This window comes from Aphidius gifuensis, linkage group LG2, assembly GCF_014905175.1.
Source record: "Aphidius gifuensis isolate YNYX2018 linkage group LG2, ASM1490517v1, whole genome shotgun sequence".
NCBI classification, from domain to species: Eukaryota; Metazoa; Arthropoda; class Insecta; order Hymenoptera; family Braconidae; genus Aphidius; species Aphidius gifuensis.
Window position 1 is genome coordinate 13458456 of NC_057789.1, and position 230101 is coordinate 13688556.

General features: G+C 30.3%; 3 protein-coding genes and 1 non-coding gene across 5 annotated transcripts; all 4 read right to left on the reverse strand.

Moving 5' to 3' along the window:
- Nucleotides 1-24379: 24379 nt before the first annotated feature.
- Nucleotides 24380-54598, reverse strand: LOC122850403 (titin-like). Its single transcript, XM_044149556.1, has 13 exons — nt 49201-54598; nt 44723-48853; nt 44224-44249; nt 35775-44146; nt 35441-35469; nt 34926-35087; nt 34702-34854; nt 33609-34550; nt 31279-31842; nt 29068-30774; nt 28284-28388; nt 27715-28218; nt 24380-27220 (listed from the first exon to the last, which is right to left on the reverse strand). The coding sequence occupies exons 1-13, from the start codon at nt 54596-54598 to the stop codon at nt 27018-27020; spliced, it is 22296 nt and encodes a 7431-aa protein (XP_044005491.1). The 3' UTR covers nt 24380-27017.
- Nucleotides 54599-55970: 1372 nt separating this feature from the next.
- Trnas-gga lies at nt 55971-56041 on the reverse strand. The gene has a single exon. It is a non-coding gene; the product is annotated as a tRNA-Ser (tRNA).
- A 9296-nt stretch (nt 56042-65337) lies between these two features.
- On the reverse strand, nt 65338-120875 carry LOC122850404 (titin-like). Its single transcript, XM_044149557.1, has 15 exons — nt 120853-120875; nt 120702-120772; nt 117672-120122; nt 109233-110480; nt 106393-106490; nt 106218-106315; nt 105903-106123; nt 104357-104431; nt 98680-98976; nt 97310-97502; nt 69905-69974; nt 68990-69844; nt 68848-68914; nt 65904-65957; nt 65338-65674 (listed from the first exon to the last, which is right to left on the reverse strand). Exons 1-15 carry the CDS (start codon nt 120873-120875, stop codon nt 65667-65669), a joined length of 5829 nt encoding a protein of 1942 aa, XP_044005492.1. The 3' UTR covers nt 65338-65666.
- Nucleotides 120876-129731: 8856 nt separating this feature from the next.
- LOC122849083 (titin) lies at nt 129732-189341 on the reverse strand. Of its 2 annotated transcripts, XM_044147652.1 has the most exons (27): nt 189137-189328; nt 188795-188989; nt 172521-172560; nt 171654-171928; nt 171301-171476; nt 166537-166764; nt 161214-161900; nt 159800-160038; nt 159497-159726; nt 159201-159344; nt 157875-158132; nt 157645-157788; nt 157297-157569; nt 155623-157224; nt 154699-155496; nt 154159-154302; nt 153675-154076; nt 153156-153557; nt 152547-152942; nt 145692-151543; nt 145418-145604; nt 133526-133871; nt 132730-133450; nt 132216-132557; nt 132001-132157; nt 131763-131929; nt 129732-130819 (listed from the first exon to the last, which is right to left on the reverse strand). In XM_044147652.1, exons 2-27 carry the CDS (start codon nt 188925-188927, stop codon nt 130679-130681), a joined length of 14484 nt encoding a protein of 4827 aa, XP_044003587.1. In that variant the 5' UTR covers nt 188928-188989; nt 189137-189328; the 3' UTR covers nt 129732-130678. The 2 variants fall into 2 exon arrangements, with proteins under 2 accessions (XP_044003587.1, XP_044003588.1); XM_044147653.1 differs by lacking the exon at nt 161214-161900 and having other exon boundaries at nt 188795-189341.
- Nucleotides 189342-230101: the final 40760 nt, after the last annotated feature.

Here is a 230101-nt window from a genome sequence, read left to right on the forward strand (position 1 = left end):
CGCGCAACTTGGAGGGCGCATCCTGTTTCTTTCTGTAACCCATGGTGAATAAAGGTTGTTGGGGGTGGTAATTGTTTGATAAATTCTGGCCAAAATTTCTCTTTATCAACATCCGTGATTGCCGTGCATAGTACTTTCTCGAGATATTCACAGGATTCATTGCCAGAACTCGAAATACGTCTGCTTTTTGATGCGATGGTCCTTAAAACTTTGATGACTTGTGCTTCCTCAGACTCACCATCAAACCAATTTATTTTTAGTCTACGGGTACACTTCAGGTTTTCATAACGACCATACGCTGAGAGTGTTGTAAAGTCACAAGGTGGCGGTAAAAGCCAATGACCAGCTAATTTTTCATTTATACCAAACACAGCAATTTCTTTCGGTGAAAAAGTAAAATCGTTTTCTACAAAGCCAAGAACTACAATAGCGATATCCATGACGGTCAAATAAAGACTGAAGTAGTTTTTCGGAAACACAGATAAATCTAAAATTCTTATTATGATTATTATTATAGAGGTAGGGGAAAAAAATATACAAGTCAAATTATTTTCAAATACAAGGAATTAATTATTATTATTTTTTTCTTTATTTATTTATATTTCAAATACAATCATTTATTATTATTATTATTTATTTATTTATTTATTTTTAAATACAAGGAATTTATTATTTTTTTATTTATTATTATTATTATTTTTTTTTTATTTATTTTTTCTAAATACAAGTCATTTATCATTATTATTATTTTTATTGTTTTTTTTTAAAATACAAATCATTCATTCATTATTTAAAATTATTTTTTATTTAGTGTCGTTGGTCATATGGTCTACATAATGAGAAGGTGTTGGTCCACGATACTCCACAGGATTTAAACTGTTTGGTGCAGTGGCAGGATAAATAAAGTCGTATAACTGATCAAAAATCTTGATTAAAATATCATTATACAATAAAGGCAAACATAGATCCATAAAACCCGGTTCAAGTTTTGTGTTGTCTTCAGTGGATTTCTGTATTTCCTCGAATAAATGGTTCCCAACAGTCATCTGTAAATAATGCTGAAGAGTTTCTTTATGAATACGTACACCTCCAAAGTTTTTTCGTAGATATTCTATAATGCCATCCGAGTAAATATCTGCAGGATAATGAGTCGATATTTTTTGACAAGCTGCTACCCATGTTCCGAGAGAGGATAATGTCCTCAAAGTTTTTTTCATAAATAATAAACGGACATTCCCTTGTTCAAAAAGAATACCTCGTTCACGTTTATGGTCTGTGGCTGGAAAACTTATAGTTGAATCTCCAAGATGTACTGGTTGAGTGTAATTGAGTTTGAAGTCCGGTCTCGAATCGTCACCATCATAATAATATGAAAATGATCTACACATTTTCGTCAACGGTATCCATTGCGTTTCGTTATCCAAAAAAATACTTCTTTTGGTATCACTGGCTATAATTTGTATTGTAGAAATACTCGCCACTTGTCCACTCAAGACTCACACACAATGATTTTGTATTAGATTTATTAAGAGCAGTTGTATATGGTAAAACAAGAACCCTGTCGTACTGAGCCATGTTGAATAACTAATGAAATAAACTTTTTTTCGAATGCTTTCATACTTTTTTAAAAATAAGAGTGGGAGAGCTTACAGATTTTAGTAGATGTCGGTTTTGGTTGGTCTGTCCGACCTTTTTTTCAATTTTTTTTCTTATTGTGTAAAAACAATTTAATGTTGGTTTTTTCAAAATATGGTACAAAAGAACAAGTCCTAATAATATTTGACTCAGTAAAATTTTTAGGTGTGTATCGTGAATTTTTTCTTTTTCAGTCACAGTAAATTTCACAGCATATAATGTTTTGACAATTTCTTTGAGACTCAGAAGACTTGAGTTGACAATCATTTTTTCAATCGCTGTTTTATCAGTTTTATTTATACCTTCAACTAAATTTAAAAATTCATATCCACCAATATATGGGTGGAGGACTTTATCATTATTTTGGGATATGCTAGGAACCCCGACTAATGTCACAGAGTCGATACGAGCTCTACATCCACTATTGACAGTTATTATACCTGTATAATTTAGTTTGCGGAATTTCACGTCATCACCACAAATAACTCGTAACTCAGTATTTTCAACCATGCTATATAACCATTTTTTATTGTATAATTGAATAAAATGCGTTTGCGGATTTTCATAAAATTGAATATCACAATTTAACATATTATCTTGTTTGTTTGTCATCAATAAATTAATTTCACATGAATTTATATTTCTTGTATCTTGTAAAAAAAAGAGTGAGTACAAAAAGATCAACACTAATACAACCTTCTTGAGGATAGATATGTAAAAAACCGATAGGTATATTTATATACTTCCAGAAGTATGTTTAGGATTTGAACGTATATTTAAAAAGAGCAATGGCCGTATACCTGTTTTTTTACAGACCGATTCTGGAAGTGAGTTTAAAAACAAAATTATCCAAAAGATGTTAAGCGATGCTAATATTTATTTTCGAGTGGCAAGAAATCCTGACATAAAAGCATCAATTGTAGAACGCGTAATACGTACAATAAAAGAACGTATTTGGGGTTATTTTACACATAAAAGAACACATAAATATATAGATATATTACAACATATTGTCGATGGGTACAATAATTCTATTCATACATCGATTAAAATGACACCATCTGCAGTGACGATGAATAATTTAGAAATCGTTAGAAAAAATATAGAAAGTCGTTATGATGATGAAAAAATAGTTGATCGATTTAAATATAAAGTAAATGACCGTGTGCGCATCAGTGCTGCGAAAGGTGAATTCCAGAAAGGGTCTCAGGAAATATTTAAAATAACGAAAGCTACATCACGTCAAGGCAAACCGATTTATGAGTTAGCCGATTTAGCTGGTGAAGTTATTGATGGTATGTTTTATGAGGTTGAATTGTCTCCAGTTAACAAAAACATTGAAGAAAGTGTATTTAAAATCGAAAAAATTCTAAAAACACGTGGTAAAGGCAAGCGAAAAGAATATTTTGTACACTGGCTGGATTGGCCATCGACATTTGATAGCTGGATTCCTGCAAGTAATCTACAATGAATAATGACAGAAATTTTTACCTCACACTTGTTAGTAACAAAAGTACTGAATTTTATCCTAATAATAATGCATCGGAATTTAGTATACAACTACCACGTGAAATCAATTTGGAGGGCGAGTGGGTTGTTGGTCTCTGTGATTTAAATTTACCTATCGGTTTTTTACATATCTATCCTCAAGAAGGTTGTATAGGTGTTGATGTAACACAGTCTGGGGGTATTACGATATTTTTACCTCATGGCGTTTATCAAAATACTGAGGCAATAATTAATGCCTTGAATGGAGATAAAATACTGAATCAACATTTTGAATTCAAATTTAATTCCCAAACACGCTTTACCAGTATAAAAAAAATTTGTGGTGAAACCTGTGCTTCACATTCAATAACACTAACAAAAAAATTGTCAGATATTCTAGGCTTTAATTACATAGAGTGTGGATTATTATTTTCCAAAAAAATTGTTATACGTCTTAGTGAAAAACCAGCCAGTTTGTTGAGAGCATTGCCAAACTCATTGTATGTTTATTGTGATATTTGTTCACCATATATTATAAGTGATAAAAATAAACAAGTTTTAAGAATTGTACCTTTTGATAGTAATGAATATAAGTATGGTGGGAATAATAATGTGAATTTCCAGCCTTATTATTTATCAGTAATTCAACAGTCTTTTCAAACAATATCATGTATTATAAAAGATTCTAATGACCACTTAGTCTTATTTGGGGATGAGCCTTTGACCATGGCGGTTCATTTTCAAAAAATTGATTGAGTATGTCAATGTATTTAAAGTATTATGATAATCAAGTCAGTGGTGGTGCAACAACTCATCAACATCAATACATTAATTATAATCAGCGAGGAAACGGTGTTGGGGGTTTTCTCAAGGGATTGTATAGAACAGTATATCCTATATTACAAAGAGTAGCTAAACCTGTTGGTGAAGAGTTGTGGCAGGCTGGAGTTAGTGTATTGGATGATGTACTAACCCATAAATCTGATTTTAAAAAATCATGAGAGACACGATTAAAAAAATCTGGTCACCGACTTAAACGTAAAGCAGTAGATAATTTAGAAACATTGTGGAATAACCGTGGGGGTGGTAGCAGTAGTCATAAGAAAAAGTGGCGTCGAAAGAATATTCAAAAAGGCTCTGGTATTAATAAACAAAAGGGTGTGATGAAGAAAAAACGTAATCAGAAAGGTAGTGGTCGCCCACGCGTCAAGAAGCAAGAATCTCGTTCTAGAGTCCAGAAAGGTGGTGGTAAAAAAAAGAGGAAAAATATAAAGAAAAATAATAAAAGAGAAAGATCAATAAAAAAGGAAAATAAACGTAACGTGTACGATATTTTTTCTTAAATAACCATGTCTTTTTTACATAATAATTCGTGTGAGTGTACAAAGTCGGAGCTTGACTTATTTACAATACCGCTAACACAAAAAACGATCGAAGATTCTACATGGGCTTATTACAATCCTATCAGTTCAATGAGTGATGATTCGCAAATCGAATTTCATGTACCTGGAACAAGTGAGAAATATATAGACTTACCACATACACTGCTAAAAATTCGTGCTAAGATTGTGGATAAAAATGGGGCAGCAGCACCGGCAACTGACGCAGTAGGGCCCGTTAATTTAACACTCCACAGTCTCTTTCAAAAATTTGATGTATTATTCAATCAAAAATTAGTATCAGCTTCAAATAGCACATATCCTTACAGAGCATACATTGAAACAATTCTTAATTATGGATATGATGCAACAAATAGTCATCTTCAACTAGCGTTATGGTATCCTGACACTCCTGGGCGTATGAATACAAATAGTGTTGTTGCTGCAGATGTGAAAAATGAAGGCTTAGTTGCCAGATGTGTTCATACAAATGCCGGAAAACAATTTGAGATGATTGGGCATTTACATGTAGATGTATTTAACCAGGGAAAATTTTTATTGAATGGGATTGAAATGAAAATTGATCTCACACGGTCAAAACAAGAATTTTGTTTAATGGATGCCTCAAACGACAAGGATTATAAAATACAAATATTAGAAGCGTCATAGATTGTACGTCGAGTCAAGCTAAATCCTCATATTATGATTGCTCATGCAAAAGCTTCAGCGAAAACAACAGCAAAATATTTCTCCTGTCATTTCACGGTCATTCCGTTATTCATATTATTCAGCTGCGGTATCAAGACCTGAACATCGAGAATTTTTAAGTCTTTTTGAATATGTACCACCACCGTACCCTGATCCACAGCCTGAAATTGATGTTAAAACTGCCAAGGTTCGACAATACTTGACTTATGACTTACGCCTGAAATCATATGGATATTGGCCTAGGCACATGAGCCAGACAAAAGAAAAGCTAGCTGAGGCGGGATATTTCTACACTGGTATTGGTGACTACGTTCAGTGTTATCACTGTAGTAATGGTATAAAAGATTGGCTCCCAAATAAAGATCCATGGGAAGAACATGCACGTTATTTTAAAGAATGTTATTTTGTACGTGTCATCAAAGGACAAGAATTTATTGATTATTTTAAAATACCTCAAACCGATGATCAACCATCAGACGATGAGGAAGAAGCAGAAAGTTTGACAATCGAATCGAACTCAATAGTCATTATGAAAAATATACCTACGGATTACCACAGTATAAATGAAGATATTGAATTTAAATGTAGAATTTGTTTTGAAAAAAAATTAGGTATATTATTTTTACCATGTAGACATTTTGTTTCTTGTGGAAATTGTTCAACTGATTTAAAAAAATGTGTTATATGTAGAGCAGATATTGAAAAAGTTGTACGACCAATTATTTCATAAATATAAAAATAAAAATAATTTTTTAAACAAATATAACCTGTCTTGTAAATTATTTTACCTATTCATATACCCATGTTGTAAATTGATCGACTTAGTCAATCACAAGCCGTGATTCAGTCAATACCATGGCGCTTACACTATTTTTGATTTTTTCTGTAGTTGTAAAAATAATAGAATCGAAAATACAAACACCGGGGTTGTATTATGATCATATTGAAAACGTGCGTCTAACGAGTAATAGTCTACAACTTACAACGTATATGGATGTTGACAATCTTCTCAATTTTTTACCGAATATTTTACCTTTGCGTTACTTTGATGCTGATCTGGGTGAGGGTGGTAATTATACTAAAAAAGACCCAGGATTGGCTGGTCTTCATAAAATATGTCAAAAGTATGAAGCAGATAAAATTGTAGAAAATAATTGTGACTTTGTATCACGACGCCTTCCTTTTTTGGAACAACAACGAAAAAAAATCGCAATGTATACAGAACAAATTAATTCATTATTTCATAAAGACGTTATAAAAACAAAACGTAATGAACCCATCTACCCTATCGTGGGTGCAATATCAAGCTCATTAATTGGGATTCTGAATAAAGACGATGCAAATTATACAGGTATAATAACTGTCAATAGTGGATGTAGAGCCCGTATCGACTCTGTCGGGGTTCCTAGCATATCCCAAAATAATGATAAAGTCCTCCACCCATATATTGGTGGATATGAATTTTTAAATTTAGTTGAAGGTATAAATAGAACTGATAAAACAGCGATTGAAAAAATGATTGTCAACTCAAGTCTTCTGAGTCTTAAAGAAATTGTCAAAACATTATATGCTGTGAAATTTACTGTAACTGAAAAAGAAAGAATTCACGATACACACCTAAAAATTTTACTGGGTCAAATATTATTAGGACTTGTTCTTTTGTACCATATTTTAAAAAAACCAACATTAAATTGTTTTTACACAATAAGAAAAAAAATTGAAAAATTCAACGACATAAAGGTTGAAAATGATGTTGGATCCCCGGACAGACCAACCAACACCGACATCTACTAAAATCTGTAAGCTCTCCCACTCTCATTTTTAAAAAAGTATAAAAGCATTCGAAAAAAGTTTATTTCATCAGTTATTCAATATGGCTCAGTACGACAGGGTTCTCGTTTTACCATATACAACTGCTCTTAATAAATCTAATACAAAATCATTGTGTGTGAGTCTTGAGTGGACAAGTGGCGAGTATTTCTACAATACAAATTATAGCCAGTGATACCAAAAGAAGTATTTTTTTGGATATCGAAACGCAATGGATACCGTTGACGAAAATGTGTAGATCATTTTCATATTATTATGATGGTGACGATTCGAGACCGAACTTCAAACTCAATTACACTCAACCAGTACATCTTAGAGATTTAACTATAAGTTTTCCAGCCACAGACCATAAACGTGAACGAGGTATTCTTTTTGAACAAGGGAATGTCCGTTTAGTATTTATGAAAAAAACTTTGAGGACATTATCCTCTCTCGGAACATGGGTAGCAGCTTGTCAAAAAATATCGACTCATTATCCTGCAGATATTTACTCAGATGGCATTATAGAATATCTACGAAAAAACTTTGGAGGTGTACGTATTCATGAAGAAACTCTTCAGCATTATTTACAGATGACTGTTGGGAACCATTTATTTGAGGAAATACAGAAATCCACTGAAGACAACACGAAACTTGAACCGGGTTTTATGGATCCATGTTTGCCTTTATTGTATAATGATATTTTAGTCAAGAATTTTGATCAGTTATACGACTTTATTTATCCTGCCACTTTTTTTTTAAATTGACATATTAAGCTAGCACAACTTTTTTAATAATCATTAGATCTTGATGCAATTGGGCTTAAAATTTTGTGCGAATTATGTGTTTGTGATGTGAGGAAATAAAAATTTGAAAAAAAAAATTTTTTCCATTTTTTATATTTTTTTTTAAAATTGAGATATAAAGGTAGCACAACTTTTTCAGTAAACATTCAATCTTGATGTTATTAGACTAAAAATTATGTGTAAATAAATAAATAAAAAAAAATTTTTCGTCAATTTATTCATTCTTTTTTTTTTTTTCATGATAATACTTGTGTTTATAAAATCAATGAACATTTTAGAAGGTATGGATACAGGCGCGCGTAGCGCGCCAATGTGCTCGTTCAAAGAAAGAACTAAACGTAAAAATTTATTATTGTTGGCATTATGGTCTGGAACAGGCAAACCAACAGCTGATAATTTTATTTATCAAACTCGTGCACAATTTAAAAAACTCAAACGAGGAATTAATCTTAACTTGTATGATGGGTTTAGACTTCTAGTGAAAGGTTTTTTGTTTATTGGTACGTGTGACATTTCTGCTAAAGTTCATTTTTGGAATTTAGTGTCTTATAATGGACTTTATGGTTGTCCAACATGCGTGCGGCCTGGAGAAACATAAAATTTAACACCTACATCACATACTCACGTTTACCCTTATAATAAATCTCCAAAGTAAAGAACAAAAAAAAATACAATTAAATATGCTCAACGAGCATTGCCAAATTTACCTCACAAAGGAGTAAAAGGTCACTGCATTCTGACATCAATAATGTATGATCATATAAAAGGTATGGCAAGTGACAGGATGCATGCTGTTGATGCTGGGACAGTAAAAAAAACTTGTCACATTATGGTTTGATAATCAGTATCATAATGAAGCATACTCATTGGTTTATGCCGAAAATCTTGTAGATGAACGATTGAAAAAAATTAAACCACCACATTTTGTTCATCGTATGCCAAGTACAGTTGATAAGCTTTCACATTAGAAAACATCACAATTTAAAATGTGGTTTTATTATTATGCTTTGACTTTATTAAAAGGAATTATGAGAGAAGAGTATTTTCAACATTTTATTTTACTTGTTGCTTGAATTACAATTTTATATTCAGATATAATGACACATGCTGATATCAACATGGCTGAAAACTATTTGCACAAGTTTGTGAATGAATTTGAATTAAAATATGGTCTAAGATATTGTTCAGTAAACATACATGTACTCCTTCATCTCTCTCATTGCGTTAGATTAATAGGACCTTTGTGGGCTTACTCATGTTATAACTATGAAGATTTAAATGGACAATTTTTACGATTAGTTCATTGTACTCGTCATATTGAATCACAATGCTCATGATCGTATTTTGAGAGTTCAACGTTTTTTCAATAATCTTCCTCATTGCGTTAGATTAATAGGACCTTTGTGGGCTTACTCATGTTATAACTATGAAGATTTAAATGGACAATTTTTACGATTAGTTCATTGTACTCGTCATATTGAATCACAATGCTCATGATCGTATTTTGAGAGTTCAACGTTTTTTCAATAATCTTCCTGAAGGGCCAGTTCGAGATTATTGTTTTAGCCGACGACATAATGTTAAACTAAATGAAAAAATATTTGACAACACTTACAGTGTTGGTACGTATAGTTCATACACTAACAGAGATCCTGTTCCTGCTTATATTCAGTGTATCAACCACTTGCAGCCTATTCAGAAACTTGAAAGGTACTTCAGGTTATTGAAAAAAGATAAAATTTATATACCTGAGTTGTATAAACGAAATACTAAAACATCTTTTTCATGTGCAATGTTCAAAAAAAATGCCTTACAGAATTCTTTCTGTTCAATTATATGCTTTTGGAAAGTAACAAAATGTGAATGTCCAGAAATCAATTGTCAATGTGACCCAATCCACTATGCTGTGGGACAATTGTTTGAATATAAAGAAGCTTTGAATGTTGTTGGTGATCAAAAAGTAACAAGTAATATTCCTATTTTGTGTCAATGCACTAAACAAGAAAGATATATGGCCATCAGAGTATCAAGACTTCAAGCTGTATGCGTTCAAGTTAATGTTGGAAATACTTTGTACTTAGGAATTCCAGTAAATGAAAAAGAGAAAGAATAAAAAGAAGTTCTACAATAAACCAAATACGTTTTTTTGTATGAAAGTCAACTGAATAAAGAAAATATTTAAAATTTTCATAATTTTTTCGATTATTTTAATTTAAGTTTATTTATGTTACTTAACTAAAATTCACTGAAATAACTATAGCTTTAATAATACATTACAATAAATTTATTTATCATCAGTAATATATTTATTCGTTGTAATAACACGAATATTAATATTAAGGAATAAATTTATTTATAATTTATAATTAACTGAATAACTTTAATTTGAAAAATTATATATATTTTTAATTGAATTTTTCTGAGGACATATTTTTTTTTCAATACTTCAAAAATTTCCAGTATGAGGCTTTTCAGGTCGAAATGAGGTTTTAGTTTTTTTTTATTTCAGAAAAATTTTAAAAATAAAAAAAAAAATTGTGAGCCATCTAGACTCGCGGGTTTATTATGTGTAAACATCTTCGGCGTGTTGTTGTGATTGAACAAAATAATAATGAGTACACATTTAAACAAATTTTTACGTAGGCGGAAGCCTACTAGTATTGTTTTCACTATATGAATTTAGAAAAATGTTCATATCTTCTGAAATAATATAGATAGGTTGTTCGTATTAGAACCAAATTAAAGCCTAGAAGAAATACTACAACCGAAAATAGAAAAAAAAAAATTCTCATTGTTAATAAATTAGTTATCAACAAAAAATGTTTTTGCAAAAATTTTAAAATCAAAATATTAAGAAAACTAAAAACAAATCGTGGATGCGATTTTTTGCCTAGACATTTAAAATTGCAAAATCTATATAATTAAGAGGTAGTTTTTTTTTTTGCTATTGTTAGAAATTTGTTAATTAACAAAAAAACAAAATTTACGTTTTTTTATACCTCGCATAACTTTTTAAAAAATTAACTTATATACTTCCATTTGGTCTTAAATTGTTGGCCTTTTAAATACCGAGAGCCACACTGTCTTGATAAAAAACGCTCCGAACTCGCGTTAATTAGTTATCAACAATTGTTTATAATAATAAGTAGTGTCTGGTATGTTCAAATAAAAAAAAAGACATGAAGGATTGCTTTTAACGATTTTTTAGAAGAGAGTGTGGCTCTCTGAAATTTAATCAGGAATTTTTTGGGCTTTACAAATTTTTTTTATGTTTAAGGAAAAATTAAGCTGATGAAAATATGTTTGGCTATAACGGAGACTAAGTAAAAAGTCTAGTGGCTAAGTAAAAAATCAAGTGGTGCAGTTTAACATCTAGCGGTTTACAAAAAAAAAAAAAAAATTGAATATATCGAAATTTTTATTTTGACGTTCTTTTTCACTCGAAGAGTTTTATTATTTGCCATTATTATATTTGCAAAAAAAATATATATATTAAAATTTATAAATTATTATCTAAATTTTTATCGAAACATTTTTTTCTCCTTGACAAGCTTCATTGATTGATATTAAATTTTAGAATTAATCATTATTCTAATAACTATACGATATATAACCGATAAATAGCCGTTTTTTCCATACTTCAACTCCATTTTTAACCACTTTGCGCATGTATAGGAATTTTTTCCGTATTTTTCCCGTAATCGTGAGAAAATTTCCTATAAAAACCGAATAAAAAAACATGTCGTCGGGGTAATGATAATATTCTCTGAAAGTGTCTATATAAGAGATTTGTATTTGTTTTATTAATATTTTTTTATTTTTATTTATATTAATACGTCTTCACTCTTATACGCCGTGTAACTTACATTACAGCACCTCGATAGTTCAGTTCCCAAACTATATTTTACAAACACTATCTCACATTTAGTATGTTCAACGAACTTGAATAATTTAAAATCGATAAATATCGACAAATGAAATATCATATGTAGTTGAATCCTAATAATATCGATATTGAAACTTTGAATATCACTGTGTTTTTTCATATGTAATACATTATACCTATTAAAAAAGGCACTTTTTAGTTTAAATCAAAAATTATTTTTTAAACTAAAAAGTTTTTAATACTGTTACGTACCAAGTTGAAAAATTAAAATTTAACTATGAAATAACAAGAAAAAGAAAGAATATGTAAAATCAAAATTAAATAACCAAATAATCATAGAATAATTAAAATAAATCAACTTGGTATTTCACGTTAAAATTAAAAATCCTCTTATTTTGTTATTCCCTACAGGGTAACGGGTTAGGAGGGAATGTGTATGATTGTAGATGTACCTTGATGTATGAATAATCCGAAACAATTGTTGAGAGCGTGTCAATCTGGATGGTCGCCTGTTGATGTTTGTAGTCTCGAATAATCCAAACGGTAAAATAAACTCGAAGCACAGAAAACAACACCCCGGAGAAATGTCACAGTCAATAATTTTTATATAGGATTAGGGAAGGTTAAATAACACAGGAAATAATAATTTATCACAAGAATTAATTAGTTTAAATTCACTCGAAAAATAATATTTATTTAAAACGTAAAAGTTCAATTGATTTTATTTAATTTTTATCCGATGTAATTGATTTAATTTTAATTTTAATTTTTAATTTTTAATTTAGTTTCAATGATTTGAATAGAACGAAAGTTGTCGCAAGAGTGACGCTCCTTAATATTAAAAATAAAATTATTCCCATAAAAATTTAATTATTAGGTAGGGATGAAAAGTGGTACCATAGTTGAACCAATCAGATTTAAGGGTTCCCATGGTAGTCAGCATTTAATAATTGTTTAAACATTTAATAAATAATAATTTAGCAAATTCAACGGATGTGGCGTCTCGCGTTGCAGAGGTGACTTTGAAAACTGCTTACCAAAATTTATATAAAAATTATAAAAATAAATTGTTTTATAAAAATGCGAAATTTGAATTTAATTCCGTGTGAAAATAAAAAAAATAAAAAAAGAAAAATTTTATTGCTTGCTCGGCATCCTGCATCTATTGAATTTATTAAATTATTATTTATTATTGGTTATTAATTATAACTTATACCAAGACGTAACAATACACTATAATAAACTTAATAATTATGAATATAAATATTTATCAAGTATAGCATTTTTCTTTTACTTTGATTAAAAAAGTATAAATAAATTATATTGTAAAATTATCGTACAATTACAATAATGATTTTCTCTTCTCAACTAACACATCAATGTCTATTTCTCTTTTTTTCTAAAACATAAAATTAGACAATATTATAAATAAATTATTATTGTATAATAATTCAATATTGTGTTTTGAATTTAGGAAATATTATTTTAAATAAAACAAATAAACAATAATAATAGGTATATTAATCTTGTAAATGAAAAATACTTGCATATGCATGTATATTAGACCTGTCCAAACAAAAAGAATTTTTTTTTTGTACCCTCCTGAGGTCTAAATTTGTTCTTTATGATGACACAAAAAAAAAAATAAAAAAATTTTTTTTTTAGGATTTTTTTTGAGCCTGCTCATCGGGTTTTTGTATTTTCCATTTGATTAACACGCGCGCGTATGGCTGTATGTCTTTGACTTTGCATAACTCAGTCAGTTTTAATCCTAGTAAGTTGATATTAGTCTCATTTTGTAGCTTATGAAAATACCTTCAAATTGTCACTGTATATTTTTTTTGTACTGTTTTTTGTTTTTTCGTCTCAAAAAAATCTTGAAAATCATGATTTGCAATTTAACTGCTAAACATATTTTATTTAACATAAGAATGTTTTTCTCTATCGAGCTCAACAATTTTATGCTTTCGAATAATAATACTTATCCTACTAATAATAATAATAAAATACGTTTACAAGTTAAATTGCATATACCTGCAAAGTCATGATTTTTGAGGTTTTCTTGAAACAAAACTATTAACAGTACAAAAAAAATGTACAGTGACAATTTGAAGGTATTTTCATGAGCTAAAAAATGAGACTAATATCAACTCTCTAGGATTCAAACTGAGTGAGTTATGCAAAGTCAAAGATATACAGCCATACGCGCGCGTGCTAATCAAATGGGAAATACAAAAACCCGATGAGCAGGCTCAAAAAAAATCCTGAAAAAAAAATTTTTCTATTTTTTCTTTCGTGTCATCATAAAGAACAAATTTAGACCTCAGGAGGGCACATAAGGAAAATTTTTTTTTTTTTGGACAGGTCTAATGTATATATATGTACAATATGAACTTTACTTCGCCTCATAAATGCAAGTATAACTAATAAATACAAATAAAATACTTGTATATTAATATATACAACGGCGCATATGTATATAATAATAAATAAATTAAATATATAAAAACTCGCATTTGAATTCATCTATACTACAGAACGCCTGATGGTAACCCTGGTAGAAATATTTCTCCAACTTTTTCCAACTTTCTCAGCCTTTGTCCAACCTTCTCCACCTTTTTACGAAAATGACCCATGGTTGGAGAAAAGTTGGAAAAAAGTTGGAGTAAATTTTTGGTTGAAGAAAGGTTGGAAAAAAGTTGGAGAGAAGTCCGAAAAAAGTTGGAAAAAAGTTGGAGTAAATTTTTGGTTGGAGAAATTTGTCCGCCATTTCTCCAACCATGGGTCATTTTCGTAAAAAAGTGGAGAAATGGCGGAGAAAAGTTGGAAAAAAGTGAGAGAAAAGTCGGAAAAATATTTCTACCAGGGAACGGTTACCGACCGATTACCATGGCGCTGCAAGGCGCAATGTAGACTGACAAAAAATGGATTCCTGCCCAGATCCGTTACCGGATCTGACGTCTAAGCGCTAAACTCTATGTTTTTTCCTTTTACTCCATACCCAACCCGCGCCTAAAGATGTTTACACATCAAAAAACACAAAATAACTCACATTTTGTCCTCCTCATTCTAACATAAGGTATAGAAGGCCAAATTGAGGACTAGTATTCAAAATTTTAACTAGAGAACAATAGAAAGCAGTCCTATAAGGCCAAGTTGAGAACTCAAATTTCGTCTCGGGAGGGTACGTTTGAATTTTATTGGTCAGTTTTTTTCTATCTTTGAGCAATAAACTACGAGAAAATAAAAATAAATTCGATTTTTATTATTTCATGAAAACTATTATTTATAAAAAAAAAAGTTTTTCGTGAAGTTTTACCACACGTGATTTCTAAACTTTATACAAAGTATATATGACGATTTAATCAAAAGTTAGAGCTTTTTAAAAATTCACTAGAAAACTAGTCAAGCTATAAATTTCGATAAAATTGTCAAAGCTAGACAAAAAAAAAAATCAGTCAAAAGCAAGGAAGCAAAGCGATTACACATCAGAGTATTCACTTTGTCAAGAGTCTCAGTCTCAATTCACGTCAACAACATCAAAGGAGATGAAATTATCATTTTTTTGTTTTTTTTTTATTATACGATGAAATTTTGAGTTTACAAGATCCGATCATTTTGCCTATTGTGAGTTACATGCTCCCCAGCCTTATGGCTTTTCAACATTCAATAATGACGGTTTTAAGGCAATTTTAAGGGATTCTCGAAAATGGCCACCTCGGTAATTCTTGATGAAATTGTCGTAGAGTTTTCGTATATACCTCAAAAAATGCGTCTCGCAAATACCATATACTTTTCTAAAAAGATATTTTTCTAAGAATCATAGTTATCGAGAAAAAAAAAAAACCGTTTCTTTCGATTTTTATTTTTTTTCACTAAAAAAAATGAATAATTAAAAAGTAATTTTGTAAGTGGGTAAAAGGTATTGGAAAGACGCTTCTTGTAGGCCTAACATAACCTGCCTGGGATTATGCTATTGAGACGATATCGTGTAAAAAATTATAAATACGATAACTCTCGATAGGATCATCGTAGAGACTTCATCTTAGACTCAAAAACTCTGAAGCTGCGTTGAAAAATTATATCTCGAGGCGAAATAGTTTTTGAGAAAAACGAAAAAAAAAAATTTCTTGTTTCATTTTTCAATTTTTTTTGTTAATAGCAATTATGCCTAGAAAAATGATTCTTAAACGCTAGTTTTTAAAGACGCTTTTTTTAAGCCTGGAATGAAGTCTCTCCGATGATCTTATCGAGAGTTATCGTATTTATAATTTTTTCACTATACGATTTTCACACGATGTTACACGATATCTCTGGATAGCATCATCGTAGCAAGGTTATGTTCGGCTTCTAGGAAGCGTCTTTTCAATACCTTGCACCCACTCGCAAAATTTTTTTTAAATCAGATATACTTTTTAAAAAAAAAAAAATAAAAAATAAAAATCGAGAAAAACAAATTTTTTTTCTTTTCCTTAAAAACTATGATTCTAAGGAAGATAATATTATAGAAAAATATATGGTATTCGAAAGACGCATTATTTGAGCTATATACGAAAATACTACGACAATTCTATCGAGAATTATTAAGGTTCCCGTTGTTATTACATGGTTAGCGTAACAGTACTTAATCGATAACTCTCGATAAAATAATCCTAGCGACTTCAGGTAGGGCTCAAAAGATACGTCTTTCAAATACTCATTACCTGTTTATAAATTTATTTTTCTATAATTTATAGTTTTTGAGGAAGACTTATTTTTTTTCATTTTCCGATTTCGATGGATTTTACTTAGAAAAAAAAAAATTAATAACGAGTTGGATCTGTTACAGCGTGATAGAGTTTTAAATGACGCTGAATTTAAGCCTAATATGAAGTCTCCACGAGCATTTTATCGGAAGTTATTGAAAGTGCCGTATTAAAAAAAAAAAAACTGCACATTTTAAGAAGCCATTCTGAAGAGCCACTTTTATTAGCCTTTCTCAGTCGATTATTCAAGAAACTTTATAACCAGAAAAAAAAAACTTATAAACATATTTTTATTTGCAAAATCGCGTAACACGGCCACAATGGCCCTAGCCGGAGTATTGAAAATTTTCAATTTTCAATGAGTAACGCGGGCTATCAGCCCGAACTCACGTTACCAGATCTATTTTCCTTTTATAATTATTTCTGTACATTTATATTTTATTCAAAAAATTCTTTTCTTTTAATTGTTCGAGCATCGCAAATTTATCTCAAATAATTCGAATATCGAAACATTTGTTTTTTTTTTTCGAATTATTCGTGAGATTCAACTGTTACGAATATATGAATTTTTGGAATAGTTCAAATAATCACGAATAATCATATATTCGGAAACTTGAATAATTTGATTGAATTTTAAATCAAATAGTACTAACTGCATACGATTCCAGTACTATTCACATACATCTAATGTCAAAAAAAATAAATATTTTTTCCAGAACGAAAAAATGAATGAACAACTTTTTCTTGCATATTTTCTCGACACACAATATGAAATTATTCCAAATATTTCTATTGAAAAAGAAATTCCACGTGTTTGGGAAACTCTGACATACAGTCAGCACATATTTTTTTTTTTTAAATCAAAATTCAGATCCGATTTAAGTATAAAATTCGGATCCGTTTTAAGTATAAATTCGGATCCGATTTAAGTATCAATTCGGATCCGGTTTAAATATGAATTCGGATCCGGTTTAAGTATAAATTCGGATCTGGTTTGAGTATAAATTCGGATCCGTTTTAAGTATGAATTCGGATCCGGTTTAAGTATGAATTCGGATCTATGCTGGATATGCATTTTGCAATCCGATTTTTCTAAGGGGTCCTTATTACAACCGGATCCGTATTCCCTGATCTGATCCAGATCTCTACCGGCGTTACATTCGGATCCGAATCGGATCTGGTAAACCGGGTCCGAATCAGACCTTATATCAGGTGAACCTGATCCGAATCGGATCCGAATCGGACCAAAATTTCCACTCGGGTAAATGACAGTGTTGAACAGTTTTCTTTACTTAAAAACGGATGTTCTTATTCAATGCCTATGAGCAAAAATAAAACAACTGAGCCCCCCTCAAAATGCCTTACCCGGGATTTCAATAATAAGTACTATTTTTTTATAGTTCTTAAGGATACAAGAATACGTTTTCGTTGTTTTTTGAAAATTTTGATTATTTTAATTGTTATTAATAAATGAATTTTTTGCTAGTGTTAATTGAAAAAAATGATATCTATTGATCTGCTAGAAGGAAATAAATAATTTTTATACAGAATATTGAAAATAAACCGATCTTTTTAAAAAAAATAAAATAATAAATTTAAATAAAAAATTAGCAAAAGTTATTAATTATTTTTATAAACAAATGGAAATTCTACTACTTTCTCCCTCTTTTTTTACGTTTTTTCATTTACCTTTTTAATTCTCCATTTCATTACGCAACTTTTCACGTTAAAAAAACTCATTAACATTAATATTTAAAAAAGTTATCAATATTTTTCTAGTGCGTCGCGCGACAATTAGTAAGAAAAGTACTGCGCGGGTAGCCTTAACGGTGGCTCTCAATTTGCATAAAACTTCTTGATATACTGCTCAACAATATTGCTACTGACAAGCTACTCGATTTTAAAATTTCTTCGACTTTTTTTTCATTCGAAGTTAGACAAATTGAATTTTCCATCAGCACAATACAATAAATAAAAAAAGTTAAACAATATAAATAAATAAGTTTTTCAATATCACTATTGCCATCGCTAGCCTATAATAAAGCTACAGTCAAATTTTCAAGTCAATTTATTAATTTTTAAATAAGTTATCACGAGTTATATGTTTAAAAAAAAAGATTTTTTTAAAAAAAAAAATTTTGTTTTTATTTTTTATTGCATTAACCAATTATGATACAAAAAAATTTATTTGAATGAAAATGTATATTTTTTAGTTTCATATATCACTGTATTTTTTTTTTTTTTAATTGGATATAAATTTTTGAAAATTGCAAAAAACACGATATATAAGGGACGTTATAACTGATTGGCGAGCTAGGGTATTTTTTTTAAATGTATTTTGAATATAAAAAAAAAAATCTCAAGCAAAAAAAAAATAACTAAAAGGGTTAAAAAAATTATTAAAAATTAAATTGAATTGTAGAGCAATGCGAGGGCTGAGCGGCATGGAGATTACGGAGGGGCGCGGAAAAAATAGAGTAGTGGGAAGTTTTTATCTTTTTTCTCTCTATAGTTTTCCTCTTCTAATATAAACTCCAAGCTGACTGCCAAACTCCCCACCACTCTATTATTTTCGCGCCGCTCTGTTCTCCCCATACCGCTCAGCTCCCGCATTGCTCTATAATTCAAATTTTATAATTTAATTTTTAATAATTTTTTTAACCCTTTTAGCTATTTTTTTTTTGCTTGAGATTTTTTTTTTTATATTTAAAATACATCAAAAAAAAATACCCTAGCTCGCCAATCAGTTATAACGTCTCTTATATATCGTGTTTTTTGCAATTTTCAATAATTTATATCTCGATGGGGCTACAACTAATTTGCTTGAGAGTTTAAAATTAAGTTAATATAATAAAATTAAAAGTATTTAAACAAAAAATTATGTAATTATGAGGAGTCTGAATAATCGATTTTTTACCTGGCTTACCTGTGGACGGGCGACCAAAAAACTGCTTGAGGGTATGTGCAACGTGTTCTAGGTCCCAAGGACTACCTTTTGACAAGTTCTTTTCGTATACGGTTGAGTCTAGTTTTTTTGACATCAGCTTACCGTCTAATAAGGCCTTTTTTAAAAGGCCATTTTTTTAAGCCATTTTTCCGATGTACGAGGTTCAGATCGTCTTTTTTTCTAACTTTATTTCACCATGTTGCCATGGTATTTTTGGCGACCTGATATAACAGACGAACTTCCCGAGCCTGTTCATACTAATAAAAAAAATCATAATAACACGGACAGTAATATTTATATATGAATAATAAAAATTATCAGTATTTATATTTCAAATATTATTATTATAATTTTTATTGTTAATATAATTAATACCATCGAAATTATCGTTATTCATAATAATATTATTAATATATATTCATCAATTCATAGTTTGAATAATGATAACAATAATAATTTCAATAATATCAATGGTATCAATTATATAATAAAAAAAATATTATCAACTAATAATAATATCAGTAATATTAATATTATTGATATCGAGATAATATTGATTATCGTTCTAATGATATTAAAGGTTTATCAATGGTATAAATAATAATAATAATAACGATATAATATTGATAATATTATCAATATTATATTGATATCATTATTTATATTAACATTATTAATATTATTAATATCATCAATAATAATATTATTTCCATCATTAATTTATTGAATGTGAATACTATTGGAATTTTTTTTTTTTTTTTTTAAGATTGCAATTCCTTGGAAGTATTAGAAGTGGAAAACGATGGCCTTCCACCGGAGAGGTTTGGTGTTCAAGCTTTGATCAAAGTTTTTTCTTTTAGCAGTACACTCAATTCTATACAATTTCTTTTTATGAAATGAAAAATTTTAGCATAATTTATTTTTCGAAAAGCTTTTTTTCGAAAAGTATTGGAAAAAAAAATAAAAACCAGTATAGAATCTATAAACCGTGTCAAACAATTTTATCTTTTGACAAACTCGAGATAAGATGACTCTCTATTTCTGACAAAAATTAAACGTCATGGAAAGTTAAAAAAAAAAGTTTCTAAAAATGCGATAAAATGGTATCACATAAAGAAGATTTATGGACCTTAGAGTGCTTTCGGTGCCCCTTAATTGATACTTAGATGAACAGTAGTCAATGATAAAATGAGAAAAAAATGTTGAATAAAATTGTTTATTTATAATCTTTTGACATCAACAAATGTAATTTCTGAGACATTCAACTTATTTTTACTCATCAGATATAACTATTTTTGAAACTTTTTGCAAAATATAGCAATAGCTAATATGAAAAAAACGTGTTCGAAAAAATTGCAAAATAACAATAATTTTTGTTGTTATTAACATTTTTCGAGAGTTTTAGCTGAAGTGAGATGGTATTTTATGAATTTTCTTAAAATTTTTCCTATTGCCTACTCACTCTAGTGCACCAAGTAGTCGAACATAAAGTCCATCCGCAGCCACGCTGGTCTTACGCCGGACCACTCTATGCATTTGACTACTCAATTATAGGTTACCTGGACAGTAAGTAACCACACTAGAGAGAGAGAGAGCGAGTGATGTACAACGCCCTACCTATGCAGCGTAGCGACATCGTAAATCACCCTCGGGAGCATGCACCGAGCATCAGGAGCTTGGTTGTACTCATCAATGACATCAACTAGTTCCACCCGAGGACCCAGTCGACGTCATTGTCTAAGTCGGCTAACTCCACCAAGGAGTCATGCCAGCTTCACCAGTTACATCAACTAGCTCCTCCATAGGTGCATGTTGACTTCACCAAGTCACCTAAGAAGGAGTCAGCTAGCTTCATCGGAAGCCAACCACGGACTGTCACCAGGGTCACCAGTCTCTGTGTCATCAGCCAGATCTGAAAGCCGGCCGTGAGATGACAGCGATAACCAGTTTTATGGATTCTCTATCCCCGCTCCCGTTTGACCGACTCCATACGACCATCTGTGCGCACACCTGATGCGACTCTCCGGGATTCCCTGATGATCATCCGACGGACTTATTTCCTACGGACAGTCCTCCCACCGACATTCACCCCACGTGACACACACCCCACAGACAAACAATTTAAAAATAGAATAAATAAACCAGTAAATAAATAATCTATAATATAATTGATTCAACAAAATATAAAAACTTTAATAAACAGTACTGAAATTTTTATACAACAACTTTAAATACAAAACAATATAATTTTAATTTTAATATTCAAAGCAACAGCTCTTAATAAACAGTATTGAAATTTTTATATAACTTCAAATACAAAACAATATAATTTTAAATAATAATAATTTTAAAGTCATTTCGTCAATCTATAAAAAATAATTATAAAAAAATTAAAAATATATAACTATATAAATCTATAATTAAATAATCAAATATTCATCAAATATATATATTTATAATAGTTATATATTCACATTCAAAATTATGTACACACTTGTGTACACACATGTATACACTTATTACACAATTGATAATTATTATTAATTGTTGTTGATTATTATTAATAAATTTATATATTTTATTGTTACATTAATTACACGAAATCACAATAAAACATATCTGCAGTCCAATTCACAGGGCAAATTTTTTTCAATTTAGGCCTTTTTTTGCCTGTGTTGGCGCTTGTCAAATTTTTTTTATATAGATTCCACATATAAAAGCTCTACAAGCGCCGCCAGTGGAGTAAAAAAGCCCTAAATTGTAATGCCCTGTGAATTGGACTGACTATGACAATATAAATATATAGTGTCTGTGGGGAGAAAGTCGTCGTCGGCTAAGAGTCCGTAAATACTAAGTCAGGTAGGGTGATAGTCCGTCGGTACAATGTCAATGGGGAAACAGTCGTGGGAAAAAAGTCCGTAGGAATTACGTCTCGGTACCCTCTCCGGTGGGAGTGTCAAAGTAGGGCATACGAATCTGACGTAGCCAGGGTAGGCATCTGGATTATCCGCTCGTGGCAACAACACTGACATTCAGGCGAAAATAGATGTCACTACCGAGGCTACTCACAAACCGGCTTTTAAAACCCTAAATGACTGGAAATGTCCTGGGTAGAAAATAGTTAAAATAATAAATAAATAATTGAAAATCGTATAAAAATAAATCAAGTAAAAATGAATTGAATCGAGTGCGTGACGAATTTAAAGTCATCCATATCAACTATTTAATGAAACATAACTGTACCGCACCACGTATTCAAATATACCACGAAAATTTCACAAGGGTTGTAAGGCCTTGAGTTTGATACAGGGCTATCAAAGGATGTGGAGGATAGGTTGTAAATTGAAATAATAGGAATAACACTTTAAATAAATCCAAACACTGTGGCTTAAATTCTATTAATATATTCACTTTATTATTTCACTAAAATTATAATTAATTGTATTGTATATTGTTTATTAAGTTGACTCTAAAAAGTGTTGTCATGGGCAGACACTACTATTTTATATTGTAAGTATAAAGAAATCCCGTTGCGAATCAATATTAATTAGAGATGTAACGTAAACGAGTGTTGAAGAGCAACTGATTTCTCACTTTGTTGAAAATTGTTAAGTCCAAAAAATGGGTATGTACTTGGTTAAAAATTAGTTTTAATTGGTCAAAAATTAGTTCAAGAGAGGGTAAAAAACTATGTGTAGGTGGTGGGATTTTTAGACATAAAATTGGGCCTTGTGTGGTCCAAAGGGTGACATAAAAAATACCATGTGTAAACAAAAAATATAGATTTTACGACCGGAAAGTCCAAGACGTTTTCATGAGTTTAGTTTATTTTAAAAAGTTATAAATTTACTTTTTATTGTCGATTTTACGATCATTCTGTGTATCGAAAATACGTTAGTGCAGTTGTTTGACAGATGTGAGATTTTCTCTAATTCTTGACAAATAATGTTTTAAAAAACCAAAGAGAAACTTGAGTTTATGGTTTTATTTGTTACGTGATTTTTACTCAAAAAATCTATGCATTAGTTGACCATGTGTGGGAATATTCGAGTTTGTTAAAAAAGCTATTAAAAAGTACATAAATTAAATCGTTGTTTAAAGTATTTTAGAAAAAATATAAACCAAAGTTGTTAGTCACATGTTATTTGAAATTGTATGATCTTACGATCTAGCTATAAAAAACAGAGTAATGTTTAAAACTTATCAACTTATTGTATTCTGTTTGAAAAATAAGAAGAATTAAAATCTGGTCAGTCTGGGACCGACAGACATGTAGTTCGACCCGGAACAATAACAAACGGAGGTTTTTTATTTCACTTCAATTCATATGGACAAATTTTTATTAAAAAAGTGCCCTGTTTTTTTTTCTTTTTTTACGGAGGCTAGGAGCCATAAGGCTCAGCCGCAGTATTGAAATCATCGGAAAAAAAAAAAGAAATGTTATAACTTATAAAATAATTGTCCTAGAGAGTTCGTTCAAAGCTCAAAAGATGTGTCTCTGAGAACACTATCGCGCGTGATGAAAAACATTTCTCCATTAATTTTCTTTTTTAATAGAAAATTAATGAAAACTTAAAATTAGATGATTTTTTTCATCATTCGAAAAATTATGGAGTGAAAACTATTGAAGTTAGACTATCAATCATATCATGTTCTTTCTTCCAGAGATTCAGATGTATGAGAATTACGTCATAAACAATATTTTTGAGCAGGAATGGATGCATTAATGACGGTTTTAAAGCAATTTTAGGGGATTCTCAAAAACGGGAACCTCGATAACTCTTGATAGAATTGACGTAGAGTTTTCGTATATAGCTTAAAAAATGCGTCTTTCGAATACCATATATTTTTCTAGAAAATTATTTTTCTAGGAATCATAGTTTTCAAGAAAAAAAAAAAAAAGTTATTTTCGATTTTTAGTTTTTTTTTTTCACTAAAAAGTATAAATACTTAAAAGTAATTTTATAGGTGGGTGAAAGGTATTGAAAAAGTGCATCTAATGGGCCTAATATAACCTCTCTGTGATTATGTTTTTGGGACGATATCGTGTAAAAACCACATATTGCAAAAATTATAAATTCGATAACTCTCGATAAGATCATCGTAGAGACTTCATCTTAGACTAAGAAAAAGCGTTTCTAAAAACTCTAGAGCCGCATTGAAAAATTATCTCCCCAGGCAAAATAGTTTTTGAGGGAAAAAAAAAAAAAAAATTCTTGTTTTATTTTTTATTTTTTTTGCGTAAAACAATAATGCCTAGAAAAATGGTTTTTAAACGCGGCTTTAGAGTTTTTGAAGACGCTTTTTTTAAGCCTAATATGAAGTCTTTCCGATGATCCTATCGAGAGCTATCGAATTTATAGTTTTTTCACTATACGATTTTCACACGATATTACACGATATCTCTTGATAGGATTATCGTAGCAAGGTTATGTAAGGCTTCCAGGAAGTAACTTGGAAAAAAAAAATTAATAACGAGTTGGATCTGTTGGAGCGTGATAGAGTTTTGAATGACGCTGAATTTGAGCCTAATATGAAGTCTCCACGAGCATTTTATGAGAAGTTATTGAAAGTACCGTATTAAAAAAAAAAAAACGCCCATTTCAAGAAGAAATTCTGAAGAGCCATTTTCATGAACCTTTCTCCATAGATTTTTCTAGAAACTTTATTACCAGAAAAAAAAAACTTATAAACATAATTTTATTTAAAAAATTGCGTAACACGGCCACAATGGCCCTAGCCGGAGTATTGAAAATTTTCAAGTTTTAATGGGTAACGCGGGCCACCAGCCCCAACACACGTTACCATATCTTTTTTTTTGTTTATTTTTTTTTTCGTTGTTTTTTCTTTAAGGTATAACTTACCAAAATGGAAACTAACGGGAAGCATATGAAATTAATAATTTAGATAAATGAAATAATAATGCATCTTTTCGTCAATTCAGCTTCTATGTTATGAGACTTTTTTTTTAAAAATAATTATTCAAAGTTGACATAATTTAGAGAGGTTAAACATCGGTTCTTATGGGAGGAAGTGTTGGAAAATATCTACGAACTTGACAAAACAATACTTCTATTAACGACACCTTTCCTAAAAACTGATAGATAATAAAAGAAAAAATAAGGAATTTCTTGATACCAGGATGAAAGCGGCTTATAAGACTAAATCTCACGTAATTATTAAAAATCTAAGCTAAAAACACGCCTTTCAGCAATTTTATGAGAACGAGTATTGAGGCTCTGGCAACAGCGCATTGGAGCGGGTCAACTTAAACAGCAAATTTAGCATCCATGTTTAGCTTTTACACAGCTACATACAGTATACACGCACATACATTCATGACATAGATATTATAGTATGGTGTCTAGATCAGTGTTGCACAAAAAACTGACAAAAAAAGTACTATTGCCGGGGTCATTACGAAAAATTGTTCAAATTACAAGAATATGATTTATTATGCAATAACATAGACGAAATGATAGGATTCTCTAGTAAAAAGTATTATTTATAAGCCACAAACGACCGGTCCTAAAAATCCAAAAAAAAAAAAAAAAAAAAGCTGAATTTTACTCATAAACTATCGTCAATAAATACCTTAGTCAAAGTTGGGATTTTGTCCTAGCTTGAAAATGTGAGGTCCATCCAGCACAACCTCGATGGAACAACTACTCGAGCCCTTGGCAGGAATTTTGTGCAAATTATGTACAATTTATGTGCGGAATTAAAAATTTTTGTGCATGACAATATATTTTTTTTTATTAATGGCTCTTTTACCTTAAAGCCAAGATTGCAAAACTTTTTCGTTTATCAAGATAGCAAGAAAAATTGAAATCCATAAATTTTTGCATTTTATGTGCAATCTATGCTCTAAATTTCTCAAGGTAGATCAGCCATTGATAAAAAAAAAATATATTCATGCACAAAAATTTTATATTTCCGCACATAAATTGCACATAATTTGCACAAAATTCCTGCCAAGGTCCAGAGTGGTTGTGCCATCAAGGCTGCGCTAGCCTGAAAATGTCCATAGTAAATCGAATAATGCCCGAAAACGAAAAAAAATTCGAAATCGTTATTGGCACTCATACGGGGAAATTTACGGGAAATACGGGGACATTTACGGGTTTCACACACAATGTAATTAGTCCTACACATACAACGGTGGCTATATTTACCGTAAATTTTCTCGTAACCTGTATAAATGTCCCCGTAAATTCCCTCGTATTGAGTGCCAATAGCGTTACCGAAAAAAATTATCAGGATTATGTTTGGAAAAGAAATAGAATCCAGTTTAACAACACCAAGCAAAACCAAAAATAAACTGAAAGTTGATATTTAACAAAACGGTCGCGGATCTGAAATTGAAACCAAGCTAAACTTTACGAAACCAAAAACCAAACAAGACGGAACTCTCGAGTCTGTATTCTATAATCTAATTAATAGAACTATGGAAGTTGGATTTCAAGAGAAACAATTGTTTCAGGTTAATCACAATGTGTTTATTCACAATAACTCTAATAGATTGTCTCCAAATTCATTTTTTTTCCCTTTCAAAAAGCATTGAAGAGATATCGCTCCTTTTTTTTTTGCATATCCTTATCAGGTGTACGAAGCTTAACTAAATAGTTTTTTTGCATAATGCCAGATTCGAAAGAAGTATTCATCTTTTCGCAGCAGTCGAGCTCGAGCATATGAACTAATATCTGCGTCCATATTGTGATCTCGTAACCAGGAACTTGTATTGTCTGTACTGTAGCTCACTGATGCGGTCTCACAACGACCCATTTCACCAATAACGGGTTCAATTACAGTCAATTCTATAAATAAAAAAGTTCAGAAATCACATATCGTCGGAAAAAATTATTCACGAATATTGTATTTAATATGGTACAATATATCAGATGAGTATATGAGATTCATTTCGAAATAATTCGCCCCCTATACCCCTGCAAAAACGATTTCTTCGATTTTAAGAAAATGGAGAATTGCGGAGATAATCAGAATAAATAACAGAGGAGTGAAACAGAGAAATAATAAGTTATGTGGAGACATTCGGAGGAAATCAGAGTAATGTGGAGAATATAGGAAAAAAACGTAGAATTATCGGAGAAAAATGGAAAAATATCGGATAAAATTGGAGAAATATCGGAGAAAAATTTTCGCCAGGGTATAGAAAATTGTGTAACTAATTATTGTTCTTTTTTGTACTTTATGAAATGATGAAGCGGAATACTCTGTAAAATGACCTTGATTTTTTACTTAAGTTGTTGTTTTCTAAAATTTATTTATTGAAATTTGAAGATTTCTGTACCTGATGCTGGAATAATCCTAAAAGGCTCATCTGATTTAAGTGACTCGCTAAATCCAATCTCATTCCTCGCGTATATTCTTAGGAGATATTCGTGATTTTCTTGAAGTTCTCGAACAGTAAGTTTTTGAATGTCTGTGTTTACTCTACCAACTTCAATCCACATCGTTTTTTTCGAATCTCTTATAGCAATTTTGTACTCTTCGATAGCTGCTCCTCCATCTGACTCTGGTATACCCCATTCAATTATGACTGTATTGGCTGCAATTTGCCGAATTTCAAGAGGTGCAGTTGGTGCTGACGGAACTGTCGCATGGGTTTTTAGGGTTATTTTCTCAGAGAGACTTGGTATACTTAGCCCTATATAGTTTTCAGCGAATATTCTGAACTGGAACTCGCTTCCTTTTAAATTTTCTAGACAGTATTGGTGTTCTTTTACATCTAAAGTTACTACTTTTAACCATTTCGATGATTCGTCTGTTGACGATTTTTTTTCAATAATGTAACCTGCAACACAATACATTACAAATAATGGAAAAAAATCCAGAAATTAAAATTATTTGAATTCTTACCTAGTAGTTCTGAGTTTCCTGTGCTCGTTGGTGGTGACCAGTTTAATGTTACACTTCTGCTCGTTATGCTGCTCACCCAAAGATTCAAAGGACTGGATGGAGGTGCTAATTAAAATAAAACATATATAATTCAAATTAACAGTGCTTTGAAGTTTGTAAATGTGTTAATAAAGACAATCTCCTTTGTAAAACTGCCTAAGCATGTATAACTGTTTAGAGCTTCTAAATCTAGAATATAAATATATATATATTTTTGGGTAGAATATAAACTGCATTAGTTATCAAATTTATAGAAAAAGTGAATCAAATTAAATTTTATTTCATCCAAAATCTTGAAGCTATTATAGTTTCTATCTACACGGGACACAAGTTTCTTCATCCCACCCAGATCCTTAAATGCAGATAAAATTATTTCATCAAATTTAGGGATTACTCTAAGTAACCACGCTTATTTAAAAGTTGCCATCAAGCTTTGTAGCATATATCACTGAATAGAAAAATTTCTAGAACACAGAAGTTTTGTTATTGCAAAAAAACATCTTGGATTATGGATAAATTGTCTTGTATTTATACTATATTAAAAACTTCTTAATTAGAAAACGAAAAATTTTTTTGAATCATAAAAATATTGTTATGGTTTATAAGAATTACATATTTAGATTATCATCAATAAATCAGTGTGATTGATCATGATACTTTTATCACTAAAGCGAATGTACGTAAAAATTGAGTACTAGTAATGAAGAATTGATTTTTATCATGAGAAAATGTGCTTATAACTTACTGGTTTCATATCCTATAACAATTGGTGTCTCAGATATATATGACGCTCCAGTACCGACTGTGTTCCGAGCTGATATTCGAAATACGTATGAAGAGCCTATTTTTACGGACGTAACATCGATGTATGGTTTATCGTAAATAGTCGTTCCTAGTTGCTGCCATGTTTTTGCAGTAGTTTCTTTCATGTCTACAATATAGTCAATAATAGATAAACCACCATCTACTGATGGATGATTCCACTTTATTGTGAAAGATGTTGTTGTCATCCCCAATATTTCCAATGGTCCTGTAGGAGGTCCAGGCTTTTTGAAAATAGATTCAATTTTAACTTTTGATGATTGAAGTGGCTCTGAAAAACCTATCTCATTCATTGCCATTAGTCGGAATATGTATGAACTATCTTTTTCTAAATTCATAATACGATAAGTTACACTATTGTTATCAACCTCTCCAACTTTCATCCACGATTCTTCTGTAATTTTCAACATTTCAATGAGATATTTCACGATCGGATAGCCGTTATCATCAATCGGTGGTTTCCATTCAATTGTAACAGAATCGTCAGCAATATCTTTAACAAATAATGGTCCTTGAGGTATCTCAGGTTCACATCTAACGATAAGGTGAATGTTTGTGCTCGCATCACCGTATGGGTTTGTCAGTTTTAGTGTATAATTTTTTGAATCTTCCCTTCGCACGTTTTTAATGGTCAGTGTAGCAAGATCGTCGTCAACTGTAGTGAACATACGTTCTGAATCATTCAGAATTAGTCCATTACTACTCCATTTATCAATTGGTTTTGGTGACGCAGAAAATTTTACTGGCATCTCAATATTTTCACCTCTATTAACTGTAAATGCTTTCGCAGATTCAACGCAAATCTTTGGTGGAGATTGAAAGACTTCAATTTCGAGTTGTGTTGATGTTTTCACATTTGATATCACAGCTGTATACTCCATAACATCATCCACTGAACATTCTTTGATAATAAGTTTTCGAATAAAGTCGTTGTTGACTATTTCGTACTTATTGGATTCTTCAACTTTTATTCCATTTTTAAACCACTGGACCGGAACATCAGATTTTGATATCTCGATTACTAATGATGCGTCAGTGTCTAAAGGAACAAGTGTTATGTCAGGGAGCCGTTTAATAAATTCAACGTCAGGTCGTTCAACAATGAGGTTCGCTTCGGAAGTTTGGCATCCTACTTGGCATACATAAAGACCAGCATCATCGTGTTGAACATTGTATACTTTCAGTTTTTGACGTTTACCGTCGATAGACAGTCGAACGTGTTCTGAAAACTGGAGTTCTGTGCCATCCTTAAACCAATGAACTAAAGCATCACCTTTTGTTAATTCAATTTCGAACTTAGCTCTGTCACCAAATGCAGTTCTCACATCTTTCATTTTTGTTATAATTTTCGGTGGTAACTCAACCACAGTAACTTCAGCAGTGCACGATTGATCGAACAGCTTACACATATATTCACCTTCATCATGCACCGATATATTGGAGAGTACTAGTTTTCGCACAGGTCCTTGCTTTATATATTGTATTCTTTCATTTTTTAGATCCAGTAGTTCAGAATCTTTAAACCAAACTACATCAGCTACTTCAGAAGTAATCTCAACTTCGAGAATAGCAGCATCATTTTCTGTAACTTCGAAGTCTTGTAACGTTCTTAAGAACTCTGGCTTAACAGCTGCAAATAATAATAATAATAATAATAATAATAATAATAATAATAATAATAATAATAATAATAATAATAATAATAATAATAATAATAATAATAATAATAATAATAATAATAATAATAATAATAATAATAATAATAATAATAATAATAATAATAATAATAATAATAATAATAATAATAATAATAATAATAATAATAATACACATAATAATAATAATAATAATAATAATAATAATAATAATAATAATAATAATAATAATAATAATAATAATAATAATAATAATAATAATAATAATAATAATACACACACACACACACAATAATAATAATAATAATAATAATAATAATAATAATAATAATAATAATAATAATAATAATAATAATAATAATAATAATAATAATAATAATAATAATAATAATAATAATAATAATAATAATAATAATAATAATAATAATAATAATAATAATAATAATAATAATAATAATAATAATAATAATAATACTAACGCTTCACAGAGACACGGCAACTTGTACTTTGATTTTTAACTGTGCATTTGTAGAGGCCTTCATCCAGAATACTTGTTTTTTTTATTATTAACTTGTGCTGGTGATTGTCTTGAACGATCTCGTGATGATCCATTCCACTTATCACAGCTTCATTATGCCACCAAATTGTGGAAACAGTGTGTGACGTTTCACACATCAGTTCTAGAGTCTTGAATTCTTGTATAGACAATTCATCGGGGAGGTTTTTGATAAATACTGGACAGGCAACATCAACTGTAATTTTCGCTCCATGAGAAGCTATGCCAACAGAATTGCGAGCATTACATTCGTATTTTCCTGAATTCGTTTCAGAATCAGCATTTATTATTGTGAGAATAATATTTTCGCCATCATAAATCTCTTTGATGTTCAAAGACTTTTCCAATGGCTCGTTATTTCTGAACCATGTGATCTCGGGTTTAGGATTGCCTTCAACTTTTGCAATGAGTTTAAATGTGCTATTCTCAGGAACAACCAATTCATCAAAGCGCTTGGTAAAAAATGGTGGTTCGAAAGATCCGTTTTCTGATCGAAAAACAAAGCAAGATCGATTAGTTTTGTGTTCATACTAATATTATTGTTATTAAGATCCGAGAACCATTGACTATTTTTCTTGGTTTTCCTCGACCAATTTTTGAAGACCGGACTTTTAAATTTTAGCCACGGGCCCGTATCAACGGTTTTCCTGAACTTGAAAAAGTCATTTACTAGTTATATGATAGAAGGAATAAACTGCTTTAGTTATTTCGATTGTGTTTTATATTAACATAAAATTGAAGAGGCATTCAAAAAACCTAGTAAAAATGTTAGTAGGATTCGGGAATATGGATCTAACTGCAATTGTCCACCAAAAAATAGTATTGCCGCAAAAGTTTTCTTTTCATTGCAAATCATTTCAGCACGGCAATGTATTTTTGTACCATTGCTAATAAACTGAATAATCTCATGATATCATCTTTTCAACTTTTAATATATTAATTTTACTAACCAATAATTAATCCTAAAAAAAGTTTCAATTTTTTTTGTTCTAAAAAGGAATTATTCTTGGACTTTTGATGAAAATTCATAAAGTGTTGATGACTCAAATCTATTGACAGAGACTTGAAAGACAGCTCAGACCCAACAATTTAATCTTGGGTCAACTTCACAATTCATTATGAGTAAAAAATTTCAATTAAGAGCTAATCAAGAAAGCTAGATTATGTAAAATAGACCAGTTGATAGAAGCCTCATTATCATGCTTAATGATTCATCGTTTAAAAGCAGCTACAGCACGAACAAAATTAGAAATCATAATTAAGCTTGATATAAATTGAGTTTTGATTTTTCTCTTCTATTAAATAATACTAGGAATATTTTAATTGTAACTGATTGTTTTGCTCGGATATAATTTCATTTTTTCGAATCTTCAAAGAATCGTCTTTTTTATGAATAATTTAAGGACTAGAAAAGATATTCGAAAAGTAATTTTAATCGGGCGGAGAAAGACAGTTCGAAAAAATTGAAAAAAAAACTGCTTCGTTTTTCTTTTAATGATTATAACCTAGCAACCTCACCTCAGAAATGTAAATTATTCGAGTAATCATGGATAAAAATATTAATTGTTTAATTTTTTTTTTGAATAAAAAGAGAAGAATAATTATTTTTTTTTTTTTCCAAACAAAAAATAATGTTGAAAAATATTTATATAGCTTCAAAAATTCTTCCTGGAATATACAAGCTCTAGAGCTCTGGCACTAAACAGGAGATTTGTCAAAAATTACTTAATTTTACTCTTCATTATACAAAAATATATCTAATATAAAAACGAACAATTATAAAAATTAGGAACATAGCCTTGGTTCTAAAGATTTGAAAAAAAAATTTCGAGATCACAAAAAATTCTGTGAGGTAATTTGAAAAAAAAGTGAAATGACTTATAAAAAACAAAACGAAAAAAAAAATAAACCATTGAAATTTTTAAATAAGAAACTTGGAAAATAAGGAATGACTCCAACGGAAATCAAACCCGAGTATTTTGCTTTCTGGGCAACTGCCATGAACACTAGGCAACAGAGGTCTCTTACTTTTTCCGAACTACAATCGATTTTTAAATGCCTTTAGTTTTAAACTTAAAAGGGACTATTTATCTTAATTAGGTCAAGAGTTATCACATTTATCTGTTTTACGTAACAGAATTCAATACTATTGGGAAATTTACGATTCACCTTGGTAATATCAAAAATACTGTTGTCTTTTGCTGGAATAATATAGCTATTCTTGATTTTGGGCGAGTAATATAAAATTCTTACCTTGAACGTCAACAGCAGCTTCTGTAGTGACAGTACCTAAATTGTTTGACGCAGTACATGAATATACTCCTTTATCTGACACTTTAGTGTCAACAAGTGTCAGTGAATTAACATCACCATTTTGCGTAGGTAAAAATCCTTCTAATGGTTTTCCATTTTTTAGCCATGTGATGTTCGGCATAGGCGTTCCAATAATATGTGTTGACAACACGATAGTTTTACCTTCATGAATTATGAATGATTTCAAAGGTTCTAGAATCTCAGGGGCTCCAGAGTCACACGTCTTTACTTTTAGAAATGTATCAATTGATGCTTCACCTTCTCGATTCTTAGCTTTTATTTTATAAGAACCCGCCTGATTTTCTTGTACACTTTGAATTTTCATAATACTGCAGAAATTGTACATATAATTTTTTGTAGTGATAGTTATATTACTATCATTATCAATTTTTGTATCATTATGATACCAGGATATTTCTGGTTTTGGTACTGCAATTAATTCGCACTTCAAAGTAACGTCTGAATTTTCGATCACACATTGAGTTTTTGGTTTTTGGCAAAATATTGGTGGTACTCCTTCAAAAATTTCAGCAAATGAAGATTCATGTGAATGACTATTTCTTGAATGGTCCAAACGTAGCCCTTCAACAGTTAGTTCAGTTGTAGTGGAAGCGAAACCTGCAGCGTTTTTCGCTACACAAGTATATATTCCGGTATCTCCGGAAAAAACTTTTTTAATAAAAAGAGTCGCTAAATTGTCTTCGTTGTAGAATATCTGAAAATCTGATGATGGTTTTATAACAGCAGATTGTTTAAACCAAGTAATTTGAGGTCTAGGAACACCTTCGACTTGAGTCTCGAATTGAGCATTACATCCATACAGAGTGTGTTGAGGTCTTAGTTTTTCGAGGAAACGGGGTGCTAAAGATGTCTCAGTCGCTTCTGTTTTCCAATGCAAATAATGGTTAAAAGATCAATAAATATAAACCCAAAAAAAAAAAAAATGTATATTTATAGTCTTTTTTAATAACTATTAAAATAACTCATTTACTTAATTCATTGACTATCAGTATATATATAATATATATCTTACTTTCGAATATGGGGAGCCTGTCAATTTTTCTATGAATTTTTCTTTGTAAGTAGGTGGTATACTGCTCTTTGTTGAGTAAGTACTGAGCCGGGACCCACCCAGTTTCTTCTGAAATATATTTTTTGATGAACCACCAGTCATGGTTACTGCGATCTATGGATAATATATTCAGTTTAGTAAATTACTGAGCTATATACAAAAATGTTCGATTACTATTCATTTACCAATAATTTTCACTCTTTCTCCTTCTGTAAGGTTAAGTGCCTCTTCAGTTTCAGCAATGTATGGGCAAATAGAAAACATTGAATTACTTTCGTATTCATGGAATTTTTCTCCGTTGAGTTCATGCATATCACTTTGGAGAGAGATACTGAGACTTGCTTCTCCTGAAGAATAAAAAATTATGATAATTATAACACAGAATATTGCTAATATCTAAAACGGTCGAAAAAAAAATTTTAAAAACATTTTTTTTGTTTTAAAAAATCGTATTTTCAAAAGCTCTGTGTCGAAAAGAAAAATGTCTTTAAATTTTAAATTTTTTTGATAGTCTTATTATTCCAAGAAATGTTAATTTTCTTTTAATCGATATATATTTTTTTGTGAACTGTCAGTTTTAGTTTAATAAATTTTTACCTAGGCACGTAAAAATTGAATGCCCCCTCTATTAGTATTTATGTTTAAACACCAATAAATCTGCTCCTACGGTAAACTAAAAAAAACAATTGCAAATTTCTACCTATGTTTATTTTTTCACAGCTTTTTTCGCTATTTTTTAAAATTACTATTCAAAAATAACAACAACTTTTTTTCTAAGCTGCTTGAGGTGACTTATATCATGAAATTGAACTTAAATAGAAATTTGAAAAAGTTGAATTTAGTATTGGCCAAAGGTGGAATAAGATAATCTCCTATTTTACAATATTATTCAAAAATTTTTCCATGCTATCCTTAAACAAATGAATGATTCTTTCAAGTTAAAAATGTTCTTTTCGTTTGTTTAAATGCTTCTTCTAATATGATCACATTAAGAGACCAAGCTTCTAGAAACTATCTTCAATTCATGCGTTTGCTTCTTTCTTTTCAGCTTAGATAAACGTAAATTAAATTTACTAGCTTGCAAATCTTCGTCACTATACTCAGCTTCTGTGACGACATCGCTATTCTGTGAGCCTTCACTATTCTCAAATTCATTGATGACCTCAATTGTTTCTGCATCGGTTTCCTCAGAAAAAGTTGGTGGACGTTTTTTTGATTTCAGGCGGATCTTACCAGACATCGAAATATTCTCTTCTTCGTAAGTATCCAAAGAAATTTGAAATTCCTGATCTACGTCCTCTTTTACTTTTGTTGATCGAGGGCGGTATGTAACATTTTCTGCTTCGGTGAGTTCATTGATATGTTTACGCGTTTTTTTTTGAGATCGTATACTTTGAAGAGTGATGTTTTCAAAAATATCTTGGACTGCTTTTGGTATTGTTTTTGGTGGCTTTCTTCTAAGCGTAATAATGTCAACATCTTCTAAGTCATTTGGACTATTGTTTTTATTGGAAACTGAACAATCAGGAATTTGGTTAGACAGTTTTATGGAATCACATTCCTCGGCAGATTCTAAACTATCTCTGGGAATTTCAATTAAGAAGTTTTCTTCGGAGAACCTGCTCGGAATTTTCTTCACAATCGGTTTTTTCTGACGTTGTGTCATTATTGTAGTCTCTTGCACTTCTGATTCAGAATGATCTTCGGATTCCATGATTGCCAATTGTTGCATTGTCAGTGTATCGTCCGAGTTCGATATGGTGGCAGATTTTTTCAATTTTTCTTTTAAACTTATCGTATCGGCTATAGTTTCTAGATCATTATTTAAAATGTCAGACCTTTGTCTTTTGATTATTATTTGTTCTATTGTTTCATCAAGTAGCGGTTTTTCCTTTAGCTTCCGATTCACAATAGCTTCTACTGCTATGTCGTCTTCTACTAGTGTTTCAACGTGAGTATTATGATCTTTAATCAGTTTTTCAGCGCTACCTCTCTTTCTTGTCACAACTTCAGTTTCGGGCACTTGCTTAGGTTTAATAATTTCTTCTCTTTTTATTTCCAAAACTGTGTCTGGTGTTATAAATTCTAGTTGTTGATCCATATCAACGGTTTTGTTATGGTCAAATTTATCGTTCGATTGTGAATTATTGTTAGCAACTATATCAACAGTTGGCGCGAATTCCTTTGTAGAGAGAGAATTTTTTTCGGGAAGTATATTTTCATTTTTCTTCGTGATGGGTTTCTTCTTACGTTTCGTTGTTACGAAGCTTTTATTTTCATATTGAGATTGTTCTTCGGGTTCAGTAATCGCTAATTGTTCCATCGTCAATGTATCGTCGGATCCCGCTGAAGTGAAAGTTATAGTATCTGCCATAGTACCTGAATTATCGTTCAATGTTTCAGGGCTTTGTTTTTTAATTATAATTTGTTCTATTGTTTCATTAATTAGCGGTTGTTTTTCCAGTTTCCGTTTCACAATAGCTTCTACTGTTATATCGTCCCCTACTAGTGTTTCAACGTCAGTCTTATTATCTTCAATCGGTTTCTCATCACTACCAATCTTTTTTGTCAAAACTTGATTTCCGAGCACTTGGTTCTTCTCAGTTTTTTTTTCTTCAAGAACCTTTTCAGGTTTAACTGTTTCTGCTGTTTTTATTCCCGAAACTGTGTCTGGTGTTAGATATTCTACTTGTTGACCAGAAATATCTATATCAATAGTTTTGTCGAGGGTTTCCTGGTTTGTATAGTCAAATTTATCGGGCAATTGCGGACTTTCGTAAGCAATTTCAGAGTCTGTTGGCTCGAATTCCATAGTGGAAAGAGATGTTTTGTCGGGAAGTATATTTGCAACTTTCTCGGTGATACGTTTCTTCTTACGTTTTGTTGTTACTAAGCTTTTATTTTCATATTGAGATTGTTCTTCCGGTTCCGTAATAGCTAATTGTTTCATTGTCAGTGTATCATCGGATCCCGCTGAAGTGAAAGTTATAGTATCTGCCATAGTACCTGAATCATCGGTCAATGTTTCAGGGCTTTGTTTTTTAATTATTACTTGTTCTATTGTTTCGTCAGTTAGTGGTTGTTCTTTTAATTTCCGTTTCACAATAGCTTCTACTGTTATATCGTCGTTTACTAGTGTTTCAACGTTAGTCTTATTATCTTCAATCAGTTTCTCAACACTACCAAACTTCTTTGTCAAAACTTGATTTCCGAGCACTTGGTTCTTCTCAGTTTTTTTTTTATTAAGAACCTCTTCAGGTTTAACTGTTTCTGCTGTTTTCATTACCGAAACTGTGTCTGGTGTTATATATTCTAATTGTTGATCCGAAATATCTATATCGATAGTTTTGTCGAGTGTTTCCTGGTTTGTATGGTCAAATTCATCGGTCAATTGTTGACTTTCATTAGCAATTTTATAGTCTGTTGGCTCGAATTTCATAGTGGGTAGGGAAGTTTTGTCAGGAAGTATATTTGCATTTTTCTTGCTGATAAGTTTCTTCTTACGTTTTGTTGTTACTAAACTTTTATTTTTATATTGGGATTGTTCTTCCGGTTCCGTAATAGCTAATTGTTTCGTTGTCAGTGTATCATCGGATCCCGCTGAAGTCAAAGTTATAGTATCTGCCATAGTACCTGGATAATCGTCCGATGTTTCGGGGCTTTGTTTTTCAATTATTATCTGTTCTATTGTTTCGTCTATTAGCGGTTGTTCTTTCAGATTCCGTTTCACAATAGCTTCTACTGTTATATCGTCTCCTACTAGTGTTTCAACGTCAGTCTTATTATCTTCAATCGGTTTCTCATCACTACCAATCTTTTTTGTCAAAACTTGATTTCCGAGCACTTGGTTCTTCTCAGTTTTTTTTTCTTCAAGAACCTTTTCAGGTTTAACTGTTTCTGCTGTTTTTATTTCCGAAACTGTGTCTGGTGTTATATATTCTACTTGTTGATCAGAAATATCTATATAAATAGTTTTGTCGAGAGTTTCCTGGTTTGTATGGTCAGATTTATCGGTCAATTGCGGACTTTCGTTGGCAATTTCAGAGTCTGTTGGCTCGAATTCCATAGTGGAAAGTGAAGTTTTGTCAGGAAGTATATTTGCAACTTTCTTGGTGATAAGTTTCTTCTTACGTTTTGTTGTTACTAAGCTTTTATTTTCATATTGAGATTGTTCTTCCAGTTCCGTAATAGCTAATTGTTCCATTGTCAGTGTATCATCAGATCCCGCTGAAGTCAAAGTTATAGTATCTGCCATAGTACCTAAATTATCGGTCAATGTTTCAGGGCCTTGTTTTTTAATTATTATTTGTTCTATTGTTTCGTCAATTAGTGGTTGTTCTTTCAGTTTCCGTTTCACAATAGCTTCTACCGTTATATCGTCTGCTACTAGTGTTTCAACGTTAGTCTTATCATTTCCAATCGGTTTCTCAGCACTACTAATTTTCTTCGTCAATCCTCGATTACCGGGCACTTGGTTCTTCTCAGTTTTTTTTTTATCAATTACCTCTTTATATTTAACTGTTTCTGCTTTTTCTATTTCCGAAAGTGTGCCTGGTGTTATATATTCTATTCGTTCATCAGAAATATCTATATCAATAGTTTTGTCGAGTGTTTCCTGGTTTGTATAGTCAAATTTATCGTCGTCTGCAATTTTATAGTCAGTTGGCTCGAATTCCATTGTGGAGAGAGAAATTTCGTCAGGAAGCATATTCGCATCTTTCTTCGTATTGGGTTTTTTCCTACTTTTTTTCGTTACTGAGATTTCATTCTTATATTGTGTTTGTTCTTTGGGTTCCGTAATCGCTAATTGATCTATTGTTAGTGTATCGTTGGATCTCGATGAAGCGACAGTTTTTTCCAATTTTTTGTCTAAAGTTACAGTATCTGCCGTAGTATGTAGATTATCGTTCATTGTCTCAGGGCTTTGTTCTTCGTTCATGAGCTGATCTATTGTTTCGTTGATGAGCGGTTGATCTCCAGGTTTCAATGTTCTGATATCTTCCATTGTTATTTTGTCTTCTATTGGCGATATAACGTTTGTCTCATCCTTTTTACTCGATTTTCTGATCAATTTATTAGCACTTCTAATTTTCTTTGTCACAACGGTATTTTCGGGCACTTGGTTCTTCTTTGTTGTTTGTTTATTGATAACCTCTTGGGGTTCACATATTTTTTCTTTCTTTTTTTCCAAAACTTTGTCTGTTGTTATATATTCTAATTGTTTAACAGAGTCATCTATATCGATAGTTTTGTCTAATAGTTCCTGGTTTTTAAGGTTAAATACATCCCTTAGATGTGGACTGTCATTAGCAATTTCATACTCTGTGGGCTCGAATTCTATTGTGGAGAGAAGAATTTTTTGAGGAAGCATATTTGCTACATTCTTAGTGATTGGTTTCTTCTTACGTTCTGTTGTCACCAAGATTTTATCGTCATATTGAGGTTGTTCGTCAGGTTTTGTAATCGCTAATTGTTCCATTGTGAGTGTATCGTCAGATACCGATGAAGTGACGGTTTTTTTCGATTTTTTTTTCAAAGTTATAGTATCTGTCAAAGTATTTACATTATCGTTTGATGTTCCAAGGCTTTGTTTTTTAATAATCATTTGTTCTTTAATTTCGTCGACTAGCGGTTGTTCATTGAATTTCCGTTTTACAATCGCTTCAGCCTCTATGTCCTCTTTCACTTCTATGTAGACGGTAGTCTCGTTATCTTCAATCGGTTTTTCAGCGATACTAATCTTTCTTGTCACAACTTTATTTTCGGGCACTTGGTTCTTTTTAGTCGATTCTTTATCAATAACGTTTTGGGGTTCGAATATTCCTTTTGTTTTTTTTTTCAATAATGTGCCTGGTGTTATATATTCCAATTGTTGATCAGAAATATCTATATCAATAGTTTTGTCGAGTGTTTCCTGATTTGTATAGTCAAATTTATCGTCGTCAGCAATTCCATAGTCAGTTGGCTCGAATTCCATTGTGGAGAGAGAAATTTCGGCAGGAAGCATATTTGCATCTTCCTTCGTGATGGGTTCCTTCTTACGTTTTGTTGTTACTGAGATTTTATTCTCATATTGTGGTTGTTCTTTGGGTTCCGTAATCGCTAATTGTTCTATTGTTAGTGTATCGTTGGATCTCGATGAAGCGACAGTTTTTTCCAATTTTTTGTCTAAAGTTACAGTATCTGCCGTAGTATGTAGATTATCGTTCATTGTTTCAGGGCTTCGTTCTTTGATTATGATCTGATCTATTGTTTCGTTGATTAGCGGTTTATCTTCAGGTTTCAATGTTCTGATAGCTGCCATTGTTTTTTCGTCTCCTAGTGGTGATATAACTTTTGTCTCATGCTTTCCATTCGGTTTTTCAGTGACACTAGATTCTTTCGTCACAACTGCGTGCTTGGGCTCGTCGTTGTCGAAGTTGTGTTTTTCTTCATCAACAAATTTTTCAGGTTTTAACTTTTGTATTGTTATTATTTTCGAAACTATATCTGTTGGTATATACTCTAGGTGTTTTTCTAAGTCATCTCCATCGATAGTTTTACTGATGACTTCATGATCTAAAGTTACATCAAGTAATTCTTGATTTGGGTGGTCAAATTTTTCTTCTAAAGGTAAACTGTCGTCATTGTTCCCATAGTCGGTGTGTTGTATACTGTTTCTATATTGAGGTTCGTCTTCAAATTCTGTGATCGCTAATTGTGGCATCGTCAGTTTTCTGTCTGATCCCGATAATGTGATAGTTTTTTTCAACTTTCCTTTCGAAGTTACAGTATTTGTCATAGTTTTCAGATTAGTATTTGATTTTTCATAGTTTTGTTCCGTCTTAATTTTTTGTTCAATTGTTAAATCATTGAGCCGTTGTTTCTTGAGTTTTCGTTTCACAATAGCTGGTACTGTTATGTCGTCTTCTACTGACGGTTCAACTTTATTCTCATCCTTTCCAACTGATGTTTTATTGGTACTCATCTCTTTTGGCACAACTTCAATTTCGGGCTTTTGGTTTTTGACCTCGCTGGTTGTTTCTTCAGCAATACTCTTCTGAGGTGCCACTATTTCATCTTTTTTTTTTTCCAAAATTGTGTCTGATGTTATGTATTCTAGTCGTTGATCAACATTATCTATATTAATATTTTTGTTGAAATTTAACTGATTCGTGTAGTTAAATTCATCAGTTTCAGCAATTATATTATCAGTTGGCTTCATCTCCATTGTGGAAATAGGCATTTTTTCAGAACGTTTATTTGCAACTTTCCTTGTAATGGGTTTTTTCTTATGTTGTGTTTTTACTGATATCGTATCTTTATATTCTGATTGTTCTGTAGGTTCTGTAATCACTAATTGTCCGATAATCAGTGTATTGTCTAATCCCGATGGAGTGACAGTTGTTCCTAATTTTTCTTTCAAAGCTTCAGTATCTGTTTGTTCAGATTGTGTATGTTTCGCAATGACAGATTGCTGTAATCTATTATTGTCTTCCGACAAGTCTGCTTTCTTTACAGCACATTTTTTTACATCGATTTGTAAGTGTTGATTTTCTTGCAATGTGGTCGTCTCCGTCATATATTCCATTTTATTTTCGGATGAATAAGGAACTTTTGTTTCTATTTTTGATCTATCAATTACAATATCATTGGTTTTCTTCTCATTCGTGATTATTGGTTCTTGGATATCATTCGGAAATTTAATGTTAACTGTACCAATTGCTGTTTTTCTGATTTTATCGTCACAAGTCACTTCCGTAGAATCATGTTCCATTACTTTCACTTCATCTGACGGAAATTCATCTTTTTCCCGTACTTGTTGAAATTTGAGACGTTTCGGGACATGTTTCTCTTCAGTGACTACTTCTTCAGGTTGTTCAATCGTTAAGATTTTTCCTGACAGTGCTTGATGAATAACTGTTTGTATTTCAAGTTCTTGATTGTTTTGTTCATCATTACTGCTTTTTTCAAAACTTTTTTCAAGCTGTACTTTTTTTGTTTGTCTCTTCTTCAACTTTATGTCTTGTGTTTTGCGCTCTGTTCGGAAATCCGGTTCAATAATGACTAATTTTTTTGATACAATATTTTTTGTTACATTTTCAATAATAATTGGCTTTTTCAGAATAATATCTTTAGAATTATGAGTTTCATCTTTTCCGTCGACGATTGGCTCTACATCTGTCGAAATCCTCTCCTTAGGTGTGTTGTCTTGGAAACACAATGGTTCTCCTTTCACTAATTCTTCATCTTCGTTCTGGTCCTGCGTCGGTTTCTGTAGTTCTGATTCTACAGGTTCTTCTACGATTTTAGCCACAGAGAATTGATCCATACTTATAATTGATGAATCGTCATCATAAGCAGATTCGTTCAATTGCTGGTGGTAAGATAATTCATTATGACTTTCATTAGGTTTTTCAATTTTCGGAGACTTTAGTTCAAGCTTATCTAACGCAGGAAATCTCAATTTTTCAATTTTTCTTTTCGAATGTTCAACAGCTTCTTCTACGCTTCGTGACAATATACCGCTTTGTATAAAGTTGGGTGCAATAGAACTTAAGACTGAATATTTATATTCAGATGGGAAATCATTGACGAACGTTATTCGACTTCGAAGCATAAACTTGGGTAACTGTAATGAAGAGATTTTTTTTTTTTTTGTAGTAACTGCTTGTCGCAACTTGATTGTTCCGAATTGCGGTTGTTCCTGAGAGTGGGTAAATAAAAGCTTATTGGGTTTATTGACACCTTCATTGAGTTTAAGTTGAACAGGTTTCAGTAGTTTTTTCGTTTCATGATTAACATTTTTATCGTTTACATATTCCCGAGGAACCTTTTCAGGCATGGACTCTAAGACTGGTCGCTCGTAATCAGGTTCTATCCAATTTTCCCATTCTTTTTTTTGAGATACCTCTGTTTGTCTTTTTTTTGTCTTTTTTAATTTTTTTCTGTTTTTGCTATTCTCATCTTGTAGTAATATTGAGTTTTTTTCTTTAATCACTTCTGTGTGTGGTTCTTCCATTATCATTCCAGATGAAACCATTTCTAAATGTGGGGCTTCGGTCAAGTCTCCGGCTATTATTTCAAATGAGCTATCGAATTTACATTTTGAGTCAACATCTAAATATTGTAGTTCAAGTTTCTGTGAGAAAGAAAGAATTGAGGAATCTTGAACATTATTGTCTTGAGTGTTTTGATGAAGCACTCTTGATATGTTAGAAAGAGGGCCAGCAATAACATTGTCTTCGAGTTCAACGTTTTTTTTTGTTAGACTTTCTGTATTCATTTCAGGGACATATGAAGTTTCATTAGTAGAGATTGAAACTTCAGCTAAACTTTTATCTTGAATACTTGCAATACTTTTATGTTCATTCCCAATAAAGTAATCATGTACGAAACTTTGTTCTGCATGTTCTTCACAAACGTTCTGAAATAAAAATGTTATTTTTTAATTATGAAGATCTTATCTGTCCCAAATTTCCGTTTGTTTGCAATAAATCTTACCGTAGTAACAGCCAATTCTGGAGAAACTGAAAAAGTTGAATAATAAATTAAAAGCGTCAAAATCATATTAGTTTATTTTAAAAAACAGAAACTTGGAAAAAAATTAAGAAGTTCCCCCACCGGGATTTGAACCCGAGTCTTTTCTTTTCCGGGCAAAAGTCTTAACCTCAAGATGACAGAGCTTCTCAATTTTTTAAAGTTTTAACAATTTAACACCGACGTCCTTCTATTCGTCATTAGAGCCATCTTAAAAATAGAAATAGAAAGGAAAAAATCTTAAACTATTCTGGTGTAGGTTAGCTAGTTTATTTTTTTGTGTTATTATAATGATTTATTTGCTTCTAAAGATGAGGACCAATGAAACACCTTCTGAAAATCGGAAAAAACGTATGGAGCTCTGTGAAGAAATTTCTTTAATCAGGAAGATTTTTTCGTACAATTACTGAACAAAATGTAAACATGATAATAAAAAATTGTAGAAGAACACAGAAATACTGACCTTCGAAAATTACAGACTCGTAAGCATTTTGATTTGGTGTAAAGTCATGTATCAGTTTCTCGTGTATTTGTAATGTAGTGTTCAAATCGTTGTTGTTTTCTATTGATTGATCATCATTACTTTTTTTCTTTGAAGTCTGGGTAGTGTCCCTTAATTTGCACAACGATCGGTCAACTGTCATATGAAGATTTTTCGTGCCAATGGATGGTGTAGATAAGTTTTCTAAAGGAGTCAAATACTCAGCGGATTGATACACGTTATTTGGTTCTTTAAGTTCAATCATACCATCATATCTTTCTGAATCGACAGAAGAAGATGTTATTTCATTATGTTTAATTTTACCCGGACTAATAGCATGTTGATTTAGATGCATCTTTTTTTCGCACATTTCAAGTTTCAATGACGGTTCAACCGAAAATTGTAGATTGGCAATCTTTTTTTTTTTTCTCGCCGATGCTTCTACCGAAACCATTTCTTCTGTTGCCAAAATAGAACGATCAAGGACGATCATTTGATCTACGTCAGTTTGGGGCGACTCACTGGCCTCTTTTATATCGAGAATCTCGAGATCAGCAAAGAGAGATGATAGTCTTTCATCTTTAATTACATTGGTACTGACAGCATGGTCTTTTGTGATCTTAATTTCCTCAATTGGGCTCTCTGGCGTTGTTATCTCTACTGATGTTAAAATCAGTTCGGTTTGATCCTTTATTACATTCGGCTGTACAAGTTTCGTAACGGAGCAACTAAAAGGAGTTAATTTCTCTTCAATGGTTTTTTCAAGCTCCGGAAAATTTGATGAGTCCCCTAGTTTAATTTTATCATTGTCTATCATGATTTCAATTTTCCCGCGACTTATTGATTTTTTCACCGTCTCGTCTGGTGAGCCAAGGATGGAACTTGCTTCTCCTTCAAGAATATTCGAAGTAAGATTGGCATCAATGTTCGGGGATATAAAATCGGAAAAGACTTTTATCCTATCGACAGGTTTCTCACTGATTAATAAATGAGGTTTTTCGGCAGCCTTGTATGCATCAGGTTTTTGTTGCTTTAGTCTTATCCTTTCGGAAGCTGTCAGTTTCGTTGCTGTAGCAGAAGAATTGTGATTGTTATGCTGATCATCTTCAATTTCTTCGGTCGGTATATTTTTATCGATGGTCATATCGAGCACCTCGGCAACGTCGAGATGCGATGATATAATTTTATCTTGCATCATACTATAGACATGGTCGTTTACTACCTTTTTGGGTACGCTTATTTCTTGACATGTTTCAAACAGTTCATTAAGCGTTAACATCTCTGCTGATAAGAATATCGGTTTGCTATGTTCTTTCATTGCAATAACATGATTATCTTGAACAACAAAGGAGTCTAAAGGAATGGTTTTTTTCTTAACTATTCCTTTTACCTTTAAAAGATTTGAATCAACTAATTCTATTTTATCATCATCCTTCAAAAACTCCAATTTTTCACGAAAATTGACTCTATTCTCTTTTACTTCCGATGAGGACAGCTTATGAGTTGCTTCTTCACTGAAAATATTTGAATCGAGATAAACAGTCGTTGTCTTTCCAATAACAGAGGGAGACTCGGTTACCTCATTGGTCGCTGAAATTCTTATGTCAACAGGGAATACACTAACTGGTGAAAAAATATCTTCGGAGACCTCATTTGTTTCGTTTTCTGGTGAAGGTTTTTCAGAGAACATTTGGTGGGCAATTTTTATTTTCGTTTTATCAATTGTTTTTTCTGTCACTTTTGTTGTTAAAATGGAATAGTCAAGGTTCATTTGTTCTTCAACTGCTACGGTATTCTGAGTGGATGGGTTGGTAACAAGTACTTTACTAACGTCGGTAAGGGATGGGATCGTTCTCCCACAAGTTTTCATTGGTTCATGTGCTGTTAAAATTTTTTCTGGTACATATTCTAATTCTCTCTCTTCCTGTGACGTACAACCGTCAGTATTTGAATCAATATTATCAATACTTTGCGGCTGAATAATATCAGGGAACATGCTAATACTATCGGTTCCTGAAATTTTTTCGTTAAACGGCTGTCCAATGACTGTTGAACAGAAATTTAAATTACTACCATCTATTTTATCTTCTTGTAACGATTTTACAGAAGATTTTTGGATAACAATTTTTTTCTTTTTTTTTGATATCGGTTTTTCCGAAAGCGTCGTTTCTGCTGCGAGAATAATAGAATGGAGATCCATTTGCTGATTGGATTCAATGAAGTTCGGGATCACGATATTAGTGTTGACCCTTATATCAAGTACTTCGGAAATGTTAGGTGGCAGTGACTCTTTTCTTTTTTCGATGACACGTGTACTGACAGCACTCTTTTTTGACATATTTATCGGCACGCTTTTTGTTTCATTTGTATTCATTAGTTCATCAGACATTAAAACTTCTGCCGATGTAAATATTAATTTGCTATGATTTTCTATCAAAGTAGGCTCATTATTTTCTGGAAGAAGTGAGCTGAAAGAATTCGTTTCTTCGTTCATTGTTTCTTTTATTTTGTTTTCAAAATCATCTGTGGATTTCGTTTCAACGATTTTTGGCTGAATGATCTGAGGAAACACACTGACTTTATCGGTTGTTGAAATCTTTTCGTCAGCTGGCTGTGTACTGATTGGTAGAGAGAAATTTTCATTATTATGGTCTGTTTCACCTTTTTGTAATGATTTTACCGTGGGTTTCTGGTGAACGATTTTTTTATTTTTTTTGGTTCTTTTCGTATCTAAAGTCGTCGATTCTACTGCTGAAATTGGATGATCAACGTTCAATTGTTGATTGGATTCTACGGAATTCCGGGTCAAGATATTAGTATTACCCTGGATGTCAAGCACTCCGAAAACGTTAGGAACAGATAATTCATCTTTATTTTCGAGAAAATTTGAATACACAAAATACTCTTTCAAAATCTTTTCTGGTAGACTCTTTTCTTGATTTGTATTCATCAGTTCCCCATGAATTATTTCTTTGATCTTCGAAGAATCTAATTTTTCTGATTCTTCGTTATCAACATCAATTACAAATTTTTGTTTTTTTTTAGAGATCATTTTTTTCATTTCTATTTCCGGTATAGTCAAGAAAGAAGTCTCTCCTGAATATGAAGTATCAGAACCGGAGAAGTCAGCTGAAAGATCAAAAGTCTCGACAACATCAGAAGCATATGGTATTTTTGTATCGTCAATAACAAGGCTACTCATCGCATGCTCTTTTATTGTTTCCGTGAAGGAGGTTTTTTCTTGACTCGTTTCAATTCTTGTATCTGACAAAATTATCTGTGTTAGTGGATGTTTAACTTGGTTATATTCTTGTCTAGGGTTAGACTGATCGGGTTTTGAAGTAAACAAGTCTAAAGACATGTTTTTTTCCTCAATGGTTTTTTGAACTATATCTTTTTTCATCTCATTTTCTTTTCGTTGACTAATTGATCTTCGTAATAATGCCAGCCTAGAAGTTGTCTCGTCTATGAAAACATCTGTATCAAAACTATCAGTGGTTTCAATGTCAATGCTATTGTTTGTCACTTTGGTCGTTTCAATGTCTGAAATCTCTTCTTCAACACATTTCTTGATTGGTACTATTAGATCGTTAGGACCTCTAAGTGTTTTACGCTCGTGTCCTAAGCTTAGTGAAGGTTTTCGATGATCAATTATCGGAATAAGTGTTTCTAATTTTGTTTTATTTAGACGAGTTCGCTGTATATGATCTTCAGGGTAGATTAACTGTTCGGCATTAGTTTCAATTTCTTCTATCTCTTCTATTTTAGTAGGATTTATTAATTCAGTATCTTCTGAATCATCTACTTCTTGTATTTGCAAAAACTCATTTTTCGGAATATCCCATGTTTTCAAGTCAATATTTTCCATTTCTTCTTCGATTATTATCGTATTTTGTTTTTTATTATTATTCTTATTTTTTTGACAAATCGTTGTCTTCTTCGTTTTGAGGGCAGATGGACTGTTATTATTTTGCCCTTGTATAAATTTAGTAATAAATTCTTCAAAAACTTCGGTATTTGACTCCTCTGATTGTATTGGTTCATGAGTGTAATTTTGTAGTGTGTCGTGTAATTTCTTTTGTGTAAGCTGCTCTACTGAAATTCTTGATGTTTCTGGAATGTATAGAGAAAGTAGTGTTACGTTATTGATTACGTTTGTTTGTGTGGTATGGTGGTCCGTCGTCCATCGTCAATTACGGTTTTACTTCAATGTGGTTTGACTTCTTAATTTTCTTGTTCTCTATTCATATGCAAGTATGTATCTGATAATTTTCTATATATGTTTCGTTCCCTTATGAATAAATTATTATGACTTACCTTTTGTTGTGCAACTGTAATGCAAAAATACCTAAGATCTTTGCAGACTTTACCTCTTGTCATTTGTTTTGACAAAATATGTTTCTGTTGTACATGTAAAAATATAATAACATAAATACTACACCAACTTGATGAGCACTTACCGAAATTTTCCTTCCCATGATGGATCTCAGGATTAACCGTCTCTACTTTTATGTTATTGTTATCTAATCCTAAAATGATAGCTGAGCCCTTATAAACTAGCTCGCTGGGTTTCAATGGCATTGATTGAAGATCTCGAGCATCAGTATTTGTCAATTTTAATATTATTGACGAGTTTAATGTATCTTCGTCTTTTTGTTCTGTTTGTTGTTGAGGAAATTCATGAACTGCCTTTATATTCTCTTCTGTGTCACTTATAGTCGTTGATATTGGTGAATGACGAGTATCTGGAATTTCATTTAGATTCACAGTTGTTTCATTGAATTCACTGTTTATTCGACCAGAACTGATTTCGCTGATTTTAGCAATGTTATCGTTCAGAGTTGAAGTATAGAAACTCTTAATCATACTTTCTTTTTGATGTTGTTCCACTAGTAAAAGCTCTTCTCGTTCATTTGAAAATATTTGAGAAATGTCTATTGCTCTTATATCCATGAGAGTCCGGTCAGCCCAATTTTCTTGTTTAGTTTCCTTTCTTATGAATTTTCCGAGGCTTTGTAATGTTATCTTTTCTGATGTTGTTGCAACATTGTATCCACTTATAAAAATTTGAGGAACGTTTAATTCAATCATGTGTTTAGAATCTATCGTCGTGTTATAATTCTCTAATCCCAAAACTTCATATCTTTCAGAAGTATTGTACGGAAGATAATCTATTTTGGTCTTATTACTAGAAATCCCGTCCTTGGAGAATATACTTTTTGATTCTTCCATCAAAATTTGTGTCACATTGATTGATGACTTCTCAGGAACTAGAAAGTTGGCTTTCTGTGTAACTTGATTATTTTTTTTTCCAAATTCTTCAATGCTGTTTTGCAGTGCAATTTCATATAATACTTCAATTATTTTATGTTCTGATACCATAACTTTCACTTCCTGTTTATTGGGATGACTTTCGTGTAATTCTTTCTCATCTTCTGTTGAAAATTCATGAAATACCGAAAGTGCAAAATATAAATTACTAACGACCGTTGACTTTTCCTTGATTGGTTGTTTTTCCAATAGTTTATTGACAGTACCGAAAATTATAATGTCAGAGTTCTCGACCATATGTTCGTTTAAACTATTGAACCGATCGACTACTTGAGTCATAAATTCTGCTTCTGGCAAATTTGTTTCGCTTTGGAAAGGTGTAAGAACCACAATAGCAACAGATGCCTGCTGATCGACTAATTTTTTTCCTTTCTGAACAAAAGAAGAAGCATCAACTTGCATGTTCTTGATACTAGCTAACTCGTTCATTTCAGATGTTTCAGCTATTCTACAACATAGTAGTACTTGAGTTGCACTTTGAAGTGTTGGTTTTTGAAGTTTTTGGAAATATTCTTCCAACTCATTTGTTGAATATTGAGAAACTTCGTAAGCTGTGAATCCAACGACAGTTAATTGGGATTTTTCGTTTTTCAAAACTAGTGCTTGGTCTGAATTGTCAGTATTTGATACTAACTCTGCTACTAATATTTTAGCAGTGCTTTTGCAATCCAATTTGATTTGCCCATACGTTTTTGTTATGTTTTCGGAATGTGGAATCGCTATCTCAGCTTCATGACAATGAATAAAAAAAATAGCTAAAGAATCCAAAAAATCTACTTGTAGATTACTTTTTCTATCACTTTGAGTCGAATAATGTTGAAACAATGCAACTCTTTTGAATATCGTGGTTTCTTCTATTTGACATAGTGTATTACTCGTCATATTTACAATAACATTTTCATTCTTTACTGTTACATTAGAGGAAATAAGATTTTCAACTTCATTCGATATATCTTCTATTACAGTAAGAGGAACATATTTAATAATTTTCATATTACCAAGACAGTTATTGACTTTTATAGTGTCATGAAGTAATTTTTCTTTTTCGGCTACCGGTATATCAAGGTTCGATATAGAGTTGCATACATATAAATTCGTCACTATTTGAGATGAAGGAAGGTTTGATTTGTTGACATATACAACATTGTCTAATAAGTTAAATTCAGTACTTTGCACAATATCATATTCATCATATTTACATTGAGCCGTAACAGCTTTCATGTCGTATCCATCCTTTAATGTTTCTTCTACATAATCAGTTTCTGTCAAATTGATTACAATCGATTTCATATCCTGGATGTTGACCGTTGCTGTAGAGGGAACTTGATCCGTTTTTACGTTCAATAAATTTGGTATAAAATTGATTTGAGAATCAGTTATCTCTGTTACGATATTGATATGTCGACTTTCTATAGTTTTTTTGGCTGTTACACTCAAACTATTCTGTATTTCCTTAGTATCTTTGATGTCTTCCAAAAAACTGTCGGTCAACCATGGGGTCTTTTTTCTACTGAGTAATAAGTCATCCGTGTTATAAACGAGTTTTAAATTTTCATTCACAAGTTCTTTGTTTTCCTCTAGTTGGGTTTCTTTGATAACTATAGAATTGAATAAATTTTGTTTAGCCCGTGCTTCATATTCTTTTGGTTTAAACTCGTCAATTAGAGTTGTGACATCATCTATTATTGTTTCATCGGTCTGAATACTTTTTTGTGGTATTGCTGATATATAAACAGAAAATATTTTATATAGTTCTGGACAATCAATAATTTTGCCAGTATCTTGAGTTATGAGCTCATCGATAAATATGCACTTTTGTTCTTGAAAATTGATATTATCAATACTTTTCTTGCTATCTCCATGAATTTTTAAAAAGGCGCAAGTTTCCCCCCAAATAGTTTCGGATACATCAACTGATTTGAATGGGTGCGTTTCTTTTGTTGCAGAAGATTCAGTAGGAGTAGAATCAACAAAAAAAGTAACGCTATCATGGAGAATTGATTCTTTTCGTTCGATTGCCTCTTCAATTTCAGCGACTCGTTTTGCCGTTGTACTAACGACTGATTTTGATTTTTTCAATTTTCCATTAAAGTTTTCAACCGTTGTGACATGATTGATGATAGAATTTCGTTCGTTTATAACAAAATTTGGTGATGTTAAAATAATTTTTTCATTCACTTGAATGTTTACTACTTCATTGATAAATTGCTCAAAAATCTGAATAGTATGTAATAATTTATGATTTAAACTCGCACGTACTGCATCTAATTTTTTGTTCACATCTCTTCCGGTACTAAGATCTACAATAATCTGAAATTGTTTAACTAATTGGTGTCCTAAAATGAAATTCGGCTTGATCTTCATCGTCACACAGCAAAATGAGCTGTTGAAGATATCTTCTTTGTTCAAAACGATATTAGGAGCGGATTCGGTCACAGAAAGGCAATCTGAGATTTCAAGCTCAGAATTCTCATCTATTGGCATTTGTGTAAACTGGGGATTTTCATGTTCTTCAATCTCCGTTTCAATGACATAGAGATGTTGACATATCTTCTGATTAATGATGGCATGGTAAGTCTTCATAGTTGAAACTAATATTTCATGAAAGGTTGGTTCAACTATAATTTCTGAAATTGCTGGTAGTTTTTGTGTATCGGTGAAATTGAAAAAAGCATAACCCGTTTGTTCACCTTTCGAAAGATATGAGTTTTCTATTTCATTTGTGGCAAATTCTGAAATTATTGCGATTTTTCCCGGCTCAGTGATATCTGTAGTCGCTGTTATTGTATAAGGTTCATTTTCAGTGTCTTGAACTGATTCCTCTTTGTCACTAATTTCTTGAAATCTAATTTCCAATGGCTGAAGTAGCATCAATGTCGATTGAGCACAATGATAATTGGCATGTGTACTATCAGGCAAACGTGCACAGGAAAATTTTAAATTGACTTCTTGTTGTTCGAGAGCAGATTGCATAAGTGGAGTCACTGATGCGAAAGTATCTTCTATTGGTTTATTATTGTCATAGTATTCTTCCTTGTAATTGGCAAAAACTTCGATAATGTCCATGTTTTCTGATGCACTGACGACAATAGAACCTACCTGCAAATCAGGGACTTTTCTCTTATTTGTTGTTTGAAGATCGTCAACTGTATTTATTATATCGATAATCGTTCCAGCATAGTTTTTATACTGAATCGTTGCTAATTTCGGTATTGGAACAAAATGTTCAGTGATTGAACAAAGATTGTTTTCAATTGTTCTTTCATCGACTTTAAGATACATTACTGGATGACCTGATACTGATGTAATTTGGGAGTATTCAGTTTGTTTGCTATCTATTTCATGATTTTTTTCTTTTTCGGCAGGAACAATTTGCAAAACTTCTATTCCGCTATTTGTACTGTATACTTCAAAGGGGCTGCTCAACCTAGGACTACTGAATAATTTCATTACTCCATCGGACTGATGAAGGAGTGTCTCTTCTATAGTCTTCGCTGAATTCTCGAAGAGAAGAACATTACCTTTTTCTCCAACATATTTAAGTTTTTGAATGACATCGTCCAAAAAATCAGATGCCTGAATATGCAAGTTGGTGATGGGTCTTTTGTAATTGAAACAAGTTTCAGCAGTCAATCGAGGTACCCTATCATTTTCAATGAAAACTCCTTCAGATTCTTGTATTTCATTTCCGGAAATAATGACAATTTTTAAAGGTAAAACGTAATTACTTACAACCTTCTTGAACGATTTATTTTGTAATTTATAGATCAAATTGCTATCCCATATTATTGTGTCACGTATCTGAAGTGTTATACTAGGGAGTATGGTCTGATCAGCTGTGACTTTGATAGTTTCTTGAATATTGAAGTTATTTTCAGGATTTTCTATTTCAGAAGTATGAGTAATAATTGGTTCGAAAGTCTCAAGTTTCTGGATACAGTGATAAGAATTTTCTGTTCGATTAAGAACTAGTACTCCTTCTTTATGTTGAACGAAATTCTTTTCAATCAATGGAACTTGTTGATTCTTTATAACATTCATTTGAACTTGTTGAGTTCCAAGAAATCTGTCAGTAATAAGATCTATTCCACTTTCTATTATGCTTATGTCATCAACAGTTAATACTCTTTGCATAGTTGCAGAAGTTGAAACTACCTCAGTTGGAACAATTATTTCCGGATAATACTTGTCGAAATTGTCTTGCGCTTGAACTTCATTAACAATAAAAGGTTCGATAGCAGCTATGTTCATGCTTAGTCTGTCTGGAGTAGTTCCACAAGGCTTAAACTCTTTTTCACAGACGCTTCCATAAGTTTCCGTCACTGAGAGTTCAATGTTCGTCGGTGTACGCTTGCTTTCAGCTGCAATATCGAAATTAAAACGCTGTTGCATAATCTCTTCACTCTGGTTGGCTGTTGTTTCATTAACAATTACAACTTCTCCCTGCGTAACACTGATACTAGATTTATTCGTTATCATAGGTCTTTCATCGATTGTGCCTGTAGATTGATACAAATTATAGGGCATTTCAGAAACCTGAATGCTTTCATTGCCAACTACTTGCGGAAAAACGTTATGAAGTGTAGGCTTAAAAACTCCTGAAGACCGTTTAATTAAACTATAGGACTTTTCCTCAGGCGTAACATATGGTTCAGGCAGAGTAACTGATTGGGTTGCCATTGGCTCAGCTAAGTCAACCTCATAAATGATACTTTCTGCTATAAAGTTATCTTCATTCAACGCAGTACTCAAAGTAAGCTCGAGGTTTGCATTTTCCGTTTTAAGTTTGTTCGAAGTTAATTTTACAATTCTCGTTAATGGAGCGACTTCATTACATTCATTATAAACATTCATCGGTAGTGAAAAAGCTTTCTTTTCAGGAGTGCTTTTAGAATCTTCTTTTTTTTCAATTTGAGCTTCTTTTACATCTACTTCTTTTTGAGTTACTAATTTTGTCTTGATATTTTTACTTTTATGAATTTGCAATATGGTGTTACTTTTTTTCTTATGCTGGACTAAGTTTACTGTATCTACAGCTCTTGTCTTATTTATGAAATGTTTTTCATCGAATTCTTCTTCCACTTCTTGAACTACATTCTTTTTAAATTTTTGTTCTAATAAAAGTGGTTTTTTCTTTTTGACTCTTTTTAAAATAGTGCAATTTTCATCTCCTGTCTTGTCGGTCATAACTTCGTCAACAGCAGATTCGATGTTCTTCTCTAACTTAAAATCATGGGCAAGTGTTTCGAATGATTGCTGTGTGTCCTCGTATTCTGTGAAAATGATGTATAATAATGTACGTGTAAGTATCGTGTATGTGCAATTTGTTTCCAGTTAACAACGTGAAGAAACTACTTATGTTTTATTTTAATCTAGTTTTTTAGTCAAAATTTTACTATCGTTGTAAGAAAACAAATGAATCAAACAAATTAGGCATGGGTAAAACTCAAAGCCAGGCATCAGTATGGCAACGTCCGAACTCAGGCCCAAGCGCTCGAGGGATGCAGAACGGGACTTATCGTTCATTCTGGCTTCCATGACCGTCCGTTGTCATTTTGGCTGGTACCAAGTTCATTCCCAAGCCGGATTAAGGCCAAAAAAAAATCCAAGTTCGTTCCCGGGGGTGGTACTATTGCGGCCGTGTTCGTTCCTATCGCAAATTCCCCTATTTCAATTTTTAGTACCCCCTGTTTTGAAAAAAACCAGAAACTTAGAAAAAATAACGAAGTTCCCCCGCCGGGAATCGAACCCGGGTCTTTTGCTTTCCAGGCAAACGCCTTGACCACTAGACCACAGGGCTTCTTATTTTTTCTAAGTTTCATCAAGTCAACTCCGACGTCCTTCTATGCGTCAATTCATTTTTTTGAAAAAAACCAGAAACTTAGGAAAAATAACGAAGTTCTCCCGCCGGGAATCGAACCCGGGTCTTTTGCTTTCCGGGCAAACGCCTTGACCACTAGACCACAGGGCTTCTTATTTTTTCTAAGTTTCATCAAGTCAACTCCGACGTCCTTCTATGCGTCAATTCCTCCCTTAACATTTTTCTTCACATTTTCTTCAGTCTTATAGTCGAGTCTCCTAAAATGAAATTTCACCACTTTTGTTCAAAGTTTTGAAAAAAATCATGGGGGTGTATTTGAGGGTGGAAAATCGATGATTCGTAGGAAAAATCACGGAAAAATTATTTTCGGGGGGAAAAAATAAAAAGGGTTAGTTTTTTGAATACTGGGCAGGCTATGGGTCGGAGGGGAAAATAATTTTAAAAAAATGTAGGGAATTAAATTATCTAAATTTTAAGTGTCTATAATTTTTCACGTAGATTGAAGGGTTAAAGGGGAAATCGTGGTTGAAATAATTTAAAAATCGTGAAAATCAAACCGAGGGGGAATCTTAAATGAGGGTCGCCGTCTCCGCTTTGTCTTATGCTTCGTAGCTTGAGTTCAGGGAATTTGAGGAAATAATAATAACTAAATAAATTGAAATGATATTTTATTTTAAAATAAAATAAAATTTATCATCGACAATTTATCTATTTAAGGTTGTTTTTAAATCGCATGACCGGGCAACGTTTTGGGTTCACAAGGGTACTTACAAACGTATGTTAAATAACAAAATTATAGCGCCCCCTCATGCCTAAAATCTTTTCACTTTACTGATGCGTCATAAGTAGTGTGAGTGTTGCCGGCTTATATTTACAGACACTAATACTACTCTAGCAATAAACATTCAGGGGGAAGTTCCAAAACCGTACATTTCTTGTAAGAGAAGGATAGAAGAAGAGATGGAAGATTGAGCCAGAAGAGATAGAGAGAAGGATAGAGCTAGAAGAATAAAACCGAACGGCGATATTGGAACGTACCCTAAATTTTCAATGTAATTCAGCCGGCTGAAACCCGTAAATTTAAAAAGTAATTAGCCAATATCTTCTAAACGGCACTGAGGAAATGGATTATTTTTTTTTCATTGATTTCGTATTTGTAAAGTGTACAAATCTGTAGAAAAAAATCAAAATTTAAATTAAGAGTTTTAAAAGTACAAGCGCAAACGTACCTATACTCCCTATGCTTGCGTGTTAAAGTTGTCAACTTTGACACTAATTATCTGGATTTTGACGCAGAGAAAAATTACGAAAAAATTCCACCAAATAGATAATTATTTCATTTAAACATTAAAAAAAAAAAATCGAAAATTAAATTACGGGAATTTCATTTGAAAACAACCTTAAATTGTTGTTACATTTTTTTTTTAATAAAAAATTATTAACAAATTTTAAATTATTATTATTATAATAATATAAATAATAATTTAAATAATATATTAATTAATAATAATATAATTATTATTAATAATAATGTTGATACTGAAAATAATAATTATAATAATAACAATAATGATAATCTTTTATATAAATTAATAATTTTTAAACAATTACTCGCGATTTCTCCGAACCAGAATTTTTTTCTAATTTTTCGAGATTCGCGGCGGTTCCAGGGGTGAAAGGAGTGGTCAAATCGCGGAAATGTCCCAAGACGAAATTAGAGTACACAACTTAAGGAAAATTTACGGGTGTTTATTTTTTTTTTTTTTTCAATTATTAAATAAGTTATAAATTTATTTATCCGGAGAAAATTTTTTTTTTTAGGGAATTTTATTAGGGAATTTTAATTTCCTATTGTTTTCGCTTTTCTTCTGGACCCCCCCCAACCATGGTAGACACCCCCCCTAAAAAATTTCCTAAGTCCTTAAATCTCAACCATGGTAGACACCCCCCCAAAAAATTTTCTAAGTCCCTTAATCTTAACCAATACAATATATATAGAAAATATAAAGAAAAATATAGAAAAGTCACTGAATTTAAAGAAAAAAAAGCTAAATATGGGAAAATATCAGTAAATATAAAGAAAAATATAGAAAAGTGACTGAATATAAAGAAAGAAACGATAAATATGGGAAAATATCAGTAAATATAAAGGAGAATATAGGAAAATATCAGTAAATATAAAGGAGAATATAAGAAAATGTCAAAGAAAAATCGGTAAATATAAAGGAAAATATAGAAAAGTGACTGAATATAAAGAAAAAAACGATAAATAAGGGAACATATCAATTACGCCCCCCCCCCCCTTAAAAAATTTCTAAGTCCCTTAATTAATCTAAACAAGATAAATATGGAAAATGAAGAAAAATATAGAAAAATAAAGAATATATAAACGAATAAACGAAAATATAGAAAAATCACTGAATATAAAGAAAAATACGATAATTATAGGAAAATATTAGAAAAATATGAGTAAACAAAAAAGAAAAGTATAGCAAAATATCATGGAAAAATCATATTTAACAACAAGATTTCTCAACAAAAAGATTTTAAAAAAATTATTAACATGATAAATTATTAAATATTCAAGTTAAACAAAATATATATACGATCACTGGAGGATTAGTGAGAAAAATTAATGAACAATACCCATCAATAAATAATAAAGAAATAATCATACCAGTAGAAGCTAATATAAAATTCGATGACGATAAGGAAAATGAAAATTACCAAAAATTAATTTCGAGATTAAAAAAATACAAGAAATTGTACATCTACCAATTAATTTATTTGCAGGCAAAATAATTTTAGCGAAAAAAAAAAAAAAAAAAAAAGAAAACTATTCAATAATAATAATGACATTATTTAGATATCATCGCAATCATAATAGCAATAAATAAAGTGGAATTTATATATGCAATGTCAGGACGGTTATTGAAATGAAGAACAATAACATTAGTAGACGACAGTGATTATGAAGTAAAATAAAATTTAAATGAAAAAAAGTTTGATTAAACTAAACAAAGATAATAAATTGACCAAAGGAAATATATTTTAGATTGAACTAAATTTATTGAATGAAGAGGCAGAAAATTTCTAGGGAAAAAAGGGTGATGTGATAGCATTAAAGGAATTGAAAATAAATAAATATAAAAAAAATTAAAAATATAACGACGACTTCAGCAACAACTAAAACGTTAAATCCTGATTCAACCGAGAGAAAAAAGTAAATAAAATAAATACAATCGAACTCGACAATTTTGTAATAAATATTTAACATTGACAGGCTAAAATCATAGTACAACAAAATAAATAAAAACGGAGAGTTTATAAGGTTGGAAGAAAGCGATTCTGGACATAGAGATGACCCATTAGAAGGAACAAGCAAAATGAATGAAAATTAAATAAATTTTAGTTGTAACAATAATCATTGTAACGATAGAGAATGAAATAAATTTGTAGTCACGAATTTTAATATATATTAAAGAAGAAATTAAAATTCCCCCCGCAGGGAAGGCACAGTTGCTTCAGCAACTGTATGATCATTTTTTTTTTATTTTTACGAGATTCGGGGCGGTCCCAGGGGGGAAAAGGGTGGTCAAATCGCGAAAATGCCCCAAGACGAAATTAAAGTACACAACTTAAGAAAATTTGACACGTATTTATTTTTTTTTTTTTTCAATTATTGAACGAGTTATAAATTTATTTATCCGGAGAAAATTTTTTTTTTTATTTTTACGAGATTCGCGGCGGTTCCAGGGGGGAAACGGGTGGTCAAATCGCGAAAATGCCTCGAAACGAAATTAAAGTACACAACTTCAGAAAATTTTACACGTATTTATTTTTTTTTTTTTTTCAATAATTTAACTCGAAAATCTAAAATATTGGTATGGATAACTAAGTAAAATTAAGAAGTTTTTTTTTAGCCAATGTTTAATTTATTATCTATCAAAAATTAAAAGCGGATAAATAAATTATAACTCGTTAAATGATTGAAAAAAAAAAAATAAATAAATACGTGTAAATTTTCCTTACTCGTTGTGTACTCTAATTTCGTCTTTGGACATTTTCGCGATTTGACCACTCTTTTCCCCCCTGGAACCGCCGCGAATCTCGAAAAATTAAAAAAAAATTCTGGACCGGAGAAATCGCGAGTAATTGTTTAAAAATTATTAATTTATATAAAAGATTATTATTATTGTTATCATTACAATTATTATTTTCAGTATCAACATTATTATCAATAATAATAATAATATAATTATTAATAATAATAATAATATTATTATTAATTATATTATTATTTAAATTATTATTTATATTATTATAATAATAATAATTCAAAATTTGTTAATAATTTTTTATTAAAAAAAAAATGTAACAACAATTTAAATAGATAAATTGTCGATGATAAATTTTATTTTATTTTAAAATAAAATATCATTTCAATTTATTTAGTTATTATTATTTCCTCAAATTCCCGGAACTCAAGCTACGAAGCATAAGACAAAGCGGAGACGGCGACCCTCATTTAAGATTCTCCCTCGGTTTGATTTTCACGATTTTTAAAATATTTCAACCACGATTTCCTCTTTAACCCTTCAATCTACGTGAAAAATTATAGACACTTAAAATTTAGATAATTCAATTTCCTACATTTTTTATTTAAACTATTTTCCCCTCCGACCCATAGCCTGCCCAGTATTCAAAAAAACTAACCCTTTTTATTTTTTCCCCCCAAAAAAATTTTTCTGCGATTTTTCCCTACGAATAATCGATTTCCCACCCTCAAATAGACCCCCATGATTTTTTTCAAAACTTTGAACAAAAGTGGTGAAATTTCATTTTAGGAGACTCGACTATGATGACTCACTAAAATCATAAATCTAAAAAATTGAGCTAAGGAAAAGATGTAACTGAAGGAAAAATTGAGCTGGTAAAATTATGTAGATATTGCGTGTTTGCCTATAATTATAGCTTAGTAAAGAATCTAGCTAAGTAGAAAATTTAGCTAAGGAAAAGATATTATCTGAGTAATACCAAAAAAAACTAAATTGTGGCAAAGTAGAGAGGACACGGTAGGGAAAACGATTGGAACGAACTCGGATTTTTTCTCGGGAACAAACTCAGATGAACGGGCCCCGCCTTCCAAAATTAATCCGGGCATTTCGGGGAAGTCGGATCAAACTCGGCAATTACCGTCATTTTATTTATTGACTAGTTTTGCCAAGTTCAAAATAATGGACTTGAAAGAAAAAATTAAATTTACAAAAAAAAAAAACTTAGATATCTACATTATTTTTCTAGCAAAATATTTTACTCAGCTAGATTTTTTACTTCGCTGTAATTGTAGCCAAACATCAATATCTACATTATTTTACTTGGCTGTAATTATAGCCAAACAATCATTATCTGCATTATTTTACTTAGCTAGATTATTTACTTAGCTTTAATTATAGCCAAACAATCGATATCCACATTATTTTACTTAGCTAGATTTTTCACTTAGCTAGATTTTTTACTTAGCTTTGATTATAGCCAAACAATCAATATCTACATTATTTTACTTAGCTAGAATTTTTACTCAGCTGTAATTGTAGCCATGCAATCAATATCTACATTATTTTACTTAGCTAGATTCATTACTCAGATTGATTTTCGACTAAAGTGTCATTGTAGCCAAACAATCAATATCTACATTATTTTACTTAGCTAGATTTTTTACTTCAAAAAACTTGGAAAAAAAAAACATTTTACGAAAAAAAACTAAGTCCCTTATTACGAACTTGGCAAAACTAGACAAAACGAGTCGAAAAAAAAAAAAAAAAATACGGATGGTCATAATGGTCATAATCCATAATAAGCTGCCGCGGGGGGCACCATGGGGTGCTCGGTATCAGCCATCAGTATACTGACGACGACAATTACTTCATGTCCCTCCGCCGCATTAGCTTTGAATCCTGCCACGGTGGGATATAACGTAAAATAACGTATAGTGCGGCTAACGATACACTTCCGAGCTAAAAAATCTCAGTCTGAAAAATGTCGAAGTCTTAAAACAGTCTTTTTTTGTCCAACTAGAAAGACTTCGGAAGACCTCTAGGTAAAGACCTCAGTCTTACAAAGTCTTCCATTTAAAGACTTCGTAAGCCTGAGGTTTTTTGAATTTTGAAAAATTATGTAATAAAATGAATAAGGTGATAAGATCAATTAGTTTATACGAATTCGCGGGATATAGTTGTTTTTAGATATAAATTAATAGGAAATTTGATAACTTTATATCGGGTAGTTTGAAATTTTTCTAAGTTCCCTAATTTTTGTTAATCCGCAACAAGCTGCCACAAGGGGCACTATGGGGTGCCACGGGCCTGAATTGCGGTACGTCCCAATTGGACCTAGGTGAATTCAGTTCCGTGGTACCCCATGGTTACCCCCTGGGCCATTGTTTTCCGACCGGTTATATACATTAGAATGTGTACCTGGTCACATCTGGTGGAACTGAATTCACCGTTTCCCGAATTCCCGGGTACAGCCGCCTATTTTATTTTATTTTAACTTGAGGGTGGGCCCGAAAATAAACCCCGCTGTGATATGAAAAAATTTTAGAAAACCTGGAGGCTTCCGAAGGAAGACTACGGCAGCTTTGAAAATTATCAAAAAAAATTGTAATTTTATGTGGAAGACTTCGTAAGCCTGAGGTCTTAAATTGGAAGTCTTCCGAAGTCTTCCTAGTTGGACAAATAAAGACTGTTTTAAGACTTCGACATTTTTAAGACTGAGAGTTTTTAGCTCGGGAAGTGAAAAAAAAAATCTAAAAAAAAATTCTTCCGGAGCTTAATAAATGATTGGCGAACGTGTCTTTGGATTAGGGCTATACAAGCTTTGGTGAATCTTAAACGGCCAATGCTGGGTTACTAATCATTGGCCAACTTTTGGCATATTCATTCAATTGATAGCCGCCAATATTTGCCCGATTCTAAGCATATTTAAGAATGACTAAGCATATTTAAAAGACAGAAATAGTTGATCAAATATTAAATAAAATGAAATACTCGAGAATATTCATGAAATATTAGTTTTGCCACCATTTTACTGTGTTAGCACAACAATTTTTGTAAGAAACTTCTTTCCTTCAGAGAAGTGCTGAAAACTGGAAAGTGTAGTCGAAAGAAACGCAAGGAGTCGTTGAAGAGATAAAGATATCAATATAATTGAAAAAGTAATACGGATACATTTTTAATATCTACATAAAAATACCTCTATTGACTTTGTAGTCTTTATTTGAATTTTCTTTATAATTTGGATAGCAAAGTCATGTTAATTATTAGAACACTAACAAAATTACTCGAAAGCAACTAATTTGAAATTCAATATGAGGATGCACACCTACTAATTTAAATCTATACGTCGAACGATTAGTGATGCCGCGCGAGTTGAGAAATCTCGAAATGCAATGAGAGAGAGGTGACAAGAGACAATATATTTTGTGGTAAGAGAGAGATTTATTCTCGCAACTAAGGTGCTATTCATTGATGTACTCATGGGGTCTACGGTTTCATTCGCAGATAGACAGAATATTCAATGAAAAAAAAAAAGATAAAAGAGACCCTAGGTATTATATAAAAATGTTTTTTGTATTAGTAACTTTGTATTTCATTATATGAGGGTCTGGATTTTAAAAGCTCTTGAGTACTCGGAGCTGTATAAATACGGCGCTGTAAATTAGTGAAATTCCAAAAAACTAAAATTCAGAAAATTGAAAATAAAAAAATATAGCCTCATTCAGAAAGACAAGTGAGACATTTTCTTTCGAATAAACTTTATTTTGAAATCATTATTTAACAAAATAAAAAATAAAAATGCAAAAAATTTACAGGCTATAAATTATCTTTTTTTTTTAAATATAACTCGTCATAACTTTTTCAAATATTGTTGGATCATTTTAAAATTCAAAATATACATTAAGTCTAGTATGGCAATGCATTGAGTTATGATAGAAATTCAATTTGCGTTTATTGTTTATTTATAAAAAATTTTTATCTAATACGGGACGAAAACTACGTTTGTTGCACTTTGACGCAAGAAAGTATCAAGGAAATTTTATGACTGAAATACTTGTGAGTAACAACTGTGTCCATTATTATGAAATTTTCCTGGAAATTTCAGCTTTTTTTATCAATAAATAAAAAAGATATTGATTTAACAACAAACTGCGCGCCTTCAGAATAGCTGTTTTTCGTCTTAGATGACTTTTTTATCATGCAAGCTTGGTTAGAATAAATCAGAATATTAATTTTTGTTACAAGATATTCAAACTGAAAATAAATAATGTTGATAAACGCGCCTGAAGAAAATTGTAAGAATATTTGGAAACTGTACGTGACGTCTCCATATAGTTTTACTTTTCTTCGGAACGTAGAAAAGCAGAGAGAGAGTGGAGTAGAAAGGAACACTTCTATATAAACATAGACTAGGACAGCTGAATTTATCCTGATTGCTTAAAATCCTTTCGAATCGGTAAGAGTTTCCATACGTTTCTTTAAAGTACAGAATCAGTTTCTCTTATCTATTTTTTCAGAGAATGAAAAATTCTAAACTTTGAGTCGTTAACTGGAACACATCATGTGACGATGTAGTGTTGGGAGTTTTTCTTTGTGAATGGGTTATCAGTGTATATTCATTAATTTCTGCTTCTCACTTGAATAGATAAGATAATAGTATATTATATAACTAGTACGTGAAGAAGGTGATTCTTGCACGATTTTGAAGGTGTCAATACGAGTCACCAGAAGTTGAGAACGAGCCGAAGGCGAGTCGAAAACGACCTGGTGACGAGTATGACACTTCCAAAGTCGTGGAGGATCACCTTCTTCACGTACGAGTTATATACAATACTTTTTGACACGAGGTTTGTAATATAGACGCCATTTTGCGCTAATATAGTGCGTAAGGAGATACTTTTACGCACGATTTCTTGTTCAAAAATCGTGCGTAAAAGTATTTCTTTACGGACTATAATTGGTGCGTAATGGCGTCTTTTACAAACAAAGTGTCAAAAAATAAGTTTACTAGAAGAAATTCATTATCTTTCTATTCTTAGAACAGAGAATAGAATTCAAAAATATTCATCATGCGTATCCGCATCAAGTATTTCATGAACTTCTTTTTGTAAAATCGCTATTAAAAATAACGGAAGTCAAACCAACAGAGAAACATGGACATTTATTTTTTTAAAGCTTTTATATTTTCATTTGAAAGGAAAATTCTACGAGCCATTGATGAAAAGTGTAAACGAATCAATCTCTTAGTTGTCAGGTTATTTTATAATTCAATTATTTTGGAAACTATGAAAAATCTATCTAAAATTTTTTGTCATTTATGAAATAATTTTTTTCTTAGTTCAAATTTTAATGATAGTTGATCGAATCATTAAAATTGAATGTGATTTTATTGGAACGTTGAACAATAAAGTAATACGATTCTTTTATCAGTCTACTATTTCAAATGAATTGGTCATTCGTTGTCCTCAAAAATTAGGAAACATGTACACAGAATGAATGGTTCAAATAAAAAATCCTGTCTCCATATTTTATAATACTTACGGTATTGACTTTATTATCGGCTAAGCTTTCAAGCACAGTTTTTTTTTTTATTCAAGCTGAAGATTAACGAAAACTACATTTTTTCATTGTTAATTTTAAAAATACAGCGATTAATAAGCGAAGCGGTCAAATCTGCATATTCAAACTCTGGCTCAATGTTACTGTCATGAAAGCGTCATGCATCTGTGAAGTTTTTAAAATTGAATATTTGAAAGTTAATTGAAAGATACTTCTTTCTGATCAAAAATATTTTTACTGCCAGTGATTCAAGTGTAAGGTATCGCGATAAAAATCAATGAGTCCAATCATCTATTATTTAGACGTCTGATTTGTATTATAAGATGAATTTCACTTGCAATTGAATCCTTGTTATTATACTACTTAATATAAACCGTTATACATTATTACAAACCTTTAAATTTTTGAATATCTTGTATTGCCATTGTTTCGATTTCTTCTTCTGTTTCTGTTGGAAATAAAAATTGCTCACGTTAATTTTTGATATTTTCAATATGTAATGAAATAGTTTCTGTTATTACAATTATATTTAAGATGAAATAAATAAATATTGAAAATAAATCCATTGTTGAGTAAACAAATAAAAATTTTATTTCAGGAAATCATAATCATTTAATGATTGAAATAACATTATTTGGAAGTTAATATCGAGAGGTCTGACTTTTCAACAAGGCTTCTAAGCTAGACCTATTTTTCTAATGAAATAATTCTCTACATTCTTACTTTTTTTTTATTCTTTCTGACGTGGTATTTGATGTGTAAACTTTATCTTTAGGCGCGGGTTGGGTATGGAGTGAAAGGAAAAAATAAAGAGTTTAGACGTCAGATCCGGTAACGGATCTGGACAGGAATCGATTTTCTGTCAGTCTACAATGCGCCTTGCAGCGCCATGGTAATCGGTCGGTAACCGTTACCATGGGAATATCCAAATTCAGTGCCGTGGCCCCCGCGGTGAGGGACGTGACTTATATCGTCCATACTGGTCTCCATGACCGTCCGTTGTCATTTTTATTTTTCGACTAGTTTCGTCTAGTTTTGCCATGTTGAAAACAATGGACTTAGAAAAAAAAATTAAATTTCACAAAAAAAACTAAGTCCCTTAAAAAAAAAAAAATTTAGCTAGATTTTTTACTTAGCTGTAATTGTAGCCACACAACCAATATCTACATTATTTTACTTAGCTAGATTTTTCACTTAACTAGATTTTTTACTTAGCTGTAATTGTAGCCGAACAATCAATATCTACATTATTTTACTTAGCTAGGTTTTTCACTTAGTTAGATTTTTTACTTAGCTTCAATTATAGCCACACAATCAATATCTACATTATTTTACTTAGCTAGATTTTTCACTTAGCTAGATTTTTTACTTAGCTGTAATTGTAGCCACACAATCAATATCTACATTATTTTATTTAGCTAGATTTTTTACTTCGCTACATCTAAGGCTAAGCTGAGTTCCTTTTTTTTTCTAAGTACATTATTTTCAACATGGCAAAACTAGACGAAACTAGTCGAAAAATAAAAATGACAACGGACGGTCATGGAGACCAGTATGGACGATAAGTCACGTCCCTTGCCACGGGGGCCACGGCACTGAATTCGGGTGCGTCCGTTACCATCAGGCGTTCTGTAGTATATATGAATTTAAATGCGAGTATTTATATATTTAATTTATTTATTATTATATATCTATGCCGTTATATATATTAATATACAAGTATTTTATTTGTATTTATTAGTTATACTTGCATTTGTTAGGCAAAGTGAAGTTCATATTGTACATATATATACAAGCATATGCAAGTATTTTTCATTTACAAGATTAATATACCTATTATTATTGTTTACATAAAATATAATTTCCTAAATTCGAAACACAATATTGAATTATTATACAATAATAATTTATTTATAATATTGTCTAATTTTATGTTTTAGAAAAAAAGAGAAATAGACATTGATGTGTTAGTTTAGAAGAGAAAATCATTATTGTAATTGTACGATAATTTTACAATATAATTTATTTATACTTTTTTAATCAAAGTAAAAGAAAAATGCTATACTTGATAAATATTTATATTCATAATTATTAAGTTTATTATAGTGTATTAATAGTATATTTCGTTACAAGTGCCCACTCAGAGAGTGTGCTCTCAACGAATTTGGAGGGGCAAGCACGAGCCTTGGCGAGTGTTTCCCCTCCAAATGAGTTGTGAGCGGGCTCTCTGATTGGGCACATGTAACGAACTATATTTTATGTTACTAGGAACAGTGGTAATAATGTGTGAATTTCCAAAAAGCGCACTACCCCTCTTACGCTTTGGAAATTCACACATTATTCCCACTGCCCTTGTAACATAAAAACTTTTTAGTTACAAGTTAAAAACTTTTTTAAATAATTATTGGACGCAAGCTGCTGATTATAAATCCCAAAATATAATGCTCAGTGGACTTATGATTTTAAAAAATCCTTCAGCTTACAAAAAGCTTATTAACTGGAATTATTATTTCCACTGCATATACATGCGTATTGAAGTTTGTCAATTATTTTTATATAAACTATTGCAAATAAGTAAAGAAAAGTTTACGAAACAGTTTTACGAAGAAAATTATTAAATAACGAGTCACTACAAGATAATGATTATTGATAATATTGTTGAAGTTATTTTTATTATTATTATTTATACTATAAATCTTTATTATTTGATAATATACCATACATGTATACTATCTTATTTTTATCAGCCTAATTATATTGACCAAATTAATGACACTTTCAACTGTATTTAAGTTCAATATACTCATACATCGCCATATACTCTTTCACAGTCAACGTATTCATTTCTTTCTTACTCAATCTTATTAAGCATATGGGCGAACGCTTGTGTGCTAGAGAGAGGACTGAGTGTCACTACTGAGTGTCACTACCGAGTGTCACTCCCGAGCGTCAGTGCCGAGTGTCACTCCCGAGTGTCAGTGCCGAGCATTACATACAATTTTTTTCTAACTACATAACGTAAAGAAGTTTCACTTCAAAAATTTATAATCATTGTCAAATTTACTATTGCTATTGGTCATTTCATTTTTTACAGTTAGTCAAAAAGATTTTCTAAGTGTTTTTTTTTTTATGTTCATTTGAACTATGGTTCATTTTTTCTTTAAGTTTTTGCATTGTAAAATTTACTATTAGTCTTATCTAATATTGGCTTCATAAATTTATCATTTGACTATTGTAAAAATTACTATGGTACAATGCTACATTTTCAAACTGCTAAACTGGGGAATCTTTATTTATGAAACTATCTATCGGTGGAAAAATATCAAATATATACTTACTTATTGGGAAAACACCAGTTAATAACTCAGTAGTGACCATATCAGCTTCAAAGTCTTCAAAGTTGCCCTATATAAGGAACATCATAAAAATCAACAAATTAACGCACATTGTGAACAAAAGTTTACTTATTATGATACGTACCTCAGTAATTTCTGCAACTTCCCATGCTCGGGGTCGGAAATCTTCTGGAGCAAAGTTCAAGATCAGTTCTTCAACTGTCGTATGCTGAAGTTCAACCATTCTCATAAAAGCTCGAAAGCCAACTGTAGCTGCTACAATGCTTTCATCAGTTGTTGTTTCTTCGGTAAGAACTTGCGTTATCAGTGAACCATAGCCTTCCCTTTCCACCAACTGAACTAAAGCATTTTGAGAATCTGGGGTGCGCAATGCTGGGAACTGATTAGTTCGATAGAGGCTTTCATTTATTTGATTTTCAGACACTCCTTGACGGACTAGATAACCGATTGTAGCCAATTCTCTTAATGGAACTTCAGCTTTTCCAAATTCTTTGACGTCTAAAAGTCTTATCGTTTTTTCAACCGCATGAAGTAAGTTATTACTGTTTTCTCTAAGAATATCTTCGACAACTACTTCAGAAAGATCATTTAGTTTTCCTGTTTTGTTTCTTCTCAAATTTTCTTGAATAACTTCGTTATTATCTTTTTCTACATTATTTGCTATTTTCATAACATTTATTTTACTTTTGGTTTCTTTAAGTTCTTGGAAACCTCTACAAATTTCTGCCGATGATTTGTTGACTACTTTCGGCTCAATGTTGCCATCAATAGGTGCAGATAAGTCGATGATTTTTTCAACGGATAGCTTTCGATATGAGTCTTTAATGACCGAGAAAGAATCAGTGATCAGTCCAACACTTTGAACGATTGATTTTTCTGTATTTATTTGTTTATCTAGATTCTTAGTTTCCCGAAGGGTCGTCAATGTTGTTGTTGATTCAACTACTGATGGTACTACATCGGTGCTGAAGTCTATATCCTGAACGGAAAAAAAAAAAAAAAATTATATCTTATTTAAAACCTCTCAATTTTTCTTTACCTTGTAACTTTTTGCTGTAAAAACGTCAATTGATTCCATAGGTTCAAACTGCAACGAATCTGTAACTTCTCTGAAACAGAAAATTTCGGACACAGACGATTCGTTTTAAAACCAATATAATCTGCAAAAAAATATTTCGACTTTGAAGAAACACGGAATTTCAAAAGCAATCTGAACCCGAATGATTTAGACAAAATAATATCCTGTTTAATTCCATTAGATTTCAAGTAATTTTAGAATTTCGCAATTGGATTTACCATCTAGATTTACATCACTAAATAAAAACAACCAGAAACTTAGAAAAAATGAAGGAGTTCCCTCGCCGGGAATCGAACCCGGGTCTTTTGCTTACTGGGTGAACGCCTTGACCTCTAGACCGCTGACTTTCTTATTTTTTCTAAGTTTCATCAAGTAAACTCCGATGTCCTTCTATTCGTCAATTTATTGTGTGTGTGTGTGTTTGTTTACTAGTTATAAATTAATCTAGATTACAAATTAATTTATTTCGCAACATTCTTTCGTTAGCTATTTTTGCCATAACTAATTAATAGAAAATGTATCGGCAAATGTTTGTAAGGAAAGGATGTAGCCAAATAAATTAATTCGTAGTCTGGATTTATTTTACAGCCATTTAACACAATAAATCTAAAGAAAGGATGTTGCCAAATCAATCAATTCGTAATCAAGGTTAATTTAATAACATTATTTTTTATATGAAAATAAAATTATTGTTTTAAATGGCTGTAAAATTAATCGAGATTACGAATTAATTTATTTCGCAACATCCTTTTCTTCGCTATTTTTTCCATAATTGATTAATAAAAAAGCTATTGGCAAATGTTTGTTAGATTGGTGTACACTTTCCCTAACCCATTTTTGCTGAAAAAATTTTTATCTAAAACAATAGATTTCTAAGGAAATTTTTTTGTATAAAACAATATTTGCTAAAGATATATATATATATATTATTAAAAAAAAGTTGCTAAAACAGAGCTACTTTCATATAAGCTAAATTTTTTGTTTTTTTTTTTTCATTATATATTATTAACAGAGCCGGGAAGTTCGTCTGTTATTTCAGCTTGCCGTAAATACCATGGCATCATGGTGAAATATAGTTTAAAAAAAAGACGATCTGAACCTCGTACATGGAAAAAATGGCCTCAAAAAATGGCCTTATTTTTTTTGGCCTCTTAACAATGGCTCTTAAAATGGCCTTATATTTTTGGCCTCTTAAAAATGGCCTTATTTTTTTTGGCCTCTTAAAAATGGCCCCAAAAAATGGCCAAAAGAGACCAAAAACATTAGGCCATTTTTTAAAGCCATTTTTAAGAAGCCAAAAAAAAAATAAGGCCATTTTTTGAGGCCATTTTTAAGAGGCAAAAAATATAAGGCCATTTTAAAGGGCCATTTTTAAGAGGCCAAAAAAAATAAGGCCATTTTTTGAGGCCATTTTTTCCATGTACGAGGTTCAGATCGTCTTTTTTTTAAACTATATTTCACCATGTTGCCATGGTATTTACGGCAAGCTGAAATAACAGACGAACTTCCCGCCTCTGATTATTAATTATATAATAATATAATTATTACATATTAATAAAATAAACAAATATATCTATTCAGGAGAAGTATTAGGAGCCGAAAAAATACGTTGTTGCTTATTTTATTTAGGACAGAGTGTATACCAACACATCCAACAAGAAGGTCTGCAACGAAATTATTATCTGATATATCCATGTGGAATATATATATATATTCTGAATATATACAGTTATATATTCTAAATATTCGTGAAACTCATAATAAACACAAAATATAAAATAGCCATATCTCAAAAATATATTATAAGATATATATTGACAATATATTATGCGGATATAGATGACAGATATAACTTTAGGCCAATTAACTGTAACTTTCATATATTCAGTTATATTTTTTATATATTTTTGAATATATTCAGCGTATATATATTTTTCCATGCGGGTATTGTGATCAAGAAGACTCTAGCATTAGAGACGCGAGTCGATTGTTAGTCGCTTTATCGTTTGTGCCACCGACTGATATTGTTAAAGTCTTTCGATCTTCAAAGGAAGAAATGCCAGAAAGTTTCTTAGATATATCCCTATCTAAAAAATCATCATTATATACTGACTCTATAGTTTTTATTTCTGAGAATGAAAATGATAAACTTCCATTAGGTAATTATTTAGGTGATCTCACTGATGAGCTTGATGGTGGTTACATAAAAACTTTTATTTCTGAGGGCCCTAAATTTTATAGTTATATTGCTGAAAAACCTGATGGTACAATAAGCAAAGTATGTGAATTAAAAGGTGTACGACTTGACGTTAATGCTCGAAAATTAGTCAATTATGATAGTATTAAGACTTTAACTAATGGCAAAAACGACAAAATTATTGTAACTTGTGACTCAATACGTCGAACTAAAGAACATGATGTACATACAATAACAGAATCGAAAATTGTTCGTGTTACCGGACCGAAACGGAAATTTACAGCTAACATGAATAATACATTACCGTATGGTTATATTACTATGTATAATAGCAGTAAAAAAAGACATGGAGGCTTAACTACTGAGTATAATACTAGGCCGTATAATACCAGTAAAAAAAGACCTAGGGACTTAACGACTGAGTATAATACATGTAATAATACTGTAAATAAACGTGCTAAATATGTTATATGAATAAATCTTGAATAAAAATAAAATGTTTTATGTTTTTATTGAATACACACCCTACCAAATTTTTTTCAGTTATCATCATGGGTTGGCAAATGACACATCCATTTAAAATTATTATTTCAGGTCCGTCCGGGGCTGGTAAAAGTGTTTGGACTAAACTTTTTTTAAAAGAATTATCAGGATTATGTGATACTGAATTTGACCGTATTATTCTATATTACGCCGAATGGCAACCTGTGTATACTGAATATAAAAATGTTGAATTTCAAGAAGGCTTACCAGACATGAAAGATTTTAATGATATTAAAAAAAAAAAGTTAATCATAATGGATGATTTAATGCGTGAAAGTAGTAGTGGGTCATCGGTATTAGATATATTTACCAAGGGTTCACATCACCGCAATTTAAGTGTATTATTATTATCACAAAATTTATTTCATGGGGGAAAATTTTATAGGGAAATTTCTTTGAATACAAATTATATTGTTGTTTTTAAAAATCCGCGTGACAAAGCTCAAATTTCTCATCTTGCTAGACAAATATCCCCGTTGAATACAAAATTTATTCAAGAAGCTTATTTAGATGCTACATCAGCGCCACATGGTTACTTATTAATTGATTTGAATCAGTCAACACCTGAAAACATTCGTATTAGGACATGTATTTTTCCTAGTGACCCTGTAAATTATGTGTATGTCCCAAAACAAGTACGTGATATAAATAATAGTGATCCATCTTTAAATTTACCAGTTGTACATCTATAATGTCTGACAACACACCAAAGCGGGTGTCTTTGAGAATACCATTTGATCGGAAAAATACAATATTATTAACATCACTTGTTCATGCTAATCCAAAACAACGTCGAGCAATACTTCGACATAGTGATTCTAAAGTTATTCATTGTATTTGTGAAATCATTTTGAATTATTTGAAAGGGGTTTTACCAATCAAAGATAAGGAAAAAAGGAAGCTAAAAAAATATAAGAAAATTTTGAGACAAATAATTTCAAAAATAAGTTGAGCAGCTAAAAAGAAAATTATCATAAAGCATTGTATTGGTATTTTAGCCTTATTGATTACGATTATAATAATTCTTTTATTTAAAAATTTGGCGTAAAAATATGGAGCATACACGTAAGATGGCCCTCGTACCTCACGATTCTATAAATAAACTCAAGTCGCTTGAAAATGAAAATCATGCATTCACAAGTATCCAAACACCTGGGGATCCAACATCACGTCTTGATAAAGAACTTACAAAAATTTTAAATTCTTCTAAAAATGATGCAGAAAAATGGAGTGAAAATCGTGAGTTATTTAGGCGATTTTTATTTTTTGAGAGTGATGATGACAGACCACATACAAAATTAACATATAAAGATATCGATGATAGTATAGAAGATTCATCGTACCCTGTCGAGAATATAATAAAAAGTGTTCCTCCGCGATATCAGCAAAAAGCTAAGGCAATAATTGATCATATTAACACTGAGGATATAAATAAGCGTTTTAAATGGGATAAATCTGGTCACATAAGTATAAACAACAATAAAATACCCAATACAAATATTGTTGATGTATTGAATGATGCTTTACGTTATCGTAAAAGTCATAATGCTGTTGGTCAAGAAGAATTTGCAAAGTTTCTCCGTGGTATAAATACTCCGCGTAGTTCTGTAGGTAATGACAATTTCTGGAAGTCACCTATCATTTCAGAAGATGAAGATGATGACGAGACAATATTGTTTTTAACACCATCAGCCGACCGCCCAAATCACAGAGTTAGTAAAAGACTTGAGCCGCAATTTCCGGATGGTGAGCAACCAACTACTAGTGGTGAATCTGAAGTATCATGGCAAAGAATAAGTCCCGAAAAGAAAAAGTCAAAAAAGACCTCATAAATACTAATGAGAAAAATATAAAAAATAATACACCCATTGCAAATATTTATTATGGTTCATCAAATCCTGTTGCTTATACTGGTGCACGTAATATTGTAGCAAAATATCCAAATTTAGGTGATAAAATAAAAGAGTATTTAAATTCACAAGACGCGTATACATTACACAAACCTGTCAAACGTAAATTTCCGCGTATACATTATAATGTATCAGGCATCGATTCTGTTTGGGAAGCTGATTCAGCAGATTTACAAAGTATAAAATCAGAAAATAATGGTATAACTTTTTTACTTGTTGTTATTGATGTATTTAGTAAATTCTTATGGATTGAACCATTAAAAAATAAAACCAGTCCAGAAGTATGTTCAGGATTTGAACGTATATTTAAAAAGATGCCTGTTTTTTCACAGACCGATTCTGGAAGTGAGTTTAAAAACAAAATTATCCAAAAGATGTTAAGCGATGCTAATATTTATTTTCGAGTGGCAAGAAATCCTGACATAAAAGCATCAATTGTAGAACGCGTAATACGTACAATAAAAGAACGTATTTGGGGTTATTTTACACATAAAAGAACACATAAATATATAGATATATTACAACATATTGTCGATGGGTACAATAATTCTATTCATACATCGATTAAAATGACACCATCTGCAGTGACGATGAATAATTTAGAAATCGTTAGAAAAAATATAGAAAGTCGTTATGATGATGAAAAAATAGTTGATCGATTTAAATATAAAGTAAATGACCGTGTGCGCATCAGTGCTGCGAAAGGTGAATTCCAGAAAGGGTCTCAGGAAATATTTAAAATAACGAAAGCTACATCACGTCAAGGCAAACCGATTTATGAGTTAGCCGATTTAGCTGGTGAAGTTATTGATGGTATGTTTTATGAGGTTGAATTGTCTCCAGTTAACAAAAACATTGAAGAAAGTGTATTTAAAATCGAAAAAATTCTAAAAACACGTGGTAAAGGCAAGCGAAAAGAATATTTTGTACACTGGCTGGATTGGCCATCGAAATTTGATAGCTGGATTCCTGCAAGTAATCTACAATGAATAATGACAGAAATTTTTACCTCACACTTGTTAGTAACAAAAGTACTGAATTTTATCCTAATAATAATGCATCGGAATTTAGTATACAACTACCACGTGAAATCAATTTGGAGGGTGAGTGGGTTGTTGGTCTCTGTGATATAAATTTACCTATCGGTTTTTTACATATCTATCCTCAAGAAGGTTGTATAGGTATTGATGTAACACAGTCTGGGGATATTACGATATTTTTACCTCATGGCGTTTATCAAAATACTGAGGCAATAATTAATGCCTTGAATGGAGATAAAATACTGAATCAACATTTTGAATTCAAATTTAATTCCCAAACACGCTTTACCAGTATAAAAAAAATTTGTGGTGAAACCTGTGCTTCACATTCAATAACACTAACAAAAAAATTGTCAGATATTCTAGGCTTTAATTACATAGAGTGTGGATTATTATTTTCCAAAAAAATTGTTATACGTCTTAGTGAAAAACCAGCCAGTTTGTTGAGAGCATTGCCAAACTCATTGTATGTTTATTGTGATATTTGTTCACCATATATTATAAGTGATAAAAATAAACAAGTTTTAAGAATTGTACCTTTTGATAGTAATGAATATAAGTATGGTGGGAATAATAATGTGAATTTCCAGCCTTATTATTTATCAGTAATTCAACAGTCTTTTCAAACAATATCATGTATTATAAAAGATTCTAATGACCACTTAGTCTTATTTGGGGATGAGCCTTTGACCATGGCGGTTCATTTTCAAAAAATTGATTGAGTATGTCAATGTATTTAAAGTATTATGATAATCAAGTCAGTGGTGGTGCAACAACTCATCAACATCAATACATTAATTATAATCAGCGAGGAAACGGTGTTGGGGGTTTTCTCAAGGGATTGTATAGAACAGTATATCCTATATTACAAAGAGTAGCTAAACCTGTTGGTGAAGAGTTGTGGCAGGCTGGAGTTAGTGTATTGGATGATGTACTAACCCATAAATCTGATTTTAAAAAATCATTAGAGACACGATTAAAAGAATCTGGTCACCGACTTAAACGTAAAGCAGTAGATAATTTAGAAACATTGTGGAATAACCGTGGGGGTGGTAGCAGTAGTCATAAGAAAAAGTGGCGTCGAAAGAATATTCAAAAAGGCTCTGGTATTAATAAACAAAAGGGTGTGATGAAGAAAAAACGTAATCAGAAAGGTAGTGGTCGCCCACGCGTCAAGAAGCAAAAATCTCGTTCTAGAGTCCAGAAAGGTGGTGGTAAAAAAAAGAGGAAAAATATAAAGAAAAATAATAAAAGAGAAAGATCAATAAAAAAGGAAAATAAACGTAACGTGTACGATATTTTTTCTTAAATAACCATGTCTTTTTTACATAATAATTCGTGTGAGTGTACAAAGTCGGAGCTTGACTTATTTACAATACCGCTAACACAAACAACGATCGAAGATTCTACATGGGCTCATTACAATCCTATCAGTTCAATGAGTGATGATTCGCAAATCGAATTTCATGTACCTGGAACAAGTGAGGAATATATAGACTTACCATGGGATTGAAATTAATCACACGGTCAAAACAAGAATTTTGTTTAATGGATGCCTCAAACGACAAGGATTATAAAATACAAATATTAGAAGCGTCATTGATTGTACGCCGAGTCAAGCTAAATCCTCATATTATGATTGCTCATGCAAAAGCCTTAGCTAAAACGACAGCTAAATATCCCCTTACTAGAGTGGAGGTCGAGAGTTTTTTACTCACTGCAGGAATCCTTGGAAATTGTCTCGACAATATTATTATTGGTACTTTACTTAAGCGAGTTGTTATTGGAATTGTTGATAACCGGGGCTCGAATGGTAATGGGGCCATAATTCATTCTACTTCCAACACTTTAATATAAATTTTCTATGTCTCTACGTCGATGGTAAACAAATACCTGGAAAACCGTTGCAGCCTACATTTTCCAATATTAAATTTGATGCTGAGGCATACCACACACTTCTTTCTGGTACTGGTATTCATTTTGGAGACCACGGCATGCAAATAGATAGAGATAGCTATAGAAAAGGTTATACGTTATTTGCTTTTGACTTAATCCCAGATCTTTCCGCACATAGTGCAGGTCATTGGAACTTAATTAAGAGTGGCAGCCTACGTATTGATGTACACTTCAGTGAAGCTTTGGCACAAGTCGTTAATTGTCTTGTTTATGCCGAATATGATAATATCATTGAAATAGACTCCAGCCGTTAAGTTATAATGGATTATAGTAATTAAATATAAAGAAGAGTGAAAATAAAAATATATATTAGTCTAAGCAGCGCAGGATAGCGTGATTCATCTCATGGATACTCAACAGCTAGCTAGAGCTTTACCGTATACAGATATCTCTGTTGGTGGAATTTATCCTGTAGACAAACTACCTTTTGTCTGGATAAAGCAGTGTGCAATAATTGCAAATACAGACAATCATAATCAACCAGGATCTCATTGGGTCGCATTATTTATCGATCATTTTGGCTATGGAATAGACTTCGATAGTTTTGGACAAATACCTACCGATCCTCGCTTCATCTATGTCCTTAGAAGAAACACTGTCTGTTACGAGTATAATAATAAAAGGCTTCAAGATTCTTCGTCTAATGTGTGTGGTTGCTATTGCATTGTTGCTCTACATTGGTTTTCCAATGGCGGAAATCTTTCGAGTTTCCAACGGTTGTTTGGAGACGATACTAAACTCAACGACAATACTATAATGACAATGTATAAAAAATTGATTCAAAAAAAAAATATATTTGAAAATAAGCGTTTTCATTTTCTCCGAGGTAGTGGTGCAACTGTACAACATTCTTATTGTAAATTTCGTTGAATAAAGAAATAAATAAAATAAAATAAATAAAATTGTTTTTTGTTTGAATTATTCCCTCTCCTTAATTTTTAAAAAAATATATATAAAGAGAATTTAAAAATAGATGTTTAGTTTAAAAAAATGGCTTCATCAACAAGCATGGTGATGGCAGAACACATCGAAAAACGTACTTAGTTTGAACGTGGTGAAAGATTGTTGTATCGTGTAGAATCCAATCGCCATAAAAGTTTTGAAACATGGCCGTTAGCTCATCTTTTAGATATTTTCGAATTGGCTTCTGCAGGATTCTATTATACCGGAGTTGGTAACTTTGTATGTTGTTTTGAATGTGGAGTTAAAATTAACGATTGGACTTTAGGTGATATCCCTTGGCTTGAACATCATCGAAACAAACCAAGCTGTAGATTTGTACGCTGAATACCATCTGGAAATGTCCCTGTGGGCATCCACCCTGACACCGTGGCTGTACCTACTTACTACCCTTATCGGAAAAATATTTCTCCTGTAATTTCACCGTCATTCCGTTATTCATATTATTCATATTATCAAGACTTGAACATCGAGAATTTTTAAGTCTTTTTGATTATGTACCATCACCGTACCCTGATCCACAGCCTGAGATTGATGTTAAAACTGCCAAGGTTCGACAATACTTGACTTATGACGTACGCCTGAAATCATATGGATATTGGCCTAGGCACATGAGCCAGACAAAAGAATAGCTAGCTGAGGCCGGATTTTTCTACACTGGTATTGGTGACTACGTTCAGTGTTATCACTCTGGTAATGGTATAAAAGATTGGCTCCCAAATGAAGATCCATGGGAAGAACATGCACGTTATTTTAAAGAATGTTATTTTGTACGTGTCATCACAGGACAAGAATTTATTGATCATTTTAAAATACCTCAAACCGATGATCAACCATCAGACGATGAGGAAGAAGCAGAAAGTTTGACAATCGAATTGAACTCAATAGTCATTATGAGAAATATACCTACGGATTACCACAGTATAGATGAAGATATTGAATTCAAATGTAAAATTTGTTTTGAAAAAAATTTAGGTATATTATTTTTACCACGTAGACATTTTGTTTCTTGTGGAAATTGTTCAACTGATTTAAAAAAATGTGTTATATGTAGAGCAGATATTGAAAAAGTTGTACGACCAATTATTTCATAAATATAAAAATAAAAATAATATTTTAAACAAATATAACCTGTCTTGTAAATTATTTTACCTATTCATATACCCGTGTTGTAAATTAATCGACTTAGTCAATCACAAGCCGTGATTCAGTCAATACCATGGCGCTGACACTTTTTTTGATTTTTTCTGTAGTTGTAAAAATAATTGAATCGAGAATACAAACACCAGGGTTGTATTATGATCATATCGAAAACGTGCGTCTAACGAGTAATAGTCTACAACTTACAACGTATATGGATGTTGACGATCATCTCAATTTTTTACCGAATATTTTACCTTTGCGTTACTTTGATGCTGATCTGGGTGAGGGTGGTAATTATACTAAAGAAGACCTAGGATTGGCTTGTCTACATAAAATATGTCAAAAGTATGAAGCAGATAAAATTGTAGAAAATAATTGTGACTTTGTATCACGACGCCTTCCTTTTTTGGAACAACAACGAAAAAAAATCGCAATGTATACAGAACAAATTAATTCATTATTTTATAAAGACGTTATGAAAACAAAACGTAATGAACCGATCTACCCTATCGTGGGTGCAATATCAAGCTCTTTATTTGGAATTCTGAATAAAGACGATGCCAAGATGATTAACGAAGAAATCGATAAATTAAAACGTGATAATAAAAAAACAATTTCTGTTTTAAATAATACAACCTATCTATTACAAACAGAGCTACATACAGTGCAGACTCGATTAAAACACAATGACGGACTTATCAATTATTTTCGTGCAAAAATGGAAGAATTTAGTGTTGGATGGAAAAGCAAGGATACACTTTTATGGAAAGTTCACTTCGAAACTATGGTAAACCTCGGACGTACCTGGCTTCAGAATTTAAATCGACTATTTTGCTAGACTCGGATTAATCCACCCTCGAATAATGTCTAGTAGGAAATTGAAGATTCTTTGCGTCTTTTTTTACAAAATAATAATAATCAGTATGTACTACTATTATCAATAAATGAAGCGGGTATTGATGGTCTGCGGAAAATTGCAAAAATATCTATTGCCTACCATGAGAGACGAATTTTACTGAGTATTATGATACCTCTACTATCACCAAAAATTTATTCAATATATGAAATCCATCCAGCACCGTCAAAACAACATACTTTCCAATCACATATTGCGGCATACATTAAACCTAAAAGTTCTTTGATTCTTATAGCCCAAGATAAAAGTGAATACAGTAATAAAAAATGGTTATATAGCATGGTTGAAAATACTGAGTTACGAGTTGTTTGTGGTGATGACGTGAGAACCCGCAAACTTAATTATACAGGTATAATAACTGTCAATAGTGGATGTAGAGCCCGTATCGATTCTGTGACATTAGTCGGTGTTCCTGGCATATCCCAAAATAATGATAAAGTCCTCCATCCCTATATTGGTGGATATGATTTTTTAAATTTAGTTAATGGTATAAATGGAACTAATAAAACAGCGATTGAAAAAATGATTTTCAACTCAAGTCCTCTAAGTCTTAAAGACATTGTAAAGACATTAAATGCTGTGAAATTTACTGTAACTGAAAAAGAAAAAATTCACGATACACACCTAAAAATTTTACTGGGTCAAATATTATTAGGACTTGTTCTTTTGTACCATATTTTAAAAAAACCAACATTGAATTGTTTTTACACAATAAGAAAAAAAATTAAAAAATTCAACGACATAAAGGTTGAAAATGATGTTGGATCCTCAGACAGACCAACCAACACCGACATCTACTAAAATCTGTAAGCTCTCCCACTCTTATTTTTAAAAAAGTGAAAAAGCTTTCGTAAAAAAGTTTATTTCATCAGTTATTCAACATAGCTCAGTACGACAGGGTTCTCGTTTTACCATATACAACTGCTCTTAATAAATCTAATACAAAATCATTGTGTGTGAGTCTTGAGTGGACAAGTGGCGAGTATTTCTACAATACAAATTATAGCCAGTGATACCAAAAGAAGTATTTTTTTGGATATCGAAACGCAATGGATACCGTTGACGAAAATGTGTAGATCATTTTCATATTATTATGATGGTGACGATTCGAGACCGGACTTCAAACTCAATTACACTCAACCAGTACATCTTAGAGATTTAACTATAAGTTTTCCAGCCACAGACCATAAACGTGAACGAGGTATTCTTTTTGAACAAGGGAATGTCCGTTTAGTATTTATGAAAAAAACTTTGAGGACATTATCCTCTCTCGGAACATGGGTAGCAGCTTGTCAAAAAATATCGACTCATTATCCTGCAGATATTTACTCGGATGGCATTATAGAATATCTACGAAAAAACTTTGGAGGTGTACGTATTCATGAAGAAACTCTTCAGCATTATTTACAGATGACTGTTGGGAACCATTTATTTGAGGAAATACAGAAATCCACTGAAGACAACACAAAACTTGAACCGGGTTTTATGGATCCATGTTTGTCTTTATTGTATAATGATATTTTAGTCAAGAATTTTGATCAGTTATACGACTTTATTTATCCTGCCACTGCACCAAACAGTTTAAATCCCCTGGAGTATCGTGGACCAACACCTTCTCATTATGCAGACCATATGGCCAACGACACTAAATAAAAAATGAATGAATGATTTGTATTTAAAAAAAAAAAAAATAAATAAAAATAATAATAATTGTTCCGGGTCGAACCACATGTCTGTCGGTCCCAGACTGACCGGATTTTTATTCTTTTTATTTTTTAAACAAAATACAATAAGTTGATAAGTTTTAAACATTACTCTGTTTTTTATGGCTAGATCACGAGGTCATACAATTTCAAATAACATATGACTAACAATTTTGGTTTATATTTTTCTAAAATATTTTAAACAACGATTTAATTTATGTACTTTTAATAGCTTTTTACAAACTCGAATATTCCCACACATGGTCAACTCATGCATAGATTTTTGAGTAAAAATCACGTAACAAATAAAACCATAAACTCAAGTTTCTCTTTGGTACTATTATAACATATTTTTTAAAACATTATTTGTCAAGAATTAGAGAAAATCTCACATCTGTCAAACAACTGCACTAACGTATTTTCGATACACAGAATGATCGTAAAATCGACAATAAAAAAGTAAATTTATAACTTTTTTAAAATAAACTAAATTCATGAAAACGTCTTGGACTTTCCGGTCGTAAAATCTATATTTTTTGTTTACACATGGTATTTTTTATGTCACCCCTTGGACCACACAAGGCCCAATTTTATGTCTAAAAATCCCACCACCTACACCTAGTTTTTTACCCTCTCTTGAACTAATTTTTGACCAATTAAAACTAATTTTTTAACTAAGTACACACCCATTTTTTGGACTTAACAATTTTCAACAAACTGAGAAATCAGTTGCTCTTCAACACTCGTTTACGTAACATCTCTAATTAATATTGATTCACGTACAACGGGATTTCTTTATACTTACAATATAAAATAGTAGTGTCTGTCCATGACAACACTTTTTAGAGTCAACTCAATATACAATATACAATACAATTAATTATAATTTTAGTGAAATAATAAAGTGAATATATTAATAGAATTTAAGCCACAGTGTTTAGATTTATTTAAAGTGTTATTCCTATTATTTCAATTTACAACCTATCCTCCACATCCTTTGATAGCCCTGTATCAAACATAAGGCCTTACAACCCTTGTGAAATTATCGTGGTATATTTGGATACGTGGTGCGATACAATAATGATAAATGACTTGTATTCTTAAAAAAAAAGAAAATAAAAATAATAATAATAATAATGAATAAAAAAAAATAATAAATTCCTTGTATTTAAAAAAAAAATAAATAAATAATAATAATGAATGATTGTATTTGAAATATAAATAAATAAATAAAAATAATAATAATTAATTTCTTGTATTTGAAAATAATTTGACTTGTATATTTTTTTCCCCTACCTCTATAATAATAATAATCATAATAAGAATTTTGGATTTATCTGTGTTTTCGAAAACTACTTCAGTCTTTATTTGACCGTCATGGATATCGCTATTGTTGTTCTTGGTTTTGTAGAAAAAGATTTTACTTTTTCACCAAAAGAAATTGCTGTGTTTGGTATAAATGAAAAAATAGCTGGTCATTGGCTTTTAACGCCATTTTGCGACTTTACAACACTCTCAGCGTATGGTCGTTATGAAAACCTGAAGCGTACCCGTAAACTAAAAATGAATTGGTTCGATGGTGAGTCTGAGGAAGCACAAGTCATCAAAGTTTTAAGGACCCTCGCCTCAAAAAGCAGAATTATTTTGAGTTCTGGCAATGAATCCTGTGAATATCTTGAGAAAGTACTATGCACGGCAATCAGAGATGTTGATAAAGAGAAATTTTGGCCTCAATTTATCAATTAATTACCACCGTCAACAACCTGTATTCACCATGGGTTACAGAAAGAAACAGGATGCGCCCTCCAAGTTGCACGTCAAATAAAAAAGTGGATGAAGAATAGATATGAATTTGTTAAACAAAGAAATTATGAGGAGGTTGTTGCTATACCAGAACATTTACGTACACCTCGTGAGCCTGAAATAGATTATCCTGAAAGTATACACGGTGTGGATGAAACTGATGTTTGAAATAAAAATTGTAAAAAATAAAAATTTGAGAAAATAAAAATATAATTCATATTTAAAAAAAAAAAAAAAAGTCTTGAAATTTATTTCCATAGGTTAAGAATAATATTATATATTTTTATTTTATATTTAAGTTTTGTTTTCAACCAAAAAAGATTTTAAGAAAAGTTCTATACACCATGTCTGAAACTGACCCCAACTATGTAAGTATAAAACTCTCTCACTTCCACGCATTGCTTTCCCCATAAGACGTTTTTCTATCCGAGTCCTTATGTTATTCCTTACTCCACTCCCAGACGTCACCCATGCATTTTTATTTTACTACGCGCCCTTACAACCTCCTTTATCCTATACTATACAACCTACACACCCCCTCACAGACATACCTCTCACTCACACACATATCTCTCACTCGCACCCTTGCTATTTTATTTTACTCCGGGCCCTTCAATATAGGCCCATGCACAACACACTCGAGGGGGAAAAGGGGGGAACCGCATTCCACGAAGTCGCCCAGAAGAGCCTCCTTCTACTATGGTTATCAGAGTGCCCCTTTGCACCCAAAGAGTCGTCCTACTTTGGGATTTACATACCACCTTAATAAGAATGTGTTAAGGTTTTTTTGATCCAATCTTGATCAAGATGATCTTGGAGAAAATACAAGTACCAAAATGTATTTTGATTGATCAAGGCTTGATCAATTCTTGATCAGGTTGGCCTTAATAAGAATGTGATAAGGTTTTCTTGATCCAATCTTGATCAAGATGATCTTGGAAAAAATACAAGTACCAAAATGTATTTTATAACATTCATCGGTGAGGTGAACTGACGTTTATAGAAGCGTAAGCGAAACAGTCGAGAAGTAACTGAAACAGTCGTGGAGTAAACGAAAAGTGCCTCTGTTTTTTGCGCCCTCAACGGGTGTTTTTTGCATCTAGTTCAGTGTTAAGTCTCGATTCCAACGACGTAGTATCACGGTATCACACACATACACATATAATATAAAAAAAAAAAAACACACAATTTTAGTCATCCAAGATTGTCCAAGATGACAGAATCATATTTATCTACGTCGATTGAAAATTGTATTTTAAATAATGCACCTAATAATGTATATTTGTGTGTCAAGTTATGTAATAATAATATTTGTTAATAATAATATTCAATATTACAATATTTTTTTGATTTTTTTTTAATTTTCTTGTTTTGTTTAATATTTCTAACGTAAAAATATAGAATATTTGTGACAGGCTGTTTGTATTCTTGAATTTTTTTTTTTTTTTATTGGTATTTTTTATTACTTGTTATTGATTTTTAATTTCAATTCGATTTTAATATCACTGTTTTATTTTTTATCATATCAGGTCAGATAATTTTTTTTATTTTTAGTAAATATTTTAAACTTTAAATACTTTTTTATTGAATCATATTCGATGTGTTTTTTTCTTATGCCCCCTTTGGGCTTCGTGACGTGTTTCGCGATGGTAATTTATTGTTTTTTAATATTTAATACCTTTATAATTTTTTTTTCTAAGAAAAATAACAAACTACGATTATGACAACTAACATTTACAACATTTGACAAGCCTAGTTTGTGGCGCGTTTACAATGCGTTCAATGTATTCATGGTATAAAATATCGCTGCGCGCGCACACTATTTCATAAAACACACCTTACCACTCTTGTTGCACAATAAACTATTGATTGATCAAGTCTTGATCAATTCTTGATCAGGTTGGCCTTAATAAGAATGTGTTAAGGTTTCCTTGATCCAATCTTAATCAAGTTATCCTTAATCAAGCATCTTGATCAAATTTTGATCAGGCTTCCCGTGTTAAGGGAACATTGATCAAGTCTTGATCAAGACTTGAAGTCAAATCAGGCTAGCTTGACCAGATCTCCACTCGGGTGAAGGCTTTCAAAATCTTGCAAATCAAGCGTTAACGCTTGATTTAGAAGACTACGACAGCTTCGAAAATTATCAAAAAAAAATTGTGATTTTGTTTAGAAGACTTCAGAAGACTAATAAAGCGCGTTTTAAGATTTGGAAGACAGTTTAAGTTCAATAAAGCGCGTTTTAGGACTTGGAAGACCTCGGAAGACTGAGTCTTAAAAATGTCGAAGTCTTAAAACAGTCTTCAGTTGTCCAATTAGAAAGACTTTGAATTGAAGACCTCCGGCTTACGAAGTCTTCCATTTAAAGACTTCGTAAGCCTGAGCTCTTTCAGAGGAAGTCTTCCATTTCAAGACTGTAGGCTTCCGAAGTCTTCCATTTTTTTATTTTTTTTTTATTTTGAGCCGTGAAAAAAGCGAAAAAAAAAAAACCTACGAAGGAACGATCGTAGGTCTCCGGTGTGAAAGTCGTATAGGCTAAACACTCAGCCATTTGTTCAATTGATATTGATAGAGATTATTTTCATTATAATTTTTTGACTTCTAATTTTTGTTATTTGAATCAATTTTATATTATAAATACTTGAATAAATATTTAAAATAAAATTTAATACTAGATCGATTAGAAATTAGAAGAACTTGATTTTTTTTTCTTAAAAAAGATATATAAATTTTAAAAAATTATGTAATAAAATGAGTTAGGTGATAAGAGCAATATGTTAATACGAGTTCGCAGGATATAGTTGGTTCCTATATAAATTAATAGGAAACTTGATAACTTTATATCAGGTAGTTTGAAATTTTTTTAAGTTCCTTAATTTTTGTTGAAATAAATTTCCAAGTCTTTAATTTCAAGACCGCAGGCTTTCAAAGTTAAAATTTATTTTATTTTATTTTAATTTGAGAGGGGGCCCGAAAATAAACCCCACTGTGACATAAAAAAATTTTAGAAAACCTTAAGGGTTTCGAAGTTCTGCAAATTAAGCGTTAACGCTTGATTTGAAAGACTACGGCAGCTTCGAAAATTATCAAATAAAATATGTAATTTTGTTGGGAAGATTTCGGAAGACTAATGAAGCGCGTTTTAAGATTCGGAAGACAGTTTAAGTTCAATAAAGCACGTTTTAGGACTTGGAAGACCTCGGACGAGTGAGATTTTTTAGCTCGGGTCGGGATATGAATATTTTGGGAATACTTACATCACTGGTGTAGTTCGAAACGAGCGAGGCAGACCGCGAGATGTACCTCTTCGTTTTAATCCACTTTTGTGGAGCCACTATTATTCAGTGTTACAAAGTACCGTTCGAAAAAATAACATTTTTGAAGGATGGAACAATAGATTGCAAGTTGTGATCGGGAAAGATCACCCCAGTTTTTATGCGTTCATAGCGAAATTAAAAGAAGTACAAGCGGATTCCGAAATTCTGCTAAGACAACTCCAATCAGAACAGAAAATTAAAGAAGATCAAGATCCGAAAAGAAAGAAATTAGAAATACAAATTCGAACATCGTTTTTAAATATCAAGATTATGTTGATAATGACGATATTTTAACTTATATTAAATCTTCAAGTTACAACATTCATATATAAAATAAAAATATAGAAAATAAACGTGTTTAGAAATAATTAATTATTTAGAAAATATATTTTAGAAAAAATTGATTTCTTAGAAAACCTAATTTCGAAAAAAAAAATATTAGAAAAAATATTTTTTAGAAAAAAATTTTTAGCAAAAATGTACCCCTACCGTGAAAGGAAAGGATGTAGCCAAATAAAGTCATTTGTAGTCTACATTAATTTTAGAGCCATATTTGACACATCATTTTTTTTCTTTCCTTATATAAAAAGGACAGTTGTCATCGATTTTCCGAATATTTGATTGGTTATTTTGTTTTCTCTGTCACTCTCATGTCATTTGTCATTTTTTCTTTGTCTGTTGTTAATGAAATATAAATAAACAAATTTTCTTTCTCAGTCACTCTTACACAAATTTTTTTTTTTCGTCGTCAGGGAAATCAATAAATTACATCATTTATATATTTTGAAATCAAGATTCGTTATTTGAGTATTTGACAGATTTCCGCTTGAATTAAAATAAGTATTTATGTTATAACTTATAATTATTATTTTTTTTTCTGATAATTAATATATGTAGGTATATATATAATACGTATGGGGTAAGCAATACGTATGAGGCAAGTTATACGTATGAGGCAAGTGATAAGTACGGCGTAAGTAATACGTATGGGGTAAGCAATACGTATGAGGCAAGCCATACGTATGGGGTAACGAATACGTATGAAGTAAGCAATACGTATGGGGTAAGCAATACGTATGAGGCAAGTTATACGTATGAGGCAAGTTATACGTATGAGGCAAGTGATAAGTATGGCGTAAGTAATACGTATGGAGTAAGCAATACGTATGAGGCAAGCCATACGTATCAGGTAAGCAATACGTATCAGGCAAGTCATACGTATGGGGTAACCAATATGTATGAGGCAAGTAATACATGTGGAAAGAGTGTGATTGTGATAATTATTATCGAAAAACTATTTTTTCATCGTTATTAAAACGCAACGCGCGCCAAGTGATCTCGTTAATATAAAAAAGAATGCTGTAAAATTAAAGTAGACTACAAATTAAGTTACTTGGCAAAATGAGCTAACGTAATTGTGGTAAAAAAAAAAACTATCATCGCATTAAGTAGTTGGCGTTGTTTTTCACGTTTACTTCACAAACTTTCATGAACTAACTACTACAAAAAAGTAAGAGTGGGAGCGATGTGTACGTCACAAAATTTCTACGGAAAAAGTGTAAATTTTATGTTTCAACGACGTAAATTAAAAAGATCACTGAATCAATGTTTTTTTCATGTTCTTTTGGTAAATTTTACAATGAATAATATGAACTCTATCAAATTATTCTGACGTTTTATTTCCTCGGAATAATTGGCATTTCTCTAAAACTAATGTAAAATTAACAATAAAATATTACGAAGTTCATTTTTCTTATAATGCAAACTTTACATTCTTCTATATAAAATAAGTATTTATTTCAAAATAATAAATCTTACTATAAAATCAATGTAAATTCGATGGGATTCATCAGATAACGTAGAATCTTCTTTATTTATGTAAAAATTACACAAAAAAATGGTAATTTTCGCAGATATCGGCCACCGTCCCAAATTTTACAATAATTCGTGTAAAAATCGCAGGGTATTTTTCTCAGTGATGTGATTTTCTTCTTAATATTTTTAAACAAATAAGCCATTTTTCGGATAATTTACAAACTTTACCTATGAAGAACATTCAAATTCAACTCTTTCCGGGAATCGCACTCATCACTCCTGCGAAACATTCCGGAACACTGTAATTTGACACATTTTCACATTTGTTTTGAGTTTTGACACATGCTTCACAAAAAGTTGTTACCAAAGAAAAATTAGAATCTCTTGATATTAATAAAATATGAAGGAGGAGAGAGAGAGATATAGTGGGTAAGAAAGTATGAGAGAGAAAAAGAATGAGAGAAAAAAATTTATCTGTTTTTCAACGCAATAACGAAAAAATGTAAAATTTATTGAATTATTAAAAAATATACATAATATTAAATAATTTGGTTTTTTTCTGATAGCAAATCTTGATATGATGGAATTGTAAATTATGAAAATCATTTATTTTTATCGTCATTTTGATATTTCAAAATAAATTAGCGAGAGATGATTCGCCTATTCGGTGTATATTAAGGCTCGGTAGTGTTTTCGCTTTCTTTTTTTTGTTATATTATGTTTTTTTCTCATACTTGACACGAGGCACTACCGTGCCTCTTGATGTGTGTGCCTATCCAGATGGAATACAGACACATATACTACTAAAGAACTGTCAGTATAGTGAATATATTTTGCACGGAGAGAAATTTTCATATACAGTTTATGAACGTTGCACCAAATCTGCTGGTATATGAAAATTTCATATATTGTATATGGAAATTTCATATACTACGTATGAAAAAATCATATATTCGGAATTTTTCAGCTCAAAGCTAGTATATGAAAAATTCTATTAGTACAATATATATTATAAAAACAATTAATTTTTTTAATTTAAATTATACAGGATGGTGTAATGTCCTGCGGTGAGCGCCGAACTTTTTTTATTTCAGATAAATTGTATTTTATAAAGTTATATATTCAGGGTCCAATTGGATACCCCTAGCTCCATCTTATGAATTATAAGGGTAACATTTAAGGGAGCAAACGCGACCTACGGTCAGCTTGTGCCATTGACCCAGGATATCGATCAGTTCACTGGGATCTCTGATCCCGTGACTACCAACTCTAACTGCTTTAATATGTACGTTAAAAAGTCTTAGAATAATTTTAAGAGTCACCAGCCGAAAACTGTAAGTTATATTTATCCAATATTTCATTGATTTATTTTACTTAAATATTTTTAATTATATTTACGTAATATTTGGTTACGCAAATTATTAATTTAAACTCATTAAAATCATACTGGATATAACTTGTAATGAATTCAGACCGCATGGTCTAAGTTGTCTTGTTCTTTTAATTCAAATTCAAGTGCAAGCTTTGTGTTAAATTATTTAATCAAATAAATATTGAATAAAGTAAATGATAGTTGGCCAATTTAAGCAATAAATTGCTTGCTAAAAATATTTAATTATTTTAAATATAACAATCAACGACCTCGTGGTCACGAATTTGGTTTTAGCTACGACCTGTAAAGTACAGTAAAGCGTTTATGTAATTATTAAATCAAACATATGTTAAAGTGATCTTCGTTATAATTTTTATTGTAAATTCAGTGTTACACAAGTGCGTCAATTATCTCAAGGTCCACGTTGGTCCAAATTTAACTATCTGTTACTGAACATCAATACCATTAGTAAAGTTGTGGTATTTTAATAATAAATTTACCATTTTATTTAACATTATAATTTTTGTGTTTGACTCAAGTTTTTATAAATTATTTGTGTTTAATTTGTGTACTATTTTCGCGTATTTTTCAGGTTCCTTTTTACCTCTCCCTACATTACGCAATTTATTATTTCCCTACCTTTCTAATGTTCCTTTGCTGGGCAGGATAAACAGGGTTAATAAAAATACATATCTAACTGGGTTATTTTATAGGGCAATATTGATTGTCTAATAAGTAATCCGGCTACGATATTTCAATGGTATAAATTTATCAAATTTTTTTTCATTTGTCTACTATTTTTTATTATTTATTTAATAACTATTAAATTATAATTTTATTACAAATATTTTAATGAATAGAATAGAAATACAAACAGAAAAACGTCCTTTGTCTAATCTTTTTAATTCATTAATAATTTGGTCAAAAATTATAATTACTAATTAAATTATAATCCATACTTCGTAGTATTTTTGTCTAATGAATATAATAACTTTAAAAGAAAAACGTTTCTCAATTTGTCCTGTAACTCTTCAGGCAAACAAGCTATTTTAAAATAAACAGCACTACATTTCGATGTAGTTCTATGCGATCCTAGCGGATTAATTATTTTATAATCGTCGTACGAAATATACAATAGAAATCGAATTTGCTCTTTATTGAATTTCATATTTTTCCACAAAGATACATAAATACAAATTTTTACAAAATTAGAAATAATATTTCCAGTAGCGTTATTCAATTAATTTAAATATTTTAATGATTTTGCAAAAAGTCCTGGTATTTCAAAAAATCTTCGAAGCGTTTCACTTATCGAAATAACTTGTGCAGTAACTGGTACATCTTGTAAATGATGTACAAAATAGAGTGCCTCTATTTCATAATTTTCTAATAAAAAAAAAAAAATAGTCTGGCAGTTTTCGAAAATCTAAAATTTCGTATTAGGAAAATATAATTGTCTCTACCAGTTTTATTTTTTGACTACTATCAATATTATTTTAAGTACTATCAATCCAAAGCTACCCTTATAATAAATTAATGAAAAATTAAAATAATAAAATATAAAAATATAAAAAATAATTATATACTCATATTTTTTTGTCGGAGGTTTTTTATTTATTATACGGGTTGCTTTGGATTAATAATAGTGAAAATGATATTGATAGTAGTCAAAAAATTAAGGTTGTAAATAATTATTTTTTAATTTCTTAATAATATATAGTTAATATATAGTCAAAATATATAGTCTGCAAAATTATAGCTGAATATCGTGGACTAAATACTTTAATTAAATTTATTGTTTCAATTGGATTTCAACCTGTCAGCGAAAAAATACTGAGTTTATTGCTTCGATATATGATACTTTTTTATTGTGAAATTAAAATGTTATGAAAATAATTATTTATTTTGCTTTTTGGTTTAAATTTATTTTATAAAGACGTTGCCCAATATGAATACGTCACATATCATAGTTTCAATTTTAAAAAAGCTAAAATTACAATATAATCATTACAATTATGAGAATAAAAAAAAAAAATAATCATGTGATCAAAAAAGTTCATATATGAAATTTAAAGCTCTTTTTATAAGCTTCAAAATGAGCCCTTACTTGAGTGGTTATCTCAAAAATAAAAAAGTTATAACAGTTTTAATGATTTGTAGACTGTGATCACATGTTAATTCAATGGGGACTATTGTTTATTGATGAGACGCTTCAAAAAAAATCCTCCATAGAAATTGTTAGTTTCGACTAAAACAACAATTGAATGGGGTGGGAGGCAAAAAAAAAAAAAAAAATAATAATTTTCAATAGGTCTAATGTGTACATTATTTATTTATTGGCAGTAAAAAGAAAATAAATAAAAATCAATTTCTACATGATAATAATTGAAACACTGATGTGAATTAGTTTCTGTAATTGCGTATGTATTCATCGAGTATTGAGCTGATGTAACTGGAATATTATTGAAAATCAACGTTTTTCAGTGTGATCAAAAACGAGTTTTAAAGTTATAAAAAATTTATAATTGTATTGAATGTATAAGGAGTGTTATTAATTATGATCTGTCAGTTATTTTTACTACGTAAATTGACTCATTTTCAATTATTTCTTCAATTTATAATCGGTTCGATTTTTTTTCGAAAAATGGCATATACTTCAGTAATTTGCTTTTTTTATTTGGAGAAATTATAGACAACAGAGAAAAAGCTGTTGGTGATATTAATTATCATCAATCAAATTTAAAAGAAGAAATAACTCTTTTTGTTGCTAAATTATATGACAATGAATTTTTGCCTCGAGTCAAGGTCACTGAACTTATCGATGATTTGAATTAATTGATAAAACTTGTTGTTGATGATTTACACACTCACGTTAATTTAAGAAAGTAAACAAATTTTATGCTTCAAATAATTATAAATAGCATAATGATATTTTTACAAATTATGATTATTTTTTAAGCAAATTTAAAACTGAGCAGCAAGTTACTTTAGTTGTACCGGAATCTACCTGTCTATCTAAGTGAGAGATATAAATTTGACAATGATATTATGAAATTTTATAAACTCATTTACATTAAAGACTTCGATAATGTTGTTAAAGATAGTACTATAATATTCCTTATTATCGATTATTTATAATTAACAATTTGATGATTATTAATTATTATTGAAAGCGATTTACTGTACTTTGACAACTCATTTTACAATATTCAGGGTTTTAAACAAAAAAAAACAATTAAAAGAAAGCAGTATAAATTTTAGTTTGAATTGTAATTACCCAGTTAATGCAAAAATGCTTGGGTACTCTTGAAAGAGGCATATTTGATATCTGTTCTCCTGTCAAATATTTATCAATACATTTGAAAACAATAGTTGGTGACATATCCAGTATGGATTGAAAAAAAAAACTCTTATAAATCAGCTCAACCTTGATGGCACTATATCTACAGTTGATGAACTTTGTGACAACTTTTATGATACTCTCTTTAAATTAAGTGATAGTAATTACTTTCCCCCTAAGCATCATCACATGGCCTCTAAGTACCCAAATTGGTACTCAACTGAGCTGATTGCTCTTATTAAAAGCAAACAAAAGTATTTAAAAATTAAAAGATCTAATGAATCATCAGCAATAAATTCTAGAGTCAAATCATTAGCAATTAAACAAGTATCTACTAGAGATCTTGAATTATATAATAAAAAAATTGAGAGTAATATTAGTAATAATCCAAAGATGTTTTAGAATTATATTAATAGTAAAAAGCATCAATTTAATTCATTGAATTGCCTTTTGATTAACAATAATATTAATTACAATCTTCAGGATATAACTGAAGCATTTGCTGTACATTTCTTGAGTGTGTTTAATGAATTGGATACTAATGTAAAATTGAGCTATGACTTGATTATGGCCAGTGGATTTTTGAATGATCAGGATATTACTATTACCTCTGAGGATGTTGCTCGTGTTATTCTGCTTGTTAAAAACAATAATACTAGTGGTTATGATAACCTGCCTGGCTCGTTGATAAGGATTTGTCCTGATGCACTGATTGAACCTCTGAAAATTATATTTAATATGGCTATATCTACAGGTACTTATCCTACTTGTTGGAAAAACTCAGTGGTCAAACCACTATTTAAAGCAAGCAATCCATTGATAGTATCAAATTATAGACAAATATCTCTTCTTCCTGTTTGTTCTAAACTCTTTGAAAAATTAATCTACAAGGTTACTATGTCCTACTTCTCTCCTTACTTGTCTAGCTACCAACATGGATTTACACCCATGCGTAGCACTTGTTTTAACCTTGTGGAATTTAGTCAATACGTAACGTCTCACCTTAACAAGAACATTCAAGTTGATGTGATATATACAGACATGACGAGGGCCTTTGACAGGATAAACTGGTTAACTCTAGTTACTAAATTAATTGCAATTAATTTGCCTTTCACGTTCATAAACCTTATCTGGTTCTATCTTGGTGATCGCTGTTGTTATGTCTGTGTTAACGGGACTTTATCATCACCATATACACCAACTTCTGGTGTACCTCAAGGTTCTAACTTAGGCCCATTACTATTCAACATTTATATTAATGATTTATCTAATAGACTGTCTTGTTATACATTACTATATGCTGATGATGTCAAACTGTACCTGCCTATCAAATCACTAAATGGTTGCCATCATTTACAAAAAAATTTAAATATTTTTGTAAACTGGTGTGAGTTCAATGACCTTCAAGTAAATATAGCTAAATGTAACTCTATGTCATTTTCTAAGTCCTCTCATCCTCTTATATTCAACTATAATATACATGGGACAAATTTAACTCGTACTAAACTAAAAACAGATCTCGGCATTGTGTTTAAAGATAAGTTCTTATTTAACTCTCAGGTTGAACAAGTGGTTACATCAGCAATGTCCTCTCTAGGCCTGGTTTTCCGTTTATCCAGATCATTCAAGAATCCCTCTACAATAAAAGCACTCTATAATGCATTTGTAAAATCTAAACTGGATTATTGTATAGCAGTATATGCACTAAGGACTAAAAAACAACTTCAGTTAATACAAAACGTCTAACGTAGATTTATGAAGTATTTACTGTATCGTACACAGGCATTGGTTTTAGATAGATGTGATCATGACACTCTAATCCAGCTGGCGGATATGACAAATATCTCGGTACATCGTGATACCTTAACAATAATCTTTTTTATCAAACTGCTAACTGGAGCCGTTGACTGTCCAGGTCTTCTCTCCGACGTTAGATTACGTATACTAGGAACTAAATTAAGAAATGTATCACCATTCTACTCTACAACTGGACAAAGTGTGTCATCAACCATTCCTCCCCTACAAAATATAATCAATCTCACCAATAAGGTGTGCCGTAATACGTCATTATTTAGCAAAATTATGTCATGTGAGCATATTACACCTGGCTTTGTACTTGATTGTGTCAAACTATCTAGACAGACATAGAAGAGTATTTGATTTTGATTTTGAATTGGTTGGTATTAAACTGATATTCATTCTTTTCTTTTTAAATTATTATCTTTTGAATCATCATTATAAGTTGAATAATGTGATCTACACCATAACACGATTATTGTAAATGAACATTTATATCTAATATTTTAAGAAATTGTAATATTATTATGTATCTTGTATTAAATTGCGTACTGCAATTTTATCCTGGTCCCAATAATGGCCTCCGGCCGCTGGGATATTAAAAAAAAATAAATGAATAAATAAATAAATAAATAAATAAAGAGAAATTTTATATTTTTTCGTCTATTTTGCTATTCGAGTCAATATTTGAGCTTATTTCTGAAAAAATATTGAATTATATCTAGTCATAAAGTGTTGTTAACTAGTCCCATTACTATCGAAAACATATTGAACTTAGTTTAGCTGTTACATGAGTTGTGATTTTATTGAAATATTTGTAATCAAATTATAATTTAATAGTTATTAAAAAAATAGAAAAAAAATGGTAGACAAATGAAAAGAAATTAAATAAATTTATACCATCCCATATAATTTAAATTTAAAAAATTAATCGTTTTTTAATATATATTGTACTAATAGAATTTTTTATATGTAGTATATGAATTTTTCATATACTAGCTTTGAGCTGAAAAATTCCAAGTATATGATTTTTTCATATGCTAGTATATGAAATTTCCATATACAATATATGAAATTCTTATATACCAGCAGATTTGGTGCATTTTTCATATACTGTATATGAAAATTTCATATATTTTTCTCTACGTGTGGACAAAAGAGCATCGGAAATATTTTTTGATAATCATAAGTAGATGCGCACCCTCTCGGGCCGAAACTTTATTCGACGATGGGATTTACTTTCAACCTTATAAGCTAATATCAAATAATATTTTTAATAATTAATTATGAATAATTGAATCGATCAATATGAAAGTAAACTATACTCCTGTATTCAGAATTGAAAGAACTAACTGTGTGTAAAATTTTAAAACATTCTCATTGGATTCAAAAATAACCTTCGTAAAATAAAAGATATGAAAAATTTGATGATCCTTGTATAGTCAAATTTGTAGCAAAGAAAAAACTAACTGAATATTTGCATTTGCTTTACCTCTACTCATAAAATATTACAATATGTATGATCACTGAAAATGTTTGCTTTTTGATACTTACATGTCGTGGAACTGCTGTTTGACTATTGTTTCTTCAAGTGCTTGCAGCTTTATGTTTCTTTGGTTATCATCTAGTTGCGATCCCTTCATTAGTTTCATTTCTTTTATTTTGTTCGATTTAATTTTTTTATTTTTTTTTTTTATTTCGATTTCTTTCCCAAATTCTGAGCCATCCTCTGGTTTCGCAGAAGTACCTTTATGCCGATTAACAAAAAAGTTTCTCATTAATTTTTTTTTATTTCACTTATGAATAGATCTTATGGAGAAAAATTGTTTTTAAACGGAACGGAAAAAAATGTTATGAACTGATCACGTGATCTCTTTACGTAAAACTTGAATTTGAACGTATTAGAGATACGTGAACAAATTGTAAAACGGGAAAATTCTCATTCTATGCAAATTATGGATTAATCGGATATTTTGATAATAACAAAAAGCTGGTCATGATTTAATAATATGAGTGTTAAGAACAAGTCAAGGTAAATTTTAATATTATCCTGTACTGTTAGGGCAATGGCCAAGTTCGTTCCCGCTTCCCCGAAATACCCGTAAAATTCCAAAACTATTTCGGAAAAGGGCGTACAAAACTTTTTTTGTGTTTTCCCTTAATTAGGTCCCTTCATTATATGTAATAAAAAAAAAAACATAAATGGGCAAACGCACATTCACACACATTCATTTCAATCACATCATCTCTTCTCTTACTCACTCATATTCCCCTACTCTCTCTAATAAACTACACTGGCAAATGCTTGGTTGTACGCTCGAGCTTTCGTACAGTCTGAGCAGTCGTACACTACTCTGCGAAAAGAAGTTTCACTTTAAAAAAAAAAGCTTATTTGATCATGATAAATGGCTGATTAAGATTGGACTGAGATTCAGAATTGTACGAACCTATCCTGATCGGAGACTTCTTACGAGAAAAAATTATTCCATTTAATATTTCTATCTTGATGAATACTGGTCAAAATTAGACTAGATTTTGTCAACTAATGTTGAGTGAGTAAATTTTACCTATCGCATTAAATACTTGTCAAATTCAAAATGTTCAAATACAGAAAATATCTAAATCATCATTTCCTACATTTGTTTTGTTGATTATAAACTGGTCATCTATGAATTTACCACCACTTGGCTGATAACAGCTTGATATTGGTATTTTCTATACGGGTATTCTTACACGAGCAAAAGAGCTATACGATCGCAAATTGCCATCAAATAGCTGGGTGGTTATGCAATCATATTAAACTTGAAAGATGTGATGGCACTGTCTTATATTGGCTTAAGAATGAGTGATGGTTGAATCACGTAAAAATATTTATGAGATTTATTTTGAGTTAGTATCTGATAATTTGAAAACATTACACTTACCGGTTATTACGTGAAGCTTAGCTTGAGTTTTAGCTGATCCTATTCCGCTTGTTATTTTACAAACATATGTAGCTTCATCTTCTGAAGTCGTATGGTAAATGGTAAGGTTTGACTTGTATTCTTTTTCAAATAATTTGATTATTATGTTTTTGGTATTCATGATCAATTTATCATTTTTGTACCATACACAATCAGGTGCTGGTCGTCCAGCAAAAATTACTTCGAAAACTATTTTTTCACCATTTTGGACGTAAGCATCAGTAATTTCTCGGATAAAACGTGGAATTTGTTGAGATGCTGAGAAAAAAAAAATTGTTAATGGAAAAAATATTTTAAGCAAACCTTTAAAAGAAATTAACAATGTTGTGAAAATGTCCGATCAAAAATTAATCAGTACAAGTTTTTGTTGAACTGATTGTTATTTTAGTACAGTTTGGAGGGAAAGAGTTCTTTTTTAAATTATTCTGGTCGTAATTCAGTTTAAAATATAGAATTAAAATAAAACAAGAAGCTTTTTTTTTACTTCAAGTGTCTAAAAAAGAGAGACTACACCACCCACGGAACGTTGAATACTACACATGAATGTCTAGCAATGGAGAAAAAATTGTGTTATCTGAAAAATTTGTTTCATCGCTGGACATCTGAATGTGAATGATTCAACGTTTTGAACATAACGGACCGTCTAGTTTTGGGTATTAAGTGCTTTTGACAGAAAGAAAAGTATTCAATCTTTGGTGCCAAGATAATCTGCCAATTATCGTATCGTATCAAGAAAGTTGATTCCCGTTATCGTATCGTATTATCTAGAAGATCGATAAAAACTCAGATTATCGTATCGTCATAAACGTTATGGTATCGTATCGTGTATTATCGACAATAAGCCGTTTCCTCACTGTGAAGATTATGATATACAAAGTTATATATCATGACCAGGCTTGGGAAGTTCGTCTGTTATTTCAGATCGCCGAAAATACCATGGCAACATGGTGAAATATAGTTAGAAAAAAAGACGATCTAAACTTCGTATATCAGAAAAATGGCCTCAAAAAATGGCCTTCAAAAAAAGGCCATTTTTTGAGGCCATTTTTCCGATGTACGATGTTCAAATCGTCTTTTTTTCTAACTATATTTCACCATGGTGCCATGGTATTTTCAGCGATCTAAAATAACATACGAACTTCTCGAGTCTGATCATGACCATCGAGTCGAACCCACACGGAAAAAATTATATAATTTATATATAAAATTATATATAATAATTATATATAATAATTATATATAACAATTATATATAAGATTGGGCGGAAACGTGTATATAATTTATATAAAATTTATATATAACGATTATATATATTAGTTTATATAAAATTATATATATTTTTTATATAAATTTTATCACATTTCCCCCCCCCCTCTCTCCCCTTCCCGCGAATTGTTTTTATTTAAAAATTTTCTTAAATTTTGATATACAAAAATCAAAAACAAATCTTCCATCAGGATTCGAACCCGGACCCTTCTGGTTGGGAGGCAAGTACTTTACCTCGAAGCCACAAATCTTATGATAAATTTCTATAAAAATATACATAAGAATATGACAATTCTAAATTTTTTTACTTTGCTGTTTTAATCACAATTCTATTACTGACTTTTATTCAAATATATAAAATTTTAATTTTAACATCTCTTCGTTCATATTTTTTTGAAAAAAAAAACATCAAATCGTTATTAAAACCACAAAGTAAAAAAATTGAGAAAAGTCATATTCTCATTTGTATTTTTACAAAGATCCATCATAAGATTTGTGGCTTCGAGGTAGAGTACTTGCCTCCCAACCAGAAGGTCCCGGGTTCAAATCCTGATTTGTTTTTGATTTTTTTCAATTAATATTTAAGAAAATTTTCGAATAAAAACAATTCATGGGAGGGGCAGGGGGGGGGGGGTGATAAAATTTATATAAAAAATATATATAATCGTTATATATTAATTTTATATAAATTATATACACGTTTTCGCCCAATCTTATATATAATTGTTATATATAATTTTTTATATAAATTATATATTTTTTTCCGTGTGGGAAAGTAGTACAATCAATATATATTGGCGAAGTATATTAGCAAATAATTTTACCCTGACGGAACTCGTTACTCTTCAATTTCACAATATTATTGTGATAATACGATAATTTTATTGATCGTTGTCAGTAAAATATCGTATCCTATCGTGAAAACGATACGATAAAAAAAGACACTATCGTATCGTTATCGTCATAATCAAATGGTCCTGTCTGTTTTTTCAAAAAAATCAATGACGAATAGATGGACGTCGGTGTTAACAGGTTGAAACTTGGAAGAACTTAAGAAGCCCTGCAGTCTAGAGGTTGAGGCATTTGCCCGGTATGCAAGAGACCAGGGTTCAAATCCTGGTGGGGGAATCATTTTTTTCAAGTTTCTTTTTTTTCAATCACTAGAGTCATGGTATCTCTAATGATTTGAAATCAGAGGCTTTCTTAGCTGGAAATGCTCTCCCGCCGCAAAAAAGACTGCAGGTCGTAAGATTACATTGACAACAGAACACATTAACACCTAAAAAAATGTAAAAATCAGAAAAAATGTAAATTTAATTATCTAAAAAAATGTCAATTTATTTTAAACATAAAATTAACACAGAAATTTTTAAAATGTTGAAAATTTGTTGAGAGACGATCATTAGGTCTCGTGAGTTGCATTTATCATATAATTGCGCCATTTTAATTATTTACCTTCGCTTCTATCAGTAAACGACACAATTATTATTGTAATTGTACAATAATTCCACAATATAATTTATTTATACTTTTTTAATCAAAGTAAAGGAAAAATGGTATACTTGATAAATATATATATGGGGCATTCTGAGTCACTTCAGCTGGTCATCTGCCTGACCCTCACGGATTGAGTTGAAAATTTTTTTATATGTTGTTTTTGGCTTTTTATGCAGCCTGAATTTTTTCGGAAATTTTGTGACGTCTTTGAGCCGGTAAAGTAGAGTGTTTTAATGTTAATTCTCTTCTTTCATAAAAAAAGCCCCAATTTAAATACATGAAATTTTTTCCATAAAATAAGGTACTCAATCCACGTATATTCAATTAAAAATTAGAGTGGGCCGAGACGTTTATATGCTTTTTTTTTTTTTTTCAATTTTTTTTTTTCAAAATTTTTTGAAAAAAAAAAAAAAAAATTAAATTTTTAAATACAAAAAAATAAAACAAAATTAAAACATATCTTGGTAAAATTCATTTTCGGCATATTTTAAAACTAAAAAGTGGAAAATTTCAAGAACATTTCGTTAAAAATTGAAATTTTTCACTTTTTAGTTATAAAATATGCCGAAAATGAAATTTTACCAAAATATGTTTCAATTTTGTTTTATTTTTTATATGGCGAGCATTATCAATTCCAATTATTATTATTATTTTGAATTACAGCAACACGCCGAAGATGTTTACACATATTAAACCCGCGAGTCGAGATGGCTCACAAATTTTTTTTTTTTTTTGTTTCATCAACATAATAGAATAAAAAATTATTTACTTTTTATCATCATGTCATAGCTAATTTATGATTTTGCTTATTTGTGTCAATTTTTTTTTTTATATTATATTACAAACAAATTTTTTTTATCAATATTAATATTATTATTAATATTTTTTGTGATTATTTTCAGTTTTATGAATAAAAAAAATTGAAATAAATAATTTGAAACATAAGCATATTTATATGCTGTAGTGATTCTCACTGCCTTATACACGTAAAGACACCAAGCAGACGAATCCTCCAACCAACGACTCCGTTTCATTTATTATATATATATATATTTTTATTATTTAATATTTTATTTGTATTATTATGATTATTATTTAGTATATTTTCCCCCTCTTCATCAAGATAAAGAGAGGAGGGATAGCTTTAAGTGGGGACAGCTTGGTAGATCCAAGCTGCTCCGAAATATCTTGTGCTGAACTCGCTCTCTTGGCTGTGGGACGTGGTAAGATGCACACGCTTCGTGATCAGCTCTTGGTTTACGTATATTAGGGTACTCATGTGTCTAGCTGGAGACCCAGCAGACACGTGGATTTTGTAGGTTAGTTTTTGGGGCGTTGTCCGTGTGAATCATGGACAATGTCAGGCATACATTTTCGTTTCGAATATTTAGTTTAGTTTTGTTTAATTACGTTAGATTCGCGTTCCCCTCTTGTTAATTTAATTAATAAATTAAATTCAAGGTCGCGAGTAAAGTTTTTTTGTATTACGTTTTGGATTATTGAGATTACGTTATGTATTTTTGGATTTACGTTTAAGTTTTGGATAATAAATATTACGTTTTGGGTTTTTGAGTATAGAAATAATAATGTGTTTTGTTAATTATTTAATTTGTGTATTAAATATTTTTCCTTGTGACTTTATCCGGCCCTTCTACCAAAACCCACACACTGAGCGACCCTGTGGCTTTCCTCTAGATTGCTTGTTTCGGTTGTTTTATTCATTGTTTAATTATATTATTGTCCAGGTATGAATGTGTTCTGAGCGCGAGATTGTGTTAGGCCTTTTTCCGGTTTTAAGGTGATTTGAAAACCCCTGATTTTATTTATTATGTTCTTGGATATAAATTATTATTATTATTATGTTGGATTTATTGGTTTTTAGCTTTGTTTATTTCTCATGGACAATTTACAGGTAAAGTGACGGTAACAAGCGGTCCGAGAAGATAACTGGCAGAAATGTCATGTTACAATGCATATTTTTTCCAGACAATTTACATTTCTTGAAATGTCAAATTTTTCACATGTTTTTGGATGTCAAAATAGGTCTACACTTTTTTAAATGTTAATTTTTTAACATTTTTTAAGTGTTAAAATTCAACACTCAAAAAATTGTCAAATTTAACATTTAAAAAATTGTTGACCGATTTTGCCGACCAAAAAATGTTAAATTTTATATTTTTTTATTTACTGTGTAGTGAAAAAGCTATCATGAAAATGAGCAACTGAAGGATATGAAAAACAATTTAAACTGGCTTTATTAAATGATAGATAGTAAGGAAGTTCGAACGCTGAATAAAAAGGTTTTCTGTCAGAAGAACAGAAAAGCTTATATAAAACGCTGATTTCTTCCAGTGTATAAATAGAAAAATAATCATCTACTTTACTCATTTGTTGGACTCTATACTGTATACGATATTTTAGATTAATAATGTTTTTTCACATCTCTTCACATCTTTTTTAATATCAATATATTGATATTGTATACTCAAGGCTTACTCTCTTTTATGGCCAGGCTGCAATTGAAAAAATGTGACAATAACTCAAGACTCACTCGTAACTATTGTGTGACTGCAGTTATAACACGACTGTGGTAACACTACTTTTAACCTCGTATAGAGAAAGAAACTTTCAGTAAAAAAGACTGAAGTAACAGTTGAGAATTGGATATGCTAGAAAAAATTTCGCTTTACTTTTTTTCGTTTTCAACAAGCTGCTCGTACGCTGCTTGTACGTTTGGCTTCACCTGTTTCACCGAAAGAATACGGTTTTTATTATAGTGTATTTATCTGGTGTTTTTGGCTGAGCTTTTTCCACTCAAAATTTGTCTCTGTGAACATGATCTAAATGCAACAACGGTTAACTTTTTGTATTTACCTTTCTCCAACTCTTGAGTTTCTTCCATTTGTGTAACCCATTCTGGCTTCCTGTAATCTTTCGTTCCAAGAATACCTGAGAATAACAATAATTAAAATGACAGGTCAATAATTATTCATTAAAACACAGATCAAAGTTCTAAAATATTTGGATGCAATTGGACCTATTCCAAAGTTGACAAAAAAAAAACAGTTCATCTTCTGTAATTTTCGAAATAATTGATGAATGTTTACAAAAAATTCGGCTTCTAATTTCAAAAAAAAGAGTCACTTAATTGAATCAGTATTTTTATGAAATATTTTTTGTATTCCATTTCTAACTTTTAAGGTTGTTTTCAAATGAAATTCCCGTAATTTAATTTTCGATTTTTTTTTTTTAATATTTAAATGAAAAAATTATCTATTTGGTGGAATTTTTTCGTAATTTTCTTCTGCGTCAAAATCCAGATAATTAGTGTCAAAGTTGACAACTTTAACACGCAAGCATAGGGAGTATAGGTACGTTTGCGCTTGTACTTTTAAAACTCTTAATTAAAAAATTTTGATTTTTTTCTACAGATTTATACACTTTACAAATACGAAATCAATGAAAAAAAAATTATCCATTTCCTCAGTACCGTTTAAAAGATATTGGCTAATTACTTTTTAAATTTACGGGTTTCAGCCGGCTGAATTACATTGAAAATTTGGGGTAAGTTCCAATACCGTCGTTCGGTTTTATTCTTCTAGCTCTATCCTTCTCTCTATCTCTTTTGGCTCAATCTTCCATCTCTTCTTCTATCCTTCTCTTACAAGAAATGTACGGTTTTGGAACTTCCCCCTGAATGTTTATTGCTAGAGTAGTATTAGTGTCTGTAAATATAAGCCGGCAACACTCACACTACTTATGACGCATCAGTAAAGTGAAAAGATTTTAGGCATGAGGAGGCGCTATAATTTTTTTATTTAACATGCGTTTGTAAGTACCCTTGTGAACCCAAAACGTCGCCCGGTCATGCGATTTAAAAACAACCTTCATTGGTTCTTAGTGGAATTTCATGATTTGTTAGCTCAATATCTTGATCGAGAACAATCAGAAATCAACCGTTTTATCAGATGAGCCCGAAAAACTTTTTACTGCTGAGAATTCAGACTATATGATTCGAATTACTCAAATCAATTCTCTTTTTTTTAGCCTGAAAGATTTCAATCTGACGCAAGACCTAAATCAAATTATAGAAGTATCAGCCCTTCTACACCATATTCTTTTATCTCTCATAATCACTATACTCTTTTTAAAAGATAATTTGGTGAGAAAAATAAGCATGCAAGTTTTATCATTGCATGAAAAAAAAAAGCCTAAAATGTCTGAAAGTATAATGAAGAGTATTATGTTATGTCAATATTACAAGTGTAGTAAAGGATAGAGAAATAAATAAAATGGAAAAAATTGGATACGGGAATTTCAAAAGTGACCTATAATTCCTATTGGAAAAAGAAAACGTAATTATTAATATTTTGATGATTTATTTTCTTTACGATGCATAAAGAAATGAAAACTACTTCACCTTTGACTGAAAGAAATGTTGTAGTTGTAGACACACCAAGCGGATTGAACGCTTTGAATACGATTTCACCTGTATCATCTGGATATGTTTCAGCAATAACCAAACAAAAAGTTCCATCTTTCAATTCCTCAACTTGGAATTCACGTGATGTTTTGATTTCTAAACCATCTTTATACCATTTAGCTGATGGTCTAGGATTACCTTTGACTTGAACTTCTAATCTGAATATTCAATAAAAATTAAATATTCAAATATGGGCACTATTCAATGCAGCAATGAATAAGGCATGTATTTATTCCATGTTAAATGACTCACCTTGTTGCATTACGATCAATTACTGTAAGTAATGGAGGAAGTTTCTTTATTATTTCAGGAGCACAAGCTTTCATTTCAACACCCGATTGCGAGAAAGCCTGAAACAATATATTTTAAAGACATGTTTACTCTCTTGAAAGAAATCCGAATAAGCAAAATTGGGTTATCTTACAACCTTCAATGACGACAAATCATCTTCTGAACTACTTCGTGCTTCACTCATAGGCATCATTGTAACAGATGAGATTTCTAAGTCTGGTACATACTCGTACGCTAAAAGATGATCAATACTCATTACTCTAAGTAGAAATTAAGTCCTGATTTGAGCTTGAATCGAATCAGTATTTTAAAGATTAGACTTAAATCGAAGGTGACAATAGTGCCTGAATCAAATTCAGCAAGTTACGCTTATTGGGCTAGAAAAAGATTATATAATGCATTTCTTGTTTTTTTTTTTTTTTTCAATATATACACATAACATAGATATATTTAATATAACATCGAAACACCAATCCTTAATTTTTGTATACAAACTGAATCATTTTTTCACTTTTGAATAAAGAAAAGATGTGAAAGAAAAAAATATGAATAAAAAAATTAGGCTATTTTCTTATAATAGTTTGTAAATTTAATTTTGTGATTTAAAAAAAACCGCCTAATTTTTCAAATGTATAATTTATATTTCACATCTTTCGTTTATTAAAAAGGAAAAAATGAGTCAGTTTTGTATACGAAAATAAAGGATTTTTGTTTTGCTGTTATCACACTTTTTTTGTTTAATTAGTCGCATATCAGTTTTTACGATACCGAAGCGCACCTCTATAATTGCAAAATACGGTATTGATACCGGTATCAATACCGCGATACAGCGCTGGCGTCGGTCGGCCATCTTTTATTTTTGTTTAAAAAAAAATAAAAATAACAAACGCTGGTGACAGATAGTGACAGAAGTAAAAGTTGAGACGTGAGATTACAAAAAGTAAAATAAAAAAATAAATATTGCTGTTGTGTTTATTGTCGAGGGTTTGGAAAATCATAAGAATAATATTTCCGTTCGTTTTAGATAAGAGATTTCAGAGGAATCCCAAAAAATTGTGCCGGCCCTGGTGGAAATATTTCTCCGGCATTACTCTGTTTTTGGCCCATTGTCAGAGAAATTACTCCTGCATGAGATTGATGCCGGAATACTTTCATTAACATGAAATTAGTACCCGAAAAATTATTCCGGCATGAGATAAATGAAGGAGATTGAACTCTAGCATTGACCTCATGCCAGAGTAATTTTTCCGTTCTTGATGTCATGCCGGAGTATTTTCTCCGTCATCAGTCTCATGCCGGAGTAATTTCTCAGGAAATGGGCCAAAAACGGAGTAATGCCGGAAAAAAAAATTAATTTTTTATTAAAAAAATTATTTGTAAAATAGACTATAGAAATTATTTGGTTGTGGTTCCTTGTTGGAAATGAGGTTGGAGCAAATATAATCTTATTTATTCGTTTATATTTATTTATTTGAATTTTTTTTATTTTAATACAGTATTGATACCGTATTTTGCAACTAAGGAGATGCATTTGGTATTGATACCGTATCGGTATCATAAATTTTTCTGATACCGTATTTATACAAACCAGGGACCAATTAGGTATTGATACCAAAAAAAAAAAAACCGGTATTTTTGCATCTTCAACCTATCACTCTTAAGGATGTTGCACATTCCCGCCTTGAGCCACCTAGTACTAGCTCAGGCACTTGCAATTTTTCTAAATGAAGCCACAGAACGTTTGCGGCTCGATCGCAAAGCCCTTGATACCATCTCGCGTCTTGCTGATAAATAATAATCTGCTATTGGTGTTGACATATCACTTTCTGGACAATCTAACCTTAAAAAAATTATATCATATAATTTATTAATAGCAATATGCCAACAGCAATGATTTTTTAGAAAGACACGAGATGGAGTATTAGGTTCTGTGACTCGAGTGGCAAGCATTCTGCGGCTTCATTTAGAAATATTCCAGCAAGTACCTGCGTCAGCGCTGGGCGGCTCAAGACGCGAATGTGTATCATCTTTAGAGCAATAGATCACAGAGTTTTTTGTCCAAAAAGCGTTACCTTCCAGTTTAACCCACACGGAAAAAAAATATATAATTTATATATAAAATTATATGTAATAATTATATATAATTATTATATATAAGATTGGGCGAAAACGTGTTTATATAAAATTTATACATAACGATTATATATAATAGTTTATATAAAATTATATATATTTTTTATATAAATTTTATCACATTCCCCTTCTCATGAATTGTTTTTATCTAAAAATTTTCTTAAATTTTAATATACAAAAATCAAAAACAAATATCTTCCATCAGGATTCGAACCCGGACCCATCTGGTTGGGAGACAAGTACTTTACCTCGAAGCCACAAATCTTATAATAGATATCTATAAAAATATACATAAGAATATGACAATTCTAAATTCTTTTCCTTTGCTGTTTTAATCACAATTCTATTACTGACTTTTATTCAAATATATAAAATTTTGATTTTAACATCTCTTCGTTCATATTTTTATAAAAAAAAAGATCAAATCGGTATTAAAACCAGAAAGTAAAAAAATTGAGAAAAGTTATGTTCTTATTTATATTTTTACATAGATCTATCATAAGATTTGTGGCTTCGAGGTAAAGTACTTGCCTCCCAACCAGAAGGTCCTGGGTTCGAATCCTGATGAAAGATTTGTTTTTGATTTTTTTAAATTAAAATTTAAGAAAATTTTTGAATAAAAACAATTCATGGGAGGGGTAGGGGGGGGGATGAAAAATATATATAATCGTTATATATAAATTTTATATAAATTATATACACGTTTTCACCCAATCTTATATATAATTGTTATATATAATTATTATATATAATTTTATATATGAATTATATATTTTTTTTCCGTGTGGGTAAATCAGAGTATAGCAGATAAAAGTTTCTTAAGCTCTAATTGAATAACACTACCTTCAACAAAAAGTGATGTAGAACATTTTTCTTCACCCAAAATATTAGTTGCTCGACAATCATATTGCCCGGCATCTTCCGGGAACACTTCTGAAATCGCAAGATTACATACTCCTTTTGAATCTTGAAGTAAGACTATTTCTTTTCTCTCTTGAACTGGTTTACCATTATGATACCACTGAATCTTTGGAATTGGTTCACCTTTTACAATACAAGTCAAATCTACACTTTGACCATCCATTACATGAACTGATGAAAGTGGTAAAATAAACGTAGGGGGAGTAAAGCCTTCAACTTCTTTCCAATTAGTTTCAATTAAATCAACTCTTGCTGTACAAGTTACAGATCCTGCAACATTCTCTGCTCTGCATGTATATGTTCCTGCGTGTTCTGGCTTTGCTTTTTCAATAAAAATAACAGAACGATTGTTTTTTGTTACAATTCGAACATCTGAAGATGGTTTCAATGGACTTTCTTTATGAAACCAAAGGAATGATGCAGTTGGAAAGGACTCAGCGTTAGCTTCTATGATAAGAACTTCATTGAGAAATACCAGCTGTGGCTCAATTATTTCTTTAAAATGTGGCGCTTTAGGTTTATCTACTAGAGTTTTGGACACATCAATATGATCTGCGACTGTGATTGTACCAGAGCTACGTGCTTCACCTTTTAAATTTTGGATTCGAAACTCATATTTTCCAGAATCTTTTTTCTCTATGTTGTTTATTGTTAGTTGTGCACTTTTTTCAAATAATGTCATACAAAACTTTCCACAAAGATTGATTTCATTACCATTCCAGATCCATTTCGCTTCAAACGGGAGTTGACTTTCGAATTCTACTAAAAGAGTTATAGTTTGTTGTTTCTCTGCTACGAGAGCTGGAAGGGGCTTTGTTATTTTTGGTGCACGCAAAACTTCTGGTTCAAGTGATAATCCGTCATTATCCATTACGATATTAGTCCTGCATTCAGCTTGGCCAAGGTTATTAGTAGCACATACCCGATAAACTGTTTCATCTATTGATCGAAGTGAAAATATTGTGAGCTTGGCTTTTCCGGTTCGTGGATTGTATGTTATTGCAGTGTTTTTGTTATTAATCATTTCGCACTCTTCGCGATACCATTTGATTTCTGGCATTGGCACTCCAAGAACTGTACACTCTAAGATAACTGATTTTTTTTTATTTGTGACCATAGGTATTAATGGTTCAACAAAGTGTGGAGCAACACCTTCACTATCTTCAAGCCCTGAAATAATTTTATTAAATTTCAAATTCAAGAGCATACAGTTACTAAATGTGCTTGAGGGTAGAACTTATTTATATAATTTCTGAGCTTTACTTATGCCCTACCGAATTTTTGATCGAATTATAATAAATGCGATTCAACGTTTCCTCTTTTATTGATAATTACGGCGAAAATAGAGTCATCGTATGACAAAGAGTTTTGGAGAAATAGCTTAAGGGGATCAATGTATTGCACAGACAGAAACCTTATTTCTAACATTTAGAAATAAACTTCTTGGCAACAACATTTTTAAAAAAAAGAAAATTGTGTGTGTTACCAGTACGCGCGAGTGAAGTAAAACTTCTTCCGCAGTCTGTCAAGTTTTTTTATCATGTAGATAGACTCACAAGTGTATAAGTGAGAAAGAAAGAAATATAAACACAGTTTTTCCCCATGGCCTAGTAAAAAAAAAAACGAAAATCAAGTACAATTTCGTTTAGTTTTTTGAATTTTTTTTTTTTTTTTGAATAAAGAATCGGAGTCTTTTGGAACCTCAATTTTCTTTATTGATTCTGCCATTTTTTTCTCACGGATCTATTAATCTTTAAATTTGTAATAATTCCAAGAATATCAACAATTAATTGATTTATAATGAATACAATAATATTGATAATATTAATGATAATGTTACTAATATAAAGAATAATATTAATATCAAGAATCACGGTAGTGTCTCGCGTCAAATATAAAAAAAAAAAAAGTTGGGAAACGTGAATAACTACCATGCCTATATATACACGACACAAAGTTAACTCCTTCCCGCTCCAATTCTTTACGAATTTATTAAAGTATGATCTCGTGGAGATAAAAAAATTCTTTTTTGTATTGATCCCATAAAACGATATCAAGCTTTTTTTTAAAAAAAAAATCGAAATTTTCCGATGAATACTTTTTTTTTAACAATTACTTCAATTTTAGACGATTGCGTTTTTCTTAAAATGTCTTGAGAGTCCAGAGCAATATTGCAACATTATTAAACAAAATTTTATGATTGAGCAGCATTGAGAATTCCTGACCAACCCTGACCTACTCCAACCGCAAAATGCATTAATCGATGCATCCATCGATCAGTTGGCTATAGGCATCGACCTAGGTCACTACTTTGCTCTAATAGTTCTGCCTGTCATTTTGGACTTATCGTCATTTTGGTTAATTACGGAGGCTGGGAGCCATAAAAGCTCAGCTACAGTATTGGAATCATCACCAAGAAAAAAAGAAATGTTATAACTGATAACAATAAAACAATTGTCCCAGAGAGTTCGATTAGTGATTAAAAGATGCGTCTGAGATCACTATCGCACATGATAAAAAATATTTCTCCATAGATTTTTTTTTTTAGAAAACTTTTTAGAAAACTAGAAAAACTCAAAATTAGATGATTTTTTTCATCATTCGAAAAATTATAGAGCTAAAAGTATTGGAATTGGACTATAGATCATGATATGTTTCTTCTTTTAGAGATTCAGTTGTATGAAAATAGGATCATAGAAAATAATTATGCGCAGGAATGGATGCATTGATGACAGTTTTAAGGCAATTTTAGGGAATTCTCAAAACGACCACATCGATAGCTCATGAAAAGTAACTCTTGATGAGTAATTTTGTAAGTAAGTAATATGTATTATTATAAGATGCTTTTTTTGGGGTGAACGTGATCTTGATACGATTAAGCTATCGAAGGATATCGTGTAAAAAAAGTATATAGAAAAAACTACAAATTCGATAACTCTTGATAGGATCATCGTAGAAACTTCAATTTCGACTTAAAGAAAGCGTTTTCAGAAACTCCAGAGCTGCGTCGGAAAATCATTCTTCTCGGCAAAATTGTTTTTGAAAAGAAATAAAAAAAAAAATTTCTTGATTTTTAAAATCCTTTTTTAAAGCTTAAGGTGAAGTCTCTACGATGATCCTATCGAGAGTTATCGAATTTATAGTTTTTTCAATATACGCTTTCTACACGATATTACACGATATCTCTTGATAACATCATCATAGCAATGTTATGTTAGACCTGAAAAAAGCGTTTTTTAAATACCTTTCACCCACTTACAAAATTTTTTTCTCGATCAGTTATATTTAAAAAAATCATTAAAAATTACTAAAATCATAAATCTAAAAAATCTAGCTAAGGAAAAGATGTAGCTAAGTAAAGAATCTAGCTAAGAAAAAAATCGAGCTAAGAAAAAGATGTAGCTGAAGGAAAAATTGAGCTGGTGAAATTATGTGCCTATAATTAAAGATAAGTGAAGAATCTAGCTGAGTGAAAAGTCTAGCTGAGGAAAAAATCTAGCTGAGGAAAAAATCTAGCTAAGGATAAGATGTAGCTGAAGGAGATTGGAGAAATTAAGCTAGTAAAATTATGTAGGTATTGTGTATTTGCCTATAATTAAAGCTAAGTAGAAAAACCAAGCTGAGCAAAAAATCTAGCTGAGTAAAAAATTTAGCTAAGGAAAAGATAATACCTAAGTAATACCAAAAAAAACTAAATTGTGGCAAAGTGGAGGGTACACGGTAGGGGAAACGATTGGAACGGACTCGGATTTTTGTTCGGGAACGAACTCGGACGAACGGGCCCCGCCCTCTAAAATTAATCCGAGAATTTCGGGGAAGTCGGAACGAACTCGGCAATTGCCGTAGAAATACAAAACCGGTCTTTTAAATGATAAATACAACATTTTTTTTAAAAAAATTACAAAACTTTCTTATAATTTTCCAACGGTTTTTATTTTGTAATTTTGCAAAACATTGAATTTTGGAAAGAATATTCGGAATCGTACAAATTTTTTGAATTCTAACGAAACATGTTGTCATAAATAATACATAATTTATTATTAGTAATGATTGTTATTTTTTCTATGTTGAAAAATAAAAAAAATTTATTTTCATACTAATGTGATTATTTGCTGTTTAATTTTATTTGTTTTTTTCAACTTTCTTACAAAAAGCATTAAAAAATTAAAAAAAAAAAGATCTGGTAACGTTTGTTGGGGCGTGTGGCCCGCGTTACCCGTTGAAAATTAAAAATTTTCAATACTCCGGCTAGGGCCATGTGTGTCTTAATTTCTCAGATATAATGAAATGATGGTTTTTGAAATAATTTTACGGTTTATTAATAATAACATCCTTGTATAAAAAGGATTGTTGTCATCAATCTTCAGAATATTTGATTGGTTATTTTGTTTTTTCTGTCACCCTCATGTCATTTGTCATTTTTTCTTTGTCTGTTGTTAATGAAATAAATAAACAAATTTCCTTTCTCAGTCACTCTTACACAAAATTTTTTTTTGTCGTTAGGGAAATCAAAAAATTACTTTATTGATATATTTCGAAATGAAGATTTGTTATTTTGGTATTTGACAGATTTATGCTTCAATTAAAATAAGTAACTAATAATTGTTATTTTTTCTGATAAGTAAATATTATAATGAATATATATATGTATATGTACGAAAAAAATCATTTCATTCACATTTTTATCTTTTAATGATCTACGTATAAATATTATCAAATTTCTAACCATAAAACCTTTTTGACCTTTACCTTCTTATCTACATTTTTTTTTGGCCAAATTTACTTAGATTTGTCTGAAACGTGGAGAAAAACTGAGAAACCCTGACAATTTTAACTTTTTTTGAAATATTTTTTAAATAAGCATTTTAGAAATCATTGATACAGGCAAAACAATTGTAGTTAAACAATCAATATCTACATTATTTTTCTTAGCTAGATTTTTTACTCAGCTGTAATTGTAGCCAAACAATCACTATCTACTTTATTTTACCAGCCAAATCTTTGACTTAGTTGCTAGATTTTTTTTGTCAAAGGCGATAGAGTTTTTTGCGACGAAAAATAAGATCCCGTTACGAATTCTCGGTTACATGTCAAAAAAAAATTCCAAAACAAACTCGACAAAAAAAATCGCGACAAAAAAAATTCCGACAAAAAAAATCACAATAAAAAAATCTCGACGAAAAAAATCATGACAGAAAAAATTAAAAAAAAAAAAATTACGTTATAATAAATTTTTTTTTTTCTACTTAATAAATTTAATATTTCATATAAATTATTTTTCTTATTTATATAGCCGTTAGATTTTTTACTCAGCTGGTAGATATTTTACTTAGCCTTAATAATAGCCAAACAATCAATGTCTACATCATTTTACCTAGCTAGATTTTTTATGAAGCTAGATTTTCTACTTAGCTGTGATTGTAGCCAAACAATCAATATCTACATTATTGTTCTTAGCTAGATTTTTCACTCAGCTGTAATTGTAGGCAAACAATCACTATCTACCTTATTTTACCAGCCACATCTTTGACTTAGTCGCTAAATTTTTTTTTTTTTCAAATTTTTGTTGTCGCGATTATTTTTGTAGTGATTTCTTTTATCGTGATTTTTTTCGTCAACTTTTTTTTTGAAAACTCTTTTTGTCGTGGAATCGAATTCTCTATTTTAATTCTACGTTGAGTTATTCATTACCCAATTTTTCTGAATTGTTGAAAAATTGATTGAAAATGCTATAACTTCCAGGATAATGAGGATAGAAACATTATATCAGGCTGAATTAAAAGTTCTTAAAAAGCTCTGTTGTAGAAAATGTGGGTTTTTTTTTGGCCTTCAATAGTTTTTGAGAAAAAAAATCAAATATCTGATTTTTTTTTTTCTATTTTAACGTTTTTTTTTTTTTTTCTTCAAAAACTATTGAAGATAGGGGAAAAAACCTACAATGCGGGCGATAAAGTTTTTTGCAACGCAAAATATGAGCCCAATAGGAAGTCTCTATTCCAATTCTTCGTCAGGTTATTTAATATCTAATTTTTTTATATTTGTTTAAAACCGTTAGAACTTTTGGGATAATACAGGATGAGATATCGAACTAGGCTTAGATGAAGGTCCTCACGAAAATTCGTTATGAGATATGTGGCTATTTTTTTGGCCTTGAATAGTTTCTGAGAAAAAAATCAAATATTTGATTGTTATTTTTTTATTTAAAAATTTTTTTTTTTTTCTTTAAAAACTATTAAAGATGGGAAAAAACTTACAATGTGGGCGATAGAGTTTTTCAAGACGCAAAATATGAGCCTAATACGAAGTCGATATTCCAATTCTTCGTTGAGTTGATCATTGCCTAATTTTCCAAAATTGTTAAAAAACTGATTTGAAAAACTATATCTTTTAGGATAATGAAAACAGAAACATTATATTATGCGTAATTGAAAGTTCTTTGAAAGCTCTGTTATGGAATATGTGGGTTTTTTTCGGCCTTGAATAGTTTTTAAGAAAAAAATTTAAATATCTGATTTTTTTTTTTTTCTATTTTAACGTTTTTTTTTTTTTAGTCAAAAACTATTGAAAATGGGGTAAAAAACCCAGAATGCGGGCGATAGAGTTTTCAAAGACGCATTATTTAAGCCTAATACAATGTCTCTATGTCTATTTTACGTTCATTGCCTAATTTTTTAAAATTGTTAAAAAATTGATCAGAAATTTTTTTAAAAGTGCTGTAACTTTCAGGATAATGAAGATAAAAACATTATATTAGACTTGATTGAAAGTTCTCGAAAGTTCTGTTCTCGAATATTTGGATTTTTTTCCGGCTTCAAATAGTTTTTGAGAAAAAAATTAAATATCCGATTTTTTTTTTTTTTCTATTTTAAAGTTTTTTTTTTTTTTCAAAAACTATTGAAGATGGAGGAAAAAACCCACAATGCGGGCGATAGAGTTTTCGAAGACGCATCATTTAAGCCTAATACGATGACTTTCCTTCAATTAGTTCGTAAGTTATGAACGTTGTTTTTTTTTAATTAATCAATTAATAATGATAATAAAAATATTGATAATATTATAAAATTATTATATTATTAAAACTACTATTAATATTATTATCATTGAAAATATCATGAAAATTATTGTTATTATTATTATTCATACTATGAATATATATTAAGAATAATATCAATGATAATAATGTTAATAATATTATGATCATTATTCATATTATTATCAATATCAATGTTATATTGATAAAATTAATACCATTGATATTATTGGAATTATTATTATCATTCATACTATAAATATATAATAAACATAATAATAGCAACAGTAATATTGATATAAGAGCTATACGGTCGCAAATTGCCATCAAATAGCTGGGTTATGCGATCACAGCCGGAAACCTGAGCATATCCTGAAAAGGGAATCCTGATGAGATTCTGACAAGAATACTATCAGGATAACTAGATATAAAAAATCTGATTATTTTTATTCAGTTTACCTGTTCAAAAAAGAAACAGAAAACCTAAACGTAATCTGAATAAGGAAGCATGTTCCAAATCTGACAAGAATACTATCAGGATAAATTTGTCAAATAATTTGATTTTTTGGATTTAATTTTAATTTTAATCCTAAAACATAATGACAACGGACAATTTAACAAATTGTTATATTTTATTTTTTCGTTAAATTCACGTCACAAATTCTAATTTAAGTTTTTTTTTAGCTGATGTAATTTATGAAAGCAAAAAATCACAACACATCATCGATAGATGGTATGGTCGAGCGGGTCCGTAGTTGTAAGCTGAACGTTCCGAGATCGCGTCCCGCCGGTGGTAGTTAATTTAAGTTATGTTAGGTATATAAAATCTTATCGTTCAATCTGTTTCATCATTATCGTTGTTATAGTAAATTAGTTAACCGATTTACGAAACAACAAATAGAAAAAAACAAATTTTTTTTTAAATTTACTTGAACCGTTTCAGATCAGGAATCCTGTTCCATTCCTGATCAGCTATCCTGGCTTCAACCTTGCAATCTGGCCAGGTTTCCTGACCCGATTCTGATCAGATTTTAAAAAAAAAGCGTTACATTCTGATCCATTCCTGAACAGGATGCCTGGTTACATTCTATTCAGGCATCTTGACCCATTACCGATCAGGTATCCTGGCTCTAGCCTTACAATCTGGCCAGGTTTCCTGACCTGATTCTGATTAGAATCCTAAAAAAGAGCGTTACATTCTGATTCATTTCTGAACAGGATTCCTGATCTGGTTCTGATTTGAAATCAGGTTCCCTGATCCGGTTCTGATCAGGACCTTAACTAAATTTTCACTTGGACGATTTTCTACGGTAAAATTATTTAAATCTTACCTTTTTGAATATTATGAACGTGTTCCAAATGAAGTTCTTCCAAGTTATCTCCAGCGTTAGCTAATGTCAATTTATTAGGTCCAAAATCGTCTATTTTTTCTTCGTTTTCTTTCAAGGATTCATCAATTAAAGTACCGTGTTTTTCTAAAAATGATAACTCTTCTTTCAGTGAGTGAATAATACCGATTTCATCAGTGGAAGTATTATTTTCTGTGGTTTTTGCAGGACGCAGAATACTAGGCTGTTTGGTAATAAGAGAATCATTTACAACTTCGGATTGAGCCATTTTTTTTTCTATTTCTCTCATTTGTTCAGGGTTGTTAGTATCGGTCAATACCTGAATCATCTCTGTTTTACATTGCGATTTTGACTCTAACTTTGTTAAATGCACTAAATGTATTGAAGATTCATTTTGATATTCATTCTGCTCAATACTTTTTTCGTTTGGTCGTTTTTTCGTTGATTTCTGTCGTGTATTCTTCGTAAGTTCAATATTTTGAATCGACTTTTCCTCTGGTTCTTTTTTTTTGATGATTCTTTTTTTCGATTTCTCGTATAAATGTTCCTCTTCGTTTTCGATTCCTTCCATTATATCTACTGAAACTTTTTCGACTTCTGTCGTAGGTTTGTCTCGTTTTAACATTTTTTCTTCTAATATATTTTTTACTGGGACTATATCTTGAATTTTCATCACTTCAGTATTATCGTCAAGTTCTACCGGCTCCAAGATTTGTTCTTTTTTTTCACTAATGATCGATTTTTGTTTTCCATTTTCAACTTTATTTGCGCTTGATTCTTGTCCCGAAATTCCTTGTTTTCTATTTTTTAGTTCCTTCAAATTATCTGCTGCGTGACTTTTTATTTTTATGGATTGCTTATATATTTTTTTCGATGGCTCGTTATATTCAGCCATTGTCATATCTGCAGTATTGTCAGCAATTTTCGGTTGTATATCCAATTTTATATTTTCCATCACGTTATCTTCGGTAGTTGACTTCTGATTCTTAAATTTTTGATCATTATTCGAAAGTTCAGGAAATTCCGTAAGTGTTTCACGTTTTTCTCCGTTTGGTTTTATTTCTAATTGATGTTTCATCGATCTAATATTATTATTTTTCTCGCTTTTCACTATCCAGTTGCAATATTTTTTCGTTTCATTTTCTGTGTCCTCACTTTTTACCTCGAGTGTGTCAGGGATTGGTTTCTCGAAAGAAATATTTGATGGTGTTGACGATTGCTGCTGTGCAGGTTCTGGAAATTTTATTTTAGACTTTAACTCACTGCTTTCTCCGAAAACATTATCTTTAGATCTTTCTTCTTCAACTGGTGCTTTTAATGCAGATGATATTTTTTTTTCTTTCATAACAACACGAGCATTCATTTCTTCTTGTTTTGTAGATTGTAGCTTTTCGATCTTGGATACTGAACTTCCATCAGAATCTCTATGCTTATCAATTGGTAGATAAAAGTTGGTTTCCATCGATCTTAGTTTTTTATCTTTTGACTTCGGTATGTTATCGGAAACTGATGATATTTTTTCAACAGAATGTTCAACTGATCGGTCTTTTTTTTGTTTTATAAACATATTTTCTATTTTGCTTGTTTCTGGGCTTATTGTTCTGGAGGAATTTTTATTAATAGTTACTGGATTTAATTTGATATGTTCAATCGGCTCTTCGAGAAACTTAGGCTTAATTTTTTTCGATTTTTTTCGGCTTATTTTTTCTTCGCTGCATGGTGTATGCTCGTTCTTCTCTATTACATTCAGATCTTTTTTCGATTGAGGTGTTACCTGTTGAGATTTCGTGAAATCAGCAAAACTTGATTCAACACCAACATATGGTGTTTCAGATTTTTCACAACTGACGTTGGTTATTTGATTGACGTGGCTTGGTATTATTTCTGAATTAGACGTCAAGTTATATTTAATTTTTGAGAAGCTGGAAGATATTTGTTTTTTATCTTGAACAACGTCTGAAATCGTCTGTTGTACAGGAGTTACGTTCTCTGATATAATTTCCTGAATTGTTGTTGACAGTGGCATAACAACTTGAAATTTTTCGTGAATTCTTTCTTTTCTTGTTTGAGGAACCGTCTTCAACACAATATTTTCAGTCCATGACGTCTTTTTAGAAGTGTTTTTATTTTTGCCTTGCTGAAATTTCTTTAAAGTGTATTTGACAGCATCTTCTTTCGCTTTTCCACAAGTTGCAAGAATCATCGGACAACTAAAATCTACTGCTCTATTTTTTCTCCATGGTACAGTTTGACAATCAATCGACCCTTCGTTTAAATTGATTTTTTCATTAGAAACTTTTTCTGTTCTTTTAATCAGTTTCTTGAGTTCGAATTTTTCATTGTGTGATGTCCCAATTCCTGCATCAGTATGATAGTCTGTCCTGATAGTAGGATTATCAGAAGCTACAACTTCATGAAGAATCCTTTTTTTTTCTGTAAAAATTATTTAAAAATTAGATTCTGAAGAGTCGTCTTACTTGAAAAAAATAAAAAAGAAATGATTTGACGCTGAATAATATTACTATGATTTTTTTTTTAACTGTTTTTTGTATTCAAGAACCATTTAAATTTCGTTGAAATTATTATTCTCACATTTTCAAACTGAAAAACTAAAAAACTGCACTGGGAGACTGAAAAACTGGACAACTGAACACCAAACTGAAAAACGTTACATACTTAATCTAGTTCATATTAGCAACCTTGATCCGGAATTAATTTTTTATCACTCATCAAGTAAGCTTGATAAGATCTGAATTATTTCTTACTCAGGCTATAAAAGTTATGAGGAACCATTTTCGTTGAAATTCAAAATTGTGTGGCAAGCATGTTCGTGTTATGAATTCTAATTATTAAACGATTGCAAGAGTTGACGAACGGAATTTATATCTATCATTTGTTGATGCATTATCTTATTTAATTATTGATTTAATGAGGTTGGGTATTGTACTTTCAAAACATATTTCATTCAAGCTATGTACCGTGAAAATTAATTCTAAAATATTTTGAACGTACGATATTTGTGTAATATGATACATAAATGAGTTGTATTCTCATATGACATTATTGTTTTCGTAGGTGTTAGCCTAAAGTAAATTATAAATATTAGCCTAAAACAAAATAAAGTCTTTATATGATTACGTAGACCACCTTTCGTTTTACTTACCACATTTCATAAAAGCTAGTCATGTTTATTCAACTTCCCGAGTAGAAGTACCGGTCTGACTACGATTTAGATCGAGTAAAGAATCCTATTTCCGATGTCGAAATGTAAGTGCAGTATGAATCTGAATCAGATCTGGTCAGCTACTGGGATCCGATCTGGTCTCCTACTTGAATTGGATGTGGTTTATTATTTGAAGTTTTCCACTTGAATTGGACCCGCGTTATTACTAAGTTATTAGGAATTTTGAAAAAAAAAATTTTTATTTCTATTAACGTTGAGTTGGCAGTAAATAAAATTTCCAACTGTAAGATTTTTAATTTTTTGGTTTCATATAAAAGCCAAAATAATGATCTATTCTGTAGATTTTTTTCAGAATTTTCGTGTCTACTTTTTTGTTAGATAATTGATGTCAAAGTTAACGATTTTGACATGCAGGGATAAGGGCTGAACACATATATTTGTCTGTAGCTTGATTTTGGATCCATCCCTGGTCAGCATACTTGATTCACGATGGATCAAGACTCTAGATCCACACGGATAAAAATTTACATGAAATTTTACTATGGTCCCACAGTATTCAAGAAACATCGGCCAACTAATACATTTTTTACATTAAATATTACGAAAAAAAACAATGTTTTGATTAAAAAATTGCAATGGACCATAGCAATGTTTGAAATTTCGATTTTTTACTTTGTATAAAATAAAAACTGCAACGTAACATGGAATCTTTACAAATTTGAGTTCAAAAAATTATTATGCTTCTTTTCTAATACTACAATGTACCATCGTAATTTATATAGGTTTTCAATTTTTGCTTGAGCACAGCATCAAACTTGCTGTGCATATTGTAGATTTTACAATAGTTATGTTGAAAAAATTCGTATTTCTTCATCTAACTTCTCTCGTTGTTACCGACTGCAGTATTCAAAAGTCTATGTTAATATGTGTTCAGTGAAAATTCAAATAAGCCATAGTAAAAAAAATTAAATTACTGCGCGACAATTATTCTGCGCATTGGAAATTCCAGATGATTTTTAGCTTCGTCTGCTTTTGTCGATAATCGATTCTTTCTATCAGACGTGCACAGACGTGAAATAAATTTTAACGGTGAAATGTGTAATGTGTTTAATTATTCAAAGTCAGCAAGTAACTTTCATTGAAGTTATCAAGGGATTTTAAAAATAAGTTTACTTTAATATACAAATGAAATTTTAATTTTATTAAAAAAAAAATATAAATAATATTCTTATAGAGTACCGTAATATGATAGATGAAAAGTTAATAATCTCAAGGTTTTTCTTTTATACCAAAGAGTTGGATGTAAAAATTTTATTATTGATATTATTATTATAAATTATTCTATAATAAATTATTGTCTAAACGTTATCTGTGAATTCATTTAATTTTTATTCCATTATAATTACCATGTATTTCCCCCTCACCGCCTCCTGCCCCTCACGAGCGGGAGGGGGCGGTGCGGGGTAAAAAAATTTATAAATTTACGGTTTGTCTCATCAAATATTAATATTCACTTCTTAAGAATTTGCATCGTCAATTTCCAGTATTTAGTAATGGCTTTGTACATTTTTCATATGGCTATTTAAAATATTACTATGGTAAAAGGCTAAAAGTCCCAATTGCCGTTAGTCGATGCTCACTGAGAAAAATTGCTATGGCCCATATCAAATTCTAATACCTTTCCCCCACGTTTCCAGATTGCTGTGGGCCATAGTAAAAATCGCGGTGTTTTTTCAGTAAAAAGAAGGAAAAATCTATCCGTGAAATTCTGATCAGGATACATGATACATGATCCTGGATCCAAACTTGATGACTTCAAATTAGGCTTAAATAACGTGGTTTTCAAAACTCTATCGCCCCTCAGGGGGTTTATCCTGATTCCAATAGTCAATTTTTTTTTATTTTTGAAAAAAAAAGAAACAAAAATATTTCAAAAATTCTATTTTTTATTATTTTATGAAAACTATAATTTTTTTTGAAAAAAGTTTTAAGTAAAAGTTGTAGGATTTTAATTAACACACATGCTTTTAAAATCCTATACAAAGTATCTATGACCATTTTGTCAAAAGTTAGAGCGTTTTCCAAAAATTACTAGAAAACTAGGCAAGCAATAACTTTTAATAAAATTGTAAAAGAGACTTCGTATTAGGCTTAAACAACGCATCTTCTGTAACTCCATCGCCCCTCATAGGAAAGTGCATTATGTGTTCGGTCACTTTTTTTTAATTTTTTATAAATTATGTGATTCATAGATCGAAATTTTCTCGGAGAGGCGATAGATTTTTTGAGTACGCATGTTTTGAGCTTAATATGAAGTCTCTAACACCTTTTCATCACGAGTTATTGTTTGCCTAAAAAATGAAAACGGCACAAGCTATAACTTAAAATAGAATAGTCGCAGAGGTTTTACATTAGGTTTAAAATAATTGTTTTTCGAAATTCTATAACTTTTTCAAATAAATTCTTTCCGTACAAATAGTATTTTTCGTAAAAAAAAAAAAAAAAAAAACCACAATTTTTTTTTTTTTTTTCATTTTTTGGAGAAAAAAAAAAAAATGGCCGAATTGATAATGCTTTTTTTTATAAGGGGCGATAGAATTTCCAGAGCCGCTTCTTCTAAGCCAAATCCGAAGTCTCTACCATGATTAGTTTAGAAGATATACACATTTTTTTTTTTTGGGGGGATAAATCCAATACTGCGGTTGGGCCTTTCGGCTCCTAGCCTCCGTAAAAAAGATCTGGTAACGTTTGTTGTAGCGTGTGGCCCGCGTTACCCGTTGAAAATTAAAAATTTTCAATACTCCGGCTAGGGCCATGGGTGTCTTAATTTCTCAGATATAATGAAATTATGGTTTTTTAAACAATTTTACGGTTTATTAATAATAACATTATCAATAAAAAAATTTCCATGTTTATTGTTTTTTTTTCTCAAAAAATATTGGAGATAGCAAAAAAAACCGACTATGAGGCGATAGAGTTTTTTGCGACGAAAAATAACATCCCGTTACGAATTCTCGGTTACATGTCAAAAAAAATTTCCAAAACAAACTCGACAAAAAAAATCACGACAAAAAAAATTCCGACAAAAAAAATCATAATAAAAAAATCTCGACAAAAAAAATCATGACAGAAAAAATTGAAAAAAAAAAAAAATTACGTTATAATAAATTTTTTTTTTTCTACTTAATAAATTTAATATTTCATATAAATTATTTTTCTTATTTATATAGCCGTTAGATTTTTTACTCAGCTGGTAGATATTTTACTTAGCCTTAATAATAGCCAAACAATCAATGTCTACATCATTTTACCTAGCTGGATTTTTTATGAAGCTAGATTTTCTACTTAGTTGTGATTGTAGCCAAACAATCAATATCTACATTATTGTTCTTAGCTAGATTTTTTACTTAGCTGTAATTGTAGGCAAACAATCACTATCTACCTTATTTTACCAGCCACATCTTTGACTTAGTCGCTAAATTTTTTTTTTTTTCAAATTTTTGTTGTCGCGATTATTTTTGTAGTGATTTCTTTTATCGTGATTTTTTTCGTCAACTTTTTTTTTGAAAACTCTTTTTGTCGTGGAATCGAATTCTCTATTTTAATTCTACGTTGAGTTATTCATTACCCAATTTTTCTGAATTGTTGAAAAATTGATTGAAAATGCTATAACTTCCAGGATAATGAGGATAGAAACATTATATCAGGCTGAATTAAAAGTTCTTAAAAAGCTCTGTTGTAGAAAATGTGGGTTTTTTTTTGGCCTTCATTAGTTTTTGAGAAAAAAAATCAAATATCTGATTTTTTTTTTTCTATTTCAACGTTTTTTTTTTTTTTTCTTCAAAAACTATTGAAGATAGGGGAAAAAACCTACAATGCGGGCGATAAAGTTTTTTGCGACGCAAAATATGAGCCCAATAGGAAGTCTTTATTTCAATTCTTCGTTGAGTTATTCATTGCCTAATTTTTCAAAATTAAAAAAAAATTGATTCGAAATGCTATATCTTTTATGATAATGAAAACAGGAACATTGTATTATGCGTAATTGAAAGTTCTCCGAAAGCTCTGCTATGCCATGTGTGGGTGTAACATATGTTTATAATAATATTTCGTAATGTACCCGAGTGGAAATTTTGGTCCGATTCGAATCAGGTTTACCTGATATAAGGTCCGAATCTATTCAGATCCGAATGTCACGCTGGTAGAGGTCCGGATCCGATTATAATAAGGACCCCTTAGCAAAATCGGATTGCAAAATGCATATCCAGCATAGATCCGAATTCATACTTAAACTGAATCCGAATTTATATTTAAACCGGATCTGAATATATACTTAAACTGTATCCGAATTTATGCTTCAGCCGGATCCAAATTCATATTCAAACCGGATCCGAATATATACTTAAACCGAATCCAAATTTTGATTTAAATAAAAAAAATATATGCTTTTTTCAACTATTTTTTTTAATAATCATTATTTACAATATTTCTATCTTAGAAAATTCAACCTGAACTAAACTAAAATTCCGGAACTTACGGGGATCGATCTCGGGTCTTGTCCGTTTAAAGTCGGCGACACTATCCTATCGACCACGGCGGCGTACATGGAATCATTGAAATCAAAAGCCATTGACAACCGTAGAAAGTTATTTAAAAATTACAATAGAAAAACTTGATATGATTAATATTATATATAGATAACAATGTATTTAATATTATCAAAAAATGAAATGACATTCTGAAATTAATTTTTTTTTTTTTTTCAAATCCTTCTAAGTTGGATCCCTTTTAAATCAGAGAAACCGGATCCGGCTTACCTTAGCCAAGCCTTACCGAATCCGGAGGTTAACTTTGAAAAAAAATCAAACTTCAATTAAAGTCCGGCATTCCGGATCCGATTTGGATCAGGATAGAGTAACGAAAACTGGATTAAGTTTACCTTAGCAATACCGGATTCGATTTGGATCAGGAAAAAGTAAAAGAAACCGGATTCACCTTACCTTAGTCAAATCTGACTGAACCCGGAGATAACTTTGAAAAAAAAATTAAACTCCGATTAAAGTCCGGCGTCCCGGATCCGATTCAGATCAGGACAGAGAAAAGAAAGCCAGATCCGATTCAGATCCGAAAAAAGTCAGGGAACCCAGATCCGGCTTTCTTTAGCCAAACCTGACTGAACTCGGATGTTGACTTTGAAAAAAAAATCACACTTCGGTTTAAGTCGTGCAATCCAGATGTGATTCGGATCAGGAAAGAGTAAGGAAAGCCAGATCCAGTTAGCCTTACCCATAACGGATCCGAAAAGGGCCAGGAAACCCGGATCCGGATTACCTTACCCATACTGGATCCAATTCGGATCAGGATCCGGCTGCTCGGATCTCATTTTCTACTCGGGTAGTGGCTAAAAGACATAACCTATTTAAGCAATATGACATTTTTTTTGAAAAAAAAACAATTACACTACCCAGGTAGGAATCGACGATTAGGACAAGCGTGTGTCAAGCTTGGTAAGAGCCTGGAATGATAACCATGTATTTGCTTGTGTCAAGCTTCGAATCCAAGCTTGGCACAAGCTTGTGTCTCAGGCTTGACACAAGCTTTGAATCCAAGCTTCAAAGCTTGTTGCAATTTTACAAAAAAAATTATAAACAATATAAATAATCGATTATTAATACTTTATTACTTTTGATATTATTATTTTTTACGCGATACAATTTGAGCTAACAATAAATGATTCGAACGAAAATAAACGGCGTAACAGGGGATCGATCCTAGGTCTCTGATGTGGAATTCCGATGCTCTATCGATTCAACCACCAGGGAATTCATGAAGAAGTCAGTAAAAATTTTTGATATGAATGAATTTATTCGAGACTTAATATACACAGTCTTTGTAAAAGCCTGGCACGATACTACGATAGTTGAAATTTAATATTTGCTATTTAAAATTTCTATTTACAATTTATAGATCTAATTAATATAATTTTTTTTTTTAATTGAATATATGTACAAGTCAAGCCCCGTGTCAGGCTTGGTAAAACGAACTTGACACAAGGCTCGTGTGAGGCCAGGGAAAACAAAAAACACAGGCTTGACACAGTCTTGAATCACAAGCTTGTGTCAAACTTAAAATCCAATCTTGACACAAGCTTTGTTAAAGACTGATTTCCAAGGCCTTGTGAAAGCCTAGGGTCAGACCATCGTAACAGGCTTGACACAAACTTGGAACACAAGGGTTGGTAATCAAGCTTGTACCAAGCCTGTTACAATCGTTACGGCTAGGCGATTCCTACCTGGATAATTAATAATTGCACATAACCCACCGGAGTATCGAAAATTTTAATTTTCGTCACATGTGATTTTTTACTTCAATTTTTTATAAGCTAGCCTGTAATTGATTTAAAAGGATAAATAAACAATAGATCAGCTGTAGGCAGAGGAAAATCTCAGAAAATATACCTGTCCTCGGCTTACAGCATGGATTTTTTTTTAATAGTGATTGCAGGGAATCCAAATCTTTTAGAAATTGTGTGTTTTACATGTAAAGATGTTATAAAAATTATTCAAATAATATTATTATTATCTTAATGGATAAAAAAATTATATAAATAATTTTTTGTTTTTTCTTTTGTTAAGTAAAAAATAACTATTAAGACAACGCTTGGCTATGTTGTATGCACGAAAATCTTCTGAGAAACAGCGATTTCTCTTAGTGCACATTCAGTCGGTAGAAGTAATGTGTAGATATGTATAGCCATGTATAAGCAGTTTTAAAACTGCTAATATTAGCACCAATATTTAATGAACATGGTGCAATAAAAGTTGGAAGCTGAATTTATCTCGAGGTAAAAAATATTTTTTTAATAAATTCAACATTATTCGCATAAAAATATATATATATATATATATATATATAATAAAAAATATATTGATTGTTGAATTTATCTTCAAATATGTAATTTAAAAGTGACGTGAATTATTTTTCGTGGAATTATATTGTTATAAATCATTAGTTGTCGAAGAAATAAAACTCCATTGGTTAAACAAATGTAAATTAAATTTTCGTAATTTTTATCAAATTAATAAATATTTAGAAACATTCGCTGAATATTGGCTGCCAATGCTCGGCAAAGTACTGGTAGCCGAGCTTAATTTGGTCTGACTCTCCAGGCCCTATCCAAGCATGGACCAAGGCTGGATGCAAAGCTTTGGATCAATTTTGCCAGGCTTGGGCCATTGTTCGGCCTTGGTGTATTTTCTTACACTAGTTGAGTTATATAATTGAAAGATAAAAAAGATCCAATTTAATAACACAACAATTATTTCATATCAATATTTTATTTTGAACGCAATGATGATATATGAGCTGGGTTTTTCATCTTCGAGCTATACGCTATGTTCGATGAACATGCTTGACAGTCATTCACTGAAGTTTGCCAAGTGGAGTGTGTTTTATTTTGTGGCTCGTATTTAATCTTTAGCTTTATATTCCTTTATGAGTATAACTTTATGTTACTCTAATTCAACGTTTTAAATTTTTTAAACAAAAAATTCAAATCATGTGTTTCAAATGTGATTTAGCACTGCATTTAATTTCAAATAATCTTAATTAATACGACCGAATTCGAGTTTCAAAAAACCAACTAAACTGAAGCATTATGCTTACTGCGTATTAGCGATTTTATAGTGCAAGTTTCTTGGTTCTAAAAAAAGTCAAAAGTCAGCTACATCGTTGGACGAAACAAAAAAAAATGACAGTGTTTTGGATTAATACAAATTTTTTATTATCTTCATCATGGATAAATTTTTTCCGATCGATTGATAAGATATACGTGAAAAAAATAAAAGAAGAAACAATTTTATGTATTTTTTTTTTGTGTGGAATATGTATACGTTATATGCATAACGCCATTCAATTATATTGTAACAGGGTCATGAACTTGCACATGTACGGTGTTATCGAAATAAATTAAATTTCAGAAAATTTGAAACAAAGAGATAACAGCTTGATCAGAGTTATTTGTGGCAAGTCATAAAACTAAACAAACACCAATTTAAACGTTCTTTAGTTTATTTTTCCGAAACCTTATCATGCTAGAGTTTCATTACAATCTAAGATGTGCTGAAGCGGATTATAAGTTAGTGTTCATAGTATTGCCCAAAGAGTTGAACTTTAGTCGTGAATAATTCAACCATTATTGTTATCATTTAACTATTATTAATATTCTTTCTTATTTGTTGCAGCTACTTCACGATCTGAAGACATCTATTTCATAAAATTGAAATCTATTTGTTTCGTCGATGGATCAGTCGGAAGTTCCTGCTACCTTTTTTTCATATAATATAGTTGTGAAAAATTCTTCTCACAAAAGTTGTACGATACCAAACATAGATCGACACGTGAGAATTTACAGAGACGAAAATAGCAACGAATTCCAAGCTGCTATTGTATGCACACGGCTCTTAAAACTTGAAGCCACGGAAAGCAATTGGTATATAGTTTATAATTAGTTCGTGAGTATTTTAGGAAAAAGAAAATATTCATGAAAAATGAGATATGTACAGAAGTTCGATGAAGGCAGTAATTATCTGTAAGCTTATAGATAGCTACTTCAAAATAATTCTAATTTGATTAACACGAGCTTGAATTTCTTAAACTTTTCAGAAAAATACTACTAAGATAATATAATAAAACTTTAAAATGCAAAAGCACAATAAAAATGTTTATCAGCATTATTCTTCAGTGAAATGTAGATAGTTGTGGAGCTATGAAATTACGTGCTAGCCTTAAAGAATCACCATCGAGTAAACAATATGTATATAATAGGAGTACCATGATAAGAGTAGGATGATTTTGCGTTTTTACTGTTTATTTTTGAAAGAATTTCATCTTGACGAAATATCATTTTATTTGAAAATTATTATTTATACAGTCAATGATCATTTTGTTTACTATTTAGAATGATAATTTGAAAAATTTCAGTTCTAAAATATGCACCTTATGTTTACCGCAAGACACTAAAATAAATATATGTTCGGTGTGGAAAAAAACATTCATCATTCAAATAGTTGTGTCGTATACATATTGGAAAATATAATGGAACTAACATCTATATCAACAGAATATCTTTATTTGATTTTTAAATATTATGATTATATATACGATGACTGCCAATAAATTTTAGTTTTATAAAATTATATTATATGTTTAAAGTTAATTCAAAATAACATTAATATTGACATCTATATAAATATCCATACTAACATCCCATTTATCTTTAAGTTGAAGAGAACATATTGTTTTTCTTATGAAAAATTAACAAACATGTGACATCGATTTGTTTATTTTTCAGAATTTTTTTGAAAAAGCACACTATTATAATATTCTAAGTTTTAGAAGCAAAGATAAAATTGAAATTTGAAATTTTACGTGTACATACATAGTTTTTCACATTCTTTATAAAAACTTCGTATAATAACCTATTAATTTGAAACCTTACATATTGGGATTTATGAGTCATTCAAAGTCATTTAGTGTGATAAATTTCACCAGTACCACATATAGTAAAAGCTTTGAATGAAACATCCAACATTAAATCTGTAGCAAGTAGACCAGAGCAACGTTGAACTTTGGATGTTTTTAATTATATTCAACTTCAAACAATAATTTTTTTTATTTTTTACGTAGAATTTAAATTAAGAATTTACTTTCATGAATTATATTTATCACATGTTAATTAAATATCTGCTTTTAATTGCTTTTTATGAACAACAACATAGGATGTTAGCGATTAATTGGGTTTCGATCATTTCTTACTTTTAACGACAAGCTTGGCTGAGGTTTCGACAGTTCCAGCCAATGACGTTGCACGGCAAGCGAATGTTCCTGAGTCTTCTTCGTAAGTTGTAGCGATTAAAAGAACTGCTTTATTTCCTTCAAGAATCATCTAATTAACAAAAATAAAATTATTAAACATTTCTTTAATTTTAACGAAATCAACTTTGAATATCTAAGTTTAATATCTATATGTTAATTTTTAAAGAATTCTATTGCTCAAGCGTTTACTTTAAGTCATTCATGTTACGTAGGTTTTTTCAAACTATTTCTGACGAATCCGAAATTCACTCATACATACATTTTTATGACAAATTTTCAATCACAGTGTGGATGAAAAGAATAAAATAGTTTTCGTATTCAAAAAAATTTTTTATTTAATAAATTACGATTGAGATCTTGATTTGAAAAATATAGAGTTTAAAGAATTTGTTGGTCAAAAAACGACTACATTTCATTTAGAAAGCCAATTTTTATAGTCGAGACATTTTTATTTGAACTAAGAAATGAAGTTAGAAAATCGAACTCAATTAATTTTTTTAACAAGAAGCTGACTTTTCCGATTAAGGCAAGTCATTCATGAACTAGGACAGTGATGAATTATTGAAAGCTTTATATATTACAGTTTACCATCTGAATGGTAATTAATTTTATAATTTTTTTTAATACAAAAAAAAAATTAATCCTTTCCACATTATCACTTTTCGTATCAAGAATTTTTCTTTCCCTTAACAAGAAATTTTTCCTTTCAAATATAAAACTATACAGAACTTTTTTTTCAGAGTGTACTAATTCCGTAAATCATCTCGTATGGAAAAGTATAGACGTAGAAATAGGAACGACTCAGTCAAAAAAGATAATTTAAATGAATTGAACAAAAAAATGAACATAAAAAATTAAAAAGATAATAAAAATTTTATCATAAAACTGTCTTTTATATTTGAAGTTATTTCGTTAAAATATATTTTGTCAAAGTTCTTCTTGGAAAATTTATCTCACATTGAGTGCATTAGCTCTTATCTCTTACATTAGACTTTTTTATTTCCTTAAATTACCTGAAAGTCAGCAGACTGAGGAATTAATGTTCCATCTCGATACCACTGCACTGTAGGCTTTGATTTGGATGGGCTTATGCAGGTATTGAACTGAGCTGACTGGCCTTCTTCAACAATTTGATCTTGGAGAGCAGTCATCTTCAGCGAAATGTCTGTACTTTCTGGTGCTGTAATAGATTCAAATTTCGTGAAACAAGATAAAGACAATAAGTATGTCGCATTAAACGTTTATATGTACCAAGTACTGTGAGGCTCGCTGTTGTAATGACATCCCCTGCCGGATTGTTCACGATACATTTGTAAACTCCTTCGTCTTCTGGGAATGCTTCAGTAATCCTAAGAGTGCAGCGATCACCAAGTTTCTTCATTTGAAAGTACTTAGATGGTTTTATCACCTAAAAAAAAGATTATAAAAAAGTTGTTCATAACTTTATTTGTAATAATAATAACAACCTTGTCATTTTTTTTCCATTGTACAGTAGACAAAGGTTTACAAGATATTCTGCACGAAAACTCTACGAAGTTTCCTTCTTTTATAGTTTGGTCTTGGAGCGGTTCAAGGATCTTCGAGTCTTCTTGCACGCTAGCCAATAATTGATCAGGTGTATGAGTAGTTTCCGAGTGGGGTTCTTGAATTATACATTTAGCTTTGCAACGTGCTTCCCCAGCAGTATTCAATGCAACACACTCCAACTCAGAAGTATCATCCGATACAGTTTCAAGAACCAAAAGGGTGTGAATATTATCTTCTTCTAACATTTTATATCGAACATCAGGTGATATTTTTTTACCATTCTGAAATTAGAATCGTTAACGTTTATTAAGCCATTTTTCATATTTAATAGGACTTTTCGATTCTTGTATATTGAAAATAAGTAAAAAATTCAAAAGTTTGTATTAGGTTTGTATAAAAAAAAAAATGCTACTAAAAAGTAATCATGACAATAAATTAATGTGGTTTTCTTACTTTCAGCCAATAGACATCGATAGGCTTGGTACCCGAAATTTTCGCATCAAATCGTATTAATTGACCAATTTTAGCTGTAGTATTTTGTATCGTAGTGATAAAATTGGGAGGAACAATGCCATTTCTACCTGGCTGTCTTCGGCGCTCTTCAACGACTAGGTTTGCACTGCATTTTGCTGTCCCTCCACGATTTTCAGCAAAGACAGAAAATACAGCAGAATCTTCTATGAAAACTTGACGTATAATTAGCACGGATTTTGTACTAAAAGTATGAATTTGCATATCTGATGAATTCTGAATTAAAAAATTTTCCCTGAACCACTTTATACTAGGTAATGGGTCTCCATCAAATTCAACTTCGAATTTCGCTTGCTCTTGCTCAAATGCCCTGCAAGGTTGAATTTTTTTCGTAAAAATAGGGGGGACAGCTGGTTTCACTTCTCCTTGAACAACTCGTTCATGGATTTTCGCGCTGTGTTCAACATCAGTAGTTTCAATTTCAGTTACAAATCTTGTGATCTCCCTATCACCTTCAGTTTGTTTTTGCGTCTGTTGTTTTTTCAATACATGAACTTCCCGACCATGAACTCCAGATTCAGCGAGATTATCTTGATGTAAAAGTTTATCAGCAATTTTTTTAGAGTCTATACTGACTTCCGTTACAAATGGTTTCTTTGGGGTTGTCTTCATCGGTTGAAGGACCTCACTGCTAGAATTTTCCCTATAATGATGGAATCATTATGTTATTGCTTTTTAAAAATCGATTTTTTTTTTCATCTCACTTAAATATACTTACAAACTTTCATCATACTTCTTTACTGAATGTTTTACTAATGACCTACTCTCTGTTTCATCTTGGAGGAGAGAAAGCTGATGACTAGCCTGCCTTAATTTACTTTCTTTTAGAATTTGCTCTTCTTCAACATCCCCTAATTTATTGTAATAATTTTCATTTTTTTTTGACTTCACTGATTTTTGCCATTCAGTTTCTGGCCTTTTAAAAACTTTTTGTCCAATTTGTCCGGTCGTGAAGCTAGTGCCACCACCCTGCATAACTGCTTGTGTACGTTCATCAAATACACGCTCCAATTCATTCTCGTTTCGTTCAGTTTGATATTGGTCAAGTCCAATATTATACCATGCTAGAAAAGAAAAAATTAAGTAATGAATGCAAATATTATCAACAGGGGATTACAGATCATTATTCTTCGAGTATGTATATAATTCTAGATTGTCAACATGCCAGAATATACCAATAAATTCAATTGCAACTCAATCAATGTGTGATTTTATAATCTTTATTCACAAGGTTAGGACGTAACACGAGTAAAATTAGGATGAAATATAATAAATTAATTGGAAATATTATTAATTTGACGATTATTACAACAACACTCTGAAGCCCTTAAAAATTTGAAAGTATGAACCCGTATTTTATCTGACTGCAAATCGTTTTATTTTTTGTCGGGTTTTTATAATATATGATTTTAATAGTACTGCACATACGTATTGATTTGATATATTATCAATATTAGTATATTTTATTTTTACAGGATTGATACTGTCAAAGTAATTGAGGTTTCAGTGAAGTTCTCTTGGAAAAAAAAAAACAACAACATGATTCAAATTTCACGTATAATATCCTATAAATAAAAAGTGTTATTGTTTTAGAATTTTCCCAGGTAGAAATTAGAGTCAATTTAAGGTCTCTTTTGGACTTCTCACGTTAATTTGATACGAGGAGTCAAAAAATTGACTCTTATTTCTACCTGTGTTATGTTTATCCAATTAAGGAGGTTATGCACAAATTCATTGCGGGTGTTGCGGGGCGCTTCTGACGTCACAGAAAAAACTGAAATCGGGCTACACTGTAAAAAAATAAAGTGAAAAGTGCCTGCGTCCTATATACAATATATGAGACTGCGGGTATGTGTGTGTGTTTAAACATGCCATACGTTGTCACATCTAATTTTTGTAAAGTTTATAATTAATTTCTCATTAATTGACCGATCAACATATGAAAATTTTTCGCGCAATTAATAAAACTCGGTTTCTAGTATATGTGTGATTTTTTTCAAGACTTTTTCATCATTTTTTCCATCCGAAAAAAATGGTTGAAATCTCCATATGAGCCAATGTTAAATATTATTTTCAATAATTAATTACAAAAAATTTAACCGATCAACATAAGAAAATAATCAAACCGTTGTATTCAGAATGAAAAGATCTACTTGTGTACAAAATTTCAGAACATTCTCATTATATTTAAAAAAAAAAGAGTAATTTCTGCATAACCTCCTTAACTGCACAAAGGCTTTTCGTTATGGCTTCTTAAAAATATTCATTTGAGTTTGTTGATATTCGAGGGATTTTTTAGTGACAAAAGAGAGTAGATTTAGCTTATCCACTCATAATACATTGGCCTGAATGTCATAGCCAATCTCAAAAGAAGAAACTCCCGCTTAGTTTTTTGGATCAAAATATTATTTCATATATTTTTTATTTTATTATGAAATCAAATGAGTGGTCCTCGATACATTTACTGAAGTTCTTTCATTTTTTGAAGTTAGTATTTCAAGTAATTAGCTTTTTTTGTAAGTAAACGTGTAAGTAAAAGCAAAGAGACATGGAGGTGTTGCCAAGCAAACGGCACATGGTGGCATATGTCACTTAAAATGATTGGGTATAGTATATTTTATGTTACTAGGGACAGTGGTAATAATGTGTGAATTTCTAAGAAGCGCACTACCTCTCTTACGCTTTGGAAATTCACACATTATTCCCACTGTCCTTGTAACATAAAATAAATTTATGCATATTCTATTAATTAATTTGAAAAGCCAAACTACGTGATGTCATATTGTTTCGATTTTTGTGGTCCCTTTTCAGGTGTGGTTCAGATTCTTCATAAGAACCAATTTCAAAAGTATTTGACTTTGATTATTGATAACTCCCCCACGGAGTTTATGAAATTAGTTTTATAAAAATTCGTTGACTGTAAAAATTTCGAATCATTTTGATATTTGGTTGAAGATTGACGTAATCCTTTAGCAGAACAATGACAATACATGCAAGTATCGTTGATTGATCAAATACACTCAAAGTGAAACAAAATATGACACTTAACAACGAAGACCACTACATATATATTGAAACTAAATATACCCAGAATAAGCTACCATAGGTAATGTTCAGAGGTTATGACAATTACTTATCGAAACAATCAATATACATAAATTTCATACCTGAATGATTTTTGTGCTGAAAAATACATTAAAAAAGAATGAACTCTGCGTAAATTATGAAACCTACCTCTCACAACTGGCACTTTCGATGACAAGCAGAGTAGAAATCTCATCTTTATAGGAAGCTATAAGGTTGACTACTGTGGATTGAAGGATAATAAAATCTCAGGAAAAAGCATGTATTGTTTGGAAAATTTTGCCAGTGTTGTGAGATGTATAAGTTTTGTATATACGTAAGTTGATACGATCGTTATGATGTTGATTACGTATAATTACCTATAGTCATTGTTATTTTATTTCTTCTTTTACTATTATTGTTAAAGACATGTCATAGAAGTTTTGATATATCTTTAGGTCTTTTGAAATTAATTTGATATAATTCATATAATCTTATTTTCAAGAAAAAGCGTGAGTGTGATTTCAGTAATTTCTTTTTTTTTTGGGTCTGCTAATGTTTGTCCAGAACTTATAAAATATAGTTTGTGACCATTTAAATGATATTGAAAATCTTATATATGGATTGGCTATTCTGCATTTAAAGATAATAAAAAACTGATTGTGTAAAATTTGATGTATCGTTTCAAACTTAGTTGAAGCCCTTCTCCCTTTTATTATTTATTATTGGAACAAATTAACAAAAATACTAATTAAAAGCACTCGTATTGCGAGTATTTTTTATAGCACCAACACAAATCAAATAAAATAATGTGGCATTATTGGACAGCCTGAATGAGCTTCACAATCACTAGACGAGAATATATTTATTGATGCCTATATGTACTCTGGAAAAGTGAAACAGCTCAATCGTGTTGAACCAAACCCTGGCCTTCAAACACTTCACTACAAAAATTTTCCTTTTATAATTTTGGGGTGCTTTTAACGTCAGGACATAACGACCTTCCAGATATTTTTCGAGGAATTTATCTTATTATTTGATTGGCAATTCGATAATTTACGGTAGTAGAATCCTTACGTAGAAGTTTGGATTTTTGTAAAATCGATGTACTTATTTTATTTTTTTCGGGAAAACACAATAGTCAATAAATTTATTTTTAAAATTTTTTCAGTATAATTACAATCCGTATTCAAAACAAACATTCGCGTTTAATTTTATTTTTCCGAGAGTTTCCCATAAATCTAACTGTGTGCTTCCATTCGTCATTGAGAGCCATTTTAATAACAGTAACGCCATTGTCACCGTATACGAGTGGATTTTGAAGGACATTTACACGCGTTACGGGAAAACTTCCGGTAAACATATAGCCACAATTGTGTATGCAGGACTGAGTGCATTGTGTGTATATGTCCCCGTATATGTCCTCGAATAATGTGTGAATTTCCAAAAAACGCACTACCCCTCCAACGCTCTGGAAATTCACACATTATTCCCACTGCCCTTGTGACATAAAATATAGTTATATTTGCCCGTTACATGTGCCCAATCAGAGAGCCCGCTCACAACTCATTTGGAAGGGCAAGCACGAGCCAAATTCGTTGAGAGCACACTCTCTGCCTGGGCACTTGTAACGAAATATACTAATTCTTATAAGGGGCGATAGTGTTTTAAAAAGTGTGGTTTTTAAGCCTAATACGAAGTCTTTATTACAATTTTATCGAAAGTTATAGCTTGCCCAGTTTTCTAGTGGTTTTTTAAAAAAACTTCAACTTTTGATTTAGTCGTCTTACTTTGTATAAGGTTCAAAAAGCACGTGCGGTAAAACTCGACAACTTTTACTTGAAACTTTTTTTTTCATAAATGATAGTTTTAATAAAATAATAAAAAATAGAATTTTTTTTATTGTTTCGTAGTTTTTTTTAAAGATAGAAAAAAACTGACTAATAGAGTTGAAACATACTCTCAAATTCCAGGTGATGGAATTTTGAAAATCTCCTTACTTTAGTTTTACGTATAACTTTAACGAAAAAAACAAAAATAAATAATTGAATTTGAGAAAAATGAAAAAAACATATATCTCTTTGAAATCGAAATTTTTGAAAGATTTCATTGTTTATGAACTATTAAAAATTATTCAACAGATACAATTCAACACGGCCCTAGCCAGAGTATTGAAAATTTTTAATTTTCAACGATACACGCCACAACAAACGTTATCAGATCTTTTTTATATTATGAATATTATTATTACTGATATTATCTATAAAAGATCTATAATTAATATTATATTATTGATATTTATGATTTATTATTAATTGATTAATTGTTGATATTATTGAAATTATTGCAAATTCAAAAGTTAATAGGCCAGTAAGAAACAAAAAGGACAGAACCGATAAAAATAATTAAAGATCCAAAAGATTCAGGTTCTATATTTAAAAAAAAATTAAATTAAAAAAAAAAACAAAACGAAATAACATAGAATAAAAATAAAATATTTTCTATCTTTTTATAAAATAATAATGAAATATTTTTCGTTCTTCATTATTGCTGAGAAAGAGAACCCTACTTTGAACTAGTGAACATAGTAAAATTTGCAATGTAACATAGCACTTCACTAAAGAGCACTGGTGTGTTTACTAAGCAACATTGTACTTTTTACTCAAGCTAGATAGTAATTCTTTCTGGAGTACGAATAAAATGTTTTGTGAAAAAACACAGAGAGAAAAAAATATTGCTTTACGGGAGAAAAAGGTTAATTTTTTGCTATGTCCCATGGTACCGGTGAAAGTTTCGGGAACAACAGTATAATTGATAATGTAGATCGTCAATTTTGCTATGTTCGAGACTTCTACAAAACATTTTATAGTTTATTCAGTAAGAAATATTATCTACCTTAAGTAAAAAGTACTTTCTTCCTTAGTAAAGACAACTGCGCGCTTGAGTGAAGTACTGTGTTACATTGTAAATTTTACTATGTTCACCAGTAGGGTTTTCTTTCTTACTAATAATGAGAAAAAAAATTAAATGTTCTTTATTATTAGTTTATTTTATTATTTTATTCTAAGTTAGTTTTTCTAAGTTCTTGGCTGCCTATATTTCATTTTTAAATTTATTATTTATCAGGGATTTTAATCCTCGACTTGCTAAACTACGTATCAACCCTATGCCTTAACATGTAAGACCAACTTAACAATGTTAAACAACGAAAAAATGTCCTTAATTATGATAATTTGGTTTTGTGTTTTCTTTTTTCTTATGCTAACATAGTAAAATTCTCTTCGAACATAGTTAAAAGCAATATTCACGTATTTATTTATGTCTAAGGTATAATAGATCCACCAATTCCGTGAGTACTCTTAACTAACGCCATGGTAATAAAGACTTGGTAAAGTTTGTTGGGGCGTATGAACCGCGTTACCCGTCAAAAAATCAAAATTTTTAATACTTCGGCCAAGGTTATATTATTGATCAAATATAATTTTATGGTTGATTAATGATAAAATTATCTCAAAAATGTGACATCAATAAAATTTTAGAGAATCATTTAGATAATGAAGCCACTGAAAATTAACATTAAACAAATTAGAATATTAATTTTTATGAAAAATAATTTTGAGCATAATATAAAGGGTATTTTAATTCTACGTTGAGTTATTCATTGTGCCGTTTTTGAGTATGTTTTCAAAATGCTGTAATTTTTGATATAATAAAGATGAAGACTTTGTACTGGGCTCAAATGGAAGTCTTCAAAAAGCTTTATATGGGAGTTGAGTATATATGGGTCCATTTTCTACCTTAAATAGTTTCGGAGAAAAAAAAATTAAATATCTGATTTTTTTTTTTTCAATGTTTTTTTTTTTGTTTTCTTAAAAACTATTCGAGATAAAGGAAAAAACCCTTCATGCGGGTGATAGAGTTTTTAGGGACGTGAAATTTATGCATAATATAAAGAACCTACCCAGGTAGAAATTAGTCGCGGGGATCGAGGATTTACGCTCGGATCGACGTCGGCAACGAGCTTTATTCGATGTCGAAAAGTTACGCTATTCGACGTCGAAAAGAGACTAAAACGAGACTAAACGAGGTAAAAAAAAAAAAAAGACAAAAAAACCTAAACATTGTTATTCTTCTATTAATTTATAATAGTTTTATTATAAAGTGAGGGTCCGGATGCGATAACACGTTGAGCGCTCGAAGACAAGAAAATGCTATGTTGCTGTGGGTGGAAAATGAGAAAAATTAAAATTGAAAAATTATAAAAAAAAAAAAAATACAGTCGTCGATAAAATTAAAAAATACATGTTTTTCTCCATATAAATTTTTTTATATAATAATTAGTTTACGGGATAAAAAATAAAAACAAAAATTTTTTTTTTGAAAAAAATACTTCTTTTTAATCATATAACTCGAGACAACTTCTTTGAAAAGTAATAAATCGACTTGAAATTTTGACTGTAGCTTCTTTATTAGCCACTGATTGCAACAGTAAAATCAAAAAACTCATTTATTTATATTGTTTAATTTTTATTATATGATTATTTAATGGCGAGGAAAAATTCAATTTGTCTAACTTTGAATGAAAAAAGAGTCGGAAAAATTTAAAAATTGAGTAACTTGTCAGTGGCGATATTGCTGAGCAGTATATCAAGAAGTTTTTTACAAATTTTCAGATATTTTTATTAATTATTTACTGAGTTATTAATTTAACAACAAATTGCGAGCCACCGTTAGGGCTATGTATGCGTGATTTTCAGCAGTCCAATTCACAGGGCATTACAATTTAGGGCTTTTTTCCTCCACTGGCGGCGCTTGTAGAGCTTTTGTATCTGAAATCTATATAGAAAAAATTTTACAAGCGCCATCACCGGCAAAAAAAAGCCCTAAATTGTATAAAATTTGCCCTGTGAATTGGACTGCAGCCCCCTCTTTCGCGAACGCGTTTGTTCGCGCGTTTGTATAACCATATAAATACAAACAGTATAATTATTATTAATTTAAGAACCAAATAAATGGATTTCAAGGTATGTTCGTATTCTAACTAGGCGTAACCGCTTTTTAGCCTCGATTCGACGTTCAAGAATTAAAATACCAAGGAAAAGCAGTACCTAAAAAAATAAGGTTGCTCATACCATAATTCTTTTGGCTACATTAATTTCTTAGCTATATCATTTCTTCAGCTACTGCTTTATCTTCAATATTTTTATTTTTTAAAGTGAATTACATGTAATATATTTATGGAATAAAAAATAATGTCCAAGAAAAAGCAGTAGCTAAGGAAAAGATGTAGCTAAGGAATTAAGGTTGCCAAAAAATTATGTTTTAAGGAATTAATGTTGCATAAAACATAATTTTTTAGCAACCTTAATGCTTTACCTTGGGATTTTTATTCATTTTATAGATAAAATACATGTAAATTTATTTTTTAACGATAAATATGTCTAAGGGGAAGCAGTAGCTAAGGAAAAGAAGTAGCTAAGGAAATAAGGCTGCTGAGAAATTATGTTTTAAGGAATTGATCCTGCTCAAAACATAGTTTTTTGGCAACTATAATTCCTCAGCTACATCTTTTCCTTTGCTACATCTTTTCCTCAGTGACTGCGTTCTCTTGGACATTTTTATTGTTCGAAAATAAATTTACATGTATTTTATCTATAAAATAAATGAAAATCACAAGGAAAAGCTCAGGAATTAATGTTGCCAAAAAATTATGTTTTAAGGAATTGATGTTGCTCAAAACATAATTTTTCAGCAACCTTAATTCCTTAGCTACATCTTTCCCTTAGCTACTGCTCTCCCTTGGGATTTTCATTTATTTTATGAATAAAATACAAGTGAATTTAATTTTCAACAATAAATATATCTAAGAAAAAGCAAAAGTTCAGGAAAAGATGTAGCTAAGCAATTAAGGTTGCCAAAAAATTATCTTTTTAGGAATTAATGCTGCTCAAAACATAATTTTTCGCCAACCATAATTCCTTAGCTACTGCTTTTTCTTGGATATGCCAAAAAATTATGTTTTGAGGAATTAATGTTGCTTAAAACATACTTTTTTAGCAACCTTTATTTATTAGCTACATCTTTTTCTTAGCTACTGCTTACCCTTGGACATTTTTATTGTTAAAAAATCAATTTACTTGTATTCTATTTATAAAATAAATGAAAATCTCAAGGAAAAGCAGTAGGTAAGGAATTAATGTTGCCAAAAAATTATGTCTTAAGGAATTAATGTTGCTTAAAACATAATTTTTTGGCAACCTCAATTCCTTAGCTACTGCTTTTCCTCAGATATATTTATTGTTAAAAAATAAATTTTCCTGTATTCCATTCATAACGTAAATGAAAATCCCAAGGAAAAGCAGTAGCTAAGAGAAAGATGTATCTGAGGAATTCAGTTTGCTGAAATATTATGTTTCAAGCAACATTAATTCCTTAAAACATAATTTTTTGGCAACATTAATTCCTGAGCTACAGCTTTTCCTTAGATATATTTAGTGTTAAAAAATAAATTTACATGTATTTTATCTATAAAATAAATGAAAATCCTAAGGGAAAGCAGTAGCTAAGGAAAAGATGTAGCTAAGGAATTAAGGTTGCCAAACAATTATGTATGTATTTATGAGCTCGAACATTAAAACACTTTAAAATTCATTTATTTTGTTATAAAATCAAAAAATTATAATTTTGTTCTCATAATTTATAATAAAACTATAATAAATTAATAAAATAATAACAAGTTCAGGTGTTTTTTTAATTTTTTTTTCCTTTACCTCGTTTTAGTTTCGTTTTAGTTTCGTTCGAGTCTCGTTTCGACGTCGAATCGAGGCTAAAAAGCTGTTACGCTGAGACTGAATAGGAAAATACCTTAAAATTCAATAGTTTTGTTGTTTTATTAATAATATCTATTAGTTTTGTCTTTTTTTATAATATAAAACCATAATAAATCAAAAAAATAAAAACATTTTAGTTTTTTTTCAACTTTTTCTTCTTTTACCACGATTTAGCCTCGTTTTAGTCTCGTTTCGACGTCGAATAGCGTAACATTTTGACATCGAAAAGAGCTCACTGCCGAGGTCGAGCGTATAGCTCGGAAATTATCCTCGATTGATGTTGATTTGAGGCTGAATTTCTACCTGGGCTGCGGCGCAAATTACTTCCTGATCAATAGTTTGAACGCAATTTTCATTAAAGTGAAGGAAAAATTTTTTCATTTTTTTCTGATACGCTTCTTTTAATCCTTGAATAAAGTCTCTATGTCAACTGATTATGAAAGTTTTTTTTTTTTTTTTTTGTCGTCGACAAATCCAAACTGTCGCTGGGCCTGTGGCTCCTAGCCTCCGGAAAAATATCTTATTATACAACAGAATTGAAAATGATATTATTGACTATGCGTCTTCAGTAAATATATCGTCGCATTAAAGGATAAAGGGCGTAAGTGCCAAAAACGTCAATTTTGGGCGTAGCTAATTTTTGTTTTTCATCTAATTTTGCTTTTGAAAAAGGGCGTAACAACCTTTTATAAAGGATGAAAGGCGTATGTCCAGGGACTTACGCCTTTTGTCCATTATCAAAATGATTTTTGATAGAAGATGAAAGGGCGTGATTTACGCCTTTTTTCCGTTATCAAAATAATTTTTGATAAAAGATGAAGGGCGTATTTCCAATTTTATTTTCAATTTATTCAAAGGTAGTGTTTTTAAATTATTGATTATTTATTCATAATTATCAATAAATAAATGATCAGTCTATGTACACTGCCTTTGAATAAATTGAAAATAAAATTGGAAATACGCCCTTCATCTTTTATCAAAAATTATTTTGATAACGGAAAAAAGGCGTAAGTCCCTGGACATACGCCCTTTATCCTTTATCAAAGGTTGTTACGCCCTTTTTCCTTTTTTTTTTTTTAAGCCTTAAAATTAGATGAAAACCCCAAAAATTAATAAATTTGCACTTACGCCTTTTTTCCGTTATTAAAAAAAAAATTCCCAAAAATGGCACTTACGCCCTTCATCCTTTAATGCGACGATATAATGTACATGATGAAAAAGAAAATTTAAAAAAGTATTACATTATTGAAATCTCATAACTTCCACTGATACTATGGTTTCATACTAATAATTACTTTTTTTTTCTTTTCGTTTATCAAATAGAGTAAAATCCACTGTCCTCATGATAAACTATACCGTTGTTCCCAAATCTTCCATCAGTACTATAGAACATAGTCAACATTAACTTTTCTTTTGAATAAATTATACTATATTTTTCTCTCCGTATAATAGAGGCCCCTCCTGACGGACTTGACCGGTGTTCAAAAAAATATGACAAATTACATATAATGTCCCGAGTGGAAATTTTGGTCAGGTTCTGATCCGAAACAGAGCAAAGAGCTCGATTTCAAATCTGTTTGAAATCAGGAAGCCTGACCAGAAACGGATCACCATGTTAGTTTTTGTTAGTATTCACTTCCGAACCTGATCATGATACCTAACCACATCGTAAGGCTGAAGTCACGCTTCCTGATCAAGAATGGTTCAAGATACCTGATTAGATTGAGACCAGGAAGCTGACCATGAATGATCAGGCAATTAAAAATATAACATTTACTTTAGAATGCTAAGACAAACATCAGGCCTTTAGGAAATTTTGAGTGAGAATCAGTGCGTTGTATATTTAAGATTGAAGGTCATTAAATTTTCGGATATCGCTAAATTTGACATCTAAGTGAAATTATGATCATTTTCGTGAAGTAATTTTAGAATTTTCGTCTGATTCAGGGTCAAGGTATTCACAGACAAATGGTCCATTCCAGAGCAGAAACATAGAAATCAGTACGTTATAACATGAATCGATTCAATCATCAGACCAAAATTTTCTAATCTACTTCAGATAATAAAGTTGACGAAAGAAGGTTATCTAGTCTGTCAGTATCGTTTAAAAGACATCAATCAATTTGCTAGAAAAGTTATAGTAATTAGCTGGCTGGTGAGGCACTGATAATTTCAATAGTAACTCCCAAGTATTTGTGTCTATAAGTACAGACCACCAGCATTACGCATACAACGGATTACGTGCCAGTAAAGTAGATAAATTTCAAACATGGAAGAGCATTAATTTTTTATGCTCCCAGTAACGTGCAAGCGCAAAAAGTCGGTCTACCTTGCAACCTGCATTCAACCTTAGAATATTTGTGAATAGCAATTAACATACATTTCTTGCGATCTAACTTAGTTTTGCCAATTTTTAAATTTAAAGTCAAATAGTTTATACAAATGTCAGTTATTACATCAGAAATATAGATCGTGTTTTCTCTGTGAAATTGACATTTTTTAAAAGTAATTTTAAGTATAAAAAAGTATATCATACGTTTATAAAATTTTGTGTCTTGCAAATCACCTGCGTATTGACAATATTATTGAGATACGATCAATAAAATGATAACATTTCGAAATGATTCCTTGAAAAAAAAGCTTTCACTAATATTATCAGTGTGGTCTCTATATAATAAAGTTATTGTTTAATATCGATAATATTCCTTGATACTTACGGCGAGGAGAACTTTTCAATACTCCACGATAATCGTTACTGTTAGGTTTCACAGTAAGTGTAGTTTCACATCGAGCTTCTCCGACTGAGTTTTTGGCAACTACTTCTACGATGTTTTGGTCGTATTGACGAGTCTTTGGGATGTCTAAATGGTACATGCCATCATATGTCAATTTATATCGTGACCCCTAATAATGATATAATGAAATAATATCACGGTTCCCAAGAAAATATGTTGTTAGTTCATAAATAACGTGATGATAAATCATACTCACATTTATAACCGTACGACCGTTTATCAACCATATTACTCGTGGTTTGGGATATCCTGTGACACGACAACAAAATCTAGAACTATCACCTTCTTCAACTTCAATAGCCTCAGGTTTACTGACAAATACTGGAGCAGTACGGATTTTATCTTTCTCATCTTCTTCTTCCGGTGTAATTTGCCATGCTGCTTCCATTTCTCGAATTTTCTCAATACTCTTCATACCTTTCGGTAACTGTGATTCATAGATAATTCCAGGTTTTCCAGAAGTTTCAATAAAGGCTTTTGTCTGATCTGAACCATAAAGATTGCTAGCTCTACACAAATACTCTCCTGAATCTTCAGGATAAATCCAACTGAAGTTCATTGCAACGTACCCAAAATCATAAATTGGAGCGAAGCGATTCTTATATGGCAATGGCTTACCATTAAAGAACCACTCTAATTTCATATTAGGATCGCCAACAGGAGCTAATTGACATTCAAACTTTGTACTGTTCATTTCCTCTAATCCAATCCGATTTTCAATGTTCGTTACAAAACGAGGTGGTTGTTGTTTTTCTATATCGTAAAAATCATCTGCTGTTAAATAAACCTTGGACGTATACTTTTTAATTGTTGCCTCCATTTGCATGAGTGCTTCAGATTTCTTCATACCTTTTGGAACTTGATTCTGTAAGATTATGCTTGGCGATGTTTTACAAGTTACAGAAGCTTTCGTAATATCTTCACCCCAATCATTAATTGCCCTACAAACATATTCCCCTGAATCTTCCGGATACACATATAATATAACCATAGAAACAAACCCGAGATCGTAAATACTTTGATATCGATGGCCACATGGAATAATTTTTCCGTTCCTATACCATTCAATTCTAAGAGTTGGATCGTCTTTCGGCATGATGCGACATTCAAAACGAACTGATTCTGACTCCTCGACAGTAATTGACTGAATCTGAGTGATAAACTTCGGTGGAATTTTCAAGGGCTCTACTTCTGGGAGTGGTTCATTAATGTGTCCAATTTCAAGTTTTTGTAATTGTTCTCCACTCATTCCTGATGGGAGTTGAGAATCAAAATCAATGTTGTTTTTAGATTTGCAAAACATACTCGCTCTCGTGATGACAGATCCCCATTTGTTAGTTGCTCGACATATATATTCACCACTGTCTCTAGCGTAAGTATAAGATAAGTCTAACGAAATAAAACCGAAGTCATGAATCATATGAACCCGAGAACCTGTTTTAAAGGGTTTGCCATTATGAAACCAATCGATTCGCATGGTTGGGTCACCTAATGGTTCAACTCGGCAGTCAAAATGACTAGGTTCCGACTCTTCAACTTCTATATCTTTAAGTTCTAGTGTGAACTGAGGAGGGATTGGTGACTCTTCTGCAATAACAATTTCATCTTTTTTGTAAAGTGATTCTTCGAGTTTTTGAATACTTTCTGTTCCTGATTTGAAATTGTTTGGCAACTGAGGTTCTAGTATAATTCCTTGGCGTCCTCGAATTTGTAATTTACATGTGACAATTGCTTCTCCATGACGATTCGTAGCTTTACATTTGTACATACCAGAATCTCTTTGATAACAATTTGCGATTTCAAGAATCACAAATCCAAAATCATGAATGGTTTTGATTCGTGAACCTGCATTAAGCGGTTTCCCATTATGATACCATTCAACTCTCATACTAGAATCATTAACAGGTAGAAGTCTGCATTCGAAATGCGCAAGCGAATTTTCACTCAAAGTAAAATCTGAAAGATGTGTAACGAATTCAGGTGGTCTTCCAGTGTCGTCATCGATCACAGGTTCCCCTTGTTCAACTCCAAATCCTTCTATCTCCGCTATTTTCTGAATAGTTCCTTCCATTCCTCCTGGAAGTTGAGATTCTAGAATGATACTTCGTTTTCCTGTACAGTGCATCACACACGATGTGACTGCATCGCCATTATCATTAGTAGCACGACAACTATATTCTCCAGAGTCCTCTGGATAAATTGGAGATATCTCGAGAATAACGAATCCGAAATCACAAAATGTTCGGAACCGAGATCCAGTTTTAAGAGGTTTCCCATTCCAGAACCATTCAACTTTCAGTTTTTGGTCATCGGTTGGAGTTAATCTTCCTTCAAAATGAGCGCTTTCTCCTTCTCTAAGTCCATGTATGTTGCATAATGGTACCGTAAACATAGGAGCTTGTTTAGAAATATAATCAATTTTTTCATTTTTTGATTTTACTGTTGAATCTTCTAGGTTTTGTATTTTTTCAAGGCCCTTTTCCATGCCTTTAGGTAATTGAGGGTAAAGAATTAAGTTTGATTTTGAAAGACACGTAAGCGTAGCTACTGTCGAATCTTCTCCATATTTATTAACAGCGCGACACTCGTAAACCCCAGAATTTTCTTCATAGCAGTATAAAATATCCAAGATAACGATACCAAAGTCATGGAAAGTTCTATATCGATGACCATGAGGAAGTTTTAAACCATTATAGTACCAATCGACTTTTAAGTGAGGATCATCAATCGGAGTAAGTCGAGCTTCAAAATGAGCTGATTGACCTTCATTCAACTTCGTTATATCTACAATATGACTAATGAATTTTGGTGGTTCTATCGCTGAAATATTTGAAGTAGCTTTTAAATTATTTTCATTTGACTCTAGTTCTTGTATTTTTTTTAATGAACCTGGCTGAAGAGAATCTATATGAACATTACTTTTCCCGATACATTTTATTGTTACTTTCGTACTATCTTCACCGAATTTATTGCTTGCTTTGCAGATATATTCACCACTATCATGAGACATCACTCCAGCAATATCGATAACAACGAATCCGAAATCTGAGACCATTTTAAAACGAGAAGAATGCCTCAATGGTTGACCATTATGAAACCACTCAACTTTCATGTCGGGGTCATCGGCAGGGATCAATGTACATTCAAAATGAACCGACTGTCCATCTTCAAGTGCTTCTATAGGCTGTATTTCAGTAGTAAACTTCGGCTTTTGACCTCTACATTTATCTAAACATGTAAGAATTACTGAAATTTCAGCTTGGCCCCACCGATTCGACGCTCGACATGTATACGCTCCAGAATCTGTAACTTTTGTTCCTAAAACTTCCAGAACAACCATGCCAAAAGCGTAAACTGTTCTACTCCGATAACTGGCCTCTAAAGGCTTTCCATTGTAGAACCATTCGACTTTCATTGTCTGATCACCAGTAGGTGTTAAAGATGCTTCAAAGTGTGCAATTTCTCCTTCAAAAAGATTAGTCAAGTTTTCAAATTGAGAAGTGAAGATTGGTGGATGTCCTTCCACACTATCGTCTAATTCTTCAATGTTTTCTTTGAGAGTTTCTTCTAGGTTTTGTATTGCTTCAAGACCCTTTTTACCTTTAGGGTGCTGTAAGCTTTCAATGATATTTTCTTTCACTGAACAATAAACAGTAGCTGATGTGAAGGCATCACCAACTGAATTATATGCCTTACATGTGTAAATTCCTGAGTCCCGATCATAAGCATTTATAAGATCGAGTGTTGCGAAGCCAAATTCATGGGACATTTTCAATCGAGATCCGTGTTCTAAAATTTTTCCATTAAAATACCATTCAATTCGCAAATTTGGATCTTCCTTCGGAATGACTTTTCCTTCCAAGTGAAGAGGTTCTCCTTCACAAAGCTTGAATTCTGGCTTTAGTGGTAGTTCCCAAACAGGTTTGCTATATTTCTCTTCGGTATAAGCGTCAAGTTTTTTATATTTAGATTTCGAAGCCTCATCAACTTTATGGATTTCTTCATAACCAGATGATCCTTGCGGATGTTGTATTTGCAGACAAATGTTCTCTTTACTTAGGCATTTCAATGTTCCAGTTGTTTGAGCTGAACCTTTCGAATTTGTTGCTTTCACAGTGACGACTCCAGAGTCTTCTTCACCTGTATGATTTATATCAAGTGTTATCTGACCAAAATCGTAGGTGGACTTAAATCTTGCTCCAATTGGAATCATTTTTCCGTTTATAAACCATTCAATTTTCATCGTGGGATCTTTTGATGGCTCAACTTGACATTCAAAGTGAACGTTCTCGCCTTCAGTCGAAACGACGTTATTTAAATGATTGATGAAAATTGGTTGATCATATTCTGGCTCTGGACATTCTAAACTATCATGTTGAGACTGTTCAAGTGCATTTAATTTTGATATAGCGTCTGGATGAAAGGTTTCAGTGATTAGAGAAGGTCGTTCGTTGACTTTTATACTACAAGTTGATACAGCTTCACCAAAATGGTTAGTGGCCTTGCATGTGTAAATGGCGGAGTCATCAGTCCTCAGATTATTGATAGAAAGTGTAACTAAACCAAAATCAAATGTGCTACGAAGTCGAGTCCCAGTTTGGAGTGGGACACCATTTTTAAACCATTCAGTTCGAAGATGAGGATCTGCACGAGGCTCAACCTGAGCTTCAATATATACATGTTGTCCATCACATAGCGTGTCAAAGTTATTCAAATGACTGGTAAATACTGGAGCTTGTTGAGGGGCCATATCAACAAACATTTCAGGCACTTTATTTATTTCAGCTTCTTTCAACTGGATCTTTTGCCAAGCAAATGGCTGGACTGACTCAGTGTCGATTGCAGAGCGGGCCTTCACCTTAAGAGAAATCGAAGAAATTGAATCTCCCGCATTGTTAATCGCTTGACAAGAGTAAACTCCTGAATCTTCAGGGATGACGTTTCGTATTTCTAGTGCTACAAAACCAAACTCATGATTCTCATGAATACGAGACCCAATTTTGAGTTCAATCCCATTAACAAACCACAAAAATTTGAGACTGGCATCTCCAACTGGGACAACTCTACATTCAAAACGAGCTGTTTGGCTTTCCCATAGTTCATTAGGACCAGTTAATAGTTGTGTAAAAATCGGTTTCTCAAATGTGACGTTAGTCAATTCTAGGCTATTTATTTTACTAGTTTCAAATACTGCAATTTTTTTCTGTGCCTCTGGGTGAAGTGAAGCAAGCTCAATTGACGGTTTACTACGAATTTTCATCGATGCAATAGAAACAGCTTCACCAAGTGAATTTACAGCTTTGCACATATATATTCCTTCATCTTGTTCACGAATGTGACTAATTTCCAACGACACGTAGCCAAAGTCGTGAATTTTTGTAATTCGAGAACTATCTTCAAGCAACTTTGAGTTTTTACACCATTCTACTTGGAGAGTTGGATCTCCTACTGGAATTAGACGACATTCAAAGAAAGCTGTAGTTCCTTCTACGACTTCCTCGATATTTTTCAAGGGCTGTGTAAAAACAGGACGTTGACACGTTTGTGTTTCAATAACATCATGTTTTTTTTGTAGTTGTTGAAGTTCTAGTTCTTGAATTTTAATCAGGCCTTCTGGTCGCTGTGAATCTGTGATGACATTTTCTCTCGAAATGATTTTTAAGTTTCTTGAAGATGAACACATTCCGAGGGAGTTCATAGCCTGTACAGTATATTCACCGCCATCTTCTGGCACAGCATGAGAGATATCAAGAGCAGCGTAGCCAAAGTCGAAAGTCACGTGAAAACGTGAAGCAGATGGAATCGACTTCCCATTGTGGAAAAATTCGACTCGAAGATTAGCGTCGTGTAACGGTGAAATCTGACATTCGAAATGTGCAGATTGCCCTTCAAAAATTTCAGTTGTGCCATGAAGTTCAGTAACAAATTGTGGAGGGCTAGCAAGTGGCTCTTCAACTTCAAGTCGAACAGGGTGACCTTGAGCTTCCAGCTCTCGAATTTTTTCAAAACCATCTGGATGCTGAGTATCAAAAAGAATACTCCGCCGAGCTGAAATTATAGATATTGATATGATGTCAGATTTTTTTGAATTTCATGAAAAGATAACCATCAAAACAAAAGCCATTAGTAACATGTTGTAATCGATATTTGTTGCCTATTTTACAAAAGTATCATTTTTTTTAGAAAAGCGCAATAGTGCCGACATTTGTAATGGTGACACTTCAAATGATCATGGAAAGTCAAATACTATTGAAAATATTACAATCCAGCGCGCATGTCTACACGTACACTGTTTAGGAAAAACAAAACATTTGATTAAATTAACAAAAATATAATACATCTCAACTCAAAATTTTTTTGCTTTCACTTAATTAAAGAGTCTCAGATTTAGACACTCGTTACGATGAGTCAGTTTTCAATCAAATTATCGAGGGGCTATTCATTATAGAAGTCATGATGTCACTCTGAGTGTAATCATGGTGTAATAGCATGTAGTGAATGTGTAGTTACGTGTAGAGATGTAGTATTTGTACTTTTTTGACTGCAAGTATCGTAGTGATATGTAGTCATTGGTCGTTAGATTGGAGATCATATTCTAAGCCACATACAAAACCATTAAGCCATTAAATTGAAAGAAGAAAAAAGAAAAAAATAATAATAAATATCAAAATACTGCAATACGCAATGTCATGTTATATAAATTTTGTAAGTATTTGACCCACTTCTATGAAGTTTTCATAAAAATTTTTTGCATGGGGGAGCTACTGTTTCTAATACTATGTAAAGCGAAATCACTTTTAATTTGAACAATAAAATACAAAAAAATTATATAAAAAAAAAAAACACTTTAAAAGTTGTCGATAATAGATATTATCTCGCCACAATAATTTAAGCCATCTCGATGGCTGAGATTATTGTCCGTAAGGAAACGAAAAAATTACACACAAAAGACAATATATTCTTGTACAAGATTCATTCAATTTTCACATTGCTAAAATTAGTGATTTTGCATTTTTCGAGTAAAAAGTTAAGTTATCGAATATATGCTTACTGCCAATCCGAATCGTGCACGTGTTCACAGCTTCACCAGTAAGATTTGTAGCTTTACACATGTAGGTACCAGAGTCTTCCGAATAAGCGTAAAGAATATCAAGAGCAATATAACCAAAGTCGTGAGTAGTGCGGAAACGATGTCCAGCTTTGAGTGGCACTCCATTAACAAACCACTCGATTTTCAGATGAGGATCATTTATGGGCTCAATTCTGCACTCTAAATGAGCTCGATCACCTTCTTTTATATGATCTAGATTACAGAATGCTGATAGAAAAACTGGTTTTTGATGGAAAAGTTCTTTTTCAGGAACAGTTTTAATCTCTGCCATCTCCAATTCTCGAATTTTTGCCAAACGCTGAGCGTCTAAAGTATCCATACACAATCCTTCTCGGGCTGTCAATAAGAATTTCATAATTAGGCTGATTTGAAATAACTATTTGCTAATAGTGACTTCCATCTGCAAAAAACTAAGTCAAAAAAATGACTTGTTTATTGCGGTCAACTTGCAAGTTAAAAATTCCCTTTTCTCAGTTCCTTACAAAATCAGTCACTATTCAGCAATTACATTTTTCTGCAGTCTTTATACATCGTGATAATAATACTTACAGTCAACGCCAATAATACAAGTTGTAACAGCTTCGCCAACTATATTTCTTGCTTTACACATGTAAGTTCCAGAATCTTCGGAGTAAGCATATAAAATATCTAGAGCCACATAGCCGAAGTCGTATGTGGTTTTAAACTTGTGTCCTTGAGGAATAGGTTTTCCGTTTTTGAACCATTCAACAACCATAGTTGGATCATTTACCGGAATGAGAGTTGCTTCCAAATGAGCACTTTTTCCTTCTGGAAGATGTTCAATGTTTTTCAGTGGACGGCCAAACTTGGGTTTTCCAACAGTTACTGTGTCTTCATGATTACTGGATTTTGTTCTTTCATCATTTTCAAGATATTTTATTTTTTTCAAAGCGCCTTCATGGTGAGTGTCATGAATAATGGAAGCACGTGCTAAAATTACACGTTGGTTAGCAAAAATTTCGAAAAGTATAGCTCCGAAGATTTGAATTGAAAGCAATATATTATGAATAGAAAGCATTAAAACTGATGTTATAATTGTTTACTCACATATAACTGACAACTCTATCGAGCTCTGGGAAGTGCCTAGCTTATTCGTAGCGATGCAAGTGTAAATTCCAGAGTCTTCAGCATACACAGTCAAAATATCAAGAGAAGCAAATCCAAAGTCATATATTGTTCGATATCTATGTCCAGCTGATAGTGGTTTACTGTTGTAAAACCACTCAACTTTCATGGTAGCATCTGGATAAGGCTCAAGGCGGCACTCATAATGAGCACTTTGGCCTTCAGCAAGTTTAGTTGGGCCATTCAATCTGACTGTAAACCGCGGCTGTTCTTTTACGCTGATATCTTCTTCTTGACGGCTTTTGTCTGTTGTCACCTGTTCAAGAGCTTTGATCTTAGGTAGAGCTGTTTCATGATGTGTTTCTAACTGAAGAGCAGCTTTTGCTGTATTTAGAAAAAATCTTATTACATTCATCGGAATTGAAAAACGAACTTTAGACAATTGACACTGATTATAAATACTTACACTGAACAAATAAAGTAGCTGAAGTAACAGCTTCACCGAGATCATTTCTAGCTCTACAGATATATGTTCCAGAATCTTCAGGGTTCACGTACTTCATGTTCAAAGCAACATAACCGAAGTCATGCATTGTAGTGATGCGATTGGCTGTATTGAAAGTAAAACAGTTTTCAAAAAGTTTTAAAATATGAAATGTTTCTTTATTTGAGTAAATTAAAGAAACAGCGTAAGGAGAGAAATTTTGAGTGAAGATACCTAAGATTTTGTAATTCAATAAGAAAATTTGAATTAAATTCAGTTTATAGAACATTAAAATAAAATTGTTTTAAAAAAATAAGTAGATGATAAATACTTATCAGATACAACCGTCTTCTTCTAAATAGAAATGATTTTATTTTATACAATAATAAAAAATTATAAATTTACAGAAAGTATGAATTAAACTCAAACAAATTGTTCTTTTCATCTACAAGTTCAAAGTAATAAGGTGGCAATGACTATTATCTAAAAAGTTTTCGAGTTATTGTGAATGGAAAAACTTACATGCTTCAATTGGGATACCATTACGAATCCATTCCACTTTTAGATTGACATCACCAACGGGTATAACTCTAGCTTCAAAATGTGCTGCTTGATTTTCTGCAACTCTAAGATCTTTGATAGGCATAGTGAAAATCGGAGATTGACTAACCGATTCTTCTTGTTGTTGGTAATTTTTATGTCGACTTGATTCTTCAAGATATTGAAGCTGGTAGAGAACTTTTTCACGTTGAGATTCGATGGAGATAGATTTTTTCGAATGTACTACCGCAGTCGCCGATGTTATAGCTTCACCGATTAAATTTTTAGCACGACAAATATACGTTCCTGAATCCTCTGGATGAGCGTACATTATGTCCAAGGTAACGAATCCAAAATTATTTGTTTCCACAAAACGAGATCCAACTTTAACGGGTTTATTATCGTGGAACCATTCTACCTTCATGCTCATATCTGAAACTGGTATCAACCGACATTCGAAATGAGCACGCTGGCCTTCTTTTATTTCTATGCTTTTGAGAGAAGTTGTGAATATTGGTGACTGAGTCGTTATTTCTTCTTCATTTCGTGACAAAAAATATTTTGAACGATCTTCTAAATAGTTCATTTGCTTAAGGCATGTTTCATTTTGTGTATCGGTCAGAATTTGAGCAGTTGAGCGACAACTCAAATGACAATTTACTTCATCGCTACCGACAAGGTTGATTGCTTTACATGTATACATGCCAGAATCTTCAGCGATGAGATCAATTACATCGAGAGCTACATATCCGAAGTCATGAATTGGTCGAAATCGATGTCCTAAAAATTAAAGATATTATAGAATATTATGTTTTAAGTTTTAAAAGTTTTGTCATAAATTTAATCAAATGTGTTTATTTTTTTTTTTTAGATCATTGAATTATTTCTTCAAAAAACCTAACTTACCAATTGTAATTGGGTGTCTGTTCCTAAACCATTCGACCTTTAAATTTGAATCAGTAACTGGCTCAAGTTTGCATTCAAAGTGGGCGTGCTGTCCTTCCTCAAGATTCTCTTGATTTTTTGGTGTCGTGATAAATTTAGGCTTGATGTTAACAATTTCTTCAACCATTTCATGACGCTTATACTTAGAAAGATCCTCAAGATACTGTATTTTTTCTAATCCTTCCGAGTGCTGAGTGTCTAACAATAGATCTTTTTTAGCATGGACTCTTACAGAACATGAAGTAACTGCTTCGCCTATTTGATTTTTTGCTTGACATGTGTAAACACCTGAGTCATTTGGATGAACTCCGAGAATATCTAATGCAATATAATCAAACTCATGAGAAGGCCTGAAACGATGGCCTATCGTAACGGGATGGCCGTTAACGAACCATTCAACTTTCATTGTTGTATCTTGTACTGGCTGAAGTCTGCATTCAAGATGAACATTAGTCAGTTCAATGATCTCAACGTTATTGAGAGGTCGAGTAAATTGAGGAACCTGCATGACCATTATTTCATCTTGATTATTTTTTTTATGTTTCGAAGAATTTTCTAACAACCTAATTTGTTCTAGTGAATATTCATTTCCAGTATTCGTGATGACACCTGACTTGCCTGTAACTTGAACATGCGCAGACGATTGAGCTGTCCCAAGTTGATTTGTTGCTCTTACAGTATATTCTCCAGAATCAGCACAAGTCGCATGAATGATGTCCAACGCCACGTAACCAAAATCGTAATAAGTTTTAAATCGAGATCCAATGGTTACAGGTTGGTCATTTTGAAACCATTCCACTCTCATCGACGGGTCACCCATAGGTTCCAATCGACATTCAAAATGAATATTTTTACCCTCAGATACAGAACCTGAATCTTTTAGAGTCTGCGTAAACCTAGGCTTAGATTTTGATGTGTCATCACTAAGTTCTGACTTAGCACGTTTATTTTTGTCAACGTTCATTGTTTTTTCATAAGAAACAATGCTCCGACTAGTTGTATCGATTTCTAAGTGAGCTTCAACTGACATGGTGGCTGAAATCTTTGCTTCGCCAAAAGTATTCTTTGCAACGATTGAATAAGTTCCTGCATCTCTAAGTTGCACTTGAAGAATATCGATGGCAGCGTAACCAAAATCGTAATAAGTCTGTATTCTATTAGCAGCAGTGATAGGATTTCCATCATGATACCATTCAACTTTCATACCTAAATCACTCTGAGGTTCAACGCGCACTTCAAAGTGAGCTCTTTGTCCCTCAATGATTTTATTTGTACCCTTCAAATGTCCCAAGAAACGTGGTTTCTGTGTAATTTGACATTCTTCTTTTACTTGGCGGGAAAATTGAGAGGAATCTTCTAAATGTTGCATCTTTTGTAACCCTGACGGATGTTGGCTGTCATAGATTATACAATCGTTGCTTATCACGGTCAATTGAGCAGTCGTTCGATCCTCTCCAACTTTATTGTATGCGCGACATGTGTATATACCCACGTCGTGAACAGTTACGTACTTCAGAGTTAGAGCAACATAGCCAAAATTAAAAAACGTAGTGATTCTTGAACCTAGGTTTTGAAATAGATAAGAAAAATCATCTTATTCAAAAAGCTCAACTGAACCATATCAATTCTACTTACTAGCTTCAATAGGGACATTGTTTTTCAACCATTCAACATAGAGATTTGCATCTCCTATGGGTTCTAACCGCGCTTCAAAATGAGCAAAGCCACCTTCACGAATATTAGTCTGATCTAAAATTATGGATTTAAACTTTGGTGGTACTAGTTCTTCATTCTGTGTATTGAAGTCTCGTGGTTGTATCGATCGTTGATGAGATTTGAGCTCTACAGCAGAGTCAATGAATTTCTGCTGCTCAGCAATTTCAAGATCATTTGTTACACAAGAACGTACTATTGAATTCGAAATGTGAAATAAAATTTGAGTACATATATATATATATAAATTATTGACATTTTAATACTTACCACTAACGCTAAGTGAAGCTGTGCTAGTCGCTTCACCTAAGTGATTTATTGCTCGTGCTGTGTATGTACCCATATCTTCTGCTCTAAGGTGCATAATATTCAGTGAGATGTATCCAAAATTGAAAATAGTCGATATTCTAGAGCCTGTTCAAGATGATATTTTTTAAGATCATGAATAATGTGATACGAGAACATTCAACAGGAGAAACAAATCGAAAAAAGTTATTTACTAGCTATTATCGGATTGCCATCTTTGTACCACTCTACTTTCATAGTAGGATCGCTCACTGGAATCAGCTGTCCTTCAAAGTGTGCATTTTTTCCTTCTTCAACTCCGCTGAGTTCCTGTAGTTTCCGGATAAATACGGGGCTTTGTGAAGAGAATTCGTTTATACTCTCCTGTTTTTGGTATTCAGAGGAGTCTTCCAGTTGCTGAATGTATTGCCGGCTATTTGAATTTGAACTGCATTTCTCATTTATTGATGGTGCTTGAAAAGTAAGATAAAAAAGATTTTCTTATGAGATAAGACAAGACTAGACAAGACTGGAAAGTTATTTGTGTAAAATTTGTTTTACTCATTTGAAAAAACATATATTTTACAAAATATGTTTCTAAGCTAAAAAATATTACTGTTTTTAGATTACTTGGAAAAGAAAAGTAACATGGAAAATATATGCTAAACTTACAAAATAAGTAATCTTGAGAAAATGTATGAAATTTATAAAAACTGTAAAAAATTTATCATACCATAACTTTTTATTTGAAAAACAAAGCTGTATAAATTTTGACACCTTTTGATCGGGATCATGATAAAATGGTAAGTGTTGGCTGGAAACTCATATTCAGTAGGAACAAAATGAAAAAAGACCGAGAAACGTTGGTTGAGGGCTCGGCTTGAGTTACCGATTGGAAATTGCGAATCTTCAATATTTCGGCAGGGCCGTGTTCAATTACATCGCCTTAATGGAAAAATGTTCGGTGTACCCCTATATCTTACCTCAAATCCTGATCTACACTGGAACAAGTTGCTTTACCTTAACCTTAATAGGGTATCCTGATTCAATCTTACTCAGGATAACATCAGGTATACTTTAAGTTTATCGGGCTTACATTCTTCACTAGAATATTATCATGATGATTTAAGCAAATAGAACTCTATCTTATATTTCTTTCAAATTTACTTGATTGGGTATACCTTAATACATCCTGAATACATTATGATTTTATCCTGATCAGAATCCTTCCAGGATAAAGCAAATAATTTGTTTTTTTTTTTCTTCAAGTTCACCTGTCTATAATACTATTGAGTATTATCGAGATTTCAAATAGAAAAGTTCTTGAGGCTATATGTCAATCCTGTGTTATAACTTACCCAGTATTCTAATAATTTCTGAAGCAATTTGTAACCTTTGATAGAATTGACATGAAGCCAAAATTGAACATGGCCCTAGCCAGAGTATTGAAACTTTCCTTAGCTACAGTAATAAGTAACGTTTGCTGCAAGCCCCAACAAACGTTACCAGGTCTTTTTTTCATTTGCTTTCTTATTACTTACAAGTTATAGAAACATTGCTATGTGATTCAGCTACTCCTGTAGAACTCGTCAAACGACAAACGTACTTTCCATTATCCTGAAGCACTACGTTGAGTAAATCCAATGATATATAGCCAAATCGGAAAAGACAAGTCACTCGAGCACCTAAGAACATGATTATATTTAGATTTCAATGGTACCAGTGCAAAAGAATCAACAGCTTTTTTTTATGAACTCAATAAAATACTTTTTTTTTCTATAGTTGCTTAACTGAGTCTGTTAATTATATGATAACGAGAACGAATAATAAAACTCACTTGCTTCTAAAGCTTTTCCGTTTACGGACCATTCGACTCTCAGAGTTGGATCTCCTAATGGTTCAATTTTCGCTTCTAAATGTATACGTCCACCTTCAATTTGATGAACGTCGATAAGCGGTACAATAAATCGTGGAGGATGATAAATTTTATCATTTTCAATTGGAGGCAAACTAGGCTTGGCTCGCTCGATGTGCTTCAGATAAATGACTTCAGGTCCAGATGTAGGTCTATGACAGCAATTTTTTCGTATAGTTCGAACAATAATAACTTTTAAAAAACAAAGAAAAAACTGTAACTCACTCTGGTTCAATAACTCGTGTCGGTCGAGGTAAATTCAAGCGTCTTGGTTTGACTACAGCAGCTTTTGGTGTGTTGACGAAAAGTCTAGCCCGGGTAGCAGTTGAACCAGCTACATTTTGAGCTGTACACTGGTACCAAGATGCATCTGTTAATTTGGCACAAGCTATCTCAAGAGTGGAAGACCCAGTATCATCTGCGGTTATGGTAATACCGAAACTAGATGAAATGGGAACACCATCCTGTAAGATTACATTTTGTCAAATCAATACGACATCGTACTATCAATATGTAAGAATGAGGAACAATAGAATCAGTAACTTCATCTGGTAATTATAGTGTACTGTGTTATATTGTTATGAAATTTAGCTGCCAATTGTTATTTTGATTGTGTTGTGATTATTCAACAAAAATGAATTTTAGGAACTGTTTAATAAACGTGAATTGGAATAAAGGAACTGACAATTCATTTATTTTCTGTGATTATTTTCCATTGATGTCTTCACATCTGAATCGAATTTACTCGACGTTAGAAAAGTGTCCTAATCGGAATTTTTTTAAAGAGGTTAGCAACCCACTTTTCTTATGATTCATTATAGATTAATTATTAACGTAAAAAAAAAATCATCATAAACAGTTAGATGGTTCAAAATATTTTGATATCGTTTTTTTTTTACTAAAAATTACTGTAAGCTGTAGTAATATATGTCGAACAATAAAATTTGCCGCACATTATACTAAATATTCAGGACATCTGACGGAGAAAATGACTATAAACTACCGTCATATTTAGCATTAAGATATTTTGACGTTTTTTTTCTGAATATGAAAAAGATTTCAAATCTATACAGAAGATTCTTGAAATACATTTTCTGTATTTTTTAATAACTGTTTAGTTTTATATTAATTTTTGAAAATATCAGATTTTAACATGAGCTCTTATGGAAACTACATTTTTTTTCGAAAAAAATACTATTAAAATACCAATTTCTCTCAACAAAAATATGACGATATTTAGACGATAGAGGAATTATGAAATAACTTATTCATTTGAGTATTTGTTATGGACTATACTGAAACGTCATATATGCTTGGCAACATGGCATGGTCCGCCATGTTGTGGCGCGTAAGTTTGGAAGCGGTAACGTCAACTTATTTAAGGCAAATTATTTTATTTCTATAGAAAAACTCTGTCAATAAAAAATTTGATGACGTCAGCGAAGATTTTCACTTCACACCTACAAAATGTTTTGCTACAGATTTTTTTTCTTGTATAGTTTTAGTATTGTGAGATGTTCTCCGGTGAGATTAGAAATAATAACACCTAGGATATTTTACATTAATGTATTAGTTGTTAAAAAAAAAATTCAAGAGGTTAACCAAAAAACAAACCATGATAAATTTTATTAAATCCTACTTTTTGCCAAGTTATGCGGGGCACTGGTGTACCTACAGCCCTTGCATTGAAACAAACAGGTTCTCCTTCCTTGACGTTCATTGTAGTAAAGCGTTCAACAAATTTTGGTGCGACAACTTGTTCTTGTTCCATAACATAGATAGAACACTGAAAAGAAGTTTCACCTGCTTTGTTTTTAGCGAGACAGGTCAAAATACCTCCATCTGACTTTGTCACATTTGTTATCATTAACGAATGGCTACCACTTTCATTGACAAGAACTTTATGAGTAGCGTCATTTGAAACCAGAAACCCATTGAGAAACCATGTAACTTCTGGATAGGGTCTGCCAGTAACCCGGCAGTCAAATCTCGTCATTTTCCCTTCTCTCACTTCACGGTTCGTTGAAACGTGAATAAAATTTGGTGCCAAAGCTTTGCCAGCATCAGGGCCTTCAGACGTTTCAATATTATTTATAACATCCTCTCGACTGTAATTCGGCTGCACATTATCAACTACGTCAGTGGTTTCGATTGCCAAAAAAGCAGAACTGACAGTGCAACCTTGAGGATTTTCAGCTAGTAGTGTATAAAAACCTGAGTCTGCATGGGTCGTCTCTCTTATACGAAGGGTAGCTTGTTGATTCGAATAATTCATCTCAACCTGCTGTGATTCTTGAACTTTTTGACCATCTTTGAACCATGTTATCTAAGAAAATAATTTTTAGAGAAAACTGAATTGAGAACATAAATATTTGAATACAGAAGAATTAAATGGGGTCACCGTTGCTCTGTTTTAGAACGACAGCACGTATTTAATATATTTAATGATTATTTATTATCGTGATTACAAAAAAAAATTCTGTTTGCAAGGAGAACTTTTTTTTCAACAGAAAGAACAAAATATGTCATTGTGTAAATAAGTATAAGAATATATTGTTATCGATTCTCTGAACTGCATGGCGAGAATAATCGACCAAGTTACCAAGATTTTTTACACATCTTCATTTGAAAATATAATTTTTTTTTTCAAAATTTTTTGAAAAAACAAAATTGAAAAAAAAAAAAAAAAAATTATAAAAACGTCTCGGCCCACTCTAATTTTTTATCGAATATAATGATTGAGTACCTTCTGTTATAAAAAATGCTGCATGAAAAGCCAAAAAAAAACATATATAAAAATTTTCAACTAAATCCGTGAGGGTCAGGCAGATGAACAGCTGAAGTGACTCAGAATGCCCCATATATGTAATGGCTAGGTACAAAATCTAGTGGCTAGGTAAAAAAACATTTTTCCTTATCCAAGTTGGAATATAACTATGGAATCTAGTTTTTTCTGGTTACAACTGATCATCTTATATAAATATATCGATATTTTTGATTTTTCAATAATTTATATCCTAAAAACGAATAGAGATATTGAATTTTTATTATCACCATTGTTTTCTTCGTAATAAATACTACTAAAATCATCATTAACATTGATTTTTTTTCAATTTATTGCTTTACAAAAATATCAAATCAATAAAAAATTAGTAAAAAATTTCGATATATTTCACTTTCAAAGCTCAGTATCTCACAATTCGCTCATGTTCTCACGTTGCGAGAAAATTTTAAAATCCAACATTAAATATCTTTAAAAATCAACGTCAGAAAAAATGCAAATTTTTTTATCGTATTCGTCTTGCCAAACACTATAATTTGATAGTAATTTGGAAATTTTTTTGTGGAAAATGGACTCGGAAAAATAAAAATGTACGGTATTTTAACTTATTGTACTATCCTCGCGTATAAAAGTTGTCAACTTTGATATTCATTATCTCAGAAAAACGGAGTCAGAAAAAAATTGAAAATATTGAGAATATAGATATTCATTTCATTTAAAAAATTAGCAAAAGAAAAAAAAATTGGGTGGCAATTTAATTATTTATAAACAACCTTAATGTTGACTAAAAGTTTTTAAAATTTGGGGTGATTTTCTTAATGTATTTCTCACCAAATGAGAGGGTAATAGTGTAAAAATTCCACCAAAGCCTTCATAAGGACCACCCTAATATATATATATATACCATATATATTATCGCTACGAGATTTGCACAGCTGCAGTCTACTATATCTACTATATATATTTATATATATTTTGTATATATATTTTATTTTTTACTTTCTATATATATAAGAGCAAGTCTACCAAGTAAAGACGTCGATGTGGGAGTAGGGTCCAAAATTCACAGTGGTACAAAATTGCTAGTCAAACTACGAGACAAGAAAAAAGCAATAGATGGCTCTGCAAATTATTTTAGAAAACCCTGACAATGACACCCCTATTATGATTGTTAAAACTTGGAGATTACATAAACAATTGACTATAAAACCCCACATACATTTTTATAATTAACAATAAATAATTACCACAAAAACCCTTGATTTAAAAGACCGTTTATTTTTCCAAATTTATTAAAAATAATTATGAAAATACTCCAATTTGAAGACCCGTTATTTTTAAAACTCTATTAACAATAATAATCACAAAACCCTTTACTTCTTTATAAATTATTAACAATATTCATCACAAAACTCGTTATTAGAAAGACCCTTTATTATTTAAAAAATTGTAAGTATTCGAAATTGTCAATAATTGTGTGTATATTAATTAAGATGTGATACCAGAAAGACAAGAAAGAAATATATTTTTGACGTTGTAATTAAGCCTGAACTATTGAAAAAAAAAAATTTTAAACTTGACCTCACCTGATGTAAAATATATGTTTTGAATACTGAAATTTTATTTGGAAAAAACCAGGTGGGGTCAAGTTTAAAATTTTTATATTTAATATATTTCTTTCTTGTCTTTCTGGTATCACATCTTAACTGATATACACACAATTAGTGACAATTTCGAATACTTGACACTTTTTTTGTAAAAAAAACTTGTTTTTTTTTTTTGTTGAGATATCACATCTTTTTGTAAAGTAAACAATTTATTTATGCTGTCAAATTAGTTTAGAGGTTATGTCATGCATGCAAACAAATAATAACATACTGCAGAGCAGCCAAAATATAAACCAATATTTCTAAAAGATTTGAGATGGAAGAGGACAATTTTTAAATAATAATTTTACGATAAACAATTAATTTTTTTGTTGTTTTTCGAGTGAAAATTTTATTTTTACAGTATTATTAAAGATGGTTTTGTACCCTTTAAAACAAATAGAAAAAAAAAAAAAAACAATCAATTACTAAAATAGAAACTTAATTTTTAATAATAATTTTACAAAAAGCAATTTCTTTTATTGTTGTTTTTTAAGTGATAATTCTTTTTATTCAATAAGATAACAGCACGTTTCAAGCCCTTTAAAACAAAAAAAAAATCATTGAAATCGGTCAACTATTGAAGCTAGTATCCAATTGTTAATATTAAATTAACAATAAACAATTGCTTTTGTTATTATTCTTCGGCCGCGGATGCTTCGAAAACGAAAATCGGCTCAGAGTTTGATTTGAAAGAAAAAAGGAAAGATATATATTTAAAGAAGACAGATATAGTAGGAACCGAATGAACGAGCGTGGCCGAGCGTAACCGAGTGTGAGCGCGACATCAATATATTTCCCTCTCAATTTTCTTCTCTCAATACTTCGAAGTTTTTTGACTGGACTACTAATACTTTTACGGTTTGAGTAAATATACAACAGCTGTTTATACGTGTGCGCGTCCAGTCGGATACAGTCGGGTAGCGTCGGGAAGCGTCGGGTCGAAATAAAACTATCTCTCTTTTTGTAATATCTATCAAGGTCGCGCAGGGGAGTTTTGGGTGGGGATTCGTAGGGGGTAACGCGTTAATCAAAAATACAAAACTTTGAAAATCAATTACTTGAAAACGGGTGGTTATAAAAAAAAATTTACAAGAACTACCCCCCCCCCCCTTTTCCAAAATAATATTCTCTACAACGTTTATTTGAATCTTTTTATTCTGAAGCTAACAGGAAACGCAAAATTGTCTTTTTTATGTTTAATTATTTTTTTAAACCCTTTTTTCTGTCTTTATCAGATTTTGAACCCTACCATTCGATTCGCGAGCCTCGATTACATACCCCTATAATTTTTTCTTTTTAAAAACTTGAAAATTCCCGTCAGAAAGACCCTGTATCAATTAACCCTTGGTAGCAGAACAACTTAATAATTCTTTATTTTTTATTATAATATTTATGACACAGGGTCTTTCAAAAGTCCCTTATGTCTGTGAGTCGATTCCAATATAATTTTTCAGTATAAGATCTTTCAAATCAAGAGTGTTATAGATATCATTGTTATCAAGTTATTAAAAAATAAAGGGTCTTTCCAATAAAGGGTTTTGTAATTAATATTGTTGTTAATTTATAAAAAAGTAAAGGGTCTTTTGAATCAAGGGCGTTGTAGTTATTATTGTTTATAAGTTATTAAATAATAAAGGGTCTTTCCAATAAAGGGTTTTGTAATTAATATTGTTGTTAATTTATAAAAAAGTAAAGGGTCTTTAAAAGAGTCTAAAAAAGGTTTTTAGAAGACTTCAAATGGTTATTCTAAAAATGAAAATTGAAAGCTGAAAAGATTCTTTAGAATATCCTTAATGTTTTTGAAACAACCTTCTTTGATAGGTGGCGCCCGAATCAGTCTCGACTGTGAATTTTGTCCTACTGTGAATTTTGCACCCTACTCCGATGTGGGCCTCACTCTCTCGTATCTTTCTGAAATTCAGTCAGTTGCAAAACTGGATCAAGAGGGCTCCTAATGTTTTTTTTTTTTTTTTTTTTTTATGTCATTATTTTCGTAGTTATTGTATGGAGAATTCCGTCACATTCATGTTTTTTTTTTTTTTTTCAAATCGATTTTTCAGACTTTTAGAACAAAATGAAAGTTTATTTAATAGTATTTTTTCGTGTAGAATTTTCTAAGCTTTTCATAAAAAAATTTAGTTTTTTTTGTATATCCATAAAATAACTTCGAAAATAGAGTTCAAAATGTAAAATGCTGTTTTTGTGGGTTTGTCCATACATTGATTTTTTCTTAAATATTTTTTTTTGGAAGCTCAGAAAATTTCACTACAATAGTGAGAAATTCAGGAAGGGATCACCTTAAAAACGGCCAAAATCAACCAAAAAGTCCAAAAAATGAAATAAACAACTAAATAAACGGCCCACATCGACGTCCTTAGTTTTCATACATATTTTATCGGAAATAACAATTGCAAGATCTGTTGAACATGTTCGTTTTAGATTAAAAAGCAGTCAAGTATACACTAAACATACTTTATCTACTTAATCATAAATTTTTGGATATTCTGAATTTGTATTTCTGATTTACTTACTTGAGCTGTTGGGTTTGCATAAATTTTGGCAGTAAAGACGGCTTCAGAGCCTTCCATGAGTTTTGAATTTCTGGGTTTCTGCCCGATTCGAGGTGGCATGAGGAGAACACCTAAATTTTGATCATTTTTCATGCTCGAAGTTCGGGAGTCACTTCCTTCAGCATGGCGATTGGTGATCGATTGCCGGAATTCAGTTTCCCTTAGTAGCCTGTACTCAAATGAGTCAACCTGTTGGAACAAGTGATTGAGTCATATCAAATAAGATTGCGGATCTAGAAGTTGACTTCCTCATTTGCTTCACCCGAAAAGTAAAAAAAAATAGTCGCATATATTGGAAAAACAAATTCTATGATCCAGGATTTCGTTCTTGGACACCCCGAGTATCCAGGTCAGATTATAATCCAAAATGAACCCGTGAGCCTAAATCCAAATCTGATTCCAGAAACAGATCAGTATGTATTGTTTTTTTCTAGGGTTCAGATCCAAATCTGATCAGGTATGTTAGTAATAAGTTCGTCAAAAAAAAACAGAAATGGTAATTTTTTATTGATATTCGTTAATGTCGTAAATTGTAACCAAAAATATCTTGTCACTGAAGTAAATCAAATAACGTCGCGTTTCCATATCGCGCCCATGGTAAGCGAGTAAAGGGCAGGTTTAGAATAGTTAGGAATTCTTGGTCATAGGTTCAAGTCCCGCGTTAAGTAGGAAAAAAAAAAATACAACATCAGGTTCGTCATTAAAAAATATATATGTATTTATTTTAAATTTAAACACCATCAAGAAAATTTATTCATGAATCAGAACAATAATGTCTTGTACCGAGACATATCTATTCATAATCTAAGAAATATACTTCTAAAAACACGAACAATTTGTCTTGAACCAAGACACTTTCGTTCATATATAGTTTCTTTGGCTATATTTTTTCTTATCTACAGCTTTTACTCGGTATTTTGATTTATTTTTATTTTGTTACATACTTATTATTCTCGTATGAATTTATAAATTTCGATAAAAACTATAATAATCTTCTACTTATTATAATAAAAAAAAAAACGAAAAACTCACAGTGTCCATCTAATCATTTCAATTAGAAAAGAAACTGCTAATAAACATATTTCATTACAATTGAAAGATTATAATGTTACAATCCAAATGTTTAATAAGATATTCACTCAAGTATCAGAAAATGATAATTCAATGTCACAAGAATTAACCGAAAATATTTTTGACGAAGAGATTTCTATTTTTTTTCTTTTCTTTTCATTTTTATAAAATACGTTAAAAATAATTTTTTTATAATTATTTATCGTTTTTATTGACATAAAATTCAATTTTTTTTCCATATATGTTATGAAATATGTTTTTCTTTTTTTTTATTTTTTTGTTCGAGTTTTTTTCATTATTGTTCATCTTGATTATGTAACAAATTGCGAGTGGCTGTAAAGGCGTGATCGTCAGCCCATTCTTTTGTGAACGCCTATGTTCGCGTGTTTGTATATCCATATAAATACAAACGGTGCACAAATCGTTGTTAAATTAATAACTCAGTAAATAACTAATAAAAATATCCAAAAATTCGTAGAGAACTTCTTGATATACTGTTCAACAATATTGCCACTGACAAGTTACTCAATTTCTCAAGTTATTTAACTTCTTGTACTCTTTTTTTATTCAAAGTTAGACAAATTGAATTTTTTATCTACATAGAACAACCAATAAAAAAATAAAACAATATTAGTAAATGGGTTTTTTTAAGATACTGTTACATTTGTTATATGATAATATATGAGAAGTAGTATTTTTTTCAAAAGAAAATTTCCGTTTTTATTTTTATCGCGTTAACTCATTATTATAAAAAAAAATTTATTCAAAGAAAATATATATTTTTCAGTTTTATTGATGACTGTATTTTCTTTTTTTTCATTTTTCATGCAGCCACAGGTATTACTTATTTTACCACTGATGGTATAGCAGAATTCGTTTTTTTTTCTTTTTATTTAAAACATATATGTATACACGTTTTAATTTTTGTATTCAAGAAAATTAGTATTCGATTGCTTTTTATTATTTATCACGGTGTTTACGGTTAATTTAAAGTGGACGAATCACAAATATTAATTATTATTAGTTTGAACAAAATAAGTGGAATAAAAACAAAACATAAGTTTATGATTTATATCCTCAAAACACCCAGGTAGAAATCCAACCTCGTTTCGACGTCGAAACGAGGCTATATTCCGAGCTTGACGCTCGAACCGATGTCGGCTTCGAGCTTGATTCTATGTAGAAGTACTACACGTTTCGACGTCGGAACGAGGTTAAAACGAGGTAGAAAAAAAAAACCACCAGACTTAAATAATGGATATTATACTAGAAAATCAATATTATTAGTTATATTGAACAAAAATATGAAAATAAAAATCATAATAATAATAAATTTATAAGGTTTTTATGTATTTTAATTTCTAACCTGATTGGAGCTCGATGCGAGCTCGTTTCGACGTCAAAAAGTAACGTTATTCGACGTCGAAAGTTAACGTTATTCGACGTCGAAACGAGGTTGAATCGAGGCTAAATCGAGCTAGAAAATAAAATGCATAGAAAATTATTAAATTTATAATAATAATAATAATAATAATAATAATAATAATAATAATAATAATAATATATAATATTATTTGGTAATAATATAATATTAACTTATATTATATATTATTATTATATTGTATATTATTGTTGTTTTATAGAGGCCTAAGGGCGCTCCTTACAATAATACAAAAAAATATATCGAGATACTCTTGACCTGTCAATATTTATATAATTAAATAGCGGCTAATAAATAAAAATGTCCAAGGAAAAATAGTAGCTAAGGAAAACATGTAGCTAAGGAATTACAGTTGCTAAAAAAATTATGTTTTGAGCAACATTATTTCCTTAAAACATAAATCTTTGGCAACATTACTTTCTTAGCTACATCGTTTCCTTAGCTACTGTTTTTCGGTGGACATTTTTTTCCTTTAAAGAGAAAATTACATGTATATAATTTTTTTAATAAATAAAAATGTCCAAGGAAAAGCAGTAGCTAAGGAAAAGATGTAGCTAAGGAATCAATGTTGCCAAAAAATTATGTTTTAAGGAAATAATATTGCTCAAAACATACTTTTTTTAGCAACTGTAATTCCTTAGCTATATCTTTTCCTTAGCTATATCTTATCCTTAGCTACATCTTTTCCTTGGACATTTTTATTTATTAAATTAATAATATTCATGTAATTTTATTTTTAAAAAATAATAATGTCCAAGGAAAAGCAGTAGCTCAGGAAAAGATGTAGCTAAGAAATTAATGTTGCCAAAGAATTATGTTTTAAGAAAATAATATTGCTCAAAACATAATTTTTTTAGCAACTGTAATTCCTTGGACATTTTTATTTATTAGCCGCTATTTAATTATATAAATATTGGCAGGTCAAGATCATCTCGATATATTTTTTTGTATTATTGTAGGGAGCGCCCTTAGGCCTCTATAAAACAACAATAATATACAATATAATAATAATATATAATATAATTTAATATTATATTATTTTTATAATAAATTTAATAATTTTTTATGCATTTTATTTTCTAGTTCGATTTAGCCTCGATTTAACCTCGTTTCGATGTCGAATAACGTTACTTTTCGACGTCGAAACGAGCTCGAATCGAGGTCCGATCGGGTTAGAAATTAAAATACATAAAAACCTTATAAATTTATTATTATTATAATTTTTATTTTCGTATTTTTGTTCAATATAACTAATAATATTAATTTTCTAGTATAATATCCATTATTTAAGTCTTTTTGGGTGATATTTATTTTCTACCTCGTTTTAACCTCGTTTCGTGTAACATTTCTACATAGAATCGAGCTCGGTCTTCGACGTCGAAACGAGGCTTAGTGTCGAACTCCGAGACTAATTTCTACCTGGGCACCCCAATTTTTAATTACCTATTCATTCATCATACCTTTAATAATCAAAAGACTTGAAATATCTAAAAAAAATGTCAAAATTTGAAATATAAAGTTGAATAATTTTCTGGACAGAAAAAAAAAAAAATTAGGTGGTTTTTATTATAATATTATTAACATCTATTGAAATAGCGCCTAATTTTTTTTTTTTTTTATATCCATCAAATTATTCAACTTTATATTTCAAAATTTTGACATTTTTTTTTGATATTTCACGCCTTATGATTATTATGATTATTAAAGGTATGATAAATAAATAAGTAATTAAAAATTGAGATGTTTTGGGGACATAAATCATAAATTTATGTTTTGTTTCTATAATGTATACTTATATATTAAATTATATATGTTAACGCCTGTTTGCATCTCTCCTCGCGAGGAAGAAAAAATTTTTGTCATTCAAAGTTTATTATTTTCTGAAATCCACGGTGGAAAGTATTTATATTTTTTATACGGATTCGTCTTTTCAAGCTCTTCATTTGATAGCGATTGGGAGATTTCTGAGTGTAACCGAACTTGCTGAAACATAAAAATGTGCAGTTCAGTCCTATTCTCGTGTGAAAAAAAAAATGTCAACTTTGATATCCATTATTTCGAATAAACTACGGGAAAAAAATTGAAAACACTTGACAGTACAGGTAATTATTTCATTTGAAAAATAGGCCTATAATAAAAAAATCAAGTAGAAGTTCAGTTATCTAGAATCAACCTTAAGAACTCCAATCATGAAATATTTCGATATTAATTACCTTAAATTCTCCATTATTAGTCGTTGTCGTTGTATGGGCAGTCGTTTTTGATAAAAGTTCATTTTCGAATCTGTTATTGGTGGTCTGTGAATACCGCTGTTGGTAATCTTTGAAGTCCTGTTTCAATGGTGCACCAAAGCCTTCTGGTTGGATGAAGACTGAGCAGATTGCTTCACCTATAAAAAAAACTCTTAAGGCTTATGTCTCAGACTTATCTAAACAACTACTAAACATTTCATCAGATAATTGTATTCTTCGAATGTTAAGAACATGATAAACATGATACATCTAAAAAATGTGAAGGAATGTGAAAAAATATGTAAAGAAGATGAATATAATGCAATAATTTGTACCGTATTGATTTCGCGCGCTGCACGTATATTCTCCTTCATCACCAGGCCCAATTTGATTTATTTGAAGTGTAACAGTACCAGTTTGTTCATCATAAGACATTTTTATTTTCTGAGATTGCAAAATTTTAACTCCTCTGTGTGTCCATGAAACGATTGGATTAGGATTCCCGCTGACTTTTCCGTCGAATATCACATTTCCACCTTGTACAAACTTCGAATTGCGAAAAATTTTTTCAAAAACTGGCGCTGAAGGACCAACAGGGTGTCCAGTAAACCTACATTTAGAAAACAGATCTCGAATAAATGAGCGAAATATTGTTACCATAAAATTATCTTATAATTCTAAAACATGTAAAGTGATCCGAGATAAGAATTAACTCAGATAGGAATTCTTAGTCTTCAACTACCGTGTCAGGCTTTAGTGAAATATTTGTACGAAGACTTGGTCATTTTACTTCTCTTAAGGTTTGGCATCTAGAACTCGACTTGGAAATTTCGTTTTTATGATAAAAAAAAAAAAAAAATTCAAATGTTACTTTTTTAATACTAGTAAGTACACTTTTCACTATACAGTTGACCATTTATATCATTGAAGCACTTCATTTTCATATTTTCCGAAAAGTCGTTTCTGTTTGTAAAAAATTATTAATTCGTTCTATTAAGTATGTCATGGCAGTCAACCTGAGGCAGTCGTCTATTTTTAATCAAAAGTCCCACGTTCATATCCCCATAGAAAAAATGATAATAAAATAAAAAAGAAAATTTTTTTTTTCCATTCTATTTATTAGAATAATATTAATAACCCCAAGCATATAGCAGAGTATATTATTCGGTTTCAAAAATGATGGAATCTTGAACAATACATACACTGGTAGAGACGATGCAGTCATCACAACTTCACTGTGATCTGAAAAACAAAAAAGAATGTATTAATTACGTAAATCAAATCATTTCTTTTTCGGTATGCTTCTCATATTTTATAAACTTGAACAAGAAAGAATCAACATTGAATTTCATGGAAAATAAAGAAATTTTGTCAGAAAATGATTGCATTCAAGGGTAGTATTAAAAATTTTGTATCGCACCACGTATCCAAATATACCACGATAATTTCACAAGGGTTGTAAGGCCTTATGTTTGATACAAGGCTATCAAAGGATGTGGAGGATAGGTTGTAACTTGAAATAATAGGAATAACACTTTAAATAAATCCAAACACTGTGGCTTAAATTCTATTAATATATTCACTCTATTATTTCACTAAAATTATAATTAATTGTATTATATATTGTTTATTGAGTTGACTCTAAAAAGTGTTGTCATGGACAGACACTACTATTTTATATTGTAAGTATAAAGAAATTCCGTTGTACGCGAATCAATATTAATTAGAGATGTTACGTAAACGAGTGTTGAAGAGCAACTGATTTCTCAGTTTGTTGAAAATTGTTAAGTCCAAAAATGGGTGTGTACTTAGTTAAAAAATTAGTTTTAATTGGTCAAAAATTAGTTCAAGAGAGGGTAAAAAACTAGGCGTAGGTGGTGGGATTTTTAGACATAAAATTGGGCCTTGTGTGGTCCAAAGGGTGGCATAAAGTACCATGTGTAAACAAAAAATATAGATTTTACGACCGGAAAGTCCAAGACGTTTTCATGAATTTATTTTATTTTAAATAGTTATAAATTTACTTTTTTATTGGCGATTTTACGATCATTCTATGTATCGAAAATACGTTAGTGCAGTTGTTTGACAGATGTGAGATTTTCTCTAATTCTTGACAAATAATGTTTTTAAAAAATATGTTATAATAGTACCAAAGAGAAACTTGAGTTTATGGTTTTATTTGTTACGTGATTTTTACTCAAAAAATCTATGCATGAGTTAACCATGTGTGGGAATATTCGAGTTTGTAAAAAAGCTATTAAAAAGTACATAAATTAAATCGTTGTTTAAAGTATTTTAGAAAAAATATAAAATCAAATTGTTAGTCATATGTTATTCTAGAGTTTGTCGTTTCACGAAGTAGCCATAAAAAACAGAGTAATGTTTAAAACTTATCAACTTATTGTATTTTGTTTAAAAAATAAAAAGAATTAAAGTCTGGTCAGTTTGGGACCGACAGACATGTGGTTCGACCCGGAACAAATTTTGATGACGTCTTGTTTCGGGCCATTTAGTATATACTTCAATAATTTTCCCTTCTCTATATTTAGATATTTTGCTGAAGTCTTTGGTGAAATCTCGTTTATGGATAATAGGCGATGATCAACGGTGACTTTATCGGAGTGTTGTGTAATTTATCCGGATAAAGTTCATGAAAATTTGGTGTACCCGGTGACGGGGTAAAAGTTATACTGACTGCCGGTTGTCAATTCAAAAAAAAATTAAATAAATCAGTTTAAATAAATTTACGATCGTTAACCTCACTTTACAATGCACGTGGTACTTGGAACCGTTACTAAATATTTGTTGCGGAAACAGAAAAAAAGAAGCACTGTTGGGAGTGTTGCTGGACCATGAATCTTTCCCGTCTGGTGTTGACAGAAAAAAATTTCACAATTCAAAGTTAAGGCTGTTTGTAAATAATTGAATTTCTACTCGATTTTTTTTAATTAGCCTTATTTTTTAAATGAAACAATTATCTATGTTGAGAATTCATTTCAATTTTTTTTTGCCTCGGCTTTTTTTAGATAATAAATGTCAAAGTTGACAACTTTTATACACGAGAATAGGGCAAAACAATTTTTTTTTCTTAAACAGCATATAGTAGATTCGTTGTCTACTCGAAAACCTATTTTTTTCTATCAAATTGTAGATAAGAAAAAAACGAATATAATTTGAAAAAGTAAGTTATGATTGCAACGGATTTTAAAAGTTATCCAAGTTTAAAAAAAAAAAAATATTTGCTTTCTCGCGGCAAGTGATGTACACAGACGTGACACACACAAGCATATAATGTAGCAGTGTACTATACTATACTTGCTTGCTAGCAGTAATGTTAGTGTCTGTCTGTATATGCAAGGACACACTTAAAGCCAATTTTCGAGACAGAAGCGCAACAAAATTTCGGGTACCCGGGCATAAAATTTAGCGTTACGATATACGGGCCCCTCAAACTACAAATATTGGTTCGACTATGACTTTTACGAACAGCCCTTAGTATCCTTGCAGATGTAAAGTAGAGGGGGAGAGGCCAGGGGCCACTACGAAAAATCTGAAAAAATTAAAACGGGCTTTTGGGACCTTGTATATCAAGAAATTATGAACTATGAACTTTTCTGAAAATAGAAAGTTCTCAACTTAGTGAAATGAAAAAGCCTTCCCCATATACATAAATAAAACGTTATATATATATGCATAATAAATGTATATCTTAAGGGTGTAATAACGTTACCCTGATACGATCCTGAACAAGGAGATTGTAAAAAATTAACTTATTCTTTTAATATTTAATAAAAATCAGTTAAGGTTATCCTGATGCGCTCCGGATCTTTTATTTTGACACTTCTATTTTTAAATATAAATAATTTTATGATTTTTATTCGATCAAGTCTGGATCCACATTGGATCAAGATATCCTTAATAAGGATAAGTTGAGGTTATCCTGATGCTATCCGGATCAGGCAAATTGTACTTAGAACAATAAATTATTTTGTAAATTTTACTTGATCAAGTCTGGATCCAGAGTGGATCAAGATATCCCTGTTAAGGATAAGTTAAGATTAACCTGATCTAAAATGGATCATTTTGTGATGGAGAAAATATTAAGAATAGTCTCTTGATTGAGATTAAAAACTATTGGCCAAAAAAAGTATGTGACTTATGTGTTAATTCCTTTGGCTACATTAATTGCTTAGAAATTAACAGTTAAAACACACCGATTTCTTAGCCATTCGCCAGCAGTAATAACTTTCAATTGAGCCTAATACAATGTTTCTATCTTCAGTATCCTAAAAGTTATAGCATTTTTAATCAATTTTTTAACAATTTTGAAAAATTAGGCAATAAATAACTCAACGTAAAATTGAATCGAAGACTTCGTAATAAGATCTAATTTTGCGTGTCAAAAAACTCTATCGCCCGCATTATGGGTTATTTCTGCTATCTTTAATAGTTTTTGAGAAAAAAAAATAAAACTCCAAAATTTAAGAAGAATTAAGAAAAAAATTTGTGTGTGTTAGCAGTACGCGCGAGGGAAGTGAAACTTCTTTCGCAGTTCGTCAAAATATTCGTAACGACTTTAATAATATTGACAATCAATTAATAAATGATGATATTATTGATGATATTAATAATATTGATAATGTTTGTAGTGTAGGGGTCTTTGATTTTCGGCGATTTTTTAAGTACTCGAGTACTGGATCGATTCATATCGAGTACAAGTATCCGATTCTTTTCAGAGCCGATTAATCGATTCACGATTCTTTTTCACCGAATATCGCCAAAAGAATCGGTCTTGTTTTTCTCCCTTACAAAGCGCATTGTTTTAGGTTTTATAAACCTAGGCCATCATTTGTATTTATTTTAAACTATTTTTCAATATAAAATAAAAAAAGAAAAAAAATTAGAAAGAAACAACAAAGTTCGTTGACACTTGATGATTGGGGATTGGCCTATGACAGTTCTCATATAAATAATAAATATTAATATTAAATAATAAATACTAATATAAATATGAATATTATTTAATATTTAATATTTAATGAATAATAATAATATTTAATTATTTATTACTAATATTTATAATATTCTCTTTTTCAACATCATATTTTTCATTCAATTTCATTCGTTTTTTTTTCTATTGATATTGTGTATACATAAAAAATAATGTATGATTTAAAAAATTAATAAAAAAATAATTATAAAAACACGATTTCTTAATCGATTCTTTATGAATCAAGTACTTTTTGTGGCGATATATCGGCTTCCCGATTCTTACAAATTCGATTCTTGAAAATCGATTCCTTTTCTAAGAATCGAAGAACCCTATTATAGTATAAATGATGATATCAATATGATATTTATAATAACAATATCGATCATATTGCGATAATATCCAAACTATAAATATTGATAATATTATCAATATTATATCGTTATTGATATTATTATTATTATTAATACCATTGATATTATTAAAATTATTATCAATATTATTATTATTCATATAATTATCGTTATTATTATTATTATTTATACTATGAATATATATAAATGATAATAATAACAATAATTTCAATAATATAATCAATTATTAACAATCTTATTGATATTAATAACAATATCTATAATAATAATATTTGAAATATAAATACTAATAATTACTAATATTTATATTTGAATATTATTAACAGTACTATTATTATTTTTATTATTATTATTAATATATATCGATATTTATAATATTAATATCAATGATTTTATTATTATCGATGATATATTATTGAAATTATTATTGTTATTATTATGCATACCATGAATTAATATATATTAATAATATTATTAATAACAATTATTTCAATAATATTATACAGAATACAAATGTCAATAATAATTTTGATAACATTATAAATTAGGAATAGGAATTAGGAATTAGGAATGACTATAGTCATAATATAAATGATATTAATTATATTAATAATAACATTTATAATAATAATATTTGAAATATAAATACTAATAATTATTAATATTTATACTTGAATATTAATGTCAGTATTGATCTTATCATTATCAATATTATATCGATATTATTATTATTATTAATATGATTCATACCATTGATATTATTACTAATATTATTTTGATATTATTAATATCGATGATGTTATTGAAATTATTGTTGTTATTTTTATTTATACTATCGTTATAGATATCAATAATATCATTATAAATAATAATAATTTCAATAATATTATGAAGAATTATAATATCAATTTAATAATAGTAATAATATCATTGGTATTCATTATATCCATAATAATAATATCAATAACATAAATATACTAATAATAATTTTCAATTGAGTATTCATTTATAATTTTTTGATTCATTATTTTCATAAGCGCTGCGAACCGATCAGCTACACTATTGGCAACGCACACACACATTCATTCAAAGCATATCTCTTTTTTCGCTCGTAGCCACTCACTCACTCACTCTTATTAGTTATATGGGCAAATGCTTGCTCGGTCCGAGCGTTCGCTCGGTCTGAGCATTCGGTTGCGCCCGAGCGTTCGCTTGCTCCGAGCGTTACATGGCCGACACACTGATTTTTTTTTCACTACCCTGCGAAAAGAAGTTTCACTTCAAAAAAAAAACGGATATTGAATTTTTTGTCTCAGAAACTATTGGAGATACAAAATAAACCCGTATTCTATATGATAGAGCTTTGTGAGAACTTTCATTCGAGCCTACTTCGATGTCTCTATCTTTATTATCCCAAAAGTTATAACGGTTTTGAACAAATATAAAAAAATTAGATATTGAATAACTCAAAATAGGATTGGAATAGAGACTCCGTAATAGGCTCATATTTTGCGTCTCAAAAAACTCTATCGCCCGCATAGTAGGTTTTTTCTGCTATCTCCAATATTTTTTGAAAAAAAAAAACAATGAACATAAAAATTTATTTTTGAATAATTTTATTATTAATAAACCATAAAATTATTTAAAAACTATAATTTTATTATATCTGACAAATTAAGATAACCATGTAGTCCAGGAAATAAAGGTCCAGGTTTCCGTTTTTTTTTTTTGATTTAAAAAAATAATATGATAGATGTCGGAAACTATAGGGAAATTGAATGGCCGGTATAAAAAGGGTTAAAACAATTTTTAAACGGTTGAAAAAAAATAAGTAAGGTGTTTTTTGGGGATATCGCGGTGGTTATTGGGTTTACATAAAAATAGTTTAGATAAAAAATATAGAGAAAAAAAAAACCTAAATTCAAATATTAGGAAATTTTAACGTAACTAGAAGGGGTTGGGAGGAAATCGCGATAGAAAATGCGGAGTGGGACGTTTATTTTGAATCGAGGGGAAATTTCATCGCGCATAAATTGGGGTCGCGTTCTCTCTTTCATCGGTCCATTAGTAGGGGGAATTCGATGCTTTGAGTTCAATAATCGTAACTAAAATAATATAATATAAAATAAAATCTTTTTTCATTTAACAATATTTTATATTTCAAATTGTTTAAATGATTTTTAATAATAATTAAATAATTTTTTCGATGAAAATGCTTAATTTATTATAAAAAAAGAACAGAAATTAGCGAAAAAAAAAAAAAAAAATTTTTTTTATAATTATTTGCAATTTTAAATAAATAAATTTATAAACAAATTAGTTAATTATCACGTATTTATTTTTTTTTTTTAACAATTATTTGGACAAACGGAAAAAATAAAAATATAAAATTTTTTTTTTTTTTTTTAAATTTCTCGCCACGGGTATCGGTTTTAGGGGGAAAAGGGTAACTCAAATCGCGAAAATTATAGACATGAAAAAAGGAAATTTTGATATTATTATTTTTTTTTTATTTTTATTTGAAAAAAAGTTATTAGTTATTGATCCTGGAGGAATTTTTTCAAGCATCAAAATTTTCCTTACATCGGGAGCCTTCTTTTTCATGCCTATCATTTTCGTGATTTAAGCCACCCTTTTCCCCCCAAAACCGATACGCGTCGCGAGAAATTTAAAAAAAAAAAAATTCTTCGGGATCAATAATTAATAACTTTTTTTTGAAATTAAAATAAAAAAAAAATAATAATATCAAAATTTTCCTTACATCGGGAGCCTCCTTTTTCATGTTCATCATTTTTGCGATTTGAGCCACCCTTTTCCCCCTAAAACCGATACGCGTCGGGAGAAATTTAAAAAAAAAAAATTTTTTTTTATATTTTTATTTTTTCCGTTTGTCTAAATAATTGTCAACAAAAAAAAAATAAAAACAGAAGTTCGATGCTCGGTTAGGGTAGAAAAAAAAAAAAAAACTACAATTAATTTTTTAAGTGTAAAATTAATAAGTCCTGAAAAAAAAAAAATAAAAATATATTCTTTTTTTTATTTGTTTTTCTTTTAATCAAAAATAAAAACAATTTTCAATTAATTTAATCTATAACTTCCTCAAATTAAACGACTTACCCATTAAATTAAACGAAATGTGACTTAATTTTAGAAACTTTTGTCTTGATTGGACCACTTCTCTGCTTTGAATTGATTCATAATTTTTTCAAATTAATCGATAATTTCCTCAAGTTAAACGACTTACCCATTAAATTAAATTAATGGTCACTCAATTTTAGCAACTTTTGTCTTATTTAGATCGTTTTTTGTTTTAAATTGATTCATAATTTGTTTAAATTAATTTATTCATCTTTTAGATCAGAACAGTAATTTTCAATGGGTAACGAGGGCCACCAGCCCCAACATACGTTACCATGTCTTTTTTTTCTTTTAAAGTTCACACACAATCTGAAATGACAGAGTAAACTTGATATATTATCACATTTACCACCAGCAAATTCTTCATCAATCACTTCACTTTGAAATTCAAGTGATTTTTGTAATTGTTTGTTTTTTCATTGAAAAATAGGAACAGAATATTATTTATGCATATCCGTTTTTAGACAAAGCCATATCATAAACGTTATACTTTGATAATATTTTTAGATGTCAAAATTGGTCCAAAGTTTTTTCAATAATAAATTTTTAATATTTTTTTGAATAAAGATTACTACACTATTACTACACTATTTAAAGTTGACCAATGATTGGCAACCAAGCAGTGGCCATTGAAGAGTCAGTCAGGCTTGGCCCATACGTTGTTGCCAACCATCGACCATCTAAAGATTAGCCAAGGCTTGGTCCATGCATTATTGCCAATCAATGGCCATCTCAGAGTCAGCCAAGACTTGGCCATAGATCAAAAACATAAATTGGCAATAAAACAATGGGCCAGTCATTTACCAAGGATGACTTACGAATGGCCCGTGCCTGGCTACCAATCATTGGTTGCCATTGATGGGCCAATGCATGGCCGTGTTGTGAGTCTTGGCGATTTCTAAACGGGTTGTCATATCATTTCGGCTTGACGCTCGATTCAATGTCGAAGTCAAGCTCGATTCTATGTAGAAATGTTACAATATTCGACGTCGCAACGAGGTTGAGCGGAGGTTGGAACGAGGCAGATAATAAAAGATACCCAAAAATATTTAGATAATAGATATTATAAAAACAAAACGTAAATTTACAATTGATGTCACTGAAAGCCTCAATTTTAGATGAGCTGTTTATTTTTTTATCATAACTTTAATAATCAAAAGAAGAAAAAAAAAAAATTAGGTGCTTTTTATTATAATATTATTAACATGTATCGCAAGCGTTATCGTGAAAAAGCGCCAAATTTTTTTTTTTTTTATTTTTTGAAATCCAGCAAATTATTCAACTTTATACTTCAAAATTTTGCCATTTTATTTTATATTTCACTTCTTTTGATTATTAAAGTCATGATAAAAAAATAAACAGCTCATCTAAAATTGAGGCTTTCAGTGACATCGATTGTAAATTTATGTTTTGTTTTTATTTCACTCATTTTGTTTAACTAATAATAATTTATAAAAATTCGTGAGAGAGAATGTAAAGAATTTTATTTGTACAATTCTGGTGCGTGAACCTGGCCTGCATAAACCCTAAAAAAATTATCTAGAATACTCATTAGATACGTCTTAATTTGTACTATTTATGACCGCAACTGTTTTTATTTGTACCTCAAAATTAAAGGGTGTTGAAAGGGTTGAAAATTGATTTTTTTTCTAGATCACTCAGGGGGAAAAAAAAATTGCTACAGACGCCGAATAATTTGTACTAATTTGTACCACCAAGCCCGGAATTTGTACCTCAAAAATAACAACCAAAAAAAAATTATTTACTCCAAAATGTTAATTAACAATTGAATATCTTCTGCTTTAATTATTGAGGTACTAATCCTGCTCTTATCGGTACAAGTTACCTTACGTTCTGCTCTTTAAAATAAAAAATGAATTATTTAAAAATATTGGTTTTTCGGGGCACCATGGAATTGTTAATAAAAATGTTTGATTAACAATCGCATGGCGCCTTTGAAAATCAATATTTTTGAATAATTTTTATTTTATTTTAGAGAGCAGAACGTAGGATAATTTGTATTGATAAAATTAGAATTTGTATCCTCAATAATTAAATTCTCAAATTAAGACACTTCTAATGAGTATTCTAGATGATTTTTTTAAGACTTATGCAGGCCAGGTTCACGAACCTGTACAATTCTTCTACATATTATAATTTAACCGTGAATGATGAAATAATATCGATATTAATTATATATAAGAAATAACAAATCTTCTTCCATATAAATAAATCGAAAATTGAAACATGTATATATATATAATATATTATATACTTATATGTAGCTAAGGAAAAATTAAAAAAAAAAAAGAATAACATTGTACGGCACACACACTCACAAGAAAATAATCGATAACCATGCATACATGCATATCTCCGTATGTACGACATGAAACGTCTCGAGAGTGGGGGTAACGAGGACATTTACCTGAGAAATTTATTTTTTAATAAGACTTTGTTCTTGGCTTTTACTGATGTTGATATCTTTTTTATTAGTTATTGGAAAAAATCGAAAGTAGGCTTATTAAAAAGAGGGCCATCGATATATATATAGTAAAACTATTTTTATTTTTTTTTTTCGGCCAATAATTAACCTAAAAATTGATAAATTAGAAATTATGACGTCACAGAGCGCAAACTTAAAATACTTATACCCTGTAAGACAGTTCGCGTGAGTTCTATATATTTTTTTCTTTCTAAAATTGAGACGAAACCCTACCGGGTGTCCTGATTATACTAAAAAATCAATAGTATTAGTTATATTAAACAAACATATGATAATAAAAACAATAATAATAGTAAATTTATAAGCTTTTTTTGTATTTTATTTTCTAACACGATTCAAACTCGATTCAAGCTTGTTTTGACGTCAAAAAGTAACGTTATTCGACATTAAAAGTAAATGTTATTCGACGTCGAAACGATTGTAATTTTTTCTTAGAAATCAGAAATGTCCAAGGAAAAGAACAAGCTAATGAAAGAATGTAGCTAAGGAATTAATATTGCTTAAAACATAATTTTTCTGGCCACCGTAATTCCTTAGCTACATCTTTTCCTTAGCTACTGCTTTACCTGAGACATTTTTATTTTTTTAAAATAAAGTTACATGTAACATTAAGGCTTAAACATAATTCTTCAGGCCACATTGATTCCTTAGCTACATTATTTTCTTAGCTACTGCTTGTCCTTGGTATTTTTCATCTATTTAATAAATAAAATACATGTAGTTTTATTTTTAGAAAATGCAAATGTCTCAGAAAAAGCAGTAGCTAAGGAAAAGATGCAGCTAGGGAATTAATGTTGCTTAAAACATAATTTTTCTGCCCACCATAATTTCTTAGCTACATCTTCTCATTAGCTACTGCTTTTACTTGGACATTTTTATTTTTTAGAAAGAAAATCACATGTAATTCATCTATCAAAACAATAAAAGAGACCAAGAACAAGTAGTAGCTACGAAAAAAATGTTGCTAAAGAATTAATGTTTCATTAGAATATAATTTTTTTGGCCACAATAATTCCTCAGCTACATCTTTTCCTTAGCTACTGCTTGTCCTATAATAATAATAATAATAATAATAATAATAATAATAATAATAATAATAATAATAATAATAATAATAATAATAATAATAATAATAATAATAATAATAATAATAATAATAATAATAATAATAATAATAATAATAATAATAATAATAATAATAATAATAATAATAATAATAATAATAATAATAATAACAATAATAATAATAATAATAATAATAATAATAATAATAATAATAATAATAATAATAATAATAATAATAATAATAATAATAATAATAATAATAATAATAATAATAATAATAATAATAATAATAATAATAATAATAATAATAATAATAATAATAATAATAATAATAATAATAATAATAATAATAATAATAATAATAATAATAATAATAATAATAATAATAATAATAATAATAATAATAATAATAATAATATAATAATAATGTAATAATAATAATAATAATAATAATAATAATAATAATAATAATAATAATAATAATAATAATAATAATAATAATAATAATAATAATAATACAATAATAATAATAATAATAATAATAATAATAATAATAATAATAATAATAATAATAATAATAATAATAATAATAATAATAATAATAATAATAATAATAATAATAATAATAATAATAATAATAATAATAATAATAATAATAATAATAATAATAATAATAATAATAATAATAATAATTTTTTTGCGTGCATCTATCATCATTTTTAACCAGCGAAAATCCGTTTTTGATATACATTTCAGATTTAATGTTTTATATATGTTTTCATAGATCGATTATAAATTCCTTCCATATTAATCACATAATATATTTCATGCATTTACGAGCCATTTCGCGACTACTTCTCCTATTATTTTTCTTTAAAACTGAATAAAAAGCTATCACATTCGGTGTGCTTTTTTCTCCGTGGATATTAGTCACAAAAGATATTCTGTACAAGTATGAAAATACATTCATGGAATTAATGTTGTGATAACTGGTATATTTGAGAATGTATAAAAGAATATTTTAGAAACTCATGGTTTGTAGAAGAAACAATAGGATCCAAGTTGATTAAGGTTGATTCCAAGTCCCATCGCCGTACCAATATTTATGCCACAAAGGGCCCGTATATTAATAACGCTATTTTTTATTCCCCGTATCCTGAAATTTTTGTGGCGCCACTGATGAAAAAACCAAGTTCTTTAGTAGTATGTGTGTGCGCGGCAACACACTAGCAAACAAAGTTTACGTCGTACGCCAAAACCATGCTTGTGTTCATGTCTGTGTGCCGCGCATTTAGCAAAGTTTAGAATTTTAAAAGTTAAATATTTTTTAAAAGAAAAAGAAGAAAAAATTGAAATAATTATCAAAATTTTGTCTTGTCCAGGGCTACAATCTGATAGTAAATGTACAGTTTTGAATCAACACAAAAAAAAGTTATTCGTAAAAACATGAGGTAACGCGTATACCTTGTGTGTTAAAGTTGTCAACTTTGACAGTAAATATCTCGAAAAAAGCAAACAAGAAAAAATTCAAAAAAATTCACAATATAGATAATTATTTCATTTAGAAAATAAGCCAAAAAAATCGAAAGTCTATCAGAAATTCAGATATTCGGAATCAACCTTAAAATATTATGATTTTTAATATTTAGGTTACAGAAAGAGTTTCTGATCTATCTCATAAGGCAATGATAGAACTTGAACAATCACTTTTCATAATCGAAAAAGTTTCAAATATTGATCTATATAAGTAGTTTAATAAAACCCAATTGCTTTTTTTTTTAGCCACTTAGTATTTTTAAAAATTAATTTAGGTTGAAGTATATACAGTTTTTCACCGTTTGACGATTGAGTTTTAGAGTACTGACTATAGTCATTTTTCTTACTTTACATCTAAATTTTTACTGTAGTCTGCATAAATTTTTCCAACCCCATGCTTATGCTACTGTCTTTCAACTAAGAGTCTTGAAGTAAGTAAGTAAGTAAGTTTGAAATTAAGCTAAGAGTCTTTTCTTGAAAATATAATTATTCATTACCGAGTGACCGTGAAAACGTGGGAACCTAGTGGGAAAACATTATATTCAATGCTGAATATTATACTGTAGGTTTAGTAATCCTATGCAGATGTTACGAGCATTTGGTATAGTTTCTAGTCCATTGTATTGGTTTTCAAATTTGAGTACAGTTCATAGCATTTTTTTTGTCATTTATAGACAAATTTTGCCCACGTAGAAAAATTATATCTTGTTTATATCTCGAGTATATTTCGTTTAAATCTCGTTTATATATCAATTTCGACTCAAATGGAAAAGAGATAAAAAAGATATAGAATATATATAAAGTATATATTATTTATTTATACATGTTTACCAAAAAAAAAACTATTATATGATTATTTCTTTAGTGAAAAAAAAAAAAAGGTAAAATCTTGGTAGTGAGGCCGTAGCATAGGGTGGGCTATCTACGAACACGCTGACCCTTCGTTCACCAACCAGCCATGGACCTACTAGATTTTTGTGTAATCCACAATAATTTTTCCGCAAGCTTCAACAACATTATTTGCTGCCCATTTTTCTTTGTGATGTGTATATAGATAAGAAAAAAAGACCACACTCTTTTTTCTAGAAATTAATGTAATCACAAAATAAATATACAGTGGATACTATTACTAGGAAAACGTAATTTACAAACTGTAATAACAGGATTAAATCGTTTATGGGTTTGACAGAACATATATCAAATTGAATTAATCATATAAGGACTGAATGGGGATGGTAATTGAAAAAAACGAAGTTTTTGGAGTTTTAAACACGAAAGAAAACGAGGAAGTTAAATACTTAAAAATTTTATTTGTCAATTTTTCATATACATTAGTTTTTATTATGATTCTCATGATGAATAATAAAACTTTATATGATAATGCAACCATGGTACAAAAAAAACTACAACAATGTTGGAATTCTTTTTCAAGAAAGTTGTGTCCTCCAGGTATGGATTAATTTACAAGTGAATGATCAAGTTTCAATCTGGTGAACGTTATATCTCAGTTTCTGACGCAAGCAATGTCACCTATATAACTGAATTCCACCTGACATAACTAAATTTAAAAGCCCATATTAATGTTATTGTACAATTATAAGGTATCCACAATTTCATTTCCCATATCTGTCAAAATTTTTAGTCAGCTTAGCACTGACCCTTCTGAAACATATACTAGATATAGCCTAAATATGTATACATCTATCATACATCTCTTTAATTCGGTATCAGAAGATTGACTCACACTTGACGTGTGCCATGATCGATAAAAAAATGCCCCCATAGTTCGTTTAATTTCTCATAGCAACATTTATTTATCATCGAAAACAAAGTTGTTAATCTTGTACTTTTTTCGATTATTTGTGGTTTAAATACCATCTCAGTATATTGTTTCAATTTTTCAGTCACTTTTTATTATAGCTGCAGATTATTTCTCGTTGAAACTTCAGATATATAGATAACTTTTCAATTTTTTATCCCCGGATTTTCAAATAGCCTTTATTATTAATTTCTACGTTTCTCAATTCTTAAAAAAAAAAATTCTGATTTTATAGTTATTTCTAAACATTTAATATGCAATATGCCTGAAGGAAAAAAGAGTATTTTTCTTTCATATAATATACACTGTTACAAGTAGAAAAAAAATGCCATGATACTGAAAGAATGTATAGTAAAAAAATATTTTTCAACTTTATAATTCCATAACTGTATCTGACAACATACTTCAGCTATATTCTGTCCAGTCAGGACTTAATTTTTCATATTCTTACTTGAAATGACTTTGAGCCATTTATTTGTAAGCCTTATTTTATTCTAATAAAAATCAATAAAGATTAGTTTATTCTCATGTTTATAGATAAATCATATGAGTTCATATGAAGATAAATTATATAATATATCATATCAATAAAAATTATTATGACTATTAATCAGGTTCAAATAATTATTTTCGTTCATCCTAATAAATATACTATATGAATACACTATATATTATTTTAAGAATGAATAATTGATATACTAAAATTATAATATATTAATTAATATTGTTGTGGTAATTAACGTGCAGAAAAATGAAGTGGTGGCGAGTCATTGTAGTATTTGTAGTAGTGAACATCGTAGAGCAGTAACTAGACCTAATACAAGCTGTCACTATGAATTGTATCTTGCAATGAATATAGTTTTCAATCTTAAATGGTAATGTCAAAAATGCGTCATGATTCAGTTTCAAGACAAAGACATGTGTAACAACGGTATCAAGTAATACTGAGTTTATTTTCTATTTATCTGGGCTCATATTAAGGGCATTGTTTTCTTCAGATATCTTCAATATGAACCCAGATATTTAGAAAATAAAGTCTCTCATAAAGTCTCTCATAAAGTCTCTTTGTTACATATGCCTGTGTATCATTGGCAATGACTCCATTTTTTGACTCGGAAATCTCTGATATGAAAATTGAAACTAGTTCTATGTCACAGAAGAAAATAGAATTTGCATAAATCTTGATAATTTCTAGTCTTTTGCATAGAATAGTTTTGGAAGACTTGCGTTAATTATTATGACCCGGTTTGATTTTAACAAGTCATAATTGCTATTTGGGATCTGAGGAAAGAGTATGAATCGAACATTCCCGGGCAGCTCTTTGCTATATATACAAATGATAACATATATATTTGACGCCATATCGTATTCAACTATGATTTTTTTCTTTCACGTCAACACCAGACACTGTATACAAAATCAGTAAATACAAACTGGCGATCATCGTCTTCTGAATAGCGCAAGAGAGGGAAGAAACGTCAGACTATGAGACTATTTTTGTTGAAGAGGATATCAAATTACTGACTGCCATTTTAGGAGTAACACTCTACGAAAAACGATTCTCGCCTACTCGTTGGTTGTGCTACGAATATTAGAATTTCAACGTCTGACGTATCTTAAGATAAAATTAAGAAAATAATTTGGCATGTATCTAATTTTTTGTAAATTGTATAATGTTTAATTACCAGTTTATTTATTAAATATTGATATCTTTTCATTGAAGACACATTAGTAATAGTTAATAAGGCAAAATGATGATTTAAAAAAAAATGATCTATTGTTGTCTATAAATAATAAAAAAATTTGATTAAATTCGCAATTTATACAAAAATGGAATATAATAAAATAATGCATGGTTAATCACTCTATTTCCAGAACAAAAAATAAGTCACTCGCAAAATCGATGTCTTGAAACAGGGCAAATTTATAAGGACTGTGAAAATTTCATTAGAATAAAAACGTTCAGCAAAATTAACGTTTGTTAAAAAAATTTTCTGTTTTCATATTGGGAAAATATATATTCTGCCTGTGTCATTCATAAAACAGACCTCTCTCCTGGCCGATGATTTCCTGGTGCACCATATGTCGGGAACTATGGTGATGATATTGATGATGATGAACTCGTTGATATTGCATTGATTCTTGCAACTTTGATCCATCCTGCGACGATTGACGCTTCATTGTCAAAGCTTTTTTCGATGATCTGGTGCAAAAAACTCAATACACTCTTATCCAGGCACTCACTAAAAATAATCACAAAAAGATAAAAATCACTCGTTCAATTTGATGTACTAATCTTTTTCTTGTTTGCTTTCTTTTTTCATTCTTTTGCAGACTTCTTACTATGACTCGGTTAGATATTGATTCGTGTTTTTTAAATATATACATACATATTCGCGCGTAAGAAAAAATTGAACTCTGATAAATAGTATTTTGTGAAGTCAATTTTTAATTGTGAAGAAAAAAAAAAGTTCCCCAAGACACACTAATAAACCAAGACGTTGAAGATAGAATGTGAATTCTAAGTATGCCGGTCGTCACGTTAGTCGTCTGTATATGATTACGACTCTGTACTGCGCTCGCGTTGAAATTTGGTTTGAAACTGCACAGTGTGGGAGGTCTGACAGATAGACGTAGCAGGGTCCAAAAAACACTTCAGAAGTAACGAAGTTCATTCGTCTTCGAGTATTTATTTCAAAAGATATTTTCTGATTTGAAGTCCTCAACAAAATTTTCGAATAAAAATATCAAGGTTTATATCGAATAAAAAATTTGTATTAACTATAGATCTCACGTAAAATAATTACTACGAAGTCATTTTCAACACAGTGAATATATTATTATTATTATTATTATTATTATTATTATTATTATTTTCGTAATTTTTTTTTCAAAAATAGAAAAAAATTGACCATTGGAATCAGGATAAACCCCTTGAGGAGCGATAGAATTTTGAAAACCATGTTTTTTGAGTTCAATTTAAAGTCATTCCGTTGATTCTAACAAAAATTATAGCTTGCCTTAACTCTACGTAATTTGAGTAAAAAAAAAAATTGATTTTGAGAAAATTAAAAAAAAATGTACTATTATTGTATTGTTACTTTCAAAAATCATTTAACAGATAAAATTTAACATGGCCCTAGCCGGAGTATTAAAAATTTTTAATTTTCAACGGTAACGCTGGCCACACGCCCCAACAAACGTTACCAGATCTTTTTTTAATTATTATTATTTCCATAAAATTTCTTGGAAATAGGTCTACGGATGAGGGAACAAAAAGGACTGAAGTAAGAAATAATAATAATTAAAATAAAAAAATGTAACATTGCTTACGTTTTTTTCTAGGTGCGTAAACCTAGCCTGCATAAGTCCTATAAGAATTATCTAGGATACTCATTAGAAGCGTCGATTTTGTACTATTTTGTACCGAAATTATTGATGTGTAAACATCTTTAGGTGCGGGTTGAGTATGGAGTAAAAGGAAAAAACATAGAATTCAGACGTGAGATCTGGTAACGGATCTGGGCAGGAATCCATTTTCTGCCATTCTGCATTGCGCCTTGCAGCGCCTTGGTAATCGGTCGGTAACCGTTACCATCAGGCGTTCTGTAGTATAGATGAATTTAAATACGAGTATTTATATATTTATTTATTTATTATTATATATATTGATGCAGTTGTATATATTAATATACAAGTACTTTATTTGTATTTATTGTATATGCTTGCATTTGTTAGGCGAAGTAAAGTTCATATTGTGTACATATATAATATATATATATGCATATGCAAGTATTTTTCATTCACAAGATTAATATACCTATTACTATTATTTATATAAAATAATATTCCCTAAACTTAAAACAAAATGTTGAATTATTATACAATAATCTTAAGATAATGATTAATATAAAAATACTGACAATATATATTTTCTTGATATGAAGATCCAAATGAGCAATGATTTGTATGCGTTGGACAATATGGCGAACGACGTGCTTCACCAATGTTCCTTCTGGTTGATTCCGATACCAAATATATAATATTGATGATTTCTAATACTTTACATTTAGATATTTATTTAAGTTACAGTGAAGGAATATAAATTATTATTTTTTAACGAAGATTTAATTTGTATTTTATATGACAAAATAACTAATGATTCGAGTAAAAGTTGTAGGGTTTGGCGGGGGACTTAGAAATAAAAAAAAAAAAAAAATTCAAAAATTCAAAATAGCGGAGTTTCAGGTATGAACAAAGTTTTTTCAAATGGATACTATATTTTTTTTTAGTACCAAAATGTTTCTTACATCAAAACTAACACTTTTTACTTGAAAAGTTTTTCGATAAAATACTTTTTTTTTCGGCCCAATTTTGTCTGTTGATGGATTTTTCTCAAAAAATATGGCTCAAATTGAAAAATGATATTTAGAAACGTTGTAGCGTTCAGGAAGACAAACAGGAAAAGAAAAAAAAAAATTTTAAAAAGTTCAAAATGGCGGAGTTTAAAGTATGAACATCTTTTTTTTGAGGTTAGGAGTAATTTTTTTTTACTAAAAAATTGTTCGCATCAAGATTAACACTTTTTCCAAATAAAATTTTTTGGATAAGTCCATTTTTTTTAGCCATGCTTCTCACTTCGCCATTTTTAATTTTTTACCAAATTTTTTTTCTTTTTCGTGTTTGTCTTCCTAAACGCTACAACTTTTCCAAATATCATTTTCAAAACAAAGCCATTTTTTTTTTAGGAAAATCCATCAACAGATAAAATCAGGCCAAAAAAAGTGATTTTATCGAAAAATTTTTCGAATAAAAAGTGTTAGTTTTGATGTAAGAAACATTTTGGTGCAAAAAAAAAATACAGTATCCATTTAAAAAAACTATGTTAATACCTGAAACTCCGCCATTTTATGCTATAAAATTCAATACTCTATAAAATAAGACCAACGCGAACTTGAACGGTCGAAAATTAAAGCCTCCATGATCAAAATGGTGAATGAAGTGTATTAAACCCATGTTAATCAAATGGAAAAAACAAATGACCCCTGAACCACCTCTAAATATTTTTCAATTGCTTTCAAATTTTTTCTGGGCATGATTTAGAGCTGTATAAACTTGTATGAAGATGGGTGAAGAAAAAAAAAAATATCGAAAAAAAAAAAACACCCTAATATATATATATATGTTTGTGCTGGCATGCTTTTGAGCACATTTTTCAGAAGATAGGGTGGGGGTATATATAAGTCTATAAAACTTAGACAAATCATCCCTGGTAGAAATCCTGTCTCATACATACCTAATAATTAGCTATTTTTATTAGATTCAAACTCACAGTTAGCTAATTCTTAGACGAATACTTAGATGATTATGAGGGCGAAATGTAAGCGGTATCTTCCCATCAGATGGCTATTTCTATTAGACTCATAAATAGCCATTTCTCAGCTAATAATTCGTATTTCATATGGGTTAAATAATAATAAAAATACTGATAATAATTTTTTTCTTTTTATTTTGCAATAATAAAAATTTACAATATTTCACTTGATTTTTGGCTGCATTTCATTCATATTTCATTCCAAGACAACTACTAGTAGCTCAATAGATTCAGTTTCAGAAGTCTTCCTTCACTTGTGATTTTTATTGAATAAGGCTTCATGGTGTTGGATCTTTATTTCCAGATATTTTGTACCTAAACAACAGAAATCAACATTACTAAAATACTCAAAATAATTGAACTGTATATTTAATATTTTATTTACTCACATTTTAATAAATGACAAATAATTTCACTTAAAAAAAAAATATTACTATGGTAAATGATGGTGTAGGTACGACATTTAACCTTCAAATTTTTTACTCAAGTAACTGCAAAAAAAATTTACAAAAAAACAAATTTAAAAAAATAATGATTAAATAAAATATTCATATTAAAAATTTACTTACTTTATTTTTTCACCTTCAAAAGAAAATAAATAATTTTGTAATGTTTCTTGTTGATTGTAAATTAAATAAATTAATTGATGTTATTCACTGACAGCTGTACATGGACTCTAAGTTCTTGCAGTTCTCAAACACAATCCTCTGTAAGTCTGTAAATTTACTCCAGTGCCCTCTAAACAAATATGTAGCAGTACAATTTTTACCTATTTATTAGCTATTTTATAGGTCATATTTTAGATACAAAATAATCATAGTGGTACTAGTTACAGAGGGCGCTCAGAATAAAATGAATCTAATCGTTCAATCTAACATTTACCTACTTATTAGCCACTTTTGTTAGAAACAAAAATTTTTCTATTTTAAATAGCTGTTTATTAGCTATTATATGCCTACTTATATTGTATCCACTTTTTAGCCATTGAAATTAGCTAACAAATGGATTGAAACTAATTGAATCTCACGGAATTCTACCAGGGATGTATGATAGTTTTTATACAGATAATTCTTGTTTAAATAGCATATATTAACAATTAAGTATAAACAAATGATTTTGAGGACATTCACTTATATAAACTAAATTTCGAGGACGTCTCTAAATATATATATATATATATATATATATAAAAGGGTATATAAACAAATAATTTAGGCATATGTAGACAATATATTATTACAGAAAATATATATTACAGCTTTTATAGAGATAGTTTTTTTTGTAGAAATAGAAATGACGTAGAAATGGCATGGATTCTGGAAGAATGTCTTCAAACAATGTTTGAGTGGAGGTCCACTAAAAAATTAAGTCTTGATGATTAAGTACAAAATAATTAAAAAAAAAATTAACAATGATTTTTCATGTAAATAAAACACGTTTTCACGTCATGAGTTTGTCATTATTTCACACTGACTAGATTGTTGTTGGATGCATATTGTGACAAGAAAAAACTCAATGTTCAACTTGTTTATGGTATAAAATACAATCTATAATAACTTACTGCTTGGATTTTCATTGTAAAAATAATTTTACCAAGTTGAAAAATTAAAATTTAACTATGAAATAACAAGAAAAAGAAAGAATATGTAAAATCAAAATTAAATAACCAAATAATCATAGAATAATTAAAATAAATCAACTTGGTATTTCACGTTAAAATTAAAAATCCTCTTATTTTGTTATTCCCTACAGGGTAACGGGTTAGGAGGGAATGTGTATGATTGTAGATGTACCTTGATGTAAGAATAATCCGAAACAATTGTTGAGAGCGTGTCAATCTGGATGGTCGCCTGTTGATGTTTGTAGTCTCGAATAATCCAAACGGTAAAATAAACTCGAAGCACAGAAAACAACACCCCGGAGAAATGTCACAGTCAATAATTTTTATATAGGATTAGGGAAGGTTAAATAACACAGGAAATAATAATTTATCACAAGAATTAATTAGTTTAAATTCACTCGAAAAATGTTATTTATTTAAAACGTAAAAGTTCAATTGATTTTATTTAATTTTTATCAGATGTAATTGATTTAATTTTTATTTTAAATTTTTAATTTTTAATTTAGTTTCAATGATTTGAATAGAACGAAAGTTGTCGCAAGAGTGAAGCTCCTTAAAAATTATAAATAATAATTCCCATAAAAATTTAAATTAAAAGTAGGGATGATCTTAGGTGGTAACATCTTTGACCAATCAAAATTGATGGTTCTCATGATAGTCAGCATTTAATTGTTGCTGAGATATTATTCTAAATAATTAATAAATTCAACGGATGTTAAATATCGAGTTGCTGATTTAAAAATGCAACTGCGGCTTGAGAAAATAAAATTTAAAATGAGAAATTATATTGAAAAGGTAAATAATATTTAAATAAAAAAATGTCCATGATGCTAAAAGTGAAATATAATTATTAAAAATAAAAAGAAAAAATTTATGTGCTACTCGATATTGTTCTATATCCCTTGAATTTACCAAATATTATTTATTAAATAATTATTTTTAAATATTAAAATACCAGTACGTAACACTATATTGAATTAATTGAATTGGAAATCAGCACTAAGTGTATATCTAAATATATACAAAATCAGTAGTTTGAGAACAGTCCTCAAATTCATTGCTATATCAGTGAACTTGTCCTTAAACTACTATATGCACAAATTCATATCTTATACGTATAAGTATATAAATTTGTGCATATAGTAGTTTGAGGACTAGTCCATTGATATAACAGTGAATTCAGGGACTGTCCTCAAAATACTGATCTCGTAAATGTTTAATATATGCACTTAGTACGAATTCACAATTTAATTGATTTAATATAATAAAATTATTTTTACAATGAAAATCCAAGCAGCAGGTTATTATAGATTGTATTGTATACCATAAACAAGTTGAACATTGAGTTTTTTCTTGTAAACAATATGCATCCAACATCAATTTAGTCAGTGTGAAATACCCAGGTAGAAATCCAACCTCGTTTCGACGTCTTGGACATTTTTATTTTTTGAAAATAAAATAACATGTATATTATTCATTTCATAAATTAAAATGTCCGAGAAAAAGCAGAAGCTAAGGAAAGAATGTAGCTAAGGATTAAGGAATTAAGTTTGCCAAAAAATTATGTTCACAGGGAATACTGTTGCTCAAAATATAATTTTCTGGCAACCTTAATTCCTTAGCTAAATCTTTTTCTTAGTTACTGCTTTTCCTTGGACATTTTTATTTTTTAAAAATAAAATTACATGTATATTATGTATTTGATAAATTAAAATGTCCAAAAAAAAGCAGAAGCTAAGAAAAGAATGTAGCTAAGAAATTAAGGTTGCCAAAAAATTATGTTTCAAAGAAATAATGTTGCTTAAAATATAATTCTTTGGCAACCTTAATTCCTTAGCTACATCTTTCCCTTAGCTACTGCTCTTCCTTGGGCATTTCTATTTATTTTATCGATAAAAAACATGTAAATTTATTTTTTAAAAATGCAAATATCCAAGGAAAAGTAGTAGCTAAGGAAAAGATGTCGCTAAGGAATTAAGGTTGCCAAAAAATTATATTTTAAGCAACATCATTTCCTTGAAACATAATTTTTTGGCAACCTTAATTTCTTAGCTACATTCTTTCCTTTGCTGCTGCTTTTTCTTGGACATTTTGATTTATCAAATACATAATATACATGTAATTTAATTTTTAAAAAATAAAAATGTCCAAGGAAAAGCAGTAACTAAGAAAAAGATTTAGCTGAGGAATTAAGGTTGCCAAAAAATTATGTTTCAAGGAAATAATGTTGCTTAAAAGATAATTCTCTGGCAACCTTAATTCCCTAGCTGAATCTTTTTCTTAGCTACTACTTTTCCTTGGACATTTGTATTATCAAAAAATAAATTTACGTGTATTTGATTTATAAAAAAAATTAAAAAGGTCCAAGAAAAAGCAGAAGCTAAGAAAAAGATGTAGCTAACGAATTAAGGTTGCCAAAATAGTATATTTTAAGCAACATTATTTTCTTGAAACACAATTCTTTGGCAACCTTAATTCCTTAGCTACATATTTTCCTTAGCTACTGCTTTTCCTCGGACATTTGTATTATTAAAAAATAAATTTACATGTATTTTATTTATAAAAAAAAAATTTGTGTGTTAGCAGTGCGCGCGAGGGAAGTGAAACTTCTTTCGCAGTTCGTCAAGATATTCGTAACGACTTTAATAATATTGACAATCAATTAATAAATGATGATATTATTGATGATATTAATAATATTGATAATGTTTGTAGTGTAGGGGTCTTTGATTTTCGGCGATTTTTTTAAGTACTCGAGTACTGGATCGATTCATATCGAGTACAAGTATCCGATCACGATTCTTTTTCACCGAATATCGCCAAAAGAATCGGTCTTGTTTTTCTCCCTTACAAAGCGCATTGTTTTAGGTTTTATAAACCTAGGCCATCATTTGTATTTATTTTAAACTATTTTTCAATATAAAATAAAAAAAGAAAAAAAATTAGAAAGAAACAACAAAGTTCGTTGACACTTGATGATTGGGGATTGGCCTATGACAGTTCTCATATAAATAATAAATATTAATATTAAATAATAAATACTAATATAAATATGAATATTATTTAATATTTAATATTTAATGAATAATAATAATATTTAATTATTTATTACTAATATTTATAATATTCTCTTTTTCAACATCATATTTTTCATTCGTTTTTTTTTCTATTAATATTGTGTATACATAAAAAATAATGTATGATTTAAAAAATTAATAAAAAAATAATTATAAAAACACGATTTCTTAATCGATTCTTTATGAATCGAGTACTTTTTGTGGCGATATATCGGCTTCCCGATTCTTACAAATTCGATTCTTGAAGATCGATTCCTTTTCTAAGAATCGAAGAACCCTATTATAGTATAAATGATGATATCAATATGATATTTATAATAACAATATCGATCATATTGCGATAATATCCAAACTATAAATATTGATAATATTATCAATATTATATCGTTATTGATAATTATATCAATATTATATCGTTATTGATATTATTATTATTATTAATACCATTGATATTATTAAAATTATTATCAATATTATTATTATTCATATAATTATCGTTATTATTATTATTATTATTATTTATACTATGAATATATATAAATGATAATAATAACAATAATTTCAATAATATAATCAATTATTAACAATCTTATTGATATTAATAACAATATCTATAATAATAATATTTGAAATATAAATACTAATAATTACTAATATTTATATTTGAATATTATTAACAGTACTATTATTATTTTTATTATTATTATTAATATATATCGATATTTATAATATTAATATCAATGATTTTATTATTATCGATGATATATTATTGAAATTATTATTGTTATTATTATGCATACCATGAATTAATATATATTAATAATATTATTAATAACAATTATTTCAATAATATTATACAGAATACAAATGTCAATAATAATTTTGATAACATTATAAATTAGGAATAGGAATTAGGAATTAGGAATGACTATAGTCATAATATAAATGATATTAATTATATTAATAATAACATTTATAATAATAATATTTGAAATATAAATACTAATAATTATTAATATTTATACTTGAATATTAATGTCAGTATTGATCTTATCATTATCAATATTATATCGATATTATTATTATTATTAATATGATTCATACCATTGATATTATTACTAATATTATATTGATATTATTAATATCGATGATGTTATTGAAATTATTGTTGTTATTTTTATTTATACTATCATTATAGATATCAATAATATCATTATAAATAATAATAATTTCCATAATATTATGAAGAATTATAATATCAATTTAATAATAGTAATAATATCATTGGTATTCATTATATCCATAATAATAATATCAATAACATAAATATACTAATAATAATTTTCAATTGAGTATTCATTTATAATTTTTTGATTCATTATTTTCATAAGCGCTGCGAACCGATCAGCTACACTATTGGCAACGCACACACACATTCATTCAAAGCATATCCCTTTTTTCGCTCGTAGCCACTCACTCACTCACTCTTATTAGTTATATGGGCAAATGCTTGCTCGGTCCGAGCGTTCGCTCAGTCTGAGCATTCGGTTGCGCCCGAGCGTTCGCTTGCCCGAGCGTTACATGGCCGACACACTGATTTTTTTTTCACTACCCTGCGAAAAGAAGTTTCACTTCAAAAAATTAAACAGGTCCAAGGAAAAGCAGTAGCTAAGGAGAAGACGTAGCTAAGGAATAAAGGTTGCCAAAGAATTATATTTTAAGCAACATTATTTCCTTGAAACATAATTTTTTGGCAACCTCAATTCCTTAGCTACATCCTTTTCTTAGCTACTGCTTTTCCTTGGACATTTGTATTATTTAAAATTAAATTAACATGTATTTTATCTATAAAAAAAATTAAAAAGATTCAAGGAAAAGCAGTAGCTAAGGAAAAGATGTAGCTAAGGAATTAAGGTTGCCAAAGAATTATATTTTAAGCAACATTATTTCCTTGAAACATAATCTTTATAACCTCAATTTAGTTGTTATCTTTTTCCTTAGCTACTGCTTTTCCTTGGACATTTGTATTTTCAAAGAATAAATTTACATGTATTTCATTCATAAAATAAATAAAAATGTCTAAGGAAAAGCAGTAGCTAAGGAAAAGATGTAGCTAAGGATTTAAGGTTGCCAAAAAAATTATATTTTAAGCAACATTATTTCCTTGGAACACAATTCTTTGGCAACCTTATTTCCTTAGCTACATCTTTTCCTTAGCTACTGCTTTTCCTCGGACATTTGTATTATTAAAAAATAAATTTACATGTATTTTATTTATAAAAAAAATTAAACAGGTTCAAGAAAAAGCAGTAGCTAAGGAAAAGATGTATCTAAGGAATTAAGGAAAAACGTTGCTCAAAACATAATTTTTTGGCAACCTTAATTCCTTAGCTACATCTTTTTGTAAGTTATTGCTTTTTTTTGGACATTTTTATTTTTAAAAAATAAAATTACATGTATATTATTTATTTAATAAATTAAAATTTACAAGAAAAAGCAGAAGCTACGGAAAGAATGTACCTAAGGATAAAGGTATTAAGGTTGCCAAAAAATTATATTTTAAGCAACATTATTTCCTTAAACCATAATTCTCCTTATATAGGGGGCGCTTTTAAGCCAATAATTATAATAATAATAATATATTATCATTATTATAATATAATATATTATTATTATTATTATTATTATTATTATTATTATTATTATTATTTTTATTATAAATTTAATAATTCAATATTTTTTTATGTTTTTTATTTTCTAGCTCGATTCAACCTCTTTTCGACGTCGAAACGAGCTTGAATCGAGGTTGAATCGGGTTAGAAATTAAAATACATAAAAACCTTATAAATTTATTGCTATTATGATTTTTATTTATTATAATGACAAACTCATGACGTGAGAACGTGTTTACATGCGTCTCTGAAAAATCATTATTTATTTTGTTTCTAATGATTTTGTACCTAATCATCAAGGCTTAATTTTCTAGTGGACCTTCACTCAAACATTATTTAAAGACATTGTTTCAGGATCCATTCTATTTCTACATCATGGATTAGTCGCAATTCCAAATTGGCAGAATTATTTATGGATAAGTTCTATCCTGAAAATAATGAATATGACACTAGGAAGAGATGTAAAAAAAAATTATAATAACTTGCTGCTTGTATTTCTATTGTAAAAATCATTTTACCATATCAAATTAATATTAAATTGCGAATTAGTTCTAAGTGTATATCTAAAAATATACCAAATCAGTAGTTCAAGGATAGTCCCTAAGTTCACTGTTATATTAATGGACTAGTCCTCAAACTATGAAAGAAAAACACCATCAATTTCATGCCGGAGTATTTTCTCCGGAAATGGGCCAAAAACGGTGTAATGCCGGAGAAAGCCGGAATAATGGCGGAGAAATATTTCTACCGTGGTAGTCCATTGATATAACATTGAATTCAGGGACTGTCCTCAAAATACTGATTTTGTATATAATCAGATATACACTTAGTACTAATTTGTGATTTTAATTATTTTGATGTAATAAAATTATTTTTACAATGGAAATCTAAGCAGCCAGTCATTATAAATTTTATTTTACATCCCTTACTTGTATCATATTCATTATTTTTATGACAGAACTCATCCATCACTAATTCTGCCAGAATGATGTTGAAATAGTAAGGATACTGGAAAAATGTCTTCAAACAAAGTTTAAGTGTAAGTCCACTAAAAAATTAGGTGTTGATGATCAAGTACGCAATAATAAAAAAAAGTATAAACAATAATTTCTCAGAGATGCATGTTCATACAACACATGACGTTTTCACGTCATGAGTTTGTCATTATTTCACACTGATTAAATTGTTGTTGGATACATATTGTTACAAAAAAAAAACTCAATAATTAACCCGTTTATAATATAAAATACAATTTATAATAACTTGCTGCTTTGATTTTCATTGTAAAAATTAATTTATTCTATTAAATTAATTAGATTGCGTATTAGTACTAAGTGTATATCTGAAAATATACAAAATCAGTAGTTTAAGGACAGTCCCTGAATTCGCTGTTATATCAATGGACTAGTCCTCAAACTGCAATATGCACAAATTCATCAGTTCATACGTATAATATATGAATTTGTGCATATCTTAGTTTGAGGACTAGTCTATTAATATAACAGCGAATTCAGGGACTGTCCTTAAAATACTGATCTCGTACATTTTCAGATATACACTCACTACGAATTCGCAATTTAATTAATTTAATAGAATATAATGATTATTACAATGAAAATCTAAGCAGGAAGTTATTATAAATTGTATTCAATACCATAAACAGGTTAAACATTGAGTTTTTCCTTGTAACAATATGCATACAACAACAATTTGGTCAGTATGAAATAATGACAAACTCATGCCGTGACTGTGTTGCATAAACATGCATCTTTGAGAAATTATTAGTAAATATTTCTTTTATTATTTCGTACTTAATCATCAAGACTTAATTTTTTAGTGGACCTCCACTTAAACATTGTTTAAAGACTTTTTTCCAGAATCCATGCTATTTCAAGATCATGGATTTGTCAATATCCCAAAGTGGCAGAACTATTGTTGAATAAGTTCTGTTATAAAAGTACTGAATATGCAACGAGATAGTGATGTAAAATAAAATTTATAATAACTTGCTGCTTGGATTTCCATTGTAAAAGTCATTTTATTGAATAAAATTAATTTAATTGCGGATTAGTACTAAGTGTATATCTGAAAATATGCAAAATCAGTAGTTCAAGGACAGTCCCTAAATTCGCTGTTATATTAATGGACTAGTCCTCAAACTACGATATGCACAAATTTATATACTTATACGTATAATATATGAATTTGTGCATATCGTAGTTTGAGGACTAGTCTATTGATATAACATTGAATTCAGGGACTGTTCTCAAATTACTGATTTTGTATATATTTAGATATACACTTAGTACTAATTTGCGATTTTAATTATTTTGATGTAATAAAATTATTTTTACAATGAAAATCTAAGCAGCAAGTTATTATAAATTCTATTTTACATCTCTATCTCGTTGCATATTCATTATTTTTGACAGAACTTATATCCAACAATAATTTTGTCAGTTTGAGATAGTGACAAACTGATAATGCTAAAATAGCATGTATTCTGGCAAAACTGTCTTCAAACAATTTTCGAGTTAAACACCATTTAAAAATTAAGTCTTGATCATTGAGTACAAAAAAATGGAATGAGAGAATGAAATGATTAGATTTTTGATCAAAATCTAAGCAGAAAGTTATTACTTGTTATGATTATTATTTGACATTTCTATCCATTCCATTTTTTTGTCCTCAATGTTTAAGACTTAATTTAAAAATAACAAAAAAATTTAGTTTCTTTCATATCCGTATATGAATATTCAAAATAAAACTGCTAGAAGTATTATTTACTATTCTCATTAATTGACTCGAATAATTAATATACTTATACAGGTATTAGTGAGTATCATCTGTACTCAATTCTTCAATATTAAAATAATATTCTTAATTAATACTTCAGAGAAAAATCCAGTATAATTTTAAAACTATTATTTGTATCAAAATTAATAAGTAATACCGGATTAATCATAATAATAGAACTAGCTTTTGGAAATTTACAAGTTTGGAATCCTGACTGATCAAATAATGTCCCCAAAATCGCTCTTAAACAAAATACGTTTTTTGGGGACTGTCCTCAAAATCTATGCCTTTATCAATACTTCATTTTAAGGACATTTCTGCATTTTGAGGACCGTCCCTGAAAATTATTGAAAAAAATTGAGGGTCTCGAAATAATTCCAGAATAAACTATTTTTTTTGAGGACGGTCCTTAAACTAACGTCGTCACCTAAAAAATAACGGGGACCGTCCACAAAATGCAGAAATGTCCTCGAAGTCCTGGATAAATGACTGAAATGGACCTCGAAAGCACGTCTACACATACATATAATAATATATTATATATATATGTTAATAATATAAATATAATAATTAATTGAATAATTGAAAAATTTCATACATGAGTACATGAATGTATTTGTATGTATCCATTTATGTATGAATACCTATACACATTTATATTATTATGTGTACATATATATTTTATTATTTTATATATACATAATAATAATTAAATACATAATATAATAATAAAATTCATAAGTACACACATAAAAAAATTACAATACATTATAAAAATAATACAATAAAAAATATTAATCTTCTTTAATCTCTTTTTAGAATTGTTTAATATGAACGCGGGACGTTGTGAAGAAACGGAAAAATTGTCTCTATCACCACAAATCCCTGATGAATCTAAAATGGATGATGATCCCAACAAATTGAATGTTGTTCAAAATAATGAAAACGGAAATGGTAATGTTAAAACTTATTCTTTCTTTAAAACTAATGTTTGTCATAGGTATGCTTGAAAAAACAAAAACCAATCTAAATCTGTTAGTTGTCGAGGCTCAAGTTTGCCATCCGGATTTAACCAGTCAAAAACCACAGGAAAATCCTGCGAAGAAATCAAGACCATTGAGTACTGAACGTGTACGACAATTTCGTGATAGTCAACGTTAAAAAAAAATTACAGGAAAACCTTTATGCTCTATTAGCTTCAACATCTTCACCTGTTTCAAGCACTTAACGTTTACGGCAATACCGTGCTAGACAACGTGAAAAAAAAATTATAGGAAAATCCCAATGCCATATCAGCCCTAACACCTACCATTTCATCAAGTACTGAACGTTCACAGCGATATCCTTCTAGACAACGATGATTTATGACAAAAAAATTCATAATAAATAGTGAATAAAATGAACAATAATATGAATACCGACCGTAATATGAATTGTCAAAAACAACAGGAAAATCAATAAAAGAAACTTATAGCTGAGTCGTAACCGCAATCACTCCAAAAGAAGTTTCACTTCTTCCGCGCGTACTTGCATCACGCATATTTTTTTTTTTATTTTCATTTATATTGATACGTCTTCACTTTTATAGTTTTACATGCCGTGTAACATACATTACAGCACCTTGATAGTTCAGTTCCCAAACTATACAAACACTATTTCGCGTTTAGTATGTTAAACGAACTTGAATAATTCAAAATCAATAAATATCGACAGATAAAATATAATATATCAAACAAAAAACAAAAATAAATTTTTGTACAAAAAGGAGAGTCAAGTATTCGAAATTATTATTTTTTTTTTTTTTAAACATACAAAAAAAGAGAATATCAAAAAAGTCAAGTACAAAAGTACTAATTTCTTTAAAAATCATTGACTTATATGAATGGTCTTAACTTTTGACAAAATTTTATACTTGACCCCGCCCGGTTCTTCCCAAATAAAATTTCAAGTCTTTCACACAAATGTAGACTCAATAAAAAGTGAAAAGTAGAAGCACTTCATCTGTATCAAATTGATTAATACGAATATGGCGACCCAAATAAAGTTTCAAGCCTACACACTTTTATAATTGTTTACAATATTGACGACGGATATCTATTCATACATATTATGTACATTTTTAGGTTCATATACCATGCAATATGCATTATTAGAAGGGGGATAAGCTTATACCCACTCTATGCATTATACGTCAAAAGCGCCCCTACATTTTACTTTTCGAACTATTTTACTGACGTCATTTTTTTTGCCGCTCACCAACGATTTCAGACAAATTTGATAAAACTTTTTCACACATTTCTCCGTATGGGTTAATTTTAAAGAAATTTAGACTAATCATGGAGAGATACAAAGTAATCGCAGAGAAATATTTTCACGAGTGGTTGGCTAAGTATGATAGTTCAGTATTACATACATATGTTTCATATTCGTATTAATCAATTTGATACAGATGAAGTGCTTCTACTTTTCACTTTTTATTGAGTCTACATTTGTGTGAAAGACTTGAAATTTTATTTGGGAAGAACCGGGCGGGTATAAAATTTTGTCAAAAGTTAAGACTATTCATATGGGTCAATGATTTTTAAAGAAATTAGTACTTTTGTACTTGACTTTTTTGATATTCTCTTTTTTTGTATGTTTAAAAAAAAAAAAATTAATAATTCCGAATACCACTACCAGGTACAGATGTTCCTGATGTTTTTGTTATACAAGGCGCGTGGTTGTATATATTATTGTGTATTTTTATTACAACTATTTTATTCATCATAAGTATAATTTTTATCAATCATTTTTCTTGTTTTGCATTTTCATGAATAACCATATATAGATCAAGTTAATAATCAATATTTATTATCGTAATGAACAGAAATATCATTTGATTAATTTATGAACAATCATTGAATCATTTTAATGGCACCGTTGTCCGATCGAAGGATTGCAACTGAACTTTACACACTAACTTTTTCTATTTATGTTTTTTTTTTAATCCGAATAATTACATTTCATACAGTAATAAATATGGTGACGTTTTTGATAAACATAGTAACCAAACTAACTTTTTTCTATTTAAATATTAATTCATTTATATATATTATTTGTATTCATAAATATATAATACTTTCTTGATATTTATAAGAAAGAAAATAATAAAATATCAGTTATAAACAAATGCTAAAAATTTTTGACCAATCAAATCACGAATAAAAAGCGGTCAAGTGTCCTTTTTATAATAGGAATAAAATTCTTAACAATATCATTATTATCATTTGATAAATCTTTTGATAATTGACTCGTTGAATTATGAACTTCATACTGTACATATCTGTTGAAAATTAATTATTAAAATTCAGTACCACTACCAGGTACAAATGTTGTAATTTAATATGATTTCTTTTTTGAAAAAGAAAAAAAAACCGATTATTTTGTGTAAAAGCCCCTGTTTTCATAAAAAAATGTAATGAATGAATGAATAAATAATTTAAAGTTTATTTTCATACAATTCATTTTTTGTTTAATTAATATTTATAAAAATTATTTATTTATTCAAATATATAATTTTTTAAGGTTTTAATTAGTATATTTTATGAGGTTAAAAAAAAAATCAAGAAAATGTGAGTTTTATTGCAGGTAGCCATTTTAGCATTATTTGAAAGAAAAAAAAATAATGAAAAAATAGATGCACATATGAAGATTAATTATTGACGAAGTATAAATTGCAAAAGACATTTTGAAAAAGAAAATTTCAAAAAGCTAAATGTCCACTTTAAATTAATATTGGCAGTCCACTTTAAATTAAAATTGGCAGTGCAGCCGAAATATAAACACTGAAAAAAAGAGAGGTCGTAAGAAAGAAAAGAGAAATAATTTTAAAGTTTTACCAACTGAACAAAAGAAATCTATTCGATTTGATAAAAACGCAAAGACCTTAAATATCAATTATGCTTTAAATATATATTACCGCAATGAAAAAATCTGTTTTTTTTTTTTAGAAAAAAGCTCGACATTGATTTATGGGATCATTACCAAACCTCAGTACCCTCATTCAACTCTATCATATTTTAATTCAATTTTTAAAAAATTAGAGACGGAAGGGGACAAAATATTTGATGTATAATAAGGCACGGGAGTAGTAGTTAATCTTATCTCACACATATTCTCATCAACACACATTTATTTCTTTCTCATCCTTGACTCAAGGCACTGCCGTGCCTCTTGATAGTTGAATCCTAATAATATCGATATTGAAAATTTGAATATCACTGTGTTTTTTCATACGTAATATTATTATTAAAAAAAGTACTTTTTAGTTTAAATAAAAATTATTTTTTAAACTAAAAAGTACCTTTTTTATTACATTATAATAAACTTAATAATTATAAATGTTCCGGGTCGAACCACATGTCTGTCGGTCCCAAACTGACCAGACTTTAATTCTTTTTATTTTTTAAACAAAATACAATAAGTTGATAAATTTTAAACATTACTCTGTTTTTTATGGCTACTTCGTGAAACGACAAACTTTAGAATAACATGTGACTAACAATTTGATTTTATATTTTTTCTAAAATACTTTAAACAACGATTTAATTTATGTACTTTTAATAGCTTTTTTACAAACTCGAATATTCTTACACATGGTCAACTCATGCATAGATTTTTTGAGTAAAAATCACGTAACAAATAAAACCATAAACTCAAGTTTCTCTTTGGTACTATTATAACATATTTTTTAAAACATTATTTGTCAAGAATTAGAGAAAATCTCACATCTGTCAAACAACTGCACTAACGTATTTTCGATACACAGAATGATCGTAAAATCGACAATAAAAAAGTAAATTTATAACTTTTTAAAATAAACTAAATTCATGAAAACGTCTTGGACTTTCCGGTCGTAAAATCTATATTTTTTGTTTACACATGGTACTTTATGCCACCCTTTGGACCACACAAGGCCCAATTTTATGTCTAAAAATCCCACCACCTACGCCTAGTTTTTTACCCTCTCTTGAACTAATTTTTGACCAATTAAAACTAATTTTTTAACTAAGTACACACCCATTTTTGGACTTAACAATTTTCAACAAACTGAGAAATCAGTTGCTCTTCAACACTCGTTTACGTAACATCTCTAATTAATATTAATTCGCGTACAACGGGATTTCTTTATACTTACAATATAAAATAGTAGTGTCTGTCCATGACAACACTTGTTAGAGTCAACTCAATACACAATATACAATACAATTAATTATAATTTAGTGAAATAAGAAAGTGAATATATTAATAGAATTTAAGCCACAGTGTTTGGATTTATTTAAAATGTTATTCCTATTATTTCAATTTACAACCGATCCTCCACATCCTTTGATAGCCCTGTATCAAACATAAGGCCTTACAACCCTTGTGAAATTATCGTGGTATATTTGGATACGTGGTGCGATACAATAAATATATATTCATCATGTATACCATTTTTCCTTTACTTTGATTAAAGAAGTATGAATAAATTATATTGTAAAATTATTGTACTATTACAATAATAATTTTCTTTTTCAAACTAACACATCAATGTCTACTTCTCTTTTTTTGAAACATGAAATAAGACAATATTATAAATAAATTATTATTGTATAATAATTCAATATTTTGTTTTCAGTTTAGGAAATATTGTATTATATAAACAATAGTAATAGGTATATTAGATTTGTAAATGAAAAATACTTGCATATGCATGTATATTAGGCTGATTTGATTTTTTTTTTTTTTTTTTAATTTAAAGACACTCTCGGAATATCTTCGGTATTTCATAAAAATTTCCCATTTAAATAACATAGGAAAGTAACAACAATTCCAAATAATCTAACTTGCCGCTTCGAATTCAAATTTAACGATATTTACACTAATGTTTTCTGAAAGAACGCAAAAAAATACATATATTTTAGTTACAAAAAACCAAAATATACTATGAATAAGGTTGTACTAAGTATCGAAATTGAAAAAAATTGAAATTGAAGTTTTTTTTAATTTTTTTTTTTACATACTATGGAATAACTCATACAATTCTTTACTCAAATAGCTTATATTAGACTTATTTTGTAGGTTTTTAAAAGATCCATCTGTTAGTTATATTATATTTGTTTCTTTTATATTTTATAATGGGAATGGAATTAAAATTAAGAAAAAAAAAATTGAATTTTCTTTGAAAAAAAAAGGAAAATGATTATTTATTTTTGTGTGGATAAGGGTTGTTTTTTAAACTCTAATAATTGATAAACAGTGTATTTCTATCATAGTAATATAAAAAATTAAATAATCTACACAAAAAAAATTGTAATGTTAATTAATGGAAAATAAGTAATCCTTTTTACCTTTTTTACGTAAGTGAAGCCTAAGTAATTTCGTTTGTTAGCTTATTTATTGATAACAAAAAAATGATCGCCATATAATTTTCAAGGTCATGACCTTATTATTTGCAAATAATAAGAAAACTAAGAACAAATCATGGATTGCAATTTTCACCAGGTTATTAGAGATGACAGAATTTATAATCATAGAGTTGACAACTGCTTTGAATGTCGTTAGAAGATTGTTGATAAACAAAAAAACAAAACTGCCGTTCTATTATATTTTGCATAACTTTTTAAAATTCTAACTTGCAAGCTTTATTTAATTACTAAATTTATTGTCTGTTTGATACTGAGAGCCACTCTCTTTGATAAAATTTGTTCTGATCACTCGTTAATTAGATATCAGCAATTGCTCATAATAATCACTATCATCATTTATGTTACATTTGAAAAATATTTATGGAAGAGTGATTTTAGCGATTTTTATCGAGGCAGGGTGGCTCTCAGGAATTCATTATCAAATTTTTTGAGATGAATATAACTTTGTTATGTTAATTTGTTCAATAGTTATTCAAAATATAAGCAATTACCGATTTTTATTTTAAACATTTTTTCTTTAAAAAAAAAGTTACAGTGCATGCGTAAAACTTTCTTCATATAATTCGGTTATAATTTGCTTGATCGATAATATAGTTATTTGAATAATCATGTTATTGAAAAAAAAACCTGCCATGGACAAATTTTCATAAATAAAAGTATTAAGGCTGTTTGTAAAATTCATTTTTGAACTAATATTCGTAGTTTGAGGGGCCCGTATATCAAAACGCTAAAACTCATGCCCGGGTACCCGAAATTTTGTTGCGCTCCTGTCTCGAAAACCGGCTTTTGAGTGTGTCCGTTCATACACAGACAGACACTAACACTACTGCTAGCAAGCAAGTATAGTACACAGCTACATTATATGCTTGTGTGTGTCACGTCTGTGTGCATTACTTGCCGCGAGAAGGAAATATGTTTTTTTTTTAAACTCGAATAACTTTTAAAATCCGTGGCAAACATAACTTATTTTTTCAAATTATATTCGTTTTTTTCTTATCTAGAATTTGATAGAAAAAAATAAGTTTTCGAGTAGACAACGGATCTACTATATGCTGCTAAGAAAAGAAAAAAATTGTTTCGCCCTATTCTCGTGTATGAAAGTTGTCAACTTTGACATTCATTATCTAAAAAAAGCCAAGGCAAGAAAAATTAAAATAAATCGTCAAGATAGATAATTATTTCATTTAAAAAATAAGCCTAATGAAAAAAAAAAAAAAGATGTGTGTTATTGTACGAACAGGGAAGTGAAACTTCTTTAGTAATTCTAATAAATTGTAATTAAAAGATCTCTCGTTGCATTAATATATTTTTGACTAGTTGTCTTTTCGCTCTCCTTCCGAGTGAACTATTATGTTCATTCACTCATTAACAATTATGATAGAAATTTTTTAATTCATTGATTAGTTATAATATTGAGGTTCTATGTAAATGAAATTCTAATTTAAAAACTTAACACAGAATATAATTTTATATCAATATTCATTTATTGAACAACTAGTCAGCCGAACACTTCTATTACTATTTTATGTATACTTTTTATTTTATGTATATATATATATTCATGAAATACTGAGTTTTTTCAGTTGCTCTTTTATCTTCAGGATTTTTGTCGGGATGATATCTTTTAATATTTTCCCGATATATCAACTTTAGATGACTTAAGCTTTCAATATTATTGAATATTGAGTCAATTTCAGCCTCGTAATCTGACATATTACAGCCTGAAAAATATAAATAAAATTAATACAAATTATAATGGAAATAAATTTGATTTTAATTTAGTAGCTATCTTCTCAATATTTGTATAAAAAAAAAAAAAAAACAAAACAAAACGAACTATTTGATGTTAAAAAAATTTAATGTCAAATATTGATCGATTTTTTCAACATCTTTTTTATGAGCGAATTAACCACAAACACATGATGGTGCATCATCGCCGCCACCACCACCACCATGTATTTGTTCTATTATGATTGATGTTGTTTATATATGATCAATATTGTTGTTGTTATTTTGATTTCCACTCGGTACATCATTTATTAAATTATTATTTACTCCTGTTGTTGTTGTTTCATTGAATGATTCAATATTTAATCATCTGTTCCATTTTTTTGTCCTTAACAAATTCATTCAAGATCTTGAATTTATTTCGATCATGACAAGCACGATCATAACAAGCACAAACACTTGAATAACCACTATCTTGTGTATTATTTGATTATTGGACAGATTCATTTCAAATACTCATTATTTGATTAAGAATATTATTACAACCACCAGTAAAAGTCTCATGAAAATTACCAGACATTGGTATAGGATCTAGTCGTATTTAAAATTTTACTGATTTAGGATTACCAGTACATTTATCACATGTTTCTAATAATATCTCAATGTCATTAATTGTCTCTTGAAATCCTATCCAATCTAAATTACCATCTTTACTATCTTTACGTTCACGTGGTACCACATTTTATCCACATATTATTTATTGTTGTTTGGTATTGTGATTATGATGTTGCTGTCGTATTATGTCAAGCACTTAAATAATCACTAACTTGTGTATTAATTGTTTATCTAACAGATTTATTTTAGATACTCATTATTTGTTTAAAAATATTATTATAACCACCATTACAAGTCTCATCAAAATTATCAGACATTGGTATAGCACCTGGTCGTATTTTAATTTTTACTGATTTAGGATTACCAGTACATTTGTCACATTTTTCTGCTAATATTTCAATGTCATTAATTGTTTCTTGAAATCCTATACAATCTAAAATACCATCTTTACTATCTTTACGTTCACGTAGTACCACATTTCATCCACATATTATTTATTGTTGTTTGGTATTGTGATTATGATGTTGCTGTCGTATTATGTTAAGCACTTGAATAACCATTATCTTGTGTATTATTTGTTTATTTAACAGATTAATTTCAAATACTCATTATTTGATCAAAAATAACATAATAAATTATATATTGTATATAATAAAAGTTTTAACCTTAATATTCACCTTTGTCTCTTGAATCTTTCATGAAACTAAAATTTTGAAACAAATTTCAAACAAATTTTTTCATATCGTTGTCAAGGGAATAAATAATAAAACAAGATAAAAATAATTTAAAATTACTTACCTTCATACCGTTACTTTCGTTGCATCCATCTTTTGTTTTTTTTTTTTACTGCCCATTCTAAAGAAGTTTCACTTCAAAAATCGAGTAGAAATTCGATTATTACAAACAACCTTGAACAAAATGGTTTGAAAAGAAAATACTTGTTTAGTTAAAAAAGAGTAAATTGAATAATCTATTTTTTTTATATTTGTGTTGATTTATTTCTTAAACGAATCTAATAAAGTCATTAATTACATGAAGTATAACCTCAAATTTTTTTCATCTGTAATTTTATTTATGTACGTAATTTGGCAGGTCACGTCAGCACAAAAAATACAAAAAACATTCAATTATATAATTTAAAATTATTAAAAAAATGAAACTATAATGATTTTGTTATAATCGAGAGGAACCACACGAGCTCTCGCCAGAGTTTTGAAACTTTTCAATTTTCAATAGAACGCGATTTTCAACTTGATTCCTATTATAAAATATAAAAGAAACAAATATAAAATAAATAACAGATGAATCTTTTAAAAAACTACAAAATAAATTTATTATAAGCTTTTTGAGTATATAGAGAAGAGGAAATAAGGAGGAGGTTGTAACGTGATGTTGTCACGTCAACCTTAGATTCTATTTCTTTTCCCCACATTTATATTGTAATAATAATTTTCTCCTCACTCGGCTTGCTGTTCCCACTCTTGCAAAAGAGAGGAGAAAGAATAAGCCGAAGGAGTGGGAAGAGCGACTATATAGAGAGCTCAGCTCAGCTCAGCTCAGTGGACAGACAGCGTTAGGAAACCTGAGAGGGAGAGTTACTCTTAGAGTCAACGCTGGCTGACCTTACTATGGACTTGTCAACTTGGTTTTTCAGCTACGAGGCAGAAAACCTTATTAAGAGCCCATTTAGGTCGTTCAAGGGTTCAATTCCAGTTTTGGTCTCGTCAAGTCAATCCACCAGCTTTTAGCTGAGGTTGGCCTGAGAGACTAACATTTGGATGAATTCACCATTTTACGTGAATCTCATGAGTATTTTCCACCTTTTGGCTGGAGACTCATGAGACGTTGCAATTCGAAAATTAGTATATAAGTTGTAGTAGTATTTAAGAAATAATTGAATAAATAACCAGTTTATGTAAAAAAAAAAATTAAAAAAAACTTCAATTTCAATTTTTTTCAATTTCGATACTTAGTACCACCTTATTCATAGTAAATTTTAGTTTTTGGTAACTAAAATATATGTATTTTTTTGCGTTCTTTCAGAAAACATTAGTCTAAATATCGTTACATTTGAATTCGAAGCGGCAAGTTAGATAATTTGGAATTGTTGTTACTTTCCTATGTTATTTAAATGGAAAAACTAAATTTGAGGACAGCACCCTCTACAAAATTTTTTTTTGGGCTCAAATTTTAACTGGGTCATTTTTTTGAAATACCGAAGATATTCCGAGAGTGTCTTTGAAATTAAAAAAAAAAAAAAAAAAATCAAATCAGCCTAATGTATATATATGAACAATATGAACTTTACTTCGCCTAACACATGCAAGCATAACCAATAAATACAAACAAAATACTTGTATATTAATATATACAACGGCATATATATTGTAACGAGATTTAGCAGATTTCGCGCTCCTGAAAATAATTAGAAGTCTGGTCTGAGGGGTTTTATCGACTAAGACGCTAATAAATTCCACCGGTTTGTGAGTGGCCTCGGTAGAGACATCCATTTTCGCCTGAATGTCAGTGTTGACTTGGTAGACATCCGCCTCGAGCGGATAATCCGGATTCTTACCCTGTCTACGTCAGATTCGTATCTCCTACTTCGACACTCACACCGGAGAGTCGCATCAGGTGTGCACAGATGGTCGTATGGAGTGGGGATAGAGAGTCCATAAAACTGGTGATCGCTGGCAACTCACTGCCAGTCGTCGGCCGGCTCTTGGAGCTGGCTGATGGCACCAGGACTGGTGACAGTCCGTGGATGGCTTCGGATGAAGCTAGCTGACTCCTTGGTGGAGTTGGCTGGTGACTTGGTGATGTCGACATGCTCTTATGGAGGAGCTAGTTGATATCACTGGTGAAGCTGGCATGACTCCTTGGTGGAGTTATCCAACTTAGATGATGACGTTGACTGGGTCCTGAGGTGGAACTAGTTGATGTCACTGATGAGTCCAACCAAGCTCCCGAGGGTGATTTACGATGTCGCTATGCTGCATAAGTAGGACGTTGTATATCACTCGCTCTTCGGCTCTAGTGTGGTTACTTATTGTCAGGGTAACCTATAATCGAGTAGTCAAATGCATACAGTGATCCGGCGTAAGACCAGCGTGGCTGCGGATGGACTTTATGTTCGATTACTTGGTGCACTAGAGTGAGTAGGCAATAGGAGGATATTTGGTAAAGCCTGCAAGGTACAAATACCCTCGCTCTCGTATTGACTTAGGTTATGCAAGTCAGTTAAAACAAACTTAATGATCACGGTAATAACCGCCGCCGCGGGGTGAGGTTATTACGCTCCCGGCCAATATTAAAAATCATATACATTTTAGTAATGGTGCCCGAGTGACGTTAAGGAACAAATATGGTGGACCGCGCTCCTCTAACATTTCTTGCTGAACTAGTCGCTACCGAAATGGCCGTCAGCGGCCATTGCTCCCGAAACTACACCACTGTCCGTTGGTTGCCGTTATATACCAGCTGGCTACTTCCTGGCGGTAAGAGAGGAGGATGGTGAGAAATCCTCGTTGAACCCATAGTAACTGACACTTTTACTTTACCGGTGAAAAATCAGTTATATATATATATATAATAGTAATAAATAAAAAAATAAATAAATATATAAATACTCGCGATCGCATTTAAATTCATCTATACTACAGAACGCCTGGTGGTAACGGTTACCGACCGATTACCATGGCGCTGAAAGGCGCAATGATGTAGACTGACAAAAAATGGATTCCGGCCCAGATCCGTTACTGGATCTGACGTCTAAATTCTATTTTTTTTCCTTTTACTCCATACCCAACCCGCCCCTAAAGATGTTGACACATCAAAAAAGTAGTTGGCTTGATGAAAGATGAAACAATAGTGGATATTTTATTAGAATTTGTTGGTTTGCGTGCTAAAATGTATGCATATCGAGTTCAGTGAGATAAAAAGTCATATGGCTCACGTGCAGAAGGCGTAAAAGGAACAATAACTTTTGACGATTATAAAAATTGTCTTCTCAATGTTTGTTGTGCATAAAAGTACAAAAAAGTTCTATAGATGGATATCATGTCAAGAATTAAAAAACAAAAAAGTGATAATTGTATAAACAAATATGCGAATGAATAAACATTTAAGCTAGTATCTAGGGTTTATCTGGTAATCTGTAAAAACTCTTGCATGCGATAGTGTAAATACTACTTCAATGGCAATATTTTTCAACTGTGTAAATAAATGAATAAATAAATAAATAATAAAACAATGAATGAAATAAAATAAATAAAATAATGAATATAAAAATATAGAAATCATATTAATTTCAATAAATATTGATGTAAATGTCTAGTGTATTATACTACAATTTGAAAATTGAATTATTACAATATCATGTAAAATGTATTCTGTTTTTGAAAATGTGTAGATGAATAAAGCGATAATTTCAAAATGCATTGTTTTTTTTTATAAGTGTTACGTATTGGTATTTTTATATTTAAAATAATTAATTAATAAATAATTTTTGGTAAATTCAAGGGACATGTAGAATATCGAGTAACACATAAATTTTATCCTTTTATTTTTCATGATTATTTTCTTACTTTTAGCAACATTAACATTTTATTTCAAATATTTTTACTTTTTTTTATTATTATTTTTCATTTAAATTTTATTTCTCATTGACGTAGTTATATTTTATAAAAGCAACTCGATATTTTACATCCATTGACTTTAGCAATTGTTATGAATAAAAAATGTCTTAGCAAATATTAAATGCTGACTATCGTGAAACAGGTAAAATATAATTGGTCAAAGATGTTCCTACTTTGTATCATCCCTTCTTTAGTTTATAATTTTTATGGGAATTTTTATTTTTATATTTTAAGGAGCTTCACTCTTGCGACAACTTTTGTTTGGACAATATCTTAATTAATTAAATTTAAAATCGATTTTATAAAATCAAATTTATTGAATCAAAATCATAAAATCAATGTAATTATTATTTTCTTTATGAAATATAAAAATCGATCAAATATTTTAATAATTAATAAAAATAAATTAATATCAGTGAAGTTAAAACATAAAAAAATTCCTAGTGACAAATTATTATTTGCTTAATTATTTAACCTTTTCTAATCCTATAAAAAATTATTTACTGTGACATTTTTTCCAGGGTGTTGTTTTCTGTGCTTCGAGTTCTTATTACCGTTTGGATATTTTAAGACTACTATCATCGACAGGCGACCATCCAGATTGAAACGCTCTCTACAACAATTGTTTCGGATTATTGTAATAACCAGGTACATCTACAATCATACACATTCCCTCCTAACCTGTTACCCTGTAGGGAATAACAAAATAAGAGGATTTGTAATATTAACGTGAAATACCGAGTTGATTTATTATAATTATTCTATGACTATTTACCTTTTTAATTTTGGATTTACATATTCTTTTTTTTTTTGTTATTTTATAGATTAATTTTAATTTATCAACTTAGTGCGTAACATAAGTCTGCTTTATTTATCCATTAATTATGAGTATTATCGAAACCCAAGAATTTTACATATAATTTATTACTACGCTTCTTTATTAATTGACTGGATGCAATTCTTCCTCATAAAAACATCCGTGTATAGGATTTTTTCGATAATCTTTTAACATGTATGGTCCTGGATTGGTATTGTTGATTTTTACAATTTTAAATATTTCATTAGTATAATTTGGTATATATTCTTTTTCGATTACATGCTTATATTTTGATATTCGAACAAAATCATTTAGTTTAAATTTTTGCATATGTTGGTAGTCGGCATATACACTATCATGACGTCGTTTTAACTTGCCAGCATAATTTGAAGCCACGTCAGCAGGCTCCATGCCGATTGTTTGATGTTTTCTCTTGTTATATTTCTCTAGAAGGAATGGTAGTATTTTTTCCCACTTGTATGTGCCTTGAAAACTAAATTCCATCTACATTATACGTTTAAATGTGCGATTGATACGTTCACAAAATAATCCCTCTTCTACCCGAGATTTAAAGAGAACAGGAAGAAACAGGTAAAAAAGTCGAAATGACAGCAAGTGAACATCCGATTGATGTTAAAATAGCAGTAAACTTGCTAGACAGTACCATCCGCGGTGCATGGGCCCGTATAGGATGCATAGGGTTAAAATAAAATAGCATAGGTGCGAGTGAGAGGTATGTGTGTGTATATAGTATAGGTTGCATGGGATCGTAAGGGCGCGTAAGAAAATAAAAAAGCATGGGTGACGTCACGGGGCAACGGTACATATAGAGTATAGGCAAGCGTAGGGTAGTATAGTTTCAGAATAAGAAAATCGTACAGGTGTGAAGTTTCTTTAGTAGAGTTTTTGGTTGAGTTTTTTTAGTATAGTTTTATAGTAGAGAAAAGAAGAATAGAGTTTTAAGAAAACATAGGTGTAGATAAAAGTAGTTTTTTTTTACATCGTTTTTCGATTTAGTTTTGAAATACAGGTGTTTAGTTTTATAATAGGGAAAAAAGAATAGAGTTTAAAGAAAACATAGGTATAGATAAAAGTAGTTTTTTTAATATAGTTTTTTCAGTCTAGTTTTTAGTATAGTTTTCGAAAAATACAAGTATAGAATAAAGGAATTTTTTTTTTAATATAGTTTTTTTAGTTTAGGTTTTAGTTTCGTTTTTAAATCGTATGAGGGTCCGTCTGGAGAATAGAAAAAATCATCCCTCTGTTAATTTAGTTTACAAACGACATACATTTTTCTGAAGTTTAAAATGTTTTTGTTGTTATTTTATTTTTACGATCGGCATGTGTTTTCAGATTTCCCTTCAAAAAAAAAGGTCAGTTTTTATTTTAAAATGTTGCAAAGGATTTTTTTTTTTATGAACTGATTTTCACAAATTTTTTTTGAAGTTCAAAATGTTTTTTTTGTTATTTTATTTTCACGACTCGCATGTTTTTCAAATTTCTTTCTTTAAAAAAGGTCAATTTCCAATGTAGCCGAGGGTTAATTTTTTTACGATAGGCTTATTTTAACGACTTTTTCTAGAATTTTAAAATGTTCCTGCTGTTTATTATTTTATTTTACGATTGACATATATGTATTGCAGAGGGTATTTTCAGATTTTTGTACGCGAAAAAAGTCATAAAAACAGTGGGTTATTTTTTGTATGAAAGTAAGTTTTACCGACAAATTTCTAAAAATTTTAAGATACACCTGTTTTTTTTTGCTTGTTTTTGATTTTCTGATTTTTTATTGGCAACATCTCAGCAAAAATTGTCCTATTAGAAATGATAAGTATTTATGGAGGTGAGAAAATGGAACTTGCTAACATGATGTTGACTATCATCCCCGAAAATTTTTACGACAAGTGTCAGTTTTCTTTTTCGGGTGTACTCAATCACATCTTCAATAATAAAACAAAAAATGAAACGCGTACCTGAAACCAACGAAATTGAATACGTGTGTAAAAAAAAAAAGCAGAGGATATTAGTGAAAAAAAAAATGGGTGCATGAAATTTATAAATACCCAAAACTGTTGAGTGAATTGAAAAATTTAAAGAGCACTGTAATTGCGCGCAGCGATTGGGTCCCAGGATTTCTCAAAGATTTTCCTAAAAAAGATAGGGAACTGGGTGATTTTATTCGTGATAAATTACTCGGCAATCCGACAGATATACAAGATATAAAAAAATATCTAGAATTAGAAATACAGTTCAAAAAGATTATACAACGAGTTCATGATAAATGTGATCAAAAAAGTGAAAAAAGTGTTATACATAAAAAAAGTGTTATACAATGCGAAGAAGATTTAGTCAAAGATTTTAAAAGTCCTAACGATGACGATAGATTATTTTTAGGTGAATGAATTTTCAATGATACTTTTTTTTTAACAAATAAATAAAATAAATTTTTAATACTTTTTTTAACAAATAAATTTTCAATGAATAAAATAAATTTTTGATACTTTTTTTTTTTTTTTTTAACAAATAAATTTTCAATGAATAACAAAATACCTGTAGATGTGTCTGCAGTTGAAAATAATGACATGGCTAACACAGACCAAGTGTTTGAAACAGCGACGGACATGTTTGGAATTGCAGAATTAAGTGGAAAAGTTATAGGTATTGATGAGGTCTTGGCTGAGGTTTTAGAAGGTAAAATATTTTTTTGATGTTTATAATGATAATAATATGTTATTAAATAATAATAATAATAATTATTATTATTATTATTTTTATGTTACAGAGCTACAACGAAATGGTCTTGGAGAAAGAATTTATTCAGAAATTAAAAAACCAAGCATCAGATCTGATAAAATATTACGAGGTAAACATGTTTCCCTAATTTCTAAAAAAAATAAAACAAAATCAAACAAACAAAAAGGTAAATATTTTGCAGTGAAATAATAATAATAGAATATTACTTTTTTTATTACAGAGCTTAGTAAAGATAACAATACTGAAAAACAGAGACCAGTATCACCAATGACAATGAAAAAAAAGGTAAATATTTTATAAAATAAATAATTGAAAATTTTTTAGAATATAATAATGATAATAACAATGATAATATATTTTTGTATGCTAGATGAAGTGATTATATTGAGTTAAGCGTAAACGTCTTCGTCATCATCGTCTTCATCATCATCGTCTTCATCATCATCATCATCATCATCATCATCATCATCATCATCATCATCATCATCATCGGGGTCGTCTTCGTCATCATCGTCATCGGGTTCGTTTTGGTCATTAGGCTCACCCCCCGTTATGAACGAAAATAATGTTGCTGAGCAGTATGACAAAGAAAAACAATATCGGCCTAAAGCAGAACCTTCAAAGCCATTTGCAGAGAAACGCAAAGATGATCAGAAAGATACTTCTGATTTTTGCGTTGACTGTGAAGGGTACTAATGCCCAAATAAAGCAACAACACCATATCATCAATGCTGTGAAATAAGCCTAGAAAAATGGGAGATGGGCGAACAACCACAATTCCCACAACTGTCGCCTATAGCAATCCCGAACTTGATACTACAACAACGTCAACAGGCAATATTAGAAAGAATGTTTCGCTTGCAAAACGAAATACAAGAACTTGAAAATAAATTGAATAAAGTATTAGATTGTAATAAAGACCTATGTAAATGAATAAATAAATAAATAAATAAATTGTTTTTATGTCTTTTTTTACAGGTATTATTGTATTAAAAAATGTATTAAAAAAATAAATAAATAAATAAAAATTTTGTATACCTTTTTCCCTTTGTATTTTTGATGTGTAAACATCTTTAGGCGCGGGAGTAGAAGTTGGCTCTTCTGGGCAAATTCCGGGAATTCGGTTCCCTTCTTTCCCCTCCGTGAGTGTTGTACCTGGTTGCATGGGCCTATAGCACAGGGTGTATGGGCCCGTATAGAGTAAAAAATAAAATAGCAAGGGTGCGAGTGAGGGTTATGTGTGCGAGTGAGAGGTATGTGTGTGCGTGGGGGTGTATAGGTTGCATGAGATCGTAAAAGCGCGTAGAAAAATAAAAATGCATGGGTGACGTCACGGGGCAACGGTAAAGTACATATAGAGCATAGGTAGGCGTAGTATAGGAATAGAATAAGAAAATCGTACAGATGTAAAGTTTTTAATATAGTTTTTCAGTTTAGTTTTTTCAGAATAGTTTTTTAGTTTATTTTTTAAAAGACACAAAATTAAAAAGTATATAAAAGTAAATATAACTTAAATTTTTATTTTCTCAAATTTTTATTTTTACAATTTTTATTTCAAATATCAGTTTCATCCACACTATAATCTATTTCAGGATCACGAGGTACACGTAAATGATTTGGTACAGCAACAGCCTCAGCATAATTTTTTTGTTTAATAAATTCATATCTATTCTTCATCCACTTTTTTATTTGACGCGCAACTTGAAGGGCGCATCCTGTCTCTTTCTGTAGCCCATGGTGAATACAGGTTGTTGACGGTGGTAATTGTTTGTTAAATTCAGGCCAAAATCTCTCTTTATCAACATCTCTGATTGGCGTGCATAGTACTTTCTCGAGATATTCACAGGATTCATTGCCAGAACTCGAAATAAGTCTGCTTTTTGATGCGATGGTCCTTAAAACTTTGATGACTTGTGTTTCCTCAGACTCACCATCGAATCAATTTATTATCAGTTTACGTGAACGCGTCAGGTTTTTATAACGTCCATACGCTGAGAGTGTTGTAAAGTCGCAAGGTGGCGTTAATAGCCAATAACCAGCTATATTTTCATTTATACCAAACACAGCAATTTCTTTTGGTGAAAAAGTCAAATCTTTTTCTACAAAACCAAGAACAGCAATAGCGATATCCATGACGACAGAATAAAGACTGAAGTAGTTTTTCGAAAACACAGACAAATCCTAAATTTTTATTATTATTATAGAAGTGGGGAAAAAAATATACGAGCCAAATCATTTTTAAATACAAGGAATTTATTATTATTTTTTTATTTATTTATTTTTTAAATACGATCATTCATTATTATTTATTTATTTTTTGAATACAATCATTTATTATTATTATTTTTTATTTTTTGAATACATGTCATTATTTTCATATATTTATTTTTTTAAATAGAAATCATTCATTCATTCATTGATTATTTAAAATTATTTTTTTATTCTGCGTCGTTGTCCATATGAACTACATAATGAGAAGGTGTTGGTCCACGATATTCCACAGCATTTAAACTGTTTGGTGCAGTTTAGGGATAAATAAAGTCGTATAATGGCACCTGAGTAAACTTCTGCAGGATAATGAGTTAATATTTTTTGACAAGCTGCCACCCATAGTCCGAGATAGGATAATGTCCTCAGAGTTTTTTTCATAAATAATAAACGGACATTCCCTTGTTCAAAAAGAATACCTCGTTTACGTTAATGGTCTGTGGCTGGAAAACTTATAGTTAAATCTCCAAGATGTACTGGTTGAGTGTAATTGAGTTTGAAGTCCGGTCTCGAATCGTCACCATTATAATAATATGAAAATGATCTACACATCTTCGTCAACGGTATCCATTGCGTTTCGTTATTCGAAAAAATACTACTTTTAGTATCACTGGCATAATTTGTATTGCAGATTTAAAAAACCGTTCACTTATGCACTCAAGTCCCACACACAATGATTTTGTACTAAATTTATTAAGAGCAGTTGTATATGGTAGAACGAGAAATTGGTCGCACTGAGACATGTTGAATAACTGATGTGATAAACTTTTTTTCAAATGCTTTTATACTTTTCTCAAAATAAGAGTGGGAGAGCTTTGTATAGATATTTTAGTAGATGTCTGTATTGCTTGGTCTATCTGTGGATCCAGGATCATTTTTGACTTTTATGTCGTTGAATTTTTTAATTATTTTCTCTATTGTATAAAAACAATTCAATGTTGGTTTTTTTGGAATGTGGTACAAAAGAACAAGTCCTAATAGTATATGACCCAGTAAAATTTTTAGGTCTGTGTCGTGAATTTTTTCTTTTTCGCTCACAGTAATTTTTACCGTATTTAATGTCTTTACAATTTCTTTAAGACTTAGAGGACTTGAGTTGACAATTATTTTTTTAATCGCTGTTTTATTAGTTTCATTTATACCTTCAACTAAATTTAAAAATTCATATCCACCAATATAAGGATGGAGGACTTTATCATTATTTTGGGTTATGCCAGGAACACCGACTAATGTCACAGAGTCTATACGAGCTCTACATCCACTATTGACTGATATTATTCCTGTGTAATTTAGTTTGCGGGTTTTCACGTCATTACCGCAAATAACTTGTAACTCAGTATTTTCAACCATGCTATATTACCATTTTTCATTGTATAATTGAATGAAATGTGGTTGAGGATTTTCATAAAATTGAATATCACAATCTAGCATATTATCTTGTTTGTTTGTCATGAATAAATTAATTTCACACGAATTTATATTTCTTGTATCTTGTAAAAAAAAAACTGATAAGTGCATCGTTGTTTTTTAATCGATTCTGAACTGTATGTAGCTCTGTTTGTAATAAATGGGTTGTATTATTTAAAACAGAAATTTTTTTTTTATTATCACGTTTTAATTTATTGATTTCTTCGTTAATCATCTTGGCATCGTCTTTATTCAGAATTCCAAATAATGAGCTTGATATTGCACCCACGAGAGGGTAGATGGGTTCATTACGTTTTGTTTTTATAACGTCTTTATGAATTAATGAATTAATTTGTTCTGTATACATTGCGATTTTTCTTCGTTATTGTTCCAAAAAAGAAAGTCGCCGTGATACAAAGTCACAATTATTTTTTAAAATTTTATCTGCTTCATACTTTTGACATATTTTATGTAGACTAGCCAATCCTGGGTCTTCTTGAGTATGATTACCACCCTCACCCAAATCAGCATCAAAGTAACGGAAAGGTAAAATATTCGGTAAAAAATTGAAAAGATCGTCAACATCCATATACGTTGTAAATCGTAGACTATTACTCGTTAGACGCACGTTTTTGATATGATCATAATACAAACCCGGTGTTTGTATTCTCGATTCAATTATCGTCACAACTACCGAAAAAATAAAAAATACTGTAAGTGCCATGATATTAACTGGATCACGGTCGGTGATTGACTAAGTCGATTAATTTACAACATGGGTATATGAATAGGTAAAATAATTTACAAGACAGGTTTTATATGTTTAAAAATTATTTTTATTTTTATATTTATGAAATAATTGGTCGTACAACTGTTTTAATATCTGCTCGACATATAACATATTTTATTGAATCAGTTGAACAATTTCCACAAGAGACAAAATGTCTACATGGTAAAAATAATATACCTAAATTTTTTTTGACACTCTGTAAAAAACGCCATTACACACCAATTATAGTGCGTAAAGAAATACCTCTACGCACGATTTTTTAACAAGAAATCGTGCGTAAAAGTATCTCCTTACGCACTATATTGGCGCAAAATGGCGTCTATATTACAAACCTCGTGTCAAAAAGTATTGTATATAACTCGTACGTAAAGGAGGTGATCCTCCACGACTTTGAAAGTGTCATACTCGTCACGTACTAGTTATATAATATACTATTAAAATAACGTGCATGTTCTTCTCATGGATCTTCATTCGGGAGCCAATCTTTTATACCATTACCATGATTACGTATTGTCGAATCTTGGCAGTTTTAAGATCAATTTCAGGCTGTGGATCAGGGTACGGTGGTGGTACATAATCAAAAAGACTTAAAAATTCTCGATGTTCAAGTCTTGATACAGTAGCTGAATAATATGAATAACAGAATGACGGTGAAATTACAGGAGAAATATTTTTTCGATAAGGGTAGTCAGTAGGTACAGCCATGGTGTCAGGGTGGATCATATCAAAAACGTGCGTCTAACGAGTAATAGTCTACGATTTACAACGTATATGGATGTTGACGATCTTTTCAATTTTTTACCGAATATTTTACCTTTCCGTTACTTTGATGCTGATTTGGGTGAGGGTGGTAATCATACTCAAGAAGACCCAGGATTGGCTAGTCTACATAAAATATGTCAAAAGTATGAAGCAGATAAAATTTTAAAAAATAATTGTGACTTTGTATCACGGCGACTTTCTTTTTTGGAACAATAACGAAGAAAAATCGCAATGTATACAGAACAAATTAATTCATTAATTCATAAAGACGTTATAAAAACAAAACGTAATGAACCCATCTACCCTCTCGTGGGTGCAATATCAAGCTCATTATTTGGAATTCTGAATAAAGACGATGCCAAGATGATTAACGAAGAAATCAATAAATTAAAACGTGATAATAAAAAAAAAATTTCTGTTTTAAATAATACAACCCATTTATTACAAACAGAGCTACATACAGTTCAGAATCGATTAAAAAACAACGATGCACTTATCAGTTTTTTTTTTACAAGATACAAGAAATATAAATTCGTGTGAAATTAATTTATTCATGACAAACAAACAAGATAATATGCTAGATTGTGATATTCAATTTTATGAAAATCCTCAACCACATTTCATTCAATTATACAATGAAAAATGGTAATATAGCATGGTTGAAAATACTGAGTTACAAGTTATTTGCGGTAATGACGTGAAAACCCGCAAACTAAATTACACAGGAATAATATCAGTCAATAGTGGATGTAGAGCTCGTATAGACTCTGTGACATTAGTCGGTGTTCCTGGCATAACCCAAAATAATGATAAAGTTCTCCATCCTTATATTGGTGGATATGAATTTTTAAATTTAGTTGAAGGTATAAATAAAACTAATAAATCAGCGATTAAAAAAATAATTGTCAACTCAAGTCCTCTAAGTCTTAAAGAAATTGTAAAGACATTAAATACGGTAAAAATTACTGTGAGCGAAAAAGAAAAAATTCACGACACAGACCTAAAAATTTTACTGGGTCATATACTATTAGGACTTGTTCTTTTGTACGACATTCCAAAAAAACCAACATTAAATTGTTTTTATACAATAGAGAAAATAATTAAAAAATTCAACGACATAAAAGTCAAAAATGATCCTGGATCCACAGATAGACCAAGCAATACAGACATCTACTAAAATATCTATACAAAGCTCTCCCACTCTTATTTTGAGAAAAGTATAAAAGCATTTGAAAAAAAGTTTATCACATCAGTTATTCAACATGTCTCAGTGCGACCAATTTCTCGTTCTACCATATACAACTGCTCTTAATAAATTTAGTACAAAATCATTGTGTGTGGGACTTTCAAAAGAAATTGGTGTGGATGAAACTGATATTTGAAATAAAAATTATAAAAAATAAAAATTTATGAAAATAAAAATTTGACCAATAAAAAAAAGTCTCAAAATTTATTTTCGTACGTTAAGAATAATATTATATATATTTTTATTTTATATTTAAGTTTTGTTTTCCTCCAAAAAAAAATTGAAAAAGATTTTAAGAAAAGTTCTATTTACTTCTATATACTTTTTAATTTTATTTTCGTAAAAAGTTTTTTCTCAATTTTTTTTCAAAATTAAATTTTGTTTTCATTTTAAAAATTTTATTTGTGTTCATAAAAAATTTACGGCTTTTTAAAAACTAAAAAAACTATTCTGAAAAAAACTAAACTAAAAACTATATTAAAATAATTACACCTGTACGATTTTCCCTACTATAAACCTGTACGATTTTTTTATTCTGAAACTATACTATCCTACGCTTGCCTATACTCCATATGTACCGTTGCCCCGTGACGTCACCTATGCATTTTCATTTTCTTACGCGCCCTTACGATCCCATGCAACCTATACTATATACAAAAACACACACAAGTATATACACACACACATACCTCTCACTTGCACACATATCTCTCACTTGCACCTATGCTATTTTGTTTTTACCCCATGCATCCTATGCGGGCCCATGCACCCTGTACCATAGGCCCATGCACCCCGGCACAACACACACGAGGGGGGAAAGGGGGGAACCGCATTCCACAAAATCGCCCAAGAGAGCCACCTTCTCCTCGGCTGTGGTAGAAGAAAAACCAGCTATTGCAGAAGGAATGAGAACATGCTACAGATGTAAGAAAAAGGGACATTTGTCGAGTGAATCTAGGAAAGCTTCGTCAGTGAGAAGCACTGTATGACATGCGACAAGAGAGGGCACATAGATCTAAATTGTTGGAGGAGAGGGAACCAACTATGACAACTATGTGACAGCACGGAGCATACGGCCTGGAGACGTCCAACGATCGAACCAAAAGTAGAAAAAGATACAATATGTCAAATTTGTGGCATCATAAGCCACGAAGCAAAAACTTGTAAACAGCGAAATAATTACGTAAGACCTCAACAAAATTACGAGGTATCAACCTATTATTTGTGCGGAAGAAAGGGGCATGTACCAAGAAAGTGTAGAAAACAGCTACTGGAAAACATCAAGACGTCTCAGCGTCTCTATTTTTAAAACTGGCAAAGTTGTGATCGTTTTTAGTTGACACTGCGCTCTGATTGTGAGTTAATTCAATAAAAATCAATTATGCCGTTGAGACGTTTTGATAAAAATCGGAGAATAATAGTAAATTGTGTATCAATGGCGCAATGTGAGTGATTATCGCCCGCACGAAGCACACACACAGATGATGGAGAGTCAACGGGAAATTTTTTTTATCTATTTTTTCATTTTTATCGAGAACAACGTTTTTCGTGCACTGGAAGCCAAAAAAAAAAATATTTTTTTTTTAAATAGGTCTAATATACATTCTCCCCCTCTTTTAATCAGACACCATTTCAAGCACAGCCTGATTAAAACAGTGTTGATGATAACAGATGGGAGGCAAGAGAAGAAACTCCTGCATCAAGAGACGGTGGAGATATTGTGGATGACGAGGCAGAAATCGTAATCGAGGAGTCACCACGACCACCAGTATAAGCTCACTCTCCTCCTTCAAAGTGAGCAAAAAGGCGTCTAGACCTCTAGATGAGAATATTTAATTGAATAAACGATAATTTTTTTTGTATTTTCTTATTGTTATAATTTTTGCCCCAATATTCGTCTTCTAGAATATAAGTTGAAGGATAAAAATTTTCATACAATTGCTTATCTTCAATTGGAAGATAAATTACCTCGAATTATTCAATCTCTCAAGGAAGAATAAACCTATAAAAAAAATTAATGGGGAACCAACCCAGACTAGATAAGTCTAAAACTAAAACTAGCATGTCAACAATTACAGACAATACCAAAAAGTCACCACCAAAATATTTAACCGCCACAATGCCAACTGAACCGATGCGTAGCAGAATGGTCATCCACTCAATTAAAAAAGGTAATAGACTCCAAAGACACTAGCTGCATCGCTTTATTCAATAGTTCTACACTATCCAATTGCTTAAAATTAAGAGAAGATGTTACGAGAGGAATCATCTATAAAAGTACCTGAAGTGATCCTGGAGGAGTGCAGTGCTAGGTAAAAACTTTTAACGAAACTGAAAACCAACAATACAAAATACTAAACTGCAAATGTAGAGTAAACAAGGTAATCCATCTCCTACTACTTCTACAAAAACAAATATCCCTACTAACCCGCAGGAGCCCATTAGGTTACCAAGCGACGAGAAGATCTCCAAATGTCAAATTTACAATGGAGCCCTTCTTTTTCCGAATTACGCTGATTTTTCGAAATCGGAGAAAATCGGAGAACAATCGAAGAAATCATTTTCACGAAGGTGTATGTCCAGAACATCTTTTAACCTGTAGTCAAGATAACGCGATGAACGCATTAGCGAGGCATCAGTTATACATTAATACAATCCGAAAAACAGAAAATTCACTTATTTATCAACACGGTACGACGAGTATTCTCTACATCAAATCCCACAGCCAGAAAAAGATTAATCTTCTCTTGTCAAGCGTCTTATACATTCTCATTTGCTGGCATAGACATGTGTAAGTCATCGAATTTCCGAGAAGCTATTACAAAAGTTTGAGTTATAAACATTCCATCATGAATTCAAGATAATAAAGAGCAACGTTTTCTACAATGACAACTTTCCTTAACAATTTTATAAAGAAAAAAAATCAGTTTTATCGATGTCGTCTTGAAATGTTTCTAAAACCACCGAAACATAAAATGTTATATTTCTAGAATTGTCAATTCAGGGACGAGTAGCTGCAACTTTTACATAGTTCTTATATATATATTCAATGTAGATAAAAACATCGACATACTAGACACGAATCGAAAAAAAATCCCCCTCCCTACCCCCTAAAACTTTGTAAAAAATTTTGAAAATTTGACTACACTCTAATTTCGTAATAGTTCACTTAATTTCAATAATTATTTCCTTTTATTCTATTTTTTTTATAATTTTTTTCCGGGGCCTCGACCTCTATTCGTCTCTGCCCTCCGATCGTCTTGTCGCTAACTTTCTCGCTACCTTTAGCCCCGTACGTAATAAACACATTTGATTATATAACATATCATCGTTAAATAAATCTAATTGAAAAGATATTAAACATAAATTGAAATAAATCACCATTTTACGAAATCACGGTTCAAAATTTGATTATTTCAACCAGACAAAAAAAGAATCCTACAACTTTTACAAGAACTATTTTCGATTGATTATCAAAAAATTTTTCAAACAAAAAGTGTTAGTTCTGAAATGAACACTTTTTTGGTAAAAAAAAACAATGAATCTATTTAAAAATACTATGTTTATACCTAAAACTCCGCAATTCAAAATGTTTTCATTTTTTTCTCTTTTTATGTCCTCCTCCGAATCCTACAACTTGAATTATTTTACAATTTAAGTCATATTTTTCAAGAAAAATTTATTGTCAGGTTAAAATGGAACAGTCTCTATATGTTTCTATTTTTGTTCAAAACTTAGACAACTAAACATTCATTATTAATCAATCAATCAATCAATCATACAATTAATCAATCGATCAATCAACCAATCAATCAATCAATCAATCAATCAATCAATCAATCAATCAATCAATCAATCAATCAATCAATCAATCTTCTCCCACACTCATTTCTCTTTACCAATACTCTCAATCAATCCTTTTTCGAATCACCACCAAACTCACTCGCCACGATTTGAATATCCCCCGCCGCCAGTGTAGCTGCTTTTGTATTCAAAAATTTACTCTCACGCCTTATGGAGAATGTAGAAAATTTTGATAACAAAAAGTAAGCTATTTTTATTTTGGAGATCATTATAGACAAAATCAGCGATGGCAAAAGGAAAATAAGAAATGGACAATAGTGAATTGATAATGATCGAACGTTTTAGATAATGTTCACTGAGAGAAATGTTAACTAAAAATTACAAACGTATAAGAAAAAATTACAAAGCGAATAGTAAAAACTGCGTTCCTCCGATTATTTGTAAGAATTATTCGTATATTGATAAATAATTTTTACAATAAAGTTATGTAAAAAATCTGGCCATTGACTATATACAATACTAAGCCATAAAATTTACA

What these genes read in the sequence shown, in the direction of transcription:
- LOC122850404 (XM_044149557.1), bottom strand. Translation starts at nt 120,875, where the DNA reads ATGACTAGCTTTTATGAAATGTG. An exon ending in AACATTTCTTTCAGTCAAAG is followed by an intron (nt 104,432 to 105,902) that starts GTGAAGTAGTTT and finishes TGTTATTCTCAG; the next exon opens with GTATTCTTGGAACGAAAGAT. An exon ending in TAAGCTTCACGTAATAACCG is followed by an intron (nt 97,503 to 98,679) that starts GTAAGTGTAATG and finishes ATCGGCATAAAG; the next exon opens with GTACTTCTGCGAAACCAGAG.
- LOC122849083 (XM_044147652.1), bottom strand. Translation starts at nt 188,927, where the DNA reads ATGAAGCGTCAATCGTCGCAGGATGGATCAAAGTTGCAAGAATCAATG. An exon ending in CTAATAATGGAGAATTTAAG is followed by an intron (nt 166,765 to 171,300) that starts GTAATTAATATC and finishes TTGTTCCAACAG; the next exon opens with GTTGACTCATTTGAGTACAG. An exon ending in CAATGTCCCTATTGAAGCTA is followed by an intron (nt 157,225 to 157,296) that starts GTAAGTAGAATT and finishes TTCAAAACCTAG; the next exon opens with GTTCAAGAATCACTACGTTT.
- LOC122850403 (XM_044149556.1), bottom strand. Translation starts at nt 54,598, where the DNA reads ATGCCCTATAATTTGTATCAATCTACAGGCACAATCGATGAAAGACCT. An exon ending in TCTAAGCTGAAAAGAAAGAA is followed by an intron (nt 35,470 to 35,774) that starts GCAAACGCATGA and finishes TTTAAAAAATAG; the next exon opens with CGAAAAAAGCTGTGAAAAAA. An exon ending in AGGAAACTCAGAACTACTAG is followed by an intron (nt 28,219 to 28,283) that starts GTAAGAATTCAA and finishes ATTGTGTTGCAG; the next exon opens with GTTACATTATTGAAAAAAAA.